Raw genomic sequence first — 288358 nt, forward strand, 5'->3', positions numbered from 1 at the left:
CCTGTTGATCTTAGGATACAGCCCAGAATTCTCATATGAGTTGCAAGACTTTTCCTTATATGGCCACATAATACCCCGCATCTGCTCCTATTCTTCCTAATTCCCACCCCCATTCTCTTCTCTCTCTGTCTCCCCATCTTCTCCCCCCATCTCCTCTCTCTCTCTCTCTCCCTCCCTCTCCCTCCGTTTTCCTCTCCCTCCTCCTCCCCCACTCCACTCTCTCTCTCCCTCTCCCCTTTCTTCCCTCACTGAACTGGACCATTGCATGAACTGTTACTCCACATGGAACAATTTTCCCTTCCTCTCTTCATTGAACTCTGGCTTATCATTCACGACTCCTATTAAACATCACAGCTTCTGGTGCTTTCTGTGACCTTCCCTTCTCTCTGGTCCATTATAGGTTAGGGGTCCGTGCTGTATATTCCCCCAGCATCTTGTACTTCCCTTCCTTAACATGTATCACACTTAAAAATGAATGCCTATCTTCCTTTCCAACTGCCAAGCTTCAAAAAAAATATCTGTTGAAGGAAAGAATACAGAGTTGAACTCTAACACCTTCAATCTCTACTGAGTAAGGACGATATTTTCTCCAGATCTTACTTTGAGATTGAATTTGTGGGTGGTAATCAAGAGGCTGCAGCTGTTGGGAGAGGTGGCCTACATGAGCCAGGAACTGGGCATGTCCTGCTGGCCTCAATTGCCACATCAGCATTCAGTGAGGCAGACTCACCAAGTCCTTGGCTTGGCAAATCTTCCTTAGCACATCGAATTTCTGCACCATTTGAAAGAAAGAAAAGAAAATTCACTATTTTCCCACTAATTTAGACTGAGTATTTTCCCGGATGCCTGCCTTCTGCTCACCCTAACCTCTCACAAGACTCTCCTCCCAAGTGCTTTCAATTTACAGGTGTCCCTTGTGCTGTAGGCGGGATTTCAAGTGAAAGTTTGGTCCTGCTCAGGATGGCGGTGGCAGCCCTTAATGCACCCACACAGAGCTCACTCTGCTGTTCCTGGGTGGGTTGCTAAGCAACATCCCTGTTTGCCTGGAAATGGGGTGAGGCTGTACCAGGCTTTGTCAGGGACAAAGCTGGGAACAGTCCCTCGGAGCTTCTTGTCTTCATTACTTCTCTTACCAGTTCAGTCTTCCTTTCTCCTTTACCCAGATTCTATTTTTATAATTTAAAAATGACATCTTCTCCGATTGCATTCTGCCCTTGTTTCGGATTTTAAATGTGTGTTGTGTTTCTATTAGTTGCCTGTGAACTTTTGGAAGACAGGGATTCGCCTAAGGCCACCCAGTTCCTGTGCAGTAGACAATTCCAGAAGGGGCCACATAAGCAACAGGGGAAGCCAAAGGACAAAATGGGGCCCTAATTTCAAGTCTTGAGCCATGCCTGGCCCAAGGGAAGAATGAAAGCCAACTTTTAGTGAGTGTTTACTGTGTACCAGGGAGTTCTGGGGAAGGCCCTTATCTGCACTAAGGCAGGTAAGAGGTAGAAATTGGGCAAAAGAAACATTGTCATGCAACCTGATAAAGTGGGAGTTAGTATTCTCCCCACATGCTACATGAAGAAACCGGGGTATATAGACGTTGAATAACTTTCCAAGATCACAGAGTTCATAAAGGGAACCGAGAACTGCACCTCTTCAGACCCTAGATCTCATGCTGATAACCGCTCCATCTTATTGCTTAATTTTGTGCTAAAGGAGTAAATTAGATACATATTAAATACTGGGACATCAAGAGAGGCTTAGGTGCCTTCTTTTCCTCCTCTGTACGTGTGCTGAATCCCACGTCCTAAGACGTGGCTGACCTTGCAAGGTTAGATGGTGAAATAGGCCTTTATATTCCCCTTTTCCATAAATAATGCTTGAGAAAATACTTGTGGAAGTGATTTTGTTTGTAGTTATTTATTTATTTATTTATTTATTTATTTATTTAGATTTTATTGATTTGAGAGAGAGAGAGCACACACAAGCGGGGGGGGGGGGGAAGAAGAGGGAGGAGAAAAAGACTCCCTGCTGAGCAGGAACCAGATCCCGGACTAGATCCCAGGACCCTGATCCTGGACTGGATCCCAGGACCCTGGGACCATGACCTGAAGGCAGATGCTCAACCACTGAGCCACCCAGGTGCCCCTGTTTTTAAACATTTAGAACCCCTAATCCCAATGTAGATATAGTTTATTCATCCCGCCTTCCTGTCAATGAAGTCTTTGTGTCAGTGTAAGAAAATTGATTTGCACATTCTGGCCGAGGATGATAATACTGGGACAGGAGATGCAAATAGATGGAGCAAGTAGTGTGACAGCAGGAAGCTGAACAAGAACAACGGGCCCTGCTCACTGTTTCTGGAAATCACCCTCATCCCCTCCCGCCCCCCATTTATCCCAGAGCTCTCCTCCAGCTTCGATGGGTCTGGGCTGGGTTTCCAGGAGCCTGGCATCAGACTGGTTCCAGTTCCACCCGCCGTATTGAAATGTGGGAATTGGCCCAGCCAGAGATCTAAGACCTCTCTCTTCTTGTGATAGCTGTAGGGAACAGACTGCAGTTTTCATCTCCTGCTGACCACCTGTTCATTTCAGTCTCTCGGCACCGTGCTTCCCCAGAGAAGAGTAAGGCATGAGCCAGAAGGGCTTTGCTCAAAGAGGTGGGGGCTAGACCTGAAGCCAGTAGGCGTCTCTGAAGTGCTTGAGAAGGAGTAAGACATGCATCTAGGCTCGGAGCCAGATCTTGCCCTTCCAGATAGAAGATGTGTCCTAGACAGCCCGTTCCTCCCAGGTGCCTACTGAAGTTCTGTGATTTCCGGAGTTGGCACATTTAACAGGATCTGGATACCCTTGACTCTGACTCACAGGGACACTGAATGGTTTTGTATTAAAGGAGTGGCAAGAGTCTGGGTTTTAAGGTCTGGGCTATTCTTACAGATAACTTAGACCATTTATTTGCACTTATGGGACACACTGGGTGGCATAATTAGGAGGTCCATTTGTGTACACTGACAAACCATAATTCCATCACTAGCTCTGTGACTACAGACAACTTATCTCACCTTCTGGAGACTCCATTTCTTCATGTGTAAACGGAAGTGAAAATTAAATCCACCTCATTGATTTGCCGTGAAGCTAAATGAGATAACTTGCATCAAATTCTTACCCTAGTGCTTGGCTGGTAAAATGAGGTCAATTGGTTTTAGCCATCATGAAGATTATTAATTTGCATACATATCTAAATTATATTTTTATTTATGTCACTTGTGTAACGGATAGGTAGGCGTCCTCTATGTCAATCATTCTTCAAGGCTCTTTAAATGTACTTGATTCTCATAACGACCTTATTAGAAAGGACCTATTAAGAACCTCATTTTTACAGAAGAAATTGGAGCACAGAGAGGTTAAATATCTCAGGCAAGTCACACAGGTAGTAAGTGGCTCACCTCTAATCACTGCCTCCTGCTCCCTGTCTTCTGGTCTGTGTTCTCAGCCACAGCACTCACGGCCGGCTATGTTCTCACGTCAGCAATAGCATTGAGCGTAATGGTTCATCAGTAATCTGGAAGCTGGGAAATTTGAGTTCTAATCCTGGTTCTGTAGGTACCTAATAATTCAGGAAAACCCAGCTTCCAGGGTTTAGGCTCAGTATCCTGTTGTACACCAACAAGGATTAGGTGACATTATTATTAATCTATAATTAAGTGTTATACAATTAACACCATATAATTAGCAATCCCTTGACAGTGTTTATAATCATCCTCTAATTTATAAGAACATTACAATTTCCTCACTTGCACAGGCCTGGGGCAAAGTCAAAACAATTGCTGGACCCTGGTTAAGGCTTGCAGGGGTCACTTGACAGAGAGGGTATAGCCGTCCCAGGTGACATCAATACTGAAACTTAGACCTGCAGCTTGGGTATCTGTTCTTTCTCCTATCATCAGCTCTGAAGCTTTTGTTTAAATTTTGTATCAAAGCTATTTTCTTTATGGAATAAAGGGCTCCATTTAGAAGTTTAATCGAGGGGCGCTTGGGTGGCTCAGTTGGTTGAGCATCTGCCTTGACTCAGGTCATGATCCCAGAGTCCTGCAATCAAGCCCCGCATTGGGCTCCCTTGCTCTGGGAGTCTGCTTCTCCCTGTTACCCCTGCTTGTGTTGTCTTTGTCAAATAAATAAAGTAAAAAAAAAAAGAGAGAGAGAGAGAGAGAAATCTTATCAAAATTGTGAGACCTTGACTGTGGAGAGGCTCCTTGTTCCTTCTTAGGGAAATATTGGAAAAATTGGTGGAGCCGATACAGCTTTGATGACACCTTCCAACCAAGGAAGTTCAAGAACGGAGGTTAGATACTTAGAGAACAACTCAGCTTGTGTGATTTGTGAAGCTCATTTGTTTATTCCAAGCTATTTAATGGAGGTGATTTTTTTTCCCTTTTCCTGATTTAACGCTGTTAATGCACTAAAATTTTGTCCTCCATTCCATCCCCCCCCTTCCAAAAATTCCTGTGTGAAATTCTAATTTCCAAGGTGGTGATACTAGGAGGTGGGGAGGTGATTCAGGCATGAAGTGAAGCTCTCATAAATAAGATTAGCGCCCCTATAGAAGAGAACCCGGAGAGCACTCTTGGCTCTCCTGCCATGTGAAAGCACAGTGGGTGACAGCCCTCTCTGAACCAGGAAGCAGATTCTCACCAGACACCAAATCTGCCAGTGCCTTGGTCTTGGACTTCCAGACCTGTGGGAAATACGTGTTTGTGGTCTAAACCGCCCAGCCTACGGTATTTTTATTACAGTAGACAGGACTAAGATAAACATTCTCTCCTTCAAACTTCATGTGCCATTGTACCAGCTTCAGGGGACCAGACTCTCTATCCTCTGATGATGTAATCCTCGTCATAGCATCCCTGCATGTCCTTTAGCCACTTTCCAGCTTAGAGGTTTCCTTCTTTTAGCTAGTGCTTATAGGAATATATCTATTTAATGCATTTAAGATTGAGTATACGTTGGGTTTTATTAAAGTGGCCATAATTGCCATTTTCTACAAGGCGTTTACCTCCTTTAACACTAATGATGTATTTTGCCTTAAAGTCTCTTTTGATTGTTTATGTTAAACACTGTCTTCGTTGAGGGCAGGATTCTGCCGTACAAGCTAGCTTGATATGTGATCCTTGGCCAACATACTCTTGAAATAGTAAAAGGGGAACTAAACTCATGCTAATTGTTCCAAACTTGTAGAATAACTTTGGGTATGACTCCTCGTCTCTGAAAGCTGAAGTTTAAATTTTGTAAAATAGAAAGTTTAGTCTGGATGTGAGGTGTTTACTGAAGGTTTGCAGTGCATCCTCCTGAATGTACAAGAAAGGTCATCAAGGGATCTATGAAACATTAGTCAAAAGTGTATTGAATGGTACATTTTTATTGGGAAAGAACCCAGAGCTTTCACTTTTCCCAGAGATCTGTAATCTCCCACCTCCCAAATTAACTGTGTGACTCTTAAGGTGATTTCCTGCCCATTAATTCAAATCTATGCCATCCTGTTCCCTCCATTCACCTTGATCTGTGAATCTATTGAGAAGGAAGGAGGATTCTGAACTGAAGCAGACAGCAGGTGTATTTTATGCCTGGACTCAGAATGCTTACAATTAGACCTGATGTTGAAAAGTAAGGGATGAACCTATTTGTAACTGCAGGCTCTGATAGGGATTTGGAGAAAGAAGGGATATTGAGAAAGGATAGTTCCTTCTAGGTTCTTAAGGTTGACAGGACTGGAACCACTAATACTCAGATTCCAGCAAGAGGGTGATCTTCACTCAACCTGAGTTCCCTATAACCATCCAAGGATTTGAGTTGATCCTCAACTGGAAAAAGGCCTATATATAAGATGGTAGTGACTTAAGAAAAAATACTATAATGGAATATATAATATAATAAATATAATATGTAGCATATATTACATTTATGTGTATATCTATTAGGAAAGAACATATGTGTGGGAGTTTAAATTGTTTAAATTGTTTAAATTTAATTTGTTTAAATTGTTTAAATGTCATGGGGCTAACTCTTGATTCTTGTCTTGGATAGGAGATTGTGCTGGACAACCGTACACTTACTAGAGAGGAACCTGTAATCATGGTCAGAGATGAAAACTTGTAGAATAACTGGATATAATTCCTCATCTCTAAAGGTTGAAATTTTACATTTCTTTAATGACCCTGTTAGCATACAGAGTCTATGGTTCTATGTGTCCACTCTTGTCTCCCTTTCTTTGCTAAATTGACCTTTTCTTAACACTACTGATGTATTTTGCCTTAAAGTCTCTTTTGACCGTTATTAACAGGCTTCGTAGTAGTTACTATTGTTCTAGCATATTTTTATCCATATTTTTTCAAACTTTCTTTCCCTTTATTTTTTTAACATATAGTGTGTAGTCTGACCACCTCTGTCTTTTTCCCTTTATTTTTTTTAACATATAACGTGTAGTCTGACCACCTCTGTCTTTTTACTCACCAGGTTTGCCCAATCATATTTATTGTGATTATCTGTATAGTAAATTTTGTTATTATGTCTAATGTGTCCAGCTGTTTCAATGATTCCTTTTTCTCCTTTTCTGCCTTCTTTTTAATTTTTTAATTTAATTTTAAAATTCAGTCTTTTTTTAAAAAACTTGAACATTAAACAGTCTATATCTATTCTTTTATGGGTTAATCACTCCATACCCTCTGACTCTTTGATCTCATCCCCTGATCACTTATCACCATGTTATTCTCACTTTCTTTCCACAGAACAGAAACTAGGAGAAAATGTTTGTCATTGAGATAACTTTATCAGCATAGGAAACCCAACAAGATACTTTACATTTAGAATTATATTCTTGGATTTGAATAATCCCAAAGCCTTTTTTTCTTTCATTGTGTCCATTTGTTTTACTTCCCAATCTTTCTTCCACTTGGTGACAAGCAGTCTCTGTGCAACTATGATTTTAATCATTGAAGGGAGACTTGCTGTTAGTATGACCTCTTCTTGCCCTCCTCTTTGAAGGGGGCAGATATGCCAGGGTCCAGAATTTTCCAATGATTTTATTTGATAGCTAATTAATGGCTTTCTGCAGTTTCCATGGCAATGCCACGCTTTGCTGCCAGGCCTTATCCAAATGGGCATTCTGTTCACTCTTTTGCCTTAGCATCAGCATATTAATCAGACACCATGGGTCCTTGGTTGCTGCATCAAATTGGTAAGACACTAATTGAATTAAAATCTCACTTGAAGGCTTCAGGCTTCTCTTCCTCCCAGCTGGAGAGGAAACTTGTTAGCTCAAAGGGCCAGACCCAAGCAGGAGACATTGGGAAATCCACAGAACTTGGTGTCCTCTTATATAGCAAAGTGTTTTTCTTTTGCCTTTGAATAAATATTTTGATGTCTGAATCTTTCTCTCTCCTTGAAAATTTCTCTATTTCCCTGACCTTTCCGATCATTGGACATTGCTGTGTTCTCTTTGTAATATGAAGCGATGCAGTTAGTACTTTCAAGGTGAAGGGAAGAGGGTTTTCCTGCACGTACATCTGGTGAAGTCTGGGAAGGAACTCAGGTGGAAGGCCCTAACTTAATTGCGATGAGGATTAGGTAGCACAATGCCTACGAAGATTGCCTAGCAATCCGTAAAGTGCAAGGACAGGGGTGAGGATAGCATGAGTCTTTGAAGTGCTTGGAAAGTAGAGATGAAAGGAAAAAGGAGGGGAGGCCACTGAGAGGTGGTCAGTCTTAAATTCATTTTGCAGGTCATGAAGAACATGGAGATTATTTCAACTTCTCATACAGAGTTGAAATCCTCACTGCCCTTGTTAGGCTGCCCATTGAAAGTCACGGTTTTGAAGCTGTTAACTGACCCTCAGATATACCACGCATATTTATACCTTTGTGGTTTTGCATTCTCTGTTCCTCTGGCCCTTCTGCTCCCTGCTATTTGCCCAAGTCCGATTCCCTCCGACACTCAGCATAAACGTGCCCATATAAAGCTGTGGCCAACCCCATTAACAGAGAAAATAACTTCTTCAGGGCTCCTCTCTGTGTGCCTGACCCCGCCATAGCACTCATCATGGTGTACTATAATTATTGTTTATTTTTTCAATGGGTTCATATGTCTGTATTTTTCATTAATTTGCAAGTGGCACAAAAATATAGACCACGTCCTTACAAATTTTTGTTTCTCTGACATGCCCCATTCATCTAACAGGCATTGAAGAGATGTTTGATGATTTGCTGACCTTCTGCAAAATCTTGTGCTTGATGAATAGCTGCTATGTGATCTCTGGCATGAAAGGACTTCCAATCTAAATGAACACTGAATGCTCAAACGCTGAGGTCCAGAAAACTATGTTCATGTGAAATGCAAGTTAGTGTTAAAGTTGGTATCAGAAAATATGCTAATTCATACTAAAAAATGGAACATTAAAATTGGAATTTGCCTCTCAAAAAAAAAAAAAAAATCCCCGCCCTGCCGCTACCCCAACCCCTACACACATAACCACACACTAGGTAATTCTTCTTATGTCCTGAGGCCCTCTCCTCCTTTCCTCTTAGACTATGTTAGGGGTGGTGTTCTCCTTTACTCATATTATCACAGACTCTGGTGACGCCTGAGATAGGTCTTTGTATTTTAGCTACGATAGATAACATTAACTTGAGAAAGAAAGGTGCGTTCCCGAACTAGAACCAGCGAGCGGAAGGTACGCAAAAGCTGACCGAGGAATAGAAGACCTATCTAACAATTAGATCTGCTTTATAACACAAAACGGAATGGACACTATTGCTCCCTTTCAGGAAAAGAGGAATTCAAGGAATGTGGAAGGTGGAGCTAATTAGCTTCCTGTCCCTGGAATGGTCCAGCCAGTAAACAGCCGCGCTGTCCCTAAGGTGGTGAAGACGAGGTTTGCACTGGGCAGACGTTTAGACCAGAGGAATTCCATTTTCTCTTTTGACCCTGAAATTTGTGATTCTGTTTCCCTGACAATACAGAAATGAAGATTTGGGTGCTCAGGAGCGCCTCTAGGGAGTACCACCTCACCAAAAAGATCAACAGAGATCCTGAAGACTCGGAAGTGTTATCTTCCCAGATCCTCGACAGGAGTGCTCTGAAATGAGTTTTCTTTCTTTGAGTTTCTCCTTTCGTTTTAACTACCAAGTCCCAAAACAAGGCCTCTCGCCTTCCTAGATGCCAAAGAATCGGCCGCGTCATGATGGGTGCATGTGTGCGTGTGCACGCGCGCGTGGGTTCTGAGTTAATCAAAGGATCTTTTTTTTTTTTTTTTTCCATCCTTACTTGGGGAAGTCTGCCTGCAGAGCACTGCACTGTTAGAACTCACCCCAGTTTACTGTGGTTACTGATTTTTGTTTAAAGAGAATTTTAAAATGCAAAGCATTCCTAGGAAATCTGACACCATTTTCTTTTTTGGGGGGGGGGCAGGCCGGGGAAATGGGGTTTTTTCAGTTAAAAGAAAAAAAAAAGGCTATCAAAACAACCTGAGACTGAAAAAGATCTCATCCCTGGGCAGCGTGGCTGGAGGAGAAAGCACAAGAGTGGCCAGCACGACTCAGAAGGAGGAGGAGCGCTGCCAAGGGGTTCGGAAGGCAGAGTTCAAATCCTTACCCAGGCGGCAACTACGTGTGGCCACGGGCATGCCATTATCTCTCCGTGCCTGTTTCACGGACTAAATCAAGGAGTGTGACAGCTGGTATCTGAGGGTCCTTATTGGCGTCCCGCCCTGTGAGGACGCTCATGTTTCTCCCCCACCCAGCGCCCTCTGCAAGTCCCCCAACCGTCCAGCTTCAACTAACTTCCGTTTGTTCAGAATGCGTGAGATGGCACGGTCGTCTCATCCCCGCCCCGGTGCGAGACTGAGTCAAAAGAACCACAAGGAATTAGGCATAAAGAGGGAAGAAATCATAACCCAAGAAATATCTTTATCTATGTCCATTTCCTCCCACAAGGAAAAATGGCAGTGTCGCTTGTACATTACATATATCTCTCTTTCTTTTCAGTGTTTAATCTTAGCACCTGCACAGCAGAGATCTTTGCAATTCGTTGCATATGCTCTCCCCTTCTCCCCCCACAATACAGCACCTGAGGCCTAAGAAGCAACCCCTCCAAGCTCCTCCAAGGGCTGAGACCCTTCTTCATGACAGAGTATAGAAATCACAAACATGCCCAACGGTTTTATACAGTTGCTAGAACGTTGTCGTTTCCAACGGATGAAGACTCTTCCTCCTTTTCTTTGAACAGTAATTACATTTTACAAATTTCTGTCTGTTTTGTTTTGCTTTGCTTTGTTCTGTTAGGTTTTGTACAACAAAAGGGAAAGCCCGTGGCGGGGAGTCCCAGGCTAACAGAGTTTGGCCGTCATCTGGTCCGACTGTTTGAGGATCTCGGTGTTGTAGAGGTCCAAGGCGTGGTTCACCCTGATGATCTCGCTGTTGGTGAGTTTCAGGCGGTGCTTGAGCATACAGGAGAACAGGTCCAGCTGGGGTTTCCCCGGGGCCACCGGAGGGGCCAGGCGGTTAATTCGGTCCCGAATGTCCAATAAGAGGAGCATCACGGAGGAAGAGGAATAGAACTGGCCACCTTGGGTGTAGGACTGGTTGACCTGCTGCACGGCGCTGCGAAGGAGGTCAGCGTTGAACCGCAGGCTGTACCCGAACACCTGCACATCCGAGATCTTGATGTAGAACTGCCTCTTGGAGGGGTCGGACAGGTCCACGGGGCCCTGGCCGGTCTCGTTCCGCAGGAGGGTGGGTAGCCGAGTCCGACTACGTAGGTAGATGTGGACCGTCTCGAAAAACGTTTTCCACCGATTGCCCAGCAAGAGAGTCCAGTTGTAGCACTGGCTGTTTTGGAGACGGATCTTCTCCCAACGCGGGTAGCCAAATTCCCCGAAGGGCATGTTCCAGCCCTCCGAGTGGCTCCCGCTGAAGGGGTTGACGTAGACGAAGAACATGGGGTCCAGGCTGCTGTTGCGCATCTGGCAGATGCGCATGGACATGCCGATCACCATGTGGATGAAGTCCATGCGGTTCTTGTTGCTCTTGAGTGTCAGGGACATGCGCTTGCGCCACCGGGGATCGAAGAAGGTGTCGAGGCGGATCTCGTTGCTGATGAAGGTGGTGTGGACGTAGAGGCGCGAGTCCATCTTCTGCAGCAGGTACTTCAGCTCCAGGTCCTGGAAGTCCAGGTCGGTCTCGAAGCTGATGAACTGCTCGCTCCGCTCCGAGTCCACGTTCTGTGGTTCGCAGCGGCCTCGGTACAGCTTGTAGCCCTTGTTGCAGGAGCCGCAGAGCGAGATGTTGGCCAGGCTGCACATGGCACAGCTGTTGTTCCCTCCTATGATGCAGGGGATGGGGCGCTGGCACAGCGTGGTGCTGCCGTGGCACACGCAGCTCCTCTGGCTCTCCAGGAAGGTGCCCCAGAACCCGTTCTCGTTGCAGTAGAGGAGCGACTGCACCCTCGCAAGCCACTGCTGAATCGTCCTGGGGGTGGAAGGAAAACGGACACCGTTAGCCACCAGGGGTGGGCTGCTCGGCCTGACCCAACCGAGAACGCAAAGCGCAGCTGCCCCGGGGATGCAAGGCCTGGGTAGCGCCGGCACCGGCTGCAAATAGGAACCGGGTTGTCGTTCCTCGCGATGCCGCCGACCGGCTATGCGACACCGTATGTGGACGTTTCTCACGTTCCGAGGCCGCGTCTGTGAAGTGAACGGCTCGGAGTGACTGCTCTCTGGGGCCCTTCAGCTCCAGGGTCCACGGCACAGCAGCCCCAGGGAAGCGGGGCCCGGGAGATTAAAGTGTCTAAACTCAAACGCCCCTGCCAGGTCACGGCAGAGCCTGGAAATCAGCAACAGAGAACAACTTGGGGGGGGGGTCACGTATCACCTGCAGCACATGTTCCAACCCCCCCCCCCCAGATTCCTCCCATGAGGCTACACACGTCCAACGGCTTCAGACAATGAGATTCTATTTACTGCAGCCCCAGAGATCACCGTGCTTCCCTGCCGAGGGTCCTGCGCGACTGGCCCTCACACCTAGGAGACATGCGCGCTCCCGCGTCTTCTCCCCAGCTCCAAACTCGCCGTCCTGGGGAACTTGCATGACCACGTGTCTCTCTAAGTCCCCGGACTCGATCCCAGGACCCCACGATCCCGGCCTGGGCGGAAGGCAGACGCTCGACCTCAGAGCCACCCAAGCGTCCCCCCCAACCCACACTTTGATCAGCGCTGCCCCAGCCTGCCTCCGGGTTCCAGCCACCGAAACGTCACGATGAAGACAGATACGACCTCGGGTGAGAAGCAGCAGAACAGGTAAGAGTATGGAAGGCGGTCAGCTGAGTGGCCTCTCGCCGTCCGTCACTTCCGTGCGGGTCACCTCTTGGCTGTCTTCCACGCCACGCGCAATCCCTGACACGTGTCCGCCCCGCTGGAGCACCGCCCTGCAAGCCAGCCCGGGCCAGGCCGGGCACCCCCCACCCCGTGGTCAGGGCCGCGAGCTTCTGTGGCCGCTCAGGCCCCAAGCTGCCAGGTCTGAGGGTCTCCGCAACAGTCAGTTCTTGCTGTTCCCGCGCAGGGACCCTCCGCTCCCTTTACAGACGCGGCAAGACAGGCTCAGGGGCGCGGCGGCGGAGCCGAGGCCGAGCGTGGGTGCGGGCAGGGTCCTCCTGGCTCCTGGCGGCCGGTCACGGAAAACTGACACCGAGCGGGCCACAAGGTGCGACGCTGATGCTGGCGACGGCCGTGATGGGGACCTGGGACGAGGAGCCCCCGCACCCTCGCAGTGCCTGTGGCAGGAGGGGTCCCGTGCGTCCGCCCACCGCCTCCCCGGGGCAGGAGAGCAGGTGCTCGGGCCCACGGAACTGCGTTCAAGGCTCAGCCGGGCAACCGGGGACACGGGACTGCGGCCTCCGAGCCTCGGCACCCACGTGTCCGGGGAGGGCCCGGGCCTGTGTTCGGCAGCGGGAGAGGGGACGGCGGGAGGTGACATCCTTAAGGCGTTTAGCACAGAGCCCGGCATCGCTGAATCCCTGAACAGGTAATAATAATAATAATGAGCACCCTTGTCCCAGAGGATACGCTCCCTCCTGGAGCCTGGGGGGGCCGGGCTGCTCTGGGGGCACCCGAACGTGGGCAGCGCGGGCACGGCCTCCCCGACACCCAGCGGCCCCCCAGGGCCTTTCCCAGCGGAGACAAAACCGGGGGGAAGAGTGCGCCCCTCGAAGCTGTGCTGCCTTTAACGTCCCCCCTGCTGGGCAGTGAAACCTCCCCGCACGGCCAGGGCACCTGCCTCCCCTGGAGTGTGCCCTCGGGGCTGCAAGGCCTCGGACGGGACATCCGTCCTCACCCCCACCCCTCGCACCGTTCACGGGGTGAACAAATGTTGGCGGAATGAAAGAACCGCAAAAATGAATTTCTTGCATTTTTCATTTAAAAATAATAATAATAATAATTTAAAAAGACCCACCCAACGTCTCCGCCCCCGGCTGCAGTACTCGTTCCCGACGCCGTTCACCCGCACGGCTCCAGGCGTCCCCAGCCCCGGCTTCCCGAGACCAATCCTCTCACAGCCTGGAGAACAGCAGCGGGCCCGGCCTTCGGGAGACGGAGCCGGAATAACAACGAGCCCTGCGGCTGCCGCCCCCCGGACCAGAGCACTGGCCGAGGACTGGCTCTGAGTCATCTGGTGTCTCTGCGAGCCGCAGGGGCCCGCCACACGTCTCCGATTGCACGGTTCCATCTGACGAGAGCGTCATTCCAGAATGCCTCTTTCAAATGGCCCACACTTGCCCCTGTCACTCCCTCTCCAAGCGACAGGACAGTGCCCCATTTAGAGCTCCTCTGTTCCCATCTGCGAGGCATTCTATAACCCCGTCGAGCGCCCCCTTTCTCGTGTCTCATCATTGGGACCCTTTGTCAGCACTTGCCGCCCCCACTCCTTGAATCAATGCCTCATTGTGGCCGAGCCCTCGGAATCCTGGGGGGGGCGCGTAGGAACATGAAAGTCCCCGGTGATGCTGCCACAAGCGAAGGGGCTGCGGGCGAATTAGGATTCCGGCCCTGTCGAGCAGGAGGGACCGGGGACAGAGGCCCTCTGAGGCGCATCGGCGAGCTGCGTGGCACCTGCATCTCCTGACCTCAGAATAATCACGAGGTTGTGGGCCGCATCAAAGGAGGCATTAATGATGCAGCCAGAGGGCTCAGAAGGAGGCCGCGTGCAGGGGTGGGAGCGCGGGGCCGCGGGGAAGGGTGGCCGGGGGAGCGGCCCTGGTGTCGGGGCCACCGCGGAGCCTGACCTGGAGGGCCGGGTCCGAGGGGGCGGCCTGCCTCTGTCCTGCCTCCGGGCCGGGCTCGGGGAGCAGGATGGGCCGCCGAGGGCCGCCGGCCGAGACCAGGCAGCGGGGACTGGGCGTCGGGCATGGGCAGTGCCGTGGGGTCCCCGCGCCCAGCCAGCTGCCTCCTGCTTTTCAGTACGTCCCTCGGTGGAGACGAGCACAACCAGAAACAGCAGCTCATCGCAGGTTCGGCATGTGCGTGGCCGACACACGCGACCCCGGCGGGAGCAGTCGGCCCGGCAGACCCGACGCCCAGGCTCCTCCCGCAGCAGGTGCTCCAGGCAGCGGCCCCGGGGGCTCGGACGCAGGCAGTGCTCCGGGGCACCTCGCCCCCCGAGGCATGCTCCGTGCGGGACGCTCGCCCCGAGGGGCACCCCAGCACCGTCCACGTCTCAGGCGGGATCCTGAGCCCCTGGGGGAGCGGCCGGCCGGTCGGGGATCCGCGGAGTCTGACCCCATGCGGGGCCACACTGAGCTGGGAACTTAAGGCCCGGGCGGCGGGGAGGAGAAGCGAGGTCGCGGGCGAGGACCCCGGGCCTGCACGTGCGAGGCCTATTATCGCCCGCCCTGCTTCCTCCGGACCTGCCGGGGTCCCTGCCCCCCCGCTCGCTGATAATTGGAGCTCCCCGACAGGTGCCCGGGGACAGGCTGGGGGCCGGGACCTATAGATACCAGTCCCCAGGCTGGCTGGTGACAGCCCGCCTCAACCCTGGCAACCGAGCAGCCGCGGCTTCACAGGCGGGCTCGGGCGGGGAGGCTCTCGCGGAGACCAGGGAGGCGGCGCGACGCAGTGACGCCAGGTTTCAGAATGTTTCCCTGCGTCCCTGGGGATCCAGAGCAGCTCCCGTTTGCAGCCGGAGGTGGAGTCCACGATCCAAACCGGCACCTTTCTGTTGGATGTGATGTCAGTCCGTCCTGGCGGGTCGCAGGGTGGGGGATGCTGGGAGGAGGGAGGACGGGAGGAGGAAGGGGCCGAGGGCGGAGGGCCGGACAACCGGGGAGGCCGGCTGCTGGGTCCCCTCGAGGCCGCGGGCAGCAGCGGGAGCGCAGGAGCAGGAGCAGCGGACCTCCAAGCAGAAGACGGGAAGTGTCGGGCTCCCCGGCCGGCCCTCCGAGGGAAGATGCCTGTGATCTCCATTCCACTGGGAGGACGCTGATGGCCGGAGAGGGTCTGTGACTTCCCAAGGCCACACCGCGTGCACGGGGACAGACGGGAGCTCGGGCTTTCTGGATCCCAAGCCAGCGCCCCCTCCAGTCCCCGGAGCACCGTCCAGGCTCCGGGCCCGGCTCCCCTGCAGGCCTCCGTCCTTGCCTCGGCCAGGATCTCCTGGAGACCTGACAGGGTCCCGGGGACACAGCTGGAGCAGCTCGTCATGTGGAGGACAGAGGCTATGCCACCCAGGGCTCCCCATCAGTGCCTTCAAAGACTCGCGCCTCCCTTTCAGAGCCACCCGGGTGGGGAGCCCAGGCTGAGATTCCTAATTCAAGCAAACTCCCCGCTGATTTTAATTGGAGGTTTTGCCTAAGACAGGAATGCGGTGCCGGGCCAGTGGCATTTTAGGGAAGATCACACAAATCGAGCGCCAAGGAGAGAGGGGGGAGAAACCGATCGAGGCTAAAATAGAAAACTGTCATCCGTGGCTCCCATTTGCCTACCAGGAGTGTTTATTTAACAGTGGAGAGAAAATGAAAAAAAAAAAAAAAAGAAATAGGAGCTTGGGATTTTTCTTTTATGTGTGCCCCGTGCTTCTTCCTTGGCGTTGCTTTGACCCTGGAACGGGCGAGTGATTCCGGGGCACCCCGCAAAACGTGCACGCTGTAGACCCGACCGTACACCGGACGGGGGAGGCCAACGGCTGCTTCCAGGCTCCCGATGGGGCTGTTTCGGCTGCGCTGTGCACGACTGCGTGTGTGTGCACTTCATGCTGCGCGCGTGTGCTTGCGTGCAAGGAAACGACCGTGTCAGTGGTGTGGGAATGCTCAGTGCTCAGCTGGTCCACCGAGGCGCCGGTGGGAACGACAGCGACCGTCACACCCACGCTGTGGTCCTCGTTTTCCCCAGATAATACTGAGCTCTCAAGCGTTCCCCTCTGGAGTTTCCGTCAGCGCCCTAACGCCCCGCCTGCCCCGCCTGCCTGGGTCCTTCACGCGGCGTCGGGGCCTCACGGAATGAACGGCTCCCGGCCACGAGGAGGGAAAAATGGGAGGAAGAGTGGGGGAGGCCCCTGGCCGCGAGCACGATGCTTCTAGTCTGGAATCGCGGAGGAAGAAACAGGTCTGATTGGAGAGGACGGAGGTGGGGGGGTACAAGGGGCGTGAGAACCCAACGGGGTCTTTAAAATCAGCATAGTCGGGAAGGATCAGGAGACGGTTTTGGCCATGACACAGTCCTGTGTCTGGAAGGGGGTGACAGGTAACGTCCGCTGCACACTCACGTCCGGCATTTTGCTTTGGGGCGTGGATGTGCTTGGAGGCAGGAGGAGGAAGGGCCTGGGAGCCCCCCGGGCCAACAGGCTGCGAGCACAGGCGGCTCCCAGGTGGGCGCTGCAAGAGTGGTTGGCTGCTCCAAGAGGAGCGAGAGGCGAAGACCCCAAGGCTAGAGATTGAAAGGGGGCTGATGGGGTCTCATGGGCTTAGGGACAACCGTGAGGCAGGAGGGCGCAGGGCCATGGAGCCATCACAGATGAAACAGATCCTGGACCCCATTTGCACGACCACTGTCTGCCCCTGGACATTTGACCTTGCTGTGTGACCTTGGTAAGTCATGTGACCCCTCTGAGCCTCAGTTTCCATATCTGTCCAATGGGGAAGGTACTCCCTGCCAGGTACTTGGTCTCCAGAACTAGAATCAGCTACGCAGAGCTCCCGGGCGGTCTGCAGTGAAGGGCCCTGGGCACTGACCACTAACCGTCACCGCTACGGAGGGCGAACAACAACCAGCTGTGCACAAGGGCCCCAGGGGAAGCTATCCCCTCAGTCACTAGAGGGGCTCAGCTACCGTCCCTGAAGAGCCGCGTGGCCCGAGCTCCTCACCCTCCACGGTCCTGATGAATGCTGTCGGCCCGATGCTTGAGGACGGACAAGGGGAGACATGGGCTGTGGGGTCAGGCAAGACCGGGTGTTGAGTCACTGCTCCGCCACTCGTTGCTTAACCTCCAGCATTGCTTGTCCTTCCAGAGTTTCTGTTTTCTCAACTACGGGATGTGGAGTAACAGCAGAGTCCTTTGGAGAACCAGGCAGGGCACTGTGTAGAGCCTCCTACACACAGTAGGTGCGCGCTGTCTCGCCTGAAAACAAACTACGGTGCTTCTCCAGCTCACATGGGAAACGGCCCTTTGAAGTCGGCAATTATGGATTATAAATCCACGGAACGGGATTCAATAAATGTCAGTGGGTCAGTCGAGTGCTCATAGAAAAAAATAGCAACAGGAGCAAAAGGCAACCCCTTTTGACACTCAGCCTTTTACTGATCCTTAAGACTAAGGATCTTAGTCTTTTCTCCACAAAGAGGAATTACGGATCTAAGTGGGAAAAGTAAAAACAAGAATAACAACTCTCCCGACATCAACCGAACAGCCACTTTGGAAGAAAACATAGGGGAACCTTATTATGGTTTTGGAGGAGACAGAGATGTCTTGAGAGCGCTCATCCGAAGGGGGAAAGAGATGGTTCATAGGGATATATTAGGATAAAAAATATCCATCAAAAGATAGCATTCAAAGGACAAAAAGGCCACCTCCGTTAGAGGGTGTGTCTGCAGTAGCTCCGGCCGATCAAGGGCTGTCTTCACAACACATAAGCAACGGCTCCTGTACGGGCTGGATGCTGGGCTCTGGAGTATTGTACGCGGCTCCTTAAATCAGAGTAGATGCAGTTATCACAATTTTTACTTTTCTTGATAATGTGCTCACTAAGCTGCTTAATAAATGTGATGGGTCCCAGAAAGAGAGAAAGAAAAGAAAAACAAACAAAAAAAACAAAAAAACAAAAAAAAGAACTACAAAGCAGTAAGAAGAAACCCGATAATGAAGAGAAAATAGGCAAATGATAGCAAGAGGCGCCTCATAAAAGGAGATATTCGAGAGGCCACTGAGTCCGTGACACGCCATCAGTCATCGGGACCGTGACATTAAAGCTCTGGCGAGATACACCCTGCAGCAGGACGGCTAAAATAATAAAAAATACAGACGGAGAAGATGGGAACCGCCAAGTATGGGCGGAAGGATGTGAAGCCAGGGAAACGCTCCTGTGCTGCTGGCAGGACAGAGATTTGCTTTGGCGAATTCGGAAAATTGAGAAGTATCTCCTGGGGTAGCTGTTGGGTGTAAAAGGCGGCGGAAGGGAGCGCGGGGTGCAGGCTCCGGGGAGTGGGCTGCAGGCGCCCAGGCGACGACGCCCCCTTTCCCTGGGTGCGCTGGCGACACCGCGAACTCTTGCTGTCTGTGAACGGCATGCTCAACTTTCTCGGTGTCTGGGAGGCTTCCAGAAGGCACCGATCTCCAACACCGTCCTTTCCAGCAACGCCAAGGACACGGCGAGGGCCGAGCTACTTTGATTTTCTCATCGCTTTTCAGCCTTTCTGGAACTTTCCGTCTGCTTCTCCGACCTGGTCAGCACGACTCTCCCGCGCCCCCGGCTGGCTTGACAGGGAGTCCAGGACCTCACTTTAGGTGCCGCGGAAAACCTCGCGGCTCAGGGAGGAGACGTGACTTCCTGAGGGTCCCGGAATCTAAGCCTCCCGCTGTGAGCCCGCCGGAGGCTGGAGGGTGAGCCGCACCGGCTCTCGGCTCTCGGGGATCAGCAGGGGCCTCCGCCCGCAGCGCCAGCGCTTCCTTCTATTCTGACTCTGTCCTCTGAGCCTCTAGATTCTACTCTGAACGGAAAGGTGCTTCTGAGCTCCAGGGAGGGAAGGAAGGAGGGAAGGAAAGGAGGGAATGAAGGAAGGAAGGAAGGAAGGAAGGAAGGAAGGAAGGAAGGAAGGAAGGAAAGTAGGGAAGGAAGGAGGGAAGGAGGGAGGGAATGAGGGAAGGAAGGAAGGAAGGAAAGTAGGGAAGGAAAGTAGGGAAGGAAGGAGGGAAGGAGGGAGGGAAGGAGGGAAGGAAGGAAGGAAGGAAAGTAGGGAAGGAAAGTAGGGAAGGAAGGAGGGAAGGAGGGAGGGAAGGAGGGAAGGAAGGAAGGAAGGAAGGAAAGTAGGGAAGGAAAGTAGGGAAGGAAGGAGGGAAGGAAGGAAGGAAGGAAGGAGGGAAGGAAGGAAGGAAGGAAAGTAGGGAAGGAAAGTAGGGAAGGAAGGAAGGAAGGAAGGAAGGAAGGAAGGAAGGAAGGAAGGAGGGAAGGAGGGAAGGAAGGAAGGAGGGAAGGAAGGAAGGAGGGAAGGAAGGAAAGGAGGGAAGGAAGGAAGAAGGGAAGGAAGGAAGGAGGAAGGAGGGAAGGAAGGAAGGAGGAAGGGAGGGAGGAAGGAGGAAGGGAGGGAAGGAGGGAAGGAAGGAAGGAAGGAAGGAAGGAAGGAAGGAAGGAAGGAAGGAAGGAAGAAGGAAGGAAAGTAGGGAAGGAAAGTAGGGAAGGAAGGAGGGAAGGAGGGAGGGAAGGAGGGAAGGAAGGAAGGAAGGAAAGTAGGGAAGGAAAGTAGGGAAGGAAGGAGGGAAGGAAGGAAGGAAGGAAGGAAGGAAGGAAGGAAGGAAGGAGGGAAGGAAGGAAGGAAGGAAAGTAGGGAAGGAAAGAGGGAAGGAAGGAAGGAAGGAAGGAAGGAAGGAAGGAAGGAAGGAGGGAAGGAGGGAAGGAAGGAAGGAAGGAGGGGAAGGAAGGAAAGGAGGGAAGGAGAAAGAAGGGAGGGAGGAAGGAGGGAAGGAAGGAAGGAGGAAGGGAGGAAGGAAGGAGGGAAAGAAAGGAGGGAAGGAGGAAGGGAGGAAGGAGGGAAGGAAGGAAGGAAGGAAGGAAAGGAAGGAAGGAAGGAAGGAAGAAGGAAGGAGGGAAGGGGAGGGGGAGGAAAGGAAGGAGGGAAGGAAAGGAGGGAAGGAAAGGAAGGAAGGGAGGGAGGAAGGAGGGAGGGAAGGAGGGAAGGAAGGAAGGAAGGAAGGAAGGAAGGAAGGAAGGAGGAAGGAAGGAGGGAGGAGGGAAGGAAGGAAGGAGGAGGAGGGAAGGAAGGAGGAAGGGAGGTAGGGAAGGAAGGAGGAAGGAAGGAAGGGAAGGGAGGGAGGAAAGGAGGGAAGGAGGGAGAGGGAAGGAGGGAGGAAGTCCTTCCTTCCTCCGAAGGAAGGAGGGAGGGAAGGAGGGAGGGAGGGAAGGAGGGAGGGAGGAAGGGAGGGAGGAAGGAGGGAAGGGGGGGGAGGGAGGAGGGAAGGAAGGAGGGAGAGGAGGAGAAGGAAGGAGGGAAGGAAGGAGGGAAGGAGGGAGGGAGGGAAGGAAGGAGGGAGGGAGAGAAGGAAGGAAGGAAGAAAAAAACACTAAACTAACCCCCCCTCCCTTCATCATCCTCATCATCTTTTCAATGCCTTACCGTCAGCCGAGTGAGTCACCGGCCCTACTCGCCAGGAGCGCGGTGCCAAGCGGAAGTGTGTGGGGTGGTAGAGCGAGCCCTGCGCATCGCTCACACCCAAAAGCCGGCGGGCGCTCCACCTCTTGGGGTGCCGCGGGCCCGCCTCACGCTGCCTTCCTGTCTCCCCCATAGACAGAAAAGAAATGCCGAAGACGTCCTTGGTTAAAAGCTTCGGTGCCCCTGGTCGGGAGGGCGCGCGTAGGCCTCGTGATTGGCAGGCCGCGCCCCGAGCCGGCAGGGGGGTTCTCCGCGGGCTTGTACCTCTTCCTTAATAGGACAGTTTAGTGCGCACTCAGAATAGGTCTTTGTCGCCAAATTGCTACCCTCTCCCCAGACAGATACACGTACGCACACATTGAACAGGTCAGGGACGATCAAAGTAGCAATTGACTCCGGGGAGGGCTGTCTGCGGGTTTAGAGTGACAGATTTTCAGGATCCCGGGGCTGAAGGATGCTCAGACGAGGCCCGGTCCACGGGAAACAGAGCGCACGCGGGTCACGGGCCTTGCCTGATGGCTCACACGCAGCGCCTGGGAGCCCAGGGCCAGAATCATCCCCGGGAGGAGGAACCTCACAGGAATCCCGCTCACCCCCCCCCCCCAAGCCTCCCCTACAAGTACCCTGCTACCCGGGAAACATTCTTACTTCTCAGGGATTACTCGCCCCCGGATCTGAACCGACACGAATTCCCAGAGACGAAAACCGTCAGCGGGGCCCACTAGTCAGAAGAGTTTATGGAGGTCGCCTCATCAAGGCAGTTTCCAGCTGGGTCTGTCTCACCGGGGGTCCAGTAGTGTTTCCCTGATTCTAGAACACTCACACTGGGATTTATCCTGCAACTGAAATGCTCGGTGACTGCAGGAACCCTCTTCCTTCAGCTCCCAAGACCTACGCTACACGTTTGCCCCCGCAAATAATGAAATCATATTATGGAACATTCTCTCCCTTTAACCGGCTTCCAAGAAAACAACACAAAACAATGATGCGCACGGCGTAGGCCCTGCCTGGGCTAAGACACGCATCACAGGGCAGGAACCCTGAACCCAACACGCCGAAGGGTTCCAGAGGGCGACCCTGTCTTACAAAGCGTTCCTTCGCAAGGTCTCCGAAGAGCACAGCCTCCTTTCTACTCAAACGTATTACACTGAAAAAAAAATGAGCAAGGCCCACTGCGTGTGACCGGCGGCCCCCAGATCCTCTCAGAAGCGGATCCATATCCCCGTCCCCTGCAAGCGAGGCTGGTCCTACCACTTTCCCGAACAATCCTGGGAGGCGCAGCAGCCATCCACCTGGCGTGCGGACTCCGGTCTCAGAGACCTGCAGCCTCTGCCGTCTGTTCCTGGAGAGCTCCTCTAGGAGCTGAGCCCACTGACCAGCAGTCTGACCCCTGGTCCCCCGGTGGAGCGGTCACACCGGGGAGGCCTGGGGAGGGACAGGGGCCCCGCTGAGCCCACCTCTGCCCATCCCTTCCAGGGCTCCAGGCACGTGAGAGAAGGTTTCTTGGAACCTCCAGCCCAACCCAGCGGCCGGGTGACTTCAGCCCAACTCCACGTGGAACAGAAGAATGGGTCGGACGTCGTGGCACAAGTTCCTGACCCGTAGATCGTGGGCGGGATATGACGGCTGGTGCTGGGTCAACTTATTACACAGCATCAGATATTCAAACTGGTACATCCCATGGCCCCTAGAGGACTCTGGCCATCTCCTGCCCTTTCCCTCACTACCAGCCTGTGTTACCGTACGAGGCAGGAGTCTAACTAGGCCCCTTGCTCCCCAAGATCCCAGGCACTAGTCCTCGGGACCTGTGAAAATAACACGCCATCTCTCCCACGAGTGCGTCTGCGATTTGGCACAGTCGACCCCAAAACACGTAGACCATCCAGGTGCATCTACTCCGATCAGACACGAGCACGGAGCTTTCTCCGGCCGTTAGCAGGGAGAGGGCTCTGAGAGCGGATGCACGAGAGGGACCCGCGGCACCTTCATTCCTTCGGAGCTGGGGGCAGTCCTCCTGCGGGGCCTGGGGAGCAGACTTGGGGGAACAAGAGCAAACCCCGGCCAACAACCAGCAAGGAGATGGTGACGTCAGTCCTCCAACCACAATGACTTCAATCCTGCCCACAACCCGCATGAGCGTGGAAGTGGGCTCTGCCCCAGAACCCCCACCTCTTTACTTCTGCCTGTGACATACAAGGCAAGAGACCTAGGTATCCCACGCCCGGACTCCCGACCCGAGGAAACTGAGGCGCAGTAAATGCCCGTGGCTTTACGCCTGCAAGTTGTGGTACTTTGTTACACGGCACGACCGAACTGACACGGCGTCTCTGGCCAACGCACTTCTCCACTCGCTTTCATCTTACTCTTTGATAACCTGATTCTTTTCGATTCCCTGATGGCTCTGACGGTTCATGATTTCATGGTTCTAGGTCGTTCACCTGCCTGAGCCTCAGATTCCCAAGGTAAAGCACGGGCCTGAGACTGGTCCCGTGGCAGCTCTAGTTGACGTGCCGGGTTTCAAGGCTTCCGTGCCCTATGCCCCGTCTCCTCTAGGGCTCCACCACTACCCTTTGCATAGTGCCCAGCGCCGAGTCGGCGCTCACTAAATATCTGAGGAATGAAGGAATGGATGGACGCGTAAATGGAGATCTGGGACGAATATTAGTGCAAATGCTTGGACAAGAACAAAAGGCTACGGCCAGGTTGGAGGGCGACACGAGGAGCATCATTTCAGACCGTTGGGCTCATCGTTACTTTCTCTGAGCCTTAGTGTTCTTACCTGTAAATGGGGAGACCAGTCCTGGCTGCAGCTCCCAGGCAGGTTATCACATGTAAGGATCAGAGGAAATCGTCGATGGAAAGCCCTCTGCAAAGTAAAGTAGCCTGTACATAAGGCATTTGTCTCGGTTTACTTTGAAAGGTTAGGAATGTCCCCGAGCCTAATGGGGTAAATTTATTCTCTAATTATACCAGAAACCGAGTACCTTCCTGCTGTTACTTTGGCGGCTGCTGGCTAGCAGTCGTGCCACCTCTCAGCGGGACTGGTCCCTGCTGGGATACAAAGCCATTAGCACCTGCTTCAGCAGAAGGTGTTAGAAACTCAAGTCAAAGCAGACACGCTGAAGGATGAGGACCTGCTGACGGGAGGAACACCTGAGGCACCACAGCACGCACTCTGGGTCGCTGCCTCTTCACCTGGTGTAAAGCGCTCTCTTCCACGGCCCTGTACCGAGGAACCCAATCTCTTGAAAGACTCTAAGCAGAAGGGGTCCTGTGGCCAAGTAAGCTTGAAAAAAAATAGATGTAAGTGACCCCATCTCTCGTTATTTATTTATTTTTTTTAATTTTTATTTATTTATGATAGTCACAGAGAGAGAGAGAGAGAGGCAGAGACCCAGGCAGAGGGAGAAGCAGGCTCCATGCACCGGGAGCCCGACGTGGGATTCGATCCTGGGTCTCCAGGATCGCGCCCTGGGCCAAAGGCAGGCGCCAAACCGCTGCGCCACCCAGGGATCCCAGTTTTTTTTTTTTTTTTAATTCAATATTTTCTAAACTTTTTCAACCAAAGACATCACTTCCTCTCCCGCCGCCCATCACAGCATCCTATACGATTCACTTAGAGGAATTCATTTCTGCTCAGTTTCTACCGAGCGAGGGGACCCTGTATTCGCAGCGGCGAAGGGGACTATTCTAATCGGAGGTTAGCGCCGTCCTCAGATGAGGACATCAGTGTCACGTGGGACGCAGGGACCATCCCAGGTCGACTGGATCAGAAACCCGGCGGGTGGGGCCCGGTCGTCTAGGTGCAGAAAGCCCCCGGGTGATCACGATGCCCGTTCCGGCTTGAGAGCCACCGCATGGTGGATCCACAGAGCAGTGGGAAAGTCATGTCAACCCACGAAGAAATACTGACCCCTTTTACACGTGGGGGAGGAGCCCCGTGGATTCTCCAGCTCCAACCTCAAACGGCTAGCCGAGAACACTTACTAAACCACGGCATTCTGATTTTTTCCCCTCCCAATAGCTATTCATCAGCGAAGCGGTGACACACAAGTTCCACAGTTAGGTGTTCAATTCCCCCACCGTTTCACGTCAACGTATGGGTCTAACCTTATTCACTAACAAGACGAACCCGCTGAGAGTTCACGTTAGTTGACCACCTACTATATGCTAAGGCCACGGCAGGTACATCTGGGGTCATCTCTACAATACCTTGGTGAGGAAAGTCCTGTTATTTATCCTCATTTCACAGATGATGGCACTTAGAGGCCCGGAAGACACTTAGCACACAGCTCACCAGGCTTTAACGCCAGACTGTCTGGTTCCAAAGCCCAAGCACTCGTGGTTTTGGTTTGGTTTTTTGTTTTGTATTTTTTTTTCCCTTGCACTCTCTGTTTTCTGATTTCCCATTCCGGATGAAATTAATCTTCCAGTCAATGCTTTATATGTCATTTTCTGGAATAGAAAGCCATTCTCCCCCCGCCCCCTTCCGCCAAGCGCAAAGCATCGTCATCCTGCAGCTTGCACCGTAGGGCTCCCTCATCAAGCACTGAATCGCTGCGGGCCGGGCAGCTCTATCCGTCCCTGGGAGGTGGGGGGGAGGCATCGGTCACTGCCCTCGTGGAATCTGTGGTCAAGACGGGGAAGTCTGGGATGAGACACGCAATTGCGGACGTGCCAATTGCTCGAAAAAAAGCTGGATGTAGTGGAGACACCCTGCAGGGCACTGCAAAGTGGTCCAGCGTGTCAGGGCAAGCGTCCCTAAGAAACGGGGGAGTGGTCTGAAAGTTAAAGGGCGGAACAGATTAATCCGGGCAAAGAGGCAAGGGGATTCTCCAGTCCTCCCCAGGAGGAACCTATTTCTCTCCCTTCTCACCTCTACTGCTACTCGGACTCTGTTTCTACGACGGGAGCCACAGTAGAATCTACTCTGCAGGCTTGTCGTAAGGATTCAATGAGCCAATATCCGAAAGGCACTCACACCTGTGCCCCGCACGTGGGTTAACTGCTATTATCGTTATTTATTTTTTCTTACTGTAGGACCCTGTGCGCGCTGCTCCACCGAGAGTGGCAAGTTAGGAGGACTAAGAGCTTCTCTCTCGGGACCAGCTCCCGGGACTGACCTCCGAGCGAGCGACTCGCCACACAGCGGACACGTCCCTCCCATCAGATAGACGGGATAGTGGGATCATCATCAGATGCTCACGACGGGTTGGTTATGCTCCCACGAAGCCCACACGCGTCTCCTCCCTCCAAGTAAAGAGCACACTTGTTCCCACATCTGCTTGTGCCAGTTGCATTTGCCATTATTATATCACGGAAGTAAAAGTCAAATAAATCAATTAAACACGAGCTGTCTTTTTCTGTGGAAACTAATTTGAATTCCATGAACAGATTCTAGAAAGACATTTGCTGGAGGAAAAAAAAAATGTCATTGATTTAAATAAAGGGGAAGTACCTGAAAATGATTAGGACCGGGGCATGGAAATCTATAAACATTTAGATTGTTTCTTAAGAGTCTTTAAGCTGTTGCTCCACTTTGAATAAACTGAGGTTGGAAATGTTATACAATTATGGGTGTGGTTTAGGCAGGAAAGCCAGTAAAATGTCAAATAGAATATACCAGCATCCTCAGAAAAGATTCTGGCCCTACTTCAAAAGGCTGCCTGGAATATGCATGTATATATTTTAAGTTAAAATAAAATGTGTTTATATATGTGCGGCATGTATGTACATTTTAGGATTCCCTATTTTTAACTTTCTCAATTAACTGACAAATTATCGGTTTCTAATTTTGTCTGGTAAGGAAGGAACTGGGGGCCTTGGCATTTTACCCTAAGCCCAACGTGGCATAGACGTTCTTCTATTGATTTTCCAACGTCAATGGTTTATTGATTAGGTATTAGGTATTAGTTTTATCTCTAGCATACCGATGAGAAAAATGAAGCTCGGATACCTTGATACTGTACCAAATTTGCATTGTTAGCTACTGTACCTTCTTCTTGGCCTATGGGACTCCGGAGTGTGAAGTCTTCGGTATCGTGAATCCCACTGCCTCTCTAGTATGTTGCCACATGTGGTCGGGCTCACACTTGGTCTTCTTGGGTGGAAATACGCGTTTCTTGGAGGCAGAGACAGCGTCCTCATCAAACACCGAGGGTTTACCACCAGCGTGATGATTATGTCAGTGTCACATCTGCATATTTCGTTATAAGTCACGAGGGGCTTCCACACGTATCCTATAAATTGACTGGGACGTCGACTCTACAGGGTAGCTAGTCTCATCATCCTGGCCGTACAGATGAGGAAACGGAGTGTTGGGGCAGGTTTAGAGATTTGTGGAGGTCACACCTCTAATAAGTGGCGGAGCAGAGACTGTCAGCCTAATAAACTGAACCTGACTCCTGTTCAATACAATATAAGAAGTCCTGTCCTTCCGCCCCACGGCGGGAGCCTATGGAGATGAAATCCAGAGGCGAGTAAGCACAGGGCTCAGAGAGAAGAATCAAAACCACTGTGGATACCGAGGGTCATCGTCCTAAAGCTAACGATCATCTTGGGCGCCAGGATCTTTCCATAGATACCAATTAAACACCGTGTGGAGCAGGAAATATGTGAAAAGCTGACATGGGTTCAGAAGCTACGGCCCTGGGGTTCGAGCCTGAGGTGGACGCCCCCAAGAGATTTTCCTCTCAACAATGCATAATTACAGTGTGCGTGGTGAAGGCCCGGGCTGCCGGGTCAAGGCCACGCGACGATGGATGAGGCGTAAAAATAAACCAAAGACCCAGAGTCATCGGAAAATGCCGATGATTATGCCGCCCGCCCTCAAGTGAAAGTGCCGCGGATCCGCTTTGCCTTGCGGTATATTCGATGACCTCTCTGAAAGCCAGGAGACAGCATGCAGGAAAGAGCCAGCCAACCCCACTGACGTTAAGGACCTACCCAGTGCTGCGGGCTTTTCTCCACCTCATTCCGTTTCATAGATCCTGGCAAATGCCTATGTTTGTCCTCCTTTGTTTCTTTTTTGTCTTCAATACGGTACGTTTCACAAAGTCGCATATGTAGCAAGAGACGCTTGGAGGATTTGCATCCAGGGCAGCCCGAGACACGCTCTCTCGGCAGTTTCCATCTGACCACGCTGCTGGCGCAGCCACAGTCCGAGGGCCTCAGGTTTAATCCTGGCGTAGTTACCAAGCCCCCGAGAGACCTTGCACAAGTCACTTAACGCCCTGTGGCTTCCGTTTCTTCGCTTACGAAAGGGGGCGGGGGACATTCTAACCATGCGCGGTATGCGTGGAAAAATCCTTGAATCATTTATGTGGCGACGGGACGCGATTGTACGATATCACGTCGCCGTGCCTCTGGGAACCCCTGCCAAGTAGAAAATAATTCACCTGTCCATTCAGTGAACAATGTGTTCTGAACAGCCACTGTGTGCCGATTAGCACGCTGGGAGGTTAGGACGGTAGAGTGGTCCAGGGGCGCCTGGGGGGCTCAGCGTTGAGCGTCTGCCTTCAGCTCAGGGCGTGACCCCGGGGTCCTGGGATCGGGCCCCACGTCGGGTTCCCCACAGGGAGCCTGCTTCTCCCTCTGCCTGCGTCTCTGCCTCTCTCTGTGTGTCTCTCATGAATGAATAAATACAATCTTTAAAAAAATAAATAAATAAATAAATAAATAATAAAAAAAATAAAACGACGGGGTCCAGGACATGGGCACAGACACATGCCCAGGGCTGACGGTCGCTCAGGAGACGCGAGGCGTGCACAAACCTGTAAGCAAAGGTGCTAGTGCAACCTGAGGTGTGGGGCTTCACGTGGGAAGTCGGGGGTCAGGTGAGCCTATCAAACAGGTCCCAGCAGCTTTCAGCGCAAGGAACACAGCCCTTGGGGCGGAGATCTGAAGGGCGCAGTGTGGCCAAGGAAAAGGAAGCCCGTCCGTTCCAGGCAGAGGGCACGGCCCGTGCGGAGCGCCGTGGAGCGGGACGACTCTTGGTACTTAGGGGAGGATGGGGGGGCGGGTTGGGCTGTGAGGGCCGAGAAGAGACGGGCAGGGAAGAGGTGGGCAGCCCCGCAGGCTCCTTGGAGATGCTGCGCTTGCTCCTGAGGCCGGGGTCAGTCCCCGAAGGCTGAGCGGGGAGGCCACAGGCCGGGGGGTGGTGGCCTCCACCTCAGGTGGGGTTCTGACCTCCTCGAGGTGCACAGATGGCAAAGTGGGAGCAGCAGATTCTGGGAGACACGGTTACAAGGCCACTGTCGTCTAGGGCGAGAGATCGTGGTTTGAACTACCGGCTACTCATTCAGATTGACTAAGGTTTAACTGCCGGCCCGACACCCTTTGGGAGCTGAACTGTCATTGTCTCAGTCTCTCCCAGGGATACGTCTCCTACAGCCCGGCAAGACCTCGCGGGCACTGAGTCCGGTTGTTTTAAAGGAAAAAAAGATCCCTCTATTTTCCCAAGTGAGCACGGAGTCAGAATTCCCATAAACAAAAAGGGGACGGAGCCGCTCGGCACCGGGGCTGCGTCGGCCCCGGCAAGGCCCAGGTCTTGCAGCCCGTGTTCTCTGGAGCACCTGCTACAGACCAGTTCTGGCCACGACTCGAACTCAGGTCCTCTGGTTCAAAGCCAGTCTGTCCTGGAAAGTTTGTCCTTCTCAGAAGCACACCCTGACCCTAAATAATGATGTTTTGAGGACAAAGGCCCTGTTGCTTATTTCTTTGGGTGCCTCCCAGCGCCTGGCGTTGGGCTGGGAGGCCGGGTCAGTCAGTTGGCGTTTGTGGGCCTGCACAGAAGCCTGCCGAACTCAGCACTGGCCAGGCTGACCTGCTGGGGCTCCATCGACTCCCTCTCCCCTCCTTCCCTCCTTCCCTTCCTACCTCCCGTGCCCCTTTTTCCCGTTTCTTCCTCCCTCTCCCCATTCCTGTGTCCTCTTCCCCTTCTCTGCAAGGAACGTGGGGTGATTTCCATCACTGCGCAGTGAGTAGCTAGGCAGGCGGTGTGAACCCCCTGGGCCATCGTCTCGGGAGCAGGGACACGAGCCTCGAGGCCACAGGAGAGGACCGCGGGGCGGGAATCCTGCCTCTTCCCCGCAGCGTGATTTTCAGCAGGTCAGTCCACATCTCTGTGCCTTAACTTCCTTGCTCGTAAAATGGGAGGACTCAGTGCTGCCAGAGCAGGCGGTCGTGGTGCTACAGTGGGTGACGGTGTGCCTGGTGCAGCCCTGCCCGGAGCCCGAGCCCCTCTGGTGAGCCTGCCCGGGCTCCGGAGACGAGGACTCGGGGTCCCGCAGCACCGCAGCATAAGCCCCTTCCTACATCCCAGCCTATGAAATTCTCATCCGGCTCCATCGCCACCCCCACGACCTGAACGAGCAACCCTGCTCTGCCATCGCCATCCACACACGGGGTGCCCCAAGCAAGCACGGCTACGGGTCTCTGCTGCCGCACGGCACTCGGGGCCCGCACCCGCCCAGTGAGACAACTGCAGTCCTGCCACTCACCTGCCCTGTGACCTCGGGCAAACTAATCACACGTGTGCCCCCTCAGTTCCCGCTGATGTCTGGGAGTCCGATCCAGCAAGTTTGTGCAGAGAGGACGAGGGCTGGGTGACGTATATGCACACAGAGGACTGACGAGGACCAGCGGGCGCGGATACGTGGGCATCCCAGCTCGGCAGGTCGGTCCGCCGTGCTCATTTAGCAAGTACTGAAAGCCGGGTACTGGGGGGGGGGGGGGGCAGAAACCCGGCTCCGCGTGGATCCCTGAGGGAACACACACATGTGGATAGAGGTGCACAGACACACGTACACGGGGGCCATGCACACTCGTGTACCGTGTACGCATATCGTCGTTACCAACACTTGGACTCGCTGAGTTGCCACAGGCCAAGACCTTACAGGCCAAATGTCAGCACCTCGTAAAATGACAATAAGGCAAATAGCCGGGCAGCCCAGGTGGCTCCGCAGTTTAGTGCCACCTTCGGCCCAGGGCGTGACCCCGGGGTCCCGGGATCGAGTCCCACATCGGGCTCCCTGCATGGAGCCTGCTTCTCCCTCTGCCTGGGTCTGTGCCTCTCTCTCTCTCGGTCTCATGAATGAATAAATAAAAAACTAAAAATCTTTAAGGAAAATAGCTGACGTGCGCGGCGTGTTTTCCGTGTGCCGGACACTGTCCTAAGCATTTTATGTGCATTAAGGCCTTTAATCCTCGAAACACTATCATAAGCCCCGTGTTACCCAGGAGAAAAATGGAGTCTCAGAGCCAGTGTGGACTTCCCCAGGGTTACAGGATAAGCCGCGGACACAGCTGGGACTTGCAGCCAGGTAGCTGGGCTCCAGAACCTTCCCCTTGGCCAGCCCTCCTGCTGGCTACAACGGCGGCTCAGTGGGAGGCTGTTAGGGCTTGTACGGGCCTTCTGGCCCTGCACGTCAGACGGTCACGTCTAGCTCCATGTGCACCCACCCTATCCCGTGGCACCTAACCCCCAGGAATGATTCCAGTCCTGGCAGGTGCCGCTCTCCCCCGGAGACCCACGCCTCCCAGTACTCACGCCCCTGAGTCCGCGCTGCACTTTGGCCACCAAAACACGGTGGAAGTGACGCTGTCTGACCTCCAGGGCCAAGATCTACGAAGTCCCCGGCTGTCACGCTGGGGAAGCCCAGGCCCCGTGGATGGGGGGCGTGGGCGGGCTGCCGGGCAGCGCCAGCCGAGCTCCCAGCCCAGAGCCGGCGGTTGGCCAGCCGTGGGAGGGACAGCTGAGCCCAGCCCCGGCCAGCCTGACTGACCCCGGCCGTGCCCCGTAACGACCCACAGATTCAGGAGAGGTTGTCAGAAAGTGCGGCTCTGAGCCACGAAGTCTTGGGCTGAGTTTGTTGGCAGCAGTCGATGGCCAGAAGGCCCCTTTGCTTCCCAGCCCACTGTTAGGGTTTCAGGATGCCTCAAACTGAGCCACGAATGGGCGTCCGGGGGGCTCAGCGGTTGAGCCCCTGCCTTTGGCTCAGGGTGTGACCCCAGAGTCCTGGGGTCGAGCCCTGCATCAGGCTCCCTGCTGGGGGGGGGGGGTCTGCTTCTCCCTCTCCCTATGCACGTGCATGCTCTCTCTCTCTCTCTCTCTCTCTAATAAATAAATAATTCTTTAAAAATAACCTGAGCTCCAATTATCTAGATTTGAATTACCACTTAATTTTATAGGCAAGCACTTCTCTGAAGTAACAATAAAATAATTAACATTTATTGACCTTGGGCATGTGATTAGACTCCCTGCACCTCAGTTCCTTTACCTGTAAAATAGGAATCGTAAGACGGCACAGGAACCTAGTTCATGCCGTTCCGGCGAGGAGCAAGTGAGCTACCTCGCCTGGCCTGGGGATTGCAGATACAGCGGCAGCGCCTCCTTCTCCCCGCCACCCCCAGCCCTCTGTTAACTGAGTCAGGCATTGCTTTTTTTTTTTTTTTTTTTCAAATTTTAAAAACTTAGTCTTGGGGGCACCTGGGGGGCTCAGGGATTGAGCGTCCGCCTTGGGCTCAGGGCGTGACCCCGGGGTCCTGGGATCGAGTCCCGCATCGGGCTCCCTGCAGGGAGCCTGCTTGTCCCTCTGCCTGTGTCTCTGCCTCTCTCATGAATAAATAAATAAAATATTTTTTAAAAATTTAAGATCTTAGTCCTCACACTTCACATGAAGGCAAGTGTTATTGCCACGTCTGCAGGTCCGGTGGCGGCGGGACCTTTGCAGCCTGACGGCCCGCACGGATGGGGAACCCTGTGGACACCTGCACCCAGGGTAGGGAGGGGACGCGCCGAAGGACCCCGGCTGGCCAGTGCAAGGCACGGTCTCAATGCAGTGCCCTGACTGGGGCTGGGGCTCCCCCATCACTGTTTCTGTTCCCCCTTCCCTCCCGGCAACGCCTGTGGGGCCGCCCTCCTTCTGGAACCCTCCAGGCCTGACTGATGGCGCCCTGAGATCTGCACCTGGACGCTCTTGTCCCCTTTCATAAATGCGTCCGTCCACACCGTTCACGGGGCCTTGGACCTTCGGCTCCACCCTCTGAGGTTGACGACCGGCAAAATCGACAGATGGACCCATTTTAAAGTCTGGTCCTGGCCTAACACTACCCTTCCCCGCCCGGTTTGCATCCCGTGTGGCGAATCCTGGGGCGCACGGTCTCTTCACCGAAGGACCACGTCTCTGCGGTTCTGGGCTGTTATACCCACCCCCCAGTTCCCATGTTCGAGCCCTCACGCTCGGGGCCTCAGAATGCGGCTCTATCCAGAGAGAGGGACTTTGAAGAGGAGATTAAGTCGAAACGAGGTCACTGAGGTCACTGAGGTGAGCCCCAAGCAGATGCACAGAGGGGATGCCCCGTGAGGACACAGGGGAGACGGCCCCGCGGAACCGGGGGAGGGGGCGACCCTTCACTGTGTTCATTTCCGAGTCCCCCACTGTGCCCGGCACAGGGCACGCGACGGAGGCCCAGGTGGGGTCCAGGGGGGCGCTCACGGGGGCGGTTTGGCACCTGCTGCAGGTGGCACGGAAGCCGTCCTATGACCGCACCACCTTCCTAGGTCCTGCTCCTACGGCCCTGAAACGAGGGAGCAAGCGGCAGAGCAAATCCTGTTCGGCTCACAGAGTGATGATCACGGACCGGGCGCAGAGCAACGGGCCGAGAGTTGGCAGGAGTGGGAGAGGCGGAGACGAGCGCAGCCCAGAATGCACAAGGAGGAGCAATAGGGAAGACGGGCAGTGGACGGGGGAGGACTTAGAGAAGGCGGCGCCTGTGCTGGCCGGGGCCATCAGGAAAGGCTTCACGGAGGAGGTGGCATTTGATCTGAGTCTGGAAAAATAGGAGGAAAACAGGTGGGTGCGTGGAGGTGGCAGGGGTGAGGGGTGTGCTTGGAGAGCAGCACGGGCCCGAGGGGTGATGGAGAACCCGTATATAGACTCGTGGAGCCGGGGACCTCGCACGTCGGGGCTTCCAGCCTCAGCACCACCGACTTGGAGAAGGGTAACTCTGGTGGGGACGGCCCTGTGCAAAAGGATGCCCACACCCACCCCGAGGCTCACAATGTCCTCAGACAGTTGTAGATGTTCCCTGGGGGCTCCGTCACGTCCAGGTGGGGACTGCGGATGTGCCCCACAGCTCTGGACCATGGCCTGACCCCTCGGAGCTTGTTCTTTGATCCGCACAACAGGGCCCACAACCGTGCGTGTACACGCGTGGCCCACGGCGGATCTGTTAAGTCGATGGGACTTAGCCTCACTCTTTTCCTTATTTTTTTGAAAGACGCATCTATTTATATTTGGGAGAGAGAGAAAGGGAGCGAGCATGGGAAGGGGCGGAGGGAGCGAAGGTCCGAGCAGGCTCCCGCGGGGTGCAGGGCTCCAGGACGAGGACGTGGGGCTGGGTCTCAAGAGCCACCAGGTCAGGCCCGGGGCCGAGACCGAGAGTCGGACGCTCAACCCACTGAGCCTCCGGGCGCCCCTTAGCCGGACTCTTCTCTCCCGGTGAAGTGGAACACGACCCCCTGCATGTGGAACGCACGGAGGCGCAGCTGTGCTGGCTGGAGCAGGTGCACGGCCCCCAAGTCTGCCTCCTGCTGGCTCGAGCCGCCTCGAGGGGGTGGGCAGACGCACCCCTACAGACACGCCGGGGGAACCGGGTCTGAACAGCCTGGATTTGAATCCTGGCTCCTTCCTGATGGTTCCAGAGGGAGCAAATCAACCCTAAGGTCTGTGTAGAGCAGGTGCTTCTGTCCTGCGAGCCCAGAGCAGGGCCAGCGAGGCCTCTGGGCCATGAAGGAGGCTCCCGGCCTCCGGGGAGAGCCCTGCACCCACACACCAGCCACGGAGTGCCTCCTTCAAGTTTTCATGGCCTGTCCCCTGTTTGCTTCCCTGACCCCAGGCTCTGGCCAGAGGCCCTTGATAGGGAGCGGACTGACTGCTTAACCAGGTTTCATCACCACTAAGACGGGGCTGCTAAAAATCCGCTTGGTTGAGTGATTTTTAAATGAAATAGATAATACATCCGAAGCACCCAGCATCGTGTCACCCAGCAGTCAGGGCTACCGTTGGCTTCCCTCCCACAGGCCGAGGGCTCGGGCCGGGGGCAGAGGCCAAAAGTTCAGGGCGTATTCAGGCAACGGGGAGACACCCGGGGCGCGTGGGGGGGCCCGAACCAGCAGCAGAGAAGCCAGAGAGGACGCAGGGAACGGGTGGTCTGGACCCCCCAAGGCCCGGCCTGCCGCCCGCAGGTGCACCCTCTGCACGGGGGAGAGTAAGCGGCGGTGGGTGGGAGCTGGCGGGGCGCCGGGCGGGGGGGCACCTACCTCTCCCTAGGCAGCTGGTGGTTGGGGTTGTGGCGGCAGCGGATGCTGAGGCCGAACAGCTTGCGGGCCGTGCGCTGGATCTTTTGCCTCTGGGCCTCGGTGGCGCTCTGCAGGAGCTTGTAGCGGTTCTGCAGGTCCCAGTCGTTGCCCCAGTGCTGATGGATGCTGCCGATGGTCAGGAAGTGGTTGCTGGGCAGACGCTTCATAAAGGACTTAAACTCATCTGGCAAGAGAGACAAAGGCCAAGGAGAAGGGCTGAGCCGGGCGGCCCCCTCCGAGCCGCATCCCGGCCGACCCACCACCCGGCAACGCGGGCTTGCCAAGGAAACGTCCCCTGTGGGCCCCGACCAGGCGCCCAGGGGCCGCCGCCCTGCAGGGAGCCCCCCCACCCTCACCCCCCACTTCACTCCGCTCGCCCAGGCCCCACCCTGCCTTCCCGGACTCCGGCATCCCAAGGCCGGCGGCATAACGATGCGCACTATCATCCGGACTTGATATGGTCTCCGCATCAATTAACCCACATTTTTTATCCAGCTCAGCATTCAAGACCCCCCAGCACGTGCCTTCAGGAGAAGGGGAGCCGTAAATGCAGGAGTGATGGGAACTGTATTAGCCGATCCTGGACGACACGGTTGCCGCCCGAAGGACCAGAGCCCCCCGCAGGCGCCCACTGAGGACCCCAGGAGGGCAGGGAGGGCCACAGAGCGGGCGCCAACCTGACCGTCCCCTGGGCGTCACCTGTAGGGGTGCCAGAGAGCTGAGGGGGGTCGAGCCCCCCCTGTGCAATCCGGTCCTGCTGGAAGGTGTCCGGGTGCCCTTTCACGTCACGTCCCATTTCAGGGATCAGCTCCAGAGATGGGGCCAAGTCTGGGTTCCCTGGGGTGACCCTGACGTGACCTGCCTCGGCCTGTGATTCTGTATTTCAGAGTTTCGGGATTGGCTGCAACTCGACATAAGGGCAGCTCTTCTGTTGTGCATAGAGGGAAACTGAGGCGCAGAGTGGGGACGTGATTTACTGAAGGTGGAAAGGCCTTCGAGGGACAAGAGGCAGGACTGAAACCCGAGCTGTTGCTTCTTTAATGTAATACTGACCCCGGCCACCCCCCTCCCCCACTATTGGGAAAAGAATTGGGAAGTTGATCCTATCGGAGGAAAAGAAAGCCAAATAAACGCTTGGGGGATGTGTGTGTATCTGCAGCCTAGTACCCCTTCCACTTGGGGTCACGAAGCCCACAAGGAAATTCCGAGTCCGTTAGGCATTCACTTCAGCTTTAAAAATGCCTCCGTAGCTCTCGGGGCACGGCGCTCCGTGTCAAACCCCAACCCGCGTAAGCGAGCTCACGGCAGACGAGGAGGTGGGTGCTTTCAGCGCCTCCTTTCAGGGAAACCAGGACACGGCGAGGTCAGTCACCTCCCAAGGCCCCACGGCCCGCATATGGCAGGGCCTCGGGCCAGGCCGCGAGTCTCACGCTCCTCCTGGCTTCACACACTTACTCTCAACCCGTGAAGCGGATGAGGGCAGTGGGAGGAAAATAAATAAGTACGGGGTGCGGAACGCAGGGATCTCCGACTCCCAAGACGCTGCCGGCGCCTCGTTACCCACAGTCCGATGCGCAGGACACCGACCGGCAACCTCAGCCCCCGAGCAGCCGTGCAATGCCTCAGTTTCCCCATCTGCCCAACAGGCACTCCCGCACTCCACGCCAATCCCGGGGACCTACATTCGGGACACGCCCAGGGGATGGGTGGCCGCGTTGGACCCAAAGGATGGCTGGTTTATGGGGGAGCCGGCCGGAGGCAGGGGGCCGGCCCTAATGACTGCTCCTGGGTGCCCGCGCCCACCCCACGGAGGACGCGGCCTCTCCTGGGAAGGCTCTCCTGACCTCGAAGGATGGGACAGTCATTCCGATGAACCTGGATCTCGCTCAGACGGGGCTTTATAATTTAAAAGACAAACTAACTTGATTTTCTTGACTAAAAGGAGAAGGGCCCCTCCCCACCAGGGAGACGTGGACGCCCGTCTAGGCTGCAACCTGGGCTGGCTCTGACCGCGGCCCCCGACCACAAAGGAGCCGTTGGTTCTTCCCTTTGGGCTGCTCACTGCTCCCTCCCGAGGCCGGGGGCTGAGCGAAGGGCGGGAAACTCCCCGTGCACCAGCCACACGTGCACCAGCCACACGTGCACCAGCCAGAGACGGGCGGTCTCGTCGGTGGGTAAAAGCATCCCCAGGGGTTCAGTGCGGGGGACCTGGAGCCACCGTGAGCTCTCGCAGGGAGACGGCCCGCCGCGGAAGCCGCTCCTGTGGCCCCTTCGGCTATGCTGCACCCCGTCAGGTCTGTGTCTCCCCCCTGCACCCCGTCTACCCGCAGACAGTGGTTTCCCTTCCTTGGGAAAAGGCTGATGCGCTAACGAGCCCCCCACACAGCGTGGGTTCCCCTCTGCCTCCTAGCAATCCGGGAACCTCGCCGCAAAGCATTTCACCAAGTGCTTCTTTCATTCGAGGCCACGTAATGGTCGGAACAGGGACCGTCTCTTCCGTGAGTCCCTGGGGTTCTAGGTGGACCGATGGGTGCGGCTTCGCGGGCAGCCAGGGCTCCACTCGGGGCCCCCGAGGGCAGGACGGCTCGGGCATCGTGCGCTCCCCAGGCTGGCGGGGGCTCCCCGTTCACGGAAACCAGTGGCTTTTGGGGCCCCTGGTGCGGCTCAGCTTTTACCTGCAGGGCACAGCGGCCCCGAGGTGCGATTTTGCTCGATCAAAGGGTTTCTCGGCTAAAAATTTAAACACATTCAAATATGAAAACCACGAACACGTCGTCTCATTTATCAGATGAGGGAGCAGAGGCCTAGGGGGTAAAGAAGACTTGACAGTGTCGCGAGCGCCGCGACGAGCTCTGGATTTGGAATCCGGGGATCCGTTACCGGCCCTGGTTTACTAACTACGTGACCCTGGGGGAGACGCCGGGCCTCGGCCCCCTCCCTCCTCCGTGGTGCGGTGCTTGTGATAAATTTAAGGAATATTAATTTTAAAAGAAACGGCGTCGCTCTCTGCCTCTGGCCGCCTCTGACCAGTACCCAAGCACGTATCAGAGGCGTGCGGCTGCTCGGCCCCTCTCCCTGGGAGTCTCAAGGCTTCCAAGCTTCTCGTGTCCGACCTCTCGAGGGGCTCTAGCTCAGTGAACGGTACCAGCGTCCGGTCTAACCCACGTACCTAACCAAGGCTCCCGGGTCTCAACACCCATCTCTTCAATGTGACACGGAGCCCTGGCTACGCGGCAGCTCCGCACGTTCCCCGTTTGCCCAACGCACCATCGAGCTGACCTCGCCGCTGTCCTGACCCCCCTGGGCCCCCGGGGGTGCCCCCCGCCCCCCCCAGCTGTCGTGTGCACACCTGCTGACTTCTGTGTCACAGGTGCTTCGCCTCTCAGCTGCTCTTCCCCAGCTTGCCTCTCCGGACCCGCCCGACCACGTTAACCCCCGCTCCCCACGCACCGAATTACCGTGCGTAATTATCTGTACGGGTCGCCCCACTCGCATGTGGCTTCCACGTTAACTGGAAGCTCCAGGGAGGCAGAGACCCAGCTTTGGCCCTCACTCACTACCCGGCCCCGGGAGAACGACTTTCCTCCCCTGGAATTCATGACCACGCACTTTCTGAACCATGAAAAGCAGGAAATAGGCTAAATACCTGCAAAGTGACTGCGAATCCTTGAGCTCTCTGACCCGTACGGACATCTACCCGCATGTGTTCCATGGATGGAGATAGATGCACCTGTGCATAAGTGCACGTGCACGCGTGTTGCTGATTCAGAGACAGGCGCTCACGCTCACGCTCACGCACACACACTCAGGAATCAATGCAAATACTTCTTTCTGCCTCTCCACCCTCCAGGGCCTACGTGGCGTTCCTCTGTCTTCTGGGTTCAACAGAGACAATCCATCTTAGGACCACAAACTCGATCATGGGGTTCATTATTCCACTCAGTGGAGACTGACTGGGTACCGACCCCACGACAGCGGCTAGGCCTGGCCCTGGTCCCCCCAAAGTGAAAGAGCTGGGGACACTGGACACCCCCTCACGGTGGCCCCAACTCCAGTTAGACAGTTGTCCCCCCTAGACGTGGCTCAGGGTCACGGCTGCAGAACTGCGAGCCCGGGTTCTCTACCTGAATTCTCCAGGTCCTTGTAGGCTTCGGCCCAAGACTTGGCCATGTTGGCCAGCGTGTACTCCATGATCTGGATGTCGGTGATGGGGCAGTTGCACTGGGGGAATTCCTCCGCACACTGGCACCTACACTGGCTGTTCTGGCACACGTACTCTCCCTCCCCATTGCACATGATGTAGCTCAAGGCCGACTGGACGAACTTCTCTTGCAGATACTGAGGGAAGATGATCTGAAGACCTGTTGGAGAAGAACAAGAAGGGGAGAAAGGAAGGTTAACGGAGGTGTTTCATTAACAGTTTGGAGAGGTGATGCGGAGAAGTCTGAAGCTGCCGGCTTTTTTTTTTTTTTTTTTTTTTTTGAAGCCCGTGAACCATCACCAAAATATTTCTGGGCCTGCGAGGCCTCCGGCAACTGCTGGTCCTTGGCCCCCTCAAGCCCCGACCTTGGCCACCTCTCAGAGGCCTCCTTCCTTCCGTTTCACCAGGACTGAGCCGGAGCCAGATCTGGTGTCGGCCTTTCCCGTCTGGGGAGAAAACCCTTATGGAAAGCACAAGACCATGGTTTGTTTTGTCTTCCGTCCTTCATGTCTTTCGTTTCCCTTCCTTCGCGTGTTTATGAACTCTATTTACGAAGCACGAGTCCTGAGCTAGGCGCTAGGTCTATAGAGATCCAAAAAAAAAAAAAAAAAAAAAAGACAGGATCCTTGCCCTTGGCGGTGAACAGTAGGATCAGCAGGGACGGACACGGACCCACGTCGTGGTAACGCAGCTTCCTAGACCTGAGCACGGTGGCCGCGTGAGGCGGGGGGAGAGCAGAAGGCTGCAACCCTGCTCGGGTGGCGGGGAGGCCGCTGCGGGGCGGCTGGAAGGTGGATAAGGGGACATCGCAGGAAAAGAACAGGAGACACACCCTAGTAGCAAGGATGAAGATGTCAGGAGCTGCCGGTGACTGAGGGATGGGACGGGGTGGGGGGGCGGGCAGTGGGGGAACAGGTGTCAGAGGGGAGCAGATGCCAGAGGGCGCAGGGCTTTCCCGGCTGCTGGGGGACTGGGACGTCATCCTGCGCGTAATGAGGCCACTTTGGTAAATTTCAAGGAGAAGCGTAATACGAGGCCGGGGTGTGATTGAATAAAACCAGGGCATCTTAAAAATAATAATATCGGTGCAGGACGACCCCAGGGAGGATTATGTTTTTCTCCTTTGCTCTAAAGACGAGGAGGCCAAAAAACAAAAAACAGAAAACAAAACAAAACAAAAAACACAAAAACAAAAACAAACAAACAAACGAGGAGGCCAAGGCCCATGGAGGGGACACGACCAGCCCAAGGCCGCAGGATGCACACTCCGGACCCGTCTCATAACCTCTTCTCCGCACGTGACTGGTCGAGGCCCGAGTCCCGCAGGCCCAGGACACAGACGGGGCTCTCCAGGCGCGCACCACTCGCCTGCCCCAGAGTCGGCAGCGGCGCAGCCCCCCACCCCCGGCCCGGGGCGTCCGCACAGAAGGGCAGCCCTGGGCTCCGCCAGCCCCCGACAGCAGCGCTTCCACCCAAGAGCCGTCTCTCTACCTCACCCCGAGCCACCGGCGTGTGCGGGGCTAACGGGTCAGTGGTTTCCGCCCCGTGGAAAGCGGCGGGGTTCCCCGGATTACACTTTTTTCTCATTCATGCTTCGGGGACACCCCCTCATCCCACTCGCGGAGGGTTTGCCGCAGAAGCTCGGCATTTCTCCTTCTGCTTCACAGTTGTGCCTCTACGTCCCCCTCCCACCTTCAAAGCATTTAAGAAAGAAATGAGGCGCCAACGCGTCAACCCGTCTTCGGCGGCAGCTGAGAAATGACTGTTCAGGAGGGCGCTGGGGAGACAGCGGCGCGGCCGGGCCCGGAGGAGGTCAGGCCCCTCTGCCGACGGCCTGCACAGCTCACAGCTCACACCTCCTCACACCTCCTCACACCTCCTCACACCTCTCACACCTCGGGCGGCCACTCCAACCATCTCACGCTCTCCTTCGTCCTCCGTAGAACGGAGACGCTCGACGTGCCCACAGCGCAGAGCCGTGGAGGGGACCAAGGGAGGGAACCCCTGCGAACTGTCCGCAACAGTTGCTGGCACACGGCAAGCCGAGAGCAAATGTCACCTGTTACCTTTTTTTTTTCTTTCCTCCTTTTATTATCGTTTTTAAAAATATTTACTTTATTTGAGAGAGAGAGAGAGAGAGCGAGCAGGGGGAGGGGGCGAGAGGGACTCCTCGAGGGACTCTCTGCCCAGCCTGGAGCCCGATAGGCGCTCGGTCGCACGACCCTGAGGTCACGCCTGAGCAGAAATCAAGAGTCGGACGCCTAATGGCCCGAGCCCCCCCGGCGCCCTACATTTGATGGTGATAGTGATGACGGAGTCGCCGCTGGGACTGACGTTGTTCACAGCGTCAACAGAACCTTCAGGAGCCACGAGCAGGAGCCGTGGGCATCTAACCACAGAGAAGGCCCCGCAGGCTGCCTTGAGCTGTTTGCAGGGACTCACCAGGCAGGAGAGGGCTTTAGGATTCTGTGCCTGTTGAGGCTGCACGGAGGGGGGGACGGGGGGGCAGCTATTCAGGAAGGCGAGTCTCCCTCAGTCTGTACAGAAGGTTCTCAGGGTCGAGGGAGCCCGTGGCTTGGGCACCGCGGGCTGCGGGGCCTGGTGGCTCCACCCCAAGGGCCAGGGCCCCGCGTGGTGCTGCGTGGTGCTGGCGAGGGCTTGCCCCCCGGGAGCGCGACACAGACGCCCCAAAGACGGGCCCAAGCCAACAGGCCGTGCGGTCCCTCCTCGGCGACGTCGACCGTTCTTTCAGACTGTGCACTATTGAGTCATTTTATCTGTATCACGGTTTTTCCGCTTCCGAAGCAGAATTTATTTTTAGCTGATCCCAATCCCCTATAGGCATCTGAGTCTATGGATTGGGGTTAAGTTCCTGTTGGAACTCTATAGACTATACTCTCAGTCCTATTTTTCTAGCTTGCTCATCATTTTCTTTCTCCCTTTTGTAGGGGATAAAATATTCTATTCTTGGTCCCGGCCCAAAAGGAATTTGGGGAGAGCATTTTTAGAAAATTGCGTCAAATCATCTCTCCGTTTGGCAAGGATACAAAAGGCGGTATTACCTACCACGTTTAATGCAACTGAACGCAGATGAAGTTTGGGGCTGGGGGGTTCCGGGAGCGGCTGAAACACAAAACTGATTGCTCTTTAAAAATGGAAACTCCGATCACGCCGAGCTGTCTCGGAGGCAGAACCTCCTGGGCGATTTTGAAAGAGAATAATGAAGACGTAGCAATTAAAAAGCACTTTTCTGCAAAATGTCATTACTGTTTAAAGTTACATAACCGTTTCTACGGCGGCGGAGGTTCACGGAGCAGTCAGCGGCCCGGCCGGCTCCTGACGACCCGGGTCCCACGGGGGGGCCGCTGCTGACCCCAGGCTGGCGCCCGACCGGGCCTCCACGGGGCGCAAATCACCCGGGGGGGGCGGGCTGCGGGGCCACTGTCTGCAGGACACACGGCTGCTGCCCGCTGCGGGGGGGCGTATCCTGGGCCCGGTTCCCAAAGACACAGAGGGGGAGGGGAGGGAGGGGGAGGGAGAGGAGACAAAAGAGAGAGAAAGGAGAGGAGAGGAGAGGAGAGGAGAGGAGAGGAGAGGAGAGGAGGGGAGGGGAGGGGAGGGGAGGGGAGGGGAAGGGAAGGGAGAGGAGGGGAGGGGAGAGGAGGGGAGACCACAGGAGGGGAGAGGACAGGAGGGGAGAGGAAAGGAGGGGAGAGGAGGGGAGGGGAGAGGAGGGGAGGGGAGGGGAGGGGAGGGGACGGGAGGGGAGAGAAAGGCCACCATCATTGCGGAGCATATAAATTTTGCCTCAAAAGACCCAGGAAGGCAATAGCTGAGCGTTTCCCTTGAACACCAAGTCACTCGTGCTGAACATATGGGACATCTCCCCCCCAACCTCATTATACTTTTCTTTAAAATCTTGTTATACTTTAAATTGGAATGTTTCACTGTTCTACGAAGCGAGTGGGCAATGGAGAGATGTGGGAACAACATCCACGTCATCCTCTTTCTCTTCTGATTTTTGCCCCATCTCCCTTCGTCTTCCTCCCACCTTAGCCGCAACACAGACATCTCACGATTCTTGTTTTTTTTCTTTTTTGTATTTTACATGCAGTCCTTGTGTGTGGAGGAAAGATTTCTCCTTCTGTCCATCACACGGGGGGGAGGGGGGATAGCTCTGTCCTCTCTATCCCTTTGCTTCCTCACTCCTTCTTCCTAATATTATTACTATTTTTCCAAACACACCAGGCGTCCTGCCCTTCTCTGGTCCCTCCCTTGTGCGGGTCTTGTTCTCCCCACGGTCTTCGCACGGGTCCTCCCCTGTGCCAAGTATATTCTTTCCCCAGATCTCTGCGTGGCTCCCTTGTCCTGCAACCGCAGCCCTTCCCAGGTCACCCAAATTACAAGGCTTCTTCTAGGGGCGCCCGGGGGGCTCAGCGGTTGAGCACCTGCCTCCGGCTCAGGCTGTGGCCCCGGGGTCCCGGGATCGAGTCCCACGTCGAGCTCCCCGCAGGGAGCCTGCTTCTCCCTCGGCCTGGGTCTCTGCCTCTCTCTCTGGGTCTCATGAATAAATAAATACAATCTTTTTTAAAAGAATTCTTCTTCTATTTTCATCAGAGGACTAATTACTGATGGAACTGAGCTTATTCGTTTGTTTTCATATTTTTTCTCATCTCCCCCATTGGAGAGTGGGCTTCAGGGGGACAGATGCCCTGACCTCTAGAATATAAATTAAGGGCAAGCCCCCGTAGAGGCTCCAGACACTCATTTGTTGGATTTTCATTCAATGGCTAATTCTCTTTTTCACCCCAACTGGAAAAAAAGAAAAAAAGAAAAAGAAGAAAAGAAAAGAAAAAGAAAGTGGCCTCTAAACACTTGGAGGATGTTGGAATTGGCCCAAAGCTGGCCTGAAGCCCCACAACCAGAGTAACAGACTCAGGCCTCAAATCCAGGAATCCAGACGAGCGTGTCCAGCTCTGGGGCAGGGGCGAGTGGGCCTGAGAGGGACTCCTGCCTCAGTGCTCCCCCGGGGGCTCTGGCCCAGGCGGCCCCTGCCGACGCCTTAGCCTCTCAGAAATTCAGGTCACTCGCCTGTGAGGTTCTGCACAGGGACTGCTGTGGGGAGGGGAGCGGGAGACGCCTACGCGGCTGCTGGCGAGCACCTGGCTGCTGTGGGCTGATGCCTGCGTCCCCATCCCCCAAGGTCATAAGTCGAGGCCCTAAACCCCCAGAGCCACTCTGTGATTAGGAGGCGAGGCCCTGGCAGCTGATTAGGTTTATGTCAGGTCACAAAGGGGGGCCTCCATGAACGGACTAATGGGCTTATTATTTTGTTTAAAGATTTTTTTTTTTAAATTCATTTGACAGAGAGAGAGATAGAGACGGAGAAAGAGACAGAGTGAGAGAGGGCGCACATGCAGGGGGCGGCAGGCCAAGGGGGACGAGAAGCAGACCCTCCGCCGAGCAGGGAGCCTGACGCCAGACTTGATCCCAGGCCCCGGGCATCCCGACCTGAGCCCAAGGCGGACAGCTAACTGACTGGGCCACTCAGGTGCCTCATTTTTTTCTTTTTAAGATTTTTTTTAAAAATGTGTTTCAAAGAGACAGAGCGAGCACACGCAGGGGTAGGGTTAATGGACTCCGGGGAAGAGAAAGACACGGGAAAGCTCCCCGTCCGCCTCCCGCCCTGAGCACACACGGTCCTCCCACCAGGGCACAGCCGTCCACACGCCAGGCTGAGCCTCTCCCGGACCCCGTGACCCTGGAGTTGCAGCCTCCAAAGCCGTAGAGACGCAGCTGTTCCGTGGGAACCATGCCGTCTACACAGCTGGGCTCCAGCAGCCCGAGCAGACCAAGACGGGGCATGAGTGGGCCTTCAGTAAGTGCCGGGCCCCATAGGCCCCCACAGGACGCAGCCCTTACCTGAACTGGGACACAGGCTCCCAAGGAGCCCCCTTTGGGCCCATCGGAAACACGGCCAGAGCGTCCCGCCTCTCGAGAACCCTGCGGGGATCCCCACGGGTCGCTAGGACTTGTCTTGCCCATGTGACTCCTCCCTGTCCTCTACCTCCCTCTGTCCCCTTCCTGGTTGTCCCGAGTGCCAGGCCCTGTGCCTAGGGTGCGGGGGGGACATACGGCAGGTGCTCCGTGCCCTCGCTGACCCCTGGCTTGGGGACAAGGTGGAACCAGCGCTCCACCAGAGGAGCTGGCTTGGGGATGCAGCAGGAGGTGGGCGGCCGCAGGGGCTGCGGTAGGCCTGAGGCCTCGCAGAGTGGCACAGCTTAGGGCACCAGGGGCCGCAGGGACTGCAGGGCAGGGCTGAGGCCTTGAGGATTCCCATGACTTAGGGCACCAGGGGCTGCAGGGGACATGGTGTAGGGCTGAGGCTTCACGGATCCGCACGACTTAGGGCACCAGGGGCCACAGGGAGAGCCGCTTAGAGGGCGGGAGCCACCTGTGCCAAGGACTCAGGCCACAGAACTTCCGGCTAAGGACCGACCTGAGCAGCGCCCTCTTTTCCGGTTAAGGGTCGCCTTTTTCTGTGTGTGCGTCCACCTCCAGGACCCCAGGGAAGAGATGCAGGCGCTCTGGTGCCTCAGAGAAGATCAAGACCCGGGAGGGAAGGATGACAACGGGCAGAGACCCGCCAGCTGGTGAGAGGAGCAGCACTGCTCCCAGCGACACAGGTTAAAGACCCTCGCCGGCCTGCCTTCGGCCCAGAGCGTGATCCTGGAGACCCGGGATCGAATCCCCTGTCCGGCTCCCTCCGTGGAGCCTGCTTCTCCCTCTGCCTGTGTCTCTGCCTCTCTCTCTATATATATCTATCATGAATAAGTAAATAAAATCTTTAAAAAAAATTTTAAAAAATAAAGACCCTCTCCGAGACCGACGAGGAGGCGGCTGGGAGTCAGGAGACGTGAGCCCCCCCCCAACCCCGGCATTGTTGGGTTTCAACCACCGGGCAGCACGAGGGCAACAGGGCTCCCAGGGGCCCCGACGTCCAACTCCTTGACACCTTCAGTGACACCGAACCGCTGCCTGAAGCAGGGGCCTGGTCCCGGGGCCAGTGCTCGGGGGTTCGGGAGACGGAGCCCCCATCCTCCAAACTGAAGGTGCCTCGGAGATTGGGGGATGCCGCCCCAACCTTCACCGCTGACCCGGCTCCTGCTCTTCCCCAGTTAGGAGCTCCTGGCCGCCTTCTCTTCCTCCAACAAGCATTACCCGGGGGGGTTGGGGGGTGGTTTGCTGGAGGAGATGCCTCCACCCGGTGAGGACACGGACGGGCTGCTTGGAGACGCAAAACTGACGCATAAAATCCAAGTTCAAGAGACAGAGGCCTGAACTGATGAGCAAAACATAAAAAGCAGCATTACGTCTGGAACATAGTAGGTGCTTAATAAATATATTTTAAACATCGAATGGGGGCGCCTGGGTGGCACAGTGGGTGAAGCGTCGGACTCTCGGTTTCAGCTCAGCTCAGGGTCTCAGGGTTGTGAGGCCAAGTCCAGGGCCAGGCTCTACACTCAATGAGGAGTCGGCTTCTTTCTCTCTCTCTCTCCCTCTCTCCCCCTCTCCCCATCCACCCCACTTGCCCTCCTCTCCCTATATACATTTTCAAAATCTTTAAAAAAAAATATTGGGGATCCCTGGGTGGCTCAGCGGTTTAGCTCCTGCCTTCAGCCCAGGGCATGACCCTGGAGACCCGGGATCGAATCCTGCATCGGGCTCCCTGCACGGAGCCTGCTTCTCCCTCTGCCTGTGTCTCTGCCTCTCTCTCTCTGTGTCTCTCATGAATAAATAAAATCTTTAAAAATAAATAAATAAATATTGAGGTTCCCCTGGGGGGCTCAGTCAGGCACCTGCCTTTGGCTCAGGTCATGATCTCAGGGTCCTGGGAACGAGGCCCCGTGCCTGGTCCCTCCCTCCCATCCATGCACGCCGTCTCTCTCTCTCTTATGAATAAATAAAATCATAAAAAATAAATAAATATGGAATAAGCCAGTGACATATTATGAAGATGAAAGAAAATAAACCCGAAGACAATCCACCATGCCTGTGGGATGCGGGCAGATCCTGAAACAGGAGTATGTGTGAGGAGATCCAGAAGACGGGCCCCCGGCTCCCCGCAGAGGGCATGCGTCGAGCAGACACGGGGCGGCGTGCGACCACCCTGGAGCAATCACGTCTCGGTCAAGGCCAGGACCCTCTATCTTTTCCTTTGGCTTGTTTGCATTTTGGATGAACGTGGCCTCATCTTACTTTATGTCATAATTACCTACAATAGTAGTTTCGACGGATGTACGTGCTTCTGATCGACTTCACTGCAGATTAAGTGTGCGATTTCCGTCAGGCCTAAGAGAACGGGGGAGACGCAGACCCTGCTTTGGTTGAGCGGAAGCGGTGGTTCATGCTGTTGTCGCATCACCACGTGACCCCCCGCGGATGCCTCTGAGCCCCAGCGAGTCCCAGCTGTTGCCTCCTACCTGCGAAGGCCTGCTTGTCGCATCCTGTCCCTTTCTGAGAAGCGCGAGGTGGGGAACACAGCGAGGGGGGCCCCTTTTGCCGAGAGCGGGCCCGATCGCCCTCCCTGAGGGAGGCCAGCGATCCCCGACTGGCACACACAGGGCTCTGGGCTCCGACCGCCACGCCGGCCTCCAGCGCGACGGAGGCACGCGGGTCAATTACCCATCTGTTTGTGTTTCTGCTGCCGTGAATTACAGTATCCGTCGCTGACAGCTCGTTGGAGTGGAATGAAAATAAGACGATAATTCACCGGGTGAAACCGTGCAGAAAGGGCGAAAAGGCTATGATCTCATTCAGAAGTTCAGCCCTTGCCTCCGTGATGGGTCATTGGCACCCGGGTGGGGGCGGGGGGTGGAGGTGGGGATGAAGAAGGGAACTACCTGGGCAGGGAGGTGGGTGGGCTGTGGCACCCCCTCTGGACGGCGTGTCCTCGTGCGTCCCCAAGGACCAGCCTCTGTTCTGGGATCCTGAGGAATCCACTCGGAGGCCTCAGATGCGCGATTCAAGTAAATGAAATTCAGCCCGACGGGAGGAGACCCTCCTCCACGCCAGCAATCTCGAGCGACGGAACAAGGTGCCTTCGTAGGTAGAAGAGTCCCCGTCGCTGGCCGCGCACCAGAATTTAAAGACTCCGAGGCCCGAATGCAACGTGATTACCATGAACTGGAATCCGGTGCGCCGACCGGCGGCGTTCTCCCTTTGAAAAACATTACACACCCCCCTCTGCCCCCCAACCACCGCCAGCCTCTTCTCTTGGATGGGTTCACAGGACACGTCTTGGCCAACGGGGTGTGAGCACGGGGCCTGCCGACGATTTCCAAAACAGACCTAGAAGCGCCGGCGCACAGGTGCAGCCGTGTGTCTGTCCCGCGGCCGCACGGACGGCAGCATCTGCAGGGAGGCCGCGGGAGCAGCAGAACCACGACGCTTTTGCATCCAGGACGCAGCCTCGGGAGGAAACAAGGGTCTCCATTCGCCCTGAGCTCGGGGGCCACTGGCCACGTAGCCCGGCCTGTAGGGAGGGGGCCACCCACAGCCCGTGGGCCGAACTTGCCCACCGTGGCTTGGTTTTATAACGGATTTTATTGGACCACAGCCACGCAGGCCCGATGCAGGGCTGTCTGGAGCGGCTACGGCAGGGGCTGTGTGAGGCCCACAAAGCCGAAGACATTTACCATCTGGCTCCCGACGGCGACACTCCGCCAGCCCCTGGCCTGGGTGGCCACCGAGATCGTTCAGCCTCGGGTTTCTATGCGTCCGCTCCGCGCAGTTGTGTGGTCACTGCTTAAGCGAAGACAGACTCGGCGTCACCTGTGATGGGCCAGGTGACCTTCGAGACTCTGGAGGAAGCGCGAGGACCTAGAAGCACCCCCTTGGCCCCTGGCGCAGGAGGCGGGTCAGGAGAGGGCGCCTTGTAAACGGAGCACTTGGGCCGCCGGGAGGACTGGGGCGTAGGCTCCTCCGGGACCACGGCGACTCCGGAGAAGAGGGCCCGGTCTGGGCCGTGGAATGGCCAGGGTCGCACAGGCCCGCAGACTTCTAGAATCCGACTTCATAAAATTGCAACACGAAGGCGCCCTCAGTGAGGGACCGCGACGACGCTGATTCAGCTTAACTACGGGCCTCCCCACAGACGTCCTGATGAAACCAACCGTGACGCCAACGACCCCGTGCTCCCGACTCCTACACGAGCGGACGCGTCCACGTTCTTGTCCAGGCCCCCTTCCCCGCTGCATCCTGCCCGGCCCCGCCACCCCCGCCAACGGGGCAGCTGTCTCCTGCCCGGACTTGCTCCGGGCGCTGGGACGTGCAGGACGCTGGGAAGCCAGCCTCAGGGGGCTAACGTCTCTGGTTGTCGCCCCGTTGGCGCTTCCGTGGTAGGGTCCAGGTAAAAATCAGATAAACCGCTGTGCCTCTTGACCGTGGCGGCATCGTGACTGCACGACCGACCGCCCCAGAAGGGTGGACGCTTCTGTACGTAAGTGGTGCCTCCACGGAGAACAAGATAGGCTGGACCACACGGGTGGATCCCCTCCCAGAGGATGGCTGTTCCACGGATGTCATTTCCTGGCCTCGCCCCGGGGGCTGGGGGCCATCGCGGGCAGCCCCCTGCCGGCAACCACGGGCACCCTGCACGCGGCTCTGGCTGTGCTAGGACACGCGTTGCACCGCGTCCCCCCGGCCTGCGATGCCCTGGGATGCCGGAGGCGGTGCCTCGCTCCCCGTCACCTAACACATCACCGGGTCCCAGTAAACGTGTTTGGATGGAGGCTGAATGTAGACAGAACACGTTCCAGAGAGGACTGCGCATCCCTGCGCCACGGCCCTCGCGCTCTACCTCTCTGAGGCCGTCCTTCCCGGGGAGGGAGGACCTGGACAGCTCGAAGCCTAAAGCCACCTCAACCTCCACCCAGTAATGAAAGGAACATCTGAGAGAGAGAGAGAGAGAGAGAGAGAGAGAGAGAAAGGCCAAGAAACATCCTAAGAGAAGGACGATGCTGAAGGTCTTGGCTACTGATCCGAGCACATGTTTTGCCTTAGATGCACAGCTACGAATTATGAGCCTGAGGAATGAAGAACTATAACTGTGTCTTTCAGCTCTTTGCACTCTTTCCAAGATTCCGAGCACAGAGCTAGATCGTAGTAGGTGTGCAAGAATAGAGCCGCTCAATCCGGCAACTGGTAGGCAGGCCTGCTTCATTGGAACCGGTGCTGAGCTACACGCCGGAGACAGGGAAACCGAGTAAGACGCGGCTTTCTGATCTCAAGCAGCTCCGGCTGGGGCGGGGGGTGGGGGGGAGAGAACACGATTCATAAATAGAAAAGGACACTATACAATATGCACATAAATATACACACGTTTCAGTAGAAGCGGGGAAAAAAAAAAGAATCCTCTAGTTTTATGAGGGTAAAGGAGTCCGGAAAAGTCACCTCGGACAGGGGTGCATCCAAATGGTCTGAATAGCCCGGCATTTGCCAAGCTGTGTGCTGCCGTCGTAGGTCTGCAAATGTAACCAGGATCAAATACATTCAGGAAACCCCATATTTAATCTACCTCTTGAGACTCATAACACACATTAGCACAGTGAAGGCACTGACAAGTCCTGCAGTAAATAAGCGTGGTTTATGCCGTTGGATCCGATGTGTTTCCGTATTATTGAGCTTTCGTTAAGTTACCGCGTGGTAACAAATAACCTCAAAATCACAGTGGCTTACAACCACAAGGGTTTATTTCTTGCTCATGTTCATGTTGGCTGAGCTTTGGCTGTATTCCAGGTGTCTTCATCTTTTTTATTTTTTTTTCTTCTTCCAGATTTGTATTTGAATCCTAGTTAGTGAACCGCTAGCGCAGTATTGGTTTCAGGAGTAGAGTTTAGTGACTCATCACGTACCTATAGCACCCAGTGCTCGTCACAACAAGGGGCCTTCTCCATGCCCCTCACCCATGCGGCCGACCCCCTCGCCCACCCACCTCCTTCCAACAACCCAGTTTCTTCAATTTCTTAGCTTACTTCCTTCCCTCTCCTACTTTTCTCCCCCCGTCCCACACGTTCATCTGTTTTGTTTCCTAAATTCCACATATGAGTGAAGTCATGTGATGTGTCTTTCTCCGACTCGGCGCTCTCCTCTCTCCAACTCACCCCACATCACGGCAAATGACAGGAATTCCTTCTTTTTGATGACTCTGCAATACTCCACTGTATGACAGACCTCGTCTCCTTCATCCATCCAGCAGTGGACGGACACGCACAGTCTGGCTGTTGCTAATAATAGTAACACTGGGGTGCAGGTGCCCCTTCCAATCAGTATTTCCGTATCCTTTGGGGTAAATAAATACCCAGCGGTGTGGTGTGATTGCCGGGGGGTAGGGCAGCTCTGTTTTTAACCTGTTGAGGAGCCTCCACACTGTTTTCCAGGGTGGCTGCACCAGCTTGCCTTCCCACCCACAGGGCACGAGGGCTCCCCTTCCTCTGCATCCTCGCCCACACCTGCTGTTGCTCGTGTTGCTCATTTTCGCCATTCTGACCCGTGTGAGGTGATAGCTCATCGTGGTCGGACTGGCGTTTCCCCTAGACTTGAAGGAGCAGCGTGGCTCGGGCGTATGCCACCATCGTGACGGAAGGAAAAGAGCAGAAGCCGCACCAGGCCGTGTCTTCTAACCTGTCTGCAGCGATGGAGCACGGGGTATGATCCCCTACATCCTGCTGGCAACACCAAACCACGTGGCCGAGCCCAGTGCCAGCTAGCTGGGAGGTGTGCACTCCCACGGGGCAGCCCTGCCAGTCGCGCGGCCGTGCACTGGTTTACGTAACCCTCTTCGGGGAGGCAACAATGGAATCACGCCATGGACCACGAAACAAACTTATTTTTGCACCAAACCCTTTTTGAAAAAAATTCAATCACCAAATGACCCAGCAAGTCGGCTCTTAAGGCCTGTATAGCCCAAAGCATCGCAGGCAGGTATTCAAACGAAAACGTGTACACAAATGTTCGTAGCAGCGCCCTGCACGGGAGTCAGGACGTGGAGACGGTCTACGTGCCCCTCAAGCCGTGAACGGACAAACTGGACGTGGTGAACCTACGCATTCAAATATTAACTCGGCCGTAACAGAACAAAGTGCTGATACACACTACGACATGGACGAACCTTGAAAGCGCTTTGCTAAATAAGAGGAAGCCAGACACCAAAAAAAAAAAAAACAAAAAAACACATGTTGTATTACTCTATTTATATGAAATATCCAGAAAAGGCAAATCCATAGAGACAGGAAGCAGACTAGATGCCTGGGGCTGGAGGGAAGGGGTGGGGCGAAGAATGATTGCCTAATGGGTACAGAGATGATGAGAAGGTTCTGGAACTAGATGGTGGTGACCACGGCACAATGTGGTGACTGTACCTCATGCCACTCGGTGAACTGTGCATTTGAAAATGGTTATGATGGGGCCCCTGGGGGGCTCAGCGGTTGAGCACCTGCCTTCGGCCCAGGGCATGACCCCGGGGTCCCGGGATTGAGTCCCGCATCGGGCTCCCTGCACGGAACCTGCTTCTCCCTCTGCCTGCATCTCTGCCTCTCTCTGTGGGTCTCTCATGAATAAATAAATAAAATCTGTATTTTTAAAGATTTTATTTATCCGTTCATGAGAGACCCACAGAGAGAGGCAGAGACGCAGGCAGAAGGAGGGAGAAGCAGGCTCCGAGCAGGGAGCCTGACCTGGGACTCCATCCTGGGTCTCTAGGATCACGCCCTGGGCTGAAGGCAGCACTAAACCACTGGGCCACCCGGGCTGCCTCAATAAATAAAATCTTTGAAAAAAAATCCTGATTCTGGTTTATACGTTCCAGGTTGGGAGACAATGTGGTTTAAGAGCACGGACGTTGCGCGCATCGGGTTCAAATCCCTGCCGTGCCACCTACGAGCCGGTTGCTTCAGTCCTGTGAGCCTCAGCCTTCCAACCCGGAGCGGGCTCTCTGGGGAGGCCTGTCCGAGAGACTGATACCGAAGCTCGCGCTCCTCACCTGGCACGTGAGCAGAATCCGGTACACCCGAAGTGTGATGATCATTTCACGTCGGACCTACTGGCTTTTAGGCCGGTGCTTAGTAGAACGTCCACGAGCTTCCCACTGAAAGGAGCACAAGGGCTCTGCAGCCACGCTCCCCCGTGCTGCAGGTCAGCAGACCCGGAGAAGCCCCGGGAACCAGCCAGCCCCGGGTCCCAATCCTACGGGGTCGGCCGTGGGTCCTCCCCGTCCCGCCTGTGTCCTGACCGAGCCTCCCACTGACGCGTCAATCCGCTTCTTAAGAGGAGCCCTGGTCGTTGCCACGGGCCGAGCCACGTCCTCCTGGGCGCGGGAAGGAAAACCGACACCGGGTGCGGCGGAGTGGGGGGGGGGGGCTGCACCTGCCCAGCGGGCTTTGCGGACCCACGACGCCCGAGGGCCCGGCTCCCGCCGCCTGCACCCGCTGCTCCCGCCGGCCGCGCTCTCCCACGTGCCGGCCACGCAGGTGCTCCGCCGTCCACCCGGGCCCCAGGGCCACACCTACTCACGTCCTGCCCTCCTGCTGTCCTGCTGCAGCTGGCGCGGCCTCATGCCCACTGTACCCACATCTGGGAATGTGTCCTGCGGACCCGGAGCTCGCTGGACAAGCCGGGAAGCCTCGGAGCCCGGGCGACGACCACCCAGAGGCCAGGGGAACCTCAGGAAAGTGTCCATCTGTCCTTCTGTATCCTGGGGAGCGGGGTCCCTACCGCCTGTGGGCGGGACGGCTGGCCTGGCCATCGGACATAGGCACGGTGTCCAGGAGGGAGCAGCAGCCCTAACACATATTCCTCCCAGCAGGTGCGGGTCTGTCCCCGCTGCTACTCCCTGCGCCCAGGGGACTATGAAGGCCACCCTGTGCCCCCACTGCTGACGCGGCCCACTGTGCCGCCTCCTGCCCGCCGTCCCCCCTCCTTTACCCCTCGTGCTCTTCCTCCCCCCAGGCTCCTCCCCTCCTCCTCCTGCGGCCTAAGCACCAACCATGGGAAAACCCCGAATTCAGCAAATAGCCCTGGGCCCCTACGGCCATGGCACCGGTGAACGGGATGAGAAGCAAAGCTGGGAGGCCGAAAGCCCTTGACCGAGGCGGCCCATCGTCTGACCTCACGGCGGCAGAAAACCCAAACCCAGACGAACAGGTGCAAGGTGAATAGAAACAAATGAATCACGGCACGGAAGAGGTCCTAGAAGAGGCCCTTGGGAGGAGGTGGCATTGGGAAGATTGGGGACATCACCCCTGCCTTACAGCTGTAACCCCCGGCGTGGCAGGGAAGGCGAATGTGCTCCGGCCTGTGCTGTCCACGCACGTGAGCTCAGGGGCGGCGGCCCCCTGGAACGGGGTCCCCCGTGACTGCGACGACGGGTGCGAGGGGCCGACGGGCGCTCCTTGTACGCTCGGTGATTCGCTCACTGCTCGTTCCTTCACTCACAAAGCCACTTAACCAATATCCTCAGAGCCCTGCTTGTGTGCCGGGGCCTCTGGAGACAGAAGGGGTCCCTACGGCTCAGGGCTGGTTCTCACCCTCGGGAGTCAGATCATAGGGTCCTAGGGAAGAAGGTGGGTGCGGTGCCCGACAACCTGGACAGAGCAGGTGCCAGAGCAGCTCCCCGGGAGGTGTGGAAGCCTGGAGACTGGAGAGATAATGCCGAAGAGCAAAAGTAATGAAAAATAAAAAGATGCCTATCATGAAACGCCAGAGATTCCTTAGGCCTGGAGTCAAGACACTGTTGTGTGTTGGACAAGAAGACAGGCGAGAGTTTGAAGACGTTGCCCGAGTGCATGAGTGATAAGCGATGGAGCGAGTCTGGAGGGAGCTGAAATTTCTGGAGGCAGATGCACAGGAAGAGAGAAGAAGGGGAGGAGGGGGAGGGGGAGGGGGGAAGAGGGGGAGGAGGTGGAGGAGGTGGAGGAGGAGGGGGATGGGGGAGGAGAAGGGGGGAGGAGGGGGAAGACGAGGAGGACGAGGGGGAGGAGGAGGAGGGGAAGGGGAGGAGGAGGAGGGGGAGAAGCAGGAGGGGGAGGAGGAGGGGGAGGGGAAGGGGGAGGAGGAGGAAGAGAGGGAGGGGGAGGAGGAGGAAGAGAGGGAGGACGAGGAGGAGAAGGAGGCGGGAGGACGGAGAGGAGTGGGGGAGGAGGATGGAGAGAAGGGGGAGGACGAAGGGGAGGAGGGGGAAGACAAGGGGGACGAGGGGGAGGAGGAAGGGGTGGGGGAGGGGAGGAGGGGAGGGGAACGACCGGAGACCAACCAGTGAAACGCACCATGTGATTACTAGGATGCGGGGAGGAGACGCTCCGAGCACAGAGCCTCGGGCGGCCCTCGTGGGGCGGGGAGGCCGCAGCTGGATGCCCGGCCACGGCACCGTTCCTCCGTCGGCCTCACTGCCCCCCATCCCTTGGCAGTCGCTTCTCAAAACCTGCATCCCCGCTGTCGTGGTCCCCGCCACCATTTGTCTCCCCCCGGTAAAGGCGACGGCCCGAGCCGGCCCTTCCCGTGCCCTCGCCCTCGGGTCTTGCCACCCGGCAGCCACAGGGATTCGCCCCACGGGTGAGTCAGGTCGGGTTGCTCCGCCGCCTGAATTCGCGATGGCTCCTCCCTGCATCCAGAGTAAAGTCTCAAGTCTTCTCCATGGTCTACAGATTTCTACACGACCCGTTCCCTCCCCATCTCTCTGGTGGTAAAGAAAATACATGTCTCTGTTTACTCGTGTATCGTCTGCTCCCGGCAGCCACGCGCTGTGAACTCCAACAGGACGGAGACGGGCTTAGGCACGAGAGGCCGTGGAGCCGGCGCTTAGAACGCCCTCTGCCGCGTGGCCGGTACTCAATGAATATCGGCAAATGAATGAACGTACGAAGGAATACATTTGTGGATCATCCCAGATCTCAGCAAAATATTCCCCGTGCAGCCCTTTCCACATCAGTGAGCCACTAAGGCGGCGCCCTGCTCTCTGCACACCTCCGCAGATGGATACTGGATTAAACTGCGTGACAGTGTCCCCGAAACACTCCACGGGCTTCTTGGAGGGAGAGGGATAAAAATAAGAAGTTGTCATTACGCCATTAGTGTTATCACTACCAGTTTGGCTGTGGCTGTTTTGACTACTAATAGCCTGGGATCCTGTTGTTCTCATTCCCGGGGTCCCCCGATCCTCGTCTTTCTTTTCCCTATTTCCTCCCACCTCCACCCTGCTTTGCGCACGGCCTGGGGAACGCCGCAAGGTGGACGGCATGAGAGGGCCATTCACGTCATCCTCAATCCACCACAATAATGCTCTGCAGCATCCCCCTCCCAGCCTCCTTCAGCTGAGTTGAGAGAGGAAGAGGGAGCCAGAGCACCAGCCCTGGGGGAAGGAGAAGCTCGGCGGTCAGGCCATCAGGGTTACACGCCGAGCTCGCTCACTTACAGAGTGACCTCCCTCACCTGTCTTCCCACCGACGAAGGTGGGATGTTACCTACGCCTTCCTCCTAGGAATGGTGTGAGGCTTAAAAATGCCACAAATTAAAAAAAAATGCAACAAATATAAGTACACGGTACAATTAAATGTACGTTAAGATAAATAAAAACAAATAAATACGAACACGACCACACTAAGGGCGCACGGCCCCTGGCACCTAGGGAAGCGCCCTATAAATCTCATCCACTGTTACCTCCTGACTCCTCCGCCCGCGTCCGCGCAGCCGCCTTCTAGCTGGGCCAGACCACCTCCTGCTCTTTTTTTTTTTTTTTTTTTCCTCCTGCTCTTTTATACGTCTCTGCTTTATTCACGTCTTCTCTTTGCAGAGGATGTCAGGAGGGAGCACATTATTAAATAAATTTTTAATAGATGCATATTATATACACGGGAATGTATACACATAAATCATGTGTGTACAGCGCTATGAATTCTCACAAAGCAAACACACCCGTGTGCTGCCATCCGGATCAAGAAACAGAGTATTATAAACACCTCCAGAAATCTCTCCCGTCTCCTGTCAGTCCCTTACTCTTCCCCCCCAAAGGTTAATGCCCTCCGAGCTTCTAGAACAACGCATCTGTCTTTACGGTTTTGGCCTGTATCGAACCGGCATCACACGGCGTGCATCCCCTTTTGTGTCCGGCTTCTTTGACTCAATGCTACGTTCATAAGATGCTTCCGTGTGGTGGACAGGAGGGTAGTTGACTTTCTCCCATTCCTGAGCTGCAGCCTGTCATACGGATGCATGATAATTTATTCATCCGTTTACTCGTTCATGGGCAACTAGGGCTACCTCCATGTAGAGGCCGTTTTGAATAAAGCTGCTCTAAGATAAGCATTCGCGTCTTTGGGGGAACATGGGTTATGTTTCTGTGGGGCACGTTCCCAAGAATTGTAATTTCTGGGTCACAGGACAAGGACGGATTGAGTTTTTAGTAGATACTGCCAACAAGAGAGTTTTCCAAAGTGGCCGTGCTAATTTGCTCTCCCACAAGCAAAGCATGCGAGTTTCCAGGGTTCCACACCATCACTGCTTGATACGGTCAGGGTTCCTCATTTGAACCAGACCGACGGCTGTTCTGGAATACTGAAGTGGGACTTTATTTTTTATTTTTTTTAAGATTTTATTTATTTATTCATAGACACAGAGAGAGGCAGAGACACAGGCAGAGGGAGAAGCAGGCTCCCTGCAGGGAGCCCGACGTGGGACTCGATCCCGGGTCTCCAGGATCACGCCGGGGGCTGAAGGCAGCGCTAAACCACTGAGTCACCCGGGCTGCCCTGAAGTGGGACTTTGATTTACATTTTCTGAGGGCCAGAAAAGCTAATCGGCCTTTCAAATGTTTATCTGCCATTTTGATTTTCTTATTTGTGAAGTGCCTGTTCATGTCTTTTACCCATTTTCTGGTCTTACTGGATTGTCCGCCTTTTTCTTGTTGGTTATAGGAGTTACTTAACGTATTTTGCACAAGGTCAGGTACATGTATCTGAAGAAAAAATTTATTATTTATTTATTTATATATTTATTATTTATTTATTTATTTCTACTCTGCAGCTTGCATTTTCATTCTGTGAATAGCAGTGTCTGATGAACAGAAATTCTTAATTTTAATGTGTTCCATGCAGCGATCCTTTTCCTTACATTTTGTGCTTTTTGTATCCTACTGAATAAATACCAACCTACCCAAAAGTCATGAGATGGTCTGCTGCTGTCTTATTTTTAAGAAGTTTTGTTTTGTGTTACCTTCCACCAAGAGAATATTATTCTTCCTCAGATATTTTTTTTTTCTATGACTCCTCTACCTCACCCGCCTGAGTGACTTATTTCCTTCCCGAATCTCCATAATGGTGTGCCTTATTTTCATTATCTCTATTATATTACATATTACCCTGACTCTTGTGTATTTCTCTGCCCTTCGTCTCTATCTCGCCCCTACACTCCATTCAACAGATTATCTAAATTCCTCATGGTCTTCTCACTCAGCTCTGGTCATGAGGCCTGCTACGTGACTCTAAAATTGGTCTGTCTCTCAACCCCAACTGATACCTTTATGGCCTGAATCTATGAGTGCTGCCTCTGGGTGCTGCAATTGCCCCTCACTGGTCACCCACCACCAATCTACCCTTGTCTAATTAATTGACCACCAGACAGCCAGAGATCTTCCAAAATACCAATCTCTTCATGCTACCTCCTTTTCAAAAACGCTTCCACGGTGCCCATTACCCTCAAATTCATGTTCAAGTCATTAACGTGATGCAGAGGCCTTCCAGGATCTGGAGGATTATTTCGTCTTTTCCACCGTTGGTGTCTCTGCTTGAATCTCTTAAGACATTTTCATTTCCTTGAGTGCTTTTATTTTTTTAGTTTTTAATTCTTAAAAAAAAAATGTTAAACGTCTTTTTTTTTTTTTTTCTTGTTAAGTGCTCCTTTATAAAGACTCTCTCTGCCTCCGTATCCATGCTCCTGCCTCCTCTTCATCTTCCAGGTCTCATCCTCTACATCTTCTCTGATTCCTTAGTAGGTTAAGTCTCAACACCGTCTGGTACCAAGAAGCCCTCAGAATTTTTCTACACTACAATTCTTTATGCCTATTATTGTTTGTTTAAGCCCACCTTCTCTGATACAGTGTGTATTTTCTAGGGACACAAACTGTGTCTGTCTAGAGCACCACTATACCCTTATGCTTGGTTGGATGCCAACGTGGGTTCCTACAAAATATGTCTATCTATACAGATATGTCGGTATCTCCATAGATGTCTACATGTACACATGTACTTGCTGTAATGAGTTGAACTGATTGGTGCCCGTAGGCTCAGGCGTTCACACTGGATCTGGCACACAGTCATGCTCAATTAAGGGTGGTGGTTGGTGGTTCCCTGTCTTTATAATGAAAAGGACTGAAAGACCACCTACTTCAATTACCCAACCCAGCGGAACGATGATTAAATGATCTCTCTAACATTTCCACCAGGTGTCATTTACTTCTACCTCTGCTAACGGAGAGTCACTACATACCTCAGCAGGCCACTGCAGGTTTGGGCATGAACGTGCCCTGGAAGTTTATACTGAGTTTGAACTGAGGGGTCTATTTCATCTCAGCTAAGAGCTGGGATCCTTGTCATTTCCTGCAAGCATATCAGCTTTGGCTCATTTTATCCACATTAATGAATTTGACTAACTTTTCTGCAAGACAGCCTCTGGGGTATCTGCAGCCAAATCCTATTGTACCAAGTCAACTCTCTTAAGCTATCCATCATAAGACACCCTTCTTTGGATGCACTGTAATTTCTTAGCACCCCTCTTGAAGTGGGATGCCCAGACTTGGACCCGAGTTTCCAGGTGTGCTCTGACCAATCTAGACTGGGACAAGGGAGCCACCTCCTTTTTGGTGGAAAACATACTTCTAGTAACGTAACCAATGGTGGACCTGGCTTTTGGGAGACTGAGACTTATACCAAAATTGCTTATTGAGAAAAAGATTTCAAAATAAGATGTGAAAGTGAATACTTAGAATGAAAAAAGTTGGGGACATAGGAGGTGGGGGAGCCGTGGACCTCAAGCTTCATTAGCTTCATGGTAAATCAGCCTCTAAATGTCCCTAAGATCTTAATAACTTCCTGGAAACATCTTGTTAATCCCTTCTAAATTTACTCCAATTATAACTCACAGGTCTCTCCTCTGCCAACATTCACAGCAGGGTTAGCAAGTGTAGGCTGGAGCCAAGCTTCCCGGACTCAAACATCGCTCTCGCTTCACAAGGTCGCCACAGGTATCCCAGGAACTGATAAGTTGAAAATCTTGGCACGCCCAGGGCAGATCTGTCTCTCTTATCTACTTTCTTATCAGGTGATTACCAAACCCACTGTCCACCCTCTTCTCCACTAAAGGGGGCAGGGTTATTCTTCCTGTGTTTGAGGTTTTGTTTTGTTGTGTTTTCTTTTAACGCTAAACCACTTTCCTGGTCTGAATTTCCTAGAGGGCTTTTCGTTCAGTGCTCCCGAGTGACATCCCCTAGCCCTCCCTGCACCATCTTCCAACCATCTTCTATAACAGGAGCGTGAATCAAAGGGTTGCCAAGGAACTGGGATATAAAAGTCATATTAGGCTCTGCTTAGCTCCACCTGCCAATCTCAACTCCACTTTCCTCCCACTGACATTCAGAATCACCTTTCTCAGATACCTTTCTAGAAGGTCACATTTTCAGTCTGCTCAAAGTTAAAGCATGCCATTTTTTTTTTCTGACTATAAAGTTAATACACGATCGTTGTAGAAAAGTTAGAAAAAGAACTGGGAGCCTAAAATAAATCATCTGCAACCTCACCAGCCAGAGGTAACCTCTTTTAACATCTCGGCATCTTTCCTTGCAATATTATTTTCCCTTATCCTTTCATGTTGTTAAGATCATGCCACACATTTGGTCAGAAACTATCCATCTTGGGGGCACCTGGGTGGCTCAGGGGTTGAGCATCTGCCATTGACTTAGGGTGTGACCCTGGGGTCCTGGAATCGAGTCCCACATCGGGCTCCCCGCAGGGAGCCTGCTTCTCCCTCTGCCTGTGTCTCTGCCTCTCTCTGTGTATCTCTCATGAATAAATAAATAAAATAATAAGTATAATAATATATAAGTATAATAACTATAATAAATAATAATAATAAAGAAACTATCCATTTTTAAATGAACACTAGATCAGATTGTTTTCATATATTCTTGAAAATTCTTATATATAATCTTTCGTACCTGCCTCATATGACATTGTAGGCATGTGACATAATTTGCACAGTCTCCTCAGGTGGAAAAATAAGATCCTTACTCTTATTTTTTGGCTATTACAAATCATTCTTTTTAAAACAGCACTATCTGTACTCAAAGCCTTGTATGTTTTCTCCTATAAACTCCTCACTTCTTTTTTTTTTTTTTTTTTAACTCCTCACTTCTTTATGATGAATTAAGGGTAAAATTACTATTTGGAAGAGTCTATTTTCCTTAAGGTCATACGTATATAGGAAGCACCTAACATGGACCTGACATAAAAAAGACATTAGGCCAATACACCTGTTAATATATCTACCAACAAAGTCATCCCATAATTGTTGCATCCCTGCTCGCAGCGTCTGGCTACCTGTCTCAGCCAGCACGGAGCGTTCTCATTCGTGCGCTCTGCTGAAAGCACACACACAGACACAAACACGTATGTGTGGGTATAAATATATTAAAGACCACAGATGATTAACGAATAAGGAGAAAGGAGGTTACCCAGAACCCAACGATGCTGTAAAATGCTCTCTAGTTCTTAGAATTCAAATAACACCTGCCAAAATACATTGAAAATCAAACACAATAATATAGGAAATTCGGACGGTAAGATATGAAACTTTAATATATATTAGGTCTGGAGCATCTATAAATAACACTGTTTAGACGTTTTCATCAAAATAATCGGATAAAGCTCACATTCTCATACTTTATATCTGAAAACTAATTAATAACCATGAGTTTAGTGTCCTGTATATGTTAAAATTTTGAAAAGGCATCATACCCTGTCTTAATTTCCCCATTCCTGGTTTCTATCAGGTTTTCTGTCTTTCTTCTTCTTCGTTCTCTCGCCACATGATGCCTCCTCAATATCCCGAGTCTCTCCCCGCACCCACCCTCCGGGCCCACATTTCCGCGGGCATCCTACCTTGAAGGTGCAGTTTGCTCTCCGTGCTTTGCAGAAGGACGGAACTCACAGAGTCCAGATTGTCGTAGCTGTTACAGCCCAGAGGCCCGGTGCGCGTCTCTGTGACCTGAGTGGACACCAGGGGGGACAGGTGTGAGACAGAAGCCCTGGTCAGACACTTGTGAGACGGGGCCCCGCAGAGTCAGCCCTCAGCAGAGCAGAGCCAGCAGAGAAGGTCTCCTGGCCCGAGCCCATGGCCACTTCCCGGGCACCTGGCCTGTGCCAAGGCCACACGTGAGCCACCACCAAACAGACGCCGGGAGGGCAGGGCAGTCAAGTCCACAGACTGGAGCTGCTCCCTGGCTCTCACCCCGTAAGGTCACTCTATGTAGCGTATGAATTAATGAGCTGAAGCGGAGGAGGATCCGCGTTCAAGCCTAACGGAGCCATGAGTTTGCTGTGTGACCTAAGGAAGTCCCCAACTTCTCTGAGCTTCTGTGTGACCTGAAGCTTCATAAATCCTGCCCAGGAAAGCTGAGCGGTGAGACATGATGGGTGGAGGTGCCTGCCATATGTTCCAACACGGGCGTCGTGTTCCCCGAATCTCTATATAATCTGTCACTAGTACATATGCATTATTTGGCAAGAACAGTAAAATTAGGCCCATTTTCTGAAAGCCATTTTATAACCATAAAGTAAGCTTGGTTTAGGGTGAAAAGAGGTCTCTCATCCCTCTCACCTTTACTTCCCACCACTTTATACAATCAAATATTGCGCAGTTTTGAGGTTTGCATCCAACTATAACGATACAGCACCAGTTGTCGCATGACCCGCACGATGGCCATGGAGACTCTCCATGCCAGCTGAGCCTTCCTCCCACTGTGAACCCTTTTGCATCCGTAACTTTTCCTTTCTCGGCCTCAAAATCCCATCTACAGAGCACTACTACCCACCTCAACAGGTAAAGAGATCACAGTTCTGGAGCGGTTAGCACGTCGGAAACAGTATATAGATGGAGGATTCGGAGGTTTTGTTTTTTTGAACAATTTATTCTTTTTTTTTTCTTTTTTTGAACAAAGTAATGCCATAATTGTTACTGAACGAGGCTCAAAACTACCCTTTCGTTTTGCTAAGGATATCCTGGGAAAGGAAGCTACGGACGGGCAGACGATCCTCACCGGGGCCAGCGGCTAGTCTTAAACAAAGCTGGCAGCGAGACAGTTCTAGCCAGCGGGGTCTGGGGGTGGTGGCAAGAACTGGCAAGAAAAATCCACGTCCCACACCGAGTGCGGAAGACACTGGTAGGGGAAGAGTGGCTCCTCGAGTGGCCTCTGTGCAATTTCTCTGGGCCATTCCTTGCAAGGAGGCAGGCTGCACTTCCAGGAGGCACAAAAGAAGATTATCTTCTGACAGAGCTTCGATATCTCAATTCCCCATCCCATCCGAGGGGGAGAGAACCATTTGGTGATAATGAAAACCAGGCCTTCGCTTCACTCGGACTCTGATGGCTTCATAAAGATCTGTCTCCCTGCGCAGAGTTCCCTAACAACATAATCCCCCCAATAGAGGCGATTCTTCTTGGATAAGCTGGCTCTTTGTTTGTCCATCTGATTTATTGCTCTCCTTCCTCCCTCCTCCTAGGTAACTCCCTCCCACATCTGTCCTCCTCCCTTGGTCAATCTCTAGCTCACCTGCTGGAGTCGGCCTCACCCTCCACCCCCGGTCCCAGCCACACACAGACTTCTCCCCTAGAGATATTTTTTGCAAGTCTTAACAGAAGGGTAGGTCTGTACTTAATTCAGAAGAAATTAGATCGAAGATTGAGGAGTAGCAGGCAGGTATAATCGGGTTTCAGAAAATGTGAGATGCAAAAACTCCGCACTGAGACCGTGAGAAAAACTAATCCTTTGTATCAAAAATTCCTCCCTCGTCCTCTTTAGAGAGGTAATCCCTGAATTTATTGCATTTAAAATAGAACCTTTTTTTTTTTTTTTTAAGTGTCTGTGCTCCAAGGCACTGAATTGAAAGTCTAGAGCTGCTCTCCTCAGTGTGGCTATTTAAGTGAAAATTAATTAAGATGAAAGAAGCTTGCCTACTTCGCTCCTCGGTAGCCACATTTCTGGGGCTCCATGACCCCATGTGACCAAGGTCAGCTGTCTCGCCACGGATGTAGGGCGCGGCCACCATCTTGAGGCCTCTACTGGATGAGGTCGTTGCAGGGAGCATGGGCCCGCACATGGCAGGCGGCCCCTTTTTTGTACAGAAGACTTCAATTGGCGCGCAGCCGAGCGCACTTATCTGCGCACCGTCCGCGGCTGATTTCTGTGTTACGGCTGCAGAGTTGAGTTGGGGCGACCTTGACCGCACGACCTACAAAGCCTAAAATTCTTATCATCTGGCCTTTACAGAAATAGCGGACCCCTGGTTCAGCAAGTAGAATTCTAGTCTCTGCTACGGCATGCTGGCTGTAGAACTCTGAACAAAAAAGTCGTTAGCTCTTGGACCTCAGTTTCCCTATCTGTAAAATGGGAGGCAGTGAGTAATGCGATGCAGAACACAAGAGTTTATTTATTTATTTATTTATTTATTTTTTTTGAGAACACAAGAGTTTAAAAATTGCTCATCTAGGCTTCAGTAATCCGCCTCTTGCTAGCTCTATGTCCTTGCAAAAATCACTTACCCACTGTCACCTCAGTTTTGTCTTTGTTTTACCTGGAAAGGGAGCCTAAAATATCATGCACACAGGAGAACCTTAAGCGTGAAATGAGAGGATTGTTGATAATTATGCCACAACCACAGCCAGGGCTGCCCCAGCAAATCGGTACATGTGGTCACCCTACAACGGGGCTCAGGATCTTACAGGGCCTTTGACGGCACAAGTCAGCGCGGTTGGCAGGGGACACTGTTGCGTTAGCTCCGTGGGTATGAAGCCAGGGACTGTATCTGCCTGTCGGCTCTCAGAATACCGGGCCCCTGCAGTGTTGTCTGAAGAACTGTCCACCCCATCCACCCGCAAGCCTACCTTGATTGCTCCAGTTGATATCTGGATCTCATGGAGCCTCCTCATGGTGCCATCACGGTCGACAAAGTAGGATGATGCAAGCTGGTGCAGAGCTTCAACACTTTGGGTGGCATTCCCTGACTTCCTGTCGAGGCGACTTTTGTCCATGTACATGGTCAAGGCCTCCTCCCCTGCATGGAAAAGGAAAGAAGTTCAGGGAGCCTGTCGAGCTTTGGGGTGGGAGGAAAGGCTCCAGGGCCTGGATGCCGACAATAACCCGGATAGAGAGCAAAAACCACATGCCTAAAAGAGGGAAAAAACTCAACTGTCCGATCAGTGAAGCCAGACACCACCGACGTCAGCCAGTGTCCTCCCCTGTACAAAGCCCAGTGCCTGGCACACCGCAGATAGTAAATAGTTAATCCATCGTGTTTTCCAGTTCCCTCAGTCAATATGCTCATTACCTACAGGATCCAAGCACTGTGGGTCTGTGAGTACGAGGCTCAGACAGGAAGCAGCGTCTGCTGGGGAGGGAGGGAGGGTGGCGGGAAAGTCAGGTGTAGGGAGGAGGTCGGAGAGGAAGAAGGAGAGTGTGGGGTGGGGAAATGGAGCAAGCGATGAATGTACAGACCCACGTATTTCATTCCATTAAGTTTTCCTTCGTGACACGTGCATAGGTTACTAACAGCGCTAACCTCTGGCCCTTTCACTCGGGTAACCAGGTGTGGCATCATTATGGAAGGAAAGGAGGGTCCAGAAAGGCCTGCTAAACAGTTATGACCTGCGTACATCTGGGTTCCCTCCTCGCAACTGTGACCTTGGGGATGTTTCTTGACCTCTGTGTTCCTCAGTTTATTCACTAACAAAATAGGGGGTGGGTGGGATGACACCTACTCCATGGAGCGATTCTGAGGGATTCAATTCATTAGTACTTGTCCAGTCCTTATAGCGGGGTCTGGTTCGTTGCCACAGTCAAAGGCATTCGAGTCGTGGCAAAAAGCCACGTCTGGAGCAAGCGTGCCCCATCTACACTAGCTGTGTGAACACTTACCCTCACTCACCCTCCCCATGCTTCAGTTTCTCCATGTGCAAAGCTGAGGCCAAGGTGGTCCCGGAGTTAAATTTGCCTGGACCTGAAGGACCTGAAGCCTGCCTGGCACACACAGGGCAGTTCACTGCCCACCACTTGATTACTGTAAATACCAAATGTTCGAGATGCATCCTTCTGTCCACTCAAGCCAAGAAAATAGGAGAGTCAGAGAACAGCACTGTCAATACTGTCTGAGGGCAAGAGCCTGATACCTAAGATCACCGAGATTTCTTCCGAAAGCTGATTATGTTTGGAGTTGGAGAGAAAAATACATCTATTTTTTTGCTTCTGGGAGGAAAGTGATTACCCTAGGCAGAGTGCACAGTCCCGACCACAGGCTCATCCCTGTGCCTCGGGCGCATCCATGGCTGCTTCTAGAGCACAGCTCCACTGCCGTTCAGTTTCGCACGTGCAGCCTCCCATCCACCTGTTCACTGCCATCTCCCTCCATGAGCTCCAGCCAAGCCATCTCTGCTGTCTCTGGGATGGATTCTTGCTGATTTTCCTCCCCCGGGATCTCCTCAAACGTTTCTCTCCACTGAGACTGCAATTGTGTCCCTCTCCCATCTGACCACTGAAATCCTATCCGGCGTTTGTCACTTTCTCTGGCCCTTCCTCCTTGGTCCTGGACCTGCCGTAGTCCTATACACTCCTCACAGCCCAGTCCCCATCATCTATCTGGAGAGCTTCTCCTGCCATGCCCTCACCCCAAGGAATCGCCTTTCCTCTGTGAGTCTCTACCTCGTCCACTCAACTGAGCTCAGCACACCTGCATTGAGGAGCCTGGCAGGCACTGCAGTGACAAATGAATGACAACATATTGTCCCTGTTTCAGAGTCACTGAGTGACGACAAGTATGCTACCCTGTGGGAGGGCTACCGGCCAAGTGTGTCTATCGGGCGCTTGAAATGAGTGGAGTCCAAACTGAGACGCGCTGCAGGTGTGAACCGCACGGTAGATTGCCAAAATCCGAAAATGTAAAACATGATATAAAATACTTCATTGGTAGCTTGTCCTATTGATTACACACGGACATGATAGTATTTTGGATACATTGGGTTAAATATAATACATTGTTAACACTGATTCTCCTTTTTTTTCTTTTTACTTTCAGAGATGTGTTTGTGAGAACGTCTAAGATGGCGTATGTGGCGCACAATCCTATTTCTATCGGGCAATGCTGGTGCAGGGACACAGAGATGAGAGAGGATGGATAGCAAAGGTAGAAGGACACAGAGAGAGGATGTCGCCCAGAGGAAAGGGGGCCTGCATCCCTGTCGGGAATACAAGTCACTGATGCTCTGGTCTCTCAGCTGCATCCCTGCCACTCTCTCTCTAGGTATGCTCGATCCTGCACAAATGCACCCTGTTTTCTCATGGTGGCAACTCTTCTTTCTTTTTTTTTTCCTCCTGGCTAATGTCTACTCTTCCCTCAGACATCACCTAAGACAACACCCCCTCTAGGAAGCCTTCCTGGAATCCCCCCACTCTTTACTTAAACTAGATTAAAAACTCTATCTAACCAGGTGTTCCCTGTCTCCTTTATTTCTCCAAAGGATCATGTCCCACATTTCCTGGCACTTGCTTGCTTAATAGCCCGTCTCCCTCTAGAGGAGAATCGCTATGAGGTCAGGGAGGGTGTAAAAGGCTTTCCTCATTTCATAGTCATTGCCTCGCAAGACAGGGACTAGTATCACGTGCCTAGCAGATGATCGGAATATTTGTGGATGAATGGATACATAGTATAGGAAGTGATCCAACTCGACTGTGTTCATTGAGTGACACACCTGCTTCAAGTACTAGACTAAAATCTCCTGATGAGAAGATTTATCTTCATCAAAATTAACCTTTGGGTCCCACACACCTAGACGTGAGTCGAGAGGAAGACACTCATGTTTGCACTTTCCCATGAAGTCTCACTGGTAATGCAGGAGGACATGATCTTCCATCCTTCAGGATCCACAATGACCTAAATAGAGTTGGCTTAAAAATGACTTTAGATACAATTAAGACAATGAATTCCAGGAGGGTGCGTGATGGCCTGGTGGAGCAAGGACTCTACGGATTCATTTTTAATGTTCCCACTGCTTCACCAAGGTCAGAAGGAGAGATGTTCAGTTATCATGGAATGGATGAATGGTTGGGTGAAGGGATGGGTGAATGGAGAGGTGAACATATGGGCAAACAGACAGGTGAACAGATGGGTGAACAGATGGGCAAAGGGATGAGTGAATGGATAGGTGAACGGATGGGTGAACAGACAGGTGAACAGATGGGTGAATGGATGGGTGAACAGATGGGTGAACAGATGGGCGAATGGATGGATGAATGGATGGGTGATCGGATGAGCAAACGGATGAGCAAATGGATGAATGAATGGATGGGCAAATGGATGAGTGAATAGATGGATGAATGGAGGGGCAAAGGGATGGGTGAATGGATGGACAAACGGATGGGTGAACGGATGGGTGAATGGATGAGCAAATGGATGGATGAACAGATGGGTGAATGGATGGGTGAACAGATGGATAAACGGATGGACGAATGGATGGGTGATCGGATGAGCAAATGGATGAGCGAATGGATGAATGAATGGATGGGCAAATGGATGAGTGAATAGATGGATGAATGGAGGGGCAAAGGGATGGGTGAACGGATAGGTGAACGGATGGGCAAAGGGATGGTTGAATGGATGGGCAAACGGATGAGCAAATGGATGGATGAACAGATTGGTGAACGGATGGGCAAACAGATAGGTGAACAGATGAGTGAAAGGATGGGTGAACAGATGGATGAACGGATGGGTGAATGGATGGGTGAATGGATGGATGAACGGATGGGTGATCAGATGAGCAAATGGATGAGTAAATGGATGAATGAATGGATGGGCAAATGGATGAGTGAATAGATGGATGAATGGAGGGATGAAGGGATGGGTGAACGGATAGGTGAATGGATGGGCAAAGGGATGGCTGAATGGATGGAAGAACGGATGGGTGAACAGATGGATGAATGGATGGATGAATGGATGGGTGAATGGATGGGCAAACGGATGGGTGAATGGAGGGGTGAACAGATGGGTAAACAGATGAATTAATGGAGGGGTGAAGGGATGGGTGGATGTATGGGTGAACGGATGGGTGAACAGATGGGCAAAGGGATGGGTGAACAGAGGGGTGAACAGATGGGTGAACTGATGGGTGAACCGATGGATGAATGGATGGCTAGATGGATAGATGATTGGATGGATAGATGAATAGATAGATGGACCAAGTGGTAAATTATTCAATATGTGAATCTACTAGATGTTAGAGCTACAAAGCAGAGGAAATAAATATTCCAAGTGTCAGCGCAGGCTCTCCATGGGGCTCACGAAAAGAGAAGGTGGAACAAGCACAGGTCCCTTCGGACTGAAAACTGGCAGAAGCAAGCCTTAGATCAAGAGGGGTTAATGGGCTTCTTGCTGCATTATTAAGACTTAATTTCTTGTTTATTAAGAGAATGTTCTGTTTAGAGTTGCTTTCCCATTTGGGCATTCCTGCAAATTGCCTCTTCACCCCACATAGGCCTTTCCTCCATCTCTGTCCTCCAGGGTATTCGCCTCACTGTCTGCACCACTTCTTTCAGAGGCGAACAGAGTGGGACTCAGACACGCAGGGGATGGGGATGAGGTGGGAGCCGATCCTTTTACCTGGTGAGTGTAGAAGGGATACTGCTCCAGGATAGGGGGAGGGGTGCCGGATTTGGGGCCTCTGAGGCATCCCCTATCCCTTCCTTCGGTGTTTGACTTTATTCTCAACCTTTCTCTCAGCCCGGGGCAGCTTTCCCAAAACACAGGGTGGGGGAATAATGAATTTACACACAAACGTACACAAGTACAAACACACCAGCCCTCGTGCATAAAAAGACATTCATGTAATTTCCACATATTCACAACATGTGCAGCCTGACACACACACACACACACACACACACACAATCGTACATCACATCTATATGCATGAGTCCAGTGGGTGTGCACGTGTGCACTGCATACGCATGTACACACTCTGCGAACGGATGAACTGACGTCCGGTCTAGGCGGGCGTCGCACATCTGTCTGTGCAGGGAGGCATGTACTCCCAGGCAGGCCGACCTCATCATACATACGCATCACACAGAATGGCCGGGCTCCGAGCTCTTTCCCTCAGAGGGACAGGGGAAATGGCCGTCCCTCTATCCCTGCATGTCATTCCAAACCCATAATTTCTCCCCTTACCGCCTCCTGTGAGAAGAATCATTTGCATCCAGTACATATGGGGTCTAAGCAATTTCACAAAAACACTTGAGGAGCCCCCGGAAATGGCAGGTGTCGGCCCTCCCGCCAGCTGCATTTCCTCTTTCTCGCTGCCCTTCCTTCCTCTTCCCTCTCCCTCAGGAGCCAAATAAATGCATTTACTTGTTCTCCATGTGACAGTTTAGGATCATCTTCTGTTGTCGGAGCACGCCCTCAGGAACGCACCTGACACCTCGAACAGCTCATCAGAGCGTTTCTTCTAAATGAACATGCTGTTCTTAGGAAAAATTACATTGAATAGCATTTTCTGCACCTTCTTGCATTTAGGCAGGACCACGGACACCCAGACAGGAAAGTGAATTGCTCAATGTCTCCTATTCACCTAGTGAGTGGTAGCAACCGGCCGGAATCCCAAACCCCCAAGCTCCTTAGCCCCATGAAATTATAATAATTATCGTACGAATAATAAAACACCTCCAATGGTAACAACAATCTGTTTGGTGCCAAACACTGGGCTCAGCACCTTTAATGCCTCATTTTATTTAAGTGTCATGACGTGCATGTCTATTTATGAAAGAGGAAACCAAGACCTGGAGTAGGTGACACAACACTGGAGACAGGACTAGAACCAACTCCAGAGCCCACCCTTCCGTTCACTATAATTTACCCCTTCCCTGCCCTCCCTTTGCATGAGGAGGCTCCTAAGGAACATTTTTCCATGATTGAGCAAGTAAAAACATGACGTAGGAAGGACCTCATGCAGTGTCTGGCACCCTGTGCTCAGACGACAGTAAATCTTTTCCCCTTCCTGCTCCCCACTCCCCAACGTTGAGGATTGGGGGAACATTAAGGGCTTGCTGTCCAACACTGGAACTCAATCCAAGGCTTTGCATATTTTAAAATGTTGTGCTGTAAAAACAGAAGAGGAACAAGGCTCTGTGAATAATTCACCACTCTGCCTTGGAGAAATTAAAAATATATTTCACAGCCAAAGAAAGGTCTTTGCTATTTGGTATTTCCAGGGACTCGGACAGAATGCAGCTTCTAATTGAAGAATGGAATATATATATATATATATATATATATATATATATATATATATATTTATATATTTATTTATTTATGTATTTATTTATTTATTGAAATGAAATGGAAGGTGGAGAAGTCCAAAGAGAAGGGGTACAGGTTAATGAAATGCTCAGTCCAGAAGTGATTTAGTTTTCACTTTACAATAGAATATAATTTATACTACATGATTTAACATTCAAAGTCCTGCTTAACTTTATGTTTGATTAGCAACAGGAGACAAATACACACTGGTTGGTTGATTTGGGAGTGGGTGGGTCGGGGGGCGGGGCAGTGAATGAGTTGGTTAAAGGGACACTGATGTTGAGTTAAAACAAAACAAAACAAAACAAAATGCAGGCTTTGTGGACAAAAAAAAAAAGGAAAAGAAAAAAAACGAAGTTAAAGACTTGGAGTAAACTGTGTTGTGTTGTGTTGTGTTTTTAATTTAAATAAACAGAACAAAGCCCAAACCAAAAGAAACCTTGGCTCTGTGCCTTGCTAATCACACATCTTCTGACTTCTGGCTTTTCCTCTGCTGGACAAGGGAGATCATTTGACTCCACTTGCAGATTTTAAGGACTATGGGCAAACAATAAATGCCGGCTTTTCTTATTGTGAGGACACATGAGTGTGCCCGACCGATTTCTCCTCCAACATTGCCCACATTGTCAGATTCCTAAACCTGGGCTTCCTCAAATGTACACTGCGTGCTCAGCCTGGAAAGCACTGCCACCTTCCTGGGGCCTCCTGCCCAGCTCAGGAGGGCTGTGTCCTCTGGCGTCTCGGCTCGTGGGGCTCACCCCTCCTCTGAAGGACGAGATGGGATGTTATGATCCAACCTCAGTCCACCCCCCTGCCTCCGTCCATACTCCAGCCTGGTTTAGCGGGCTAGGGCCCAATCTCAATACAACCTAGCAGCTGTGAGTGGGAGGAGGCGCGGTGCCCCACCACCGAAGAGCCTGTCTCCACATTTAGTGGACCTGGTCACTGGGGCAGCAAACCAATGTCCAAAGTGTTGAAGCTCACAATGTAAAGTGAAGCACAGAGGCAAGCACCATAAGTGTCAAAATATACTCGTTTCTACCAAATCCCCCCTTACAAAAACGTATTTCCTTGTTTTCTTCTCTCAGTCTCTCCTTACTCCCCTAAAGATTGGATGGACTTGCTGGGCAAGAATGCGTAAGGCCAAGCAGGATGGAGCAATTAGTCAGCTTTCCTATTAACCTACTCCGAACCCACATAAGATACAAACAATACCCTTACTTGTAAAATGATGACCTCAAGTTATCAGTCCCTCAAGCAGACTTAAGTAAACAAAGGCAATCCTCTAAACAGCATCTGAAGTTTAATTATTTCCCCAGATTAGACCACGTTCCAAGGGAACTAATACAATAATCAGATTAAGCATCCCTGACGAATTGAGCTAATTCCAAGGTGAAGCCACAAAAGTTAGTACTTCCACAAAAGTTAGTAAACTCAGGTTAGACTGAGTCCCAGAGACTGGAATCAAGTGCTCGGACGTGACCACAACAACCAAGACAACTTGGCTTACCTGGCAATATGTGCTTTGGAGTGACATTCAAAGGAGGAGATGCTGGTGTGGCTTTGATCCTCGGCCACCCCGCCCTCCCCTCCAACCCAGGCCCAAAGGCATGATAAGGCTCTGGCCCCAGCGGCTGCCAACCTACCTCCTAAGGTGGCAGAGATGAGGAGGTGGGTGCCGTACTTTTTGATGATGGTATCAATGAACTGCTGAGTGGTGGGTCTCCTGCCAAGCAGGCGGATGCTCCTTTGAAACTCTGGCATGAGGGGCACTGGGTGACGGACCAGGTCTCTCCTCTCGATGGCTGTGTTCCTCACCTTCCAACGGGCAAACTCCCTGGGTAAGAAAGATGAGAAAAATGCCTTAACTTACCACTTCTAAGCCCAAGGCAAAGTTCAGCCAACCATCCCACCTGGGCATCTTTCCACAAGGTAAGAGGGTGACAAAAATTGTTTTTAATATGTGTCAAGTGATACTTAGATCGGGAGCCCTCTATTCTCTTCAGCCAACAAATATATACCGAGCACTGTTCTCACTACTGGGACATGGTAGTGAGCCAGGCAGACACACTCACACTCTCATGTTGCTCACAGAGCTTAAAAGTCATTGTTGCCCAGCTGCTTATGCACCTCTCTCACTAGACGGGGAATGATACCAGAGATGGAATCTTCCCAGGCACGTGGTGCCTGTTACCCTGGTAGGAAGCTTACGGATGCCAGCTGGATGAATAAGCACATGAGTACATGGAAGGATGGAAGGGTGGGAGGATGGAAAATGGAAGGAAGGAAGGAAGGAAAATGGAAGGTAGGAAGGAAGGAAGGAAGGAAGGAAGGAAGGAAGGAAGGAAGGAAGGATTAGAGGATGGAAGGGAGGAAGGGAAGATGGAAGGAAGGGAGGGAGGAAGGACAGATTGGAGGATGGAAGGGAGGAAGGGAAGATGGAAGAAAGGGAGGAAGGAAGGATGGAAGAAGGATGGATGGAAGGACAGATGGGAAAATGGATGGGAGGATGGAAGGGAGGAAGAAAGGGAGGGAGGAAGGATGGAAGGAAGGATGGATGGATGGAAGGACAGATGGGAGGATGGAAGGGAGGAAGGGAAGATGGAAGGAAGGAAGGAAGGAAGGAAGGAAGGAAGGAAGGAAGGAAGGATTGGAGGATGGAAGGGAGGAAGGGAAGAAGCAAGGAGGGAGGGAGGAAGGAAGGATGGAAGGAAGGATGAATGGAAGGATGGATGGGAGAATGGAAGGGAAGAAGGAAAGATGGAAGGAAGGAAAGGAGGAAAGATGGAAGGAAAGATGTATGGAAGGATGGATGGGAGGATGGAAAGGAGGAAGGAAAGGAGGAAGAGAGGATGGAAGGGAGGATAGAAGGATGGAATGGAGGATGGAAATATGGAAGGAAGAGAAGAAAGGAAGGAAGGAAGGAAAGAAGGAAGGAAGGAAGGAAGGAAGGGAGGGAAGGAGGGAGGGAGGAAGGGAGGGAGAAAAAGAAGGAGGATGGAAGGGAGGAAGGATGGAGGGAGAAGGAGCAGAGGAAGGCTGTTCACCGGGAGTCCCGGGCCCACAGCCCTCAGACAATCCGGAAACCAGCTAATTAGCCCAGAGCTGAGTGCTGCGCAGACTCTAAGAGGCACCCGGTGAGCATTTACCGTCGGAAGAAATCAAGCTACAAGGCGAAGACCCTGTGGGAGAATTTCCCTTCCCCGTCCACTCGGGGTGAAGACCGTGGGCTGGGAGCCCAGCTCGGCCTCCGTGCATCCTGCAGGCCATGTGGCGCTGTCCTGGGCAGGCCTGGCATCTCCTGATCGAGGAAATCCTGTCAGTCCCTCCTCCTCCTCCTCCTCCTCCTCCTCCTCCTCCTCCTCCTCAGTGCGCAGGTCACAGAATGGTGACACCTTGCAAGCTGCCAGGTCCCCATGGCCGTGACCAAGCAGTGGGCTCTGGGCCTCACGAATCCCCAGACGTGGAGACCCTTACAGGCTCGTGGGCCGCGCAGCAGGAGCGTGCCCCAAACGCAAGGAGAACCCCGTGGGCCCCGACAGGCCGCTGTCGCTTGGCTGCCATCTGTCCCCCCAGGGATGAAGCTCCTCCTGGAGCAACCAGCCCCCCGCCGGCCTGGGTGCCAAGGCCCCGGACTGGCCGTGGGGGAGCTTGGTGGATGGGCCGCGGGAGGCAGGGGCACGACGGCAGGTGGCCCCGGATGGGCCCCAAGGTCCCGCTGGGGAGTCTGACCCCGACGCCCGGGACAGGGCTTCTGGAGAAAATGCCTCGGAGCTGGAATAGGGTCGGGGTCCGTGGCCCCGTGGGGAGCCTGTGCCCGTCAGTCCTGCTGCCGGCGAGGCCAGGCCGTCAGAGCTGCACTCGGATCAGCGCTGCACTCACCAGGCCACGGGTGGCGGGGGACGCTGCTGGGGATGCTGCCGGGGACTCGGGGTGGCGGGCATGACAAGCCGGGCCCTGCGTGTCGTGCGTCTGCAGGCCACAGGCAGAAACAGGGCAGGGGTGAGGTCTGGGAGGTGCCGAGCAGGAGGGGAGCTTGAGGAAGGTCTCCTGGGCCGACCAGACGGAGCCAGAGGGGCAGGGAGGGACGCACCAGCCAGCGGAGGACACATGAGCGGTGCCCTCGGGACCCACACCCTGGCCTGCCCCGCCCTGGGCCACCAAGGCCACTGCTTGAGCGTGGGCAGCCCGGGACCCAGCGGCTTGCGCCCAGCGGGTGGGACACAGAGGGATAGTGCTCCCTCCGGGGTGGGTCGCGGCGCACTGCGACTTGGGCTTTCTGTCTCTGTGTCTCTGTGTCTCTGTGTCTCTCTGCCGGGGTGGGAGATGCCCTGCGGAGGGACCATGTGGCCAGGAGCCCGGGGAGGCCTCGGCTGGCAGCCTCGGAGGAGGAGGGACCTCAGAGGACCCGAGCCCCAGCCACGCAGGGGGAGGGGGAGGGCGGCCCACCCGGGGGGCCTGGGGCCCGCGAGCCACCGCCTGCGACGGGAGGGCACCGCCGGCCCGAGGCGCCCCATCCGCAGGAACTGCCTCAGTTAGTCGTGCTGCTTGGAGCCGCTCGGCGATGGGGCAACACGCTCCTGGGCCCGAGATGACCCACAGGAGGCCAGGGGGGCGCCAGACGCCTCGGAGCTCACCCCCGCCGCCGCTTACAGGACCACATACACATCACGGGATTACATGTGTGCACGGAAAACACGCAGACGTCAGGATAACAGACAGATGTGTGACCACTCGGATCTAGGACTTAGGACCTTGGGTGACATCGTTTGTTCGTGTGCCTGTGACTACGTGCCTCACACTAAGCCGCGGTTACACACACGGACGTTAGGTAACGTGTCAGAGGTCACACAGCTTAGTGAGCAGCAATGCTGGGGGCTGGGGGGTGCAGGAGGGCAGGGGGTGGGGCTGGGGGAGGTGAGGGGCTGGGGGGTGCAGGAGGGCAGGGGGTGGGGCTGGGGGGTGCAGGAGGGCGGGGGGAGGTGAGGAGTGGGGGGTGCAGGAGAGCAGGGGGTGGGGGCCCGTTGGGGGTAAGGGCCAGGGGCGCACACTGAGGATGAGGCTGGTGAGAAAATCCTCAGGCCAAGGCTGCAGGACTCCTCCCGGTGCTGTCCTCCTCAGCAGCCCTCTGCTCCCCTGCACTCGCGCACACCCATGCACACACTCACGCACACGTGCACATGCACACATGGAGGACAAGGGCCTGTGGCAGGTGCTGGGCCCCGGGAAGGAAGCTGATGGCATCTGGTGCTCCCCAGCCCGGCTCGCCGGGGCCCAAGAAACCCTGAATCAGCCCCCACCTTGCCCCGGCTGAGCTGTACCTTCGGGAAGGCGTTTGCTCCCAGGGCGCCAGGGGAAGTGGGGGGGAGGGGTTCGGGGCCCTGCCATCATCCCCCTGCTCGAGCCCTAGGAAGCGCTCTGGCTCTGGGGTCACAGGGAGGACCCGGCAATGGGCAGCCCGGACCCTCCTGACGTCCCCGAGGAGAGGGACCGGGCCATGCCCCGCACCGGGCGCAGAGGGCAACCGAAGGTGCCCAGGAAGCTCTTCGTCAACCGCAACGGGGTGGCTGTGGCAGCTGCAGGCTGCCCTTGGCGTTCTCCTCTCGTTATTACTTGCGGGCGCGACTCCCAGTGAGGTTCCAACTGCATAAAGTGCTTCCTTTTTGTTTCCTCCCCTATGAGATGGAAGCTCAGTTTCCGGTCCCCGGGTTGCGAGGGGGCACCGTGGAGGTGCCGGGCCCAGGGAGGTGCTGGCCGCGTAGGCGTCTCCTCCAGCGTCTTCGAGGTGATGGGGGCCTCCCTGCCCTCTGCAGAAGCCGAGGGTCGCTTTACTCTTTAGAAGGTGTGTCTTGCAGCTTGTGGTTTGCTTTTGAAGTCGGTTCCCTGACCAGCTGGGACTCCGGAACCCGAGATCGAGATCTGAGCTGAGACCAGAAGTGTGGGTGCCTGACTGAGGAGGCACCCAGGCGCCCTTTGTTGCTTGCTTGTTTACCCGAATCTGATGTCGTAGCAGAAAGACTTGGAGGTGGTTTTCGAACACACATACCGTATAGACTTAGAAATACAGAAAAAAGGGAAAACTAAGGGGAAAAATATGTTATTTTGAAGTCCGGCTTGAATTCGCTCGGGAGCTTAACTCCGTAATGGCCTCATGACCCGGTGGAGCCGGGCTGCACAGGTCTCCGAGCTTCCCTGCAGCCGAAGGAAGGAAGGAACCTCAGCCAAGAGCCATCGTGCCGACGAGATAATAGGGCAGCTGTCCAAAGCTGTGGAAGAAACACGATCTCCAGAGGCTACGGGAGACCCAAGCACCTCCCACGGTGGCTGCTAAGGAGATGGGGTGCAGTCCATGCGGGCCGCGGAGCGCGTGCCCCGGGGAAGTGGCCCGGGGAGCAAGTCCGCGAGGCCCAAGCCCGCTACAGTCTACACGCGGGGCTGTCTGGGGTTCTGGCTCCGTCCTGGGGTGCGGGTCAGTGTCTAGACACTGTGCCCCCGATAAATGTTTGTGGGTGGGATGACTGGTTACGCTGTTCACTCCTGGGGGGCTGGTCCCATTGGTTGTATTAATTAACGGTTGGGAAGTGGATTGCAAACAAGCCCCCAGGTGGGGTGTCTGGGTGGTGGGGCTGGAGGGACGGGGCGGCTGTTAGCAGCAGGTTGTCCCCAGGGAGCAGCGAGCAGAGCAGACTGCGGAGGGGGAGGAGGAGGAGGAGGAGGAGGAGGAGGAGGAGGAGGAGGAGGAGAGGCACTGACCCGGGACAGGGTGGGGAGGGCAAGTGGCCTTCGTGGCCTTTGCGGCCTTTGCATCCTGCTGCTCCCCAGCGGCTCAGGGAAGGGGAACCCGGGGGCTAATGCGAAATGGAAATGATGCAGCTCACGAGCGAGGGTGTCCGAGACAGTCCCCAGTGGCCTCCATGCCCCGAACGGAAGCAGGGGGCAGCGGGGGAACTGGGGAGCTTGGGTGCCTCTCCCGGGGCAACTTGGGGCCAGGCGGAGGACGGGGGAGGAGGGGGGAGGAGCAGAAAAAAGTCTGAAAACATCACTGGGAAGAGCTTCACTCTAATGACCAGACACCGACTCAGCTGTGCAGATAGAAGAATCCTTCTTGCCAGTGCCCGGCCGCCTTCCTGCTCCCGGGGTGCATTGGCTGGAGGGGGAGGGGTGCCACTCTTGCTGCCCCAGCAGCCCAGGAACCACTCCGAGTGCTCTTCTGGGATAAGGTTCCGAGAAACCAGGAGAAGCTTGTCCTTGGGATGGGGCTACAGGCCTCTCACCGAGCAGAAACTCGAGAGCAAAGAATAGACCCCTAACTCTGGGGAACGAACAAGGGGTGGGGGGGGGGTGACCGGGTGACGGGCACGGAGGGGGGCACTTGGCAGATGAGCACTGGGAGTTACTATATGTTGGCAAATTGAACTCCAATAAAAAAAATATTTAAAAAAAAAGAAACATAACAAGCACCCCAGGAATGGTGCAAATTGTTTTTTAAAAAATAAATGGACCACTTCCTGAAAAGCAAGTGGGGTACTTCGTGGAACCCTGTTACCGAGGGCCGGGGCGCGGTGGGGGGATGGGGATGCACCGGCTTTATGCTCTCCAGGCGCGTCGCCTATTTCCTGAGCTGCCCTCGACCGCCGGAGCCATCTCGCCGCCGAAACATCCCCAAACCTCACAACGGAACGGCTTTGGGAGCCACCGACCACGGATATTCCTGTCATTTCCCAAATGTGGCAAATAAAGGACAAGAGGGAAGGATGTGCCCAAAGCCACACACCACTGGTGGCGGGAGAGACGCAAATCTGGGGTCTGCGATCTCAGACTCGGGGTCTTCTATCCTGACCCACGGCCCGGACCCATCGCCTCCACTGTGTGGGGTCTCGAGGGCTCTCGGTCCCTTACAAAGCTGTCACCCTACACCTCATCCTTCCAACGACCCGGAGGAGGGACAGTACTGCCTGCACCCCGGCGAGTCGGGGAGGTCGAGGCCCAGGACGGGGACCCGGGGCCACGCCGCACACCCGTGCTGGGACAGAAAGGCCGGAGGCACGATTCTCTGCCTGGGTCCTCCCTCCCCCGCCCAATGTGGGGTCACCAGGCCAGGGGGAAGCTGTGGCACAGCGGGACGCGACACGGGAGCTCAGGCAGGAGCGAGCCACTCATTCCACTGGGCACCAGCACGGGGCCACGCAGCGGGCCCCTCCGGTAAGGAGCACAGGCCCGGGCGCCAAGCCCTGGCTCGGGGTGAGCACGCGGCCATCCGCCAGCCGGGGGGTCCTCTGCAAGCCCCCCCACCTCTCGGGGCTCGGCCGGGGCCACAGGAATCCGAGGACTTACCTCGCAGGGCTGCTGGGGAGATTCGGCATAATGAACGCAATTAATCTGGCGGTAGTAGCTACTCAATAAATGTTAGCTATTCATCCTTTGGCGAGGCATTCAAAAAGGGGAGTTTGTCGCATAACACATAACTTTTAATGGATATTTTAAATGATCTTAATATGCTCACGGGCTCCAGGGATTATACAAACCGCATATAAATAAAATATTTAAAATTCTGTTTACTCAATTTGTCTCTCTGCTTATTTCCAAAGCATCTATTGTGAAAGCATGACTCATAACTAAATATAGATTAATAAAAGTTGGGAGCAGCAATTATTCTCCAATTATCATAAATCCCATTAAACATTGCAATTATACGAATTTTCTCTTTCAGTCCACAAAATCTGAGAGCTCCAAGGGCCCACGGAGGATGTCTTCGTGTACGGCCTTCAATCTGTGGATGGAAACGTGGAGAGCCTGAGAGGGGAGATCATTTTCCCAGGGACACACAGCTGGGAATAGCGGAGACCTTCAAATCCAGGTCTTGCACAGCCAGACCTCTGCTCACTTCCTCCCGGTCACGGTGCAGATTTTTACAGAAAAAAAAAAAAAAAAAAAAAAAAAAAGAAAGAAACAAAAAACAACGACCAACCTCCCCGGCAAGTAATGCTGCATTTAATTGCCAATTGCCAGTTCAGATATTTTGGTGTCAGCAAGCCCGACGCCATCCCAGAGCCTTGCCCAGACCCACATGCCCAGCGAGGTCCTTCTTTTGTTTCCCTATAGAGGAAGCTTCCCTTTTCCGTCCTTATTTTAACCTGGTTGAGAAATACCCTTCGCTCCTCCTCATTCAGCACACGTTCACCAAGGTTCTGGCTCCACGTCAAGCACTGGGGATGAACCGAGTCCTCAAAAAAGGGTTTCGCTCACGGGCCAGCAAACTGTGACCCACAGACCGAAGCTGTCGCACTGCCTGTTTTGTGACTAAAATTTTATCGGAACACGGCGACGGCCACTCGTTTGTGAAACGTCTGTGGCTGCTTTCAGACAACGGGGACGGAAGTGAGTCGTTGCAACAGAGACCCCGGGGCCGCGAAGGTATTTACTGAGGGCCTTTGCAGGAGAAGTTGGCTGACCCGGATTTAACCCATCCATTTGGCCGTCGAGTAGCACATTTTTTAAGGAAATAATCAAGGAGGCCGGATCAAAGATTTATAGATTGAGCTGCTCCAAACAGATCAGTAAATTCTCTGTGTGTGTGTGTGTGTGTGTGTGTGTGTGTGTGGTGCATGCATCTATGTGTGTGTTTGACAAGATTCCCTTACCCTAAAAATACTTTTAGACTCCCAGGGCCAAAGCAAATTAGAAAACAAGGATGTTTTCTCACACACCCTGCTTGGAGCGCCACTAGACCTAAACAACAAAGTCATTATTTAAATACAAATTAGAGGGAACTGATTTTTTCTTTTTAATGCCCAGATTACACCTGAGTTATGAAAATAAACGTTTAAAGTGGAATTTACGATTTGACGCGTGAACAAGGTAACTGACTTGCGATATGCAATGATGAGAACGATAAACAGGCCCTTCGGGAGGGTCGCAGACAGGCCCACAGGACCGGCCGGGGAGGCAGGCCCACCGCGGGCGGCTCCAGGGTTGGAAGCCAAGCACGTGCAAGCCTGTGCAGACACGGCCCCCGGCGGGCCCCGCTCGGCTTCCTGGGTCCTGCTCTCCCACTTACTCATCTGTGCCTCGCTTCTCTCCCTCTCTCTCTGTCTCTTGTTCATGCTCTCTCAAATAAATAAAATCTTTAAAAAAATGAGTGGGAAATATCAGAAAGGGAGACAGAACATGAGAGACTCCTAACTCTGGGAAACAAACTAGGGATGGTGGAAGGGGAGGAGAGCAGGGGTGGGGGTGACTGGGTGACGGGCACTGACTGGGGCACTTGACGGGATGAGCACTGGGTGTTATTCTGTATGTTGGCAAATTGAACACCAATAAAAAATAAATTTATAAAAAAAAAAAAAGAAAAAAAAAAGAGCCATGGCTCCGAGGGCTCTAACTTGCTTACGCAGGACTGACAGCAGGATAAAGCCCCGCGCGGTGCAGAATCAGGGAGGCCCCGCGGAGACCTGGTTGACAGAGAGGCTGAGAGGAGGGACTCAGAAGGCCCGGGCACCTGGGGAGTGCTCTACCTACGGAGGGGGCTCAGGGCGGGAGGGCGGTGTGTTTGGGAGGTTAGGAAAGGCCCTGAGACTCCTGATGCTCTCACACAAGCCCCCAGATGACAGTTGCTGGATGCAAAGACATTACAGACTCAGTGGTTTTGGGTTTTGTTTCAGCTTCGAGGTAGTTGGATGACACGTTGAAACACAATGGGGGGGCCTTGGGGGGCTCAGGCCGTGACCCCGGGGTCCCGGGATCGAGTCCCACATCGGGCTCCCTGTAGGGAGCCTGCCTCTCCCTCTGCCTGTGTCCCTGCCTCTCTTTATCTCTCATGGATAAATAAAGAAAATCTTAAAAAAATAAAAAAATAAAACCCGCACACACACATACTGAGGGAGGCCAAACCCCTGGTCTCTCGCACAGTTAACCCTACATAGACTCTAAATTTCAATTGTGCTCTTTTCCTCTAAAGCACATCACATGACGCTCCAGCTCTTTCTTGATGTCCCCACACAAGCAACTCCCAAAGGTTATTTCCAACGGCGGCTCCGATGCAGTCCTCGCCCACCCCTGCGCAAGCTGACCCGCATCTTCTAGGAGAGCCACCCGCCCCCCGCCGCCCCGGCCCCGGTCCCCAGGCGGACGCCTACCACCCGCACCCACACTCAGCCGTGGGTGACGGCTGTTTTCCGGCACGGGACACACGCGGCTCTCCAGCTCCCTGTGCCTGAGCCTAAGGAACGTGGACCACCTAACGCGGACCAGGAGCTCGCGGGAACACTTACACACCAGCTGGGATGCGGTTACGACCATCCCCGTTCTACAGAACAGAAAATGCAAAAACCTCCATCAGGGCTCAATGTTACGTGCACGCCAGATGGGACTCACGCTTTCCACCCCGACTCTGTCGCACAAGCTGACCACCCTACTGTGGCACTGGGGCCTGTGAATGGATAGACGCTGTTCCTAAACCACCCTGCCTTTCTGGGCCCCCCTTGCCTTTTCAGCACGGGGCTGTGATCGTTGGGCCCCCTTACAGGCCGGCACTGGGTCCAGAGGAACAGGCGCTGGGTTTCGAGCCAAGGCCCCATAAATCGACTCTGTACCACAGCAAGCCGGGCCAGCATAGATAATGATGACTTCTTTTCGGATTTCACTTTCCTCATGTGTCAAAAGGACAGCTGGGCTGGATTTGCGGCCTCCCAATTTTCGTTTGGGCATGAAATGTTTGCTTCATTAATTCATTGTTTCCAATAAGTTTCTGTTGCTTTGTTTGGGAACATCGGCCAGGATTCCTATTTTAGGTGCTGCGGCTACTGCAGAAGTGAACAAACAACAGGGACCAAGAACTTGCATTTTTCTGGAGAAAACACAGAGGACAATATTCCAATAAATCTGTCGCCAAATAGGTTATATGAGAACTCTGGGGACGGGATGGTTGCAGAACCCCGAGTCTCTCCTCTCTGCCCTGCCCTTCAGCCTATGCCCAATTTGAAGACTCTCAGACTCCGATTTTATTGGTGCTTTGTGAAGTGAGGCCCGTAGGCCACCTACATCAGAATTGGGTGGGAATCCACGTTAAGATCCAAAAACAAGGGGCACCTGGGTGGCTCAGTCGGTTAAGTGTCTAACTCCTGATGTCGGCTCAAGGTCAGGATCTCAGGGTCACGTGTTCAAGGCCCACGGTGGGGAGTGTCTGGAGATCTTTCCCGCTCCCCCTCTCTCCCCTCTGCCCCTCCCACTCATGCACGCTCTCTCGCTCTCCAATAAATAAGATCTTCTTTAAAAAATACAGAAACAGGGGATCCCTGGGTGGCACAGCGGTTTGGCGCCTGCCTTTGGCCCAGGGCGCGATCCTGGAGACCCGGGATCGAATCCCATGTCGGGCTCCCAGTGCATGGAGCCTGCTTCTCCCTCTGCCTGTGTCTCTGCCTCTCTCTCTCTCTCTCTCTCTATCATAAATAAATAAAAATCAAAAAAAATTTAAAAAAATACAGAAACAAACAAATAAATAAATAATAAATAAATAAATAAATAAATAAATAAATAAATAAATAAAAATAAAAAAATAAAAAATACAGAAACAAGAGCTCACTTAAACCCAGCAAGTCAGAGTCTCTGCCTTGGCCCTTTTTTTTAAAAAAAAAAAGATTTTATTAATTTATTCACGAGACACAGAGAGGCAGAGTGAGAAGCAGGCTCCATGCAGGGAGCCCAACATGGGACTCGATCCCAGGACCCCAGGGTCACGGCCTGAGCGAAGGGTGGATGCTCAACCATGGAGCCCCCCACTCCAGGGGCCTCCCCGCCTTTGCCTTTTTAACAAACTCCTGGGTGACCCTTCTAGAGTAAAACAGGGAACCCCAGGACTGAGGGCCCTCTGAGGCCTCCCCCACCTTGGACTACCTCCTGTTCCATTCCCTTCTGGTAATCTGCTCTCCGATGTACTGGGGCCTCGGCCAGAAAGTGACTTCTACAAGAAGTCCCCTAGGCCAGTGAACCCGGCTGGCAGTGATGTACTTGTAGGATCACTTTACCGTCATCCCCTCCACTAGACGGTAACTTCCATGGGGCAGAAAGCGTATCTATTTTGTTCAGCTCTAGCATATTCCTGGAACTTACAAAGTACCCAATAAATAATTCTTAAATAAGTCAAGGCGGTATGAATGAGTTTATGAATGGATCTCTTCCTTCCAGCACCGAGAAGCTCCTGTTCTTAGGCACCCCCCGTGATCAGACCGGTTCACTGCCAATACTTCACCCCTGGAGTCTGGCAAGGTACCTGAGGACCCTTTTCCAAATTGTCCAAGTCGCGGTGACTTCCTGTTTCTATTTATGACCGCAGCCTGTCCCACGCGGAGGCAGAGGCGGCGATGTAAGCCTCAGAAGTGGGGGATTTTGGAATTAGTCCTTGACACCTCCGTGCCCTCATGTTCCCATTGCCCAATCGGTAGCACGATTAATAAGTCCAGAGAAAGGACTCTTGAGGTTAAAAAAAAAACAAGATTCTCAGCCAAGACCCACGAGGGCGCCAATGCCACCCACCTGGTTCCCCTGCTTCTGCTTGACAGCCCTACAATTCTTCCACGTATTACAGCCAGAACTATCTTCTCGAACTGCGGGTTGGCTCGTGCCACCGCCTCCACTCTGTTGGGAAGCTGTCAATGAGTCCCCGCCGTCTACAGAATACACAGGAAAGTCTCTGGATTCCCATTCAAGATGCCTCATGACCAGAGTTAGACTCCTGGCCCCGGAGGAGCCCCCGGAGGAGCCCCCCTCCCCCTCCTCCCCGTTACTCAACTGCAGATGTACCTGCGCCGGGGCCCGTTCATGCCGAGCACCGCCCACCCTCACCTCCCCCTACGGTCCTGTGAACACTCAGAGGCCAAGCACTGCCTAAGATGCAGCCCAGACCTCTGAATCCTGAGGGCATCGCCTTGCACGGCCGGTCCTGCCTACTTACTTTGCCAGCCTCCCCTGGACTCCCAATCTGCTCCCGGCCCGGCCAAGTGGACAGGCTTATCCTTTATTAAGTTCCATCAAAAAAAATAATAATAAGTTCCATCAAATATACAAGCCCGCTCTGGCCTCCAGGCATCCTTACTCATCAATAGCACTTTGTCCTTCTCCAATCAACGCGTATCACCTTGTACCAAAATTGCCTGTTTACGTCTTTCTGTCTCTGTTACACGATGTGTTCTGCACGAGGAGGGTGGACGGGAGAGCTGAGAGTAGATGAGAAACGACAGAGAGACCATTGGGAGAGGGACCCCAGGGAGGGGGAGCAGGGGCCACATGAAGCAGCCCGAGGGGACCACTGCGGGACTCTGGATCCTGTATAAGTGACATGAAAGCCACCGGAGGGATCTGAGGAGCATGACGGAATAGGAGTCGGGCTTCCGGAGGATCGGCCCGGCTGCTTTGTGAGGAAGAGCCAGAGGTGGGGGGTGACACAGCTGGAAGCAGGGATGTCACTAGGTGGCCACTGCAGCGGTCCGGATGATGCTGACGGTGGCCTGGAGGAGGCTGCAACCGGTCGGGTTGGCGAGAATAGCGGAGATGCATTTTGTAAGTGAACTATGGAGTCTGTGGGTGGAGGGTGCAAAAGGGAGGTGAGAATCCCAGACGCTTCTGGCATGGGGTACAGATAAGTGGGTCAGATGAAAATGGGACTGCTGGTGGAGGAACACATTTGAAAGGAGAACCCAAGAATTCAGACTTTGATATGACACATTAAAGAAGGCTATTAAATAGCTGGGTGGAGGCGTCGGGGGCCCGGGGGAGGGGTCCGGGCTGGGGCTATAAAAGCGAATCATCAGGATAGATCCTGTAAAGCCACTAGAGAAAATAAAGGACAGAAGTCATCGAAATGTGGGCATCGATACAGAAGAGCTGCGAGGACTGAGAGCCCGGAAAAGACAAGGGTCCAGCCAAGGCACTGAGAAGGTGAGCCACGTGAACAAAGAAAGCGTCTTAATTAACCCAAAATGAAGACCTCCCCACCGCAGTTTCTATGAACGGACTGCTTACCTGTCTACCGTCCTCCTCCCGGGCCTTGGCCTTCCATGCCTTCGTGGCCTGCAGGGGACCCGCATCCCCGCATCTCTGCTGTGCTGCCCCCTGAGGGTCCGAAGCTCGGGCACCAATCTCTGGCCTCCACACTTCCCTAGCCCCCAACCCATCACCCAATTTTCATTTACGTATGGCAATCCAGTCACTGTCTGCAGGTCCCCCATCCATTTGCTTACACCCTATTATCTTTCCGGCCCCCGCCCACTTCCCCAGCACAGCACCAACCCCAGAACACGGGCACCACTGCGGTCATTGGACGGCTCACTGCAAGAGCCCATGCCCTGCGCCAGCACTTAGTAGGCGCTCGGCAACTGTGTGTCGAAGACGTGAGAGGATTCACCTGTCCAAATCCCATCCATCAAGGCCGAAATAAAATCCTATTTCATTTATGGAGCTTTCCCTAACTCTTCCCTTAAAACAAAATGTGAGAGTTACTGAAATTTAGGAGAGAGAGGACAGGCCTGGAAATAAGGTCCGAATGGGGTTCAGGTGCTGACTCTGCCTCCGATCAGCCCCATGGCTTTGCACCAGTCACGCAGAGTCTCGGGGCTTGTTTCCTACATAGTAAAGGTCCCCCCTCCCCCACCATGAGTTTCCTTTTGGAGAAGACGTATGTAAAGGGCTGGCCACGTAGACCGTAGACGTGCCCATAAAGGATCTTATCCTATAATCATTATCCTTCCCTCCTCTGCATTCCCAAAGCAGGCACCCGGACCTCTCGTGACCCTGAATTAGATTTTTTTTTTTTTTTTACAGGTGGGCTTTGTCCTCATCAAACACTGCGCAATCATCAACGCCGGTTCAGCTCCGGATGCAGTGACTTGCAATTTCTAGATTCCTTGTAAATGCTCGTGAGATGATTCACCCTCCCCTTCCTCCGGGGCATGAAGCACTTGTAGCCCGAGTGCCTTCCACTTCATTTTTACTGGTGTCTTATCCCCTCCAGTGCTTGCATTGGGATCGTGGGAGTTTGCTCACGCCATTCCCTGCTGGTCACTCTTACTTCATTATTTCTATTCTTTTTTTTTTTCCTTCCCTTTTTCCTCCCTCCTCCTTTTAAGCTAACATTTATACAGTGCCTTCCAGTTTGCAAAGCACATTTCAAATACCTGAGTTTAATCCTCAAAGCTGCCCTACGTGTAGAGAGTTTTATTTACTCCATTTTTTAAGTATAGAAATAAAGCTCCAAGGGCGATCGGACTTGTCCGAGGCCACAGAGCCAACAAGAGCCGGGCCAGGAGGGCCAGGGGACTCCAGGTACACGTGACCTTGAACTCTGCTCTCTCTACTTTGTCACACCACTCACTCACGCATGCAGTCATTGCATGCGTCGTTGATTCGTTCATGCATACGCCCAGCAAGTATTTAGTAAGAACCAGACGCTCGTCTAAGCTCGAGATATGTCTGAGCACGAATCATCCACAGATCCTTCCCTTACAAAGCTTCTTTTCTAGCAGGAGGCCTTAAAAAAATTGTTTTAAGGGAGGAAAATAAGAAGGGATCCATACCATGGAAACAAGGAATGGGAGAGCAGGGCAAGGGTGACCGGAGTGATGGCAGAAGGGGGTGCAATCCCCAAGAGGACGATCAAGATAGGTGTCCCTGAGAAAAGACCAGAAGCAGAGGGAGCGCAGGCTCTTGTGTGTCGACGCCTGGCAGAGGAGCTTTCCAAGCAGAGGCTACAGTGGAAGAGCTGGCGAGGGAGGGGCAGGGAGTGGGAGGAGGTAACGTCAGAGAGAAAACAGGGTTCTGGCCCCCTGAGACCTTCCTGACCCCTGGGATGACGCCGGTTTTCACCATGAAATGAATGGGAGCCATCGTCGGGCACTGGGCTCAGTGGGTGACACGAGCTCTCAGCTCTCGTAGCTTTTGCAAAGCTCACTGTGCATTGAAAACGGAGGTGGGACAGCAGAAGCAGTGGGACTCCGCAGGAAGCTCCTGCATCACCCAGGAGAGAGGAGGGAGCGACAGGAGAGCACCTGAGACGGGGTCCGACTCCGGATTTGTATTTTCAAAGTAGCACAAGTAGGCTTTCCTAGTGGATTAGAGGAGGGGGGCAGAGAGAACCAGGGGGATCAAGGAAGACAAAGGGTTTGGCTTAAGCAACTGGAAATGTCGATCTTCCCTCAACTGAGACGGGGAAGCGACGGGCAGGAGGGATGTGGCTGGCGACTGGGAGGGGCGGTCAGGAGTAGAGCTTTGGACATGACATGCGGACACGTCCACCGGGCAGCCGAGGGAGATGGCCATTGTGCAGCTGGATGTATAAATCTGGATTTGCGGAAAGAGATTTGGGTGGGAAATATATTTGAAGTCCTTCTATTCACTTTTTTTTTTAAAGATTATTTGAGAGAGAGAGAGAGAGAGAGAGAGAGCACTGAGGGAGAGGGAGAGAGAGGATCCCAAGCATGTCCATGCCCAGCGTGGAGCCCAATGTGGGGCTTGACCTCACCACCCTGAGATCATGACTTGAGCCAAAATCAAGCGTCTCATGCTCGGCGTGCTGAGCCATCCAGGCTCCCATCTATACTCATTTTCAAAAGTGATCTGAGTGAAGATCTGTTCAACCAACCAATATTTGTCTACCACTCACTAAAAACTGAGCCAGAGGGCAGCCCGGGTGGCTCAGCGGGTTAGCACCTGCCTTCAGCCCAGGGCATGATCCTGGAGACCCGGGATCGAGTCCCACATCGGGCTCCCTGCATGGAGCCTGCTTCTCCCTCTGCCTGTGTCTCTGCCTCTCTCTCTGTGTCTCTCATGAATAAATAAGTAAAATCTTTAAAAAAAAAAAGAAAAAAAACTGAGCCAGAAACTGGTGCTGCTGATACAGCTGGGAGAAATGGACCCAGCCTGCGGCCTGTGGCGTGTACAGTCTATCAGGAAGACAGAGTAAGCACAAGAAACAAATAATTATAATAAACTACATTACAGTACGGCGGGGTCTTTGCTGGGGGACGCACAGCGGGGTAATGGGATTTACGTAGCTGTGGCTCCTGACCTAATCTAGAGGATCTCCTGAAGGCTTCCTGGAGGAGGGGAGATGTAAACTCCTAGCTGAAGAGATGTTTAGCCACAGGCAGAGGAGGGAGAGGGGTATTTTAGGAAGAGGGAAGAGCCCAGAGGTGAGAGAGATCGTGATGTATCTGAGGGAATAAGAAAAGTTTAGAGGCAAGCAGGGGGATGTAGGGTGGAGGGCTGGGTGGACATGGCACAAGATGGTGCTAGAGCCATGGACACTGGGCCCATCACAAGGGACACTGAAAACATTTACGCTCAGGTTTCACCCTGGGGATAACGACGGAGCCGAGGAAGTCACAAACAGGGGAATCACGTAAGGAGACCACCCATTTAGAGAAAGTTCCCTCCGGCTGCAGATTTCCCTGCAAAGAGATGCTGGCAAAAGGCTCCTGTTTGTCCCAGTTGGTGGAACAGAGTCTCCTAAAGCTACGAAGACCCCATTTACCGGGAGAGAGACAGGAAGGAAGCAGGGGTAGCTAAACATTAACGCTTTTCAAATCTGGGTAAAGAGTCCAGGGTTGTTGATGTTCTTCTTCTTTCCTTTTTAAAAATATTTTGAATTAAAAAAAAAAAAACTGTTTCGAAAGTATTTTTTTTCCCCAAATAAAAAGTCGGGGGGACGTTATTTTTTTAAAGATAAGTCTATATACTGCACTTCCAGGTGACATCTTGCTGGGGCGGCCGGTCTGGGACACTCACGTTGAATAGAGCGTGTGAATGGCCAATGCCGAGTTCATGAGAGCGGAGGGTGGCGGGGGTGGCTCCGGACACCACCTGCAAGTCCCGACAGGCCAGCCCCAAGGGGAAGGAAAGCCAGCTGCCGAGGCACAATGTGGTCGTGGGGCAGCCCTCAGGGGACACGGGCTCGGTGTGTGTGGAACTGGCTACTTGCAGGCATTTCCTCCCCATGTTTCCTGCTCTCGCAACAAACGTGAAGGACCAGCTTCCCCCGTGGCCAATCTGGCCGCACAGGCCACACTGCAGGAGCAGCGCTTCTCCATCAAAGTGCTCCTGCCCCTCTCTCCATTCGATAACCCAGGGCAGTCCGTACTGACGTTATATTATGTTTATAGTAAGAATGCAAGTGCCCTGAGCTAACCCGAGCTGTGTAGGTCCTCTGTGCTCGGAGCTGGCTCTTAGGTCAGAGAACACAGGCCGGGGGGAAAAGTGTGCACCATTTCCTGGGCCCCTCCAAAGGCGGGAGCTGAAATCACACCAGCAGCAGGGGCTTCGGGGCCCGAGCAGGGTCCTAGCAGCTGTCAGCACCCCCTGCCTGCTGGGTACAAACTCCAGAAATTTATAATCTACCTAAGGAGATTAAAAAAAAAAAAACAAAAAACTTAGAAAACAGAACCAATCCGGGATCCCATGTCTGGCTCTATCATCCAAGAGTTCTATCAACCTGGGCATGCTGTTTCTCCTCTCCGGGACTCAGTTTCCCCATCTACAAAATCAAAGGTTTGAAAAATACTTCCCCGTCGCTCCATGACAGCGATCTTGGTCAACACGTACTAGGATTCTGTGAGGCAAGTAGGGAGCAAGTAAGTGTGAACCCTGGGTGATTTTTTTTTTTTAAGATTTTATTTATTTATTTGAGAGGAGAGAGTGAGCATGAAAGGAGGGAGGGGCAGAGGGAGGGGGAGAAGCAGACTCTGCTCTAAAGCGGGGAGCCCGGCACGGGGCTTGGTCCCAGGACCCTGAGGCACAGGCAGATGCTTCACTGACTGTGCCCCCCCAGGGGCCCAAGCCTGGGTGATTCTTAATCTGAATGCAAAACGAGGCCACCAAAGTTCAGAGGGCAGATGGAAGGGCAGGGTTGGGCTGGGTTTTGGGGTGTTGAGGATCTGAGTGAGCAAAGAAGGGGGATTGAGGAATTCTGGGAGAGGGGGACCTTGTGAGCAAGGGGTGGAGGCTGGATTGAAAACCACAGGGGGAGGGATGGGAGGGGTCAACAGGCTTGCAGGCCCCGCACAATGGTCCACTGCATCCCCGCGGCCCTCGGGGCCCGGCTTCCTGCAGGAACGCCCCCAGATCTGTGACAGCCGGGCTGCGTCTCCAGCTGAACCTGTTTTGATGACGATCTCCTTAGTTCTCGCTCCTATATGCCAATTGTCGGCCACCTCCTGGGAACCCTGTGCTTTAAATATCATCTCATTCAACTGTTCCAGCCAAAAGGCCAAGATGAAGATGCAAACATACCAGCCTCCGAGAGGTTATGTTACTTGCCCAAGGTCACCCAGCCCAGCCGGGCCGAATCTCTTGGCAACTTTTCCATCCTCCTCGGCCGCGCCTTACGCTCCTCCTGGAAGAAGAGCTCCCGAAGGACAGTCCCCTCCACCTGCGTCCTCTCAGGGCCCGACAGAGTCGAAACCGACTATCGAAATGCAGACTCGAACGGGCTGGTGTTGGACGCCCGCACACAGGCTGCAGCAGGGGCCCAAGGGGGCAGTGAATCCGCCTGGCAGTCTCACCCTACTGGGTCAATCACGTTCTGTGCATCCTGAGTCATTTCCCAGACTGCCCAGCCAAGGGAACCTCCCCGCACCCCCATTGCACCCCACCCGCCGGGCCTGTTCTCTAAATGGCAGGGGTTTCCCAGCCCAGGGAAATAGAAAGCACGTTACAGGGAAGGAGGGCGGAGGGAGAAGCCAGCCCTCCTCTTCTGACCTTGAGTGACCCAGCCGGGGAAAGCAGGGCACTGGGATGTGAGGGCACAGGAGGGGGAGGCCAACTGTAGGAGGAAAAACCAAACGAAGGCCAGAGTGAAGTGGCTCCACCCCGGTGACTAAGAGAGATGTGACAGAGACCGCAGAGAACCTGGGGAGCCCTTGTGCTTCTGTCAATGGACGGAGCTGGGTGGGTCTGGATTCACGTCCCTGCACTGGGGCCCCCGACCCTGCTCCGGGAGACACCACGTGCAGAGTTGGAGGAACTCGCATTCCTTTCCCGGGCAACCCTGGTGAGGTCCCTCCGGGTGTAGACTGGGACGGGGAGTCCCAGCCCCGCCCACCTCCCAGGGCAGCCCCGCGGCTCAAATGAGAAAACGGGCACAGGACCTAGTGCGTCCCCTTCTCCAAGCCAGGAACCTGGGGCTCAGAGAGGACTGTGACTCTGTTGGAATCATTAAGCATCAGGAGGTGGCTCGAAGTCACAGAGAGTAAATTTGGCAATTAATATGGACCATCTTGTAAATTGCATACGCGTGCACACGTGCACACGCACAACACACACGTGTGTGTATATATACTGTGTACGGTGATACATAAGCCGATATATGCACGTACACGTCCAGTACACGTGAATATGAAATCTACCCGCAGCTTATGTACGTACAAACACACTTACGTAGCACAGACACACACATACGCTGTTCTACGTTACGTAATTATGCTATTTACTATTAACGATGACCCCGTGGGTTAAATCCTATCTCCATTTATATCTACGAGGGTTAGACAGGCAAGTGACTTGCCCAAACCAGAGCTGGGATTTGAACTCAGGTCTGTCTGACTGCACCACACCTTGGACTATCTCAGAACTCTATCTCTGATCACAGACGGTTGGAGGTCATACTGCGCATCAGAAAAGACAATTCTTCTCTTCTTTTAATCGGCGTTTCAGGCTCATGAAAGTCCAGCTGCACATGACCAGGACCCCTTCCAACCGGCGAGGAAGTTCTGCGGTTCGTCTGCGCTGAGTCACCTACTGAGTCCCTCGTTGGGGTGTGAACGTCGTCCCTACCGACCGTGAGCCTGCGCATTTAGGGTTCAGACCTCATTCCGTCCATGTCTGTCTGTCCCCGGTCATCCCAGGACCCCAAACACAGTCGCTGCTCATGAAGCACGTGCGAGCTCACAGCGCCGTGCAGGCAGCCCACTCTGACCAATTCAGGAGATGCCGAGGTGCTAGGAAGTGAGGTGGGCGAGTTTCTCGTGCACGGTCTTACCGAGACGGACCCTCCCAGACTCGTCCTGAGATGGACTCGCTGTAGGGGGGGGATCCCAGTGCAGCACACTGGGTGCTGGCGCCCAGGCCACCCCACCCGGAGCCCTTCCACATCCTCACGGGGACCCCGTCACCCGTGACACCTGCTGAGTTAGTGCCCTAGCGTTGGCTGGAGACGTTGCTCCTGCCCCAAGAGTCTCGGGGCACCTGCCGTTGATGGGCCGCTCGATGCCAGCAGGGGAGATGGGATCAGGGACTTCCCCTCCCCCTCCTGCACCCACCATTTCCCTTCACTGTTTCTTTGTCTCCTTCCTTCCTTCTTGCCCACCTCGCCTTCCCTACTGACTCCTTCTCTCCTCCTCTCTCACGCCTTCCCCTCTTGGCCGCCGGACAAGACAGCCTCACCGGAGGACTCATTTTCCTGAAATATCTAGAACAGTGATCTTAATTGGGTACTTTCCTGAACACATCCCAAACAAGGTCCATAAGTTTCCATCATAATATTTCCTAATGACAGTTCATATATGTTTAATTAGCCAAGCGATACGTGAATGCAGTTTCTTTGTTTTAAAAAAAAGGTTTTAATTATAGATAATCGCCGTTATCATGCTAAAAGCTTCCCGATTTTTCTTTTTTACATTTACGTGTGTATAAATATACTCTTTAAAAAAAATACATCGCTTTGTGTGGCCGCATGCGTGTGTGTTTAATACATATGGGGAACGCTGCTATAGGGAATGTTCTGTGACTTGCCTCGCGTCCCAGCAAAACCCCCTACAGAATTGTTTACGTACACAAAATCGTCGTGCTTTTCTCTCTTTAATTACTCCAGAGTGGACCGCGTCATCAATAAACCACAGTGCATTTACGCGTGAACCTACAAGTGGCTATCCAGGCCACTTCTCCTATTTTCACTTTTATTTTACAGGTAATGAACACCCTGGGCCAAACCTCCCAGTACACAGGGGCCCGTCTTCTCTATGGAAGATACTAAGGGGGGCAGCCCCGGTGGCGCAGCAGTTTAGCGCCGTCTGCAGCCCAGGGCGTGATCCTGGAGACCCTAGATCGAGTCCCACGTCAGGCTCTCTGTATGATGCCTGCTTCTCCCTCTGCCTGTGTCTCTGCCTCTCTCTCTCTGTCTCTCTGAATACATAAATAAAATTTAAAAAAGAAAAAAGGAAGATACTAAGGGCGAGCATTGCCCAATCAGAGGATACGCCCATTGGTAACGGTATGGACGTGCGCAACTGCCCTCCCAACATACATTTTCCCCTTCTTAGTTTCCTTTACAATTACCCGGATGCGCCACGGCCAGTTTATGCATTCACCTGCTGTGGGACATCGGAATTGATTTCTGCCTTTAGTTTTCTTTTTACTTTTCATACCCTCTCCTCCTTTGCTCCTTCTCCCAGTACGCTGACTTCCGCAAAGTACTCGGTTCAACGGCATCTCCACTGAGGAAGCAGAGAATGCAGCTCCGGGCACGGGTGGGCAGGACTCAGGTCCTCCTGGTGCCCGAGAGAGCTGAGTCCATGGCGGCCTTCCTAGCTCGGCGTCCAGTGACATCAAGTCGGTAGCCTGAGGGCGGGAATATTTCCACCACGGAAATGGGCGAACATGAACAATCAGAGAGCACTGTGGGGGGAGACGGGTATGCATGGGTAAGAGCTGCTGAGCACGGGGAAGGGTGGTCAAGCACACACCAGCATGTGTGGATTCCAAGGGCTGGGTCTACCCTGATGGAACTAGAGAGCCCAAAGCCATTTCAAAGGCCCCAATTGAATGGTACAGATTAATGCAGGTCAACGATGAGGGTCTCATCCTTAAGATTGCATCTTGAGCAAGGACAAAAAAAGAAGAGCATCACTTTTCAGAGATAGAGGAAGGTTCCAGAAATTTCAGCATACCAGGAATCTCTCGAGGCAGTAAGGATGGCATCTACGGCAAAGGTCTTGGAGATCATTGTGAGGACAGCCCACTCCGCCTCCTCCTCACTTAACCCCTAATTCTCTTGTTTGACATATTCGGAAAGGAGGTCGCCAACCCTTGCTTAAAGAACTTCCACAGAAGCAGAGGGCAGAGTGCTGGCTGTCGGGGCCCAGCTATGGGGGAAATGGGAGGATGTTGGCCAAAGGGCATAAGTTTCACTTACTCAGGACGAGTAAATTCCGTAGATGTGATGCACAGCCCGGTGGCTCTAGTTAGGATGTGTCGTATACTTGAAATTTGCCAAAAAGAGTAAATATAAAGGGATCCCTGGGTGGCGCAGTGGTTAGCACCTGCCTTTGGCCCAGAGCGCGATCCTGGAGACCCGGGATCGAATCCCACGTTGGGCTCCCGGTGCATGGAGCCTGCTTCTCCCTCTGCCTGTGTCTCTGCCTCTCTCTCTCTCTCTGTGTGACTATCATAAATAAATAAATAAATAAATAAATAAATAAATAAATAAATAAATAAATACAAAATTTTAAAAAAAAGAGTAAATATAAATTGTTCTCTCCGCTCCCCCCCCCAAAAAATGGTGATTATACGAGTCGATAGGGATGTTAATTAGCTTGATCGTGCGCAATCATTTCCTAATGTATACCTGTATCAAAACATCATGGTGCACGCCTCACGTATATACAATTTTTAGTCGTCTATTTTATCTCAGTAAAGGTGAGGGAAAAGAACTTTCCAGCAGCTGGCGGCAACTCACTGGTTGCCAACCTCGGGACTGGTGCTCGGCTGTAATGAGCGAGGCCGCGCCGCTGGGCCCTCTGCCCACCATTCCTCACCCCGGGCTTGGGTCGGGTGGGCGCATCTTGGTTTGTGCTCCTGTCCTGGTCTAGGGACTTCTTCTGGACCACAGTTCGGGCGGGTGCTGGACGCCCGAGGCCCCCGAGTCTGCACTCCGGTCTCCACGGCGGCCCCCCCCGCCCCCCGTGTCCCTGCCACCGCCCCACGGCACCGAGGGCAACTGTCTGTATTTCGGGCCTAATCTTCCCGAGCAGTGAACCGCTCCCCACGCAGTTAGAGGCCGCGCTGCCTCCCTGAGTGATCGTTTGCTGATTTTGTTTGGCATTTTTTTTCTCGTGGCCTCATGGAGAGCTTATTAGAAAACCATTTTCACATTCCATAGATTATATTTGCGACTCTGCTCCAATGGGGAGCTTCAAAGGAAGAGACGGATGAAGCCCTTGAAGAGCTAGGGGAGACCTTGTAGGAACCGAGCTAAAGCAAGACAAATTCATTGACCTCGCATCTTGCGTTTGGTTTTCGTTTAAAGTACTTCTCTGCCAACTGACGCCTTTCCTCTCACAATAACCCAAATGACGAAGCCCACAGAACCCCCGAGGCCCATTTTACTGATGACAAAACGGAGGCTCAGGGCGAGACACTGACTTGCGAGGGCTCAGAGCAGATCGACAACAGGGCCGAGCCTGGAACTCGGATCCTCCTCCCAGCTCCCCGAGCTCCCTGCCCAGGGGAGAAAGAAAGCGATGCAAACACAGGTTATTGGGGGAAATTCACCCCGAACTCGTGAAAAGCCCGACTCATTTACTATTAGAAAGCAAAGAGGCATTACAGTAACGGAAACGTGTCTCCAACTAAAACCTTTGGTTGGCAAATTCCCGTTGCTCTGTAACCAGCTCAGCTACAGGACTCCCGAGGGACCGCGCCCTGGCCCTTGGCTGTGGGGGGTGCCCCTTGGAGACGCTGCCAGGGCGCCCTGTCCATGTACCACCAGGGGCCCTCCCCAGACTTAAGCTCCTAGAGAGAAGGGACCACATCTCATCCACCATCAACATTTAACACAGTGGCCGGCAAGCAGCACGGGCTTCATACACACGTAGCAAATGGAAGCAGCGGGACACTCTTCACAGGTAGCGGAGGTCTCATTCGCATCAAGTGTGTAAGAGGAAGGTGGAAATGGGTTCAACAGGTGCTGATCATTGAAAGCCTGTGCTAACGAAAGAGCGAAAATAAATGAAAATGCAGCTATCCATTCCAGATGCAAAAAAAAAAAAAAAAAAGGATGCGTGCAAAAATGCCTAAGGAGTTCACGTGAAATGTGGCCAATGGCACCTTGGAAATCGTGTTTACACCAATCTATCATTTTAGCCCTCTTCCTTTTGAGGGGAGAGTAAAAAGAGAGCGCACTACCTGCCCAAATCAGCACAAATTCTGAATTAGCGGGGTCAAAATTAATGAGGCTTGTAAGACTGTTCATGTGCTTTGCCCTGATCATCCTCCTCCTGGGAATCCATCCTAAGGAAATAATTCAGAAGAAGAAAAATGCTATGTCCACAAAGGGGATCATAACCGCCCTGGTTATAATTTTGAAAAGATGGCAATAAAAGAAAATGTCCAACGTAAGGAAAATGGTAGATGATCTCAGGAGAGGTTTTTTTTTTGTTTTTGTTTTGTTTTTTTTTTTTTTTGCGGGGGGAACCAGGGCAAGTGTTTGGAAAATTAACGTGAGAGCTACGGATGTACGGTGACATACGGAGGGGAAGAGGGGATGTCGTAGCTTTAGGCGGAGAAAGCACGAGTACGAGGCCTGATATTTTTAATGCTGTTGACTTAAGCCCGACGGGGATTTCACGGTCCTTCCTGCGCGGGCCGCGCCGAGCCAGGGACCTCACCCCCCCCACCCCCGCACCGTCTAATCATCCCCCCTTCGCTCCTCCTTTATTACACTCTGGGAGCATCTACTACGCACGAGGCCCTCGACACACAACAGAAAACAGCAGGATCCTGTCCCCAAGCGCGATGGGTGCGGAGAACCCGCCCCGCCTGAGGGTAGCGGCTCCCAACACCCAACAACTGTTCCAACAGCAGAGCGGGGCAGGCTGGCTGGATCGGCCGGAGCAGAGGCTTCCAGAAGGGGAGGCAAGCAGGCCGGCCTCCAAGGCCACCTGGCGCCTCAGCAAACGGAGGACACAGGCGAGGAGAGCGGACCAGCCTGTCCGGCCAGTGGGGACGGACCCAGGGCCACCAGCACGAAGCGGCGGGAAGGAAGGTGAGGGACCAAGTGAGGTCTGGGGATGGACGGTGCAGGGCCCAGCTGCGGGCTGAGGGGCCCAGGGGCGCAGGGACGGACCAGGCCCCTGGGTGGGCAGGAGTCCAGGATGGATGGTGCAGGGCCCGGCTGCGGGCTGAGGGGCTCAGGGTCACAGGAGTCCCACAGGTTCTCATCGCTCACCGCCTTCCGTGCCTGGCCTGGCACAGATACTTGGCCTCACATGGGGTGTTTTATTCTGGTTTTAAGAGCTTCTCGTTTGTCATTTGGGACAGAAAGTTGGAGCCGGTGGCCCTCGGCAGTCAATCAGGCTGCGTCCGCGGAGGACCTACCGGAACCGCGCTCGGCGTCTGGGGGTCTTTGGGCGTCGATGGGCCTTCAAGAGCCCCTCACCCAGCGCGGGAGGGGAGCAGGCAGGGAAGCAGGACAGGGACACGACGGCAGGACAGAGGTCCCCATGGGCAAGAGGGGGACAAATCAGCCTTTAGCAGGGGCTATGACACCCCGAAGAGAGGAGCCCTGCTGCTAAGACTGGAAACCTACTAGCTTGTTATATATCTCCCTACTTTTATTTCCTTTACTGATGTTTATGTAAATCTCGGATCTAGATCTATCTAGAGACATAAACTTTTTTTTTTTTAGCAAAATCAGGTCATGGATATATCAGCAACTTTTTTTTTCACTTGACTATGTATTATGTTTTTTGTTTTTTTTTTTCTGAGATTGGTACACATGGATTGTCTCCTCCTTTTCAGTGGTTTTGCAGTCTTATAAGGAGGTACCAGGGACGCCCGGGGGCTCAGCGGTTGAGCGTCTGCCCTCGGCTCAGGCTGTGACCCGGGGTCCTGGGATCGAGTCCTGCGTCGGGCTCCCTGCACGGAGCCTGCTTCTCCCTCTGCCTCTCTCTCTTTCTCTATCTCTCTCTCTCTGTGTCTCTCATGGATCAATAAATAAAATCTTTAAAACTAAAATAAAGGATGTATGGTAATTTATTAGAACAAGCCCTATTGCTAGACGTTCAGGCTGCCTGCATTTTTAATTCTTTTTTGGCCGGGCTGAATAAGCCTGCGGTACACGTCAGGGCGCGTGCATGTCCCTACACATTGTGACTGCTTCCTGCGGCGGGGTTACGGAGCCCTCGGGTAGGGACACCCTGAATTTTCAAAGCTACAGATTTATGCTCGTGTCAGGTATGATCTGAAAGTGTCGCCTTACGCACGTCGTGTAAGGGCTGGAAGTCTTGACAAGGAGTCTGCGGCCCTGCGGCCCCACCCGACCTGAGGATCACTCTGAGCAAAGACCCTCACTGCTGAGAGGGGTGCTGACCTTGGGAATGGCGCTGAGGAGGGGGGAGCACCCTGTGAAGGCGCCGGCCCCTGACGCTGGATCCCGGCCAAGGCCAAGTGTCTACCACAAAGTCCCGCAGGTCGGGCGAGGGGCCTTCTGGAGCCCACTCAGCTGGGGGACGCCTCATGGCCCAGCAGGCAGCTGAGATTCCAGGAGGGGGCAGCCGGGAGGAAGGGGGGGCAGGAAGGAGGAAGGAGGGAAGGAAGGAGGAAGGAGGGAAGGAAGGAGGAAAGGGGCAGCCAGGAGGAAGGGGGCAGGAAGGAGGAAGGGGGCAGGAAGGAGGAAGGGGGAGCAGGAAGGAGGAGGGGGGAGGAAACAGAAAACTGGGAGACAGAGGAACAGAAAGGGGAGGAGGCAGCGGTGGGGGGAGGCCGCCCGCACCCAGGGCCAGGAGGCCCTACGGTTCCCCACTCCCTTCCCGCGCCTTCGCAGGACCAGCAGGGGGGTCCTGAAGGGGAGCGGGAGACACAAATGTTCCCCTTTCGTTTTCCGAGACCCCAGGTTCAATTTGAAACAGAAACAGCGTTTTCCGTGGTGAGTGAAGGCCGGGGAGCAGCCAGCGGCTTGCAGAGGGGAGGGCGGCGGCGGGCGGCCGGTCACAGGCGCGTGTCCCGGGGGCCCCAGGCACGGCCGCTCTCTGTCCCCAGATGTCACGTGTCGGTGTGCACGCAGCCCCACGGAGCGCCCCGTCCTCACCGCCCGCGCCCCAGATTCCCCGGCCCCCTCCTGCCCCGGACGCAGGGCTGCCAAGCCGTCTCCGGACAGGGGCCTGCACTAGTGGTCGAGGCTGAGCCTCCCTGCCTCCCCCCACCGCCCGGCCACGGCCCCCCTGGCTCCCCTCCGATGTCTACAGTGAATGAGCTGGAAACAACACCGGGTCGTTGAAGCGCCCGGACGGACCTGCGGCATCAGCCGGCCTGTACCACCCGGAGCCGGGCACAAAGGCGCAAGGTCTGGCCCAGGCTGGGTGGCGACGCCAGCCCCCCGCGGGCCTGCTCCCCACGCCTCCGGGTGGTCGCAAAACCCGCCGAGGCTCCGACTCACTGAACCACAGGCCGCAAAGGGACCTGTACTTTCATGGGACACACTGAGCTCAAAAAAATTTAAAAAAAAAAAAAAAAAAGAGGAGCACCTGGGTGGCTCAGCGCTTGAGCATCTGCCTTGAGCGCAGGGCGTGACCCCGGGGTCCCAGGATCCAGTCCCGCATCGCGTTCCCTGCATGGAGCCTGCTTCTCCCCCTGCCCGTGTCTCTGCCTCTCTCTGTGGGTCTCATGAATAAATAAATAAGATCTTTAAAAAAAAAAAAAAGAGTGTGGGGCTGGGTGGGTGGAGGCGGAAGTGAACAGCCCTCTCCGGGGCTCAGGTCTGCAGGCGGGGGCTGCGACCCCCTGGCGCCACCGCACCTCCTGCTTCGTCCTGGGGCCTCTTCCTAACCTTTCCCTGCTGCTTAGATTGTAGGCCTTGGACGAGCGGCAGCAGCATCACCCGGGAGCAGGTAGGGATCCCGAGTCCCAGCTCCCACTCGGGCCCCACCGAATCCCAGTCTGCATTTTTAACCAGACCTGGAGGGGAGGTGACCGCACCGTAGGAGGGGGAAACCCGGGGGCCAAATCCCTTCTCTCCTGTCCCTCCCTCCCCTCTCCTGCGTTCTGCACCTCCCTTCTTTTTCTTCCTGGAGGCCCGGCCCCGACCGAGGCTGACCCTCGGGTTGAACAAACTCAGGCTACCCAGTGACCTGAATACAAATGCCTGGGTTCGAGCCGCAGCCTGGGCGCTGCACTTCCCGCTTGGCCCCGTGGGAGGCAGCGTGGGCCAGGCCAGAGTCCTGACCTCGGGCCTCCCCAGCCCAGGGCGGACCCTGCTGACCCTGCTCTGCCCACCAGGCCCTCTTCACCTCCCCCTCCCAGGCCTTGGGGCTGAAATGGAGACAGTCGGACGGTTTTCTTGGGTTGGTGGTGAGGATCCAGTGGGATCGCGGAAATGGATGTCACAGGCCTGATTCAAGGGCCAGGAGCTACAGGGACTGTCACCAGAGCCCTCCCCGCGGTTCCTCCAGGAGCAGAGCTCCACCTCTTCCCCCTCACCACCTGCTGCTGAAACGGGCACCGACGTCCACCTGCCAGCCTGTCCCCGGGGTTTTAGCAGGAAAGCAAACACAGGATCACGGCTCCCCCACCCCCGCCCCCGATGAAGGCGTTTGTCGCCCTGTGAATCCCAGCACATCAGCCCCTTGTGACGGAGACAAAAGGTCGCCGCCGAAAAAGATGTGTCGTTCCACTGGAAATTTGGGTCTAATATGTACAAGGGAGCCCCGCGCGTGGAAATCTCTTTGGAAATGATAAAGTCCTATAATGAAAAACACCAGCACAATACGGGGCTCATTTCAGCAGATAAATATTTAATATAGATCAGCCAAGATTAATTGCCTACTGAAACGCGCCCGTCCTCTGGCCGGTGAGGAAAAAGAGCATCTTTACGTTAATTTATGACAGAGTTTTTGAAAAAGCAAAGCCCCGCCCGTCCCGGGTTCCTTGGGCCTGCCATTGAGGGATGCGTCACGCGGCTCCCAGGCTTTCTGGCGGCGCCGGCTCCCGCTGCAGTGTGCAGCCGCCGGCCACTCCTGCGCATACTAATCAAGTTCTTGCAGGCACGGGGAAAACACACAAAACAAAAAAGTTCGAGAGAATCACTGAAATCAGGACATGGAACAAACCGGTGGGAAAGACCGCCTTGGATCTCTCGGGGCTGGAGCAGAATGTATCTGCACATTCAAAATAGAGCCGGGATGACAGTGGGAAGGCAACGAGGGAAGAACATGTTTCAGGCACTGAGGAGTCGGAATCTAAGCATCATCTCCAGCCACCTTCACCAGTGGAAAAATAAATAAGGATGGCCCATCGGATGGAGCGGGGTTGGCGGGGGAGCGCTGGGTCTGGGACCAGTTAACGGATTTACCCAAGGTCCTCACAGCTAGTAAGTGTTAGCGGCACCATTTAAATTTAGCTCTTCCTGACTCCAGAGGCATCCTCCTAAAGCTTAATCTAATGAATCATTTGATTGCCAAAGTTTTGCACTTTGGGATTAATACCACTGAGGGAACTTCAAGTTCAGGACTCTTGGCTCCAAGACTCTTAACGCCTCCCATTCTTTCTTCTTTTTTATCCTATTTATCTATTCTATCTCTCTCTCTCTTTCTTTCTCTCTTTCTCATCCCCTGGCCATCCGTCAAGGTTTCTTGTGTCCCCAGTGGGTTTCTGGTTCCTCAGTAGTGAGATTTGGTATCATTCAGGAAGAAACACCCTTCACCAGAGGCCCCAGCAGGAAGGAACCTCTTCTGATTGTCAGTTGTGGTGCACAGCGAACTCTTTCTTTCTTTTTTTTTTTTTTAGAAGAACTGGGATCTGGCTTTTACTAAGAAGAAGAACCAAATGGGTTCAAGCAGAACCATAAACCAAAAAAGCTGAATAACTTGGAAACGGAGTAATAACTATTATCCTTCAAGTAGTCACACTTTCAAACATCATAGCTGCCATTCAGAAGACATGAGCAGACATTGCTCCAAAGAGGACATCCAGGGCCAACAGACACATGAAAAGACGCTCAACATCGCTCGTCATCAGGGAAATGCAAAATCAAAACTACAGTGAGGTACCACTTCACACCTGTCAGAATGGCTAGCATCAAAAAAAAAAAAAAAAAAAAAAAAAACAAGGAACAACACATGTTGGCAGGGATATAGAGATAAAGGAACCTCGGTGCACTGTTGGTGGGAATGCAAACTGGTCCAGCCATTGTGGAAAATAGTATGGAGGGTCCTCAAAATACAAAAGATAGAGCTACCATATGATCCAGTAATTCCAGTACCAGTTATTTACCCAAAGAACATGAAAACACTAATGGGAAAAGATATATGCACCCCTATGTTTATTACAGCATTATTTACAATCGTCAAAATATGGAAACAGTCCAAGTGTCCATCCATATATGAATATGAATGAGTAAAGAAGATGTGGGGGATATATATAAATATAAATATAATTATATATAAATATATATTTATATATATACAGCCATAAAAAGGAATGAAGTCTTGCTATTTGCAACAACATGGATGGGTCCAGAGGGTATAATGCTAAGAGAGATAAGTCAGCCAGAGAAAGACAAATACCATAGGATTTCACTCATATGTAAAATTTAAGAAACAAAACAAATGAACAAAGAAAAGAGACAAAGAAAACCCACTCTTAATAATAAAGAACAGACAGTCAGACCAGGGGGGAGGTAAGTGGAGGGATGGGTGACATAGGTGAAGGGGATGAAGAGGACACTCATCACAATAAGCATTGAGTGGAGAATGGAACTGCTGAACCGCTATCGTGTACATCTGAAAGTAATACCATACTGTAGGTTAATTATACTGGAATTACGATAAATTTTTAAAAATCATAGCTGCCATCATCTACATCTTCATCAGCATGGCACCCAGGTGGAGACACTAGTATTATTAGCACCAGAAAAATTACCATCACTGATCTTGGGGATTGCCAACATCACAACCACCAGCAACTTTTCCCACCATAAATCATATATCCTCTGTATAGCTGAGAGCATCAAGAATGTCATTATCATCGTCATTTTTAGCAAAGAGAAACAGATTTAATGCAGCCTACTATGTACTGGAAATATGAAGAATGAAGGGGACAGCCTTTGTATATATGACATTTTGACACAGCTGGGTAGGCAAGATAATTGACAATCCAAGATTCTGATTTTAAATGCCAAATGAGTGCTGTTTGATATATCGAAAGATCAGAGACAGACCTGTAAGAGGCCACGCATAAAAGGACAGGGGAATTCACGGGAGCTCTAGCCTAGTGTCTTTCATTAGTGCGTGCATAATTGTGATATCATCTAACCATTTCCAACCCAGTTTACTCAAGAGAAGGAAGTGCTAGATAGACTTTAAACTTTAACTGGCCTTAAAATTCTCTGAACACTTGAATTGCACTAACATGTGGTTGACTGCATTTTTCCCCCCCAAATAGCCATATAGTCCAGTTGATTTCACCTTGAGGAAATCAAAGGTAAAGAGAAATTTGAGCTAGGAGGGAAAAAAAAAACCCACCTTGCAGATTTCAATTGATTTCTCTCTCCTCTCTAGGGATCCACTCTTGGATTACTCCAAATGCTCGGTTTACAGGGTATGGAGCACTTTAGTTTTAAATAATTCACGTGGCGCTTTAAGTTCTCCCTTTTGAGAGTGTTCCATCATGAGAGACTTGGTTGCAAGGAACAGTTCTTGAATAACATCCTTAATACATCATTGCAAGATGAAATTTCCTAATTACCCCTGCTCAGTGCTGGTTCACATTTTTTACTTTTATTCCACAAACTCTTCAGGGAGGAGACAGCTCTAGGTCTGAATCCCAGCTCTTCTCATCATTGTGCTACCTGGGACAAGCTCATTAACTTCTCTGAACCGCAAGCACCTCATCAGTCGAAATGGTACAGTCACATCTCTGTGGAAAGTTATGATAACTCGACTGGTGACATATATCAGATCAAAGAACTGGACATAAAATAAGGCAACATGAATGGCCTACAGAATCCAAAATGCAAGAACTTCCAGGGCCATGGAAGTAATGTTCAAGTATGGACGCATCTTCTTTGCCGTCTCAGAGTCTGAGCACCATCCAGGTCTGGGGAGCAGCCCCGACACAGTGCCAGCCCGTGGCTGATCTGTACAAATGATGGCCAGGTTTGACCAGACTTATCAATTTTTCAAGAACAAACACATATCGAAATTTTTCTCTGAAATCTTCCTTTAAAAAAAAAAAATCACAGACCCATTATTCGTTTTAAAAATTCACTATGGGCCAAGCAAAAACATGTCTTGTCTTTGGGCCAAGGTTTATATATTGCATTGCAGAACCAGAACAGATGGGTGGGTAGTTGTTAAATGTCTGGTCTATTTGCATGCAAGGACTTCTTCCCATCATCCTTCTTTCTTCTCACCTCACCTGAAGAGATTCATTTAAGGAGGACAAATAACTTCAACCTCCTGGTAGTTTTCTGTAAATAATTCACTGTGAATGATGTCATTCGTGCATGACTCTTAAAGGCCAAATATAGGTGGCAACGGTTACCACTCAGTAGTTTTGTTTTTTTTTCCCTTTTTGTTGTTGTCATAGATAACTTTTCCATACCTCAGACATAAATCAGTGCCCCAGTGCATGCAAGATATAATAGGAAATGCTTTGGGGAAAAAAAAAAAAAAAAAGGAAATGCTTTGGAGAAAGAATGAATGACTAGTATGTGAGCCCTGACCGCATCAACCAGTAGGCTCAAAAACCCAATACAGAGAGCAACATGTCTTTCAGTATTCATTTAATTAAGAAACAACCAATGAGTGCCTACTATGTGTTCTGTAACAGAGGTAAAACAAAGGCTGGGAATAGTAGGCTTTGGGGGAGAATGGTGGTAAATCTTAACCAGGATCCCACCATTTGTTGGTAACATCTTCAGTAATGGATGGCAAAAGGTTTCTTATTCAACTGCACAGCCTCAGACTACGGCACCATGCCTGGCACATAGTAGGTGCTCAATAAAGATACTTCAGTCAAATGAAAAGAGGTGAATACACCAAGAAGGAGATATCACTGAAGCCAATTTTTGAAATCTGAATATGGAAAGGGAGGAGAAAGAGCGAAAAAGCAGGATGAGGAAAGGCACAAACGCAAGCAGTGTGAGTGAAGTTCAGGGAATGGTAAGCAACTGGGTGTATCCTTGCCTTTGTAAAGAAATAGAATAGTAAGGAAATAATTGGGAAGATGAGACTATTTATATCCGTAAGTACTGGAAGCCTTTGAAGATGACAGAGAAGAGGAAAAGTATGATCCGATCTTTATTTTTGGAAGTCAGTGAAGTCTGGCTGTTCTGTGCGAGGGGGACATCTAATTAGTTGACTATTGCAATTACGGGCTGAGAGAAGCTGACGTTGTGTATTAGGGCTAGGGAATGGAAATAAGAGGGTGGAAAGGAGAAATCAGAAACTACTGTTTGATGACCCATGTGATAATCTGGAAAGTAAGAAGAGAATAGTGCCTCTATTAATCTGGCTGAGCATCCTCCTTAAGGACCTAGCCTCCTACAGAGCCCTGACCACCACAGATAATGTCTAAAGAGCACCATGTGTCCCAAGTGCTCCTCATTTTAAGTTCTCATTAGCTCAGAAACCTAGAAGAACCCATGCATTGGCCAAAAACCCGTTGACATAAATCAGAAGACTGGTGTTTTCTATCCTTGACTAACCCCAAGGCTTATTCCAATCCTTTCATCTTAAACCCCCTGAAATGTGATAATTTCTCACAAACTCCATTACAATCACCTAGTACAAGTCCTTACTAGCTCTTGCCCGGGGCATTCTGATAGCCCCTTTATTGGTCTGAGCTTCACACTCTAGTTTCCCCTACTGGTTGATTCACCCACAGTAATCCTCCTACAAGTAAATCAGCCACTCTAAGGCATCAGAGGGAAATTGTCAAGTAAAACCTCCTACAGATAACAATTATAACCAGATAAATCTAAAAAAACCCAGCTACTTAAAGATAATGGAAAACACCCAAAAGCAGACAGAAGCCATAGGAGAATTTATTCTTGAAAAACTGCAACTGGAAAAGGCCAAGAATTCCAAGTCTCTGGCTTCCTGGCCTGAGGTGCTCCCAGCCCTAAGGCAATAAACAGTGGTGGAAATCTGCAACCTCACAGGCCCAGAACCGTGGACAGCAGAGGTCAGGGGCAGAAGAGCAGAAGAAAATTACAGGAGAAGAGTTTTGCAGCAAAAGAACTGCAAAAGGAGTGAGAACCAAAATCTGAGTTACAAACTGCTCCAACTGGATGCTGATGGCTAAGCTACACAAGTGTAGGAGAGACCCCAGGGGATCTGGCAAAAGAGGTGGCCGAGAACAGAAAGGAATCTACCCATTAGTTATAGAATGGCACAGAGAAAGATCTCTGTTAGCGGCTTTTTAAAAAGTGAGTGTGTATCCTAGATGCGTACTTTGGGTGGTGAAAGGTGAGTCCTTATGGGCTTGAAGTTTCAGGAGACAAAACCAAAGGTTGGTAGAAGAGCTGAAAATCAAAGTGGTAGTGGGAATCCTTAGAAACGAGAAAACCAAAGAGAGAGAGCGAGAGTGAGAGAGAGAGAGAGAGAGGAGAGAGATTCTCTAAATTGGAGTATAGGGATCCCTGGGTGGCGCAGCAGTTTAGCGCCTGCCTTTGGCCCAGGGCGTGATCCTGGAGACCCGGGATCGAATCCCACGTCGGGCTCCCGGTGCATGGAGCCTGCTTCTCCCTCTGCCTATGTCTCTGCCTCTGTGTGTGTGTGTGTGTGTGTGTGTGTGTGTGTGTGTGTGACTATCATAAATAAATAAAAATTTAAAAAAAAATTCTTAAATTGGAGTATAATCTCTCCCCAAATGTTTGGCTGACCTCAAAATTGCAGAGGCACAGAGAAGACCTGCACAAGACCCAGTTGAAAAAGCAGCAGCTGGAAGTCATGAAAACGAGGCAGGAGTATCAGGGCCTGTGTACTATCGCTGACACGAAATTTGTGGCAAGAAGTCCAAGCAAGTTAACTGCATGCTAGAATAACAACAACAACAAAATAGAATATAATCCTAAGATACTGAGTCATAGTACTGATGATGTTCAGTTTTGGACCAAAAGTAACTATATTTGCAAAGAAAAGAGAAAATATAGTCCATAAAAAGGTGGGGGTGGGAGGATGGCAGACAATAGAAACTAACTCCAAATAAACCCTGATGTTGGATTAACCAAAGACTTCAAAGCAGCAAGTGATAAATATGTTCAAAATATTTAAAAAATACATTTAAAAGACTAAAAGATATAAGGAAAAAATAAATAAACAGGGAAACACAACAGATGAGCGGAAACGATACATAAAAAATGGGAAATTCTAAAGATGAAAAGCATAACAATTGACGTTTAAAAGTTCCTAACATAGGCTCAACAGCATAATTGAGATGACAGGAAAAAATAAGATAACAGTAAATTTGAAGATAGATCATAAGAAATTATACAACCAAATGAACAGAGAGAAAGAAGATTGAAGAGAATGAACTGTACCTCAGAGACAACAAGTAGTCAAAGACATGGTAATCAATCCCAAAAGGAAAGAAGAGAGGGACTAGGGAAGAACAGTCTCTAATAAAATAATAGCTTAAAATTCCCCAAATTTAGTTCACAGCATTAACTTACACAAGGGAGATAAAGCTCAAAAGGAATCAAAACAAAGGCATCAACAACAACAAAAAACCCTACAGCTAACATCACATTTAGTGAAAGAATGAATGCTTTCTTTTCTAAATCGGTAACAAGGCAAGGATTTACACTTGCAACACTTCTATTCAACATTTTACCAGAGGTTCCTGCCAGTGAAATGAGGCAAGAGAAAGAAAGAAAAGGCATACAGGCTGGAAAGGAAGATGTGAAACTCGTCACAGATAGTGCAATCCTGTATGTAGAAAATCCTAAGGAGTCTATAAAAACCTATCAAAAGTCACTGGTGAAGAAAGCAAGGTTGGAGGATACGATATATAAAATTCGATTATATTTCCATACAGTAGCAATGAAAATATTTAAAAAAGAAAATAAAAATTAGAATTTTAATTACCATTCAAAATTATGAATATTTATGATGTGGGAAACAAAGGCAAAAGGAAATGTAGATATAATTACGCGTCCTTACAACCTGCGACCCTTCGACGAATACTGGAGATAGGCAACGTGTAACATTCCTCCAAGAAACTCCCAACTGACTTAAAGTTAATGCTTTGCTAGAGGGAAAAACAACCTTAGCTTGACAATTGCAGGGCCTCCGGTATCCTGAGGATCTTCTTTAACACTTGAAAGTCCTTTTAGAAACCTCCCTTTTTCCTTACTTTCCCCCAACTCCCAAGTATATAATCAGCCATTCCTCACAAGCCCGGTTGCAGCAGTATTTTTTCTGCCCACGGGTCCTGACCCTCCCTGTGCTCTATAATAAAGTCACCTTTTTTACACCAAAGACATCTCAAGGATTCTTTCTTGGCCATCGGCTCCAGACCCCAACGACACATTCCAAAAATTACATGACTTATGAAGGATGTCACAACACTTGGCAGTGACAACTGCAAAATATTACTGAATACAATCAAATATCTGAATAAATAAAAGCAATAAGCCATGTCCGTGGATCAGAAGACTTGATGTTGGTAAGATGCCAGTTCTCTCCGAATTTACATACAGAATCCCAATCAGATTTCTAACCAGTATCAGGAGAGTGTAGTACTGGTGTAAGGGATACAACACAGCTTCATGCACAAGTAGTCGATTGATGTTCAAGAAAAATTTCAATGTAATTTAATGGGAAAAGGAATGTCTTTTCAACAAATAGAATTGGAAAAAACGGATATCCACATTTAGAAAACAAAACAAACACCGGCTCTTCCCTTGACACCATACACAAAATTTAACTTGAAACGAATCACCCCAGGCACCACAGGTCCGCATGTGTCTGTGCTAGAAGCAGTTCTTGGATATACGACCAAGAGGTGGGCACCACTGCCCTGGCTCATCCTTCTGTTTTCGGCTCATTGCAACCTACTGCAATTTACTTACACGTGCATGATCAAGTGGGATTTGTGGATTCTCTATGTAGTTTTAACTAAGCCAGCTCTCCTAAAACGGACAAACAGCTTTGAGAGTTTCTTGCAAAGAAACTACCAATTGAAGCTAAGACCAATAATACAAGCAAAAAATAAATGCAGAGTTAGTATTTCTTCTCCTTTCCCTGGGTTAAGCACCTTAGCAGTCATAGTACGAAGCAAAAAGTCACGACAAAACAATCATAGCTGTCAACTGATTTAAAATAACCTAAAAGACTTTTGACATAACAGTTTATATCCACAACAGCTAACAAATACAGGGTAATGTATTAGTTTACGAACTAAAATGATGTTTTAAAAAATGCTAACTGTTCTTATCTACGTCTTCATAAAATGTCTATGTCTATGCTTGTATAATAATAAACATTAAATGTTAGTCTATATTTATGTCAATGAGCATGGTGGTATGATTTTTTTTAATGATAAGAGTACATAATCATTAGTGGTGACTGACTTAGGAAATAGGTGATGGGGAAATAGGAAAGGAAAGAGGAAGATGGAACTCAGAACAGTATATGAACTGGAAGGCACGTATAAGTTAAGAGAGAGAATGATGATGATTTGGAGATGTGAGCAGCATATCAAGGTGGGTAAGGACACAAATTCTGTAGTCGAGAATCCTAGCCCCTTCACCTATTAGCTGTGAAACCTGGAGCAAGCTACTCATTTTCTTCATTTACAATATGGTGCAACAGCCATAGGCTGGTGGAAAGACACAACAATATAACCCATGTAACGTGGTTACCATAGAGTCTGAAACACGGTAGACGTTCAAATATTAGCAGTTGCTGTGAAATTATTTTTGTTATTATTACTACCTTTTATCGGGTAAGGAAGAGGAATTCCTCGAGCATACCGTCCAACCTGCTGGCTTGGACCTTTGACGGATGACCGCGCCATTATTTGAGGCAGAGGACACAGGAAGAGAAGCAGATTGGTAGAGAAGGGAGACTATGAGGATTCTGAGATGTCATGACCAAGGCCGGTGCACCTACCTAAGTTGGTGGTTGGCAGAAAGGATTTTGGAGTTTGGACCAGAGACAGAGTTTGGGAGGTGCGGGAACGTAGGTGATGAGGGAAGACACAGGAGTGAGCATGGTTATCCAGAAGGAAGAGCACCATTCGACTGATAACCTGGCAGAGGAGGGGCCCATGGAGAAGGCTGAGATAAGAGATCAGAAACGCAGAAGGACTGTCCCCCAAACTGGTCATCAGACACTCAGAGCCTCCACTCACAGAACAGACTCCTTGGAAAAATCAGAAAAGGATGCTGCTGTCTTCAGTGAGAGAAACGACAGGAAAGTATCCCTCGTAGGCATGATTATGCCACCTTGGGTTGTCAAGGGCATCATCCAAGGTCACGTAAGCCGATTTCCCATCTCTTTTGGTCAGACTATGCTAATTAGAAGCGCTTTGGTGAGCGGAGACTGTGTGTCCCTCCACCTTCTAGCAACTGACCATTAACAGTTGCTCACCTAGACGACTGTTTTCCAGCCAGACACCACTCGTTCTTTCTCCGGACCGAGCCCACAAGGAACTCTCTGATCCCCAGGGCCGGCTTGTACGTAAGTTCACAAGCGTCCTGCGTATAAGAGCTATTATTGGTCCAGGGCCAGGGGCCACCTTCTCTGCTTCTCCTGGACAGACAAATGTGCAAGTTACTCCTGAAAATCCAGCCCCCACTGACAAGCGCATGAGGATGTTGAGAAATCTGAAGATGTCTTTCACCTGGCCTTGTCTCCCAGAAGTAGGTGGGTGGAACTCAGCGACAGAATAAGATCCGAAAAAAGGAAGAGAATTATACAGGAGACCGAAATAGAATGGCAGAATACATAGAGCTACGCATCTTCCCTCTACCATCCTCCATCCACAGGGCACAAAAGCATCTCTGCCCCTCCGTGCGGTGAGCTGGTTGTTTTTAAGGATACCACGCCGATCCGCTAATTTGAAGAAAACCATCTTACGAGACACACTCTGTCCCCAGAGTCTGGGGATGAACAGTTGATAAGAGTGAATTTTCTCAGATCTTTGAAAGGCCAAGGGACCCGTGGAACCACACCACGTAAGAGCTGCACATGGCTCCTCGCTCCTTCTTTCAAATACCACCTTTGGGATCCCTAAGGCAGGCCCCAGGGGAAGTCCTGCCTATTTGCAAAACTCTTCTATTCTCCCTTAAAAAGTATGGCCATGGGCATGAAGGCTGCACCTATGAGGGGCTCACCTGATGAAAAAGGTCGTGGTGAGCCGGTGACAATGAGCACCGAGAGCGGAGTCAGAGGCTTGACCACAAGTCTGCACTCCCCCGCGTCCAAGCGGCCCAAAGCTGCGGCTGGGGTCCCGGGCGGGGAAGCACCTGCGGCCTCCGCATTCCGCAGGTGTGTGGGCAGGTAGCCGCCAGCGGGAAAGCAGCTCTGGGAGCAGGAAGCAGCGCACGCAGCGGGGTGGAAAGAGGAAAGGATGGGGTGGGGAGAAGCGGGGACTGCGGATGGCTGGTCGGGAAGGATGCAGCGCGGACAAGCTCCCGGGCCAGGGCCGTGCCCTCCGGCTCCGCAGCACTCCGCACACCTGCCGTCCACGCGACGCTAGAACCACCTGCCTGGGCAGGAGCCACAGGTACGTGACCTCCCTGCCGTGTAACCTCAGGCCACACACTTCCGTGGGCCTCCAGGTCCTCATCGTAAAACGGGGCTAAAGTTCGGGGCCGTGACCTCGGATCGCCCCGGGGACCGTGGCTGCGCGGGGCTGGCAGCTTCCGTAGTCACCAATACGCTCACTGTCACATCAAGCTGGCTTGTCATCTCTATTCCGTGCGTGCTTGGAGTTTTCCGTGTCGTTCTTGGCTCGGGAATGAATTCCAACTGGTCTCCGTTAGGGAACGCCCCCATCGTCCCATTCATTTCAGCTCAACTGGCCGCATCATGGACAGGGAGGTTCTGCTTCCAGAACGTTCTCCCTTCTTAATAATAGCGATGATGACGATGAAAACGCAGGCTGAGCCGTAGCTGTCACCGGGTGAGGACTGCGCGCGGTCTCCGGGAAGCTCCCTACGATCCACGTTTCCCTTTTGCTGTCGAGCATCCCAGGCCTGGGTGCCCCGGTGCCTTTTCGTAAATCAAAAGAATATTGAACTCATTATGTTCAAGCACAGGTTACCCTTCAGCGGTCAATTTGTCCGGGTCAACTGTTCTCGCACATGTATTCTGGACATCTAAGAGGCAGGACACCCCACGGCCCGTCTCCAGTATCACAGCTGCCGTTCATTTCGTTCTCCTAAAGCGATATGCTGAAACCAGGCCATTCAGACGCAGTTATTAGGTACCAACGCACTAGCTTCCATCAGAGCGGTGGAAGGGGTCCAGAGCCAGTCCCCCGGGTGCCAGGCCCGTGGGTATCTACACGACGGTGCCGGGTTTACCGAGCACGTTCACTTCCCCGTTCTCTGGTGAGCACCACACTGCACGTGGGGGACGGAGAGATTCCAAGTTCCCCTTTAAGGAGAAGAACACTGAGGCCCGGAGAGGACAGATATTCAAAGATCTAATGGAGACAGAAAAAAGCCTCGAACGCAAATCTTCGGTTGCAGATTGAATTATCTACGCCACCTCTGCCTCTGTTTCTTCCTCGTTGTGGCCAGTAACGAACCTCAAGGTGTTGTCTCCCGGCACGTGAACGCTGCAGCATCTGATGTCACATCGTGTCTTCAGCCCAAGTGCCCCCCTCGCTCCGGCTGCCTAGCAGCTGATACCCCCATCCCCGGATCTGCTCCAGCCCAGTGACCTCCATCCCCCACCTCCTCCAGCCCCTCCATCCTCCCACGGTCACTCCTAGGACGTGTCATTTCTCAAAGCCCCTCTAACTCTGACATGTCGTATGGAAACGTTCCAGCCTTGGACCCGTCCGTCACGACATCAGCTCCCTACCTCTTCGAGACCTCCAGACCCGCGAGGATCTCCTTGCCCTTTCTCTGTGATCTACTGTCTTCTCGTCCTTCTGGATGGACTTGGGGCCAACGCTCCACCCCTGCATCGCTTCCGTCCAATACTCTTAATGCCTTTACCCAACTGTTCTTCCATCTTATCCCCTTGGCAAACCCCCACCCCGTTTGAACCTACAAACACCATCTTCACTCTTCCCTTGAACCTTCAGTTCTTTTGGAGAACAGGCTACAGCCATTATCGATGGATGGTTACCCGCGTCATCAGAGCCCTCAGGGCTTCCTGGTGATGCTATTGTATTCCCTTAATCAGATCCTTCTACCATTCGGCAGACTAAGGATGTCAAAACACTACAAACCCTTTTGGCACTCCCCAAAGCCCCCTTGCTCAGAGATTGGTTTCACATCGTGGTTCACAAAAAGAACAGAGGCCATCGCAAGTCCCTTTCAGATCTGAGTGAAATCAATCTATTTGCACCCACACCCTCTCTTTCCTTTCTTCCTGTTCCAGCTGAAAGCTGTCCCCCCTTCCCTCCCTCTCTGACTGCCTCCCTCCCTGCCTCTTCAGGAATTCTCCATCCCCGATAACCCCACTCAGACCCTCAGCATCAGCCTCTCCCTTAATGGTCTCCTCCTTTAGAAGCCAAAGAACAACAGCAAAAGCTCTTCTCTTTATTTCACATCTCTGCTCCCTTTCTTGTTATGCTTCTTGGAAAAAAAGAAGAAAAAAAAAAAGTGTACTCCCTTGCTTCTCACTTTCTTCTCAACTCACTGCAATCTGGCTCCGGTCCTCAACATCCTATTTAAACATCTCTCCCCGAGGTCAAGATTTTAAACACAAAAAGCTATTTTCAGGTTCTACTTTCTGTTCTCCATCAGAAACCATGGCCCCTGAGACCCCGCACCTTCCTTCTTAAAGCATTCATTTGTTTTGGCCTCCGTGGTAGCAGACGTCCCCAGCTTGCCCCGTACCCACCCCACTGGCCAGTCCTCCGCTTCACAACTCAAGCTCTCCGGAGTGAACACATCCTCAGAGACATCTGCAACGACTCGTAACCTGATGGCCCCAAATACCGTAATTTTTTGCCCAAGGGTCAGAACCATTTCTACAACTGCTTACCAAGTCTCTATTTGGATGGTACAGCTAGTTTAAATTTAACATTTGCAGAGCTGACTCATCACCTTCAGTCATACACAGCCCCAAAGTGTCCTTGCCTTACAGGGCTGCCTGTCTTGATGAAAAGCACCAACACCCACACAACTGACCAAGTGAAAAAAAAAAAAAAAAAAACTGTCCCCCTTCCTCTTTTTACCTATTTAACCTAGATCCAGTGATTCAACACGGAAGGTATGATCTTGCCATGACCCTTGATTCTTGAGTCTTCCCTGCTTGTCATCCTTCAGATTCCAATAGTGAGTCTTCCAACTCCTTAAAGTATCTCAAGTCCTAATTTCATTTATATGACATTCTTGAAATGATGACATCATAGAGCCGGGAAACAGAGCAGTGGCTGTCAGGGGCTAGGGATGGTAGGGGAGGAGGGGAAGGTGTGATGGTGGATCTTTGCGGTGATGGAACTCCTCTGGTCTCGGTGGTGGTGGTGGTGGTGGTTACGTGGATCCACACGTGCGGTAAAATGACACAGAAGGATACACATACACTGTTCCTGTATCAGTCTCCAGCTTTTGAGGTTATGGAGAGGCAAGCATGGAGGGAAACTGGGAGAAAGCTACCCGAGACCTCTCTAGACTGTCTTTGCAACTTCGTGCCTATTTCAAATTAAAAATTAAAAATACATGGCTCTCAAGTCCCCACTGATGCTACTTTAGCCCAAGACACGCTCCTCTCTTACTTGGTTCACTGCCATACATTTTGCACCCTCTCTCAGCTTCTCTCCTTCAATCCATTCTCTCCATTTTACTTATATTTTTTAAAGACTTTATTTATTTGAGAGAGAGAGAGAGAGAGAGAGAGAGAATCAGCAGGGGAAGGGAGGGAGGGAGAAGCAGACTCCCCGCTGAGCAGGGAGCCTGATGTTAGGGATCATGAGCCAAAGGCAGATGCTTCACTGACTGAGCCCCCCAAGTGCCCCTCCATTCTCTCCTTTTTAGCAGGAGTCACCTTTCTACGATGACAATGTGACATGCTCTGCATCCGGGCAAAATCCTCTGAAAAAGGATCAGAGGATTTTCTCCAAAATCCTCCCCGTTGTCCTTGGGACCTGTGGTTCCCCACTTGTGTGTGAGGGGCTACAGGGCACCAAAGCAACCTCACAGGGGCACAGGGCATATTGCAAATGTTCAGGAGGAATGAAGGATACCTGACATGTATTGGGCATCACAAAACCACCAACCTGAAGTAGTTTACAGTTTCAGCATTAAAACACATCGACTCCGTTCATATGGCACGTCCTTGCTAAGGTGGGCTTTTGGCAGGACTACAGAGCACTGCAGACAAACGAATGAGGAACAGGAAATGGGGGCGGCAGGATCCAACGGCAAAGATTAAGAAGTAGAAACAGTGGTTATTTAGGAATGAAATTAAAATACGGCCTTTTCTTCAGGTTTGCATGCATCACTTTTCAAATGGCCTCTAAACTTCCGGGGACGCACATATTGCATTAAGTTGTTCAGACCCAACTACTCCATAAAGAGAATTTGTATTTCCCCGGCCTACGGGGAACCATGACAAGATCACTGGGAGCATCCTGAAGTGAGGAAGTGTGGAAGGCACCACTTTAGGATCAAGAAAGTGCAAGGCCTTTTATATAATGTACACCGAGCCCCATGACCTAACCCCCGACTCAAAAAATATCCTCTTCTTGAAATCCTTGCTTCACGCTGCAGGCCCACATCCGATGCCCCTTCTTTGTGTCTCCGTCTCCCCAGCACTCCTCGTGGGAGGGGCGATTTGACGCCTTCGTGCCCGTCTCTCGCCAGCCACCCTAGGGTGCTCTTACAGGCGCAGAGGAGTGTTGCCTCGTTGGCGTCAGAGGCTCGTTCAGTTCCTGCACAAGGTAGAGGCTCCACCAAGATGTGTCGCCTTGATGCACGGGGGTGGGGGGCGATTCCTTCCCAAATCAGACCAGCCCAAGCCATTCAGCAGTGCCAGAGACGCCGTATCCTCTGCACTCAGTCCCTTCTTCCTCACACAAACCACAGCCCCTATTACGTAGGATCTAAAACTGGATGTCATGCTAGAGTCCCAGAGCATGTCCCCAGCGCTCGGGATGGAGGCTGTCCCCCTGCACCCCACTGATAAACCCCGTTCTGAAATGCAGCTGGTGGCCGGAAGGTGCTCGTGGAGAGCCGCGCGTGGGGGGAAGGACGTCTCCGGAGCATCGCACATCAAAGACAACCTGGCGGGCACCGTGCAGCGGGAACTGGGAGCTGGGATGTCGCAGGAGGCTCCCATCACCTGGGCTGATTAATAAATTAGACGCTTGCAAATCAGGGGGCGCGTACTGTTTATAGGAGTCGGTGCGCGCTGGTAGTAAGGACACCTGTCGGCAGGCAGGCCTCTGGATTCCTGCCATACGCGCCTCAGGGCATCAGAAATCTTGCTCTTCCTTTTTCTCTTCCTCGAGCAAACGTCCTCTTGGTCTAAGGATGAGGCCAACGCTGCCGTCCGAAGGCACCTCATCTAGGGCGCCCGGACCGAGCTCCTCTCTTGCGGCTGAAGGCCTCCTGCAAACCGCCCGGGAGTCCCCGTTGCTGAATTTCCAGCGAACGGTGCCTCCGAGATTTACTAAACGACCAGTCCCCAAGCACTTGCTCTGTGCTAAATATGATCATATGTTCTCCTCTTGAATCTTTACAACAGTTACGGGATGTATCCCCGTTTTACGGGTGGAGAAGCTGCGGTCAAGAGGATCAAAGAACATACGCAGGACCTCACAGGTGGGAAATGGCACAACCAGGCTTCGAACCAAGGTCCGCCCGGGTCTCAAGACTTGGCCGTGCATGGCTCGGGGATGGCGGCGGGTTTAGGTTCACATAAGCTTCGACACTGACACGGGGCTGGAGGTTTCCATCGAGGGGTGCAGAGGTTTGCAGAACAAGCCAGGTCGGAGATAGGGGGTGGGATGCAAGGCTTCCCTCCAAGCCAGTCCGGGAGCCCAGCGCTAATGAGCCTCAGTAATTCTCATGCCCAGAAGGAAGGCCTTGAGACATAAAGAAATCGCCGGGAGGCAGAAGCCTGGGGATTCGGGTTCCTTTCATAAGGGGTACAAAGGTATCCAGCGGCCGTTGAATTGTACATTAAAAAAAAAAAAGAAAAAGAAAAAGAAAAAGAAGAAGCATGCGGCCACAGGGTGCCAAGGATGGACGGGGCAGGTAGGCCTGGGTGCAGCCCAGAAGGGAGCTGCAGGAGCCGGCCCTGGGTGGCGTCCAGCGGGGCTCGGAGGTGCCGATGCCCACCTTCCCGGCCTCCGTCTGGGCTCCGCGCTCCCCTCTGCCCCCGGGACTCCCGCCCCCGCCCAGCGCCGGGACCCCTGCTCCTGACTTCCCTCCCGCATTCTGTCCTGGCGAGACTTCTGACGCATCATCAGACCACGGCAGTCTCCTGTCGCAAGCCCATCGGTGCTTCCCCCTGGCCTGGATCCGGAGAGACACGGGTTCCACACCCCAGACCCGAGCCCCAACCACCGCGCACTCGAGGCCGCCGCACGACCCGCTCCACTGGTGCAGGCTGCAACCGCTTCAGTTGGTGGGGAGCCGCATCTTAAAAAATAAGCAAATTGGGGGCACTTGGGGGGGTCAGTGGTTGAGCATCTCCCTTTGGCCCAGGCCGTGACCCCGGGTCCCGGGATCCAGTCCCGCATTGGGCTCCTCGCAGGGAGCCTGCTTCTCCCTCTGCCTGGGTCTCTGCCTTTCTCTGTGTCTCTCATGAGTAAATAAATAAAATATTTTTTAAAAATAAAAATAATAAGTTGGAAAAGAATAGCGGTAGTAGAATGGAATAGAACAGGGGTGCCGGGGTGGCTCAGTTGGTTAAGTGTCTGCCTTTGGCTCAGGTCATGATCTTGGGGTCCCGGGATGGAGCCCCGCGTCTCAGCGGGGAGTCTGCTTCTCCCTCTGCCCCTCCCTTGCTCATGGGGTTTTTTCCTCTCTCTCTCTCTCTCAAATAAATAAAATCTTAGAAAAGGAGAAGAGTGGAATAGACTACAAAATATCAAAAGATATCACATGTATAGGGTTAAGTATTTTTTCATGAATTTTCATCTTGATCATACACCTGCATAAGTTTATTATTAAGCGTCAACGTAAAAAAAAAAATTCCGAAGCATGAGTTAGGGTGGAGAAACGAAACACGGAAATGAAAGAAAGAGAAAACGTTGCTCCAAATAGGTATCGGGGAATATTATTTAGAGTATTTGGTAGGAATAGTCTCACAATTAGCTAGGAGTTTGAGTTTGGTTGACATCAATTTGCCAGTTGGAATTTCTTTCACTGTTGCCTCCAAGCTGTGATCCGTCCGGCTTCCCTCCGTCCTACATCACCTCTAGTCAAAATACACGCGCGCGCACACACACGCACACACCCAGGCTTTTCCCCGCCTCTTGCTGATGCAGGCACTACTCTGTCGGCCTGGCCTGTTTTTCTCCCACCGTCGTCTCATGAATTCCTAATCCTCCCTGAAGACTAAGTCCAATACCTGTTCCTCTAGGATGGCTTCTTAGACTTGTCTTTTCCTCCCCATCCTTCCCCCAGCACGGCCCCGAAGCTAGAGGACGTCCCCCTCCCCGTCCACACACAGGGCCCCAAGGACGGGGTCCAGCCGGGAAACTCCGGGCAGGCCCTGGGCTTATCTGTCTCTGGTCAGCTTCCCCTGGGACACCTCAGACTCCTCCAAGGCCTCCTCTTCTGACCCAGAGCTTGGTGGGGAGGAGTTCGGAGGAGCGAGTAAGTGCTGGTGCTCCAGGTCGCCGATCCGGGCCCTCCATGCCTGCTTGGGGTCTGACACCGCAAGGGCGGCCGCTCTGCTCCTCCACATTCTCCTAACGGAGGCCAAGCTCCGTGCCTGTCCCTCCACGGGGGAGGCCGTGCAAGCCTGTCCACTGTCAGAGCTCGCCCCCGGCCCAAGCTGGGCGATTGCTCGGCCACGACTGAAGCGAACTCAGGCGTGCGGCTCACGAAGTCATGGGAGCGAGCGGCAGAGCACAGCGGAGACACCCATCTGGGAGCAGTGAGGCTACTGCTCCTGCGAGCGGGAGATCCATTTTAAATAATCAACACAACACGTTATCTTTGCATTGATGCCAAGTGGCCCGAAAGACGTTTGCTGTCTATCCTTCCCCATCCCTCTCTCTTCAGGGAGAACCTGATCAGAAATTGGGATTAAATGAGGGATAATCTAGGGGGAGGGTCGTGGTTCTCACCAGTGACGCCAGCCTCTAAGTGGCTGAAAATGACAACTACAGACCTGAGACATTGTCCCATTCTCCTCTTCTTTCATGCCTATTGGGCTCTAAAGGGATGGAAAGTTATCTGTTAACCACTCGGGTCTAAATTGGTTGTTAGGGATTCAGGCCATGTGCATGGAACCTAGAAATGGAGCATAAACATCTTGCTTCCTAAGGAATTCTATAGTCAGAAGAAGAGAAACCCACCAGATTTCCCACATCTCCTGAAGGAATGGAGATTTTTTTTTTTTTCCCTGGTGAGGGGAACCCGTTTCCCTTAAATACTGCCTCTGTGCAGCAGGGGGGACAACCTGGCTCACCTTCCTGAGGGCATTGACTTCCCCTCTGCTCCGAGGCCATGTCCTGAAACAGCAAAATCCCCTGCCCTTCGGTCCCGCAGCCAGGCTGTTTGGGAGCCCGGCCATTCCACGGATGCCTATTCCGCGACCACTCCAATTCAAACTCAGGGAGGCCAAAATCTAAGACCATTTATTCTAATTTCCTTCTCACCACCCTGTTTCCTTTTTTTTTCCAAAACAACTTGCTCTAGAGCAGATTTCCCGACCTCCCCACTCCTGACATTGCGTGTCAGGTGATGCTTTGGTGCCGAGGGCTGTCTGTACATCGCAGGGTGGTCCTTGGCCTCGCTCCATTAGATGCCAGTAGCAACCCCCTCCACAACCAACTGTGACAACCCAGATGCCCCCTGGACATTTCCGAAGGTCCCTTGGGCAAGCAAAATCACCCCTGATTGGCAATCATCGTCCTAGGTCAGTGGTCGTCCTGTCCATCCTACACCAATTAAATCAAAATCTCAGAGGAAGGACCCAGGCATTGGTATTGTTTAGAAAGCCCTGCAGGTGATTCGACTGGGCAGCTGCTTCTTTGCAATAATGAATCAAGATCTCACCTCCCTCCTCTACCGTCCCTCTGGGTGTTGAGTCCCTATCCCTACTTAACAGGCTGGAATGCCAGATTCAGGAGTACGAAATAGGAGCACAGAAATTCAGGAAATGCAAAGGGAAACAGAGAGAGAAGGCAGGGAACGTGAGGCTGTGGATTCCTTCCCAGGGTCTGGGAGACGTAGACCAAAGTGTTCAAAGCGAAAGCTCGGCCTGTAGGGTGGCTTCCTCCCCCAAATGCCAGCTTTTTAAGGAAAGAAGTGTCCCTTTGAGAGTGCTTTGACACAGCCTGGTGTCCCAAGGGGGAGCACTCAAAGCCAGGTAGAGCCAGCAACTCCTTACAAGTGCTCTCCAGAATTCCCAAACCCATGAGAACAAGAGGCTGTGTGGTCAGAGAGGTTGGGTCACGTCTTACTAATACACACACGCACACGCACGCACATTCACATAACGTTTAGGAAACAACAGCTAAACACAGTCTCTGCAATCCACTTGCCTACACCACATCCCATCCTCCCAGAAACAAGCTCTCCCTCCTGGGACAAGTTTTATAAGCGGAGAAAATAATAAATCCTAGCGCACGGCATGGCTGGGAGGATCAGTCGGTTGGAATAACGTGTATGCACACTGCGCGCACGCTGGGCACTTGGTAAGCGTCCGATGCTCGCGACTCACTTACCGTCGTCGTCGCTGTTTATTGGACTCTGGGATCTCTTTTGGTTGTGATTCCAGAACACAGCTTTGGACACCGCGTTGAACTAGAGATCTGTGTAGCCTTCGTCAAGAGGTGCCCATCTGGACTGAGTTTCCCTGCCCTGGTAGACACGCAACCCTTGTGCCGTGAGATGCTCAGAGTCCATCTGGAATCCAGGGGGCTGGGGCGTCCTTTCAGGTCCAGCCCGAAGCATCCGGGGAGAGCTCGCGGTGGACTTGTCCCTTGCGGCCGCGTGTCTGTAAGCTCCTTGAAGGCAGCCCCGGCTCCCTCGCACGTATAGGCCCCCCGGTGCCCGGCGTCTGCGTACCTGCGTCCCCAACAGACACTCTCCAATGACTTCTGGAAAATGACCACATCTCATTCAGCTCCGGGAGACCGACCCTCCAGCCCCGGCCCCATTCATTCAGCCACAAAGCTACGAGCTTTACCACAAAACCTACTGTGGATATTTTTGTGAAATACATCAGGGAACCATTAAGATATCAGATTAGAACTGAGATTCATGCAAGTCTGAAATAAAAGTGCAAGACGGTTAGGCAATCAGACTCGGTTTCCCAAGATTTGATTTACACTCAACTTTCAGGTACTCATTCAGGGCTCAGAGGAAGGCACACCATGAGCCGCAAACCACTTGCTCAGCAACCTGCAGGGAAAACCACTCAATATGAAACCACCTCTCATGTAACTGCTGCATTTTGCAATTACTGATGAGTTCAAAGTCAGGAGAAAATAAACACAAAATAAAACACAAAAAAGGCAGGAAACAATTTTGGACAAAACTGACTTTTTTTCTTTCTTTCTTTCCTTTTTTTTTTAGTAGCAACTATTAAGAGACCAAAATAATTTCTAAATTATCTCGAGAACAAATGAAGTAATTTCTAGTAATGCCATCAGCTGTCTGAGGTAAAGGGGTAAACTGGAATTTACACGGGTCCTGCAAAATTCCCAGCTCTAGGTGTTTGAGAGCAGAGGTATTTCTCACCTCAAGCACAGGAGGCATTTCATAGGCCCTTAATTTTGCAAACGAGAAGCCTGAGCCTCCGGGAGGTCATAACTTGCCCAGGGGCAAAGGGAGTTTCTCAGCATTTGGTTCTCAGAGGCCCCCTTCTGAGTCCCAGCCCTGCCACTTCTCAGATGTGTGACGTGGACAATTTGCCTCACCTCTTGGCGCCTTAACTTTTTAAATTCATAATGATACGGACAATCAGAGCATCTCCCCTCCCAGAATGGAGGGGAGTATTTAATGACTAACCTATGTACGGGCTTAGCAGAAATTGAAAATCAATGATTTTATTCGAATGATGATTTAGAACCTTAATGGGAAAAAAAAAAATTGCAAACAGAAGAACATTTAAACGGTGCAAAGCATTCTCAGGTGACCTGTACCTCATCGGACCTGGTAGGTAGGAGAGCCGCCACTGCCCCTTCCTGCCGAGGAGTAAAGTGGGCGCCGGAGCACTCCCCTGTCCATCCCTATCCATGGTATGATAACCATTTGCTTATGGATTCTTGTTTTGCTTCGACCCTCCACCCTCCACCCCGAGTTTGGTGGATACTGCTGCGCGTGTGTTTGGGTTTGTGTGCACGCTCACTCCGTTGTCTCCTTTCGGCCCCACCTGTGTGACCGAATCCTGGCACAGCTCACGGCATAGGAGTGGTGTCAGTCCTACGAGTGAAGGATGTCCGGATGCCGTGGCCCAGGCTGAGAAAGCTAGAAAGTCGCTCCAAAATAAACAAAGCCCGAGTGAGTGTCCCGATTCCAAGTCGGGTCCTCTCCGCCACCCCAGGCTAGACCTCCAGGGGACAATATTTCACGGCATCACAGAATTTCAGAAAAGGCCAGGACCTTGAAGACCGCCCTAGCTAACACTCTCATTTCACAGATGAGGAAATAGAAGCTCCGAAAGCTCCACTATGTGGGCCAAAAGCCCACATGAAGGAGGCCGAAGGGGCGGCCCCGCGCCCAGGTTCCCTGACTGCAAGATCAATGATGTGGGCAGGTGCACACAGAAAATCGCCCCGCCTCCATGTGTCAGCCCAGACACGCGCACGACGCAGTGTGTGCCTCGTGCACCTAAACCACGGCTTGCACCCACCTTAGTGCTTGGCCTGTGAGGCAACAGGAGAGAAGGCTTCTGCTGGGATTTGACGGAAAAGCTTCCCCTCCTTGCTAGTGGCTCCCACTCCCCACCGTCAGTCTATGAGCTGAAACCAGTCTCCGTGTGCATATGCATGAGGAAAGAAAGGCCCTTAACCCACTTAAGTGAGGAGAGGAGACTCCCCTCGGGATCTTTCTGAAGCTCCCAGATCACCCTGGGGCCCAGCCTGGGTTCACAGAGCGGGGAACTTGGCCAGACCCTGAGGGCCAGGGCCCTTCGCTAAAGCTGACTGTCCAGCACAAGACAGTGTGGCACGTTCCTGGAGAAAAGCCTTGCTGTCAGGAGCAAATGTCAAGTGTTTAACGTGCTACGTCTGCATTAGCACACAGGAAGGCACGCCGGAAATCACCGGAAGACATGCTTCCATGTTTCAATACAGTAGCATGCAATGAGGACGGAGTGACCATGGACAACCGCCCTGATGAGCACGTCCTACTTGGTCTGAACCTGGCCTGGGTGGGCACACGTGCAAATAAGTACGTAGATACGTACTAACTGGCCCATGTGCCAGTTAGGATTAGAACCCCACCTAATCTTTGCACATGGTGGGTTCCAAATCAACGTTTATGGGATTAATGATGTCCCAGTCATTCCTACCCTGCATTTTTCTTTGTAGCACTTTGTGTGTGTGTGTGTGTGTGTGTGTGTGTGTAATTAATGTCAGTCTCTCCTAGGAGAGCAGGGACCATGTTTGTTTTACTCATCATTGTATCAGCTGCCCCAAACACAGTGCTGGGTCTCTAGCTGGTGCTTAATAATTATTTGAGGATTAAATAAAGGAAGGAAGGAATAACTAGATGACCAGGGGCCTGACTTCTGGGTTGAACTCCATCATTTAATTAACCACGTGACCTTGGTTAAATCTCATACTTAATTTTAGAACTAGAAAGCGTCCTAGAAATCAGCCTGTTGGATGATGACACAGTTTACTTTAGCAGCGGGGTCCAAAGGCAAGCATATGGAACATGAGAACATCGGAACGTGAGAGCAGACGAGTGAAACCTTCTCTTGTGTAAGTGCCGTGTGAAGCCCACGGGGATGTAGCCTGGTTACCACCCCCCAAACCCGCTTTACTTACCTTCCCACACCACAGTGGCTTTTATGATCTCTTTAATTGGTCCTCAAGAATTCAAAGAGCATAGGTTGAAAACCACTGACGTCAAGGTTACCATTTGATGGATGAGGAAGGTGGGATCCTAATGTCACAAGATCGGTGCCCAGAATGCGGGAGTTAGTATCCAGATGTCCTGACCCTCCACCTCATTAACGACCTTTCCCTTCTTAGCTCTCTCTAAAACCAACCCCAGATGTTTATAAAGTGGCCGTCAGGAAAAATGTTTGCAAGAGCCCTTCTAGAGCTCAGAGACACTCTACGTTTGGACATCATGCCAGGGGAGCCATGGCTGGCAGGAGGGCTTTGGGGTCAGGCAGGTTGGCGTTTGGACCCCAGCTCCATTCCTTACCACGTGGACGAGCTGGGGCCATGCACTCAGCCTCCCCAGGTCCTGGTTTTCTGATCTGTAAAGTGAGGTGTGCTCAGCTCACAGAGCTTGTTGTGACCGAGTGAATGACATCCTTTCATGGCACATCCTAAGTGCTCCATTAAAGCTTGCCACTATTGAGCAGTCCGTGTCTGCGGTCTACTCCGAGTGTCCATGTGAGCCCTGGTCATTTCAACAGCTATCACAAGCATATGTTGATCATCTACCATGCACGACGGCTCCCTTCGAAAACCCAAGCACAGCCGTCGCGTTAGATCACTACTCCTCATCATCAAGCCAACCCACCCCCGGGGTCTAGCATAGGGGCAGGCATCCGGCGGCTGCAAAGAAACATGTATGAATAATGAATGGATGCTTTTAGTTCTATCATATTCACGGGTGTTGGTTATGGATTTAGACTTTGTTTCCAGTCCAGGATCCATCATGTTTTGGCTCCATGACTTTGTTCACATCGGTCATCTTCTGGTCTTTGAAATGGGAATGTGAACCCCAGTCATCCACCTTCAAGGCGTCCTCAGGAGGCTCACATGGAACCGAAAGCCAACATGTCTACCTGAGACACTTCTGTTGTCTGACAAAACACCAACCGGATAACCCACCTGGCTCTCCACCACTTGTTCTATTCCCCTAAATCCTCTGTCCCAGCCCGTGTCCTTCCCGGGGCCAGGGATTTCAGATACCAATGCATTCTGTCAAGTAATCAGCGGGACCCCACGTTTGGTTCATGCGTGTCCACGAGGAGCAGTGGCTGTGGTTCCACCAAGAAATTATGCTGAGGATCTAACTTTGAAATTTAATAGAGAACTGTCGTCCTTGAGAATAGTTCTCCCGTGGACTGTCTTTTGAATCAATAACTATATTTTAAAATCCTGATATTCTTCTCTTTTGAAAGAAACACTCTTTATTTTTCATCCTTGTGCTCCTTCTCCCCTTTCTTGCACACCCCATATCCATGATCCCTTGCGCTCCTGCTTTCCGTCGGGCCCCAGGGCACCTTCCCCAGTAACGCTCTGAACACTGAGCACCCGTGAAGGCTCGTCTGGGAACTCTTTCACCACCTCAGCCACTATTCAGCGTAAAAATCACATCCCCGATCTATGAAGCCACAACACGCGCAAGGGGGACATGCCCACTTTCATAACAAACACACAGAAGACGTGCGACCTACTCGCATGCCGTCCCAGAAGCAGGTCAGCGTCCTCTGCCCCACCATGCTTCCCAGCTCTCCCATTCTCATTGGCCCAGGAGGGTTAGAATGTGCCCTTCTTCCTTGACCCTAAGACAAAGACTGCACCCCTCGAGGGCTTCTTGCATTCTCCAGCTCCTTTCAGTCCACAACATTTAATGTGTGCTCCCGACACACAGCAGAACAAAAATCACTCAAGGGATCCAGAAATGAATTTCTGTAAGTCATGCCCTCAACAGGTGTCTAGTTAAGTGAGAAAGAAACACAAAAATGCACTCTGAGTGCAGAGGGTTTAAAACTAAAGAGATAGAAGTGCAGAGAGCTGCGTAAGTCCTTTTTGGGCGAGTGGCACCCCAAGAGGGATGCTCAGACCTGCTGGAGCAAAGGTTGCAAATCGAGTGTCTCTCCTTGCTCCAGATGTGAGAGGACGTTTGGGTAGGACACTGGAACCTTGACAGCACCTGCCAACAACACTACCTCTATCCGATGCGGCTGATGCAAAACCCTATGACTGTGGATGCAGACAAAACCCAGTTTGAACCTCGGCCCTATCATGTCCGGACTGTGACTCTAGGCAGATGACTCCCCCCAGCTGAGGATCGGTTACGTCGTGCGTAAAATGGAGAAAACAAACAGAATTACTCCCGGCGGTTATGACAAAGGCTTAAGTGAGACAGCGCACCCAGCGCGGTAGGCACCGTCCGGGCCTGGCACGGAGTCGCCATTTGGGACACGTGAGCGATTCCCTCTTGCCCTCGTCCTCGCCAATGTCTTGCGCAAGGTGCACACACCAGGTGCAACGGCGAGGGGGCGATCCCCCGGCCCACGTGTGCGTCCACACCGCGAGGCCCACACCCATCACCCCCGACCCCAGGAGCGCTCCCTGAAAGAACGACGCGGACGTAAGCTGAACCCAGATCTTACCTGTATATCTTATATCTGGTTGTAAATCCTTGACGGTGTCTTTCCACAAAGGACAGGTAGCTCCTGGAGTGGTGGAAAGGCCCCCTGTCTGAAATAAGCCAATCAAACTCCTTGGAGACATGTTGGTCCGTCCCAGCTGGTTCCTGGAGGGAGGGCTGCACGGAGATACGGCCCCATACGAACAGGAAGTAGAGGAGCTCAACAAACCTCCAGTTCATGCTTTTCTGCCTGCCTTTTTCCTCTCATTCTTGCTCCATTCTGTGGAGTCCTGAGGAGAAAGAAGGAGAGAGAGAGAGAGAGAGAGAGAGGGGGGAAGGAAGGATGAAATAAAGGGGGGAGATAGGAAAGAAAGAGAGGGAGAAAAAAAAACAAAATAAAAAGAAGAGAAAGAAAAAAATGCCATTAACATGTCTTCCTATGTCTCATCAGTCACGTGCATTAGGCTTTACAGGAACCCGGGTCATTTCTAACTCAGAGCTTGGCACCTCTGAGGCCCCCGGGGGTGCAGGGGTTGAGGGTCTGCCTTAGGCCCAGGCCGTGACCCCGGGGTCCCGGGATCGAGTCCCGCATCAGGGTCCCCGCAGGGAGCCTGCTTCTCCCTCTGCCTGGGTCTCGGCGTCTCTCTGTGGGGCGGGGGGGAGGGAGAGACAGAGCATGGCACGTGGGGAGACTGTGCTGTTCACGTGTCGCGTGCGCAAGCCAGACGCCTAGCCTCGGAAGCAGGCGGAACAGAGGACGGGCCTCGATGCCTCTGCCCTAGCACCTGTCACATCGGAGGGACGCAAGGCGAGCGAGATGAGCGAGGGCAGAACCGGGTCCCGGAGCGGCCAGGCAGGGCTGTGGGGACGGGAGCACCTGTGACCAGAGGACTCGCCGTGGAGCATCCAAGCCTCAGGTCACAGGTGCTCGGCAGGGAGGGGAGAGGGAAGGCTGAGGGATGGGGGCCATGCAGGAGGCCACCCCAAGGTCCCAGGGGAGCCACAGCACAGCGACACCCGCGTCGCGAGGGGCGCGGCCCAGAGGTCAGTTGCAAGCCGGCAGCTTCCAGAAGCGGAAGGTGCGTATCCGCGTGCGCGTGTGCAAGGGGTGAGTCCTCAGCCCCTGGCCCCACGAGGAGTCCGCCCCCGAACCATCTAAGCCAGCGCCTCCGCGTGGCAGCACGTGGCTCCCCCGGGGACATCTCCAGCGTCACCGTGCGGAGGACGCCGCTGGCTTGTGGTGCGCGGCCCGGGGAGGCGGCCTAAACCACCATGCGACGCCCAGGACAGCCCTGAGACACGGGACGCCGGGCCCAAGGTCACCCGTGCAGAAGGGAACCTTGGCTGACCCAGGCGCCTTGTCTAGCGCACGGCTGGGCAGCGGGCACGTGGCCGCCCGTGAGCCTCCTCCGTCCCCGGGGCCGCGACACAGTCTACACTCCAGCAGGTGAGGTGAGCGCTCCGTGGAGGAAGCCTGACCTCCCTGTGGACCTAGGAGCCCGCCGTCACCCACAGAACTAGAGGCGCCTCCCACTGACACGGACACTTGGCTGAGCAAGACCAAGGGCCGCTCTGGGTGCTCCCTCAGTGTCTACGGGCAGACACTGGGACCAGGAAGACCCCGGCCGCCCCAGGGCCCCGGGGACAGGAGGGGCTCGTGGCTGGCATCCCCGGGGCATCTACTGCGCGTTTGGGTTGAAAACATCCTTTGGCAGTGGCCAGGCACCCGGTACACGCGAGATGCTGATCAAGTTTCCCACGAGGTGCAGACAGCTCCCCACTTCCCGGGGGGCGCCGGGGGCCCCGAGACCCAGAGTGACCCCCAGCTCACCCCTCTAACCCTCCTCTATCCTTTCACAGCCTCAGCCCACCCCGCAACCTCGCCCTGAGCCGGGGAAATGGGGTCCTGCCCTCCAGAGTCAATGCCTGGGAGGGTCGCACCCGTGCAAGAGGGTTCTAATATGGACCGCGCGTCACCAGAGCTGCAACAGCAAAGGACACACGTCCCGCGGAGCCGGGGAGGCCGGAGGTCGTCTTCACCACCGAGGCCCGGACAGATCCTGTAGGAGAGGGGCCACCTGCAGGCCCTTCCCGAGCAGCGGGCCCCGGAGCCACTTTGCACTGGGCCGGGCGGCAGCTCCGGGTGTGACGGTGAGGAGCACTCGGGGGCAGTCACGGCAGGGACATGCGGTGGGGGGTGGCTGCTGCCTTAACGCGCTCGGGGCCGGAAGGGGCCAGGAAGGGACCAGGAAGGTGTCCTGCCCCCGCGTGGTTTCGGAGAAGCGGGGGAAGGAGCGAGCGCACAGGTGCCTCGGGGGTAGGAAACGTCGTGGAAGGAGGGGCCGAGGGCCAAGGGCCACCCGTGCAGGTGGGCGGTTCAGGTGAGGCAGGTCCAGGAGGGAAACCGGGTCAGGAGCGCACGGACTGAGTGCCGCCAACTGCAGGCCGCTCTACACGCACGACCTCGCGGCTACGTGGCGACGGGGCCCGGTCCCGCCCTGCACACGGGGGCGGGTCGGACCCTGAGCTTTAGAAAAGGTAAGTAAAGGGCCCAAGGCCACGCTGTCCCGTGGGGAACCGCTGGCCCGAGCGGCTCTCCGTGGAGCCCTGCAAATGCACAGGCGAGCGCGCACTGAGACGGCCGGAGTGTAGATACAGCACGTGCCCGCTGGGCGTCGAGACTCAGTAGGGCTAAAAGCTGCAAAATATCTCACTAATGTTTGTATCGGTGACATGTTGAAATATTACTGTTTGGGCTGTACTGGGCTAAATAAGACGTGGCACTAAAATTTCACCTGTTTCTTCCAAATCGTTTGAACGTAGCTGCTCAAACTTTAAAATTACACACGTGGGGGTCCCCGGGTGGCCCAGTCGGTTGAGCGTCTGCCTTCGGCTCAGCTCGTGCTGTCGGGGTCCTGGGTCGAGCCCCCTGTCGGGCTCCCTGCTCAGCAGGCCGCCTGCTTCTCCCTCTCCCCCTGCCCCGCCCCGCCGCTCATGCTCTCTCTCTCTCTCTCTCTCTCTCTCTCAAATAAATAAAGTCTTTTTTTAAAAAAATAAATAAAATTAGACACACGGGTGGTGTCGTACTTTCACTGGGCAGCGCGGAGCTAGAATGAGGAGCCTTTTCTGCTCCGTGACACTGCCCGGGGAAGGTCACTCGTCAACCCCCACATTTTTATCAACATTCAGAGAATCCAATTCACTCTGTCCTGCAACCGTTGGGTTGAGCCACCGTGCACTTGCCTCCTCTGCCAAAAGCAATAAACAAAGAGACGATGAATGCATTATAAATGAAAACTGCCAAGCTCAAGGCCACACCCCCGTCCTCTATGCTAGAGAAGCCCTGCACACCTACCGCCACGCATCTGGGGACCGCTGTTCCCCAGCATTCATAAAGGGAACTTCCTGCCACCGGCATTTAGAGCCTGTGAAAGAGAAGCTGCTTCTATTCCAAGCGCTGCCCTTGACCTCCGGTGACCTTGCGTGAGTCACAGGCCCGCGGCTGCGGTGCCCTGGTGGCCGTGGAGCTGCTGACGGGGGGCTGTGGCCTGGAGAGCACGTGGGCCCTTGCTGAACCGTGCTATATATAAGCCTGCAGTGTTATTAAGGGAATCGGGTTCATCCCACAAGAGCACACTCTCTAACCGTTGCCGTTGTAAATTATTTACATCTGAGGAGCATATGCAGGACAGAGACAGAGGGTCTTCTAGCAGCAGGGTCACCAGGGTCTGGAGCCCTCTGCTTGGGTTGCTGGGCCAGAGGGTGCACAGGAGCACCCCACCAGCCCCCTCCTTGGGGCGCCTGCCTCCTAAGCCTGGGGCAAGCTGGAAACCTCATCCAAGCCTCAACTTCTACACCTGGATCTCCGCGATAGACTTCTCAGCAGAGAACCATCTACAAAGCTGGGTGACCATGAACACGGAATAATCCCCCCCACCACCATGCCTCAGTGTCCCCATCTGTAAAATGTAGGCAATATCAAGGAGGATCAGTATCTCCCTTAGGGATCAGGTAAGGGCTAAAGGAGATTTTATGTTTTTGTTTTTATTTTTTTAAGATTTTATTTATTCATTTGAGAAAGAGTGAGCAAGAGAGAAAGCACAAGTGAGGGGAGAGGCAGAGGGAGAGGGAGAAGCAGACTCCCTGCTGAACAGGGAGCCCCGCGTGGGGCTCGATCCCAGGACCATGACTGAAGACAGACGCTTAACCGACTGAGCCACCCTGAAGCCCTAAATGGGATTTTATTTTATTTTTCTTAAAGATTTTATTTATTTATTCATGAGAGACACAGAGAGAGGCAGAGACACAGGCAGAGGAGAAGCAGGCTGCCTGCAGGGAGCCTGATGTGGGACTCGATCCCAGGACCCCAGGGTCACGCCCCGAGCCGAAGGCAGACGCTCAACTGTTGAGTCACCCAGGTGCCCCTAAATGGGATGTTAAATGCCACTATTTTGATCTCAGTTTCGCCAAAGCCCAAATGAAAGATGCTGTGTTCTACAGGGAGGTATATGCCCCACTCTATAGGGCTTAGCCCACATGACAGCAACAAGAGTCAGATGCTGGCATCAGGAGCAGAGCCTAAGTGAGAAGCGGCTGCATGCTGAGAATGCACCTGCCCACCCCAAACAGGGGGACAGTCAGGTGGGAGCCCCGCACCTCAGGCTTCAGCAAGATCACTCAGAGAACACGGTCAAGGCTCCCAGGAGCTTGGAGGGGATCTGGCTCACTGGTGTCTGAGTCACACCAGAGAAATCTTAAAAAAGAATTCTAAAGAGGGAAACCTAAAGAGGGATGGGCTGAAACCTGGTGGCACAGTAGGGGCTGCAATTTGAGAAGTGACAGCTTAGCTCACTCAAAAAAGGAATGTGTTCCCCAGGGATCAGAGGTGAGCCACATGCAAAAGAAAGCCAGGAGAGGTTGCCCCAGATCCCATCTGGAGAGAGAGGGGATCCCAGCAAAAGGAAACTAGAATGGCACTGCCATTTACCAAGGGTCTCCTGCTGGCCAGTGAGCAGCTGCAAAGAGATGCATTTTCCTTCATCAAAGGAGTCACAAGTAAGGGATCCCAGAGGAGAAAGGAAGCTCCAGATATTCCCCAAAATGTTATATGTTAAAAACATTAGCATTAAATCTGCCAAGCCCTCGGAGCACTGATGCTAAGTCTTCAAAAAAAGTACCAGGCGAGGAAGACTTGCCCTCTCCATATCTGTCCATTCTTGACCAAACCCTGCATCCGAAGAAGACTTGAGCAAGTTTAGCAAGATGGAGGAGCCACAGCAAAACCATGAGCCATGGAAAGACAAGAGAGTCTGGGGGAGGAGTGATGTCTCCACCTTAAGTAAAATTTAATTTATTTGTTGTGATATACTGACCTAGACATGTTAAATACTGGACCGAAACTGTATATGATGGAAAGAGGTGGGGCACCTGGGTGGCTCAGAGGTTGAGAGTCTGCCTTTGGCTCAGGGTGTGACCCTGGGGTCCCGGGATCAAGTCCCACATCGGGCTCCCTACAGGGAGCCTGCTTCTCCCTCTGCCTATGTCTCTGCCTCTCTGTGTCTCATGAATAAATAAATAAAATCCTAAGAAAAAAAGAAAGAAAAGAAAGAAAAGAAAAGAAAAGAAAAGAAAAGAAAAGAAAAGAAAAGAAAAGAAGAGGTGAACATAACTTGCCTTGACTTTCACCCAAATATCAGGGAAGACCTGATCCAAGGGTAAGTTTAAACAGTGGAAGAAAAGAATCAAGTTTTGTTTGTCTGTTTGTTTTTCCAGTTTTACTCTATGAACCCTGTTTGATCAAAGGAAAGATTTCATGCATTAAAACACTTCACTTAGTGCCCAGCTCCATGAGAAAGTCCAATGGAAGTCCAATTAGAATTTACTAATCAAAGGCGTGCCAAGCTAGAAAGAGTACTAGAACTTCGGGGGTGTGTGTTTATTACCTTTTTTCAATATTCAGCTCAAATATGAGACAGTCACAAGTCATCAATGGCACTGCAGTGAAGGGCAGGAGCCTGAGAGCCCCGAGAGGCTGGGCTTCATCTTTCTGCCACTTGCAGCGCATTGTGATGCCTTGGCATTTATCTGTGTCTAGTGATGTGGAGTATAAGATTACATTATCAGATTTGGGGCTCCAGGGCGGGCGTGGGGGTCAGTCTGTCGGGCGTCTACCTTTGGCTCAGGTGATGATCCCAGAGTGTCAGGATCGAGCCCCACAGGAGGCTCCCTGCTCAGCGAGGAGTCTGCTTCTCTTGCCCCTTACCCTGTTCATGTGCTCTCTCTCTCTCTCTCTCTCATCAACAAAATCTTCAAAATAAAATAAAGTAAAATAAAATTACATTATTAGATTTAACTCGACCAGCTCTCACAAAACGGTCAAGTGGCTTAAAAAGAAATTATGGATTTACCGTAACAATAATTCAAGCCAATGTGAACAAGAAAATGGTGGAAGACCAGCCATATTACACCGCCAAACCAAAACGAGGATCTAATCAGATTTGTCTGGAATTGGCCAAAATAACTCAAGATGATCAAAAGGACCAGTCGAACTATGCATTTATATTTACTATTATTAATATTGAGCCCTGTCTTAAGCAGACACCAGGCAGTGGAGAATCGCGATTTAACTAACGAAGAGAAGTAATTTACATACATACGTTCATCGGGAAGGAGTTAGTCAACAATCGTACCTGGTATGTGTACACTTATAAAAGAATCTAGAAACCACTGGAACAAGTCTTCATTATAACTTGCATATTTTATATTATTATTTTCAACCGCGTCATCAACTTCTCTAGGAAATTCTGTAGGTGTCTTGAACTCGGAGTACCCCAGACTACAGCCATCATCACTCTCTCAAACTTCCCTTCTCATCTTAATCCCGATTCACCTGAACCACACAATCTCCCAAATCGTTCCTGTGAGAGGCCGAGACTTCTCCAAAACTCCACCCCCATCCACTTCAACCACACCCACCGCCAGCACCACCATCTCCACAGCCTGCTTATTTGTTTTCATATTCATCCATTTTGTGGACAACTCTGTCCTTCTCCTGTCTTCTCTGTGAGCTTCGGGGTGACCCTGCACATCGTCATCTTCTCTTTCTCCCTTGAACACCTGACCTTAGGAACATGTCTTTGTGACGCCCATTTCCTCTTGATATCTGTCATTCAAAACATGGCCCTCTGTCTCTTGGACTATAGCAATCATCTTCCGGCTGGTCTTCCTGCTTCATGTATCTCTGCCACCTCCAACCTAAGCACTGCTGTGGGTGCCAGAAGGATGTTTCCAAATGCAGATAGGACCATGACATTCCCCTCATTAAGCAGCTCAATAGTTCCCTATTGATCGCCTTACCTCAGTCTTGCATTTACCAATGCTTATGAGCTGTATCTTTTATACACTCACCGTTTCCTGCTTCTCCTTTTTCACATCCCACCCTCAATCTATCCAGTACTCTAGATTCTCTCCCCAACTGCAATGACCCAACACACTACAAACTTTCATTCCTCACTACCACTTCTCACGCTATTCCCTCTTCTTGCGATGCCCAGCAAGAATTTTGCAATAGGCTATTCATGCTTCACGGTGCATTTTAAGTGAATTGGTAAGGTGGGTTAAAGACCACCGTGCCCCTACTCTATGCTCGATACAATGCCAGACTCTTTCTTGTGCCCCATCACATTCCACTCATTTAACAATCCTACAAAATAGACAGCATTAGTTTTCCTTTGTAGATGATAAAACTGAGACTCTTTGAAAAGAACTGGTTAGAGCACCTGGGGGGGCTCATGGATTGAGCGTCTGCCTTCAGCTCAGGGCATGACCCTGGGGTCTTGGGATCGAGTCCCACATTGGGCTCCCCCCAGGGAGCCTACTTCTCCCTCTGCCTGTCTCTGCCTCTCTCTGTGTCTTTCATGAATAAATAAATAAAATCTTAAAAAAAAAAGAACTGGTTATTTTTCCAATGTCACATTTTTTTAAATGACAGAATTAAACTTCAACCCAAGCCAAATTAAACTAAGTTCTATGACTCAGTGCTTGAACACACCAAAGTAAGAAACTACACCATCCTCGAGTTGTAGTTTCCTTGTTTTGACAATCATGAACAACCACAAATTAACTGTGAAGATGTTAATGAAGATAATGGCTGATAAGTTAAATTGAAGTGTGAAACTTCTAGAAATGGTAAATCTAGGGAAGGCCATGGCAATCTGAAAGAAAGCTGAAATATGTGGACTAATTATTTGTGAGACTTTCGAAAGGATCCGAAAGACTATTTTTTGTTTGTAATTAACAATATAAGTATGTATAGTACCCTTCCTTCATAAATATCTCACTTGGAGCCACATTTAGGAATCCGAAGATCTAAATGCAGGGAAACTGCCTTTTAAGCATTCTCTCAAAATTATCAGCAGTCTCCACAGGAGATCTTTCAAAAGGGAAAGCGAAATGAACATTTTTAGAATGTCTTTTCTGGGCCAGTTTGGTAAAATTCAATAAATATTTGTTGAGTGTCCCTACTATTTTAATTAGCTCTCCTAGTCCGGAGTAGGAGATGGACAAAGAAACAGGTATTGAATATAATGCAACAGGGCAAAGACGGGGCCTACCCAGCGTTCTGTGGAGCATGGAGCCCCCAGGGAGGGTGTCCAAGGAATGCTCCCTGGAGATGACATCCAGGTGAGGCCGCAGGAGACGAAGAAGCACTGTGAGGTGACAAATGTGGGCTCGATATTTCAGGCCAGGAGAGAAACACGTGAAAGGAATGAAGGCGTGTGGTGTGAATATAAGATCTAAAACATTTCAAAGCTACTGCAGTGGGAATTTGGAAGGAGGGAGTGGCATCAAAAGAAGCAAAGGAGCTAAATGGGGTCACACGCTTTATAACCACAGCTTTACTCATGACTGGTCGTTTCTTAAAGACATAGATTCCTCCCCCTTTCCCCAGTGTATACCCGGGATCTGGATCCAATCGTAGGGTAGGCACTAAATCAGCATTCATTCAATGAATGAACCCAACAAATCAAGATGTGGGATTAGACCTATGGGACCACGGGGAACCACTGAAGGCTTTTGAATGGAGGGGTTCTATGTTAGAGTTTCATTTTAGATGGATTACCCCAAATGTAGGGGCAATAAGTGCATTTCAGAAGGGACACGGGTAAAATTACGGAGGCCATCAGAGTAGCCCAGGCTAGATGTGGTCTGAAAAAGCTATTTCATATTTGACTGACAGAAAGCCTAAAAACAATGGAGGGGCAAAATTAGCAAGAGTTGGCGACTGTCTGGCTGGGTTGGGGGTGCGGGGAGTGAGGAAGAAAGATGTTTGTGGTGACTCCTAACTTTTCTCTGATGATGAGACTGATGGCAATGTCACGTGTGATAACAAACGACCATGAGAATCGAACGTCCATTAATGGGACAAGTTCCCCCTTGAACCTGTTGAGTTTGAGGTGTCCATCGAACACTCGAGTCAAAATTTTCAGTGGGCTCTAGAGTCCTCGAGTCCAAATCAACAGAGGGGCCGGGCTAGGAGTAGAATATCGTAAATCAGTACGAACTAGGAGTGCTTAGAGCTCCGGAAGCGGGTGAGAAGTCCTAGGAACGCCTGTGAGAGTGGTGGGAAACGCAGTGCAATGATCATATTTAGGCAGAATGAAGAAAGAACCCCATGAGGTAGAATGAGAGGGTTTTGTAAGAGGAGGAGAACGACAATCATGGGAGAACATTGTCAACAAAGCTAAATGAGCGGACATGTGTAAGAAAAGGGTCTCCTTGGGATGGAGTCTCACATCGGGCTCCCTGTAGGGAGCCTGCTCCTCCCTCTGCCTGTGTCTCTGCCTCTCTCTCTGTGTGTCTCATGAATAAATAAATAAAAAATCCTAAAAAAAAAAAAAAAGAAAGAAAAGGGTCTCCAATTTCAAAAAGCTACAGAGTGAGCGGTCCAATGCGATAAGGACTCAAAAGGCCCACTGGGATTAAGAATATAGAGGTGGTGACAGCTTCCGGTGCTTCGATGGGAACTGAGTGTTCATTGAAAGAGATTAAGGTGGGACATGAATGGGACATGAATTCAGAGGCACAGAGCATAGAGTACTTGGCAAAGAAAGAAAGATCAAAAAATCATTAGCCAAGGCTCCTTCTCTCTCCACCACAGAGGGAAGTGAACAGTCAATGGAGGACTTTGTTTTTCCTTCATAGGATGAGGATATTTATAAACTCAGGGGACAGATATAGAATTAAAGGGAAAGAAAAAAAGAAAAATAGGAGAGAGAAAAGAAATTAGTACTGATTGAAAGAACAGCATGGGGTTCTGGCTCTCCGATAGGATGCCAGACTCTGTACCAGCCACGGGGGGATCAAAGGAGAATAAGGAAATGTCCACGGCGTTAGGGAGCCATCGAGCCGGTGGTAGAGACTAATCTGCGATCCCTCAAATTGCAAAACGATGGATGGAGTTCAATCAGGCCTCTGATGAATGAAAAATGATTCAAACAGAAGGCTTCATGGGTGCTGAGACCTTACGGGGGCTCTGAGGGTCCGGCGGCGGCGGTCCAGCCGAAGGGTGGAGGACAAGGCTTTTCGGATAATAGGACCAGTGGGAGCAGAGGGCGTGCAGTCATGCAAACCCACCTACTTGTGCAAATCACTAAACTGGGTGCCCTCGGGGAGGCAGAGACATTCAAGTAAGAAAAGGTTGTTGGCCCTACAGCGGCCTACGGAAGATTCCAGGGTTAGAAAGGAAAGCCAAGGATGGGAACTGGCGTTAGGCGGATGCTCAAAATATAATTGTTCAATAAATAAACAGTGCTCTGCTGAGTTAATGGCTCTGACTCCCTCCCTGTGGCTCATCTATTCTTAATATTCAGTCGAGCAAATAAATAAAACACTGAAGTTTCCATCTGAACCTAAACTCCAACATTTACTCCTCAAAAGCTCTGACCTTTGATGTCGCCATCAGGTCACTAACGCCGAGCTGGAAGGTGCCTGGTGGATCCAAGGGGACGGAGGCTCGTGTGGCTCCGCCAGTTCCCGCGTCGGCTTCACGCCTCCCCGGGGCGCCTTGTAAATGAGGAGCCCAGGGACCGTTTTGGGTATGACCAGGCCCCGCTGGCCCGTGACAGTCACGGACCCCAAGGGGGAAGTCCGGGGACACGCGGCCGATGGCCAAAGTAGGGCTGGGCCACCACGGATTTTAAACACGCGGTGGCCTTGGAGCCCGTGGGCGTCGCGTCTCACTGGCCTCCCTTGGGCCCTGCCTGCCGCCCGGGGTGGCCCCCAACCTCTCGGTGGCACGGGTCCGAGTCAGCGGGTTAGGCCGGGTTAGGCGAGCAAGACACACGGTTCACTTCGTGCTCACAACGGGCGTCTGAGGACGGGGCGATTACTCCGCCCACCTCACGGGGAGAAACAGGCCAGGAGGGCTCAGCAGCGCAGGGCTTGGCCACGGCCTTGCAGCCAGGGGGCTTTCGCCTCGTTTCGTTCCTGACCTTCATCGGGGGGAGTGTGGTTTCCGACCCTGGCCGTTCGCGGGGCCCCATCCGGGGACAGTGATCGTGCAACACGCACGTGCACCTTGACCTGGTCCAGGTCAGTACTCTGCGTGGGGCCCACGCCCTGGCGGGATGGCGATGCGGGGCCTGCGGGGTGTCGGTCGCCTCCTGCACCGGGAGCTCCCCCCCCCCCCCCCCCCCCCGTCCGCGGGCCGCCGCCCTGCAGGCCTCCAGGCACCGCACCTCGCCCTGAAGGGCTCCCGCAGCCCGGCTGGCTGGTCCCAGAGGGCGTCGCCAGGCCTCGGGCATGGCCTCCCCTGGGCGCTGCTGGGCTTGGGCGCGCTGGGTTCCATCCCCAGCCACCAGCTCGGAGTCCTGGCCTCGTTACGACTGTCGTGAACACAATTTATGGACACTTCGTGGGTGGGGGGAGCCGTGTCCAGAGCTTTACAAACACTGGGGCGCCCGGGGGCTCAGGGGCCCAGCGACTGCCTTCGGCCCAGGGCGTGACCCCGGGATCCTGGGGTCGAGTCCTGCATCGGGCTCCCCGCAGGGACCCTGCTTCTCCCTCTGCCTGGGTCTCTGCCTCTCTCTGGGTCTCTCATGAATAAATAAATAACATCTTTAAAAAAAAAGAACTCTCCGAGCGAGCATTACTGCAGTTGACCTGCACCCCACTGATGGGAGGGTGTGGTGACGGGGCCCCCTTCCCCTCCCCTCCCCAGAACCGGGCGCTTTCTCCTGAGGACGTGGGGTCTGTCCCCGTTCCTAGACTCGTCCTCGGAATCCCCTCCGGCCACCAGCACGAGCCAGAGTGGGTGGCGCACCAGCCCCGAGCCTCTGTCTGCACGACCCTGAGCACCTCGGCTTCACCGCCTGTGCCTCTGCTGTCCCCACCCGAAGGACGTGACTGTGTTTCAGGGAAACTGCTGGAGGAGAGACGGTGCGGCCTGCAGAGCCCAGCCCACGGCGGGAGAGCGCACAGGAATGCGCTGTGATGCGTGCGGGCACCCAGGCCGCCGACACGCCGGGGACGCCACCTTTCCATGTCCTGCAGAAGGACACTGGGGCTCGGCGCGCCGGGGCGGCTCTGTCGGGTGTGCGTCCGGCTCCTGCTCGGCTCATGATCTCAGGGTCCTGGGATCGAGCCCCGCCCCGGGCTCCTGCTCCGTGTGAAGTCCGCTCGAGATTCTCTTTTCTTTCCCTCCCATGCTCCTTTCTCTCTCTCTCTCTCTCTGTCTCTGAAATAAATATATAAAATCTTAAAAAAAAAAAGGATCCTGAGGGTCAGGGAGGCTGACCTTTCATTTGTGACCTTTCATTTGTTGAAAGTCACATTAAGGATAGTAAGAGTGACACCTGGTACTTGATCCCGGCACGTCCAGGCTCCTCACCAGCACACTGCCCGGTCAGCCACTGGGCTGGGGACGTGCCCCACCCCCCTGCCGCCGCAGCCCCCATTACCGCCCCGGAAACGCCAGCTGCCTGCAAGCTAGTGGGGGGACTTCTGAGACCTGAGCAGTCTCTGCTCCTAAAATGCACCTTCCCCTCCAGACTTCATCAGAAATTCTGCGAGTGAAATCCCATGATCTGTGGGCTTAAAGCAGTCCTAGAGGACGTCACCGCGTTATATGGGTGATAAGCCCAGGTGGGGAGCAGGGCAGGAGGGCTGGTCCTGAAAGATGGGGCGCCAAGTCCTCACAAGGGTTCTCTCCTCCTCATAGGCCGGGCAAGTGCAGAGTAACCTAATCCATCTCTGCATAAGAAAGGAGGCTCCCAGGTTTTAAGCCAGAAAGGAACAAGGTGTTTCATTGGGAGCTTGAGGAAAGAAAAAAAAAAAAGAAAAAAAAGAAAACCTGCATCTTTTGGATGAAAGGACCCTTAATCTTCAAAACACAAACCGGTTTTCCATACCAAAGCTCCTTCAAACCTAGGAAGTCTGCTGAGGCCTCAAGTCAGGCAAACAGCTTGTGTTTTGCAGATTAAGGAGCCTTTGACCCAAAGGATCCATTTTTGTGGGAATCTAAAGGCAGGGTATGGTCTATTTCTAGCTGCTGCGCTCCGGGGACGGGGAGGCTTTAAATGCGCTTGGAGAAGGTGGCCGCTTCCCCGCAGGGACCGGGGCTGCGTGAGGGAGGCGGGAGGATGAATGACCGAATTCCTAAAGGACATCTCTGGCCCCAAAATACCAGACCTGCTTCCTTTGCCGGGATGCCCCAATATTCACTATAGGATCAACAGGACTTTGAAATACTGAGAGTTCTTGCAGGAGGGAGGAGGCCAAGGCAGCATCTCTACGGGGCTCCAGAACCTGGGGCCACACCAGGACATCCCATCCCCACAACAGCCTGTGTGGTCTGCAGGATGAGGAGACTGAGTCCTGGAGTCCTCGCTTCCTAGGCCAGGAAACGGACTCCCCGCGGGGCGGTGGGGAGGCCAAGATGATCCCAGTGGGGTCTCGGTCCAGGCTGTCTCCTAGATCTGGCCCAGCCCTAGGGCAGTCAGCGGAGAGAAAGCCTGAAGCAGCCTCATTTACGCGGTGGGAGACAGAGGCAAAGAGCAAACTTGGGGATCCTTGCAGCTCACAGCCCATTGGGAGGCCCCGAAACAGGCAGAGTGACCTTCCTCCGCCACCTGGAGGCTCATACTCTGCTCAGGGCAAAAGGCAACCTTAGCTTAACAGCACCCGACCCCGACCCCCAGGACCCTGTGAGTCTATTTAACGCGTAAAAAATCCCTTTGGAGACATCCTTCATCTCTACCTCCCTCCCCAAGCTCTAGGTCAGCGATCATCCCCCAGCGCGCGGCCGCCGGTGAGCACCGGAAGGGGCTCACGACTCAGGTTTTATTACATGGTAATAAGTGACCTTTCCCAACGACAGCGAGGCCCGTCGAGGCCCTGGAAACCTTGCTTCCAAAACTCCTCGGAGCCTCACACTGTGACCCCCTCCCAACCTGCAGGTATATATTGGGCCCCTCCTCACGGCCCCCTGCAGCTCTTCCTGCCCTCGGGGGGCCTGTCCTCAGCTTTAATAAAACCATCTTTTTGCACCAAAGACGTCTCCAGAATTCTTTCTTGGCCATTGGCTCCAGACCCCAACAACCTCCCGCATCATATGGAGGGTAAATTCGAAGGTGCCACGAGGTTTCCCCGCCACCGGACCAGCGGAGTCAGGAGGCCTCCGTTCTAGCCCCTTTCCTGCCACCACAGCAGAGGCAAGACACCGTCTCTGGAGCTCGGTCTCTGTATCTGTGGAATCAGGAAGTTTGGCGTATGTTTTCCTGGATTTCTTTCAGATTTAGTATTGTGTTGAGCTAGGGCTCTATAGTGGTTGAATAAAGAAGAAACAGAGAGAGAGAGAGAGAGAGGGAGGATGGAAGGAGGGGGGAGGAGGAGGAGGAGAAGAAGGAGGAGGAGAAGCAATGGGGTCAGAAGACTAAGGGTGAAGGAGGGAGGGAAAAGGAGAGGGAGGAAGAGAGGGAGGGAGGGAGGGAGGGAGACAGAAAGAGAGAAAATAGACCCAGCTCAATTTGGGCTTGCCTTAGATGAGGGGAAATTATGCCAGGCAAGAGGGACCGAGTCTAAGAAAGTGAATGGATTTGATTTGTCTAAGCCTTAGGAAAGCAAATATTACCGAGATGTTGGCTGACCGCCACCGACTTCCAAACAGAAAATGGCTTCCAGATATACTGTGGGTGCTCAGCAGGGTCTGTTAGAGTGAGTGATGGGGTGGCCGCGCTCCGCCGGAGAGACGGGAGAAAATTATAATGTTCTCCCGACGGAGACCAACAGAAAGAGCCAGCCCAAGAGGCAAAGAGAAGGCCCCAGCTGGGCCTCCCTTAAAAGGCTCAGATAATTTACACAAAACCCAGAAGGGCCTCGGGAAATGGTTACCCCCAGATGGGTCGAGCCAAGTCACACAACGTTGAACGCAAGGGGAGTCGGTCAAGTGCACAAGGCCCTGGTTTGGGCGTCAGGGGGCCCGGGCTGCAGGCCCCGCTCGGGGGCTGGTCCACCGTGTGAGCCGGGTCAAGGCTCATCCTACCCCCGGGCCTCAGTCTGTCCATGGAGGACGCAGTTGCGACTTTCAAATGGTCTCCAGGGCCCTTCTGACTCAGCCATTCGGTGATATACTGTGACCGAACGTCGGTGACCTTCACCCGTTGGACAGGTGCTTATGGGACACCCGGGACGATGGGGCAGGAGGTCACAACATCCACACACCTGCGGCTGGCTGTGTGTGAGGTGAGCAACACTCGCCCAAGGTGGGGAGTGACCCAACGGCGCCCTCTGCTCTGGTCCTCTATCTCCAAGAAGTTCAGGATCCTGACACTGCAGGGTTTGGGGTGCACCTTGTAAATGATGACTACAGGGAAGGCTCCCTTCAGCCCCACACGGTTCCATGAGGTCAGGAAGTTGTGCAGGTCTCACCTGAGCCTAGCAGCCCTGGGTGGGGGGGAAGGGGGGGTAAGCTCTCATTAAGGGGAAACACGTGGGTAGAAGTCTACTGAGTTACACATCAACGTGTCTTACTGGCCTCAGGAATCTTGAGTCAGTTGAAAAGAAAACCCATCAGAAATGTCCTGCTGATACTCTGACCCCCGTTGGGTCCAATAAGCCTTAAAGAGACCAAATCCAGGGCTTTGCTTCGTGAAAAGGCAACCGAGGCTCGCCCAGGGTCCCACAGCTAGTTAATGGCAGAAGCCAAGAGCAAAGACCAGGTCTTGAGGCCTCCTCCCGCAGACTATTTTTACAACTCCGAGCATCCTCTCCTGTTCCTCGGAGCATTGATTTTTTTTCCGGGGTGGGGGTGGGGGGGTGCAAGGGGCATAAGGTTTGGTTTGGTTTTGTGTTGGCATCAGGACCATTTCCAGGGAAGCCAAATTTCCACATGGAGCTCCTCATTATCAGGAGGGAGCACTGGTACCGAGGGGGACCCGGAGGCCTCCGGGAGCACCATGGAGGGGATGGAGGGTGGGAGCCGGTGCAGGGGCTGCGCGGGCGGGCGGGCGGGCGGGGAGCACAGGGAGCGGGAGCGCTGCAGTCAATGCAGGGCTGGAAACAAAGCAGTGGTATTGATTTGAAAAGGCAGCTCACTGAGGTCGCCGCTGCCAGCCTGGCTCTTCCTGGGCGGCTCTCCTCTCTCCTCTCTCCTGTCGGCCACCCTCAGAGGCTCAGAACCATCTACTCTGTATGCAGGGGGTGCCTCGCAGAGACTCGGGACCAGATGGGATGTGTTCACCTGACAGGATGAGAGAGAAGAGAGAAAGGGAGGGAGAATATGAGAATAGCAGAGGATGGATCCCCCTTCCCCTTCTCGGATGAATATAACAAAGTGAACCAGGGGAAGAGTCTGGCGGGGAGGGGGGGGGGCAGCTGCTTCTCTAGGACGGAGGACCGTGGGGGAGGACGGAGGAGCGTGCGACCTCCCCACCCCCAGGGCTCTGTGTTGAAGCGAACGTTCCTGCTCCCGGACCAGCACCCTCATCCCACCCCTGCCAAAGCCTTGCAGGGAAATAGATGCTCAATAAATGTCTGATGAGCAAATACTCAGCCTCGCCTATTGATTTCATCACATTAGTCCTGAGGGACTTGTGTGAATCACCACTGCTTCGGGGGATGGGAACTCGAGAGTCCAGGCCTGGGAGCGAGTTTAAGAAGGGATTATGACGACGCATAAGGGATTATGACTTTCACGGGAGTGGGGTCCCCAGTCAGCCCGGTGACCTGACTTCTCAGGCCAGATCCTTCTACGACATCCCCTCATTTCCCAGCATCAGCAAACGGTCTCTCCCCCACCCCTGACCTGTGAAGGTCAAAGGCAACACATCCCACATCCCGGGGCCAGCATCCCTGGGTTTGTGACCTTGGACTTAAGGATCAAGTCCGAATATCTTAATTAAACTCCTAAGCCTCTCCCTTAACTAGGAGGTTCCCTAACCTTGTCTTTGTGTTCTTTCTCTCTTTTTTTTTTTTTAAGATTTTATTTATTTATTTGAGAGCACCCACGCAGAGGGAGAGGGAGAAGCAGGCTCCCCGCGGAGCAGGGAGCTCGATGAGGGGCTCGATCCCAGGACCCCGGGATCACGCCCTGAGCTGAGGGCAGATGCTCCACCCCTGAGCCACCCAGGGGTCCCCATTTTCTCTGTTTTTCCCCCACCTCAGCCTTGTCTCCTCCAGGAGCCTTTCCTACCGCATCACCCTGTTCTCAAATCCTGTAGCTTGGACGGGATGTCACTGTTCTTTGTCCTTTAGAACACATGCCGCCGTCCCACAGCTCCTAAATAGCACCCCGCAGTGGGAAGTGTTTGAACCCAGGAGGCCTGGGTTCCAATCCTGACTATCCACCCCGCCCCTTACTATGTGCCCTTGGCAAGGTGACTCCTCTTTCTGAGACTCAATTTCTACCACTTTTGAGACAAGGACATGTGGCCTTGCTAAGGGAAGAGTGTCGGGGCGCAGGTGCAGCTCTCCGGGGCGATCACGCCAACCGTGAGGCTCTGATTCGTTGCTGGCGTTCAGGTTCTGGTCTGGTCTCGTCTCTGCAGTGGAACCTGCTTGTCCTGGACCTCAGCTAAGCTTCGGTCATTTACGATGGGCCAGGGACTGGCTAAATGCCTTCCCTGTACTTGCAGGCCTCCGTCTCCCTGAGCTCCTAGCCCCATCCGGGAAAACAACACCCACCAGGGCCGCTGTCCCCTCGTGGCCGCTCCCTGGCCATGGCCCTTTGGTTTTGCCGTTGCTTCCAGTTTCTGGAGTTCAGTGGCCACTTCAGAAATGGGAAAGAGTGGACTAGAAGGATGCTTCCAGCTCAGAATAGGAGGAAGGAGGGAGGGAAGGAAGGAAGGAAGGAAGGAAGGAAGGAAGGAAGGAAGGAAGGAAGGAAGGAAAAGAGGAAGGAAGGAAGGGAGGAAGGAAGGAAGGAAGGAAGGAAGGAAGGAAGGAAGGAAGGAAGGAAAAGAGGAAGGAAGGAAGGGAGGAAGGGAGGAAGGAAGGAAGGAAGGGAGGGAGGGAGGGAGGGAGGAAGGAAGGAAGGAAGGAAGGAAGGAAGGAAGGAAGGAAGGAAAAGAGGAAGGAAGGAAGGAAGGAAGGAAGGAAGGAAGGAAGGGAGGGAGGGAGGGAGGAAGGAAGGAAGGAAGGAAGGAAGGAAGGAAGGAAGGAAGGAAAAGAGGAAGGAAGGGAGGAAGGAAGGAAGGAAGGAAAAGAGGAAGGAAGGGAGGAAGGGAGGAAGGGAGGAAGGAAGGAAGGAAGGAAGGAAGGAAAAGAGGAAGGAAGAAAAAGAAGGAAGGGAGGAAGGGAGGAAGGAAGGAAGGAAGGGAGGGAGGGAGGGAGGAAGGGAGGGAGGGAGGGAGGGAGGGAGGGAGGAAGGGAGGGAGGGAGGGAGGGAGGAAGGAAAAGAGGAAGGAAGAGAGGAGGGGAGGGAGGGAGAAGGAAGAGGGGGAAAGGAGGGGAAGGAGGGAAGGAGAGAGGAAAGAGGAAGGACAGACACGAGGGGAGTGAGGGAGGAAGGAAAAGGAAGGGAGGAGGGAAGGAAGAAGAAATTAGGGAGGAAGGAAGAAGGGGGTGGGGCATAAAGAAAACAAGCTTCTCTTCCCAGGGGGACAGTGGGTCCCACTCATCTTGTTTTCCTCCAGACCAGGAACAGAAAACTTTTCTTTAAAAGTCCGGGGAGTACATATTTTCGGTTTTACGGGCCTTACTGACCACGTTCCGAGCCCCCAGTGCTGCCGCCGCAGGGGAAGCAACCAGACGGTAAGGAATGGGCACGGCTGTGGGGCAAGACAACTTTAGTGGCAAAGCAGGTGCGGGGCGAGCCTGGCCCCCCTCGGACATCCCTGCGCCCCCCTGCTCCCCGGCTTGGGGCCCCCCCAGGAGCACCTTCAGGGTTTCCTCCCAGAAGACGCCCTGGGAGCCAGCCTCCCGCTCCGGATGCGGCCCTAAGGGGGTTTCGTTTATTTATTTAGAATCCGTGCCCCACCTGCCCCCAGACACAGCTAAAGTGATATTACAAAGTTAAATAAGATATAAATCAGGACAATTAAAAATAAAAATGGAACAAAGGATGGTTAAAACTGAGCGAAGGAGAGGCTACCGGCACCTGGGAAGAGCTAATTGATCTGGATTTAGTTCTGAGGTGCCTGGCAGCTGAAGTAAAGTGAAGTTAATTGGCCCCCAAGGGGCTCAAATCCCCGAGTAGGGTCTCATTAGCATCAACCATCTACCAGGGAACAAAGAGAGGCTGGCGGAGAGGTGGGACACGCACCCTGGCCGGGGTGTAGGGCCAGGAGCCCCCGTCCCCGTCCCCTAGGCCCCCGCTCCCAGGCCAGGCCCAGAAAGGACACCCAGGTCGGGGGCGGCCGCTCGCCCAGAGGGACAGGCTCCGAGACCCACTGACACCGGCTGCGTGGCACTTGCCGTCGCGCCAAGGAAACCCCAGCCCTTGCTGACCTCCCTGAAGGGCAGGTGCAGCGGGAAGCGAGCCTGGGGCCGGGAATCCCCAGCGCCCATGGGGGCTAAAGGCCAGCCCGGCCCTTTCCCTTCTGTCCTCAGAGACGAGACAGACAGGCAGGTGAGAACCCGGGGGGAGGGCCCGGAGCGGAGGAAGCCAACGCATCAAGGCCTAAGGACACGAGTTCAAAGGTCCTTAAAAGGTCCGCATGGGAGGACGCGCATGGGGTGCTCAACAGGCGCCAGCGCCGCCTCCCTTCTAGATGTTTCAAGGCAGGGACCACACACAGTCCCTTTCTGCCTCCTTCTTGGGTACCTCAGCCGGGGTTCCCGCCCTCCGTCCGTCATCCTGTTGGGTCTGCTGCTCCCAAGTATTGGGAGGGTCCCCTGCAAGATTCTTAGGATTAGATGCAAGGGCTGGGAAGATGCTACAGACCCTCCAGGCAAGCATTTCAGGAAGCCAGGGCTGTCAATGGGCCGGGGGAGGGACACGGCTGTAAGCGGGTACCCGGATTTCCATAAAGTCACTTTTTCCATAAAGTCACTTTAATTCATATAATGGGGGGGGGGAAGCTCCCCTTTCAACTGTCTCCGATCTTGATTAAGTTAAGGGGTGAAAGCCTCATTTTACTGCTCCTTTGTATTAGCGTCTCTGTAGCATCCCACAATATGCCTTCTGACACAAAGTGGGCAGCCCCAAAGATTAGAGACGCTGGCAGGAAAGAATCCAGTGAGAATGTATAGGCCAGACGGAAACTAGGAGGTCCTCGCACCCGGGGGCGGGGGGGTATTTTGTTTTTAAAAATTTTATTGATTTATTTGAGAGAGAGAGAGAGAGAGACTGAGCCGCGGAAGAGGGGCAGAGGGAGGGAGAGAGGGGGAGAGAGAAGCAGCCTCGCCCTGAGCAGGGAGCCCGAGGCAGGACTCGATCCCAGGACCAGGAGGTCAGGACCCGAGCTGAAGGTAGACCCTCTACCAACTGAGCCACGCAGGTGCCCTGCACTGTTTTCGCTTTCATTGCATTATTTAGTGCAAATAAGGCTTTCTGAGAAGGATTTTCTGGCTGTGCTCTGAGAGTCCCTATATAACCGTACGCATTTCTGTAGGAAGCCCAGTAATTTAAGGAAAGCCAGGAAGTGGCCTAGATGGAAGAAGAGAACTTGTGAGGCAAGCGGGTACCTGAAAGGCCGCATTTCAGGACTATTGATCTAAGCCGATGCCTTTGTTTCAGGGACAGAGCAACACAGACAACGCCAAGGCCAAGGGCCTGCACCAGGTCTCCTGTAAGAAGCGGGGGTCCCGGCCAGATGGGTCTCACTCTGCACCCCCAGCTGCAGCTCCCCCACTGACCCGGGCGACACCGTCTCCCTTGCCTACGCGTCCACCTGCGTGTCCACACACGGGGGCTCTGCGGCGTCTGCACGCGGCCTGCAGCTGGACCCAGAGTTCCCATCCTCAGCCCCCGAGACACGTCCACGCGGGAGACCCACAGGCTCCCCTCTGTGACACACGACCCCCGTGGTCTGTGAACAAATTTAACCCCAGGGCGCCTGCCGGGGCCCGAGATGGCCTCCGTCCCGATTCCCAGGCCGCGGCTCCTCCGAGGGCACCGCCCACACCGCCCTCGGCCCGGGCTGGAAAATCTGCACCCAGAGATGGGCAAGCAGCCTCCGCCCAAGGTTCTGGAAGGAGACTTCTTCCGCTCAAATCCTGGGTGCTCCACTAACTCTGTGACCTTGGCCAGCCGCTTGATTTCTCCTTGCCTCAGTTTACCTATCTGTACAGGAAAAATTAGCAGAACACCCGAGGCTGTCGCCTGGATCAGACCAATCAGGGCCCCGCAGCAGCGGGCAGGGTGCTGGGAGCAAGGCCGTGCGCACTGAATGCTCCCCAGGAGCCGTAGGGCGCGGGCTCCCACCGAGCGTCCCCAGGCCACTGGCACGACCTACGTGTGGGCTGTGGCGCTGTGACCCGGTCGAGAGGCACCAGGTGCGACGGGAGAGGGCCCCGCAGCCGTCCAGAGCGCAGGTGCACAGAGATGGCCGCGCCGCCCCCGGGGAACGAGATATGGAGTCAGCCAAGGGTGAATTCTAGAAGAACATCCGATTAAAAACACATCAGTAGGACAAAGCTGGCTACACGGTCGCGTTCTTCACGACAACAGCCCTGAACTTAACAACTGCTGCGCTCCCTGCCGGGACCGCGCAGCCTGCCCGCCTGCGAGCGTTTCCCACACCGGCTGCATTTACATGGACCTGCGCGGCTGTGGCTCTTCCCAGGCCTTTCCTCCTCCTGCACGGCTCCCGGGTTGAAAGCCAGCCCTGCCCCTTAAAACCTGCAAGCCCATCTTTCTTTCTTTTTTTTTTTTTCAATTTTACTTATTTATTCATGAGAGACCCAGAGAGAGAGGCAGAGACACAGGCAGAGGGAGAAGCAGGCTCCATGTGGGGATCCCGACGCGGGACTCGATCCCGGGACCCCGGGGTCACGCCCCGGGCCGGAGGCCGACGAAGCCCATCCTTCTCCATCTAACACACGCTCCTGGTTGTTCCTCATCTCCATCTCTGCAGGGGCTTCCCGACCGGGTCCGCGGTCCTCGCTCCTCCCTGGGTCCCGAGAAGCCAGGGATCCAGCAGGCACTGAGACCTGAGAGGCTGCGGCCTGGCCGCATGTCCATCCCCGGCGCCCGCGCTCCCCGCCGCCCCGGGCCTTCCGCCGGAGGCAGTCCGCGAGGTTCAGACCCCCACGAGGTTGCCTCGCCGTCCCCACCACTAGAAATGCTCTTCCTGGACGTGCGCCCCTGCCGGACCCTTCCTGGACCCTTCCCAGGCCCGCGGCGCCCACCTGGGGCTGCCCTGCCTCTGGCGCAGCGCACCTGCCCTCAGCAGCAGCAGCAGTGGGTCTTCCCTGCCGAGCGGCAGGGCCGGGGCACGTGGGGACAGGTCAGGCGGACAAGTCAACACGGGGGTGGGGGTGCGGTTCCCCAGGAGCCGCCTGCTGTTCGCTTCTCTCCTCGCACAGCTTAGGCAGCATCCCTGCGTCCGCTCTCCCATAGCTAAAATGTGGATGATAAGCGTCTTCCCTAACTCAGAGGGGGGCAGGGAGAAGTTTTTGAGACACTGCCTACAAATTTCACTATGCCTTGCACAGAGTGGGAGCTCAACAAATATAAACTATTATTTGGGGCAGCCCCCGTGGTGCAGCGGGTTGGCGCCGCCTGCAGCCTGGGGTGTGATCCTGGAGACCCGGGATCGAGTCCCACATGGGCTCCCTGCATGGAGCCTACTTCTCCCTCTGCCTCTGTCTCTGCCTCTCTCTGTATCTATGAATAAATAAATAAAATATTTTTAAAAAACTATTATTTGGAATATATATATATATATATATCTCCTAGCACTCTCCATACTCTACTTGCTTAATGTTATTAATCTTTATCCTGAATGAAACGTAAAGGCCGTATGGTCTGTTCACTTTTAAATCATCAGAACTTAGCACACAGTAGGTGCTTAACACGCTTACCCCCTGACTACACTCCTCCAGAGCACGAATATACCCATTTTTTTCATTTTAACCAGGGCCTCTAAACACAAAGAAGCACCTTCCCAGGCCTGCCCGTCCAGTGAACAGAGCAGCGCATCAGTCGGCTGCTTTTCCTTCCCAATGCTCTGGTTAAAAGGCTTACCATTCATGTGGGGAATATAAATAATAGTAAAAGGGAATAGAGGGGAAGGGAGAAGAAATGGGTGGGAAATATCAGAAAGGGAGACAGAACATGAAGACTCCTAACTCTGGGAAACGAACTGGGGGTGGTGGAAGGGGAGGAGGGTGGGGGGTGGGGGTGAATGGGTGACGGGCACTTGAGGGGGGGACTTGACGGGATGAGCACTGGGGGTTATTCTGTATGTTGGTAAATTGAACACCAATAAAAAATAAATTTATTATTAAAAAAAAAAAGAAAAAAAAAAAAGGCTAACCTGATGCCCAGTGCTGAGTTTCTGAACCCACCTCCCCCTCCTGGTTTCCGGCATTCAACCTCCAACCTCAAAAGCCGGAGCCACCCAAGGTCCCGTTGTGCAAAGGCCTCTGTTTTGCTAAGAGGGGCACTGGGTCAGCTTCTCCCTTCAGCCTCCTCTGCTCACCCCTGGTTTAACCTCACCTCTGCTGTGGCTTACTGAGCCCCCCAGAACACAGACACGGGGCCTCAGGTCCTCCTCTCCACCCCACCCGACCGGCCTCCTCCCATCACCTTAACATTCCAGCATTTATTTCTTCTCTGCACGAAAATAAACAAAGGGCCTTGTTGACAAACTTCTGAAAATCAGCAAGAATCCATGCAATGTGCCGGATGCAGTTATTTCTAGAAGCCAACCTGATCTCCCGCAGCGAGCGAAACCCAGCCGGGCTGAGGAACCCACCACCTGTGTCACGGAGCATCCACACCGCGTGTGCACACGCACACACGCACACACGCACCTGACTCAGCTGGTTCGCGCGGACGCCCTGCCCAATGGAGCCACGTTACTGTACCTAAGAACAGTTCCAGACCCTGAACCACACCGTCCCAACTTGAGTCCCGTGAATTCCATCTTGGACGTCAGCTCTGTCTTTCCATCAACTCCCTTATGACAAGGAGGCCTTCATCACGGGGGTGACTCTCGGGGGAGAGAATTCGCTTTCTGGGCATCTCTAGGAAAAGCAACGCCAACGTCCCACCAGTTGCAATAGTTCCAATGCCTCCCGCCCTAAAGGAAAAGAACCGTCTTACTAATGATCCAAAGGACTTTCCAGAAAGAGGAAACCAAATCCTTTCCGTCGGCTATACTTCACCTTTCCAGCCATCCACCTCCCTGCCTGCTTCACAGCGACGCCCTACGCAGCCTCGGGGAGGCTTTTTCAACTTCTACATCTTAGGAACAGCAGCTTTTGCTAAAGTCTCGGGGACGGCTGCTCAGTTCTGAATCTGGTTTTATACAAGGACGTTAAGGGACTCCTTAAAGTTCACCAGCAAGTGGCGCAGCAGGAACCTGCACCTTGGTCTCCTGACCCAAGTCCACCTGGGCTCCCTACTCCCTCATTTCTGCTCCGTGAGCCTTAATGATGACAGTTAACATCCATGGGCCCCTTCCTGGGTGAAAAGTCTACCTTGATAAACTCCTGTGATCCAGGGGACTCTAGGAGCTAATCTTATACCCACTTCACAGATGGGGAGATGGGAAAACACCTAAGTAAGCTGCCTGCTGTGGAGGAGCCGGGCTCACAGCCGCCCAGGCACACCCTTCAGCCCCTAAGTGCTGAGCTTCCTCAGCGCGGAAGCCGGGGCTGTAGGCTGTGTTCTCTACTGAAATTCATTTAAACTCTTGTGCTCCTTCACTACATCCCGCAGCCCTGCACACAGAAAATGCCCTCGATTCATTTTTAATTACCTAGAGGTTCACTAAACTTATTACCCATTTAGTGATGACCTACTACGGGCCGGACCCGAGCAAGATGTTACAGAGGATGACGACATGCACAAAGACAGGATCGCTGAGTTGTGAGGTCAAACGTGGACTGAGAAAGAGACTGTTCTGTGTGGGGAATAGCGTCAACATCGGCCCTTCAGACTACATGGCCACATCAATTTTTTAAAACCAATTTTTTTGACCCACATGAAGTGTTCTTGTTCTTGGAAAGGGCATTGAGCGATACAGAAATTGGAATTACCATGACCAGCATTTTGTAAGGGAAAGTACTTTTTAACCGGAAACATAAAACAGAGAGGACATAATCTTAAAATAAAAGATTGCCCTTCACATCTAGACATCAAATTTTAGACCAGCATTTGAGAGCCATCAATTTACAAGACTTGGACAAAGGAGAATGGCATCGAAAGGCACAGCCATGAAAGGAAAGCTCGACGTGCAGAGGCTACCGCAACAGAAGGAGGTGGAATGGACGTGTGCGGGCATCGGCCTTCACAAACGGAGAAAGAGGCTAAACATCTCAGAGACATTTCAGACCATGGAGTTCTTGCTTCAATGGCTCTTCCTTCAAGGACTTTTTTTTTTTTTTTTAATGCTATAAAACATGAAATTACAGAAAATAAAGTTTATGTGTTGTTTCACTTTGGGGTTCTATCTCTGGTGGGTCGCCACGGAAGGCAGCCTCCACGATGTTACCTTAGGTATCTCCTAAGAACCCACTAGAGTCCACGTGAAGGACATTAACGGAGGCCAGAGGGGCCCAATTTCCTCCCAAATTCCCATCTTCTCCCCTCGGGGCACCAGGAAGTTGCCCACGTAGACTCTCTTCCTTACTCAAGATGTGTCCCCGAAAAGGCTGAAAAATATGCTTAGCATTCTATCACCGATGACCTCTTTTCTAGAGTTCTTTTTTTTTTTTAATTTTTATTTATTTATGATAGTCACAGAGAGAGAGAGAGAGGTGCAGAGACACAGGCAGAGGGAGAAGCAGGCTCCATGCACCGGGAGCCCGACGTGGGATTCGATCCCGGGTCTCCAGGATGGCGCCCTGGGCCAAAGGCAGGCGCCAAACCGCTGCGCCACCCAGGGATCCCTCTTTTCTAGAGTTCTAAGGAATATTCTTGCCCTCAGGAGTAACCACAATTTCTTCCTTGCTCAGCCTCTCCGTCTTTCCCAGAACTAACCAGATATTCCTAAAATGCCATTCTAGATAGTGAGGAGATTAAGCGCAGACTCGGGCACACTGACCAGGCTCTGGCTCCCGCTGTGGGGCTCACGCTCTAGCCAGCCTTGTTATTGGGTCTGTGGGTTTTCTGGGACGAATGTCAATGTGAAGGGCAGGTGGGGGTTGGAGTTCCCACAGCAACAGCACACAATTCTCCAGATACTAGCTGGGTGTCCTATAATCCAACTCAATTCTTTTTAATTAATTAATTAATTTATTAATTTATTTATTTATTTATTTTTGAGATGGGAGTTGGGGCAGAGACAGAGGGAAAGAGAGAATCCTAAGCAGGCTCCACACCCATCATGGAGCCTGACAAGGGGCTCGATCTCATAATCCTGAGATCATGACCTGAGCTGAAATCAGAGTGCAGAGCTCAGCCTCCAGAGCCACCCAGGTGCCCCAATTCAACTCAAGTCTGACGCTACCCCCAACAGGCTTACGGTTGAGTCCTGTAAGGCTGCTCCTCCTCCATTTCATTTCAGAGGCTGGTCCCAAGTCCAGGTTGTTACCTGTGCTTCTAACTGACCAGCTACAGGCTGGATGTTCCAACAACTTGCTCCAGTTCAGGACGCCAATCCCAAACCCAGGTTGCTACCTGTACATCTGACCAACTAGCGGTAGTTCGGACATCCCCACTGGCCCCTTCTTGGATTCAACTGAATTTGCTAGAATGGCTTCCAGAACTCAGGAACCTCACTTACTCATTAGTCCATGGGTGTATTATAAAGTCCATGGGTATAAAGTTGCTGATTCTGCAACTTAGAATCAGCTGGATGGAAGAGAGGCATAGGGCGGGCGTGCAGGAAGGGCAGGGAGCCTCCAAACCCTCCCCCCCCCACACACACCCCAGGTGCACCACTCTCCCAGCACCTCCACATAGTCACCAACCCAGAAGCTCTCCTGACTCTCTCCCTCTGGGTTTTTACTTCATCACACAGGCACGACTGATTCTATCAGCCAAGGTGAGGGATTCAAGTTCCAGGCCCTCTCCCTTCCCTCGAGGTTGAGGAGTTGGGCTGAAGGTTCCAGCCTCCAATCACATGGTTGGGTCTCCTTGGCAACCAGTTCCTATCCTTAGGTGACATCCAAAAGCCACCTCACTGACATAATGAAAGACGCTTTCATTGCTTCTTTTCACTTAGGAAATTCCAAGGATGACGGCCAAAAATAAATTTCTTATCATTCGTTACGACATTACATTGGACTGACCACTTCCTTGATTGCATCTATCAACGGCTCCCTCCTACCTCCACATGTCCACTCCTGGCTATTGCCACTGTATCCCACTGTTCACCATGTCTCACTCTCCACGCCTCTTGCCAGCATCCCAGCCTTTGCTTTCTAGATCACCTGCACACGCTTCTAGCCTGCCCCAATGCGTTTGACCCCGTGTTACTTTTTTCCCAAGCCAATCCCTCTGCCAAGAATGCTTTCTCTACCCTAGTCCCACTCCTAACCTAATAAACCCCTACTCCTTAACATTCAGTTCAAGATCATCCCCTCCTTGAAGAATCCCCTGGTCCCCTCAGGAAGTGGAAACCACAGCCTGTTTGTGATTTTACGGCAACATTTATTACGCTACCCCACGTGTGGGCTTTTGAAGGGTACGTGTGGACCTGGCCTTATTCCTGTTAGGATCACCCACCCCAAAGCAGGACCTGGTGCATAGCCTTCATCCACCAAACGTCCCATAAATAAATAAACAAAAGGATGAACAACCAAAACGAAATAACACATGGAAAGCATGAGTGAACATGCTTAGCATGAGGGAAGCACCTCACAATTCTAGAGCACGTGGGCTTTAACCGAACCATTTGATCCTGGGGCTTTCCCAGCAAATCTAGGCTCGGAGCGTCTGAGTGACTTGCCAGGTTAAAACGTGACAAGGTAAGGACGTGAATTCAAGTCTCCCAACGCCAAGTCCAGTCTCCCTTCCACACCAAACGCTGTCATTATTAAGAACTAACAATTTAAAAAAAGAACTAATGAGAGTTTGTCCGAAAAACCCCAATGGAGGATCTAGCTTAGAAGAGGGCACAGTCCCAAAGACCGGAATGGATGGTCCTTTACGAGGAGGGTCGGCACCCTCCTCGCTGCGGGCCGGGGAGCACCGCGGGCCGGCGGGCACTTGGGAGAACCGGGCCTTTAGGGAAATGACCACCGGGAAGATACTGGAAACAGGTTTTGCCAATTTCCCTGATTTCGCCGACGGCCAACCCCATTTCCTGCACTGCATTCCTCGCTACAGCCGAAGTTTCAGCCCTTGGAGAGAAGCCGAGAGGTTTCTGCAAATGTTTTCTCTTCAACAGATGGAGCAGAAACCGAGAAGCGTTACAAGGAAGATGGATCGGTGCGTCACATTGGCAACAATAAAAATACAGCAACGGTTAAAAGCAGTCGCAGTTAAACAGAAGTGGAAACCCAGGGTTAGCCTAAATCTTTTTTTTAATTAAAAGTGAGGGAGGATTTCAAAGTTCTATTTCAGCCCCTCGGAGCGTCGAGGCAGTGAATCCGGAATGTTTATGTGGCTGGGCTGCGTGTCGGGGTGTCGGATGGCTTGAGATTTACGGGTCCAGGTCAGAGCCTGAGCAAACCCCGCAGAGTGGGAAACCGGGAGGACAGGCGCGGGGGATGGAAATCACACGCGCAGGAAAACCCGGGTTCAAATCCCAGCTCTGTCCCTGGTGACTGCAAGCGGATCACGAAACCCTGAGTGTCAGTCATGCCATCTGCAAAACAGGAAGGCAGGGCCTGCCTCGGGGACTCCCTGCAGGCTCTGGGTGAAATAATGGGGGCGGAACACGGGAGAAGTCATCCTCTGCAGGTTTTTACTTACCCTGCACCCGCCACAGCCACCACAAAGGTTACCCTAAGTTACCCCAAGTTTCTGTATCACAGACACCTCTGGCATTCGCCTCTTCTTCACTCGGGCCTGCTTTAATATCTAGATGAGCACTTCACCAACTCTGGTCTCAGGACACCTGACATGGGCACATCTGGACGCTTTTCAAAAGATTTTGAAAAAAAATGCTCTTGGGGTTAATAACTTACGGAAAAGGATCCGTGCAAAGCACGTAGCCATGTCAGCACCTCCACCCTCTGCCTCTGGGATCCTCTCCCCCTACAGCTCACACAATCCACACGCTCCTCGCCCCCAATACCGGCTACACAGACGTACTTTGCTGGATGATTATGGCTCTAGCTGGTACAGACATATGTGCTACAAACACATGCATATATCTACACATCCAATCCATGCATTTTAAGAAATGCATGTGAGGAAGAAGAACGCACGCATCCCCACAGGTCCATGAGCCCGTGGGTGTGTGCACGCGCACACACGCACACACACACACGCTACTATACTCACGCGCCAGTACACTCAGGCCAAAGAGATGTAAACAAAGTCTTTAATATAAAAAAACTCCATTTCAAATACCAGTCCTGATCACTTCAATTCTAAGACCCTTAGTTGACACATCTTCAAAATTGAAACTGTAATATCTACAATAACTACTTATAGTTGTAAAATCAAATATATTACCATCCATGGAAGCCCTTATTCCATTGTCAGAAACACTGTAGGTGCTCAATAAATGTATGTCAAGAGCCGCAGAATCGTTTGTCTATCTTACCTGTTCGAAAAACATTCATCTCCACACAAGGTCATCCCATCTGAAGGCAGCGAGGAAGGAACCCATGAGTACATCCAAATACAGTCATAGGCTCGTGTGAAAATGATCCAGACTCAGGATTCAAGAGAGCAGCACACACACGTGTACCTGCATGCGTGAGTATGCACACGCGCGTGCTCATGGACACGTGTGCACACACACAGCTCCCGTGCCATAGAGCCAGAAGCGCTGCACACCCTACCCCCCTCTCATCCAGGTTCTCCCTGCACCTGTCGAAACACACGGCGGGATCTGAGGTCCTGTGGGACGATCTGGAGGGCACAGTCCCTACACACGAAACGGATGCCAGGTCTTAAACAAACAAGACAAAACAAAAGACTTGGCGATATAAGCCAAGACTTCAGACACAATACGAGCAAGGGCACAGATGAACAATGGTTTACATGTGTTTACAAGAGGAGGGCCTGAGAGGAAAGACGGTAAGACTGGACCCCTGAGAGGAGAGGCCTAGCATCCAAAAGACTTTTCTAGAAAGCTCATAGACATCATATGGGAACCCCCATCGCCCCTACCCTCCTGAAGTTTACAGTCCCCAACAAGAAGGCCAGCATTTAGGGGGCTATTTTCTAAAATGCCACCATGGCTACGTTTGGCCCACATGAAGCATTACAGCAGGGGATGGTCAGTCAGCATGAACGAACACGTGAATTCCTCTTTCGCTTTGAGCTTTCCATTAAGTGTTCAGTTTAGGTGTCAATAAAGCCAACGGTCACCCCACCAAAAACCTGCACAATGTTCAGAAACCCCACTTGTCTCCACCAGCAGCGGTCACCGACGGTCTATATGTTGGCACTGATTGGACTAGATATTCACCATTAGTGTCATTAAGCTTTAGAGCTCCTTTATGGCCACCTTTCCCCTGCACAAAGTTTCTTAAAAATGTTTGTGTTTTTAATGCTATGTTAGTATTTTCCGTGAATTGGGAAGCAGGGTGGACCCGATAACCATAAAACGCCATTCTCTTCTAAAAGACTCTAATTTCATGATTCTATGATTTTTAAGATGTGGTGGTACCAAGAGTTGATTTTTATATCCCATGAATATTACATTCTATGAGTCTATGAGATTTTTGACACTAGTTTTTATTATTCTAAGATTCTCTGATTCTAAGGCTTGATAGATCCTAAAATTCTACAGCTATGACTCTGAGATGCCAATATTATAAGATTCTGACATTTGAGCTTACAACTCCAAGCCACCATTACGTACAAATGTGATTATCAGACTCTTCCCCATGAGACAGACGGAACCTAAGCCAGAGTCAAGGCAGCTGTACTCGGATGTGGAAGGTGGGGTGGTTGTGCACAGAGAGAAAAATGCTCACCTAAGACCAGAGCTCCTAAGACACATCTCACGGCTCTCCAAACACCTCCCTTGGCTCAGTGTCCCTTCCACACCCCATCCTACGGCCTACCCAGAGATGAGAATATTTGCTGCTGGAACACAGGCGATGCAGAGGCAAGGCTCAGCTGTTTCTTGCCATTTTATCCCCCAGCCTCTAGCACAAGGCCCGAACACAGAGGTTCTCAATAAACACGCACTACTGGATTCACCTCAATAAATATCACGCGCTCTTGGATTCACCTCCTTTTCCTCCTCTTCCTCCTGCTTGTCTTTCTCCATCACCTCTTACCAGGGTGTTGGAACTTCCACGCCCGTGAATCACACAATCCTCACAGGAATCCAGTGGTGGGTGGGTTATTATCCCCCTTCTACTGACGACAAGCCTAAGGCCCAGAACGACTTTCCAAAGGCCACACAACTAAAGTGAAAGAGAAGGGATCAAACCCAAATTGTCTGCTCTGAGCTCAGTCCTCTTCCTTTATTCCATGCTGCCTTCTAAATGAACGTTCTTAGCGATAATTTAAAAATAACCAGAAAACCGCTACCCAGACAAAGAGCCTCCACTTCCCGTTCCTGACTTTAACTCTGAATTCATTTTCTCAAATCCACACCAATTCTTATCTCGGAATTTCCAATAATCGAGGACCTACCACACCCAACTGTTCATTTCATTCTTGAGCCTTTTTTTTCCCCTCCTCTTGAGAGTGCTGTACATGGCATGTGTTTATTTTTCAATTAAAGCAAATTAAACTTAATTTTGTTTTGAGACTTTATTATTATTTTTTTTTTTTAGAATTTCACAGCCCACGGTGAGATAATTGAGATCCCGCTGTTTCTGGAAGCACTATTTAGAGAGCAGGACTAGAACTGGCACAACCTTGGAGGAAGCCATCCTTAATCCCTCCCTCCCCTTCGCCACCCGCCACGGTCACCTCGCCAATCTGTCCAATTCCTTGCCACTGTCCTGCCCCAGAAGGTCACGCACGTGTCATCCGAACCACAACCTGCCAAAGGGCCACCGACCCCGTCTCCCCTCCTTCTTGTCTTAATCCCAGATCTGGTCATGTCAATCCTTCTCTTAAGAGTCATTGACAATTTTCTAAACACATATTACTTAATATGAGTTCCAAGGCTTTCTACGTTCCATCCCCAGGTTATTTCACCAGCATCACCCTGAGCATGTTCTCCAGTCACACTGAACTCCGTCCTCTCCCACTGTCCCCTTGGAATGTCCTTTTTCCATCTACCCAACTGGCTATCCGACCTCGACGGCTCATGCAGACAGACCTCCCCTCCATCTCCGGACAGGCTGTCTATGTTCTAATTTCAGCAGCAGCTACTCTCTATTATCTCAGTTTGCACATCTGTTTCCTCATCAAACTGGCAGAGCTTTAGATCAGGAAAATGTCCTATTCATCACAGATGGTCCAGAATCTGGAATATAGTAACTCCTCAAAAAGAAATATGTTTTTTGGGGGGGAAAAAGAATGAGAAGAAAGCAGGAATAAACTAAAAAGAGAGATAGAGGAGAATAAGGAGGGAGAGAAAAATAAGGCAAGAAGTTAAGACAATAAAGGTAGAAGGAAGGGAGGAAAGAAGGAGAGAGAGGGATGGAGGAAGGAGGGAGGGAGGAAGTAAGGAAGGTAAAACATTAAATCTGGGAAACTACCCTTACTATCGTTCTTTATAATAATTTTCTTCATATGACCATCATGCTTGAAATAATAGAGGCCATCAGAATTGCTTATAAAACATTTTTCCTTATGCATAATATTCTGATTTTTCAATGGGAGGCATAGTTGTCATGTGTACAGTCTCCTAAACTAAGCTGTATAGAATTATTAGTAAGAATTAAGTGAAAAACATAGAAAATTGAAATGTTGTGGTCAAAGAACTTTGAGAAAGCTTGAATCAGCTTGAAGATCTCCCCCATCAAAGAACTTGGCTGGAAACTTGAATTTGCTTATACGTAACCTGATTTCCAAGAAGAGGGTAGATCATGAAGCGTCTCCCAGTTATTGGATCACGCTACACAAAAACTCCTTGGGGGAAAAAAAAACTCCTTGGAGTTTTTGAAGAACTAGTGCACCATGGGATAGGATATGAAAATGCTCTGCCGATGGAAGGACGGCTGTCTGGGAGTCAGGGATCAGGGTCCTGGGTTAGCATCCCTACTAATAAAGACTGTGGCCTTTGTCACATGCCGTGACACTCCCCCCAGTGGAGTCTTTGTTTCCTTATCTGAAGAAAGAGGTAGGTTGGACATAATGGATTGTAAGGTGTCTTCTGGCTCCATTCTAACGGTCCTGTGATGAAGAGGGGACACAGGTGTGGTGTCATGTCTTTGTGTCTACCATCTGCTCTCCCTGGAAGGTCCCCGTTCCACGTCCACGAGTACAGGCCCCTCTCTCCAATGACACCGCCCCTCCTGAGCCCTTCCTGGGCAACTTGCAGTAGCAACCTTTCACTCCCAAGGTTTCCTAGGGAAACATTCCATTTCTACAAGAGGCTGCCTTGAATATAACTCATACTCTCCTTAATTCATTTAATCTGTTGATGGCGATTCTATAGGTCATACGTTGTGATTACAAAGGTGGCGAAGGCGCAGCCTCACATATGCCTTCTGTTCCTTCGGAGCCCTGGGGGATATGTCACAGTCTGAGACGGTCTCCCGAAGAGCTCAGTACAATGACTTAATCTAGGACAGAATCTGTCATTTGTAAGTCCACTTTAGAGTCCATTTAACGTTTCAGCCAGTAATGTCAAGTCATTTTTTTAGAGCCTTGGAACTCCTTATTCAACTCCTACACAAAAAAGTAATAAAGCAAAGCAGACAAAGCGGCTGCTCTGGCGCAGACGGCATGGTGGCCAGTGTCACCTGCTCAGCGCCTCCTATGCCCGCGGTGGACCTCCTTACCCAAAATTAAAGACGAAGATGGGGTCGGAATGAAAGTCTTCTGATTCCAAGGTGGTAGCCTTGGATCACGCTACACAAAATGTGTTCAGGTTTATGAAGAAGGAGCTTCAGAGAGTGTTTGGGAAGAAGGATGCTTTCCAAGTCATGGTACGCAAAGTACAGACATGTGAAATGATTCTGGGGGATACAGAGGTATCCCCCAGATCCTGCTTTTCTTGTCAGGGTGCAAGAGCCACTTTAACATGTATTAGAAAGTATAAATCATTGACCTAATCGTTGGTTTTTATGAGTAGCACTGCTCAGGCCAAGGCCAGACAAAAAAAAAAAAAAAAGAAAGAAAGAAAGAAAAGAAAAAAAAGAAAAAATGAAATCCTTTTAAATGTGATTTAGGACAAGTGACTTAGAAATTTAGCAAACTCTGCATGAAAGCATGTGCCCCTGCTCCTTTTCCTACCAAGAACCGCTCACTGAGCCCCCGCTCCTGCTACTTAAAGTGTTCATTACCCACAGAACGCCCATTCATCAAAGAAATATTAGGCGATGCAGGTTACATATAAAAGACCGAAATTCACTCATAATCTATCACCCAAAGATGACCACTCAACTATCCGGGTGCATCTGATAAAAGTGGCACGCCTCACCCGATATATATCCTACCTTGTCTATTTTTTTAACTTACTAGTTCCCCCAAAAAACACGCCCGTGTCGATAAACACCATCGCCAGGGCCGCCTACTGAGCACCTGGGGCACGTCGCTGAGTCCTTTCCGCGCGTGGAGTTCCCTTCTCAGAGCGAAGCCAGCAGGGAGGTATTGCTGTGAGCCCCAGTTCACAGATCACGTCCCCGGCCTTCGCCCCACTTTCTAACTGAAAAATGTGCTCCTCCTCCACATCCTCGCGACCGTAGCTATCCCGTGACACTTTGTTCTGTGGTTTCTTTATTTCTTTTATCCCAAACACTCTCTGAAGCTCCTTCTTCACAAACCTGCACACATATAACTAATTTACTTCTCAGAACAGGGTATTTCTTAAAATGGAAGGATCTAGGGGCCCCCGGGTGGCTCAGTGGATTAGGCGTCTGCCTCCAGCTCAGGTCATGATCTCAGGGTCCCGCCTGAGACCTCAGTCCCATATTGTGCTCTCTGCTCCGCCGGGGAGCCTGCTTCTCCCTCCAGCCCTCCCCCTCCCCCTTCCCCCAACCCCTGCTTGAGCTCTCTCTCTTTCATGCTGTCTCTCAAATAAATAAAATCTTAAAAAAAAAAATACACTGGGATCCCTGGGTGGCGCAGCGGTTTAGCGCCTGCCTTTGGCCCAGGGCGCGATCCTGGAGACCCGGGATCGAATCCCACGTCGGGCTCCCGGTGCATGGAGCCTGCTTCTCCCTCTGCCTGTGTCTCTGCCTCTCTCACTCTCTCTCTGTGTGACTATCATAAATAAATAAATAAATAAATAAATAAATAAATAAATAAATAAATAGAAAATGGAAGGATTTGTACCTTTGTTTTGAAAAATAGGATCAGAGGCAGAGACTATGGTTGCAATAGGGATAGAAATCGTGATCTAGGCCCTGCTCCCTCTCAGGGGCACCTCCTCCCCCTCCCTGCCCCTTGGTCACCTCCGCGCAGATGGTCGTCTTACTGTTCATGCAGCTCACCAGGCCCAGTCCCACCTCAGCGACTGTATTTTTCTGCTCTATTCTTGCTAGAATGTTCTCTGCCCAGAAGAGCCTGGCTGTCCCCCACCCTCCCTGCAGATCTCCGCTCTGATGCTGCTGCCCTTGCTCACGAGGCGAAAAAGCACGGCCTCCCCAGCCAAGCCACCCCTCCGCACCTGATGCATGTACGTTCACTTGTTTGCCTGTTCATAGACTTGACCCCTGAGAGAGGATCCGCCCCAAGAAGGCAGGGGCAAGTCAGTGGAGCCCACTGCCGAGGGACTAGCTCCCACAACAGCGTTTGGCATAAGCACTCAGGGAATGACATTTATTTGTTTGTTGAAATGAAAGAACGAAAGCCACATTTTGTAAAGACATGTGCCTATGGAATTCCACCAAGGCCACAGGACGGTGTCTTATTCCCTGCCTTCTTTCAACACTGGATGCTGCCATCAAAAAAGAAAAAAAAAAAGCCATTCTGATGATGCCGTACGTATCGCATTGCTGTGTTTATCTCTGATGGCTAGGGAACCTGAATATTCTAGCTTTTTCTAATAGGTTTGTTGGCCATGTGTGTTTCCCATTCCATTTTCAGCCGGAAGGTCCACCCCAGATCACATTCTGATGGTAGATGATCTTATGACCGTATCTGAGCTTATGTTCCATTAACAGGGAAGGAAAACTCTGCCTCAGACATTTCCCTGTGTGTGTAGTTTTCCTGTTAATACCAATATCCCTTTCTTTATACCGTGTCCGTGCGCGTGCGTGCGCGTGGAAAGAGAGAGATCCGATACACACGTCATCTCTCTTGCGGCATCTGGCTGTCAACAATTCATGCCACCTCCATCTTGCCATTGCCTGAGATGCTTTTTAAAAGTGCTCCTGGTTCCAGAAGTGGCTTTGGTGCATCTATTCCCAAGAAAAGTCACATCTTGGTTCTTGGCTCTGGCCCAGGGCCAGAAAGCAGCTTTCCTACGACTACGGGTCCAGGTCTGAGCAGCATTTGAACTTCCACAACTTAACGGTACAAATAAACACACGAAGCTAAGGTTTCCTGCTGAGGCATTGTGAAGTTAAATTACTATTTTAAGAGGCTATGAAGTTGGCAGCCAGAAAGCCCTGGAAGAGTGGAAGATATTCACGATGCTGACAGATAAAGAAGGAGAGAAAGCAAAATGCAGGTTATTAAGGAGATTTAAGAAGCCTCCCTCCAGTGGCACCGTTTATAACATCTCCTGGAACATGCAAGATAGATGCCTCGCGTGCTGAGGAGCCTTAGAAGACGGGGATTGAGGGCCAGGCCCGCAGAACGGTGCGAGATTTGCAGCGATACACCCGGCCCAAGACGGTGGAGGCAAAGCAGCAATAATCAACCTTGATTTGGGGAGGCCTGCAAGCCGCCGAGGGCCCGACACCGCCTTAGGCGGGCAGGCGGAAGGATGTCAATGCTCAGTGTGGACGGACACCCGTTGGACACCCACCCCACGCTATCACTCATGTGTCTTGGGGCGAATCCTTCCACCTCGAAGCCGCAAGGTCCTCATCTGGAAAATGGGGAGAATGATTATGCTGTTGAGAGTGAGACCGCGGAGCCTGAGCTAAAACACGTTATGAAACGCCAGCCCTTGGTAAAAGAAATGATACAAGTGAGGGATTGGGGAGCCAGCGGGAGGGGGATGATTAGCATGGTTCGCACAGGAGCATGAAGCACGCTGTCAATCATGCTCTCCCGCATGCACCTGCTGAGCAGCCGGCCGCACAGCTGAGAAAACCAGACCCAGAGGTGCAGGGACATGGGCCGTCGGGGGGCTGGGTACTGGAAGCAACCCCGATACAGTTTGATGTCAAACGGGGAAAATGGATATGTGAAAAAGAGAGAAGATTGATCTGGACTCTACGGAAGTGGATTTTCAGCTCCGATGGCTGACGGTCCTGTAGCTGGAACTGGCTTCTGACCCGTAGTAATAGAGACAATTAAACAATCTGCCTCGGTCTTTTGGATTTTATATCCATCCCCCCACACCTGTTCCTATGCTCTCAATCTCACCCCTAAGTGCTGGCACCACGCTGCCGCCTTGGGGGAGGGGGATTGGTGAAAAGCAGGCTCCTGTGCAAGGTGCTGAGAGCCTTGACGCTGGGGAAAACCTCTCCTCTCCTCCTGCGGGCCCGGGCAACATTTAATCTAATGCAACGGGGCGTAGTAATAATAACAAGCGGCCCCAGTGAACGTTCATGCAACATGCACGGTCTGCCAGCCGTTGTCGGAAGCACTGATATCAGCCCATTAAACCCCCAGCACCTCCACCAGGAGTCGGGAGGGCCCTCCATTTTGCAGATTGGAAAACCGGCCCAGGAACGTGAGGTAATCTGGCCAAGGTCACGGAGTAGAGAGTGGCGGAGCCGGCATTCACGCTCCAGCACTAACGCTTTCAAGCCCTACACTTTCACGTCGGCCAGAAATAGCCCAAGTCCCCCACGCATCATGGACTCAGTGTGTGGCCTCGGACAGGTGACATCACTGTGCTGTGCCCCGGTTTCCTCAACTCTAGAACAAGGTCATGCCACTCATGCGTGAGCTTGCTCAGAATAGTCAACAGGCTACCTATAGCAAGGACCTATAAGAAGGACCTATAAGAAGGACCTATAAGAAGGACCTACAACAGGGACCTATAACAGGGACCTATAACAAGGACCTATAACAGGGACCTATAACAAGGACCTATAACAAGGACCTACACCAAGGACCCGGCATAGCACAGAGCATAGAGGACGTGCTGGGCAGCTCCACCTTCCCACCCCAGAAGGGCTTTGTCATCGTGGCAGTTGAGCCATCTCTGACTATTGTGGGTGAAGAACTTTCCAGAATCCCCTCAAACACCACACCATGTTCTGCCTAAATGCCCAATTCCCACCATCAGGAAGGAGAGGAGAGAGCAGGTAATAGTTTCAGGAATCGTTTGTAAGGCTTCACTGGACTCCGAACGATGCTGGCCTGTTCATAAGCATCTAGAATCAAATTCTCTGTGACCCCTCTCAGCCCTCCTCTGCCTCGGCCCTCTCTGGCGATGGCATCTGGTGAGGACGACTTCATCTCAAAGAGTCTCGCCTCCATCATTCGTCTCAGTGGAAAAACCCTATTACCACCCCCTGCCAGGTAATCTATTTTTTGAGCTTTCCCCTACATTCCTAAACACACCAAAGCGCTGATTTTCTTTTTTTAATGGCCCTTCTGCTTTGTGCAGATGTTTTTTAGCGCGCCAGCCAAGATGCTCCGGGGCCCTCCCCCCCCACGTGCCCGTGAACTCAGAGCCCATCAAAATCCACGACAAATGTGGCTTCTCCACCCCCTGCAAGCAAGCTGAACCGTACTCGCCGAAGGCAGATGCCCCTGGCACGGTTCTCAGGAGGCTCTTCCAGGTTAATCCCGGGGCTTCCACGGCCCCCCAGAATCTCACTCCCTCCATGACGTGATGCTCCTTCTCAGGCGGGAGACGCGGGAACCCATGCTCGGAAGCGGCCCTCGGCGGCCACCCTTCGTCTGGGGACCCAGCTGTGACCTCTAACTCAGCTGCTGCACGTTGCCTCCAGGATCCACCCATTCTCCTGGCCCATTTGCAGGACCTCTGAAGGGCTGGGGGGATTCTAGCTGGGCAACCCCTGCGGGCCAGGGTCGGGTTAGCCCTTACACGGGGCTCTAGCTGTTGCGATGGGCCATTACTTGGACGCCTGCCGCTCCAACCTTTGCAGTTTGCACAAAAACCACTGCATTGTGCATTTGTGCATTTGTGGATTGCCTTCCGAATCCACCTCCTCACCGGGGTGCGGTGGGGGCTACGGTCTCTTAGCTGCCCCAGAGGGGCCCAACATCGTGGCAGGCGGCTCTGCACCCTGGGAGAAAAGCTCCCCACACTGGGAACAAGGCTCGTTCAGAATGATCTATCTGGGGCCAGCGGCGGGGCCTGCACCAGGTTTCTACGCCCATGCGCGTCCTCCACTGGGCAGGGACAGGCCGCTCACCCCTCTTAACCTGCTCACACCGGCCTCGTGCAATCCATGCTCCTGAAGGCTACCTGCAATCTCCCAAACACGGTTCCTTTGAGACACGAGATCCCCCTCGCCCTCATGTGAAAAAAAGAAATTAATTTCACTTTTCCTCAGCCTCATTATCTTCTTAATTGTCTTCTTGGCCCCCTCAGTAGCAAAGACTGTCTACGGATTTCTAGGCAGCCTTTTTAGGCTACTGCGTTCCAGGAGGACAGTGGGCTTCACGCTGCCACTTAATCGCTCTGATATTAAGAGGTACAATAGTGTGGGATCCCTGGGTGGCTCAGCGGTTTAGCACCTGCCTTCAGCCCAGGGCATGACCCCAGGGTCCTGGGATCGAGTCCCATATCGGGCTCCCTGCATGGAGCCTGCTTCTCCCTCTGCCCCCCTCTCTCATGAATAAATAAATAAAATCTTAAAAAAAAAAAAAAAGAGGTACAAGAGTGGCACATCTCTCACATGCAGGCACCACATCTTGAGTCAGGCACTGTGCCCTGAGGTGTGACCTCTCTCTGATTTGCTCGTTTTTGAGAAGGTATCTAAATATTATGAGGAAGCATGGCCGTCGTGTGCTCTCTGTCCGCCCTCTTGCAAGAACTCGGTGGTGCAGGATTTCGCTGAGCTGGGGCAAATCCCCTTGGTGGTCTGGTCCTCCTCAGCTAGCAGGAGGCAAGCCCAGAGAGGGGCAGATGTGTCCTTAGGATGGTCCAGATATAGAGCGAGAGGAGCCGGGACGAGAATCGGGTGCCAGGCCCCTACGCTCTCACTGTAAGTAATGGAGAAAGAATGGAGAAGGACAACGAAAAGATAATGTTCTCTGATCTCCAGACCCTACAGTCACTGCCGTCTTCCTCCTCCCCACCACTGCCACCTGCACCGCCCTCTAATCTTTACCTACCTCACACTCTCAGACTTCTGAAATGACAGTTGTCCGTCCACCATGAACGATCATTATGGATTCGCAGGCCTCCTGTTGGATGGCCAGCACCTGGCAGGGTTCCTCGCCGTCTCCACCAAGCCCTTTTGTTCAAGGCCTTTCCCGGACATGATACCCAGTAAATGTTTGCTGATCCAAAATGATTCCAGCCTTCGTTTTATTTTACCAGACTTCAAGTGTCTGCTCCATGTAGTCATTCTCTTTCTCCTTCCTCCTAGCCATTTCCCCCCGTCCAGGTCTTCCCCTCCCTTTAGAGCTGCATGCGCCCAGAGTGTGCAGCACCCAGAGCAGGACTAGAGGTTAAGATGGAAAAACACACTGAAAGGATGGATTAAAAGTGGACAAGATGAGGGGCGCCTGGGTGGCTCAGTAGGTAGGCATCTGACTCTTGGTTTTGGCTCAGGTCAAGATCCCCGGGTCATGGGATGGAGCCCGGGTTCGGGCTCTGTGCTCAACAAGGAGTCTGCTTGAGGTTTTCTCTCTCCCTCTGCCCCTTGCGCCCAACCCTCCCTCACGTGCCCATGTATTGGTGCTCTCTCCAGCTCTCTCTCAAATAAATAAATACATCTTTTTAAAAAAATGTACAAGACAGACATGTGGCCAGGGCACCTGATGCTGAGCTTCTGTCAATCTCCACACTCTTCTCAGCTCAGTCCTCGGGCTGCCCACTCCCCAAGCAGAGACATTTTAAGGGTCGTGGGGAGGAACGGCAGGGGTGCTGGTGTAATTCTAGGCTTTTTATTCCTGCATCTTTTACAAGGCCTTTTGATCTGGCCCCACCTGACTTTCTTATTTCTGTCTCATGACACTCTCCTCATTGGAGAGCTCCAGCCACAGGACTGCTCAGACCTCCTCAGTTTGCACAGGTTTAGTGACTTCTTCTTGGTCATCTCTGCCACACGCTGGCTTCTCCTCCCTGAAGCAGCTCCAAAGCCACGCCCTTGGAGAGGTCTCTCCCTCTCGGCTACCCTATCTACAGTTACATCATCCACATTCCTAATTGTTTGCAGGGCAAACACATTTACTATCACATGAAATTGTTTTGCTCATCTATTTGCTTACCCATTTGTACCCATCTCTCCCCGCAAGACTATGAGCTCCATGAAAAGAGGACCATGGTCACATGACATCTCTGACGTCCAGATTGGATGTTCAGTGGAGTAGCCACTCATCACAGAGAGCTTTGAAATTAAAATTAAGGGCAGCCCCGGTGGCCCAGCGGTTTAGCTCCACCTTCAGCCCAGGGCCTGACCCTGGAGATCCAGGATCGAGTCCCTGCCTTGAGCCTGCTTCTCCCTCTGCTTGTGTCTCTGCCTCTCTCTCTCTCTCTCTCTGTCTGTGTGTCTCTCATGAATAAATAAGTAAATCTTAAAAATAAACAAAGCTATCAATTAAAAAAAGAAATTAAAATTAAAATTGGATTCCATTAAATACTCGGTTCATGGGGGCACCTGGGCAGCTCAGTTGGTTAAGTGTCCCAGGGTCCTGGGAGAGAGTCCTGAGTCAAGTCGGGCCCCTTGCTCAGCAGGGAGTCTGCTTCTCCCTCTCCCTCTCCCTCTGTACTTCCCCCTGTTCAGGCTCCCTCTCCAAGAAACAAATAATTAAAAAAAAATTCAGTTCATCAGTAACACCACCCACATTTCAAGTGCTTAGAGTCACACGGGCTTAGTGGCTACCATACTTATTGCCCAACACAGAGAACATATCCATTATCACAGCAAGGTCTACTTGATAGCATGGGTCTGGAGCAACGCTTGAAAAATAGTCATCACCTAATAAATATTTGTTGAATAAATGGATGAATCAATGCCCCTTTTAATCCTTACTCAACTGTAGGTCGCCCTTCCCCTTTTGTGGTTTCTAAACCCTACAAACGTGATCAACTAGAGGATGCCCAGAGAACGACATTCAGTTTGGCTAGGGGCCCAAACGAACGTTACAGGAGACAGGGTTGTGGCAAGAGGCCCTCCCGGAGGAGAATACTTATGATGATATGATTATGCTTCCACAATAGAGGAAGAACTGATCATTAGAAGAGAATTATATTTGTGTTGTATGATTTCAGAGACTTAAGGACAAAAAGGCAGATTTAGGGACACAGTGAGAAAACATCCCAGCAAAGCTCTCCCTATACAACCTAGGCTGATTTGTGCGATAATGACTTCACCATTGCCAAAAGTACTAAAAATGAGATGGAGTGGATATGTGTTACAGGTATTAAAAAAAAAAAAAAAAGGATACTTGATTCTCAAATAAGGAGAAAGGTCTAGTTATTGAGAAACCTTAAAACGCTGAGATTCTTGATCAAATGGCCCCATGACCCCTTCATAACATCAATTTCAAAGAGTTAATACTATCCCCCGATCTATACTAAAATCCCCTGAACAACCCAATCCTGTTGGTCATCCACGATGGTTACCATTAACTCAGTGGTCTGTCTACCGGAAAAAGCAGAGATGCTGAAACAAGGGGCAGTTAGGTTCCAAGTGTAGCTGTGCTGCCCACGTGACCTTGGGCAAGGGACCTAGCCAGCATGAGGTTCACCTCCTTCTTCTATTGAAAGGGCTGTATCTGTCTCACTGGGTAGGAGGGAAGATTAAATGAGAAGAAAACTAAAGACCCTGGAACGCAGTAGGGCAACGTTCACTTCCAAGGAGGATATAATTTCACCTGCCTGTTTCATCACCGATATGCCTATATTGACGGTATTGGGCAGCACGATTTTGAAGCCATGATCGTATTGCTTTGCATGAACACGAAACAATTATCAAAGGAGGGAGAGTGAGACAGAGAGGGAGAGAGACGACAGCTATGATTGAGACCAGACTCAAACGCAACAGCAAACATACACAGAGCAACTACTATGTGTCAGTCCCCGGGGATTTAAAAAAAATGCTCTTACCAAGACCATATTGAGGAGGGCAAGCGAGGCATATACCCATGGAGCTACAAAATAGGGCAAACACAGACCCAGCTGAAATAGAATCTCAGACAAAATCATATAAGAGGACGGGGAGAGAGAGTGATTTATTCCAAAATAAGATTTGGGGAAGACATCTTGGAAGGGTCAATTGAGCTGGACGTTAAAATACCGGTAGGTTTTTTTTTTTTTTTTTAAAGTAGATGCTGAAGCTGAGAGATAGAGGAAAGATAAAGGTATTCCTTGCAGAAATGGTTAGAGTGGAAAAACGACTGACGGGGATTATCTGGAGAATGACATGAGAAAATTGGTCCTCTTCACATGACCCCCATTTTGTCTTTAATGTGATTACCAGAGGTTCCGTGGCCAATTCATTAATCTTTGAATTTTAGCCAGGGGAACGCAGGGAGAGAAGGGCAGGTTATGTCTAACCCTAGTGGCCTGTTCAGGGGATGCGTACTGGTGACTTCATCTAAGGAACTGGGAGGGAACAGGCTAGAGGATGTGAATCAAAAAATGTCTCCTCACACCACCCAAGGCCCCTTTGGGCAAAGACCCTCCTGAGAAATGGAAGACTTTGTGGTCAATAGCCTAAACTCTTGCAAGCACGACGGCATCTTATTTGGACCGGCCAGGGGAGAGGGTTTCGAAAGTCCCCACCTGTACCACGTCAAATGCGTTCACTGCAGCCTGAGCTGGGCCATGGAAACTCAACGGGGGCCCAACAGCGGATTTGGAATCTCGGAGCTGATTCTCCTTGGTTGAAATGGAGTCACAGCTCCCCCTTCTGGGAGCTCAAGTGCCATCCAGCCTCGGAAAAAGCCTGCGTGGAAAAAGGCTCTACTGCAGATGGGCCTGAAACCCCCATGTTTTTTCCCAGTGCTCGCCGGCACCCCAAAACGAGCATGGAGGAGTCGGGGAGCACTTCTGTGTGGACGTGGTCGGAGCCTGTCCCTCCCGGGGATGTATATGCTCCCTTCCCTGGGGTGATGAGTCCCAGTCTCCGTGTGGGTGATGCCTTTATATAGGGGAACACAATTTGGTGCGGAGGTTGAAATTCCCTTTTGGGGAATATGGCAAGTAGGAAAGGTTTCTAAATCTGTGTGCACATGTGTGTGTGTGAGTGCATGTGTACACGCGTGCTTGGGCATGATCCTGCCACGGCAGTCCGAATACTCGCACGGGGCAAGAGTCTCCTGAATATGAAGGAATTAATTTGCCTGTAGTATTCACGTCGGTAGAAGGGTGTACACTTGGCTCTCTGGAAGGCGACGTGTTCCCTAATAAAGAACTCAGGTACCGTCCGGAGGCTCCGCTGGACTCCATCTACCAGCCACAGTCGGCACCGAGTCCATGCCTACGTGGGATTCGGTGTGTGTGCCCGTGTGTGCGTATCTGTCTGCGTGTCTGTCTGTCTAGCGGGGCAGTGATCAAGGCCCTGGACCCTCTCCCTCCGAGGTCAGGTTTCCAGACAGAGCAGCTCTGAAATGAGAAGTCTGGTGAGGGAAGACAGCGATTGTTTCGGGTGGGAGCATAGCGGTCAGATGGGAATGGGGCCGACGCGCAGTCCCTGGGTGGGGGGGGAGTGGAAAGGACGCTGACCTGGGCGGCGGGCACCGCAGGCCCTAGCCCGAGCACACCACCAACTTGCTGGAGACTGTTAGGGAATTCTCAGCCCCTCTCGGGCCGCAGTCCTGCCTGTCTGCTCTTCAGTATTCCTCCGGCTTCAACTGTCTATGAATTGGAAAAGAGATACAGCGAGAGCAGTTCCGAACATCGGGTCTCCTCCTTTGATGTCACACCCCGCACCCAAAACGAACGAGGGGGCCCTGCCCTGGCCTGAGTTTCTGGAAGCAGATTCCTTGTGGCCCCGTGAAGGCTGCAGCCTGCGGTGTCAGCCTCTGGCCAGAGACTTGTGTGTCTGCAAGTGCCTGCAGGTAGCACCGTCACCCACCCGCCAGGGCAGGTTCTTGCAAACACATGTTTGCTTTTATCTCTCCCAGAAGACACACACACACACACACACACGCACACGCACACGCACATGCACACACGTGCACACACACATATATCATTTTAAAAACACAATTCGATTTCTACTTTTCTTTTCCTCCAAAGGTCTTCCCAGTGGCTATCTGCCAGCCAGGGGAGACAGGAGGCCGTCCCGGCCATCAGCCCTTGCCCACGCCAGCCTCCATGGCTGACGGCAGCTCGGCTGCCTCTTCTTACCTTGGGAAAGTACCAGCTGCCGAGTCGGGAAGCCATGCTAACAGCAGTAAAACTCAGCATTTTTTGCTGAGTAGGGCGAGCCTGTAAGAGGCAGCCGGGAATCAAATCAATGGCTGGCCCCAGAGTCCAAGCCCAGCAGGACCCAGCCGGGGCGGCCAAGGGACTTACCCGGGGAGCCCCGCGGAGGTGGGGAGGGAGGAAGAGGGACTGGACCCAAACCGGCTTCCTTACTGGCATTCCCCGCACGGCCCCCATGCCCTTGGCAGGATTTTGGAGCCAAGCAAGAGATGTCAGGTGCAAATCGACAGCAGTTTAAGTCAATTACCGCCACATTCTGCCCTGAGTTCCCCACCCACAACCCTTCACAGATCGTAGAGGTCTCTCAGCACCGAAACACACGCACGCACACGCACATGCACACACACACATGCACGCACATGCTCTCTGCTCTCCCATTTCCTCCAACTCCAGTGGAGCCATGGGGAGGCACAGTTTAGGGAGAGCTTGTCTTGGGGCTCCCCAAGCCTCTCCGAAATAGGGTCGGGAAGGAGGGATGTCTTAGGGAAGTGCCCCATCCATCTCCTCCCATATTACCGAGAGCTGCCCCCCCCCCCACCATGAGATTTTTTTCTGTGATCCTGTGTAACTACGATGGATGAGCAGGTCCCTGAGGACTCTTCCGGCCTTTCCCTTTGGGGGGGGGGGGTCCATGCAAACTTGCCCAGATCCTCCCCGTAAAGCACCAGGAGCAGGAGGTGTGCTGTTTTGCTCTCCGGCTCACAAGCGGAGAGGTAGGGCAGGCTCTATCCCAGACTTGCCAAGCCCCACAGAAGGAGCCCACCGCTCACTTCCTTCCTCTGTCACCCACTGCCCAGTGACTCCAAATTCCCATCAGAATCCTGGAGCCTGCCCAGTGTGGAATTTAAAGTGACAGCGTGTCATTGCCTCGGGGTCTGGCCATTTCTCTTTTCATATTAACCGGTGAGTCCAAGCGCAGCGGGTCTCCAGCGTTTGGAGGCATCTTCCCTCAAGGGTGCCAATACTGGGGGAAATGGGATGCCCTCCTCATCCCCCCAGGGCTGCCCAGACCCCAGCCCCGAGACCGGGCGCACGGCGGCGGGTTTCCCGGTGGTACGTGATCCTGTGGCGAGGACCCCGTTCCATGGAAGCTGGAGGGACCTCACCGAGAAGACACACGAGCGCGCACATCCAAACACACACGTACGAGCATGCACACGCACATCGCGCCCTAAGTAGGTTAGAGGACCTCCGGGTGCCCCCCCGACACACACAGGCGCGCGCACACGCCGCTGCACACGCAGGCTCACACACTCACACACACTCACACACGCACACGGCGGCACATCAAGTTCCCAGCGCGGCGCACACGTCGGGAGCGCGCGGGGGGCGCACACGCCGCTGCTGGGGCCCGCGTCTGACCCCGGGGGCGCGGGGGGCGCGGCGGGGGCGCCCCAAGGGCGGCGGGGCCGCGGGGCTCGGGCAGGGGCCCCGGGCAGGGGCTGCGCGGCGCCGCCTTACCTGGACTCAGCGCCCGGCCCCGGCGTTGAGCTGCGGGAGGACGCCCGTCATTCGGCTCGCGGGGAACTTGGGAGAGCGCGGCGGCCAGCGCGCATTCCGGGAGCGGCGCGGGGACTGCGGGCGCGCGGGGACCTGGCTCCCGGCAGCCTGGCTCATGCTCAGCCGTCAAGTCCCCTTCGGCGGCCCCGAGCGCGGAGGCAGGGATCCCGGCCCCGGGGGCGGTCGCTCCTCCCCCGGCCTCCCGGCTCCCCGGCTCCCCGGCGCTCGCCCGCCTGCCCCCCGCGCGCGATGGGCTCGCAGCCGTGGGGACCCGGAGCCAGGCGGCGGCGACTGTACCGGGGAGTCCGCGAGCGCCGCGGTGTCGGGGCGGGGAGCCGGGGGCCGGGCTGCGCGGGGGGCGGGGCCTGGCCGGGCGGGCGGCGGGGACTGGGGGAGCGGCGCCGGGCGGGGGCGGGGCGGGGGCGGGGGGCGGAGCGCGCGGCCCGGCCCCGCGGAGGAGGGTTTTGTACAGCTTCAGGCGGAGGAGGACGAGGAGGAGGAGGAGGAGGAGGAGGAGGAGGAGGAGGAGGAGGAGGAAAGGAGAGGGGATGGAGAGGGGCGGGGGGGAGAGGGGATGGAGAGGGGCAGAAGGGGGGAGGAGGGGGAGAGGGGATGGAGAGGGGCAGAAGGGGGAGAGGGGTTGGAGGGGGGGAGAGGGGATGGAGAGGGGCAGAAGGGGGAGAGGCAGAGAGAGAGAGAGGGGATGGAGAGGGGCAGAGGGGGGAGAGGCAGAGGGGGAGAGAGGGGATGGAGAGGGGCAGAGGGGGAGGAGACGGGGAGAGGGGCAGAGAGGGAGAGGGGCAGGGGGCAGAGGGGCAGAGGGAGACAGGAGGTGGAGGGAGGGAGGGGGGAGAGGGAGGAAGAGGGGGACAGGGGGAGACAGGAACAGAGGGGGGAGAGGGGCAGAGGGGAAGAGGGGATGGAGAGGGGGGAGAGAGGGGCAGAGGGGGACGGGGAGGAGACAGGGGCAGGCCCTCTCCGAGGGAGGGAGGGGCGGCTGGGGGGCGCCAGGCCGAGCCCCTGGGGAGCCTCTGGGCCTGCAGACAGGGTGGCGCTGCCCCGGGGACGTGTGCACAAACCCCGCAGCGAGCTGCCCCCCAGGGCGCGGGCGCCGGAGCCGGAGCCTTCCTGGGTACGCGGGTGCCAGGGCGTCTGTGCGCCTCTGCGAGTGTGGTGTTGTCTGGGGAGGTGCCTGTGTGGGTCCGTGTGTATCCGGGGGCCTCTCTGAGTCTTTAAGACTGTTTGTTTCCCTGTACGTGGAGGCATGAGCCCACGTAACCTCCCGGAATTAAGCAAGTGCCTCTCTGCGTGGGCAGGATGCAGGAGAGAAGCTGATGGGACGCAAAGTTCCCTCTATAGCACCAGAGGCAGAGAAGGGGTGAGGGTACCGGCCGGGGGGTGGGGGTGGGGGGTGGCTAGGGCATTAATGCACAGAATCCAAGACTCCGAATTAGGCCCGAGGCGCAGGCTCTGGGTGCTGACCTGGGGGCCTCTCCCTACAAAGAAGGCCAGCGCACGATCTGAATTCTCACGCAGGACACATTCTGTGTGTTCGCTTACTTTGCTGCTGCTGCTGCTGCTTCTAATAAAAAAAAAAAAAAAATCAGCAATGAAGACTGCTAGTCCCTGGAAGCTTAGGCCAGGGTAGGTAACATCAGTGAAGCTGCCAGATGGAGGACTAAGGGAAAGGTGATGAAAAAAACAATGTAAAGGAACCCAGGTTCCGTAAAAGGGTCAGCTCTAGAGGGGTCACAATCTCATCCGTGATCTTGGCCAGATTACTGACCTCTTAAACCTCAATTTCCCATCTGTGTAATAGAATGATATACTCCCCCTAGCTAGCTAGCTAGCATGGTTGGCGTAAGATTTAAATGAGTTAATTTATATAAAAGCGCTGGGAATACTCCCTGACACCTAGGGAAGGCCCATGTTAACTGTATTCTCATTGTTCTTGTTATTCACGTTATGATTATTCAGGGGGTCATAGTAAAGAGACCTGATAACTTGGGGGAGGGGGGCTAGAAGAGTCTAGGCGCTCCCGAATTGATTAGAAAAGTCTTGAAACAAAATGGAAAAGAAATTATTGAGTGAGGGATGGAGAACTTGGGGGGGGGGATTAATTGACAAGGAGGGAAGGAAAAAAAAGAGAGGAGGAGAGTGTGCTAATCAGAATGAGTCTCGGCAGTGCAGGACTGAGAACTTGGGGTGGGGGGCAGAGAAAAGGGGAGCAGTAGGGTGTGCAAATCTGCGTTGGCTCCTCCTGCACTTTGGTCCGAAGGACGTGCGGTCAGCACCACGGACAGCGCCCCAGCCCCTGGGACTGGGACCAAGGGAGCGCTTTCCTCCTGGTGGAAACTTCTCCCTTTCTGCTTGGACAATTTTCCCCCCCCTTAGGCTTCTGGCCTTGGTTCAGATCCTGGACACTGGTCCCCGAGACAGTTCTGTCTTTGATTCAAAGCACAAAGGAAAACCCTCACAACACACACCTCACTTCCCATCCATTTCAGCACGAAGCTTCAGGTTGCTGTGCCCTGTCCCTTCCTCCCTGCTCTCATCTCATTCTCTCCTCTTCTTCTCTCTCTACCCCAGCCCTTCTTTTATTCTTTCCTCCCTTTCCCTCTGTTCCTCCATCATTCTCCAGCTCAGATATGCCTCCTTGAGTGAGACGAGGCAACAGCAGCCCTGCTGGGAATGCAGTTCTGAAATCAGTCTGAAACAACCTCGTTAGGCAGCTTCCGAGGACGACCAAAGTACAGACCGATTCCTCATAGCTCTTCTCTCTTAATCAATTTCCCGAAATGGGTTGCGGTCCTGATGCCTTAGAAAGAGGGGACGTAACACTCTGGAACATTTTCCTATCTTCCTCTCCTTTGCTCCACATAGTCAATATTTCCTTCAGGAAGCATAGAACCTCCCACCCCCACCCCAGTTCCAACCCCTATTAGACAGAAAGAAAAAGAATTTTTGACTTTCCCCATGCACTAGACATTTCATTTGGATCTTCCCTAAATTATCTCTTATAATTCTCAAAATGCTGTGAGGTATGAGCTAGGTAACATGACCCCATTTTTACATCATAGGAAATTGGAGCTTGAAAACTCTAAGCAGCATGTCAAGGTATTGCTAGCTAGTAGGTGATGGAGTCAGGGATTCCACACCCAAATTTAGGTCTTTACTTTGTCCACCGGAAGTAATGGGAGAAGCCTCGGGGTGACTGGAAGAGCTTAGAATTTAATGGGGTCACCACATTTTATGCCTAAATATCAACTTAAGTGGCTGAGACCATTGCATCCTCTCTACCAATGGAGTATTTATCAACTCTTGTCCCTGGAGAAGGAGGGAAATGCCTTGCATGGGCAGATTTAAAACTCACCCGAGCCTTATGATTTCTGGGTTTTGAATAAAACTCCAACCTTTCCAGGTCTTAGTTCATTTGCATTTGGCTATGTTTAGCTTCCCTGTTTCTATGAAGAAAGGCTAAGAGAGCCATTTTTAAAAGTCTCCAAAGACTTCCTGGTCATCAGAAAAGTTCTCAGTGCAAAGCATTCCTAATGACTTATGGAGAAAGCAATCGGAACCATATGGATAACATTTCTACAGAAATACACACGGGTGGGAAAAGGTTTAGAGGCCAAAAATATATTTCTTTTTTTTTCTTCTTTGCCAAAGAAAGAACATTTAAGGCAGCTTGAGATATGTGAGAAATGTCTTGTTCTTTCTTTGGGGTGGGTGTTGGTGAGCAGCTGTTTGCTATTTCCACTAAATTTACCAAGGGCTTGCATGGGGGAAGAGATGCCAAAGGATGAGGGTAGACTTAAGGAAGAACTTCCCGACTGTAGATCTTGGGTGATACTAGAATGGAACCTTTTCTTAAGGACGTGTACTGTGACAGTGCGATGGTTCCTTTTGAGTCTTCCCGACATGATGATTTGACAAGCTTTGGATCATGCTTTTAGAGTTGTTAGAACCTCACAATTACTGCAGACCCTCTCTCTTATGGAACGTATACTTAGAAAAACACCCACAAAATTTTGCATTGAATTTCATAGAACTCCTTCTTGCCTGTCTGTTTCATAAATGTCTGTACATGGACCCCAACTTTAGAGCCTCTAGGGTAGGTAACTTCTCTGGTCTCCGGCCTGACCTTAGATTTTATAGGTTGCTCCACTTGGGTTTGAGCTTGAGAAGTTGGAATGGGGAAACCAACAGGGAAACCAAAAAGTAGGCAAACAGCCTTTTTCTAGAAATAGACAAGAAATATAGATAAATGTTCAGTGATGAAATGGGGGTTTCACTTCCCCCTCCTTAAATAAAGATAAGATTTAAACCTATTTGTGCAGGACTCTGAGCCACCTGCCGCTGCCTCAAAAGCTTAAGTTTACTACTTCTGTCAAACCTCAAAGGAGTTAAAATCCCTTAATCTGGGGTACTTTGGGTTAGAACCGACTGAACAACTGCAGAAAGAGCCCACGTTTGCTAAGTGCCTACTGAAGGTGAGGTTGTGTACAAGATTCAGAAAGGAATATATTTTCTGGCCTCCGTTTTCTAGGAGTCTGACGACCATTGCCAACCCGTACTTATCCCTAAATATTCGCAATGCTCCAGAGACTGTAGCTGGCACATGCAGAGTCTACGGGAAATGCCACAAGAGCTAAGAGGAGAGAAAATTTGCCTCTGTATGAGGTATAATATTTTGCACCTATCAAGAGCTATTTTTACTTTGTTTTAAAAGCAGTTGCATTAATAAGAACTAATATTTATTGAGTGATTACTATGTATGAGCAACATTTAGGCCTTCCACGTCTCTCATCTAGGTTTTTATGAGCATCTCCTAATTGAATAAAAATGCCATATGTCATTTAGTATTCTCTCTCTCTCTCTCTCTCTCTCTCTCTTTCTCTCTCCAGCAACCCTTCACTTCTGTATGACTGAATCTGGCCCATTCTTAAACATTTAGTTTACATGTCGTATCCTCTACCAATTCAATTAGGGTAAAACAAATTTTATCACGAACTGTACAGGGCTGTGCGTGATCTTTCTCCCTAATATAGTGTCTCCCCCTTCACTCCGACCACACTGACTCCCTTCCAATTACTAGAGTTGACAGTGTTTCTTTAATGCCCCTAGGACTTCGTGCTAGCTGTTGCCTCTACCAGAAGCCACTTCCCATCACTGGCCAGGCTCTGCTTGCTCTGTATCAGGGTAAATGTCACTTCCCTGACCTTAGACCAAGGCAGGTCCCCTGCTACCAGCTCTCTCACAGATCTTAATGTGTCCTTCATAACATGTATAATCATTGTGATTGAAGTTATTGGTGGTATTTGTTTAATATATGTTTTCCTGAGCTAGGATGAAAAATTATAGGCACAAAAGATATCTTCAGGATGAGATCTTGGTATATAACAATTTGGTGAACATGTATTAGCCATTCGCTCTGTCCCAGGGACCGCTCTGTGTGCTTCACAGACGTTATTTATTTTAATCCTTCAAACAATCTTGATATCAGTACTATTGTTATGATTATTATTCCCATTTTCAGGTGAGGACAACTGAGACGGTTCAACAAATTGCCCAACGTCACATACCGGAGCCAGCATTCAAACTCAAGCCACACTGCTACAGACTCCAAGCCCATAGTCACTGTGACACCTAGTCCTTTACGTGGGAGGAGACCATCCTACACGTTTATTGAGTAAATAGGAGTCCAGGAGTTCTTCATAAGCCCTTCAATCTTTAACTATATCAATACTCTTTACTCTCTGCCTTTGATGCTTATTTGCACATGTGAACCTTGATCTTAGTGTCCCCGTCTATTGACTATGTTCTTTTGGTAAACACACTGATATTCTGGAGCCTTGCATTACCTACTAATACCTTGACACTCTTGGTCTCCTGGTCATCCAATAGGATCCCCCAACCATTAGAAACCAGGTATGAGCACATACAAACTGTTTTTGCTAGGCACACCTCTCTTTCTCTCTCTCTGTCTCTTCCCTCCCTCTCATGTTTCCAAAGTTCTGGCTTCCTTAGGCCTCAGCTCGCCTAGACTATTTCCCTGGTGGCATACGATTTCTAAAAAGGACTTTACAAAAGGTGTCCAGAAAAATACTATCCTATTGGCTCAGGCTCAAGGAATATCCCTATTGCAAATTTCAATATTCTACTTAAATTAATAATTCAGCATATGTAAGCCCTTTTGAAATCTCATATGGTTTCTCCCTTGTTTTACTTTGTTATTCGGAGCCTTATATTTTTGCAATGACTGAATGATGCAGTAGGCATGGCAGGTAGCCCCACTTCCTAGAGGAAGACAATAGGGTCGACTGAGTATGACTTGCAGGTGGGTAACACCTTGCAGTGACAGACCCATGACTTTAGCCCAGGTATTCAAAATGATGGAGGTTGGTTACCGGTTCTCTGTTTCTCTGTTGAACATGATTCTGGTGGTTTCATGACAAATCTATTCCACTCTATTCTCTCTTGGCACGAACGTCCCTCTTCCTGGTAGGCTTGCCCTACCCCCGCTCTCACTCTCTGCCACATTCCACTAGGGGGAGCCCTGCATAGGCTATTGGTAGCTTTTGCCAGCCTCACATCCATGTTCCTCTTCTGATAACAGCCCCTTTATTTTTCTTTGGGAAACCAGCCTTCTGCGTTTCTCAATTCATTTGATTTGAAAGGTGCTGATTTTACCCCCTAGCTCTAGGGCACATGATCAAAGCTGATGGGTGTTGACTCAGAGTGGTACAATGAATCAGCTCCAGAACATTTACTAGAACCAAGATGAAAAAGGACTCCTAAGAGCAAAATAATAATAACGTGCATACCTATCCGGAGGAATTCAAGCCTGGAGTTCTGGCAATTACCTTTGCCATCAAAGAAAAAAAAAATTACCTTTGCCATCACAATGAGGAGAACCAACTGAGAAGAGGACAAGAAGAAGGAACACCTACCTACAAAATAGATCCAGAGATGCCCGAAGTCACGGACGGATGGTCGACCCTGTGAACCAATAACATTCCGTGCGATTTAAGCCAGTTTGATTAGAGTTTTTGTCACTTGCTACCAAGTGTATCCTGACTAATGTAGCATCATAAATCAACATGATTGAGTTTCAAATGCAGAACTTTGAAATATTTGATTTACAGGGACCAAAGTAGAGAGATGAACTTGGAGCCAGATGAGTAGCCATTAATCCAGTTCTGTCTCTAATAAGCCCTGTATCCCAGACAGAGTAAGTCTATTTGTCCTTCAGAGTCATGCGTTCTCAATGCACGTGGTAAGCAGAATTCTAGGCTGACCCTCAGTGACCCTTGTGTTTGTATAATCCCCTCTCTTTTCAGTGTGGGGAGAACCTGTGAATATGATGAGTCATTGCTTTGGTGATTATGTAATACTATGTGGCAGAGAACAGCGGATGGTCTCTAGGAACTGTAAATAGTCCCCACCTGAAAGCTAGCGAGAAAACAGGGATGTGGGTGGGTCCTGCGACTATGGGGAAATGGACTCTGCCTACAACCTGTGCACTTAGAAGAGGACGTCAAGCTCTAGGTAACAATCACTGACCCCTTGACTGCAATCTCACCGGACCCTGAGTGAAGAATCCCGTCACTCCACGCCTGGAATTCTGACCTACAGAAACAGTGAAACAATAAATACGTGTTTTTTTAAGCCACTACATTCATGGAAATTTGTTGCCCAGCAATAGAACAATAACATAGTCTGTACATTAGGCACTTAGATCAAATTCATAGTCCTCCCTTTCAGCTCTGGTGTTGCTTGATCAGGTGGTGCTAAGCCCCTGGGAATTGCTATCCTGCATCTCCAGCCCTGAGAGCCTACCTCATGTCCATTCATAAATACCTCCCAGCCTAGAGAATGAGAAATCTCTCCCCCTCAGCTTGCAAAGCTAATCCATTGAGTGACTTCTATATAAAGCCTTGCTCTGTTGATATATAATTTCAAAGTTAATTCCATCTGGATAACTATGATTATTGGGGTTGGGAGATGTGAAAATGAGTTTGCATCGGCCCCACAGCTTGCTCTCAGTAAGATGGTCTTCTGATCTGGCGACATAATGCTTTTCTGAGGTGTGAATAGACACTAATCTTTTTCATGTTGGTGAGCATAGTGGTTATGAGAAACAGACTTCAAAGCCAAACAGACTTTGAGCCTGGACCCGGCATCAGCATATCTGGGCAAGACACACAGTTAGCCTTACCAAGAAACGTACACGCATATAAAATTAACCCCTGCAAATCTCAATGTCCTCATTTGGCAAATGAAAATCGAATAACTTATCCAGACTTTTTTTTTTTGTTTTTTGTTTTTTTTTTTATTGAGCACCTTCTCTGAACCAGACATCTGGTCTATAGCAGTGAATAGACCATTCCCCTCGGGAAGAGAGTCTCATTAGGAAGTAACATTTATCCCAATAAGGTTGTTGTAATGATTAAATGAGATAAGCATTTATCATGAAGATTGACATCCAGTAAGCCTCAATCGATGAGTGCCATGCTTAGAAGTGTTATACCTCCAAACAGGAATTACATAATTATTAATAACAGCATTTATTGAGTGCTTACTTCAGGCATGGATTTCTGTAATGACTTTCCAGGTAGTAACCCATATAATCTTCACAGAAATCCCAATAGGTAGATGTTATGATTATCGTCTTCAATGAGAAAAGAGCTAGTAGGCACCAAACTAATATTTGAATTCATATAGTTGAGCTCATAATTCAAGGTACTTAACCATGATTTCCTACCACCTCTAAGTAGAGGTCTTTCAAGGAAAAGGGATAACACAAGGCATTTTTTTTTATATTTGTCCTTTTAAACAGTGAAACCTTCCCCAGACCCCAATCCATGTGTGTCCTCCACACCATGAGTACCCCATACATGACATATTCTGACTAAGTTACATTTCTGATTGGGTTAAACAGAAAGGATACCCGTTGTAATGCTATTTCTCTTTGTTGTTTTTACCTGCCACTAGTTTTATACTTATACAGCACAAGAAAGTTTGCTAAGTACTTCACAAATATTGCAAAATTTAATAAATTATGTAAACTGGGGCACCTGAGTGGCTCAGTCAGTTAAGCGTCTGCCTCCAGCTCGGGTCATGATCCCAGAGTCCTGGGTTCGAGTCCCACATCAGGCTCCTTGCTCAGCAGAGAGTCTACTTCCCCCTCTCTTCTGTCCTTCCCCCTGCTTGTGCGCATTCTCTCTCTCTCTCAAATAAATAAATAAAAATCTTTAAAAATAAATTAAGTAAATTAAAATAAACTTCACAAAGAGCTGTGACTCAGAGTTATCTTGTAGGTTATCTATGGCAACAGAATCCTGGCTGATACATTGCTCTGATCTTTTGTAGATGAAGAAACGGAGGATCTGAGAGGTGGAACGGTTTGCTTACAAATACACCGTAGTGAGAACTGAAGTTTGGCTTGGAACCCAGGCCTGTAAATCTGTGTTCTTAATTGCTGTGCTCTTCTGTGCTCAGTCATGCTGGGTTACACTTTTGCAAAACTGCAACACAGAGACTGGATCCTCCTCCACTTGAGTCCAAAGAGATATCAAAGTGGCAAATCAATGCATTTTCCCCCCAGGGTCAGGGTCTCTGTCTTTGAGAAGGTATGGTTGGTTATTTTATATATAACATAAATGCATCTTTTTGTTACCGTTCATAATTGCTTTCTATTGCAATTAGCTTGAGGTTAGCTGATTAATCTGTATTTTGTTTCAAACCACCAGATATTCTTAGACTGTCAATATCTCTTGGTGTCTCCTCCTTGTTACCTCTTGTTCATCTCTTGCCTGGGGCAGCCATTGCTAATTGATCATGAAACCTTCTCCCACAATGCCCCAAAACACTTTTTAGCACAGCCCTCTAGGCAACAACTACCAATCAGTTAGATTTGTCATGAGAGATGAAACCTACGTGTCAGCTCTGTGTTGCTCTCTTCCCGAGACAGGTGAAGGCCCTCTATAGATGTTAGAGATAAAAGCATGCCTGTCTGATGGCAAGATCAAATAGAAAGAATTACCTAAATTGTGAATCAAGAATACCTTTACCTTTCCCCTCTGAAGGTCAAGCACTGCTCAACTTTTATCATTCTTGGTGTTTTATTACAGATGTCAGCACAGAAAATTGTTTACGCAGCCTGGGTCCCTGCTGCTGCTTCCGAAAAATACAATATTTATGGAATCCAGAAATTCACAGATATCAAACCCTCTTTCCTTGCTATGTGGGCACCACTGGCTTTACCAGGGACGGGTATCCCAAGAAACAAATTAATGCCTGTTTGATTAAACAATAAGAAGGTAAACAAAGCCATGGTTAATGAATTTAGTCATTGTTTTCCTCTGCTAGGACATTTGCCTGTGTTAGATCTCGCTGATAATAACACTGTTAAATAATCAGACCATGATATAACCAAGCTATATACTTTTCCATGCTAATCATCTTGCAGGATCGCTACACACTCCAGGGGGTTCCAACAGATTCAGATGGGCTTTGAATGGGAGTAGTTAATCAAACTCGCTGTATCAATTAGCACTCCCTTGCTTATAAATGACAAGAAACTCATATGAAACTGGCTGAAGCAAAGAAAGAAATTTGTTGGTTCATGAAACTGAAAATAAAGCAGATGTAGAACTGACTTTGAGTTGGTCTCCATGTCCTCAGGACTCATCCTGCTCCTCTCAGTTCTTTCTCCCTTTGGGTTGGCTAAACGCTGGGGCAGACTTGACCTACACAGAGCTGGAAGACGAAAGCCAACGGCTCCCCAAAGTCCCAGCCAAGTTCTGAGATCGTGTCCCCCTGGCTGGGAAAGGGCTGTGTTCCCACTGTGGAATCTCCATCACGGTCCCCTGATGCTCCAAATCCAGGACGTGACTCTGTATCATCTCAACCACATGGATTAAGGGAGAAAAGGTGGCTCTTTCAGGGCTCCCGGGGGGCTCAGTGGTTGAGCATCTTCCTTTGGCTCAGTGCATGATCCCCGGGGTCCTGGGATCAAGTCCTGCATCGGGCTCCCCGCAGGGAGCCTGCTCTTCCCTCTGCCTGTATCTCTGCCTCTCTCTGTGTTTCTCGTGAATAAATAAATAAAATATTTTTAAAAAGTGGTTCTTTCAAAGAAAACTGGGGTGCTGTTATTGGAAATACAGAGAAGACAATAAACATCCAGATAGCCAACCCAATCAACCTTAGTCATATCTGGGCATTAGCTTTTCTTAGGAAAACACACACACACACACACACACACACACACACACACACGTAATTTTAAATTTTAGGTAATTTTTAAAACTTTCACATGGAAAACACTGGGCATGCTCAGTATGTTCACCTTCAACATTGGTGTTCCAGAAACTTCTTAGAACCTTCATTTTCACCTTCCACATGCAGATAATATTTTCCTTACATTTTCCTCAGGGTTGTTTGAGAATCCCAAAATACCTTATCAGAGAGAGTTGGCTAATACTGCTGAACCGTACACATTTTACAACTCAGTGATCACAGTTAATTTTGAAATATTTTAATGATGTTATTAAACATCACCAAATATAGTAAAAATTGATTTTATTTCATTTTAGCTTTACATGCCCAAACTCACAAGCATCACACAGAATAGGAGAGAGTGCGTGTTGTTAGGAAATAGAAGCTAGATTATTTTTAGTCTCTTCTTCCCTGTCTTCAGTAGACTACAGAGCATAATTTGAGTATCTACGTATTAAAAATATTTTAAAAAACAGTTAATAATAACCCACATGTCATTTTCCCATGCTTTGGTCAGTATCAGTTTCTTTGATATATTGGTATCTTTGAAGTCCATGGATGGCCATGTCTCATCAATATGTTGAAAGATCTACAAAATCAGCATGTAAATGGAAAGAACCCAAGAATGTAATCTAGAGGCCTAAGTTCTCCTTGTGGCTTTTCATCCAATGATCTGACCTGATGATGGTTAATTTTATGTATCATCTTGACCGGGCCACATGGAGCCCAGATATTTGGTCAAACATGATTCTGGGTATTTCTGTGAGGATGTTTTTGGGTGAAATTAACATTTAAATTAGTGGACTGGGTAAAGTAGATTGCCCTATTTATGTGGGTCAGCCTTATCCAATCAGTTGAAGAACTGAATAGGACAAAAAGGTAAGTTAACCCCCTCAATAAGACATGGCCTTATTGCCTAACCGCCTTCCAATGGGGACACAGCTTTTTCCTATCTTCAGACTCCAAGTGAAGCATCAGCTCCCCTGGTTCTCAGCTTTCAGACTTGGGCTTCAATGCTCATTATCTGATCTCCTGGGTCTCTGCATGCCAACTCTGCAGAATCTTGGGACTGGTCAGCCTCCATAATCTCATGAGCCAATTCATAGGTACAATAGATTCTGTTACTCTGGAGATCTACACTCATATGGGACCCTAAGGAAATTATTTAACCTCTGTGGGCCTCAGTTTTGAGAAGATTGAACAAAAACATCTCAAAGTACCTTTCGCAGCTACTGGCCAATGACTCTACAAGCTCCAGTATGCCTTTGGACCTCTCCCGGGCATGTGGCAGCCTGCTGCGTCACATCCAGGAACTACAGACCCAGAGCCGGGTGGAGCATATCCTCTGATGCCTAGGTCTCAGCTCCATGGGCTGGAGGATGATAATGATCCAATCTGTAGCCTACAGATCATCTTCAACCTTCTAAAAGCTGGTTTTGGTAAAAGACGTCATAAAGCTTCTAAGATCCCAGAGAGATATTTAGGGTTTGTGTATGAAATCAGATGTATCATAAAACATTACAGGAGAATAGTTCTGGGTGGTTACAAAGAATTTCACATCACGATAGAGAATATAATCTTTGGAGCCAAACAAACTTGGGTTCAAATCCCACCTCTGCCGTTAGCTCAACTGGGCCAAATGGCTTTGCCTCCCTGAGTCTTGCTTTCCTCATACGTATAACTGGCCCAATAATATCTAGTTCAGGGAACTGAGTGAAGATGGAAAACATTTCCTCTTGGCATCATGCCTGACACCCTTAATTCTCAATCCAGTGTAGGATGAAATCAGATTGTGTCTATCTCATTGTCACGGGAATTAAAGTTCAGCAAGTGACCTGGGCCTCACAGTTTTGAAATAGTGGGCTGAGGATTAAAACCCAGAACCTAGGGTATCATCTGGCACAAAGCATGCATTTAATAAGTGTCTATTGAGTAACTGAATGAAAAAAAAAAAAAACATGTAGGTTCATCAACACCTAATCCCATCTTCATTTTCCTCCTTTTTTTTTTTTCCCCTCAGGATACAAAAATTAGGAAATCTAACACAAAATGAGCAACCAGAACATGTTCTCTGCTTGGTGCATGTGTGTGGGTTATGAACTAGCTGAATAATGGAAAATACTCCCCCCGGTAGCTACAGTGTTACCATTTTTCCCCAAATACAGTAGAGAAGGCAAAGCAAATAAGTAAGAGGAGAAAGTTTTGTTTATGCATTTTACGGTTCATTCTGTTAAAAAAAAAAAATCTGTAAACTGAAATGAACCTAGATGCTGGAAAAACACCCAATAAGTGCTCCAGCAATGGCTGTTCCCCAAAGCCCTGACCGGCCTCCCAGGGTGAGCCAAGCTATGTCCTGCCTGCTTTGCAGATCTTCTTTGAAGGCAGCCAATGGGTTCCCTGAGCAAGGGACCCTTCATCTCCCTTTGACATTTTACAGACAAGACTGACTGCGAGGTCCCTTGATCAACGAGCCAGAACCAGACTCAGTTCCTTGTTCCTCTTGCTGTTTTCACAAATGGAGCTTGGAAGCTTGGAAGAGACAGGGAAGTGTCTTCCCAACCCATTTTTAGGGCTTGCAGCATGCATTATTTTCAGGTTGGAATAGTTATGCCTGTTCTTCACAAGCTCAAGCCGGGTTGCATGTGCTCCTGGAGAGCTGTGTTGATATTCCTCTGCTCTCCCAGCGTCTACTGGAATTCGAGCTGCATTCCTCCTCTGTAAACAAACACCCCTATAGTTGCGATCCTATTTGACTGTGCCCAGGATTCATTGTGCAAACAACTGTCTCCTGGGAAATTGCCATCAACCGAAGATACGATCAGGGGGCCTCTGCTGCCTACTGAATTACCATCGGCCTGGACCCCACCCACAGGCCTCTGCAGAAACAGAGGGGAATCCAGGCCCCTCCCAGAGTGTCTCTGCTGCTCCAAATCTGCAGGCACCTTTTTCCACACATTAGTAGCTAAGAAACGTCACGACGAACAGATTCAGCAGAGTCCGTCTGGTTCTAGATCTTTGGTCTAGTCTGGAGACCCGAGATAACATGTTATTTCATTGGTGAATCAGGGAGTCCCTGTTTTATTTTTGTTTTTGATTTTTGTTGTTGTCAATGATATTTCTTTAACAACCGTCACCCTCTCATTCAATTTAAACTGCATAATCCTCCATGCCTTAGCGAGCCTGCCAGATTCAGGACACGGTAGACTGAGCGAGGGTCTTACACACTTGGGCACATCTGCATTCATGCTGCACAAACAGAATCCCTTGGAATCCAGCAGCATTCCAGCCCTTGAACGTCTTTGCATCGTAAAACAAGGGCAATGGGGTTCCACGCTGGTCTGGCTCACTGTCTTCCCGGCTTTATTTACCGGAGGGACCTGAGGATGCCTCTAAAAGTATCCATGGGGCATGGGATCAGGGCTAAAATAACCTTTAAAGGTCAAGTTCCTGCACTGCACTCCCTCCCATTTTCAAACCGATGTTTAAACCCCAGCTATCAGGAAACATAGTTAAAATGATTAAAACTCCAACACCGAGCAGGTATTGCAGAGTATTTTCCAGGCTGCTGAATGGCTGTTGCCACTCACGAGTACTGTTAGGAAAGCGTCCAGGCCACAGAAGGGAGGCAAGTTGTCTTCTCTTGGACTAGTTCTTGGAAATAGCAGTAGCCAGCCACATGCGGCTGTTGAGAAATGGAGATCTAGAAATCTGGCTAGTGTGAATTGGTATGCGCGGTCAGCGTAAGAGACACACCATATATTGAAGAGGATATGGAAAAGAAACCAAATATGTCCATAATAATATTTATATTAGCTCCATGTTGACAATGATGTACTTTTTTAAAGATTTTATTTATTTATTCATGAGACACACAGAGAGAGAGGCAGGGACACAGGCAGAGGGAGAAGCAGGCTCCATGCAGGGAGCCTGATCGGGGCTCAATTCTGGAACCCCAAGACCACACCCTGAGCTGAAGGGAGATGCTCAACCACTGAGCCCCCAGGTGCCCCTACAAGGATGTATTTTTAACCTATAGAGTTTAATAAAATGTTATTATGATAATTTCCTTCATTTCATTTCATTTTACTCTTTGTAATGTGACTACTAACTGTCCTAAAGGATTTTGGAAGAGGAGGTGGCCGCTTTAGATGAAGGTAACACAGTGATCAGAAAGAGCGACTTGGCCACGACCCTGGAGAATGAGCAGAGAGTAAATAATAAATGCTAAAACCAAACACGCTCATATTTAGTCTCACATTATATCCAGAACAAGTCTACGGCAGCACCACTGGGTGAATTCCCATTTGGAAGGTCCAGGAACTGAGGCCGGTAAAGCTGAGGTGATAATGCAAAAAATCCAGCCACAGGAAATGGTACGACCAGGAGCATCACCTCAAGTCTTCCCACCGTGGAAACCCAGGCCCCTTCTCCCACCTCGCACTGCGACTTCCCAAAACATATTTACTTTACTCTAGCTGGCAGGCAGAAGATTTTCAGCCCTGATTCTTCGTCTTCTCTTCTTATCTCCTTCTACCCATCACTCACAGGACTGCGAACAGGATTTAATATTGTTATTTTATTTACTACAACCGTTTCTGGCCCCTGCACTCTGCTTGATGCTGTACAAAAATAGTTCGCCCTTTGGGAAGAGAGTGCTGGGTCTGTGCACCTCCATGCCTGTATCTGTGTTTATGAACCAGGCAGGGTACAGGGAGATAGCAAGTTGGCTAAGTATGGCTCCAGGGGGAGTGGATTTCTGGCTGAGTTGATAATGGAAAATGGAGAATTTCATCTCCAGGTCAGTGACTGAATCTGGTCCAGTCTTTCACTGTCTGCTCTATATGATTACTAGGTGGATAGAAGCTGGGATTTGGGACTTCCCCCAAAGATTCTTCTATTCTCCAAATGTTCCCCCTCCCTCCTCCTAGCCCATTTCCCTCTGCCATTTTTCTTAGGCCCACTTTCCCACCCTACACCTCTCCTTATTAATTGGGAATGCAAAGTTAATTCCCTCTGACTTCACTTTTTCTCAGACCTGAAATGAAAGAGAGACTTCAGAGCAAATGGTATAGGAACACAGGAGTAAGTGTCATCTCTGTATATCCTAACATGGTTATGATTATCATCATTAAGTAGTATTAATGTAATGAAATATTTTATGTGATTTATTTTGGTAACTAAGGCTTTCATCATATTATGAAGGATTTTTGAGTTAATGGTAGTTATTAGGCTACTTGATAAAGCCACCCATATATATCTGGCAGGAAGTATCATTTCCAAAGGATGGAACACAGTAGTACAAAGGGAAGTTACTCACATTCAGAATGAGTAACCTTGCATTTATACTGGACTCTTCTGTGCACCTTATCCTTGATCCCACCTCTCTAAACCTCAGTTTCTTCATGTACAAAATGTGAATAATAACTTTGTGACCTTTTGAGTTGTCACATGCCAACACAGTAAGGTTACCCGGCCTGCCCATGCTGCATTTTATAGTAGTTTATATGTGAGAGAAGTGATCTCTATGGTGGGTAAATATACACCTTACAGATGCAAAGATAATTCATTTGCAGTTTTTAGAAAACACTGGAATTATATTTCTATCTTTCTCGTCTTTCTGAGTTTATTTTTTTATGCATGTAGGTGATGACGAATATACTGTATACATGTAGCAATGTGAATAAATACATATATAGGAGTTTATGTTTATGACATCTTAACTGTTAGGGATGCACAATCAAAAGTACTATCAAGACCACTATTTTAAAAGGGACCTTCATTGGGGTCCCTGGGTCGCTGGGTCGGCAAAGTGTCTGACTCTTGATTCTGGCTCAGGTCATGATCTCCGGGTCCTGGGTTTGGGCGCATGGGTCTCCATGCTTAGCGAGGAGTCCACTTGACATTTCTCTCCCTCCACCTCGGTCTTTGCCCCTCCCCCCTCTCTAAAATAAATAAAATAAAATAAGTAAATAAAAAATAAAAAGGGGCCTTCAAAATTTTTCCAAGTCATGGAAGTTGAAGACGAAGATGGTGAAGGTAACTGAGCTATATTAAGTAGAATGCAAGGTCATGCCCTAGAAGATAAATTTTAAAATTAATAAATCATAGTTTTTGTGTATCTCCCGCTTTTCCTTGTAATTTTAAAGATTTTTAAAGGAAAATTGTCTGGTTAAAACAAGACGAGTTAGAAGTATTCTGTGGAGTTTAGAACATATATAGAAGGAAAAATTTGTGAAGGCAACAGCATGAAAGCCAGGATAATAGAAATGGAAGTATGCTTTTGCACGGTTTTTGTAGTCTGTGATTTGATGTAATATCACTTGAAGACAGAATGTAATAGGTTGAAGACGTATACCATAAGCCCTAGAACAGAATCATAGAAAATGCTCAATTAATGAAAAAAAAAGAAAGTAAACCAAAAAAGTGAACAAAGAACAGATGGTATAAATAGAAAGCAAATAGCATAACAGTAGCTATAATCCGTCTACATCAATAATTAAATATAAAAGAATCAAACTCCAAAGCAAAGGCATAATGGTCAGACTGTATAAAAAATAGCAAGATTTAACTGTATGATGCCTGCAACTACTTGAAGTAAAAGAATGGAAAAGAAGTATACCACACTAACACTGAACAAAAGAAATCTGGGGTATCTATATATTTTCTTTTATTTATTTATTCATGAGAGACACAGAGAGAGGCAAAGACACAGGCAGAGGGAGAAGAAGGCTCCAGGCAGGGAGCCCGATGTGGGACTCGATCCCAGGACCCCGGGGTCATGACATGAGCTGAAGGCAGATGCTCAACCACTGAGCCACTCAGGTGCCACTGGGGTATACATATTAATAACCAAATAAAATTGATTTAAGAAAAGATATGTTGGCACAAGACAACAGTAGAATTCATAGTCTCTCAAGCAAAAATGTAGTCCTACATAAGGACTACATTACAAATGGAGTCCTACATCCTCCAGGCACCCTCAACATCTAAATAAACTAAAAATGATAAAATATTTACAGAGTAAATTCTCTGACCAAAATGAAATTAAATTAGACATGAGAAACCAGAAATGTTTTGGGGGAAAATTTTTCTCAAATATTTGAAATTAAACAACACACGTCTGGATACTCCATGAGTCCAAGAAGAAATTAAAAATGAGTTTAGAAACCATTCTGAACTGGGTGAAGATGAAAAACACAGCAAGAAAAACATTGTGGGATGCAGACAAACTGGTGCTTAGATAGAAATTCATAGCATTACATATTAACTTAGAAAAGAAAAGGATAAAGTTCTCAAGTCCACACTCCAACTTCTACATAAAAACAAGAAAAAGAAGAACAAATGAAATCTAATGAAAGTAGAAAAAAAAAAAGGAAACACTCATAGTAAGAAGAGAGAGCAAAGAAATAGAAAGCAAATAAATAATTCAGAAAATCAATAAACAAAAATCTGATTTTTGTAAAAGATCATAATGTGCCATAGTTCTAGCCAGATTTAATAGAGATAGAAGACACAAATGACCAATATCAAGAATACACAGGGGGACTTCATTGTAGACCCTTTAGACATTATTCATTATTAAAATGAATAACAGGAGAATATTCCATAAGAAACAACTTTGTGACAAAAATTTTAACAACTAAGATGAAATATATTAAGTCCTTGAAAGGCACTGTCAAGACTTTCTTGGAAAAGAAAGAGATAACTGGAACACTGTATCTATTAAAGTTATTAAATTCATACTTAGAAACTTTCCCACAAAGAAAATTTTAGGCCTCGGTGACTTCAACCAAATATTTAAGGAAGAAATAATACCAATTCTACAAACACTTCAGATAAATATAAAAAGAGATAACACTTCCCAATTTGCTTAATAAATAGAGCATTACCTTGACATCAGAACCATTAAAAGATATTAAAGGAAAAGAATAATATAGAACAATATCTCTTACAAATGTAGATGAAAAATGCTTAATAAAATATTTAAAAATGAAATCAGTGATATTTTCAAAGGATAAATTTTATAAGTAGGTGGATTTTTTTTTTCAGAGATACAAAGTTTATTTAACATTTGCAATATTGCAGTGCAATTTTGACACTAATTATCCTGAGTTAGCACAGAATTCACGAGTTAAGAGCACAGTCCCCAACAAGATTGCCGGGATTTTATACACTTGTCACAAATTGGAGGGTTTCCAGGTCTCCAGTATATCTGACCAATTGGCTGCAAATTCGGGGGTTTTCACTATCCTGTTGGGTTCAATGATTTTTTTAGCATGACTCACAGGACTCAGGAAAGTGTTACCCTTATAATTACACTTTTATTATGAAATATATAAATCAGGACCAACCAAAAGAAGAAACCCATAGAATGAGGTCTGGAAGGGTGCTGAACATGGAGATCCCCGTCTTGTCTCTTCTGAATCAGTGCACGTCACCCTCCTGGCGCATCAATGTGTTAATTAGCCAGGAAGCTCAACTGTACATTAGTGTCCAGAATTTTTATTGGAGTTTCATTATGTAGGCCTGATTGATTGAATCATCAGGAATGTTATTGAATTAAATTTCCAACCCCGTCCCCTCCCCCAAAGTCAGACTGGTATTATCAGGTTCAAAACCCCAAGCCTCTAATTACATGGTTGGTCATTCCTGCAAGGCCAATCTCCATCTTAAACTATTCAAAAACTCATTGTGAATCAATTCATTAGCAAAAACTCAGGCATGTTCCCAAAGGACCCATCATGAATAACAAGATGCTCTTATGAACTGGGGAATTATAAAAGTTTAGAAGCTCCATCTCAGGAGCCAGGGACAAAGATCCAATAACTTATTACATAACGACATTCAAAAATCTGTCAGTGTTATTATCTACCATATTAATAGACTAATAAGAAAGCCCATAAATAGGCATTTAAAAAAAAAACAAATATCTATTAGTGATTCAAAAACTTGCAGCAAACTAAGAAAAAAAAATTTATCAATCTGATAAAGAGCATATATAAAAATCCTATGGCTATTAGCTTATTTAATGGTAAAAGACTGAATATATTTGCCAAAAGGCCAAGCATAAGCCTAGAATGTTTATTCATATTACTTCTAATCATTATTGTACTAGAGGTCTTAGAATGTGCAATAAGACAAGACAAAAAAAAGTAAAGATTTGCAGATTATAGTAAGTAAAGTTTTATTTGTTTGCAGATGACATGATGACGTATGTACAAATTCTCCCCAAAAATCTATTGCAAAGATACCAGAGCTATAATAAGTGAGTTCTTACTTACTTATTATTGCATGATATTAACAAATGAACAAGAAAAAAATTGTTTTCTGTTTATCATCAATGAACAACTAGAAAGTGAAATTTTAAAAATACATTATTTGTAATGCCATCAAAAAGTATGAGCATTGGAGATAAATTAACAAAACACAGTGATATCTATACATTAATATTAGAAAATATTGCCAAAAGAAATTTTTAAAAAAGGTATGAATAAATGGAGATATGTATCATGTTCATGAATCAGAAGACAATATTTTTAAGTTGTCAATTCTTCCCATTATAAATCTCAATCAATATACCAATAAACACTTTTTGTAAAAATCAATAATTTGATTCTAAAATGTATATAAAAATACAAACAACCTAAAATAACCAAAACAATTTTGAAAAAGAACAAAGTTGGAAGATTTGAACTACCTAATTGGAAGACATAATAAAGCTTTAGAATCAAGACGGATTGTTTTGGCATAAGGATAACATAGATCAATGGAACAGAACAGAATATCAGAAATGGATTCAAACGTAAATGGTTAATTGATTTTTGACCAAGAAGCCAAGATAATTCAATGGGGAAAAATACTCTCCTTTTGAACAAATGGTGCTGGCACAATTGGATATGCACATATTTAAAAACTGAACCTCAACCCTTACCTCATACCAGTCACAAAAATTAACTCAAAATGGATTATAAAATTAAATGTAAGGGCTAAAAAATAATTCTGAAAGATAATATAGGAGGAAATCCTTGTGACCTTCGGTTAAGGAAAGATTTCATCCACACAGAATCTAAAGGAGAAACCATAAAGAATTTTCATATAGGGCTTCATCAAAATTAAAAATTATTTTCTCCTCAAAAGACACTGTAGTGAAAATGAAAAGGCAAATTACACACTAGGAGAAAATATGTGATAAGTATATATCTGATAAAGGGCTTGTAATCAGCATATATAAATAACCCATTCAACTTCATAACAAAAAGATAAACAACTAGATTTCTAAAAAGAATCTGAACAGACACTTCACCAAAAATAATATACAGATGGCAAAATAAGCACAGGAAAAAGTCCTCGACATCATCAGTCATTAGGTAAACACAAATTAAAACCACAATGAGATAGTTCTCCATACCCATTTGGAATGACTAAAATTAAGAATGACAACAGCAAGCTTTGCTCTCACACATTGCTGCTGGGAATGCAAAACGAAACAATCACTTTGGAAAAACAGTCAGCAATTTCTTATAAAGTTAAAACTTAACTCTGCATTTCCATTCTTAGATATTTGCCCAACTGAGAGGAAAACATATGTCTACACAAAGACTAGTTATACAGGAATGTTAGGAGCTTCCTTACCAATCGTCAAAACTGGGAAGCTGAATATCCATCAACTGGCGAATGGATAAACAAATTGCCGTAGAGCCACAAAAAAAGAATCGGGAAAGAAACACTAACGATACACAACAACGTGGGTGAATCTCAGAAGCTTTATGCCATCTGTGGAGGAAGCCAGACAGCAAGACTCCACAGGATTCCCAAGCCGCTTGAAATCAGACCAGTGGCTACAAGGGGCCCTGGATTTATGGGGTGAAGAAAACATTCTAATCTTGATTGTGGTACTTGATCTTGATTGCATGACTGTATACATTTGTCAAAACTTGTTGACAGCATACTTAAAATTGATGACTATTATTGTATGTAAATTATACCTAATAGAGCTGATTTCTAAAGATGAATATGTATAGGTTTCGTTTGTGAAGAGCCTGGGTGGCGGTACACTTAGTGTTAACAGCGGTTATCTCTGTGGTTCAGGATTAGGTGTGCTTCTTCTTTTTTTTTTTTTTTCTTCTTGCCAGCATTCATTGACTTATTCATATATTCAGAATCTACTTATTAATTAGTCCCAAACATTCTACAAATCATTGGAGATACAATGGTTGGCAAGATAGACATGGTTTCTGTGATCAGGGACTGCACACACAAGCCACCTGTCTCTTCTCTGCATTCCCTAATCTTTCTATGATGAACATGTTTCATTTTTGTCATAGCAAGGAGAAAAATTCCTCATGACTTCAAGAATTATGTTGTCTTTCAATCCTCTTTTCCTGTAAGTTTGCTTCTCTGGTTTTCTACTTTGCGACTATCATGATCATCAGCATATGTTCAGTGTACGGAATGTATGGTGTATGTCGACTGCTGTCACCATGAAAAATAAGGAGAAAAGAGAATCTAACTGCTTCCCAATATGTGTTAGAGGAAACATGTGACACGCTTCAAATTTTACACGAAATGAGTCAATATCAGCATTTTAAATAGCTACATTATTTATATAAGTAGATGCCCTATTTAGGTAATCTATACTGATTAAAAAGAGGGGGGAAATGTACTGGTATATTAGGATGGACTGCGTCATTATTATATAAGAATGCGCATGCTCCACTAATGCAGTCATTATAAACTTCCTGTAAAATCACAGACCATGTCAGCTGGATGAAATCTTATCAGTCATCTACTAGAATATTCGGATTCTACAGACTCACAATGACCTTTGAGAAGGAAATGACCTCTTGAAGACCACACTGCTCATTATAGAAGCCATCAGAAATAGAATCCAGGTGTCTTGATGACTCACAATCCAGATTTCACAGATGGCTACTACTTTGGAACTTGGAATTTACAAAAGTTTTCAATTATACAGCATGTGTTCTATTTTTTTTTTTTTTTTAACCACTGCAACTACCATCTCCGTGACAGACTTTATTAATCAATCACCATGCTTTCTGGCTAAGTTCTGATGCAGCCTGAGACTTCTCCCCCACCGTTTTCTCCACAGTTACTACCAGTAGATCAGAGTAAACACTTCAGTTGAAACTTTTATGAGATAGATACATACACACACACATACACAGATGTACCTTTTTTTTTTTTTTTAAGTAAGCTCCACATATTGTAGCCCAATGTGGGCCTTGAACCCATGACCCAGAGATCAAAACCTGAGCTGAGATCAAGAGTCAGACACTTAACCGACTGAGCCACCCAGGTGCCCCCGCCACCTGGCACATATTTTTTGGTAGGTGTAGTGCTGGTATCAGGCTTCGCAAATAAGTCTTTATGTTCCTGCCTGTGTCCCACAGTTTTCATCTTTCTCTAGCCTATTGATTAGAAAAAGTAGGTGAGATCATCTATGTGGAAAGACTTTTGGAAGCTCTGCCACAACAATGGTAAATTTTCTCTATTTATTGACTCCCATCTCCTTCTCTTTTTCCCCAAAGTCTGTGTGGCTATGGTGTGGTACAAGCTCATTTCCTCTGCTGAAATCTGCCTGCATCTTGATTTAGGAATAAGGTACGGTGAAGGGGATTTATGTTGCTTCATTCTTATTTTAGCATTCTCTTTCCATTATATACAGTGAAAAGAAATTAATTATAAAAATGGGAGCTGAGTAAGAAGTTCCCAGGGACAATACCAGTCGAGAAAAAAAAAAGAAAATGCTGTGTATTTGGAGGTAGAAACGGATGATTTGGAATCCTTCTGCCGTAGTCCTGTAGCAATCTGACCGGCTGAGCAATGATTTTCTCCAGCAATGAACTGGAGGGGACATGCATCCAGTTGCTGCTCTTTAAAGTACTTTCCAGCATGGATGATAGGTTTAAAAATTACTTTGGAACCCTAACATTTGCAGTAAGTAAAGACCACTGTGAGTAAGCCCAAGCTCTCTCTTTCGCGGGGGTGGTGCATCCGAAGAGGACAGCCTTGGGGGGCTTCCACTACACATTCAATTTTATGGCTAAAATTGCATGGGGAGGGCCAAACACTAAACAAACAAACAATAATCAAAAGGCATACAGAGAAGGGTGGTAAGAGAAAGAATACTACAAGAGAACATGATAAAAATTGGCAACTGGACAGAGCAGGTCCTCTTGAAAAGATGCTACTTGGGCCGGGACCTGAGAAACCCGTAGGGGACCAGCAGAAGCGCGGACAGGTGCCCAGTACAAGGGAAAGAGGCCTCACAAGGACACAGGAAGGAGCTTGGTGCAGACTAAGCTTTCCACGTGACTGAGGGTAGAGCACACGCAGCGTGAGCGCCAGGTTGAACCGTGTGAGTGAGAAAGATCCATCGTCTGGGATAAAGCGGGCTATTCTTGAAGTAGGGCTTCACACGCGATGGTAGGCGTGGGGCTTGTGTTCTTCTAAGTTGTCAAAGGCAGCCTTTGCACGGTTTGTAAACGGAACACGGACTCCTCAGTCCTGGAGAGAAGGAACAGGAGAAGAGAGCTTTAAAAAATGCAAACACTCGGTTTGTCTGCAAAATTGCAGCAAAAAGTACAAGCTCCCCTTCCACCGTCGCCGGTTTGAACCCCGCGGATCTGCGTGGGCTCTCCATAATCGCATGGAAATGTAGACACATAAATAAACATCATTCCCTTTCTCTTAACAAGGCCTGTGCTACCTTTAGCAGAAGGCTTGGCTTAGCGCAGAGACGATTAATTGTCGTTGCTCGGCGGACGGGGCATGTTGTGAGTGAATTAATGTGCTTCAAGGACCCCGCGTGTCTGACTTTTCATGTTGTCTAAATTTGTAACCTGTAAGACTGCATTTCCATAAGTTTTGAAATGCAATGTGTTCCGTGGCGCTCAGAATTCGATCAGGATGAAAAGAGCTTTAGAAAGTAAGATGTTATTATTGTATTTGCCTTCACAAGAGAAAATAGTCAAAGGAAGACAAACAGAGGAGAGAAAAAAAAAAAAAGATCCTCTATAGATTAACACTCCCACACACCCTCCAACCTGGGGAAAAAAGAAAAGAGAAAGAAAACCAGAAAACCCGGTATAAGAATTCACCTTATCAAAGACTGAACACTACAATCAGGCCTCTGTGTGCGGAAAGTTCTACCTTTTTGAACCTCGAAGAAGAAAATTATACTCACTAGAGGAAGAGAAAAAGACTTATTAACAAATCAGCGATCTGATGTTTAAATAATGCACCTGCTGAGGATGAGCCTTCTAAGTAAACCTACAGTGGAACTAATTAGTTTTCAGCATTTTGGTGATAACTTCTCAACCTTCCCTTTAGGTTAAAAAAAAATGGGTGGGCTCAGACCATTAACGCGGAGCCCAACCATGTGGTAAAACACGCACTTCAAAGGAATGACCATGGTAGCCTGGTCTTTAAACCTGATGGGTTTTTTAAATAGTACGTGAATAGGGGCACCTGGGGGGCTCAGCGGTTGGACTTCTGCCTTGGGCTCAGGAAGTGATCCTGGGGTCCTGGGATCTAATCCCACACTGGGCTCCCCGCAGGGAGCCTGTGCCTTCCTCTGCTTCTCTCTCTGTGTCTCTCATGAATAAATAAATTTAAAAAAAAAAAAGAATCTAAAAAAAAAAAAAAGCTCAAGTATGTGAATCTACTTTTTCAACTGCGTCCATTTTCTGAAATCATAATTCAGGTCAAGTTTTTCTGATGCAAATTTAGAGTTTGTGTTGAGATATACTTTCAGGATAAAATACATACTGGACTTTGAAAATTTAATATGACAAAAGTAAACGATCCCATTAATAATTGTATATTGATTACCTGCTGAAATAAGAATCTTTTGGATGTAATGAGCCGAATAAAATACATCCCACTTGTTTCTTTTTACTCCTGAGTGTGGCAGCTATAAAACCTAAAGGGACTGCTGTGGCTTGGGGTTATTTCGGTGAGTACCACCCTGGTGCGTGAGGCAGGATCTCCGGTGAGCGGGCTCCAGGTGCAAAGGTTCCCACAGCCCCAAGATGTACATCATCCCGATCCCTTGAACGGCAGCAGGCTGGGGGAAGATTAAGCACTTGGCATAAACTCAGCCACAAATGTGCAGCTGGGATTTGAACCTATGACTTGAAAGCCCTGGTTTTCTTAGAACCTCAGACTGAGGCAAAGTCCAGGCAGGCCGCTCCAGCTGCAAGATGTGCCAATGGAGCCGTGGTGTTCAAAGCACCAAGTCCGAATGCCAAGGCAGCTTGGCCACCAAATTTCTTTAAGACCTTCCAGGGGCAGAGCCCGCGTCTCCCTGAGACTCGGTCTTCTCTGTGTCTGTAATGAAGGTGAAGGCCTAGAAAAAAAGCGTTTTGTCACTGGTAGACGGACGGTTGGTTCCAGGAGAGGCATAGACACTCTACACCTGCTTATAAATGTTAAATATCTTTTGATTATAGTAAAATAGCTGTATACTTGGGTATGCGGAATCTAATATCCATATCGCGCTCGGGTTTTCAAAGATACTGTTTTCCTTCCAAGATAAATTTATGTAGCTTTAAAAAGTAAAGAGATTCGAAGAAAATGAATCACTGAGTGCAGACGAGAGCCACAACAGAGATCCCGAGGTGCTATGCAAACACCCAAAGTTTGGGAAACTGCTTTGGAAGACGTTGCAAGGTCCCTTGGAAGTCAGAGCTTGTAGAGGGATGGGTTATCTGACTCCGAGACACAGCTTCGGCCCTGGAACGAGGACCCGCCACCGTGAGACTCGCGGAAATGGGCTGTGGGGAGGGGGGAGCTCGGTCCTGCCTCAGCGGAGGAGGAAGGGGGTGCCCCTGGCTGCACGGGGCGGGTCTGGGAAGGGGTGCTTAGCTAGGGTTGGCCCTGCCTGAAGGAGGAGGGGAATGGAGATATAAAAGGACAAAGGCCCTGGGGTCAGGCCTGGTTGGGCTCCCTGCTCAGTGGGGAGTCTGCTTCTCCCTCTCCCTCCGCCCCTCCCCCTGCTTGTGTGCTCTCTCTCTCTCTCTCTCTCTCCCATAAATAAATAAAATCTTTTAAAAAGAGAGAGAGGCAGAGAATGTTTGGAGTCCCAGGAGCCCCAGGCACATCCCAAACCACATGTTTGTTTAAAAGGAGCCAGGGTAGCAGGCGCTCTGCCTTCTGCTATGTAAAAGGCACCCAGCATCCCTACTGCAGGCCAGTGCCGATCCCCACACGGTGAGTTCCCACTGTGCTCGCCGGACACCTCCTCACAAAGAAATTTAAACAGTGATCAGAGCTTCAGCATCCACACCCCACCGGCCTGTCCTTGACACGAATGCTGCGCACTCTTCCAGGCCCTGAACATAAATCAATTTGCATGACAGCAGGGTGGAGAGAAAAGAGCCCTGGGCAGGAGGCCGGAGCCTCAGGAGCCTCAGGTTCTCAACTCCGAGCTCTCACCAATTAGCAAGGTGACCTTTCCCTCAACACACATTTACTAGACACGGGTCAGGGGTCGTGCTGAGCCCTGGGGCAGCTGCTGTCGAGGGCAGGCTGGGCCGCCCCCTGGCTGGGTGCTGGGCTCGCCTTCCAGTCCTGGGGGAGGGCGGTGGGCAAGGTCCTACAGAGTCGGTCACTGCCATGCTCGGCCCGGTTCCCCTCTTCCATACGAGCGGCCCGTCCAGCCCGTTCACTGTCCTTGAGCACACTGCTGGGTTCCTACCATGTTCCGGGCACTTTACAAATCCCCAGAGCTGAACTGTCCCATACGGTAGCTGCTGGCTTCGGGTGGCTTCCGTGCCCTGAAATTGTTCTGAGCTGAACTGTGCTCTAAATATAAAACCCACGCTGGATTTCCAAAACAGTAGGGACAGCCCGGGGGGCTCGGTGGCTTAGCGCCGCCTTCAGCCCAGGGTGTGACCCCGGGGTCCCCCGATCTAGTCCCACGTCGGGCTCCCTGAGTGGAGCCTGCTTCTCCCTCTGCCTGAGTCTCTGCCTCTGTCTTGCTCTGTATCTCTCATGAATAAATAAATAAAATCTTTAAAAAAAAAACTTAGTATGAAAAAAGTAATATAAAAAATGCCCTTAATACTGCGTCCTATTGATTGCATTTTGAGAGGATAACATATGGACATCGTTGTTCAAATTAAATGTATTATTAAAATAATATTCACCTGTTTTTTAGGGATGGGGTTGTTTCTATTTTTTGAATGTGGCTACTAGAAAAATGTTCCACTACAAATGCAGCTAGCCTTTATGGTTCACATTATCTTTCTATCTGGACAGAGGTGCTGCAGAGATGTGGCAATGAACAAAAAGGGGAAAAGTCCTTCAGTGATGAAAGCCCTTGTGACCGCTTGAGAAAAACAAAACTACTAAATCGCAGCCCTGATTATACTTATACATTCACACTTAATTTAAGCCTGTTGAAGGCAAGAGTCGTGCTTTGCTCACTTCGGTTTTCCTGTTCAGGGGAGAAGCACTGAGCTTGTCTTTGGTTGGACCATGTATCAACACCATTGCATCTGGGGGTCATGAAGACAACTGGGCATCTACATACGCTGTTCCCTTTCCTGCCACACCAGCAATTCCTGTTGTAGTCTTGACTAAGTCTGCCTACCTCTGGGCCAATGTCCTCCTCGCATGTACAATGAGGGGATTAAACACAGTGACTTCTAAAGCCCTTCCCAGGTTTGAACTTCTATGAAACTAGCATGACGAAGGCCAGGCGCAAACTGTCCCACGAAATGTCAGCCGTAACCGCCCTCTGATTTATTAGGAGTTATTAGGCAACATTTCTACAAACCTGTTCTCCTGCCCAGAAGGGTATTTAGGGAAAATTAGAATTAACGAAGAATCTTCTAAATATAGTGTGTCAAACTTTAAAATATGAACCCACAGAGAAGGGGGAAGGGTAGGTCCTTCAAGTGAAGGCTTGAGTTGCCAAGCTGCCACCAAAGCTGCCTAGACATCTGCTGAAATTCCTTAGAAGATTATGATTAGGATAATCCCTCAGGGACCACAGGAGGAAGCAGAGGGGAATTCTGGCTCAGTTCACAAGACACCAGCTGTGAGTGTGCACTATAACCAAACTGGATTTTGGCAAACCAGGTGGCAGCCTGCGAGGTGTGGTGTGTGGTGTCTTGGGCAGGGTCTCTCCCTGGGGCTGGATGGGCCATTTAACCAGCAGCCTCCTGCTCCTGAAGGGCCTCGGGGTTTTGGCATAATCAACACATGAAGTTATGCATGAAGTCATCTCTGTGTGTGTATGTGTGTGTGTCTGTCTGTAAAGCTTTGCCATTGCCAGTGTTTGCACGTACTGAGATAGGCCACCATTTTGTTTTAACATTGGACATTGATTCACTTGGTACATAGCTCAACCCCTCACTAGTTCTCAGAGGTAGTGGTCCCAGAAGGATGTTTTTTTCCATTTCTTCTGGCCTCCCATGCCATGCAATTTCCTTCCAGGCCCCATAAATAAATTCAAGTGTAAATACCACTGAGGGAGGGACACAATGATGCGCCAATAGGAATGACAGTCTCACTAGACTACAAAGGAGAGGCGGACCAGGGATGAGGCTCGAGAACCTTGGGTCGCTGGGTGACCTTAACTAAATATCTATCCTTGAGCCTTGGTTTTGTTGTTTGCAAAATAAGCATTGGATTGAGTCTAACTTCCCTTTTAGTCTTAATATTCTCAGGGTATTCAACCTTGAATACACATTAGAATCAGCTCAAATGAAGTATTTAAATCAGAACCAATTAAGGTTAGGTCATCAGTTCCTCTGGTGATTTCAATATTAGGAATTTCTAGAGGTGAAGCAACACTTTCTGACAAACCAGAAAGCTAATATTAAAAGCCAGGAGGTCCTTCTAAGAAGGGAGAACTGCTGATGTATTTCTCTCAGTAGGAGGGTGTCCCACATATTAAAGGAACAATGAGCAAATTAACTATGGTGGAGGGACAGTCCAGGCCGTGCGGTCCAATAGAAAAAGGATGTAAACTGCAAATGTCATTAAAATTTCTTAGCACCCACATTCAAAAAAGTAAAAAAAAAAAAAAAAAAAAAAAGTGAAAAAAAAAGAAAGAAAAACCAGATAGAAGTAATTTTTTTTAAGATTTATTTATTTATGACAGACATAGAGAGAGAGAGAAAGAGGCAGAGACACAGGCAGAGGGAGAAGCAGGCTCCATGCCGGGAGCCCGACGTGGGACTCGATCCCGGGCTCCAGGATCGCGCCCTGGGCCAAAGGCAGGCGCTAAACCGCTGAGCCACCCAGGGATCCCAGATAGAAGTAATTTTAATGATCATTTTATTTAAATCAATATATCCAAAATAGGCAAGCCTGTAATCAATATATTTAACTTAAAATTTTTTTGTAGGCACATTTGGAAAGCAAAATTTGAATGAGCTTGATCCTAATGTCATCGTTTATTTAACCCGACATATCAAAAATATTATCATTTCAACATATGAACAATAAAAATTTACGGAGAAGACACTTCTACAGTTGTGGTCACACATGGCTGGGGGCTACCAAAGGAGAGGACACAGGTCTAGGCCTTCTTTCTTACTCAAGTGTGGTCTTCAGACCAGTATCGCGCACATTATGTGAGAGCACGTTTGAAAGGCAGCGGATGAGACTCCATTCCAGAACTACCACATCAGAATCTGCATTCCTCAGTTGATTCATTTGCACATTAAGGCTTGAGAAAGTCCTCCCCTCCCCACTTGCACCACCCATTCCCACCCGTATCAACCGTCCCTCAACCTCTGGGGACCTGGCCATTGCTCCAACCTAGCATTTGTTAGCTAACTTATCATCAGTTTCCCCTCCCAACTCAGCGGGGAGCCTGCTTCCCCCTCTCCCTCTGCCTGCTGCTCCCCCTGCCTGTGCCCCCCTCCTCTCTGTCAAATAAATAGATAAAATATTTTCTTAAATAAAGACAATTCTCAATATAACACTGAGAGTCTGGGGCAGAAAAGAGAACAGATGTGGATTCCAGACCACCATGGCGCTACAGACCACAGGCACCTGCAGTCAGGCTATGTAGGGTCTGGACAAGCCACATGACCTCACTAAGCCTTAGTTCTCTCACTAGGAAGTAGGGATGATAATGCCTGCATCCGTTGTGAAAATTCAGTGAAAAGATGGGTTTGTAAGGCTTCATCAACTGTACAGGGCTTGGAACTAGAAGGCATTGCGGTTTGGTTCTCCAACATTGCAACCCCTTACCTGCTCCTCTCCAGGCACTGGGTTTCATTTTCCACTTGAGTTTAGAAGTCAAATATTTAGCTGTGCTAATGGGGTATTGGATCTTTTTATTATGGCCTCAGTACTCACTGTGTGCAGCTTTGCCGAGATAATAAAAGATGTTAGACTTGGTCTTGCAACTGCTTAATGCAGAAATGCTATGGGAACACACCTGGGGTGCGGCTTCCACTGGAATCAATGGTGAAGTCAGCCATGTCCCCAGCAGAGATAAAAGCATTAATGTCCTATTTCACCTCAGCCCACACGGGCATGACGTTGATTAAAATTATTTTCTGCAGTTTGATTCCTTTTTTTTTTTAAAGGAAATTTGTAGAGAGGGTCTGTGTGTGTGTGTGTGTGTGTGTGTGTGTGTATGAGAGAGAGAGACAGACAGACAGAGAGACAGAGAGATAAAGAGAGGTTTTAATGGCAGTTGGATTTGATACCGCTGCTTGAGGTCTACTTTCAGATCTAGTTTTAATGGCACACATTTCACAGTCCCACGGCTTGGATAGGGCCACAGGGAGGTTTTGTTAAGTGCACTGGGCCTCCCTCACTCCTCCACTTTCCAGGCCTGTCTTGTGGTCTTTTGTGCCACTGAGTGTATTCATGTGTGTGTCTGTGCAGGTCCATTGGTTTAAGCCTATTTTACATGATTTAAAAGAGAAAGCCTCTGCTGCAGAGTTGACGTGTCTCATGAGAAAAGGTGCAGGTGAGGGAGAACATGCCAGGGCTCTATGTAGGTGCGTATCTACAGGCACACACATGTGGGTGTGGGTGTGGGTGTGGGTGGTGGATCAGTAGAAGTGCAGACAGGTGGAAGCCGCTAAGAGGACGCACTTGATAAAGAAGAGCTGAATAAGATATTGGGTGGAGGGAGGTGTGTACAAATGCAGCATATCTTTACGTTTAAATCACAGTGCAAGGGTGTGGAACATGATATATGGAAGAATGAAGAATAGGATTGGCCATTGGGAAGGAGGCAGATATAAGCATGGGTTTGTCCATAAGATTGGTCCAAGGGTGTACGTGGGCGTGTGTGTGTGCGTGTGTATCAGTCCACAGATATTTTTGAAGGTCAACTATAAATCATTCAATGTGCTGGTGGCCCAATGCAGGATATTAAGCTATGAATATGACAGCCAAGGTCTCTACCCATATCAAGCCCATAGTCTATGATGGAATTTCTCAATCATAACACTTTTGACATTTTGGGGCAGATAATCCTTTTTTGGGAGGGCGGCTGTCCTGTACATTATGGAACATGTAGCAGTACTCCTGGTGTCTACCTAGGGATAGCACCTACTAGTTGTGACAACCCATGATGTCTCCAGATGTTGCCAAATGTCCCTGGGGAGCAAAATCATCATATGTTGGTCTACGGGGAAAGATAGATATTAAACAAACAAAAAACAAAAAAGATAGAGAATTGATTATGTAAGCAACTACACGTTGTGAGAGAGAAGGGCAGGGAGCTGTGAGATCTTACAACTGTCAAGGTGAAGCTTTAGAAAAGGCCTCTGGGAGGGTAGGGTGGATAAGTAGGACAGGAAAGACAGGTATGACTGTGCCAGGTGATGTGAACAAATGTTCCAGAGAGGGGACAGTAAGTGGAGAAAGGTCCTGACAGAAGAAGGAGGGAGTATGTCCTTCAAAACAAAACCAAACAAAAAACTCAGGAGAGAGCCCTGTGGACATAGAGTGAGTGGAACAGGGAGGTCTGAGACATGAGGCCAGCTCTTGGGATGGGACCCAAGCCCCTTGTGCCCAGAATATGCAACACAAAGTGGATCAGAAGTCATGGCCATCAAACCGTGGCGCCCAGAAGTCATTGCCGTTCGGAGAAGTTCTGTGTTTCTGGAAGAATCTTGTGACTAGAGGGATGCAAGTGTGGATACAGGCCTGTGTACCCTGTTCACACTGAGGCTTCTGCTTAATGACAAGAACAGCATGGAGCGAGCCAGCCACGCTTGTCTAGGAGATGTTCTCATGAGAGCAGGTGGTTTCAGCTTTATGGGGACTGAGAATCTAGCTCTTCAGTAGTGTTTCCATCTACCTTTGAGCTACACTGAGGGTCTCAGCTATTTCTCAGGATCACACACAAAAAGGACACAAGACCTGTTCCATGTACACACACACAGAACGTACGTATGCGAGCATGCATGCACTCACACACCTTCACCTACTTGGAATTAACCAATAAATAATAGGGTCGGGGCAGAGGATAGAGGAATAAGGTGTGTGTGTGTGTGTGTGTGTGTGTGTGTGTGTAGGGGAAGGTGTTCATTAAGTGGTCCACAGAGACTTCCCAGAGACAGGCCCATTAGCATTTGCCTCCTTAGATTTGGCCCCATCCACTAGATCCGGTCCACCAGTTCTGGTTTTCAGGGAGAGTGAACCAGCTGAGCAAATTGAAATCTGAGGCCTTTCTTCAGGGACCCACAGTTGGAAGTCCAGGGACTGCTGGCTACCCAGCTTCAAAATGGCAGGAAATGCAGTAGTGCAGCCAACTCAATCTTCCCAATTCTTACTCACATGCTCCACCACCAACCTAATTACGTCTGTCTCTCCGTCTGCTTCCAACTAACAAATTATTTCTGTCTTTCCCGTGTGAATTGTCAGGGAAGAAATCTGATGAACTGAGCTCACCCTCCCAGGACAAGTTATTTCATGCTCCACTACCAGCCAACAAAGGGACTCCTCTGGAGGTGACTACACCTGGTCCAGGAGGTACGCGCCCGAAAACAGCAGGGTGCTGTAAGTGGCGCAGTCTTGTCTAGAAGGGGAGTTGGGGAAGAGCTGTCAGCACAACCAGCATATCCCCCAGAAGCCCGGTTAACCACACCAGGAGAAGGCAGGTTCTGGTGGTAGTCCGAACCACTGGGGTAGGAAAGACCCTCCCTGAAGACCAAACTCATATTTGGAAGGACATTTCTCTTTTTTTATTTCTTTTTTTTAAATTATTAACTTCTATATGTTTGTAGCATTTTACACATTGCAACACGTTCTTATTAGCAAACATGGGAGTGACTCAGGACCACGGCGCGTCTTGTGCCATTAAATCTGGTGTCTTCACTCTCAGCCTCCTTGAGTTTCCTAGCACTTCTACAAAGATCTAGATTCACAGATGCAGACCTCCATGAGGAAGGACAGTCCCTTTAAAGAATAAAACAAAGTTGCCAGAGGCCAGGGTAGCATACAATGGGCTCAGTACTGTGGGCTTTGGGTTTATCTTTTGAAGAAATCAGAGTTGAATGAGGATGTGAGGACGTTTGGGATGTTTATTGTGAAACATGCAGGATCTGATGCTCTCTGAGCATCTTGAAAGCCTGGATGGTGTCCCACAAGTGATCTCCCAGGACCGGGCATAACATCTCACCCAGAACCAGTGGGAAAAGGAGTTTATTAAACTGGACTGAGCCCCTCACCATCTGTCTAGCTCCGCCGGGCCACTCACCAGCTCGTAAGTTCCTTGAAAGCAGGCCTGTGTCATCCTCTTCATCCGGCATCACTCTGTTAGCCTGGCACCAGGCCTGACAAAGAGTAAATGTTCAATAAACATCTGTTGAATGTGTTTTTAAAAAATGACACCATGTGCATATGCTTCTTATTTATCCCTAATATGCACAAATGCTTTCTGTAGACGCTGAGAACGTCAGCTCTGGGGTGAGGACCGAATCCAGGCTCACCACCTACTGGCTGTCTGACCTTGAGCAAATAACTCACTGTACCTAAGTCTCCTTTATAAATGGGAATAATAACACCTGCCTTATATAGCTGCTGTTGTTTTAAGAGACAGAGAGAGATAGACAGAGAGAGAGAGAGAGAGAGCGTGGCCCAGGGGGGCAGTGACAGAGGGAGAGAGAGAGAGAGAATCTTAAGTAGGCTCCACACCCAGGATGGCACCTCACACCGGGCTCAGTCCCCCCACCTTGAGAGCATGACCTGAGCTGAAATAAGAGGCACTTAACCTACTGAGCCAACCAGGCGCCCTGGTTGTTGTGTCTTTTAAATGAGCTAATATGTGTGAAGAGTTCACAAGAGCACCTGACAAGTAATATGCACTAAGTGATATGATTTCCCCCCTCACCTACAAACATACTCAATGAATAGTTCCAAATACAAGCGCAGTAATCCAATAACTATTTTTACCTCCTGCTCTCCTTATCTGAAATAGTTTCAAAACTTTCCTTGGCTCAGAAAAATCTCAATCAGTTGATAGTTTCCTCAACAGAACCAGAATGGCCTACCGTGTAGTTCTCGCAAGCTGCCACAGACTCTCTTGCTTGTAAGTATCCATCCAGGTAAAAGGACCTTTTTTAAAAAAAAAAAAATTTTTTTTCACAGCTTCTCCTGCATATGGATTTTCTGTGTCTGCATGGACAGTTTGCCAGAGGCTCCTGCCACGGTCTCCATTCATGTGTGTGTTTTGGACAGGAAACCCAGCCCCATGGCTGGCCCTTCTGACCCATCCTGACCCTGATGAAATCCCAAATATCAGCTGCCCTGGGAAGAGTTAAAGTGAAAACAGAGGAATATGGTGATGATGGAGAGAAAGAAGAACATATCCTGAGTTCCTAACATGTCCCAGGTCCTGTGCCAATGGCTTCGTGGGGATGAATAAGGCGTGGACCCCCCTGTGTAGTGCTCACAACATGATTGTGGCATTTGAGGGTTTTGGCAAAAAGATATGTCACAGACAGGGACCTTCATTGTCCTGGCAGGGTCAGAGAAGATGTCACAGGAGACCTGGGGCTGGATCCAGGCCTTGGGTGACCCACGCATGTGATCATTCATCCTGTCATCCATTACTTTGGCCAACATGTTTAGGTGTCTATGTTGTGTTGGACACTTGGCCAAGCACTGGGCATATGGAGAAGGCTACACCCGATCTATGCAGGTGATCTGTCTATACACCCACACACGGGGTGTAATGGGCAGAGGGGGCGGGGGGCACCCAGTGACTATTAAGTACAATATTCAACACAGTGATTTCAGTAATTGATGCATATGGAAGATGCAATTGAATCATTCATGGAGCGATGGAAACAGCACCTAAATCTGCATGTGAGACTCAAAGAAAGTTTCATAAAGGAAGTAGTATCTGAGCTACATTAACAAGGAAAATAAGCCATTTACGGGGTATTTTCCATGTGCCAGGCATTGTGCTCCGTATGTGACACACGCTAAGCAGCTGAATCCCAACACTACGGGGAGCATTTCTCTTTCAGCCCGGGCAGGTAACTGGAAACTGGTGGCGAAGGTGAGCAGCCTCTCAAGGTCATGCAGGTAGCCCGTGGTGGAGGCCAGGGCTCAGTTTATCAAGTGGCCCATGTCCCATCTTGGCTCTCAGCTGCTCCCTGTGCAGCTTGAATATCCCTGAAACGTAGGAAAGGTCCAAAGCGGAGGGAGTTCCAGGGAGAAGGGACCTGCATGTACAGAGGCAGGGAAACAGCAGACTGGGAACCCATCAATCAGTGCAGCTGGCCTGGTGGGCTTCGGGTGAGCAGGGAAGGAGCTGAGGCAGGAGGCACGGCCCTCAGGGCCTTCTGTGCTCCAATTAGAAGCTGATTTTCTGCTGGAGTCTTTAAGGAGGGAGACAGATCCAAAAAAAAAAAAACCGACTTATTTATTTATTTTGGAGACAGGGGGAGGAGGGGGGGCAGAGAGAGAGAGAGAGAAAATCTCAAGCAGGCTCCCCGCAGACCCCAGAGCCCGACACAGAGCTTGATCTGAGGACCCTGAGACCACAACCTGAGCCCAAATCAAGAGTCCAGCCTCACCCGACTGAGCCACCCAGGGGCCGCAGAGGCAAAAAAGCTTCTGAGCAAGAGTGAAATCAGCCCAGATCTGCCCGTGGAAAGATGGATTAGGGTGGAGGCTGGGGGCTTCGAACGCCAAGCTAAGGAGTGTTTGTCGGGATGTGGAGCTATATTGGCGAGAGTTAAAAGAAACCCTCTTTTGCCTTCCTGTCTCTGCCTGTCAATCTAACCCATTGAGATGGAAGGCTGTAAGTTTATTTGATTTCAGGAAATGATATATTCTTTAGGTTGTTTTTTTTCTCTCACTATCTCCACGTTCCCCCTGGACTGCGTATCCGTTGCATGCAGTGGCCTGCAGGTTCTCAGTTTTCGCCGAGAAATGTACTTTTGGGGTTGTCGGGCCTGTAAAACATGAAATTAACCAGTGTCATATCTTTCACGCCCTCCTCCCTGCTCACCCAGGAGCCCAAATTAAATTTCACACCGAACAATCCGAGCAGCTGACATGCTCCACAGACACCCGGCACAGGGCTTGGACGGCCACAAGGTGGACGTCTGTCACCCGTTCCGTATCCGCTCCACCACCACCATTCTGATGGCAAAATTTAGCTGATTTGGGACTCAATCTCCAGCTGCTCCACCTTCCCCCAGGACCAACAGGCCCTGCCCCTGAGCACGTGAGGGTTTGTGCAGCGGAGGTTTGCAGCTTACAGAGCAACGTCCACGCGGGTCCGCAGAGCAGGGAAGGTCTGGGCATCTTGCAGGTGGGGAAGCCAAGGCGCGGGGAGCTATCGAAGACCCCAGGGTGAGCTCCCACACTCTGCACCGGGACGGGGCCTTCAGGCCACACAGCGCCTCCCGGTGATACCTTCACGTGAGAAGCTTCCGTTGATTTCTTCAGCGTGGAAGCTGTCACATTTTTTCTCTCTCAACCTCCCCCTTTGTTTAGACCCCCTCCCCTCCCCCAATCTACCAAGAACGTTGTGATTCCCGTGGGCCTTGTGGCATCTGTCTTTGTCTCCCCGTCTCCAGATCCCGCTGGGCGTGTTCTGACCCTCACTCTGCCAACTGGCACCCTCCACCCATAGCGCTTTTTCTGGAACACCTACGTGTCCAACCACGTCTTTTCCATCTTCAGCCTCAGCTAAGATTCCCCAACCACAAAAAGGTCCCTCTCCTTCATCATAAATGATTTGTCCCCGCGTCACGGTTGTCACGCTCCATCTGTTGGGAGCTGCTCTGAAGCTGGGCTGCCTGAGGCCGGGGTCACCCCCGGCTCACGTCGGATCTCAACACTGAGTAGTGTCTTGCTGGTGCAGCCGTCATCAGTGTAGGCCTTACAGACCCAGGGCCACCCACCGAATCCAAAAGCGTTGCTGTGCCCGTCTCCCAGTGCCTGGCTGGGTGAGAGGATCCGAACTGGTTTAAGCGATTGCCCTTGCGATGGGCAGCTCGTCTCACGAGGACACCTCCAGGAGCCGCGTATATTTTCTGCCACTTAGCATGGTCAGTTGACGAACAGGGAGCTGGGGAGGGTCCAGGGGAGAAGAGGACAGAAGGCAAGCCTCACCGCAGCGAGGAGTAATCACACGAGTGCCCGGTGGAAGTCGTTTTTGAGTATATCCAGCTCAAATTTAGTGCCTTCTATGTTGTTCTCCCCAAAACAGATGCTCCTCCAGTTGTCATTTGAACTCCTCGTGGAGCGGAGGGTCGTGGTCTCATCAGGCAACCTCTCATGGTGAAGGCAACTCCTCCACCATGCTCGAACTTGAACTTCTCCTTCCATGCGACGGCCTGGCCCTGCCCCTGGAATACCACAGCACGAACCTGGGTTTTCCTTCCGTGGCTCACACCCACCTCCACACGGCGAGAGTCGCGTCCTCTCATGCCTTCCTCAATTCTCACTTTCTCGGCTTCAACTCTTCTGCAGAAGTTCACACTGAGTTGCAGAGAGAAGGAAGGACTGCCCAAGATAATAGAAAGTTCGAGTTGTAGCCGCCTCCTGATAATGTTCCCATCGCATCGTGAGGTTGGCTTCATGCGCCAACTTGACCTAAGGCAAGCCCCTAACACGTGCTAAGCTAGTCCTCGGTTATGCAGTCCAACGCTAGTGTAGATGCTTCTAGGAAGGTGGATAATACTTTTATAATCAGTTCGCATCGAGGGAGATCATCTTCCGTAATCTGGATGTGCCTCATTCAATCAGTCAAAAAGCTGTAAGGGCAAGACTGAGGTTTTCCTGAGGAAGAAGAAATCCCACCAATGGATTGTAGCTCCTGCCCTACAATGTTCTGGGCCTTTCTGGCCTGTTCTGCAGACAGACACACGCTCGTGCGCACGTGTGTGTGTGTGTGTGTGTGTGTGTGTCCCATTGGCTCTCCTATGCTTTTGCTTTCACTTCTTTGAACCTGCTTCATGCAAAGAGCTTTACCCCAAGACTTGATTCTATGGGGGAGCATTTCAGACCCCAAGACAAGATGGGCAGTGGAGGCCTTTGTGGAAAGGAGCTTCTGAACTCTTCTCACTGACCATGGACGCTGAGGGCTGTGGCCTTGAGCACGTTGCCCGGCCGACGGCCTCCCCAGATCACAGTAGAGCCCCTTGCATTCATGAGCGTGGGTGGGTGGGGGGGGGGCGCGTGCCTTTCTTGAGCTCCTGCAAGAAGATCTGATTCTGGCTCCTTCAGAAGCAGGCCTTTGGCTCTTGCTGCTGCACCAGGCTGCATCTGGGAGAAGGAGCAGACCAGACTGTGTGTCTCCCTGAGGCTAAGCAGATATATCAGATGCAGGTGACACTCGGGTTAGGCAGGCACCTGCTCTTCTGAGGCCCGAGGCTTTTCTACGAACCTGAGAAGGAATTTGCTGCTGCGTCGCACTCTGGAAGGTTAGCTGAGAATTCTTTGCAGTGGTTAGGACTTGGAATGCTTCTAAAACTGCCCCGGGACACCACACTGAGTGCAGAATTAGCTGGGGATGGGGGTGGAGAAAGGTGGCTCCAGCTCCTGGAATCGGCTTCCTTACAGCTGAGAGGTGAGGGGAGCAATGAGACCGGGCTTTGGGGTCAGACTGCCTAACACCTAATTCCTGATTTCTCACTTACTGCTCTGTGGCTTCTCTGAGACTCAGTTTCCTCGTTTGTAAAACAGGGACAAGTAGGGTTTCTGCAAGCGTTAATGAGCACATGTGACGCATCCACAGGTGTCCTGGCACAGAAATGCTCAGTAAATGTCTGCTCTTGTCATTGCTGTGCTTCCTTTCCTTAAAACACCCGACTAATGTTTCATTTGTTCTCAGCCATGATTGGAAACTATTGCCCTTAGCGGAGTGGCTCGTGATGGAGTGTACCGGCCTTATCATTGTGCAAACCAGGGGCTCTCCCTCTATTTCTCGGTGACTTTGAGCAAGTGATCTGACTGCTGTCTCAGTTAGCTTGTGTGAAATTGGGCATAATAATACCCAGGATGGTGATATAATATAATGGATATCAGAACGGGCACTACAGTCAGGCTGCAAGGTAAGAGTCCCCGCTCTGCCGCTAATGGCGGTGTAGCCTTCAACACGGTCCCGATTCTCGCTCTTTGCTGCAGTTTCTCCATTTATAAACTGGAAACAACAATAGCACCTATCTCCCAGGGCACTTATGGGAATTAAATGCATTAATATGTATAAAAGGCTTGGAGTAGTGCCTAGCACTTAGTAAGAACCTGATAAATGACAACAATTCTCCTCATGTTCTGAGTTGAGATTAAATGAGATAATGCTTTGCAAATATCTGGCACTTAGCAGGTGCACACTAAAACAATAGGGATCACAATTGTTGTTATTGCTTATAGTATTAATAACACTAACATCAGGAGGGGCACCTGGGTGGCTCCATCAGTTAAGCTTCTGCCTTCGGCTCAGGTCCTGACCTCAGGGTCCTGGGATCGAGCCCCATGTCGGGCTCCCTGCTCAGTGGGGAGTCCGCTTCTCCTCTCCCTCTGCCCCTCTCCCCATTCATGTTCTCTCTCTCTCTCTCTCTCAAATAAATAAAATCTTAAAAAAAATAATACTAACATCAAGAATAACATCATCTGGGATCCCTGAGTGGAGCAGCGGTTTGACGCCTGCCTTTGGCCCAGGGCGCGATCCTGGAGACCCGGGATCGAATCCCACGTCGGGCTCCCTGCATGGAGCCTACTTCTCCCTCTGCCTGTGTCTCTGCCTCTCTCTCTCTCTCTCTCTGTGACTATCATAAATAAATAAAAATTTTAAAAAAAGAATAACATCATCATATTCTGACTCCTGGGACCTAATAATACACTTTTGATGACGTAAGTTTTGTCTACAGGCCCTCTCTGTTTTCATCCTTTTTAATTTTCCAGAAGATTAAAGTCTGAGTCTTTAGACTGAGTCTAAAGCTCCATGTGACTGAGTCACAGCTCCATGTGACTTTTTGGTTGACATGGCATCTTCAGGAACTTCCACCCAGCCTCTGGACTTCTTTAACCACCGTGATCTCAACCTCAATGGGTTTTCGCCCCCTGAGCACCCAGTGAGTCTATGCTTCTCGGAGGAACAATGATTAACACGAGACTGAAATGCATCAGCCTGGACCACGTGAGGACCACATGAACCACGACAGCAACCGACATCATATGCCAGCCATGCACCGGGTACTGTGCTTGGTACTTTACATGTGGTCTCCCCTTTCAATTTAATATTCACAGTGACCTTGTGTGGTCGGAATCATTAATCCCTTTTTAGAAATGAGGCATCTGAGGTAAAATGACTTGCCCAAAGCGCTAATGCCTGTTCCGGGCTGAGTCACTCCTGAGCTTTGTTGTCTTACATCCTCGGCTCCTTATTGATTTAAAAAAGATATTTGTGTGCAAGGATAACATGCGGAGAAAAGTAGACATATTATAAATGCATGGCTTGATAAGTTTTTTTATACACTGAATTACATCCATGGAGTAAACCCAAGAATAGGAACATGAGCAGCACCCCTAAAGCCCCTCTGATGTTCTCTTCCAATCACCTCTTCCCTGAGGGTAACCACTGTTGTGATTCAGTGCATTCAATGACATATGAGTCATGTGTTCAGTGAGAGGGGTTATTTGGCTATTTTGGGGCTTCATAAAAATGGAATCATTTGTGCCTATATTCTTTAGCTCAAGATACATGCATGATTCATCCACACTTGCCTACAGTTGTAGATCATCCATTTGGGTGGCTGTAAGCATTTCCGGTAGGGTTATCTGCAAGTTCATGTTGGATGGGCCTGGCCATGTGGAAAGCTTCAACAGAAGCAAGTCCATGGATCTGAAGATGCATGGCAGCACTTCAGTGCTGGGAGAGATGGGATGGGTACCATGGACGTAGGCAGGCTCTAGATGCGTTAAAAAGGGGAAAGGGTGCAGGATAAGCCGATAGCCTTCAAGTTCAATGTCTGATCATGTATTATTTTAGAGACTCTCTCATTAGGAGCACACAAGCTTATGCTCGTAATTAAGAATTTGGAAATATTTCAGAGAATTTCTCTAGACAGGCATAAGCCACGAGTAGAAAATACAGAGAGCTGTTTCTGTCCAAGAGTCAAAAATCCTCAACCCTGTCCATTCGTCTTGTCTCACTGACTCTCTGACCTCTTCGCTCTGGAGATGCCTGTTTTCCTCCATCCTAGTTGAAGTCCCCAGACATGACACTGTGGCCCACCTACACTTGGAGACTTCCAGGTGCATCCTGCTCGGCAATCTTACAACTTATTTATTCCTTCAACTGTTTGGGGGCTATTGGTGTAATTTTCAGTTTTCTGGACGGCGCTGCCATGAACACCCTGGTACCCATGCACGCATTTCTGCACTTCCGTGGTTCTCTACCCCTGTAGTAAACTCGACTCGTGTGTTGGAGCTCTTGAGTGACCAAGCTGCATGTGCGTTTTCTTTCTAACAAGCAGAAATGTAGGTGTGCACATTCTTGCAGATATTACTGCTTTATTATCTCTGACAAGGAGCTGTAGTCTTTGGAAGAGGTTGAATTTGGTGGCTAGTTACTGTCACAAGGCTCTCCTCAGTGTCAATTACGCTAAGCAGAAAGAGCCCATTGTGGCAGACATTCTCTCACATCTTAAAGAGAGTCAGGAATTCTCCTCGTCCAACAGGTTAATTTAGACAGCTATTTTGGGGGACCTTTCACGGTCAACTCACTCAGCAGGCCTATCAGGATGCTGCCGTATTCAATAATAATGGTGACACCTCACATTTGCACAGCGTTATATTATTTAGGAATTACTTGTTACATGCGTTTCCGAATGTCATGTGCACACTCATGTATATTTTTATCAATACCCCCTCTGCTGCATTTTATAGACAAGGAGCAGGCTCGGAGGTAGAGCTGTTACCCAGGTTACACAGCTCAACCAGGCCTCACATGTGGCTCTGTTGACTTTAAATGTTCTTTAAAGACATCCTGGCTTTTCTTTTTTTTTTTTTTTTTCTTAAAACAAGATATTTATTTGGGAGCTTACAGAATCCTTCTGTAGATAAGGAGATTATATGGTGATTTATGCCGTAAAGGAAAAAATATATGGGGCCCAAGTAGTCTCTCTTATGCTACAGTAAGATAGGTCCTCCATCAGCTCCTCAATGAACTCACAACAGCTATTTGTTGCCAGAATGGCCCCAGAAATCCCTTTCATAGCAAGTTAAAGGGCAACTCAAACCTACAAATTGAAGTCCATTGAGTTAGGCTGGACTGCCTGACCCTCTAGTCCTGATTCCCCAAACCTATTACTTCTGGTTTCTAGTTTTGAATCTCAGTAATTGATTCAGCCTCAGCCAGAGTTGTGTTCACGTCTCCTACGGGCTTTGTCACCTCTCAGGTATGCATCCAGGCTTGAGTCTTGCTATTCTCTACTCTTCTGCCTGTCGAAAGGCTGGGGATGATTTGGGGTTCTTTTATGTGAAGAAATATTAGTTTTGCTTACAGATACCTTGCCTGTCTATGCCTGTGGTGAAGTGGGCTGCCCTTCTGTTTCGAGAACAGAAGTCTGATGCTTAAAGTTTCTCAGTGAGATGACCCTTTCCACCTGGTATCTGAAACACAAGCTTTCCTCTTTGATCACCGGCTGAATTATCTGTATGAGGAATCGGCAAATATTTTATATAAAGGACCAGATAGTGAATATTCTAGGCTTTTGGGTCATTGTTATTTAGCAACTACTCATCTCTGCCCTTGTAGCACAAAAGCAACCATATACAATATATTCACAGATGAGTGTGACTGTATTTCAATAATACTTAATTTACAAAAACAAGCAACGGGCCTGATTTGATCTGTGGAGCTTAGTTTGCTGACCTCTGATCTACAGGACCAATTCTGGTTAGAAGATCCTACCATTAATTTACTGCAATCTAGGGATCCCTGGGTGGCGCAGCGGTTTGGCGCCTGCCTTTGGCCCAGGGCGCGATCCTGGAGACCCCGGATCGAATCCCACATCAGGCTCCCGGTGCATGGAGCCTGCTTCTCCCTCTGCCTATGTCTCTGCCTCTCTCTCTCTCTCTCTCTGTGACTATCATAAATAAATAAAAATTTAAAAAAAAATTTAAAAAAAAATTTACTGCAATCTAGAATCTGCCAAAGATTAATTTTGACAACAGATACTTGATGACAACAGAGCCCGATGGCCATGCTAATTTCTCTTCGTCTATTTCTCTCTTGGAATAAGTAGCATCTGAGTAGATAAAGACTTAAAATAATTTTTCTACAAAGATTTTGAAGGGGAGAAATGCAGAAGGTCAAGACTGTGTAAGGAGAAAGTTAAGATGTTTAAGGTTGCAATACAGGATCTAACAATGACTTAGCCATTCACTAACAGAGCTTAACCCAAAGGTTATATATTATTCATACAGTTAGGCCAGAGTCAGTTCATCTCAGGATCGACCAAGTAGCTCTAAGCTTATCTTCAAAGATACGGACCCTTTGCATCTTTCTACCCTCCCACCTCACCATGGTTGTCTTAACAGCTGCAAGATAGATGTAGTCCCTTCAAATATCACATCCTCAAAGGTCTGTGTCCAAAGTTGGAAGGGAGGAGATTGAGAAAAGAACCTTCTCCTTATGTGGTTTTCTTTTATGAGAAATACAGGTGCTTCCCAGGAGTGCCCCACAAAGACTTTGCCTTGAATTAGCCAGAATGAGATCACACTCTCATCCATAATGAACCCCCAGCAAAGAAGAATGGAGATGTCTCAGTGGCTTAGATAAATAAATTAGGATTCATCCTCAAGGACTGAGTATATTCCCCTCAATAAGCTGAGTATTATGTGCAAGGAAGCAAGTGCTAGGAAGAGAGGAAGTTGTAGGGCTGGCTGATGGGTAGATAAGCAAGAGTTTGGATCACAAAGACTGTGATAAAGGTACTAAAACCCTATGTGAAGATGAGGGCATGCAAGGCCTGCTGGGGTAGCATGAGACTGATGTATTGTCTTGAATTTAAGCTCTGGCTAAACCATGATTTTCAGTCATGGTGGTCCTCAAACATTAAGTGCTTCCAGGAATCACCAGGGGCCCTTGTTAAAATGCAGTGTCCTGGGTCTCTGCCTTAGGAATTCTGATGAGATAGTGCCAGAAGGGGACAGAAATATGTTTCTGAACAAGTGCCCCAGGGGATTTGGATGCAGATAGTCTGCTGCTCACGCCGTGAGAAACAATCGCTAAATGAGTTTGAAGCCCTGATGAGAGTGATCTACAAGGTGGAAACAACCGTCGTTCTACTCTACTTCTTTGTTTTGGATGCTAAGATGCCGATGTATAAATACCAGGGCACAGAGCTTCCTTTGTTCTGAGAAAGAAATCGAATTTGTGACTTTTTAATTACATGATTTCCAAGCCAAAGTGCTCATATCAGATGTACCTCCTACCATGCATGTATAGGACCGCAAGGCTGAACATTAAGATGTGAACATGATTTGTAAGCTTCCTGATATTTTATGTAGTCACCATAGAACAAGGACTCTGGGTCTGCAGAAACTTGGGTTTGATCCCTAATGTTGTATATTTGGACAACAGCCTAAACTTTTTAGCCTCCATGTCCACTTATATGAAACAGAGGAGAGTATTTTTCCTGTACGATAGGGTGATTTAAAAAAATTATTAAGAAAAAAAATTAGCCATATAAAGCATTGATTATGGTATTTAGCACTTCCAAATGCTCAATAGACATAGCATCCATCACCATCTTTGTGGTAGTGGCAATGGTTTTATTTATATTTATGTATCTTTAAAGTTATTAAAGTTGTCTTGCTAATTTTCTCATTTATAGATGTGAAATTGAGCCCCAGCTACGTGAAATAACTTGCCAAGTTTACCAAATTAGTTGGCCGAGTTGGGTCTTGAACTCAACTTGATTCTTGATCCTCTAAATCAAATTCTCTAATAATCCATATACTAGCTTCACAATGAACACGTGTGACCCAGTTTCCTGGCACGAGAAAGTATCCTGCTCTGGGGGAAGCAGTTTTATTTCAGCCCCCCTTTCTCTGTCTCTCTCTGTCTCTCTCTCTCACCAACCTGGCCAATACCCAGAAGGCCTACTGGAGTAATTAAAACAGGGGAGTCAAGGGCCTCATCGGTGGGACCAGAACACAAGTCGATGTGGCTCAATCTGCTGGGAATTGACTGCAATCAATTTCGCCGAAGGCCCGTCCAAGGCTGCAGCTGTAAAGCGCTCAGCGTGCTGATCAATGGTGGCCTTGAGTGCAGCAGAGGGAGAGACAAAGTGGTGGCGGTGGCGGCGGCGGCCCAGGGGCAGTCTGCAGCCAGCAGGCCAGCCCAAGTCCAAGGTCAGCCTCTGGATCCTTTCTTCTCTCCCCTCTCCGCACAGCTCCTGGCAGAAATGTCAAAACAAGACGGGGCAGCTGGAAACACACGAGAGACATTCCTGGAAGCTCAGGCGGGGGTGGGTGGGGGAGAAAGAAAACTCATTTGCTTAAGATAATAAAAATAATAATAATCTCCAATTCATCATCATAACCGTAATGACAGTGGTAGTAATAATGACAGGGCACCTGGTTTTATCTTCTGCTCTCTGGATGTGAAAGTACACCTCTGTCTCCAAATGAAAGTCATTTAAGAGCCGTTGTTTTGCAGCAAATGGAATTCATCACATTTAATAAAGTGTTAATTGATGGGGAGGAAGGAAGCCTAGTCTTTCTGGTTTTCTGCATTTGTTTCTTCATTAAATAAATAATCAAGTGCTACAATGCTGTAGCATGCCTTGCATCGTCCACATAGTAGGAGCTAACTTCATTTTTTTTTTTTTTTTAATGTGCAAGGCAAGGTGTTATATGTTGGGAATAAAAACCTAACGAATAAATTTATATGCCTCTTGCTTTCAAGGAATTCACATTGTAAAATAGCATGTAAACAGAGTGTCTTCATCCGTTTGGGCTACTATAGCGAAATACTAGAGACTGGGTGTCATCAGCAGAAAAGTATTTATTTCTCACAGTTCTGGAGGCAGGAATTCTGAGATCAAGAAACCAATAAGGCCGAGTGAGGGCCCCTTCCAGGTCACAGGCTTCCTTTGTATTTTCACATAGAGGAAGGGGTGAAGGAGCCCTCTTGTACCATCATGAATCCATTTTAGGATCTATTTTATAAGAGATCTCTTTTATAAGAGGACTAATCCCATTCATGAAGCCTCCACCCCCACGACCTAATCACATCCCAAATGTCTCACCTCCTCACGCAAGCACAGTGTGTGAGTTAGGATTCCAGTAGGTAAATTTGGGGGTGGGGGACACACCTATTCAGACCGTAGCACAGGGGATTATAACGATAAAGATATGAACAAGTGGTTAAGAAGCCGGAGGAAGGATGAATTAATTCTGGTGAAGTCAGGGGGTGAAAGGGATGGGCGTAATTTGAGCTCCAATTTGAAAATTAGTTTCTTTGGGGGAAAAAAAGCAACCATTCGAGGCAGAGAGGAAAATACAGAGGTACGAGGGGGCACAGCAAGTTTGGTCGACGCAAGCAGTCTAGTGTGGCCTAGGATATCAGGCGCTTGAATGAAGGGTTAACAAAAAAGTATGGAAAGGAGAGTTGGGACTTAGGAAAGAGAGGTCTTCATTCCACACAAAGAAATTCACACATTTTCTCTTTCCATCCCTTAGCCACTGGGGACCACAGAATATTCTTAACAAGAGAGGATTCAGTTCTCACCTGGAAAATGGATTAATTATCAATAGAAAAGAAGGTTCAGAAGTGAAAGAACAGAAAGTCAGGGACGCAAAGAGAGGAAGGGAATTGCTCAGGTCAGCGATCAATGGTTCATCTCATATCCAAGTGTTTTGACTCAAATTCTGGTATGTTTTCTAAGACCTCATGCCAGGATGGTGGGTAAGGGTACAGATGTGGGAACTAGATAAACGTGGTTTCAATCCTGGATCTGACACTTTGGGGCTCAGTCACCTGGAGCAGGTCAATTCACCTCCCTGACACTCAGTTTCTTCATCTGTAGAATGGGGGCAAAATTCCTGTCCATTGGGGTCACAGTGAGAGTTGAACATGATAACATTTCTAAGAATTTCAGCAGAATTCTTAGCATATTGTAAGGTTTTGATAAATGTTAGGTGTCATTATAATTAATATTAACTTCAAATACCCTCCCCGTGTTTCCTTTCTGAACCTTTCCTCTACTTCTTTTGACATATCTTTGAATACTTTAGTACCTTGGATTAATTTTAGGCATGATGATGGACTATCTGAAGAGCTATTTTGGTTTGGAGGGACTTTCCCTCATCTTTTTGAACACACCACCCAGCTGAATATCATATATCACATGAAGAATGGTTAAGGGAGATGAGAAAAATCTGGAAGGGCATGCAAACCATCTTCATGTATTTCAAAAGCTGTCAGTTTTAAAACGGATAAGACTTATTCTTGTTTGACTTCAAAGGTAAAGTTTGGCCAGTAAAGGGAAGTCGCAGAGAAGTTGGTTTTGTTCTGATAAGGAGAATTATAATGGCTGGGGCTGTCTGCCAATCAAGCGTGCTGAATTGTATGGCAGCAAGTCCCCCATCACTGAAAGGCTGTGAGACTGACGGGCTGCAAAAGACCTGTTCACTGAAGACTGGGTTAAATGATCCTCGGAGCCCTTCTATGAAAACTATGAAGTCATCTGCTCAGTATCAATAACGTAAGCCATTTACATAGGCCTTGGAGTTTCTAAATAGGGTAGTCGAGGTGGGGGGTATGCATACTAAACACGGGAGCCAAGTCCATTCTGTCACTGTGGGTGTGTTTTCCAGGTCATTTTCTTTCTAGTTTAGCTTCGTCGAGGCCCTTCCCTATCCTACTGCCCTAGTGAATTATACCCATTTACATTACTTGACCCTGTGCGGAAAGAGTACTGGGCCAAAGTCAGGGCTCTCCGTTCTGCTCCTGGGTCTGCATTTTGACGTGCTCTGTCACTTTTGGTCAACAGTTGCTCCTGTCTCAGGCTCAGGATCTTTCTGATCCGTAAAATAAACATTTTGGGCTCCATAGCTAACCTGCGCCAGCATTCGGAGACCTATCATCATAAGCAGAAAAACTCACTCTAATGACCTTCTTTGGAAAACCAGTGTCTTTTCCTAAGCTCCCTGGGGAGGGATATTTGTGCACGCTGTTGGAAGCTCCACATTTTTCTGAGAAATGTAATTTATGATCATTAATAAAAACTGATGAATCTGGGACACCTGGGTGGCTCAGCAATTTAGCGCCTGCCTTCGGCCCAGGGCGTGATCCTGGAGTCCTGGGATCGAGTCCCACATTGGGCTCCCTGCGTAGAGCCTGCTGCTCTCTCTGCTTGTGTCTCTGCCTCTCCCTGTCTCTCATGAATAAATAAAAATCTAAAAAAAAAAAAAAATCTGATGAATCTGCCATCAGTTTTCTTAGCTTTTCTTGCATTCCCAAGTTATTCCGAATAATTAAAATGAGATGACAATATTTGAATATTGGGGGTCCTGGGCGGCTCCATCAGTTGAGGGTTCATCTCTTAGTTTCAGCTCAGGTCACAGTCTCATAAAATGGGTCGTGGGATGGAGTCCCACATGGGGCTCCACACTCCGTGAGGAATCTCCTTGAAGATTCTCTCCCTCTGCCCCTCCCCCTACACACATTCACTCTCCCTTCTCTTTTTGCAACATAAATAAATCTTAAAAGAAAAAGAAAATAGGGATCTCTGGGTGGTGCAGCCGTTTGGCTCCTGCCTTTGGCCCAGGGCGCGATCCTGGAGACCCAGGATCGAATCCCACGTCGGGCTCCCGGTGCATGGAGCCTGCTTCTCCTTCTGCCTGTGTCTCTGCGCCTCTCTCTCTCTCTCTGTGACTATCATAAATAAATAAAAATTAAAAAAAAAAATTTAGAAAAGAAAATATTTGAATATTGCCAATGTATTTCCAGTTAAGGTAAACACATAGTAGGGTTTGTGCTTCAACTAGCTACCCCCCCCACACACACACACTTTCTTTAATGGAACTGATTTGACTGGCCTAAGGTCAATTTGTTGGTTGCTGTTGCCATCCTTCCCCTACAGAGTGACGGTTAAAACTATGAGGGAAACGGCAAGAAAAGAAAAATCTCAAAGACTGACCCAATGCAAAAGAAATAAATAATAAAATAAAAACGCATTGACTTCCTGGAAACGTGTAGAATGGTCATGAAGTTTAGGTGTGAAGCTCTGTCTCTCTGCAGAAGTGCTCAGCTGTGTGACTAGAGTCCATTTACTAATTGTCTGACATTGGGTGCTCCTCGGCTCCCATTACAGAAAGTCCCTCTTATCTGTTGAGATCAGGATCTGTAATTGTAGGTTAATGGAAAGCCAGTGAAAGCCGAAGTGTACTGGAGTGTGGAAGAGCCTTCTCGCCAGCTGGGAGGGTCTCACCGGCTGTGGGCATTAACTCATGTCTCTGAGGAAGGTGCAAAGCATTGGTTAATCCAGAGAGTTGATTAGTTCAAAAGTCAAGGATGATCATATTAACACAATGGGAGTATACAGGAAAGCAAAGAGAAAACGGATTCCTTAAATCCACTCAGAGATAGTCAGCATCTTGATATAAGTACTTCTAGAACTTTCCCTTCACGGATATTTTTAATATGTAATTTACATGTAGATGTAAGTGTATTTTGTCATATGTGTGAATTATATAATATACGTAATTTGATAATAGAACTCAATTGATTTATGACCTAGTTCAGTTACTATGTCATAAGTATCCATTAATAGCAATAAAGATAAATCCCTATCATAATTTTATTAGTAATTTTGTTAATTTAAACCCCCAGCTATCCCCAAATAGTACCTATAACACACTTTTGTTTTACAGGTTTTCTACAATGAGCATACATTTATTATTTACTTTTAAGTGTGAAAAACAGTAAAACAAACCAAAAATGCAAATATGCTGGTTGAGAAGCAGCATAATTAGTTCACAGTGTGGATTTCAGAATCAAACATTCCTGGCTTTCAAATTTCAGATCTGTCCCTACAAACTGTGTGACTTTGGGCAAGTTGTTTAACCTGTCTGAGCTGCAATTAATGGGGGAAATGAAACAGATCATAGAGAGTTGTTAATCAGGATTTAAAGAGACCAAAGTCTGCGCATTGTCTTGCCTAGATCTCATCATCGCCATCATCGTTAATGCTTTATCTGACTTTGAAAAAGATTTATGTCAAGGTAAAAAATAAAAAGGAAAAGAAAAAGAGACAGACAAAAAGAAATCCACTTTGTATTTGGAAGTTCCTGATATTGATACCTAGGAATGCTCCTTCATTTTGGATTTCATATGGAGGGATGTCCCATTTCACTTAGAGAATATTCTCCTTCCCAATTATAAATAGTTAGTTATGGCACTTTGAACCCAAAGTTGATTAAGAACTATTTAGGGTGATTTATAACAATAGTGAAAATTTAAATAGCTGGTTACACATTTTTACTAATGGGACTACAGGGGAAATATCCTTGCCTTATGCTTTCTCTTATTTTTATTGTTGCCCCTATGTTTTAACAACTTTATTGAAATATTATTCACATACTACCCAATTCACCTAATTTAAGTATAAAATCCAATTTTTTTTTTTTTTTTTTTTAGGATATTCATCACCACAATCAGTTTTAGAACATTATCTTTACCCCTCCCCCAAAAGAAACCCCATATTCATTAGTAGTCACTCACCATTCACCCTTGCCCTCAACATTTTGAGGAACTGCCAGACTGTTTTCCAATGTGGTTGCACCCACAGTAGTGTGTGAGGATTCTAAAAATCCACATTCTTGTCAACATTTGTAATTATCTGTCCTTTTTTATAGTTATCCTAGGGTGTGTGAAGAGGTGTCTCAGTGTGGTTTTGATTTGCATTTATTTAAGGGCTAATGATGATCTTTTCTTATGCTTATTGCCCATTCCTATGTCTTCTTTGGAGAAATGTCTATGCAGATTTTTTACCCATTTTTAATTGGGTTATCTTTTTTAGTATTGAGTTCTAAGAGTTCTTTGTATGTTGTGGATACAAATCTTTTAGCTAATATATTATTAGCAAATATTTTCCCCATTCTATGGGTTTCTTTTCACATTCTCCTTGGTATCCTTTGGAGCATAAAAGGGTTTCTTTGTTTTTCAATTTTGATGAAGTTCACTGTATTTCTTTGCTCTTTAACCGCTTGAACTTTTGATGTCACATCTAAGCAACCATTGCCTAACCCAAGATCACAAAGATTTGCTCCTATGTTTTCTACTAAAATTTCTATAGTTTTAGCTTACACGTTTAGGTCCATGGTACACTTTGGATGAGTTTTATGTGTGGTGCAAGGAAAGACCCAACTCCATTCCTTCCAATATAAATATTCAGTTGTCCCAGCACAATTTGTTGAAAAAAATTATCTTCCCCGCCCAGGTGAATGAACTGTTTTTGGTATCTTTGTCGAAAATATGTTGACCATCAATATGAGGGTTCTGGGTTTTTAAAACAGATTTATTTATTTATTTTAGAGATGTGAGGAGGGGCAAAGGGAGAGAGAGTCTCTTAAGGAGACTCTGCCCTGAGCATGGTGCCCGATGCGGAGCTTGATGAAGGGCTCAATATCACAACCTTGAAGTCATGATGACCCAAACTGAAACCAAGAGTCAGACGCTTAACCACTACACTACCCAGGTGTCCCAGTTCTGGACTTTCAATTCTATCCTATTTATCTTTGTTTTTATCCTTCACCAGTGCCACACTACCCTGATTACTCTTTTATTATATTTTAAGTTTTGAAGCCAGGAATTGTGAATTCTCTTGAACCCTATTCCCTCTCTAAAAATTGTTCTAGCTATGCTAAGTCCTTGCATTTTCATATGAATTTTAGGATCTGTTTCTCAATTTTGCAAAGAAAAAAAAAGCCAAAAGGATTTTTATAAGGATTGCCTTAAATGCATAAATGAGTCTTAACAATATATTAAGCTTCCTGATCCATGAACATGATATGTCTTCTCATCTCTGTATTTTATTTAAATTTTGTTAAATTGATTCATGTTTTATTTTCAGTGCTCTCATAAATGGCATTGTTTTCTTAATTTCATTTTCATATTGTTCATTGCCAGTGTATAGAAATGTAACTAATTTTTGCCTCTTGATCCCATGTCCCGAAAAGTTGGTCAAATCCATTATTAGCTCCCATAGTTTTTGTGCATTTCTTAGGATTTTCTACATATGAAATCATATCATCTACAAACAGAGATGATTTCCTTCTTTTTCTCCAATAAGAATGGCTTTTATATTGTTTCCTTGCCTAAATGCCCCAGATAGAACTTCCAATACAACACTGAAAAGAAATGCTGAGAACAGACATTTTTATCTTGCTCCTAATTTTAGAGAGAAAGCTTTCAGTCTTTCAACATTAAGTGTGCTGTTTTTTGTAGGTGTCTTTTATCAGAGTGAGGAATAATTTCTAGTTTGTTGAGTACTTTTATCATAAAAGAATTGGATTTTTGTCAAATGCTTTTTCTGTGTCTATTGAAATCATCATGTGGTTTCTGTCCTTTATTCTATTAATATGATTTATTCTATTCTATTAAGATTCCCTAATATTTATTCTGTCCTTTATTCTATTAATATTCTACATTGGTTGATTTTCATGTGCTGAATCAATCCTGCATTCCTGGGACAAATCCCACGTGGTCAAGGCACAAAATTATTTTTATATTTTGTTGGACTCAGTTTGCTAGTGATTTTTAAAGGATTTTTTAATCTATATTCATTATTATTTAGTTTTATTCCCTATGATGTGTCTGTCTGATTTTGGTGGCAGAGTAATATTGGTCTTATAGACTATCTCGGGAATTATTTCCTTTCCTTATATTTTTTGGGAAGATTTTGTAGAGGATGATGTCGATTCTTTAAAATTTTGATAAAATTCTATAGTGAATCAGGTCTTAGGCTTTTCTTTGTGGGATTTAAAAATTACTATTATTAATTGGACTCTTTAGTTGTTATTCAGACTTTCCATTTCTTCTTGAGTCAGTTTTGGTAGCTTGTCTTTCTAAACATTTGTTCATTTATTCTGGATTATTTAATTTGTGGCTACAGCTATTCATAGCATTCCTTTATAATCTGTTTTATTCCTGTAAGGCCAGTAGTAATGTCTCTTCTTTCATTTCTCATTTTCGTAATTTGAATCTTCTCTCTTTTTTCTTAGCCTATGTAACCAAAGATTTGCCAATTTTGTTGATCTTTTCAAAGAGCAAAATTTTAGGTTTTTTGTTTGCTCTATTTTTAAAAATCATTTTTAAAAATTTATTCATGAGAGACAGAGAGAGAGAGAGAGCCAGAGAGAGGCAGAGACACAGGCAGAAGAAGAATCAGGCTCCATGCAGGGACCCCGATGTGGGACGCGATCCCGGGTCTCCAGGATCACTCCCTGGGCTGAAGGCAACGCTAAACCGCTGAGCCACCCAGGCTGCCCCCCCACCCACCATTTGCTCTATTTTATGTTATTTCCTCTTCTGTCTAATATTTATTATTTGCTTCCTTGTGCTCACATGGGGTTTAGTTTTCTCGTCTTTTTTCAGTGTCTCAAGCTTAAAGTTATTTCTTATCTCAGTTTGGTGGAGTGGAGGCTCAGAGATAAAAATATTCTAGTAGCAATTGCCCCTATTTATTGGGAATCTACTGGGTTAGACATTTGCATACGCTATTGCTAGACTTCACTTGCAAATCTGCAAGTCAGGCATCTTTATTGCCACTTTACAAGTAAGGAAACTGGGTTCAGAGGAGCAAATTGAGTTGCCCAAGACTACATAGCAGAGCCAGTAATTATATCAGTTCTGTATGACTCAGAGTTAGTGCTGTTTCTGCCTCACACAGAGCATGAAATTGGGAGTCCTTATGCTCAAGTTCATTTACTCTAATTGCACCAACATGGACCCTATCTGAAACTCAGTTTTCCTAATTCTTTGCAGAGTCAGTACCTTCTCATCTTTGGGTTTTAGCTTCTGCATCACTTCTGAGTTTCTCTGACCACTCTTCTTTTAAAAAACTCATCTCATTGCCCTATGTCATTTAGTACGTTTGTCAGTGTGCTGTATCTATATGTTTATGCATGAGTTTTGTTTTCCTATCTTGCTTTCATTCTTTTTCTCCCATGAAAATTCAAGTTCTGTGAGGTCATAAGATGTGCCTATTTTGCGACAGGTTTTCTCCAGCTCCCATTATAGATCCTGGATCATAAAACATGTTCAACAAATATTTATTATTTGGGGTAATCAATAGGAGGAGAGGTACCTAAAGTCTGCTCAGATACAAAGTTACAGAATTATCTTACAGTTGTTTTCCAGCAGTAAAAATTCATTCAAAGAAACTAAAAAAAAAAGGGGGGGGGGTCGAGAAACTTTCATTGAACTCAACTTCTGAACCTCATAGGAACCAGAACATAATCAGGTGTTTGCTTTGTCTCTCTCTCTCTCTCTCTCTCTCTCTTAGGGGCTGTCTGGTCTTCTGTCCACCAATGTACTCTTCTAGTCTCCTGTCTAAGGATCTATTTCTTCAGGTTAGCTGTAGTCCATCATTGCTACTCCAAAGTGGTAGGCCTTGAAGATAATTGGCACTTACAGCTCCAGTGCCCACAGTTAACTGAGTGCCCTTTTCAGTTAGTGATTTCAAATTCCAGAGGGAAGTCTGATCGTCTCAGAGGGTCAGGGGTGCTTCTCCTGGCCAATTAGTTATGGGTTGGGGATATACAGTGTGTAGGGAGAGTTTTTCTCTGCTTTTGGTCTGTAAATGGTGGGGGTTGAGATGATTGGCAGATTTATTACAAATTTTAAATTTCGTGTTTAAAAGTTAAAATTTGTGTTTAAATTTTCTATGTGAATAATGGTTTCACCTAGATAATGAGACTGAAATTCAGGTCTTCTTGCTTCCAATACACATAGCTATTTTGCACAGAGATGGCATTCAGGATACCCTCTCCTGGGCCCACAGAGTAGAATCCTTTTTGTAAAGTCCCTTTTGTTTCAAGGGCTGGGAATCTGGCTACCCTCCATTGATGGGGTGTTCAAACTAAAGGAGGTCTCTTACTTCCTACTGCTGAGGAAATTGCAGTATTGGATTTTTAAATAAACCATTGGCCAGAATATCTAAGAGCCTTTCTTGCAGACCTTGACAGGTTTATTTTTTTTTAAATTAAAAATCCTGGCCTGGGGCAAAATGAAAATGTCTTCAGATTTGCAATCAGTGCTTGTGTTTCATATTTGAAATGCACACTAGAAAATGGAGTTTGGTGTGACCCAATCTAGAGATTCCTTTCAGCAGATTGCTGACTTGTGTGAATTTAGGTGTTCTTGATGGAAACTGCCCTTGATCATTACCAGTGGGCAAGAAAGACACCCAATCACCCAAGCATGTGAAGGTTATTTTCCTTCTTCTTCCTTCCCTTAGTCTGACAACAAACAATCAGTCAAAATACCCTATGCAATTGGGAGACAAATGGCACGTGAAAGATCTCTAACTGTACAAGGCTTTCTTATCACTAACTGTTCGGAATTAGAAGAGATTATGAATGTGCGTACACATGCACACACACATACACACTCTTACTGATGTGAACAAGAGCACTAAGAAATGTCAACACCAAGGCAGCATCTTCAGAAAATGCATGAATTAGGGGTCCCATTGATATTTTCAAATACAGTAAGTTATTAGGAAAAAGCTTTTAGTCCTATTAAAATACCAGGCACATACAATGATGCCATGTTGGGCCGTTTCACAAAAATGTTTGGATTTCACACACATACCTCATGAGCTGTCCAGACGGCAATGCCTCAGGCTTGAACTAACAAATGATTACCTTTCAAGGTAAGAAGGCAAATAAAACTTAGTTCACGTATTTACTTTGTTTACTTGTTTATTAATGCCCTTCTGATTCCACCACGATTAACACAGGACTCTAAACAGTATACATTTTAAATTTCACTGGTAGAAATTTGTTTTTTACATCTAAGCTTAAGTGAGAATGCTAAAGCATGTTGGAGATTTGGGGGGCACCCTGACCACACACACCCTCATCCCAAACTTCACTATGGTGCACATTTGAGAAGTGAGACTCAGAGTAAAGCAACTGACCCGAATCTTCCCAATTAGAGAAAAACAGACTTAATACCTCAACTCTAGTCCTCTGACCCCATATCTAGCCCTCTTTTCATTATCTATGTTACTTTTGATTCGAATTCACCCCAAGCTAATACAAATCCAGGGTCTGCTCAGGGCCAGGCCCTGGGCTGGAACTGGGCTCAAACAGATAAATGAAACATGGCTCTGGCTGTCCAGGAGGTCATGGTCTAGTGAAGAAACAAACAGAGAAATACTCATGACCTCACTGGAGCAATAGCTATGGGAGAAATTGAAAGAGTTATCAAAGAATTACTTCCCTGAAAGCTGCTGATCTCACAGTTTGTTTTTATGTGTGTCTGTGTTGTAGCTTTTTTTTTTTTTTTAAACCCCCAGGTAATTTCTATCAAACTTTCAAGAAACAGATAATTCTCATACTTTATAAACTGCTCCAAGAGCAGAGAAGAAGTCGAACAGCTATTTCATTTATGGTCTGAAGCCAGCAAAACTTGCCAAAAACCAAGATTCACAGACCTAAGGAGAGGCAGACTTGGGAGTTGTGTTTCTATTGGATGACCCAAGCCCGTCCTCGGCAGTGCTGCATGAACCAGGTGTGGACCTCTCAACCAACGTTGGCTCACCTATTGACTGGCCAGCAACCCCAGTCTCTTTTTTGAGTTGCTGGTCAGAGAGTCAGAGGGAAGAGAGTAAGAGAGTGGGGTCATGTCAGATGTCAGCACTAGGAGAACAAGTGTACATTTAGCAGCATGTGCCAGCAGAGACCCTTTCCCAAGAGAAGATGGACACCAGGAGAGATTAGAGACCCAAGAAGTGAAGAAGGAACAGAATATCCTATAGCTTCTCAGGGACAGAAAGAGAGGTTTTGGTTGCTGGTAAGCTTTCTTGCTCCAGTTCCTGTGAGGCCAGGCTGTATCAGTCTCCAGTTTCCATGGTGTCTGGTTATGTCCTTTCCATATCAGCTCCTTCACCACTCCCACCAGACACATTCGCTTCCCTCTGTGCTACATCACATAGGTTTCTATTCTCTGCAATAAAGATAGTTTTGCTAGAATAATAATGGCTTAAAATGAAGAGACAAAATTACCATTATTTGCAAAAGATGTGTTTTGATACCTAGAACACTCCAGAGAATCGACTGGAAAAACTATTAAAATTAATGAGAAATCTCAGCAAAGAGACTGGTTACAGGGTAAATACACTAAAATAGTAGCGTTCTTCTTTCCTGGCAATGACTAGCTGGGCAGTATGATTTTAAAATGTCATATTCACAGTGATCACAGGAAATATAAAATGCCTATGAATAGTTTTAACAAGAAATATGTAAGGTGTGTATGAAGATAACCACAAAACTTAAAAATGAGATGTAAAACATACTTGACTGAACAGGAAGATAGTGTTCTAGGGCAGAGGGATCGGTAATGTAAACAGATCCATTTTTTTCCCAAGTTAACTTGTATAGGTTTATCGTATTTTCCAGTCAAAAGCTTGACAGCATTTCTTGAAGCTTAACAAGATCATTCGAAAATTTTATCCACAATCATAATACACAAAAGCAGCTAAGTCATTTTTTTGAAAAATAAGACTTATTGGAAATATTATCTAGCAAACCCATAAAAACATTGTTTCTGATATCATCATAGGCATGTTGATGGACGAAATAGGTATTGGAAATGAGCCTGAATTTATACACACCACACATAGAAATTTAATAGATCATTAAAATGGTGTCAGAAATTTGTGGGGAAAAGATTTTTAACACATTGTCATGATATCCTTCTATAAGGGGTTAAAAGTCTTGGAGTCCAGGGAAGCCTTTACCCATACTGTCAAATTCAATGAATCACAGATTTACAAAATAATTAAATTAAATGATTTTACATTTTTAAAAGCAAAATGTAAGTAATATTGGTAAATGATGAGATTGAGGAACAGGGAAAAGAAGGTATTTTAATTTAAAAAAGAAGAAAAATTACCTAGAAAAAGAAAAATTAGATGTTTCTATATAAAAATATAAAATCATCTGTGCTTAAACATAAAGGAGAAAATTGAAATAGTAGGGAGGAAACTGAAAAAAAGAAATTTAAAAAAAAGTAACAGAATAAGTATCATCTTTAAGACACGGAAGAAATTGATTCAGAACATACAAATTCCACCTGATAACTGGCCATAAAATGTCATGAAGAGGCAATTCATATAAGAGAGGATGAATATGATAAATAAACCTATGTTTCATGAAGGCGGCCTCACTAGCAATTAAATAAATGCAAATTAAAACAATGAGCTCTTATCCTTACCTCTCAAATTAGTAAAACTGGGAAACAAAATTCTCCTCCAAACAGGGACCTTTGAGATAAGCACTCTTCTCTGCCGCTGGGAATATAAATTTGTATATCTTTTGAGAAAGCAATTTAACTATTGTATCTAGAGCCAGATATATTCAAATTTTTAAAAATCTGTATTCCCACTTATAAAGTCCAAAGAAACTAATTTGCAATGCAGACAAAAAATCCACAAAGATATACATTGCAGAAATTTGTGTGTGCACGTTTTAATAACAGTATAATTAGAAGCAACAATATACTCAGAAAGAAAAAAAATACTAATATTGTGGTACATCCATAGAATGGAAATTGGTGTCACTGTAAATGTGGCTTGAGAGGGCTTTTTTTTTTATAAGTTTATTTTTTATTGGTGTTCAATTTGCCAACATATAGAATAACACCCAGTGCTCATCCCATCAAGTGCCCCCCTCAGTGCCCGTCACCCCCACCCCCCGCCCACCTCCCTTTCTACCACCCCTAGTTCATTTCCCAGAGTTAGGAGTCTTGAGAGGCTTTTTAACTTAAAATTGTCTTCAGCAAGACCATATTTTCGAAAGGAAAATACCCCCTTCATATAAGTCATGATCCCAACTCAGTTAACACACACCAAAAACACTTTGAATGCTGAACCATTGTCAGTGATTTCATCCGGGAGACAGAATTACGAAGGATTTTCAAAATTCTGAAACTCCTTTTCTACATTTTTTAAGTATTTCCATAAAAGAACATATATTGCTTTCATAATCAGGAGCAGGAAACAGAGAGAAAAACAGGAAAAAAAAATCATCTCCCTCTAATGAAATAAGTGCTTTGATAAAGGTCATTGCTTTGAGAGCACCAAGTCTGTCTAAAGGAGTCAAGGAAGGAACATTTCAGCCGGAGCTTACAGAGGCCGACTGTAGGGGAAGAGCTGGGCAGGGCATTCTGGGCAGGGCCAACCCCCTGGAAGGAATGCAGATGCAGAGTGAGAGAGGCAAAGATGGAAATTATCCTCTGATTGGGGAAGGAAAACATAAAAAAAAAATAAACAAACAAACCCTGGCACTTTATGCTACAGGAGAAATGAGAACTTAAACAGTAAGCCGTGAGATCGGGAGATGGATTTGGGGCCTGGAGAAACAGCAAAACAGAACTCAGAAAAAATAACACCGAGTTCTCTCCCAGCCTTCCAAGCCATTCGTCTGCTTAACCCGATCCACTTGTGAGCCTTTCTCTAATTCTGCGGTATTTCTCTCTCCACCAGCAATAGGAAGAGAAGCACGGCCTACTCCTCTCTGTAAATTCTGGGGCCCTTGTTTTTTTCTCAGCAGGACGTCCAACCAGTAAGCATAGGGTGATCTTGGAATGTTTGTCCCTTGCCAAAGGCTCTTCTACATGGAAGGTGACTGGGTTTCTCACTGGCCAAGTAGAGGCTGACTTAATTCACTAGCAGTCAGGCATTGAGCCTCTTCCCTGTATAAGACATTGAACTGGATTGATGCACGACATGGCAACGGAAGCATGCCGAGGAATCCACCTCCTTAAATTTATAATCTAACCTACTGGGTCTTACACTTGGCTGCCATGGCAATCACCAGGGAAGCTTAACAAACCCTGCTGCTCACATCACATCCCCAGAGATTCTGATGCAATTGCTCCGGGGTGTGGGCTGGGCATCAGGAATTCTGGAAGCTCATTAGGTGATTCAAGGTTGGAGATTACCATTTAAAGAGAGTGGAAGACCAAGTGTCTAACCACTCAACAGTCCTGATCACATCACCTTCCAGGATCAACTCCTTACTTGGCTTGTCTATTGCAGGTAGAAACAAGCTGATAGCCTTAGTTGGCATTCAAGGCCTTATGCAATCTAGTATTGATTGAAACTCATTCTCCTGAAGCTGTCCCAGTAGAAGGTCTAATGCCTGAGCATCCCTTTAGTTTGCTGACTCTGCTCCAGAGACAGGAAATAGGTGGATCTCTGCCAACACTAACTGATCATTGCTGGTGACCTGGAGAAGTGTTTAGAAAGATCCTGAAACCAAGACAGCGCTCAGCGGGAGAAGGTACCACGATCTACTAGTAACATCTACCATGGACAGGGAATGGAAGAGGGCACCATGACATCGGCCATGCTGACATTGTTCCTTTGCTCCTCTTGTGCCCTTGGTCTGGAATGTCCTCCAGGCTACCCCTTGAAAGCTCAAGATAGGGGTCTCTCCTCTGGGAAGCTCTCCTGCTGTCCTCCACATTCTTCCTACCTGGCCTCATAGAGTTTATCAAGCCTCCTTCTGCACGCCGTTAGCCCTCTGTTGTCACTTTACTATAAAAATCAAGATCAACTTTTATGTATGTGTCTCAAATACGACATGACTGTGATTTTCAAACCTCGACTTGCTTTAGAATCACCTGGGGGTTTTGTTAAAACACATCCAGAATTTCTGATTCAGTTCCCGGGTTATGGCTTGAAATTTTGCATATTGGGACGCCTGGATGGCTCAGCGGTTGAATATCTTCTTTTTGCTCAGGGCGTGACCCCGGGGTCCTGGGATGGAGTCCGGAATCGGGCTCCCTGCATGGAGCCTGCTTCTCCTTCTGCTGTGTCTCTGCCTCTATGTGTCTCTCATGAATAAATAAATAAAATATTAAAACAAAAAAGAAATTTTGCACATCTAACAAGTTCCCAAGTGATGCTGCCGGCTCCTGGCTTGAGTACCACACATGAGAACCCCCTCTCTTTCACATTATAATTACTGCATAATTTCCTGGAAGGCCTGTCTTAACCTCATCTTTGTCTGTGGGTTCCTCTTAGCAATATCCACACATAGTAGCTGCTTAGTTTTCTTTGAATCAAACCAGCACAATCCAAGACGGATAGGACACGTGAGAAATGGTCGGTGCAGACACACGGCATAAGAAGTCACACTCATCTGGAGTGATGACAAAAACCTTAAATGACAGAGTATGTTTCAGACAGGAGGAGAGAAATCGGGACGATTCCGGCCTCAGTATCCGGAGCTGAGGTCACAGAGACGAGAAACATTTTAGAAAGATGCCAGACCAGTAACCTAGAGACACATTTACTTATCATCCCCATCAATCTCTGGCACGCAGACCCTGAATGATCTGTAGATTTTGCAAGGAGGCCAAGAGCCTGCAAGTGTGTTCAGGGGTGGAGGGAAAGAGGAGTTAACCAAGGGAAAGGGAAGCAATGGCGGGAAGACTCTGGGAGAATTTCCATCTTGCTTATCTGGAAATACGCCTCCGTCGGTTTCATTGAGAAGTACCCCAAGGCTGGTGGAGGAGAAGGGGAGGCCGATAGAAGATGAAGAAGATGGCTCACTGGGAAAATTTCCCCAGCTCTCACTGGCTGGGTTTTAAAAGCCACTTCAGCAATGGTTCAGAGCTGTCAAATGTCTCCGTCAGATCAATAGGTTACTGTGGAATTTGCCCAGACTGTTGGCCAATCAAAATGTAAATTCCAGATAAATTTAATACATAAGCCAACTTGTCTTCTTCAAGCCATTTTGAAAGTCATGAAAAGCAATTTGACTTTTCTTCATGACTGTCATATAGGAGACACATTTCTGCTGGTGCGAAGCATTTATTTGGCCTCAAAACTCGTTGTGGGTCCAGTGGCAGCAAGAGAAGGGCGAATGTGCGTTTACGGTCTCGTCATCCGTGTGCTTCCGAGGGTGCTGGCAGTTTTGCTTCTCTGGGTGCCCTTCATGGGGAATGTGCAAATTAATAGGAATAAGTGTGGTGTCTGCATGCGCATGAGGGTATTAGACATGCTTGTGGAAAGTGTGATTAAAAAGCCATGAACTCCCCATTGACGTCTCTCCGGGCAATCTCGTTTACTCCAACATGCAGTGTGTGTCTGGATGCACGATTATGCCTATGCGTGTTGCAACTTATCTTTCCCAACAAGAATCATAAATCTTTACATCGAAAGAAAAAATTTACAGTTGAGGCAGGATGGCTCCAGGCCCCATGGGGAAATATGCTTTGGAGACGTGCCTTAATTTTTCACATTGAAAGAAGTCATGATGGGAAAACCATGTGGGCGAGAGTTGTAAAGTTTTACCCTCAGAAATGTCTAAAATGAAGATTTTGCACTGAATCATTTATCCCGTGGTCCTTGCACTGCAGATGCCTTGCTCCTGTGTGACATCAGTGAGGCCATTCGATTCTTACGACCCACTGAAGTAGCCAGGATGGCTCCCATTTCACAGGTGAAGAAACTGAGGCCCCGGCAAGTGAACTGGCTTATCCAGAGTGAATGTAGAGCCAAGGCTTGAACCCAAGTGGACGGGATATTCTCCACTGTACTCTCAGACGCTCTTTCTACCCTCCTCCACTGTACTTTTTTTTTTTTTTAATGCAATGCATCAGCTAAGCTTTTGTATTAGTTTTCTACGGCTGCTGTATCAAATTGTCACAAACTTGGTAGCAAAGACAGCAAAAACGTATTCTCTCACAGTTCTGCAGGCCAGTTGGGTCTCACTAGGTGAAAATCAAGGCGTTGGCAGGGCTTTGTTCTCCCTGGAGGCTCTGGGGGACAATCCATTTCCCTGCTTCTTTCAGCTTCTAGAGGGCATCTGCATTTCTTGGCGTTCTTCAAAGCCTTAAAGTCAGGTAGAGTTCTTTTCCTGCTACCGGCCCCCTAGTTTTCTTCTCCTGCTTCCTTCTTCCATATTTTTTTATTAAAAAAACTTTAAAAAGATTTTATTTATGTATCGGAGAGAGAAAAGACAGAGAGCACATGAATGGTGGGAAGGGGCAGAGGCAGAGGCAGAAGCAGACTCTCTGTTGAACAGGGAGCCCGATGCAGGGCTTGATCCCCAGACCCTGAGATCACGACCTGAGCTGAAGGCAGATGCTTAACTGACTGAGCCCCCCGGGCGCCCCTTGAGCTCTTCCATTTTTAGACACCCTTCTGATTACATGGGTCCACCCAGATTATAGAATAGAAATAATCTCTGTGTGTTAAGGTCAGCTGATTAGTAACCTTAATTCCATGTACAACCTTAGATCCATTTTTCCACCTAGCCTGGTAGACTCCCAGGTTGGGGGATTAGGATGTAGACATCTTTGAAGAATGAATATTTTGCCTACCACAGCATTCTTGCTTTGTAGCTTCTAAGGGTTCAACCAGTGGAGGACATTAGCCAGAGATCAGAAAGGAAAGAAAGAGAGGACCGGGTATTTACCCCCCCGGTTCTCTCCTTATAGGGCTGCATCTCTATAGAGGCTATATCACTCTGTTAAGGCCCTGGAATGTGGCCCTTTCCTACAGCTGAGACTTTACCTGGTTCCCACAACTCCCTATCCTTGTTCCATCAGGCCTAGTAACAACCTCCCTTAATTGTTATTCCTGCTCTGTTTTACCACCAAGGATGGTGATCCTCTTAACTCTTCCCATACCTTTGTCAGTTATTTTTTCATCAGACCATCTCTAGCCATCCCCTTAAGCATGCCAGGATCCAGGCTGATGGATGAAGGAAGTATCTTCCAACACCAGTAGTTTCCCTTACACCCAAAGGGAGAGCAACCATGGGTACAAAATAGTGAAAGGCCTGGTTCTATGTCAACAATAATTTCCTTTCTTTTCTTCTCTATCTAGATTAGAAAATCAAGAACACACAGACAGCACTGCTTACTAATATTCTCACTTGGAAGGGGCCCATTTTTGAAGGCAGAAGAGAGAATTCCCTATTGTTTAAAATGGCCCAAAAAATGGGGAAAATGTAGACCTTGTTCCTTAGGACTAGTGAATTTTATTTTTTAATTTTTAAAAAGATTTTATTTATTTATTTCTTTGGGAGGAGGGAGAGAAAGAGAGAGAGAGAGAGAGAATGAACAGGGAGGGGGAGTGGCAGAGGGAGAAACAGATTCCCCGCTGGAGGCCAATGTGGGGCTGGATCCCAGGACCCCAGGATTATGACATAAGCCGAAGGCAGGCACTCAACTGACCGAGCCTTCCAGGTGCTCCAGGACTAGTGAATTTTAATACTCAAAACCCAGCCAGGTCTTCATTCTAGTCCCATTTCTTATTCAACTTTGCAACTGGATGGCTTTGTGGTGCAGAATCAATGTCAAATTCCTTCCTGGATGCCGTAGGTCCTACCTCGTGGACTTCTGTGGGCTTCTCCAACCTGTACCTTCCTCCATTCCACCTCAGACACCCTGGCTTTCTCCCCAGTCTTCTACTTGGAAAAATTGTTCTCACTGGAGACCTTTGTCCTTGCTGCCTCTCTTCCTAGAAATCTCTGTACCCATCCCTTGAAATGGCTAGTCCTTCTCAATATCGGGGTCTTAGCTCCAAGGTCATCTCTTCAGACAGACCTTCCCTGAGGAACCTAAGCTATCACTCCACCTCTCATCCTGTTTCTTCTCATTGTACTCAATATCATCTGACTTTACCTTTAAACATCTTATTTTCTATCATTCCCCAGGAGAATACGTACTCCAAAAGATCAGTGACCTTGCATGTCTTATTCATTAAAATATACCCAACTCCTGGAACTGTGACAGTAACATAGTCAGAGCTATTATTAAATTCTTAAATTTGAGGATAGCGACCAACATTTATTCAAACTTAGTATGTACCAGGCACTGTTCTAACTGCTCTATGTGTATTTTTGTCTCATTTTTGAGACATTTTTGTCTTCTACAGGAATGCTCTGAGGTTGGCATTATTGCTATCTCAGTTTTACAGGTGAGACAACCAAGACCCCCAAGAACCGTGAGTTTGATTCTCCTCAGTCATAGATTATGTGGTTGCTAAACAGCAGAGGAGGGTTTTGAACCCAGGCAGTTAGCTACAGGGCCTGTGCTTTCATTACCATATTCTCCCCTCCATGCCCATGCAAGGAGGGGTTTGGGATTTTCTGTGTATGTTTTCTTGACACTCACTCTTCCTCTTCACCTTTTGAGACCCAATCGAATGTGACCGACATAAATTTCAATATTTACCCTGACAGGATCCTTCTTTGCTATCCTCCTATCTCCTATTATATGCATTTCAGTTTTAATATGTATCAATTCATGTCAGAGACATGGGCAGACTTCATATTTAATTGTTAATTTTTGAAGGCAGAAATCCTCACTTCGATCTCCAGGGTCCAGTAGAGTGCAGAGTTGGTACTCGATAGCTGATATATATTACAACACGTGCTGTATTTTAGACACTCAAAAACTGTTGAACAAATAGACTTACGACTTCCAGGCCACATAGCTTGGTCCAAAATTTAGGACATTCTGCCCAAAGTTCCAAAGAATACTTGAATCAGTAATCTCTACAAGGAAAAGCGGAGACAAGATGTGGCAGGAGCTCCTCCCAGGAGCCTCCTTCTGATACCAGTGTCCTCAGGAAAGCCAGGAAGATGAGCACATGTCCAGAGAAGGCAGTTGTACTGGGAGCACTTGACAGAGAGGAAGCTGACAAAGGAGAACAGAAGAAGGGATCAAGATGTTGCTCTGAACTCAGCAGCAACTCAGAGCTGACCTGGGTGTCCAGCCTGGGGCAGCACACACCCAAAACTTCAATCTTGCCTTTTTTCTCAAGTCTCTTATGTGGAAGTCCATTGGCCACCTCCCTGCTACTGCTATTGGATCACTCTTCCTTCTCCCAGGCACCTAACCAAACATAGTCTTTGGTCCTCAAGAGTTTTCAAATGAGCACTGGGTGTTAGACGCAACCAACGAATTATTGAACACTACGCTGGAAAATAACGATGTACTCTATATGTTGGCAAATTGAATTTAAATAAAAAGAATAAAGCTAAAAAAAAAAGAAAATTGGATGTGTTAGGGATTAATTAGGAAACATGAATTCCATTAAATGGCCATTGGTTCTAAGGTGAAGCGGTGCAGAAGCAAGGAGGATAAGGAATAAGAACACTGAGAAGAAAACAGGGTAAGTTGCTGGTGATTATGTGATTCATGTAGCCCCTTTGTGGGAGCGTTTGTTTTGTTTCTCAAAATAGTAGGGTGATAAAAGTGATGAGAATGGGTAAGAAGGCTGCAGGAGTCATGGAGCCTGTGGTGTTTGAAAAAGATGAATGACATCAAACACAGGATTTTTTTTCTTTTAATACAAGTATAATTAATATACAGTGTTATATTTGCTCAGAGATGTTTAGGTCTTATAACCATATAATCATCTGATTTAATAACAATAACTGTAATCCCAATAATAACAACCAGCAACCCGTGCTATTGAAATTCAGGCAAGAAAAATAATTGTTATTGTAAGCATGAAACAATCTAGTCCTAGGAATCGGCTCTCCCCACCGCTGGTAAATGAGTGTTTCTTTGGTAATGGGAGGGTTCTCAAGAACCCAGTTGCCCTGCTTTAGTAGTTGGGCAGAGGTTCTCATTCTGAATGGTTCAGCTTAAATCACTCCCCCACCCACGCGTCTCCAACCTCCACTGCATTCCTGTCTCTCTGGCATCTTCGGCATCTTTGGCTCAGACATCTAAATTAATGGAGGAGCCATCTTCGGGTCAGACATCTAAATTAATATTTGGATTGTTCTTTAAATATCTATCTTGCATTATTTCTCTCCTACCAAGAGTATGGACCCGCAGAGACGGAGAACTCCCGCATGCCTTTGAAGCCCAGTAACGATAGGGATGGCCGCAGATCTGACCTTCAGTGAATGTAGGTTGAGTTGAAATAGAATGAACTTTGCCAAAAGGCTTTGTGGAATATTGACAGATGTTGTGCAGGTGCGTGAGGCAGGAGGGAAGGGCCTGGCAGGTCTCTCTGGTCAAATCCATTTGGAAACACTGGACTAAACAAAGTTTAACAGGTTTCCTCCCTCCAGGGCGCCCCCATTCCTTTGGTAAGTGAATGTATTTACAACTCCCCAGAGGGGTCTTTTCTGTTCAGCACTTGCAGACCTGGTTGGCCTTAGGAGCCTTTAGTTTACAGAGAAACCTATAAAATCAGTACTCCACAAAATACACTTAGAAAGCATTGAACTTAATTAAATAAATTACACATCAGAAAGAACACTTGGGGCCCCTGGGTGGCTCAGCCGGTTATGTGTCTGCCTTCAGCTCAGGTTATGATCCTGGGGTCCTGGGATGGAGCCCCACATCGGGCTCCCTGCTCCGTGGAGAGCCAGCTTCTCTCTCTCCCTCTGCCTGCTGCGCCCCCTGCTAGTGCTCTCTCTCTCTGTGTGTGTCAAATAAATAAATAAAATCTCTAAAAAAAATTACATTAAAAAAAAGAACCCTTCAAGATGACTTTTTCTGCACACCACCTCAGCTACCTCATATAAAAAATGAGGATGATAATGCCACCTACCTCAAAAGGTTGTCACCAAGAGTAAGTAAATGAATATATTGCAAGTATTTACACTATCCATAGATGTTAATTATTACCATTTTATAGCTGGAAATGGAAGTTCTTACTCCATATGGCTGAAGGGTTCTGAGCCAAGGCTTTGGATTCAGACCAAGTTGTTAAGTGACTCATGTGATGCAACCTCTCTCATCTTCTCCACTTGCTCTTCTGTAAAATGGGCCTGATGGACCACCTTCTTGGGGCTATGATGAGAGGTAGAAGGGACAACATGAGTAGAGGGCTTACATGAGTAGAGGTACCAAAAACTGGTACCCAGGCCGCATCCAGTTGATGATAGCTCTTGGTTAGGAGATGATTCTCCCCGAGAGTTTGTTAGATGTGAATGCTGTTCTAAAGACTGATATGTATTAACACATGACCTTAATAAACCTAAGAAGTGGGTGCAGGGACGTCTGGGTGGCTCAGTGGCTGGGCATCTGCCTTTGGCTCAGGGCGTGATCCTGGAGTCCTGGAATCAAGTCCCCCATCAGGCTCCCTGCCTGGAGCCTGCTGCTCCCTCTGCCTATGTCTCTGCCTCTCTCTCTCTTTCTTTCTCTCTCTCTCTCTGTCTCTCTCTCTGTGTCTCTCATGAATAAATAAATAAAATCTTAAAAAAAAAAAAGGGATGGTGCATTTCCAGCCCTATTTTACAGAGGGATATTGAAGAGCAAAGAGATGAAACAACTTGCACAAGGTCACATGGCTAAAGAGCAAGAGAGTTGAGGGCCAAACCCCATCAGGCTGACCCCAGGGCGAGTTCTCTTAGCTGCTGGGCCATCTTGCCCCCCAACTTCATCCCAGCCAGGTCCCCATTCACAGAGAATGGCATTGGCTGAGGCAGGTTCTTGGCTCCTGGCTTATCACTGGTGGCATGCTCAAGACAGGATACATCTGCCTAAGCCTACCTTAGACTCAGGGATCTTAGTCAAGGCTTCCAGCATGTCTGCAGGAGCAGCATGGTTCTTGTCGCAGGACTGAGAAAGCTGCAGGCACATGGTGCAGTTTATAGAGGCCTTGTCTGCATCCCTATGTCCAGGTCTACCCAGGGAGGAAGCATGCAAAATTAGAAGAGTCAAAAGATGCTGTGAGGGTCAGAGGTCTGCGGTACAGTGGCCCCCAGTCCCTGCCCAGGGAGGCTCAGGGAAGCCCAGGGACCTGGACATGCACAGGGTCAGCCCAGCTTGGATACCCTCTTGAGAAAACCACAGAAGGAAGAGAACATCACAGCAATGTTCCTTCCCAAGGAAGTTTGAGTCACGTTGACTCAGGCCCACAACACAGGCAGTCAATTCTTCCCTCTCCAAGCAAACCGAGGCCCAGAGAAAGAAGGTGGTTTGACTCTGATCACAGAGCCAGGAAGCTGCAAAGTAAGGACTTGGACTTGAGTGCCTCCCCGCCAAACCCTGCGCTATCTATACTTCTCTGAACATGCCCAGGAAATGTAGAGGGGTCAGAAGCAAGGAAGTGTGGGTGAACTTAGGGCAGATCAATCTACAGAGAGCTTTTATCTGCGGATGTGATGCAACAAGCCTTGGGCTTAACTAACACCAGCGAGTTCAGAGATGCCCAGGATAATAAGCTCTGCCTATGTCCAATTCTCTCCTGAGTTATAAGCTGAGACCAAGACATCCATCTTTCTTCCTTCCAGGGAGTCACCTGATGGGAACTGGGGTCATGTCAGCATTTCCAGGAGGCGTATTTATGTAGTGCTTTTATCAAGCAAAGCCATGGCCACGATCCCACAGCAGAGCTGGGTCAGGCAATTGAAGCATTACATCATCTCGGTTGAGCTGTTTTGGAAAGAAGAGCCAGAAGAAAAGGAGAAAGGGTCCAGGATGGTGGGGAAGGAAAAAAAGAAAAACCAACTGCATGTGTCAAGCCGCCAAAGCCTGCTAGATTTCCAACCGGGGGCCTCACGGACGGTATCTGATTCAATCTTACCCGAGTCCCACAAAGTAGGCATGAAAAACCAGTTGCACAGATGAAGAAATGAGTCAAGAGGATTAAAGATGCTCTGCAGTTTGGCATCTGTGATTTAGACCTAGATCTCTGGGATTCTGACACCTGCCCTATTTCCCCCATTTCACGCGGCCTCGGTGTCTTCAGAGAACAGTCCCGATTCTCCCATTTCACGGACTTCACACAAGTTCCTCCGCCTAGCTGAGCCCCGGGTTTGTTGTCCAAAAACAATAATAGGTCCTCCCTCCTCTAGAGATTGGCAGGACACGAAGGTCACAGATTTGAAAACATTTTGATCACTTGGACAATAAGTATGTAGTATTTTTGTAACTAGAAACAAGGGCTATTAAAAAAAAAAAGGGAAGGTGCTGAATATATATACTTGCCTCTTTTCCACTTTATGTATATATGTGTGTGTATATACGTGCGTGTGCACATACACGTACACACATGTGTAGACACACACACTGTATATAATCAACTATAAATAGTTATGGCACCTAATCCTCCCATAAAGTCTTTCATAAACAGTTCAGCTTTGCATGCTTCCTTTTCTGACATGTTGATCTTCTTGATCTGTCCTTTTTGGGGAAAGCAATACCATTTTAAATCATGTAATACCTTACCTTGAAAAGGTTCACTTAACATTTTTTTTTGACATTCTAGTCTAATTGTGTCATGTAATGATTTATCCCTGTGGTTTTGTGCAAAGTGTAGAGTGCCTTGTGAGTTCTTCCTTCCTAAATCAAAGCTAAGGTTGTCAAAAAGGTCTGTTTCCGTAGCGGTGGTGGTCGGAACGTGGTCACTTGGGCTCTCTTGGGTTCAAATCCTGGCTCTGCCTCTTACCTGCTATGTGATCTTGGGTACATCATGGTCCCTTCTAGTTATAAAATGGGCCAGGATTAGTGTTTGCCTCTTAGGTAATAAAAGTGCATGTAGAGTACTCAGAACAGGGCCTAGAACAGAGAAAGTGCTCAATGAACACTCAACATTACCATAGATACTTTACTCCAGTTCTAGGAACATAGAAGAGATGATAGTAAATTAGCTCTTTGTTTGAACTTGCTTTCAGGTATGACTAACAGGGTAGGGTCAGTTCAGAAATGCATTTGACCTGATAAATCAGTGCTGGAGTGAGGGATCATTCAAATAAATGCACAAATAAACATCATCACAAACCAGTATTTTGCGGTAGTTAGTACTTCGAGGGAAAATTTGCAAGGTACTCTGAGAGAGATTTTATATACAAGTTGCAAAGAAGGCCTCCTTAAGGAAGAAACATTTCGGGGTGGGGGGGCCTGGAGGATGGTAGGAGGGGTGGCCAGGCTAAGGGGAAGAGCCAGGGGCAGAGCCGTGAAGGATCCTGAGCCGTAGAAGAGCCTGGGATACTTGAGAAGGAACAGTATGGCTGGATCATGACGAACGAGGGACAAGGAGGGGAGAGATGAGGGGAGAGAGAGAGACAGGGAGAGATCCAGGTGGGGCTCTGTAGATCGTGAGGAGTCTCGGTCCGAGAAATGGGATGCTGTAGGAGCGCTTTGTGCAGATGCATCTTGCAAACAGTTTAGCATTTGGTATAAGACCAGCCTGGTGGCCATGTATCAGGAGCACATGCAAGCACCGAATGAGAGGCTATTGCTGTAAGCAGGCAGGAGGTGGGGGTGGCTTACTCTAGGGTGGTGTGGAAACAGAGACAAGTAAATGGTTTCCAGAGGCATGTTGGAGGTGGATGCCATGGATGGGGTGCCTAGTGTCCCAGGAAACATGCTCTGCGACTTAATGTATTGAAATCATTTGCAATAAGACAGGGATAGAATCAAATCATTGCATGGAATTCACTGGAAGAATTCATCTGGAAGGCCCATCCAGATTAAACATTTATTAAAGCCATCCCTAAGTCCAAGAATCTATCTAAGGAGGTAATAGATTATTTGACTTTGGAAATGTTCAGAAAGGGTCTAGTCCTCATCCGTAGGAGATTTTACGAAAATGGCTTGGGATTCAAGCACACACACTAAATATCTCAACCGTGGGCAACAGCGCGGCACCTTGCAAACGCAGCCACTCTGCAGAACAAGTCTTACGTTATTAAACACAGTGGTCATGAAAGCTCTAGTAAAAATGCAGAGGGTTAAAAATAACTGGTGTGCAGACCACAATTCCCACTGTGTACAAAGCAAACACTGACACACAGAAAATGAAAAAAAAAGGGGGGGTTGGGGGGTGGGGACCAGTAGGTGAGGGGAACGTAGCTGATGCTTTTTCCTGTTTCCTTTTCCAAATTTTCCCCAGTGTGGTACCACATTTATTCAGAGAATATAGTTGCAATTCAAACCAGATGACACCATGTGCCCCAAAAAAGAGCTAGAGGAGGTTGGATTTCAAAGAACTTTCCCAACATCCCAAATTCTACGATTCTGAGACAGTGGGCTTTTTATGGGCCAACTGAGGATCCGATACAGGTATCTGATGAAGACAAATCTGTCACAAATGAAATACAAAATCTCAAGTGAAAACTTCTATTTTGATTTAACAGTCAATAATCCAAACTAAACACCCGTCGATTAAGACAAATATGTTTTTGAGGACTCACAGCTCTATGTTATTAGTCACACATCCCTGACAAAGTTGCTATACTTCCATAAATATGTTTTTAATGATCAGATGGTATTTATCTAATGCACGCTATCTCTCACATTAAGTTGAAATTAAATGCACCGTTTACTGTGTCATATGCCTTTGTGGCTTCAACAATCCTCTCCTTCCTTGTCTTTTGAGCTCTGCTGACAATTTGCAAGGCAGCTGTGGAACATCTGGTAGCCAAGAAATGTTCCTGGAGAGGTTTTCAATCTCAGAATTTGATGAATCCTGATACATAACGTGAAGCCATTTCTCATCAACTTTTCCCAGATGACAAAGTCCACCTAAAGAAAATGTGTATGGGAAATAGCCACGCGTCTACCATTTACCCCGCCTTGGAGCTGGAATATTCCACGAGGCAATACACCTCACTACAGAAAAAAAAAAAAAAAAAAAAAAGAGAGAGAGAGACTATATTAAGGTGTTTTCTACTTTTTTTTTCATTTACTAACAACTAGCTGACCCCAGAATAGCTGATCCAGGGTGAAGCGGCACTGTTTCTTGGGAGGGTCTCTTCAATTACGGCGAGATGGATGTTAATACTGCTTTCCTTCTTTTTGAAGACACTCGTTTTGATGACGTTTCTAATTATAAGACACACTACTGATTTATTACAAGCCCCCTGGGAAAAGGAGAGAATCACTACGTTAATGTATGTGTCAATTGTAAGACATCCTAATTTCAGATATGTTTAAAATGAAAAAAAGTATTTATCTAGAAACTTAGAAAATATGATATATGATATATCTAAACTGGCAAAAAATGTGGTTGTATTCATTTTTCCATTTTCTCTTGTTCTCAAAAGGAGCCTGTGAATTTGATCCTTTTATCTCTTTTACAGATGAGGAAACCGAGTCTCCGAGGTGAAGCGCATTGATGGCAGGAGTGGGATTCTCGGCAGCTCTTCGCAAAGGTGCCTTCACATGAGACAGAAACGCTCCCTTCCCAGCGCTAGAGCCTGTAAGAAGTGGAAAGGTATCAAGCTTAGAGTCAAACCACCCTGAGCTCCTTCCCAACATCTGTCCCTTATCAGTGGCACAGTTTGTGCTAGGAGCTAGCTTGCATGACTCTGTAGTTACCTATAGTGGCTGAAACCTGAATCTAAAGTCCATGAATTACTGATTAAAAAAAAAAAAATCCATTGAAATCTCAATGGATTGGGGCACCTGGATGGCTCAGGGGCTGAGCGTCTACTTTTGGCTTAGGTCGTGATCTCAAGGTCCTGAGATGGAATCTCACCTGGGGCTCACCGCAGGGAGCCTGCTTCTCCCTCTGCCTGTGTTTCTGCCTTTCTCTCTCTCTCTGGGTCTCTCATGAATAAATAAATATCTTAAAAAAAAAAAAAAAGAAATCTCAATGAGTATTTGCCGGCTGTTTTGTTCTTTGTTCCTGCTCTAGGAGAATAAGGCAGTAGCAACCACCAAGCCTCTACTGGTTCCTATGTGTGATGTTTTCATCACCTTCTATACATAACAGTTTATATTTGTGGCAGCTCCGTGAGGTGAGAGAGTTACAGACAGGGAAGTTGAGGCATCAAGAGAGAAAGTAACATGCTCAAGATCTGGAATTCAAATCCAGATGTTTCTGATGCCAGAGCAGGGTTTTTAAGTGACGACATTAGCCTACTTTCAGAATACAGGCAAAAAACAAAAACAAAAACAAAAACAAAAACCAAAAACCAAAAACCAAAACAAAAAATGGGGGGAAACGTTTTCTTCCCTTGAACAATTTGAAAACTAGTTAATAAGATTAAAGCATCCAAAATAACAGGAGAAAAATGCCACCCAGTGGATATTATTACCCCATTTCACAGATGAGTACACAGAGCCTAAAGCTGTGGAGAAGTCAGTGAGGCAGTTCTCACCCAGGCTTCTTGAGCCCGGTTCCCGTTGTCTTTCTACCTCCACATTGTATCTACCACCCCGCTTCAGTTTCGAGAGGGAAGCCAGGCCCCGATGATATTCAATAACTGTCCCAATGTGAAAGGTTTATCAAACTTTGATGATGTAACTTCACCCAGTGATTTATGTCTGAAATTCCAAGGGTGGGCTGTGACAGCTGAGAGCTCCGTCTTCTAGATCCTCATATTTCCTCCGTCCTCGTCACTTCCTGCCCAGCGCTCACTCACCCCGGGTCATAAATATCGCCTGCCACTTTTATGATTATTGGTGGTTAGATATGATGAATCCTGATACTAGTCAACTGTGGAGGAGATATTAAATACATTAGCTAATTTTCCCTTAATGCCTCATCCAATATGAATCAATATTGGTTTAATAATTAACATGTTTAAACATTTTTATGTATATTTCATGATGAGACGATCTATGTTTATTTTATGAAGATGAAATATTCAGCTCCCTGCCACCGACGGCAAAGCCATTCCAACTTGGAGCTTTCTCTTCAGCCTGCTCTGGGGCCATCTCTTCATGTCCTGGGAGAGCTGGCTGGTTCTCACACACTGTAACCCTGTAGAGGATGCTGACTCCATAATGAGAAATTCAAAGCAACTGGAAAGAGGGGAGACTAATGCTGAAGAGGGAGTTGCGACTGGAGCCTGCTGGAATCGCGGTTGAGCTCCCACGTCTGCCCTAGCTCGGCCCCAGGCTAAAAGCATAGATTGAGGATTGGCTGGCTCTATATAAGAGCCACTCGGGGAAAGATGGTATGATTTAGAGTGGTGGTTTTCAACCAGGGGCGGTTTTCGCACCCCCCTGGGACGTTCAGCAATGTCTGGAGGTAGTTTTGGTCACGACAACTGGAGGCTATGTTACCGGTGTCTACTGGGTAGAGGCCACAGGGCACAGGACAGCTCTTCATGGCACAGAATCATCTCATCCAAAATGTCAGTGGTACCAAGACTGAGAAACCCTGATTTGTAGTCAGATGGCGTAAGACCTGCCTCCCCGCACTGCCAGGTACAGTTGCATGCACTCAGGAAGCTTCTGGTCCTTGCCTTCTACATCTCTCAATCGGGGTAATAACCATAAAGTCACCTAATTCATGAAGTTTGGTCTAATTGTTTTTTTCTTTTCTCTCTCTTTCTTTCTTCCTTTTTTTGTTTTTGTTAGAGAGAGAGCAAGTGAGTGGAGGGGAGGGGCGGAGGGAGAGGGAGAGAGAATCCTAAGGAGGGTACATGCCCAGCACAGAGCCTAATGAGGGGCTGATCTCATGACCCTGAGATCATGACCTGAGCTGAAATCAAGAGTTGGACACCCAACCCACTGAGCCACCCAAGTGCCTCAAGTTTGGTATAAATTACATGAGAGAGAAAAAAAATAAATAAAAATAAATAAATTACATGAGAGGATAGCTATTACGAGTCCAAGTGTTTGGTACAGGGGAAAGCACAGGACATCCGACTGAGCCTAGGATTGCGGGAAGGACCAGAAAACTCTCAATAAAAGGTGAATAAGATAGATGACCAAAAATGCCCACAATTCTTAAAGCCACCATATCTCATCTTTACAATGCAGCTTTTAAGTTCCTTGAAAGTCGAGCCTAGGTGTCAAGAGGCCATGGGAGCTTCCATTTGTTCTGGAAGCCGACCACTAACACTAAGTGAATGAGCTGGCCTGCTGGAGAATGACACAGCACCTGGGGCAAAGGTGAGTAATACCAGCAGAGGTCATTTCAAGCTGGCCCAGCACAGAGCAGACGATTAACCCCGGCCAAGATCACAAGAACCATCTAGCCAAGCCCACCCCAAACTGACAACTGAGAGAGTAATGAGCAAGGGAAGCATTTTAGGCCACTAACGTTTTGGGGTGACTTGTTACACGGCAAAGGCTAACTGAGATAGCAAGCTGGCGCCGAGTCCCCAGGGCCAGGAGGATGTAACCCAGACAGGAGGACAGCACATGCGGAAGGATCTAAAGGGACACAGAGGGCAGAATTTGTAACAGATTCTGAATGAAAGGCTCATTTCCTCTAAGAAGCCCTTTTGGATTTTCTTCTTAGACAATAAATGGCTTCTTTAAAGGTTAAAAAAAGAAAACGTCTTTTTCCCTTTTTCTTCCTTCTCATGCCCTTTATCATTGGTAGAGCCTGGTGCACTAGAAGCTCTGTCCTGGACTCCTCTTTAGAGCGGTGCTGTCTAACATAGGAGCCACTAGCCACATGGGGCTAGTTAGATTTGAATTGATTAAGTAAAAATAAATAAAATTTAAAATTCAGTTCTGCAGTCACACTGGCCACATTTCAGGGGCTCACTAGCTACCTATGCCAACTCAGATACATAATACTTGGGTTTTTTTTTTTAAATAATAAATTTATTTTTTATTGGTGTTCAATTTGCCAACATACAGAATAACACCCAGTGCTCATCCCGTCAAGGATACACAACACTTGTATCGTCAGAGGAAAGATGTACTGAGAGTGGCATTTGAAGGCCTACTCCTGGCTCTTCTTTGGGGAAAAGAGGCGAGGGCTCTGTGGGGCCCAAGGAGTATGCTCAGCTGGAGCTGAGAACCCAAGTTTCAGAACTGTGTCAGGAACCAGTAGCCCAGAATGGTCTGCGTGGACAGCTCCAAGTCTACCAGCAAGGCCTCGTCCATGGATCTGTCTTCCTGAGAATGGACTCCGCGGCTGGTGTCCTACTTTTGTGTCCAACAACTGCCGAAAGGACACCTTTACATGGAAGGGGTAGACCTGTCGTCTGGTGTTTTCACACCCAAGAACATGGGGACCCTCTTGATGTAAGAAAAAGAGCCGGGGGCAAAAGGGAAGAGAGGTGGGCTGTGTGCCAAGAACCTAGATCTCTAATCTCGCCTTGAACCCCACGAATGTTAGAGGCAGGTCTTCTCATCCCCTCTACTTTGTGGTCAAATAGCAATTGCGTTTGTTTCCATTGCGTTAGCAAATTAGCACACACGTAAGTGGCTGAAACAACAAAAATTTATTATCGTACATTTCTGGAGGTCAGAGGTTTAAAATGGGTCTCCCTGTGCTAAAATCAAGGAGTGGCAGGGCTGCATTTCTTTCTAGAGATTCTATTGAAAAGAAGCCATTTTCTTTCCCCTTCTAGTTTCTATAGAAACTAAGTCTTTAGGGTTCTGCACCCAATTCCAGTATTTGTGGGGGTGGAGGCAAGGGAGGGGTTTCTCCAGCACCAAGCAATTCTCCGGACACCAGCAGGATGTCCCGTAATTCAGCTCAATTCTGACACTCTCTCTCCTAAGATAACATCACGTCCCACAGGTTAAGGGCTCAGTCCCCTAAGATCACCTGTCCCTACACTCCAGGCACCAGTCACCAGTCCAGCTTGTTTCCTGTGCTTCCGACCAACTGGTTACAAATGAGAGGTTCCAGCCACCCTGTCCCATTTAGGACAACCAGTTGCAAGCCCAGGTTACTACCTGTGCTAGTGAAACAGGTAGCACAGCCTGAGCAGAGAGTGCGAAGTGGGGGAGAGGTACGGAGATGTGAGGACGAGAGGGAAGAAATGAAATAATCATGATGACCGGCTTGGGGAAATGTGTTGGAACTCAGGATCCAGGCCCAGGAGGCTCCCATATTAGCAAATTTCTCATATTTTATGGACTGCGGGGTGAGTAGGTCTTATTCCGAGTTGAATAACAAGCAAGATGAAAATTTCATGTTTGTGTGGCCTAAGACCACCCGGTTTGTTGGGTTGCAAAATCGGTTTTCAAAGAAAACCTTCAGACAGCGGATTCTGAGCCCCATGAACCTGGTCACAAATCTCTCTACAGAGAAAGGAAGCACCGTGGACAAGAGCTCCATAAAGAGGAAGTGAGGTACCAAGTGCCCCCCACTTCCAAGCCCCCCCCCCCGCCCCTGGATTGATGGTAAATGTGAAAAGAAAAAAAGCCTTACGTGCGGGTCTCTGCGGGTCTCCGCAGCTGCATTTTGCTCTAATACCACCGCCGGATCCTTTGTGCATTTATCCCTTTCGCCTTCCGCTTTCTTTATTTCTCAGGTCAAGGTGAAGGCACGGCTGTGAGAATAGCTTTGATCTGCCCCGTGGTCCGGGACGCGTGGCAGGCCAGCTCTGCGCCGGGCTTTGAAGAAGGGCTGCACTTGCCTGGAAAAGAGGAACTCAGGAGAGAACATCTGCATGTACTGCTTTTTTTTTTTTCTTGCCCAGGGTTGTATCCCTTCCTTTTTTTCCCTCCTTCTTCATCCTGTGAAGCATGATTCACAGCTAAATGTGCCACTGAATGGAAACTTTGGGTTCCGAGGATCATTTTATGATTTCAAGGCTTAGAGACTCTTTCTTCGGGTTGAAAGGGACTGGGGAGGTGGCCACGCCCAGGCTCACTCTGCTCAAATGAGAGACTGGAAGAGTCAGCAAATGCAGGGCCAGAAATCTCGGCTCATTCGAGCCCCCTCGAGGGCCGCACGAAGGTTCCAGAAGGTTGCCTGTTCTTCACATCTCCGCGTGGGCCACCGCAAGCGAATCAGGCTTCACAGTTTCCCCACCAGACTCCTCAGCCCTCCACTGACATTTGCAAATAACATTAGGGAAAACATTCTTTTCCCCCTTGTTTTTGATGTCCGACGTTTAAAGTTTCTTTAAAGGTTGTATTCTAAAAAGGTTGAGTTCACGGTGAGTCAGTGTCTCAGACAGGCTGCAGGGCTATTTAAAAACTAGCCCCGTGACTTCTAATTCCTCCACCGCAAAAGGCCGAGGAGGACCCCAGAGACAACTGGCTGCCATAAAGAGAAAGTGGGGAAGTGGGGAAGGCCACGCGCGGCTCTCGGCTCCCTGCACCCTGTCCTTCCTGCAGGCCACCCGCTCTGGGCTTGCTGCCCGCCTCCTCCCCCGCTCCGGGGCCCTGTGTCCCCTGCCACTTTCCCTCGTGCTCCTCATCCTTGAATGTCTGCACGTCCCTGCCGACTTTATTCCGTCAGTCGTGCTTTCCATCTCGGATGTCCAGCTATGCCTCCTGCCCCCCGCCTTCCTTCCAACAACTGCAGCCGCCCCCCTGCAGCCGCTCGGCTGGATGCTGTGCCATCCCTCCTTCACCTCGTCCTTCTTTAGGTCTTCAAAGATGAGCGCTGCAGAGAGCTTCTCTCCCTTGACTGTTGCTCCATTCCTACTTTGCATTAATTCCGCGACTCCATAAAATCGGATCCCAGTCCCGACAGTCCCCTTGTATTTCCCCGCCAAGGGTACCAACCATCTCCTAATTGCAAAACCCAGTGGATACTTTGAGCTTCTCTCTCCCCCCGCCTCTCTCTCTTTTTCTGAGATTTTATTTATTTATCTGACAGAGAGAGAGAGAGAGAGAGAGAGAGAGAGATGAGAGCACAGCAGGGGGAGCAGCAGGCAGAGGGAGAAGGACAAGCAGGCTCTCCGCTGAGCAGGGAGCCCGACGTGGGGCTCCATCCCAGGACCTGGGATCACGACCTGAGCTGAAGGCAGATACGTAACCGACTGAGCCCCCCAGTTGTCCTGAGCTTCTTGTCTTACTTGAGGTCTGTGCCATCTGGAACTGAGGACTTCCTCCTGGAAACAATTCCTTCCTAGGGATTCTCAGGTTCCCACAAAGGTCCTTCGTCCTTTATCGACTTTGTGACATATTGATGTTTCCCCAGGATCCTCTCTGATCCTCTCTCTTTTCCTTCAATTGACTTGATTCTTTTCTCTCCTTTTCCCCCTTTCTCTTATCTTCCTTTCCGTCCATATTTCCTTCCTTCCACATCTGTCCTCCTTCTATACTCTCCTGGGGTAATATCAATCAGACTCAGAGCTTAAACCACCATTCATCCTCTAATAATTCTTAACTTGGCATCTCTTTCTTGGCCTTTTTTTTCTGAGCACCAGGCACATTTTTATGACTGCCTATTAGCCATTTCCACTGATGAACTGAGATTTTGATCAACATAAATCTGCTCTCCGAGGTCCCTGATGCCACTGTCAACCCCAATCCCCCCACACATAATTATTCATCAAGTACAGCTTTTGCTACGTCCTAATTGTAAAACAACCTAATGGAACAATCAGGGAGATGCCCAGCAAATAGCTGGCAGGGCATCTGGACTGCAAGGAGGACAGCTAAGCTGAAGATCCAGGCTGGGAATGATCCTAAAGAGAGGATAGTGAGAAGTACATAAAGTTGCCTAGGAAAGAGCCCACAATAGGAATTCAGAGCACAAGGGCTCAGAGATGGTTCCCAAATTCTCCAAATTGTACCATTTGGGCGTATATGTATATTTTTAATTTTCATTTATTTTTTAAAAATTTATTTTAGGAAGTCTCCATGACCAACATGGGGCTTCAACTCACGACCCTGAGATCAAGAGTTGCACATTCCACCAACTGAGCCAGCCAGGAGCCCCTATGAACATTTTCAAAGGTGGTTCATAGCTTTCATCATATCTTCAGAGAGATCTACGGGTCACAGAATTCTAAAGAACCCCTAGTCTAGGGCAACTAAAATTTTTAAAATACTAATAGAAAAAGTATAAGGAAGAAATGACTGCATGATGGTAAGTAGATGTGGGAACCAGACTTGGCTTTGCCACTAACAGACTGTGTGTCACCAGAAAGAATTATCTGGCTCTCTAGGCCCATGTGAACCCTTCCCACACCACCCTAAACTCTCCTGGCAGCACCTGGTACATTTGGGATGATGATTTGCATGATTGATTGAATGTCTATCTTCTCCACTGGATGGTAAGCTCCAAGAGGGTGAGGTCCATGTTGCTCCCTACTGAATCGTGGAACAGTGCGGTGGTTGTCTCTGATTTCCCCAGACCATTAGTTCTCTTCTCTGGGTTTCCGTGTGTCTATAATGTTAGGGATTCATTTTCACAATTCATTTTTTCAAGCACTAACAATCCTGCACAGTGTTGGTCTTCGCCAGTGTTATATCTCCAGAGCCTACTGAGCCTGAGTGCTGGTTCTTCCGGTGAAGCAGAACAGGAAAGCAAAGAGAGGTGTAATTATAATAAATTGTGATGTGTGCTACAGTAATGGGCTTAGAAGCGCTAGGGGAGCAGAGTGAGGGACTGGCCACATCTGGGGATTCAGGCATAAACCATCTCGAGGTAAGCTCTTGGCCAAGGACATGTTGGGCTCCTTGGAGTAGGATGTACCTTGGCCCCTCCAGGTAATGCTGGATACTAATCACCCCGGCTGCATGTAGACAAGCCCATTTTACTCCTTCCTAATCATGTCAGATACTGTTTTCTCCCCCCCTCTCAATTTCAACTCAGGACTCACAATTTTTAAAAAATAAATTACCTGCCACTGTAGTGTGTAATTTTCAAAACTACCTGTTCACCACAGCAAAGCAATAATGCCTGGCTCCCAAAGGAAGCATCATTCTCTCCTCCCCTTCCTTCCAATCTCATTGTGTGCTTACCCACATCAAGTCCTGGAAGGAACAAACACACCAGAAATCAGCTCCCCTCCTGGCTCTGCTCCCCACCCTGCACGGCTACCCTCTAAATGTCTTTCTTTACAAAGTTCCTTCATTTTTTCCCCCTTACGGTTTCTCAGCTTCTCTTGCTTGCAATGGTACTTCATTTTTATTATTATTATTTTTTTTATTAAAGACAGGTCCTGAAATTACTTACATTTTCAGCCTACACTACTTTTAAAGTAATAACCACTCTACTTTCTTATGTGTATTCTGCTTACTAGTCCCATATTAGTGTGATGCAGTTAAAAGCTTGTAAGATTGGGACTAAAAAAATCTGGTCTTTAAAAATCTAAAAAAAAAAAAAATGACAAAAAAACTAATTTGACACCACAGACAACCCATTGACCTATCTGAGCTTTAGTTAGCGCATCCGTTAAGTGGGGACTGTAATAGTAATAGCATCTTTTCATATCACTTTTGTTGGTGAGGTTTAGATCACAAATCATGGGACTGAGTGCCTTGCAAATTCTTCTATGCTCCAGGTGAGGATATCATCGGTATTATTCCTTTCCAACTTCATGGTATGTCTCATGTCCTCACCTTTGGTGAGCAACCACCTTCCTTTACCCACCTCCCTTCCAATTCTAAAACTGCAGTAATCTTCTCCAAATCCATCTCTCCATGCTAGTGAAAATTTGCTTTTTAAAAAATTAATCATCTAAGTTATTCAAAGAACAACTTAGCTAGCTGTTCACTCTTCATTCAACAAATATTTATCATGAATATAAAATGTCTTGGATATGGACTTTGGCTTTATACAATACTGTTCCAACACCTTCTATCACACCCAACACCCTCTTCAACATCCTCTGTGGCACCTACCATCTTTCGTAACAGCAGATGGTTTTGATGGTTACCCTGTGTGTGACTGATCAAGGCTGGTGAACAGGTAAGGCAGCTAATTGCTTGAGCCAGAAGCTTTAATTTTTAGGAAGTTATTCTGCATGTTGAGTGAAGCTGTGTCTTCCTGCAATTTACATCTATTGTACTATTCTGATGTTCAGGATCTTCCTGAGCAAGTGCTCAGATGTTTGTTGATAGCTACCAAGTTACTTCTCCCACAATTTCCCTTCTCCAGACTAAGAATCTGAAGTTCCTTTAATTATTCTGTGTATCTGAATTTTTCTTCCTCTCTTTCTTCTGCCCACACTCTGGTTTGTCATCACTGAGCCCAAATTGAAGTTGAACTCAGGATCACAGATGTAGTTGGATCAAGGTTAAGTAGGGTGGAGTTATCACTTTCTTCCACTAAGCGTGAAACTACTCTTAACTCAGCCTGTAATAACATTAGCATATTTTGTTCCAATCAAAGTTCACTGTTGACTCATGCTGTGTTTAAATAGAAATACAACCTCACACTTTTAACCTATCTTTTTTTTTTTTAAACCATGTCTTCTTCATCTTGTATTTATAGAGTTGGGGTTTTGGACTCATTTTGCCTATGTTTAATTTTCTCTCTTTAGAGCCGACCCGATATTTCCACTTGCCAAAAAGTTGTTGAATCATGACTATCATTCAGCACATTATTGGCTATTCCTCTGAACTTCATGACATGGAAAGTTTTAATCCATAAACCTCTCATGTACTCCTGCTGTTAGTTGACATATTGCAAATTGAGATTAAGAATGAAGTTTATATATGAAATAATTATAACCTGGGTTATTTTTATTACCTCCCCCCACACACACTTCAAAAAGTACTATCGGGTATAAGGATAAGGCACATAAAGTACACAAGGGATACATCTAGCATGTAATACTTGTCACTTGTAGGGTAAACAAAACCAAGGCATATGTCTGTCGCACCTGATTTTGAAAAAAAAAAAAAAATCAAAGAAAATACAAAAAAAAAAAAAAAAGAAAAGAGGATCCTTCACACAGAATTTGATGAGAGGGAGCACAAAGTTGTAAAGATAAATTAAATCCTCAATGGAAGTCAAAAGCTAGAAAATACAGCACTGTTCAAAATGAAACCAACCACTCTACAGCTGAGAAGGTGCATAAAGCATTTTCCCAGAAGTAGGTCTGAGCTGATGGCTCATACTGATGATCTTCTGAGAATGCTTTGATGAGCATGAGAGGATTAACAGGCAACAATAAAGCATCCCCTCAACATGTGCATAATAATATTAGCTAACCCCCACGGAACGCCCACTGTGGGCCAAGCATTATGTTAAGTCTCAATAACGTCTCCCACCGAGGCTGATACTGTGGTCATCCTCACTATGTAAAACACAAAATTGAATCCTAAGGAGATGACATCAGTTGTTCTAGGTCATGCACACAGTCGAAAGTAGACACAGGCTTTGAACCTTGGTAATTCACTGCTGCTAGTGTACACAGCTGTCTATATGTAAAAGTAAAGGAGTTTCTTCCCACCCTCTTACACATTTTGAAACACTGGCTATAGTTGATCCGTGGTTAAATAGGAGGAGAAAGTTGTCAAATGAAGACCCAAAGTACTGTTCCTTGAAGACCAATAAAGAAAGCCCTGTGGGAGCTAGATCTAAAGCCTCCTCCCGGGGAGCCTGGCCTGGGTTTTCTATATATTTCATGGCTCCAGTTCCCCTAATCTTGTTTGTTCTATCATAACTACCAATTCTGATATTATTTTATCTGCAGTCTGTATCCTTACCAATTTTAGATTGGAAGATTAAGTTGACAGCATCAAGCTCATGGCCTTGGATCACCCTCCCATTCTACACCCATTATTCTCATAGTCAAGCTTGGCGATCCACTTATGACCTTCCATTTCATCACCTGACCTGAGCCATGCCCCCTCTTTTTTGGCTCTCCTCCGTCAATTTCCAGGTCAAGGCCTGATGTGTGTGTTCCAGGAAGGAGACCAGGACTGGGAGAGATCTCACCAAGACAAGCAATAGGCTGGTTGCAAGTGGGGGTATTCCAACTGGAAGGCAAAGACTGAAGAGATGAGGACCAAAGCAGTCAAATCCCAGACGCTCACTATGGGCACCCTGTTGAGGGGAAAGCAATCCATTTCCAGGGGGATATTCCCAAAAGCCCCACTGATACTCCATTTGTTCCTCTAGTGCGTATGGAGGGCCTACTGTGCATCCGGCCCTCTGCTAGCTCCCAAGAGTACCAGAGTGTGCAGGACAGAATGAGGAATTTACGTTTGCTAGGGAGCAAAGGACAGAAGAGAAGCCTAAATGCTGAAATCTTAGTACTAGCTTTCTAACAACTCACCTGGTGGAACTTCTGACCTGTTTGGGGCTGAGAACGCCCAGGTGAGGACATGCTGGGTGAGGCAGTAACTAAGGTCCCTTTCAAGCATGAAGCCCCCAAGTCTGTTTCTCTACATCGAATATCCCACCTCCCTTGTTGGTGGATTGTCTCATGTTTGCTGTTTGGGGGAAGGGACAGGGAGGCTACCTCCTGGAAAGTTCTTTCCCATTGTCATAACAGAGTTCTGTACACCCCTCTGCAAGTCTTTAATCTTCCAGCATTTATCCCATCAGTTCTGTCTCTAGCGAGCCCTTATCCCAAGATGTTTGTCTAGTAAATTAAGAGTTTTGCAGAAGGGGAGAGCCATTTAAAGGCTGTAAATCACCCAGCAGTGTCTCAGCTGCTCTCTGCTCCAAGCCCCCTGCGTCATCGTGCGCTTAGGCTGCGGTCGCTTCCCCTCGGGCCCCGGCTCGCGGAGGCAGACGGCTCTGGAGCAGGGAACCCGTACAGACCTGCCTGCTTCCAGAGCTGCTCCAGTCTCTGGGGCAAGCCTGGCCCGGGGCTGAGGGGATGGGGATTTCACACGAGTCCTTAATTAACCCTCAGGAGCCCCAAAAGCAGCTTGGATCTTCCTTCACCTCTGCCTTGGTGCTTTTCTGTGTACCCAAGCCCTTGCTCAATAGCTCGGCTTTGATAACTGTCCTTTGATTACATACAGGTCCCTAACTTGGGGTTCTTCTTTTAAATATTTATTTATTTATTTATTTATTTATTTATTTATTTATTTATTTGAGAGAGAGAGCATGAGATGAGGTAGGGGCGGAGACAGAGGGAGAAGCAGGCTCCCCGCTGAGCAGAGAGGACACAGGCTCAGCCCAGGACCCCAGGATCATGACCTGAGCCGAAGGCAGACGCTTAACTGACTGAGCCACCCAGGAGCTCTCTAATTTGGGGCTCTAACCAATAAGGCAGGAACATAACACACTTCTGGCACCTTATTCATCATGAGCCAGATGCTGTGTGTGTGTCCTCTGCCATTTACAGTTTCTGCATTTCCCTATGAGTTAAGTGATATGGTTATGCCTATATTCCCCATAAAGCGACTGAGGCCAAGACAGGTATCACATCAAGAGTTTTATCACCTATTAGTGATGGAGCTGGAATTTTGAATTTGAAGCTGTTTTATACAAAGACGTTCATTCTTAAGTGGGTTTTGAGCACACTGTGCTAATGTTAGAGTGGTAGCCAAACAGCGGAGACCCCCTGTCTCCAAGAGCATGCGCTCTGTCCTGCAGCAGTACGCCATCGCCTCCCTTTAGAGGCATCGGTGCAAACTCCTTCTGCTTCCCTCTCAATCTGGCATTGAGAATTTTCCCCCTGGGCCACTGCCACTTTCTAACCCTGCTCTGTCCCTTTTTCTGGCTCTCAGGAAATTGCCATAGACTCCTCTTAGCCATGCTCACTGGAAGCCCTTGGTAGGGTCCTTTGCACACGCCTCACAGTGGCTGTCTTACTGCTGGCACCACAGCACAGCGTGTCTCCTGCTGCCCTGGATAATCCCTTCTTGCTCTTCTTCCCTTGCACTTCCACGTTCTTGGGGGGATCTCCAGTTCCTGTCCCAGTCTCTGCCTGCTTGTTCCATCCTGCTGCATTTCATCTTCCCATGCCCACCTGCCTCTCAGGGTTTATCAGATCAAAGCAATCACATGCAATAGTGATACATAGGGACAAAAATGAAAGGTACGTGTTCTTCTTTTATCTCTTTCATTCCTCAAGGGCCGACAGGTCTCCAGCTGCACCTAGAGACATGCTTTCCTGTTCTGCCTAGGTTGGCCTTCCTCTAAATGTCCCTTGCCCCACAATGACCCTTTCCTGCTCCCATGACCATGCTATCCAGCCTCATGAGAAGCCATCACAGATAAAAGTGACATGAAGGGCTCACCCATGATATGTAGATGGGAATCACATGGAACCAGAAATCAAGAAACTTGATTTAAGTTCCAATTCTATCAATTATCAGCAATGAGATCCTAGTCATGTCCTCCACACTCCATAGGGTCACTTTTTCCTTATCTTTTCTATGGAAATATCAGAGGCTATAATGGCTTTATAACATGTCAACCTCGCTAGGCTAAACTAGGGAATTCCCAGAATTCCCTTTCTGATATGCTTCTGATTAGAATGTTCCACAAAGGAGACCTTTGGTGGGTTCTTGAGGGTGGAAGGGAGTGGCAGCAGGTCTATGGCTCACTTACATTATTGCTGATCAGCTAACTCCCTCACTGGCTTGAAGCAGCAGCTGGCCTGTAACTGTGCTACCTTCCCCAGGGCCTTCCTTCAGCTCCTACCAATCTTGAGTCAGGTGTGCATGCTTAGCTCTATGGCAGAGGATGCCTATGGCTTCTGCGCTACCTACATCACTAAGGCCAAAGGCAATGAGAACTAACATGCTTTTTAGTCCATCCTCATGGAGTTCTAGTTTATTCTTAGAGGTAAGCATTTATTTGACTTATGGATCTTCAGGACAACTGTGGGGATTCTTATGGGATATAACTTCGGGGATATAACATGTCTCTTGGTCATCTGGAACAAATTTGCTCCACGTGTGTTTGTTCTGGAGCTCAGAGTGAAGGGACAGCACCTACCTTGGGGAAGCTCTGTTCTTCAAGATGGCAGAAGCTCAAGTTGAGTGAGCACATTTCTAAAAAAATATTTTCTTTATTTGAGAGAGAGAGAGAGAATGTTTAGGGGGAGGGGCAAAGGGGAAGGGACAAGAAGACTCCATTCTGAGCACAAGGCCCAACTGGAGCTCAATTTCATGACCCTGGGATCATGACCTGAGCCAATATCAATAGTCCAACACTTAACCACCCGAGCCACTCAGGTGCCCTGAGCAAGCACATTTCAACCCTGGATTGCATCATGTCTACCAACATCTCATTGGCCCATGCAAATCCCATGGCTGACTCCAAACTCAAGAGGCAGGGAAGCACACTCTCCTTTTGTGGAATTTGCTGCAAAAGCACAAGAGAAGAGAGTGGTTTCAGATTGAAGAATCAAGGCCACATTTAAAATACGATGGTTCAGAAAAGTGTCTAGAAACCTGCTTCTGCTGCTCATAGGCTGCGACATAATTAGATATGGCGAGGACTAAGCCAAGAGTTCTCTCTTCTAGTTCTAACTCTGTTACCAAGTAGCTGTGGGTTATTGGGAAAGGCAATTCATAATGTTTGGTTTGGAAAATGGAAGTAATAAGGTTTACCCCTGGAGCAAGATCAACTGGATTAGCTCTTTTAATGATTCTATAATTTAGGGAGAAAGTATTATTCAACCATCAAAAAGAAAGAAATTTGCCATTTGCAATGATGTGGATGGAACTAGAGGATATTATGCTAACTGAAATAAGCCAGTCAGAGAAAGACAAATACCATATGATTTCACTTACATGTGGAATTTAAGAAACAAAACATATGAACATAGGAGAAGGGAAGGAAAAATAAAATAAGTTGAAAACTGAGAGGGAGGCAAACCATAAGAGATGCTGAGCTCTAGGAAACAAACTGAGGGTTGCTGGAGGGGTGGGAGTGGGGGAATGAGGTCACTAGGTAATGGGCTTTAAGGAGGGCACTTGATAGAATGAGCACTGGGTGTTCTATGCAACTGATGAATCACTAAATTCTACCTCTGAAGTTAATAAAGAAAAATAGATGGAAAAAGAGAAAATATGGAATCCACAGAGTCATCAAATCTTGGAAACAAAGACAGGTTTGTTTTTTCTCTTTTATTTGGTCATTTAAAAATCAGGTAAAAATACATTTTATAATAATACTTAAAATCCTTACAAATTATAAGTAAAAATGAAATCCTGCCTTCAAACCCTTATGCCAAATTCCATATTCAATTCTCCTTATAATGCAGATCATTGTTGAAATGTTGCTTGTATCTTTCCAAGTCTTTTCATGACTATACATACACACACGATCATACTCTTTCCTATTGTAGTTTACTCTTTTACTTTGCTATATTTTGATCTTTTCATTTTGCTCTATATCAATCTATTTCATCCTTTTAAAATCTGTCCTATTCCCGAGCACTAATCTACAGTATGTATTTAACACCTGTTAATTTAATGATCACAGCAATTCTTCTGGATATGCTTTAATAAATCAAATGTTGAAGAGAACATCTTTGAATCTGCCTTTGTGCAATGTGAGAATGTTTTCTGTAGGACAGACATCTAAGAAATAGCAGAATTGAAGAATATTCACATTTCTGAAATTTTCATAAAGTCATACAGCCCTCCAAATAAAGCCACATATAGTGTATAAACTCACCAGCATTATGTAGAAGTAGGATTTCTCCAAGTTTTTACCAACAAAGAATACCATCAACTTTAAAGGTGTTTTATTATTATTATTATTATTCTCTAGTTGAATGCTTGCATGGTTGTCACAAGGATTATTATGATGACTAGATATCAATAGGCACAAGTAAGAGATATGAGTTCCTTTAATGTTAAAGAATACAAACTTAGATATATTTTTAAGGATTTTTTTTTATTTGAGAAAGAGAGGGAGGGAGGGAGAGAGAGTGCATAGTGGGAGAGGTGGAGGGAGAGGGAGAAGCAGACGCTCCACTGAGCAAGGAGCCTGATGTGGAGCCCCAAGAATACAAACTTAATTGCGTGAGGATGACTAAACAAAGCAGCAAGGGATGGCAGTGTTCTCCTCACTGGAGGGGCAAGGCTTGTCAGCCCTAAAGCCCGCACAAAGACACAGTTTTGCACATGATACCATCCAAACAATAAAGCCCTACTGAGCCAGCAAGAGGCTTCCTTGTGGCAGGCAGAATGATGGTTCTGCCAAAGATGTTCATGTCTTAATCCCTAGGATCTGGAAACGTGTTAGCCCCTGTGACAAAAGGGAAATTGCATATGTGATTATGGTTAAGGACTTGAGATGGGGAGAGTAACTTGCATCATCCAGGTGGGCCTAGTCTAATAAAATCAATCCTTAAAAGCAGAGAAGCTTTCCCAGGTATGATCAGAGAGAGCTAGTACACAGAAGGATGACCAGCAGGATTCAATGTTGCTGGCTTTGAAGGTGGGGCAATGGGCCATGAGACAAAGAACAGACAAGGACATGGACTCTTCCCTAGGGCTTCCAGGAACAAGTACAGCCCTGCCAATGTCTTGATTTTAGCCCAGTGGGATCCATATCAGACTTCTAACCTATAGAACTGTAAGATGACAGATTAGTGTTGTTTAAGCTACTAAATTTGGGGTGATTTGTTATACTAGCAATAGAAAATTAATATAACCACCCTCGTTGTTTGTGTGCTGGGTCAGGGAGCAGTGATGATCTCTTTTGGGTTTCTTCTTAGTGGACATGAGATACCCTTCTGCCCACCACCACATACAAGGAATTGACAAGGACCACAGAATATATACCAATATTTGCTGTAAAGATTAAGACAAAGTCTATTTATACAATTTTTGAAGGTATGATCCGCCTGGCAGATACAGATGCACTAGGAAGGCCTGCTCAGCTTAATGAAAAATAATTTAACTCAATTGTGCTTCAATTTCCTCAATTGCAAACAGAATACAAGTTGTAAACAGAAATATGAATCACCTATTATCAAGATTAAATCCTTTCTATAAGAACTTATCACAAAGAAATTCTTGGCTCAAAAGTGTTTCTTTGGTGAATTCTACCAAATATTTAAGAAGGAAATAATACCAATATGACACAAAGTCTTTCTTTCTTTTTTTTTTTTTTTTGACACAAAATCTTTCAAATCACAGAGGAGGAGGGAAACATCCTGATGCATTGTATGAGACCACTATATCCCTTATACCAAAACTAATAAACACATTTTAAGAAAGGAAAATTATAGACCAGTTTCTTTCATGAGCATAGACACAAAAATCTTTAACAAAGTACTAGTAAATCAAATGCAATGTCTAAAAAGAATAATTTATCATGAGCATGAGGGGCTTATACCAGGAATGCAAGGCTGGTTTTACATTCACTGAATAGTTCACTTTAAAATCATTAATTTTATAATATGTGAGTTTCACCTCAACTGAAAAAAATTAATGCATACAATTAACTGTATTAATAGAATAAGAAAAAGTCCTATAGCCACCTCAATAGATGCAGAAAAAGCATTTTTATAAAATCCAGCACCAATTTATGATAGAGTTTCTCAGCTAATGAAGAACACAAGGAGAACTCTTCCATCTAATAAAGGGAATTTGTAAAACTTACAGATAACATCATCCTTAATGGTGTCATATCGAACACTAAGATCAGAAACGAGGTAAGAATTCCCACTCCCACTACTTTTAGTGCTGGAAATCCTAACCACTTGCAATAATATGAAAAGATGCAAAAAGCACAAAAATCAGAAAGGAAGAAATAAAACTGTCTATTTGGAATGACATGTTTGTCTATAAAAAAATAAGGAATTTAAAAAGCTACTATAAAAGGGATTAAGTGAATTTAGTGAGGTTACAGGATACAAGGTTTTATTTTAAAAAGATAAACTATTGTTATGCACACAACTGCATAATTAGAAAATAAAATTCAAAACAAATTCTCTTATAATAACATCAAAATGTAAAATATGTAGGAATAAATTACCAATACATGTGCAAGACCTCTATCCTGAAAACTAAAAAAGCATACTGCTGAGAAAAAACATAAAAGTCCTAAATTATCAAAACCTATGGTACTGGCATTGGAACTGACAGACTAATACAGCAGAGTCCAGAAATAGACCACACTCACATGGTCATCTGTTTTTCAACAAAGGCACCAGAGCAAACACGACATTAAAAGGAGTCTTTTCTACAAATGGTGCTAAAATAATTGGATATTCATATGAAAAATACCAATTGAACCTTAACCCTTACTCAAAATTTACCTGACATGGATCATAGATCAAAATATAAAAGCTAAATCCATAAAGCTTTTAAAAAGTAAATACAGGAGATTATTTTTATGATAAAAGATTATTTTTATGATCAAAGATTATTTTTATGATCAAAGATTATTTTTATAAGCAAAGGTTTCTTAAATAGGTCATAGGAAGTGTAACTATAAGAGGAAAATTGTGATACGTAGATCTCAAAATTTAAAGATTCTTCTCTGCAAAAGACACCATTAGGAAAATGAATAGACAAGTCATAGACTAAGAGGAAATATTCATAAATACTCAAGAAAAGACTGTTATTTGGGGTATACAAGTAATCCCTATAATTCAATAATTAAAAGGCAAACAACTCAATAGAAAGTAATCAAAATATTTGCATACTCTTTACAAAAATATACAAACGGCCAATGAGAGCAAATGATAAAGTGCTCAATATCATTAGACATCATGGAGATGGAAACTAAAACCACAATGAGCTATAGCTACACAGCTACAAAAATGGCTATAATTATATATACTGGGAACATTAGATGTCGACAATTATGTGGAGCAACCAGACTCTATTCTTGGTGGGAGTATAAAATGGTACAATTGTTGTGGGGAAAAGCTCTGACAGATTCTAATAAAGATAAATGCACATGTACCCTATGATCCAGCAAATGCAATAATAAGAGAAATAAAAGTATATGCCCACACAAAGACTCGCAGATGAACACTCATAGTGGCATTATTCTTAATAGCCCAAACTGTATCTGAACCAAACGTCCATCAAGTGGTAACTGGATAAACAAAACAATGTACAAATTCCACGGGGTGGAATATTATGCAGGAATTAAAAGGAATGAATTATTGATAGCTTAAAACATGAGGCTCAGTGAACAAGGCCTTACTTTAAAAAGTGCAGTCTGCATGAGTTTTTTTTTTTTTGTTTTTTTAAGATTTTATTTATTTATTCATGAGAGACACAGGCAGAGGGAGAAACAGGCTTCCTGCAGGGAGCCCGATGCGGGACTCAATCCCGGGATCCCGGGATCACACCCTGAGCCGAAGGCAGATGCTCAACCACTGAGCCACTCAGGCATCCCTGCATGGGTTATTTCATATAAAATTCTAGAACAGGCAAATGGAAAAGTATCAGAGCAGTGGTTGCGTCTGGGGGAATGATGAGTGTAGTGATTGGTTATAGGTATGAGGAAACTTTCTGGGGAAAATGGGAATATTCTCTATCTTGAGAGGGGTTTGGATTATAGGCAAGTGCATTTGTCAAGTGTCAGCACATACCTCAAGGTTCGTGCATTGCCTTGTACGTAAATCCTACAATAGAAGGAAAAAGTATCAGTAAATATTGAATCCTGTTAAAGATATGAATGCTGAAGTTTTCAGAGTGACCAATGCTTCAGTTTCCTTTGAAATGCAAAAAAAAAAAAAAAAGAATCGATTAATGGAAGGAGAGATATGTAATAAAACAAGTATAGTAAAATGTTAATGGTACTTTGAAATAGCTTGGCAGTTCTTCAAAAGGTTAAACATTAGAGTTACCATATGACCCAGCAATTCCATTTCTAGAGATATACCCAAGAGAAATGAAAACATATGTCCACACAAACACTTGTATACAAATGTTCATAGCAGCATTATTCCTCATAGACAAAAAGAGGCAACGATCCATATGGCCATCAACTGACGAATGGGTAAATAAAAAGTGGCATATCCATACAACGGAATATTTCTGAGTAATACAAAGCAACAAAGTACGTGTATGTTGAAGACATTATGCTAGATGAAAGAAGTTAATCGCAGAAGGTCACCTACCGTATGATTCCATTTATATGAAATGTCAGAATAAGCAAGTCTATAGAGACCGGGAGTAGAGTGTTGATTTTCCAACCATGGAATGGTTGGGATGATGGAGGGGACATGGGAGATAGGAGTGGGAAGGGGAGCAAAACAGTGATGGGTATGGTGTTTTCTGGGACGGGATGGTAAACCCATTTAAAAATCATTTGTGGTGCCGGTTGCACAATAAAATGCATTGAACTATATACTTTTAGTATATGAATTGTGTGGTGTGTGAATCATGTCTCAATAAGGCTATCATGAAATTTGTCGATGATAAAATGGTGGGTATACAGGTGTCTACCATAAAGTTATTTCAACTTTGCTACATATTTGAAAACTTTGAACAGAAAACACCTTAGTAAAGATCTTGGCTGGAATTGTCCTAGATCTAGAGATGAATATGGACGAAACCACTCTCTTTTTCCAGTTTGGGCTGGACCACCTGCTGTTTACATCCTTTTTCAGCATCGTTCATAGACTCTATCGCCTCAGGCCACCTCTGATGGGCATGTAGCCGGATCCACAGCTCGCTCAGTGGTCAGCTCTGATCGTCAGAAAGATCTTCCTCATGTGCTAAAGATAGAAATCCGTGTCACTCCTTCACTAGAACTTGTTCTTAACTTCTCGAAAGCTCTTTAAAAAAAAAAAAAAAAGATTTATTTATTCATGAGAATACACAGAGAGGAGAGAGAGAGAGGCAGAGACCCAGGCAGAGGGAGAAGCAGGCTCCATGCAGGGAGCCCGACGTGGGACTCGATCCTGGGTCTCCTGGATCACGGCTTGGGCTGAAAGCGGCGCTAAACCGCTGAGCCACCCTGGCTGCCTGAAAGTTCTTTCACGTTTAATTCCATCCTACGTGATGACAACAGTCATTAAGTCTGTGAGTCCCTAATTTTTCAGGCCTCATGAGCCTCATGCTCTCTGTGGCTTTTCCAGTCACATGCTTCTGAGACTCTTCCCTCGCTGGGGCACCTTTCTCTGAAAATCATCAGCTTCTCCTCACCTCCTAGCTATAGCGAGAATGGAACAGTGTGGCTCAGGTAAGCTCTGATTAAACCCGAGGGGAGAGAAATTATTTCTCTCATCCAAAACATTTCACTTCTGTTAATACAATCTGGAATTTCAGTGGCTTTTCCAGACAACCACAGCTCACTGCTTTCGAACTTAAAACCCTTTCGTCTATTCCTATGTATTACCAAATGCACGATGTTTTCCCCCATCTATTCCTAAAATGACCTTAAAAAAAAAAATACAGCTCAAGGACTTTCCTCAGCAAGCGTTCTCAGAGTGCTAAGTGTCTGGATGCCTGGTTTAGTGGCCACCTACCTTTGAGAGAGCTGCTTTACTGGATCTGCGTCATTTTCGTGATGAATAAAGCATGGAGAATCACTCTCAGCTGGTAGCGGTATTCATAGCCTTCCCAGATTGGAAGAGACCTTAAAAGTCCGGCTCCTCCCTCCTCCTGTCAACAAGCATGATGATATCCACATCAATCCTCTTCAGAGAGAGGGCAGCAGCTGTCACCAATCCCCCCAGATCTCTAGGCTGTCCCTCTGTGACCCAATCTCAGGTTGGCATATTCCTGTTGATTAAGAGTTTTGAGAGCCTTGGATGAATGCAGTGCTGAAATTAGCAGGAAGTAGTGGAAATAATTCGCCTGCACTCAGCGTCTTGTGCAGACAGCATCTGCCAAAAGTGGGGAGCTGCGGGCAGGCGGAGATGCTGTGCACGCCAAGGGTGCTGGGGGGGCTTGGGGCTCCCTGCGCCGTGGGCCGATAATTGCTTACTCCTGGTCATCTACTCAGAGCGCGTGCTATGAATAGCACCCCACCTCGCCTCATGCTGCCCACAGCCTCCCAAGGGAGACATTTTCCAAGGAAAGTAGGTCAGTGCAGCTCCTGGGTAGAGGGTCACTTTACCTACCACCGGGGGTAGTCCCAAAGTCTAGGGTCTCTTACTGGTGGGAGGCCAGTATTTGCAAGGCCAGGACATTTGCCTCGATTTTTTGCAACGTGTCTGTCAGACTCATCACATCGCAGAACTGGAGGCAAGGTGTGGGTCGTGAGATTCCAAAATTGGCCCTTGGGCTACAAGGTTCAGAAACCATTAACGACTCTAAAATGCTTATTAATGACTGTGCTGGTGTTGACACATGTCCGCAAAATTTTTGACAATCCTTTCTCTGGGGAACACGGTTCCACTCCCTTCTCCCTGCATATGGCTTGAACCTAGTGATTTGCTTCCAGCAAATAGAGTGTGGCAAGGGAGTAAGGCTAACTTGGCTGCGGAGCAACCCAACAGACACCCCCTTAATCGAACGATTAAGGTTAAGAGCTACAGTAACATTAAAATCACGTAGCCAAGGCTGGCTTGGAGATTTGCAGCCCGCGCAGACGCAGGGCTCATGCTCAGAAGGGTCCTACCATTGATTTGATGCTCTGCTTCTGGTATATTGAAATTCTTAATAATTTTATCTCTGAACTTGTGTTTTGCAAGTTAGATGCTACGGGAAATGGAGCAGGTGTGTGAGCAGAAGCGAGGCGTGCGGCCTGCGCGGCCACCGAGCCTTGTCACTCTGTTTGCATCTGGCGTTGGGGGGCCCTGCAGCACAGCCTCGGTGGACCCACGATGCGCGGAGGTCCAGCAGGTCTCAAAGCGAGTACAGGCGAGCGTATTACATCTCGCACTGAGAGGCAGGGGCACTGGTCGCCCCTAGAAGCTATGCTTTGTATCCCAGCCAGAACGTGCGTGAACGGAGAAGATGGCCACGGATGGCGTAAGAACAGAACACAAGCATGTGCCAGCCTCAAAACACAAACTGTGTCATTTCGATGATTCGGCATACACATTAAATGCTCTTACATTCATACTTAGAGCTGCCACTGCAAATATAAAGATAATAAAATTCATGCCAATAATCTAAAATACTTTTCTTTATTTAAAATTATACAAAGTAGCAGATAAAAAAAAAAAAAACAACATCCGGTGAAACAAGTGGAGAGAAATTGTGGAGGAAAAAGAAAAGCTTTATATGTTAGTAACTTTCACCTTTTTTTTTTTCCTTTTTTTTTTCCTTAAGGGACTTCACCTTTTCATTTTATACCATGCCCACAAATTTACGTGGCCAACCCTGCATATATCCTGGTATGATACAATCACCTCTTTGATATTCTGCCTCCAAATAATTAACTGTAGCCTAATCATAAGTAGGTCAGACAGACTCAAATTCAGAGACATTCTCAAAATACCCAAACAGGACCCTTCAAATATGTCCAGGTTATAAAAGGCAAGAAAAGACCAAGAAACTATTGGATTTGGGGACATGAAGGTGATGTGCTGACTTAAAACCATATTCCATAGCAGACCCTGGAGCAGAAAAAAGGACATTAATGGAAAAACTGGTGAAATCCAAACATTCTGTGATTTAGTTAATAGTCATATTACTCATCTTACTAACTCACGCTAATTTTCTTTCAGTTTTGATAAATCTACCATCGGAATATCAGATGCTAACAGTAGGGAAAGAAGCAGGATGCCAAGTATGGGGAGGCTCGATGTACTAACTTCGCCACTCTTCTGTAAATGTAAATTCCTTCAAAATAACTTTACTTAAAAAAAAAAAAAGCATTAACTCAGGGTAGATGTGCAGAGCACCACAAAAGGTGAGCTCATGTATCTCTTCTTTAACCGTCACGGCAACGCCCCGATGTGTGTGTGTACATATATTCTCCATTTTGCAGTCAGGAAATTCAACCTCAGGTGTCAAAGTGGCCACCTAAGAGCAAAAATATCTGAAGTGGTGGCGCTCAGTTGAAAACCAAATCCAATGATCACTTTCTTCTCTAAACATTATTTTTCCTCATCGTCTCCTACATCAAGTCCGAAGCCTTTTGTCTTGTAAACCATGCCTCTCTCATCTTGCTTTGTCCTAAGCTCTTATTAGTTTTCACTGTATCACTTCACACAAGCAACATCACACCCAGATTCCCCTTGATCGTTGGTCACAACCTGTATTTTCCCTACTTTATGCCCAAATGTATGTTGCTTCCCTGCCTGAACTGCTCTTCCTTTCCTGCCAAAATATTCACAAACCCCAATCTTACTTGATATTTCTGACTCAGCTCAAATGCCCCCTTTCTCCTTGAAATTTCCCCTTATCTTCCTTTGGGATGTGGTCTCTCTCCCTCTTCTCAATTTCCATAGCACTGTGTGAAATTCTATATGCTAGTAATAGTAATCATAAACAATGGCACAATGTTATTAACCATCTACTACTGCAGGCACCGTCCCACGTTTCGTGTGTGTGTTATCTCGTTGAATCCTCATATATAATGTTCCACTGGGGTAGATACAATTGTTTTATCTGTTTTATAGATGGAAAAACTGAGGCATGTAGAGTTTAAGTGAATCACCCAAAGTCATGGAGCTACTGGTAATAATACTATAAAATTATATAAGTTTTTTAAATTTTTATTTATTTATGATAGTCACAGAGAGAGAGAGAGAGAGAGAGGCAGAGGCATAGGCAGAGGGAGAAGCAGGCTCCATGTACCGGGAGCCCCACGTGGGATTCGATCCCAGGTCTCCAGGATCGCGCCCTGGGCCAAAGGCAGGCGCCAAACCGCTGCGCCACCCAGGGATCCCAAAATTATATAAGTTTTAAATAAAGGATTTCTTAAAAGCCAACTAAGTCAACTGAGTCATCCAAAGCTTGGATTTTCTTTTGTTTGTTTGTTTATGATTTTATTTATTTATTTGACAAAGAGAGAGAGAGAGCATAAGCAGGGGGAGTGGGAGGAAGAGGGAGGGGGAGAAACATTCCCCACTGAGCAGGGAACTGGACATGGGCTCAATCCCAGGACCCCGAGATCATGACCTGAGCCAAAGGCAGATGCTTAACTGACTTAACTACCCAGGCGCCCTCCAAAACTTGGATTTTCTTTAGCACGTGAGGAAACTGAGACTCAAAGAGATAAAAATGACTTGTTACAAAAGAGGTCAATGGCACAAATGGATTAGAATCTAAAAATCCTAACACAGGGCTAAGTAGCTTGACGGGCTATAGCTTTATACATTTTGCCTTAGAAAAATCCTCAGCCTTCAGGAGCACTGGCAGGACATCAGGGTGACTCAGGGATGAAGGAGAGCCTTCCCACAATCCTCAGAAGGATGTATGAAATGTCTCTGCTTTGGGGGATTTATGATCTACCGGAGAAGTCCTCAAACTGTAGTCCCAGACCAGCAGCATCAGCATTACCTGAAATCTTGTTTGAAAAGAAAATCATTGGGTCCCACCCAAGACCAGCTAAATTAGTAACTCTGGGGTTGAGGCCCAGGACTCTGATTAATGAGCCTTCCAGGTAATTATGCTGCTTGCTAAAGTTTGTGTACTACTATTGCAGGCCAAATTCTAAAGCGTAGACAGAGACACAGGCTACCAAGGGCAGTATTGCTGTGAGTGTTTGGGCAACTGCGGTTCTGTTTGTTTCATGAGGCACTTGGTTTTCTTTTTCCTTAATAGACTCAGTTGTCTATTAGCATCTGAATCAGGAAGAACAGGTGAGAGGAATGTTTCCAGCTGGAGCAAGGTCAGCATCTTGGCTTTGTCTGCCTCAAATCTATTCTTCTCCTCTCTTGGGTGAGAGTTGTCATATGGGTTCTCAATATAAAAAGGTTGATGCAAAAAATGTCAAGGATTCCTTTTATGGACATGAGAGGCTTAAAGCTTTCTTCAGGCTCTTGCTAATGCAGCTGTGCCTTGATTTTCCTACGCTGATACAATTCAGGATAGGTTGGATTGTGTTTTCAAATTATTTATTCCCCTGTAAAAGGATTGTATCCATGTACTTCATCTATGCAGTCCTCTGTTTGTGGAATCTATTTCCCTGTCCCACTGATGTTAACTTTGGTATGGTGACTTGGTTTGGCTAATGGAATATAAGCAAAATGGCATGAATGGAGGCTTTATTTGCTTACATATATCATGGTCCTATTGATCTTATTTGACCCATCATAAGAAAAGCATGCTGCAAGTAGCCAAAAGAATAATGGAGCATTTGGATCATACCTGGACCCAATCCTTAGCCCAAAACCAAGCACAGATGATCCCAGCTGAACCACAGCTAATTCAAGTGTTCATAAAGAAGAAAACAAATGCTTATTGTATACTACCAAGAATTTGGTAGTTGTTATAAGCAATAACTAATATACTGAGATAATCTCAGATCCTACCAAAAATATCAACTGTAGCCAAACCCCACAAAGGAAGGATAAATATAAGCAACCCAGTCACTTCCACAAGGAGATCCCACAGTATGATCATAAAGATAACCAGAGGGAAATCTGCTTCTCTTTGGGATGTGGTAGTTCAAGATATACTATTGCTCCCACAACCAAAACTAATAGGAAATATCATATACCTTTTAAGCTCTTAGAAGACAATGGACACAAAGAAATCTAAAAGAGTTACATTTCAGAGAGAGCTGATTCCTTTCTAAATGAACAGAAAAGAGTGGCTGTTTCCCCCTCTGCCAGCATCTGCCATGCTTAGGCCAGAGAAGGTAGAAGTTATGCCTTCCACAGGCAGAGGATATTGTATGAGCTAATAATAAGCCAACCAAGCTTTTTACAGCCCCATGACCTGTATGATGAATTGAAATCTGTAGGACTCCACCTTCCAAAACACACCATTAACTCTCTTTTCCTACTGATTTTTCCTCTTAGTACTTTCACTGAATGCGTGGTGGCATTGCAGAAAGTGGAGGGCTGTGCTGGCATGATATAATCCCTCTTCACTTAATGGTCCTCAGAGCTCAAAGTCCTGCTAGAGAGAGCGACCAGTAACACACACGGGATACATCTTGATCTTAGACATTTGAAATCAGAATTGAACAGAAACTAAAGAAGGCTTAAACCTATATGTGACCAATCCCAACTCAGAATTGAATTTAACTGAAGTCATCCGCCCCTATTGTACCTTTCTTTGAGTTGGTTGTGGTCTCTTTGGAATAAAATAATATTTACTCCAGTCTTTAAGGTTGTTTCAATCATAATATCTGGAATACAATAAAATTTCAAGGTCTGCAAAAGAATAGGATACTGTTATGCATAAAGAAGAGGAAAAAATAGTCAATAAAAGCAGATCCATGGGTGACCCAGATATTGGAATTAATAGGTGATGACTTAAAAATGATAACTTGTAGTAATATAATTTAGGATGAAAAGATAGGTTAAAAAATGAGAAATTTAATGGAGAAAGAGAATCTCTAAAGGAGTTCCAGGTAAATACTAAACCTTGAAGAGTACAATATCTAAAAGAGAATTAATTGGGTAGGCCTACCAGCAGACCCGACACAGTTGAATAAAGGAAAAGTGAATTCAAAAATAAATCAATAGAAATTATACAACCCAAAGCACACAGAGGACAAACAATGAAAAAAAAAAGATACATGTAAGACAATAACAGATGATGCAATCTGGAGTCCCAGGAGCAGAGAATTAGAAAAGAAGAAATATTAGAAGAGATAATGGCCAGAGATTTTCCAAAATTGGTAAAGAAGATCAAATTATAGATTCAAGAATATCTTTGAAACCCAAGAGGGTTAATGTTAATCCTAACCAATCTGAAGACGCCAGGTAGGAGCACTGACTGGGCCCCTAACTTCCCCTTGCGCCAGGATCTAAGCTACTCTCTGCTCAGTCCCTTGACCTCTTGACTTTATGCCCTGTTCTAGTGGCCCTCAGACTCCCTTATAGTGCCTTCCCTACACTGAAGAAGTCCAGCAGGGGAGCTGCCAGTGCCTCTAGCTCCATCTCTATCACACTAGTCTGCCCACACCAAGCCACCAAAGGAAATGATGATTGACTGTTCTTTACATCAAATTTCTGCCTGTATAGTGAGCAGCTGACCAAAGGCAGCCCCTTCATCAATGGCCAATGATGCTTGATATATTGTGAACTCAAGTTTCTGCCCAGTGGGAACACTCTTAATTAGCTAAGTAAACCACCAGGAAAGAAAATTGAAGGGATTGGTTAACCCAGAATAAGAAAAGAACAAAACATTAGGTTTGGAGATAAAAAGGCAACATGATAAAGAGACCATATGAGGTTTGGAGAGAAGGACCCTGGAGCCACTTTGGATTATTCATTCATTTAATCTGTGCCAGATGCAGAGCATTCAAATTTCATTTGCAGGCCTTTAACAAATGCTTCTGGAGTGTCTCTTGTCTTTGCCACCATGAGCAAAGCTGTGGTCCTGCCAGAACAGCCTGATTGTCTGTCCCTGAATGACCTGAATGTCACTCTGCCTTGGACCCAATTCTACAATGCACAGCTCAGTGCAGTGATCCTATATCCCAAGGTTGCAATACCCACAGGAGAGTGTGTCCTGGACCACTTTCCTCCCTTTAACCCAGACCCCAGCTCCTAATGATTGTGGCCCCTTCCTATTCTGGCTCATTTCACCCTTGCCCTATCCACCAATCTCCTAAACTCTTATTCGTATGTGCTTGTTAGGAGCTATTTCAAAGACTTATTTATGTATTCATTCATTCATGAGAGACACAGAGACATAGGCAGAGGACTCGATCCCAGGATCCCGGGGTCATGCCCTGAGCCTGAGCAGATGCTCAAGCACTGAGTCACTCAGGCATCCCATCAGGAGCTATTTTCACTCTATAAATATTAACCGAATACCAACCCTGTGAGAGCCACCATGTTACTTATAATAAATAGATATAACAGATAATTTTCTTTTGCCTCAAAACTCTGATTCATCAATAGAAGCATCTTAAAGGGCTTCGTTATGAGGAGTTCTGACACCTTTTCCAAGCACCTGTGATTGACTATCGGCATCTTCCTATCGCAAGGAGTGAGCTGAAGGCAGCGCACTGCATACCTGCCATCCTGGCTGTAAGAGCTAAAAGTATGTATTAAAGGAACCCCTGTCCCAAAGAGTCTCTCAATCTATTGAGAAAGACAGACAAGTATATAAATAGCTAAATCACATGGCACACATGCCAACAGTGAAATATTAATACATTCTATGACAACATGGGGGGGCGATGTGACAATTTGTCTTGATAAGGAAGGTTGAGAAAAGTGTAGATGTGGCAACGTTTTAGCTGAGCTTTAGGTGGAATTAAATCATTTGTGAGTCCAAGTCCAAGTTATAACAGCAAGTGGCTTTTGGCCATTTAATTTTGTGTCACTTTATTTTTTTCTTTTTTAAATCCAGCATTTCATTTTGGACCTAGTGAGTTTTACGCCTGGTGCTGTTGGAGTTGGGGAAGCTAATGTCAAGTGTTATCTCCAGATTCCTCCCCTAATTCCTTTAAGGCAACATTTTGTGGCCCTCCAGCTCATGCTGTGCACAATCCCATTGCCAACCCACCCTTGGGCACTTCGAGGAGCTGTGATCCATGTCCAGGCTCCAGGGACAGAAGAGGATTTCTGTTGGCTCACAACGTACCCATGCCATACCGTCAAGTGTTTGTTACCTTCCCAGAAACATGATGTTTTTCTTTTCACAAATGACACGGAAATAAAGTGACATTTATAAATTTAATATGTTATCTTTTGCATCAGAGAGTGACTGCCTGGTGACATTCAGGTGTGGGAATCAAACAAAGATTCCCCCATGTCCTGTGCACTAGAACGTGGCATCCTTGAAAGAAGGCTGGACAAAAAGAGGAAAAGAGATCTGGATTCAGATCCTATCTCTGCTAGGGTCTGGGACCTCCAGAAATGCCTTATGTCCTCTGAGTCATCATGTTATCAAGTGTCCAGTGAGAAGGTTGGAAAAGATGACTTCTATGTGCTACTCTGATATCTCTATAGAAGAGGTAACTCTATCAGATGGTGAGGAGTGGGGCAGTTAGAACGAGACGCTGAAAAGCTGCCTCAAGGTACCTCCTTGTGCCTTGGAAATTCTGATAACTCATCCTGTTGTGGGCAGGAGGGAGTTGGATCAAGAAGACAGACATGGCTGGATCTACTCAGGAAGTAACCCCTGAGTCAGCCACCTGCAATGGTGAGCAACTAACTGACCATCCACAAGGGAAGGCAAGAAAGGGTACCATACATGGCATAGAACTTTCTATTTAGTAACCCACCAGCAAAAAATACTGCCATTAATGTTTTGGGCATGACTTGGAGAGGAGTGAACAGATGGGCAGAGACATGGGAAGAGGAGGTAGCTCCCTCCTCACCAGTTGGTTTTAAAACTTCTCCCGAAACTCATGAGATCTAGCCAGTAACTGCCTAGGAAGTTGGCCTACCAGGGCTGAACTCAGCAGTCATTTTCATTTTGGAAGCACAGAACAACAACAACAACCAAAACAAAGCAGTATATGAATCATTTGAGAAAAATAACTTTGACTAATGATAAATGCATTTGGAGTCCAGAGACGAGAGGTCCGTGTGAGCTGGAGAGATTAACAAAGCCCTCCTGGATGAGGCAGGATTCGCATTGGTCTTGAAGAATGGGGAGGGGATATTAGATAAGGTAGTGATAAGATTTAGGAAAGCAGGGGGTCAGATGTGAATCCGTAAATGCATTTCAACCACAGGCAAATGAAAAGAGAATATATTTCGGGAAAAGTCAGAATGCAAGCCAAGGTGCAGAGCAAGCCTCAACATGACTTGTCTGGGGATGAGAAAGATAATTTGGGCCTGACTGGTGGGTAGGAAGCATCAGGAGATGTTTGGATGGGTCACAGGGGCAGAGTCATGCTAGGGAAGGCCTTCAAATCCGTGAGGTTTGGACTGAAGTCAGAGCCGACGTGGAGTGTTGATAGGCAGTAGGGTGCAGGGCAGTGACAGTAGGAGAAGAGGATTTTCAGAAGCTAATTCTTACAGTTCATGAAAGGGGAGCTGCATGGGGCGGCGGGGGAGCTGGCTGGGAGACTGGTGCCGAAGCCCAGCCAGAGGTTTGAGGACCTATAGCATCTGGTTAGATGCCCAAATATAATAATTGGTTGAAGCCTGGGTTGGGGAAATGGCTGCGGGAAGGGGGATAAAAGGTCAACTCAGAGAGACAATTCAAGTGACTAGATGTCAAGTCTCGATGCAAATTGGAGACACACGGGTGAGTAATTTGCAGAAAGATCTCTCTAGATGTGCGTGTGTACCTTAAATGACTTCCTGCGTAATTTTCTCAGGGAAGGTAATATATGATTCCACTTGGGGATTGGATTTCACCTCCAGTCTAATTCGAGGAGCGTGGATTACAAGACGGGCTCTCTGGCGCAAGCTTCTGCTTCAGCGAATGGCGGGAGCTCCAACCCGACCCGTGAGGAACCCGTTTTGCGTGGTTGTCACCCAATTTGTCAGGCCCCATCACCTCAACATTTCTCAAGGAGTTCGCCCAATCCGAATTGTGCGAGAAAGGGTGTGTCCTGGCCTGAGAAAGAGTGGGCACCCCTGTGTATTTTACATGCGTCGCCGCGTTTGATATCAAGACTGTTGATATGATATACGTGACTCTTCCCGGTCAACAACGAAGACACAGTCGCTGAAGGAGGTAAGAACGAGACCAGCTCTCCGGCCAGGTCGTGGATGCACTGCGGGCCCAGTCGGCCCGTCTGTAAACACACTTCCGTCTACACCACACAGGGACTCTGCCTCCAAACCCAGGGGAGGTTTTATTCTTTGATTTGAAGTGACAGGCCATAAATAACTCCCTCTTTCCAAGCATCCAGGCCCCAAACAGTCTTTATCAGTTGAAAAAAAAAAAAAAAATCTTATGATCAGGAAGTTCCCTGTAGGGACAAGACCTCTCTCCAGGATGACTTGATCTAAGATAAAGCGTCTCCGTAATTCCCACTTTGGCTGCCTATTTCCATTCCCCAAGACTCCTGGGATGTCATCGCCGTGACCTGAAGGGAGAAAGCAGGTAAAATGAGCACAAGGAGGTAGGTGGGAGCGAATGGCAGGTGTGCTGGCAGGAGGCTGGCTCTGAATACGAAAGTTTCCCAAGACTTATGAATGCTGAGCTTCCATCGGAACAGGCGCCTGTTCCAGCTTGCCAGGAAACACGCCCGACGGGGAGGCAAAGATACGATAGATAATCCCGAAATGGAGGGTGGAAAGGAAGACGCACACACCTAGGCTGGTAAGTGCTTATGGCCGAGGGGGAGCATGAGAGCAGCATTGGGGGAAAATTAGGGATTTCACTCTTTAGTAAATATTCATTGATGCCTTTTCATGGATCAGATAATGTTCTAGTTGGCAGGGAGGTGACGAAGCAGATGAATCTATGCTGGAGGCTGACATTTATCATGTGATCACACACACACACACACACACACACAAATATATATATACATATATATAAAGATTTTATTTATTTATTTGAGAGAGAGCATGAGCAGGAGAAGGGAGAGAGAGAGGGAGAAGCAGACTCTGCTGAGCAGGGAGCCCAACACGGGTTCTATCCCCAGACCCTGGGATCATGACCTGAGCTGAAGGGAGATGCTTAACTGACTGAGCCCCCCAGGCGTCCCTACACAAATATATTTTATGTTTATGTACTTTAAACTGCATTTAATGAAGAAAAAAATTCATGGAATTATGAGCATTTATAAAAAGGGGTCCTGATGTCATCCGTGAGATGGGGATCATCACAGGCGAGCTAGGCAAGACACGTGGGGTGCCCGCAGAGGAAGTAGTCCATGTATCCTAAGCCGAGTGTGTGAAATAAGGCCGGTGTGGCTGGAGGACAGAGGAGCAACATCCAGGGCGTCAGAGGTGGGTAACGGTGAACTTGGACATGACCCCGCGGGCTACACAGAGAATTCTGATAATCGATTGATAGAGATCCTGTCTTGCTCACTGATTTGGGGGCACCATCGACTGGGTTCTAGTGGAAGAGTGAGATGGCCGTTTCCCATTTAAAAATTTGCCCTGGCCGTGTGTAAGTGGCTGGAACGTTGAGACCTCACAAATAAGTAAGTGTTATGGGGTAAGAGCTGCGCACGTTAACGTGTTACCCGGAGAGCAAGGGTGGGCGGATAGAGGAAGGAGCCAGTTTTGGCTGGGCGTCTCGTAGATACCAGGGACCGTGACAGGAACCTAGTGAATCCCATTTCATTGAATCTGCGTGAAATCTTTAAGAAGTAGATGGCATTTCTGCCATTTGACAGATGAGGGAATACGGACTTCAGGAGCAAGCCATCTACCCGTCCATCCATTCACCATCTATCCATCTATCATCAGCTTGCTCACTCATCCACCAAGTATTGCACGGAGCGTCTACAGTGAAGGTACCTCACCGAGCACTAGGATTGCACGGGTGAGCAGGACGTGGTCTCTTCCCATCAAAGAGCTCAGAGTCCAGGGAGACCCAGACGAGTCATTGGGTAATTCCAGTTAGTGGAGGAAGTTCTATGATGTGGGAAAGGCCCTAGCGCCTGGGAGAGCAAAGGCAAAACAGCGGTCCTCATCACGGCAGTCCGAGATCTCACCCAAGGTCTCACCCAAGGTCTCACCAGCAGCGTGTGTCAGGGCCAAGCCCACACGGGGGTCTCTGGACCTGAAACCCACATGCTTTTCATTGCACCATCAACGCAAGCGCGTGTAGTAGATTTGGGGCCGACTTTAAGAAAACTCGCGCCACGTCTCGGCCAGATCCACTGGAGGTTTAGCCGTAAGCGCACTACGTGGATGAGTGCGACCGAGGTTGGCAGAGCTCCGCTGCCCGCCCTCCGCTGGCCGCCCGCCACTCTGGAAGCGCTGAGCGCCCAGCACTCGGGCCTCCGCAAGCACCTGCCCAGGACGGGGCCTGCATCTAATGAGTCTGCCGAGGCGAAGGGGCACTTGGCACCTCAGCCGGTGGAAGTGGCCCCTCAGGCCAAGGAACCAATGAAGCGCCAGGCTGCCAGCGTTTGGAGCGAGAGAGGAAGAAATCTGGGTTGAGTGAGGAAGAGCAATTAATTATAATCTCAGCTCGGGCCTAAGAGTGGTGAGAAGTGCTTCTTCTGAAAATCACTCGTCTCAGAGAAAAGGAGAGCGCCGTCCCCCTTCTGTCCTGGTCGCAGGCGCGCGGGGCCGTGGAGGGCTGTGTGAACACACGCGCACACCCACATGCACACGCACGCAGACATGGTTTCCTCGCCACGCACTGCACTTGGCGTTTGGCTGAATCGTCTTACTTGGTGTCACCCCGACCACCGCCCCTATTAGTAGAGCGGGATACGTTACCTATGGACGGACCCAAACCAGAGAGCACCTGCCTCCGCCCGCCACTTGCTTCTTCCAGATTCTTTTCTCATTCTTACACAGACCCCTGAAAAAAAAGACAAGTTACATAAAAAGCTGTTATTTCGCCTGGGCACCTGGTTCCCCGCTGTGGCCCCGGGAGGGGAGCGGACATTGAGGAGTGACGAATCTCCCTCCCGGCGACCCCGCAGATCCCCAGACCCCACAGGTCCCCGACCCTACAGGTCCCCGACCCCACAGGTCCCTGAGCCCGCAGGTCCCCGATCCTGTAGGTCCCCTGACCCCGTAGGTCCCCAACCCTGCAAGTTCCCCGGTGCTTCCACAGGTCCCTGACCCCACAGGTCCCCCCACCCCACGGGTCCTTGGGTCCCACGGGGCCTTTGCACCTGCTGCGCCCCCGGCCTCGGCCTGGAGCAGAGCGGGAAGCCTGGCAGCGTCACTGCTTCTGCAGCGGGTCTGGCAACATCCCGGGCCTGCCTCTGCTCCCGTGTCCCCCCCGCCCCCCCCAGCAGGTGCACACGCGGGGGGGATGCAGGCTCCGCGGTCCCAGGTTCCCGTCATCCTCGGGGTGTGGGGCTGCACTCTCGGGGTGACGGGTGGAGGGGCCGCGCGCACAGGGCATTGGCGGGGCACCGGGATGGCGAGGGGGACCCGGGGACCCGACCGTGGGCGCAGGTGGCCCGTGGCGGCCTATCCAGGAGCTTCTCCCGGCGGGCGGGGAGGACAGCTGCGCAGAGTCCGGGCCTGGCCCCCCGGGTCTGTGTCTCCCCCGGGTCCCTGTCCCCCCCCCCAGGTCCCTGTCCCCCCGGGTTCCTGCCCCAGCACCCCGCTCTGGCAAGTGTGAGCTCGGCCAGGCCGGGCATGGACAGCGCGGGCCCCTGGGGCGCAGCTGGGAGCAGAGGCAGGGGCCCGGCCCGGGTCCCCAATGCCCAGAAGACCCCCTCGGGCCCCTCTGCGCCGCAGCCCCAGCCCAGGCCACCCCGGCCGTGCCTCTGTGGCCCCCGCAGCTCCCGGTCCCCGTGCTGCCAGCCCACCCGGCCTCTGGGGCACCCTCCCCTCGGCCTCTGGGGCACCCTCCCCCCGAGGTTCCCCAGCCTCTAGGGCATCCTCCCTTCAGGGTTCCTGGCCTCTGGGGCACCCTCCCCTCTAGATTCCCCGGCCTCTGGGGCACCCTGCCCTGCAGATTCCCCGGCCTCTGGGGCACCCTCCCCTCAGGGTTCCCGGCCTCTGGGGCACCCTGCCCTGCGGGTTCCCCGGCCTCTGGGGCACTCTCCGGTCCGGGGTTGTGAGCTGGGCGCCCCCATGGCTTCTAAGCACCCCTTCGCTTTGCTCATGTGCAACTCCTCCACTCACGAGTCCTGGAGGCTGTCAGCTGTCCGAGTAGGAGGAGGACACAGTGTGACAGGTGGTGTCCCTGACTCTGGAGGGGGACTTGGCAGGGCTGCCTCCTCTGATGGGTGGGGGGGGACCCCGAGCCGGCAGGAGGATCCACCCACCTTGGACCGAGCTGTGATTCACCGGGGAGGGGGGGACACAGCCCAGCAGCTTGGGACCTCACCCGAGGGGCATCTGTCACCTGCAGAGCTCAGGACCGCCCCCCACCTCTGTGCACAGAAGGCCTGGCCTTCGCTCACACACCCTGAAGCTCGAATTCACAACTTTCTCACCAAGATTCAGGGAGGCCACTATTTTTGTGATGAAGATATTTTAGGATTATTCAGCAAGTTTTAGTGACTCAGTTCTTCGTGGCA

At 49.1% G+C, this 288358-nt stretch overlaps 1 protein-coding gene and 3 long non-coding RNA genes across 5 annotated transcripts; 2 read left to right on the forward strand and 2 right to left on the reverse strand.

Moving 5' to 3' along the window:
- Positions 1-9927: 9927 nt before the first annotated feature.
- BRINP1 (BMP/retinoic acid inducible neural specific 1) lies at positions 9928-177126 on the reverse strand. Of its 2 annotated transcripts, XM_072842552.1 has the most exons (9): positions 176817-177126; positions 145498-145642; positions 128927-129194; positions 73751-73941; positions 65650-65819; positions 62649-62754; positions 39371-39607; positions 35208-35430; positions 9928-11507 (listed from the first exon to the last, which is right to left on the reverse strand). In XM_072842552.1, the coding sequence occupies exons 3-9, from the start codon at positions 129142-129144 to the stop codon at positions 10367-10369; spliced, it is 2286 nt and encodes a 761-aa protein (XP_072698653.1). In that variant the 5' UTR covers positions 129145-129194; positions 145498-145642; positions 176817-177126; the 3' UTR covers positions 9928-10366. The 2 variants fall into 2 exon arrangements, with proteins under 2 accessions (XP_072698653.1, XP_072698654.1); XM_072842553.1 differs by lacking the exon at positions 145498-145642.
- Positions 175861-187946, forward strand: LOC140641952 (uncharacterized). Its single transcript, XR_012038546.1, has 3 exons — positions 175861-176258; positions 186231-186490; positions 186992-187946. It is a non-coding gene; the product is annotated as an uncharacterized lncRNA (long non-coding RNA).
- Positions 187947-200493: 12547 nt separating this feature from the next.
- Positions 200494-213051, reverse strand: LOC140641016 (uncharacterized). The gene is made up of 3 exons (XR_012037588.1): positions 212642-213051; positions 211849-211924; positions 200494-201665 (listed from the first exon to the last, which is right to left on the reverse strand). It is a non-coding gene; the product is annotated as an uncharacterized lncRNA (long non-coding RNA).
- A 43061-nt stretch (positions 213052-256112) lies between these two features.
- On the forward strand, positions 256113-257590 carry LOC140641017 (uncharacterized). The gene is made up of 2 exons (XR_012037589.1): positions 256113-256583; positions 256974-257590. It is a non-coding gene; the product is annotated as an uncharacterized lncRNA (long non-coding RNA).
- Positions 257591-288358: the final 30768 nt, after the last annotated feature.

The sequence above is a fragment of the Canis lupus genome, chromosome 10 (genome assembly GCF_048164855.1).
Source record: "Canis lupus baileyi chromosome 10, mCanLup2.hap1, whole genome shotgun sequence".
In the NCBI taxonomy this organism is placed as follows: domain Eukaryota; kingdom Metazoa; phylum Chordata; class Mammalia; order Carnivora; family Canidae; genus Canis; species Canis lupus.

Excerpts from the sequence above, each read along its gene's own strand:
- BRINP1 (XM_072842553.1), bottom strand. The coding sequence starts at position 129,144 with ATGAACTGGAGGTTTGTTGAGCTCCTCTACTTCCTGTTCGTATGGGGC. Across the intron at positions 65,820-73,750 it reads CATCTCTGCCACCTTAGGAG|GGGAGGAGGCCTTGACCATG; the intron begins GTAGGTTGGCAG and ends TTTTCCATGCAG. Across the intron at positions 11,508-35,207 it reads CACCAGCTGCCTAGGGAGAG|GACGATTCAGCAGTGGCTTG; the intron begins GTAGGTGCCCCC and ends TTCCACCCCCAG.